The 257,735-nt window shown below is 44.2% G+C and overlaps 3 protein-coding genes across 4 annotated transcripts; 1 reads left to right on the top strand and 2 right to left on the bottom strand.

Moving 5' to 3' along the window:
• The first annotated feature begins 42,784 nt into the window (after positions 1-42,784).
• Positions 42,785-94,738, top strand: LOC148517947 (tRNA (32-2'-O)-methyltransferase regulator THADA-like). 2 transcript variants are annotated; one of them, XM_088477837.1, is made up of 31 exons: positions 42,785-42,981; positions 43,328-43,505; positions 48,607-48,693; positions 49,049-49,076; positions 49,242-49,390; positions 50,722-50,844; positions 51,688-51,808; positions 52,341-52,486; positions 55,209-55,290; positions 56,365-56,489; positions 56,584-56,781; positions 58,412-59,078; positions 59,518-59,670; positions 60,042-60,151; positions 64,116-64,273; positions 81,049-81,191; positions 81,898-82,077; positions 82,842-82,987; positions 83,066-83,194; positions 84,420-84,524; positions 84,595-84,789; positions 84,893-85,043; positions 85,140-85,365; positions 85,455-85,682; positions 89,412-89,616; positions 89,790-89,987; positions 90,716-90,939; positions 91,220-91,405; positions 91,490-91,735; positions 91,866-92,074; positions 93,179-94,738. In XM_088477837.1, the coding sequence occupies exons 1-31, from the start codon at positions 42,854-42,856 to the stop codon at positions 93,457-93,459; spliced, it is 5,505 nt and encodes a 1,834-aa protein (XP_088333963.1). In that variant the 5' UTR covers positions 42,785-42,853; the 3' UTR covers positions 93,460-94,738. The 2 variants fall into 2 exon arrangements, with proteins under 2 accessions (XP_088333963.1, XP_088333964.1); XM_088477838.1 differs by lacking the exons at positions 42,785-42,981; positions 43,328-43,505 and adding an exon at positions 43,817-43,866.
• Positions 94,739-107,386: 12,648 nt separating this feature from the next.
• Positions 107,387-180,245, bottom strand: LOC148517946 (somatomedin-B and thrombospondin type-1 domain-containing protein-like). Its single transcript, XM_088477948.1, has 5 exons — positions 180,017-180,245; positions 148,261-148,443; positions 148,060-148,150; positions 109,334-109,492; positions 107,387-107,492 (listed from the first exon to the last, which is right to left on the bottom strand). Exons 1-5 carry the CDS (start codon positions 180,243-180,245, stop codon positions 107,387-107,389), a joined length of 768 nt encoding a protein of 255 aa, XP_088334074.1.
• Positions 180,246-207,134: 26,889 nt separating this feature from the next.
• On the bottom strand, positions 207,135-250,393 carry SLC25A1 (solute carrier family 25 member 1). Its single transcript, XM_088477836.1, has 9 exons — positions 250,199-250,393; positions 227,356-227,463; positions 227,113-227,212; positions 226,400-226,538; positions 215,466-215,550; positions 214,323-214,427; positions 213,130-213,245; positions 210,721-210,794; positions 207,135-210,518 (listed from the first exon to the last, which is right to left on the bottom strand). Exons 1-9 carry the CDS (start codon positions 250,344-250,346, stop codon positions 210,404-210,406), a joined length of 990 nt encoding a protein of 329 aa, XP_088333962.1. The 5' UTR covers positions 250,347-250,393; the 3' UTR covers positions 207,135-210,403.
• Positions 250,394-257,735: the final 7,342 nt, after the last annotated feature.

The raw sequence follows: 257,735 nt of genomic DNA, 5'->3' as shown, positions 1-257,735 counted from the left end.
ATAAATAGCACCCCCTGTTTTATCTTTTAATATGTGTCAGCCACCTGTGCACCAACTAGGAGATCTGAAAAACATGCACTGTTATGGGTGCAATGCTATAGACCATCCATAGGGTATATTATTAATACAGTATAATACACTATTCAGTGCATAAGAAGACCAATATGTACATATATGCCCAGGTAGTGCTAGGTTCTTCTGCTGCTCTCCCGGACTTGCGCCAAAGCGCAGGAATGGTGCTCACGTCTGAAAAAAAACATTCTGCTCACACAGGATGGTCCTACTGCCGCATCTAATGGCTTACTGTGATTGCTGGTCCTGTATATGCTGGAATTATGCAACACAATATACTTTGTATGACGCATATTAAAGCTGGATAAGTACTAATTATGCCCTCTTCATGGACTGGCCACACTGACTCTAAAAAACAAGCATTTGGAAAGCCCCCTCTAGAAATCCTGCGTTTGCCACTGATATTTGTGCATCTAATGGAGCGTACACACGGTCAGATTTGTCAGACTTGTCAGATTTGTCAGATGAACGATTGAACGATTAAACGATCTGAACGATTTGAACGATTTTACCAAAGTTTTGAACGATTGAACGATTTTTGACTGCATTAAAATGAATGGAATCGTCCAAGTCTGACTGCAAACCCATCAGATGTCAGATATCGTTATCTGACAATCGGGAACGCGCATCGTTGATCGTCCATCGTTCAGGCATGTCAGATATGAACGATTTTCCTTCAGATATGAACGACTGAACGATTTTTAAATCGTTATCGTTCATATCTGAAGGAAAAATCTGATCGTGTGTATGCACCATAAGGGTGGGTACACACTAGGACGACCTGCTATCTTGCTGATGGTCGGGGAAATTACCCTTCGCCCCAAACCATGCAAGATTGCTGGTACACACTAGGAAGATTTAAGGTGTAACGGAACGATCACTCGTTCCAACCTTCATTAGATTACACAGTCTCGCATGCGATATTGTGTGATTGGCTGTGCCAATACCATGATATCGCATGTGATCCGCGGAAGTGCCCAATCGGGCATACATACTGCACAATATGTCCAATTTGCACTGAAACGACAAATTCGGGCAATATCGTGCAAGTGTGTACCTGGCCTAAGTCATACAAAACCTACTCTCCCGGAATTTCCGCAGTCATCGATATTCAGAGCTTTTGCATCGATGACAGGAGTACTGTATATCGGCTTCTGTGAATTATGCAGTTTGCAAGCTTCTATATTATTTCCCATCGTTTTTCACTGGTTGGATGCAGTGTTCTCACCCTCTGAAACACAACTCTCCCTTCATATCCATACAGCCAATTTCATGTCAACCCAGGCTACCTCCTGCAGCAGCACACACTAAGGGCCTGATTCAGACGTGGACCCAGTGTCGATGCCGCACACATTTGGCCAATGTTATAAGTCTGCACATGTGTCTGAATCAGACAGCACATGCTTCCCGATTGTTACCGGTCAGAGACTAAGTACAGAAATAGATGCAGAGTCAGAGGTTTTTAGTGAGCAAATCTGGAAGGTAACGGGGAAGCTTCCTTGACAAAGCCTCCGTCAAAACGGGCATCGCTTCTAGGAAACCCCTGTGCGCACTAGAGTTTCCTGCACTACGGACCCTAGTCCTAGCTGGGATTGTTCACATCACAACCTTAGGTACTGCATTTTTTTTCCCCTGTCCTCTCATTGGCTGCGGCTGTACAATTGTCACCCTGCACTGCATTGCATCAGAGAGTTATTGGAGCTCAGCGCCGATAGCAGAGACAGTTACTTTTGTAATTTCACTGTCATTGAGCTGGGACTCTCATCCCCAGTCCAATGCTATCGTATGACTGAGGACAGTAGATTTTATGTTGGAGGGTGCAACATAAAATTGTTCTGATGCCCCTGCCACCCCTCCCTCCCTTCAACTTACCTGTTGGGTGCACAGGGACTGGAGCGGTGGCCAGGGGCTATGCTTTATAGCAATAGGCTGCACAGGGGAGAAGGTGTAATGTGCTGTCTTTAAAACTGCACATCACACCTCCTCCTCCATGCAGTGCAGGGTCATGCATCCTATTGCTATAAAGCACAACACCTGACCCTCCGCCCATGGGCGCCGAGAGGGGGGGGAGGAGCGGGTACAGTTTACCCAGGCTTGTTAGAGGGGTCCGCCGTCGCCTCCCATACGCCTCCCACAATTAGGCCACGCCCCCTTTACTGGGGCCCGGCCAGTCTCTCTACGGCCCTGCCTCCGCCTTTCAATTGTTTGGGGGGGGGGCAGCTTGCGCCCCCCCTTTCCAACTGCCATGCCAGGGAGTATTATTAACTCCCAGTTTCCCAGCATACCAAGGGTCGCCACAGACATTAACCTTTTAGGTCATAATTGTTTGGACTTTACAAGGGCAGTGGTGACCATTTAACCTATGTGTTTTTTCACCCATATTATTTTATTCTTTATTATTTTGCCTTAATTCCTACCTAAATTAGGTTATATTTAATTTACACTTTCACTTTAGTCACATTATTACATCTCCATTTCTTTCCCACAAACTGTATCAAACACATTTTGTTGGGTTGTCACAGACCCCCAGACTTTTACAAGCTCAGTGCGCTTGGTTTTGTCTTTTTGTTTCTTTTTTTGATTTATTATATACTCCCCTCATTTTGTTATATACTACTGATGGTAACCCCAAAGTTTTTTTTATGTAAATGTAAAAAATGATTGTTTTAACCCAATTTATATAGGGATGTGTGCCCCAATTATAGGAGTGCTTTCTCTTTCCTTGTATCTATAATCTACCTTTACTCCTTGGGAGCAGCCTATCCCTATATATGAATTTATGGGGATACTTTATTCTCTTTACATAATTTAATGGGGATAGATTACTATTTTTAATGTTGTATTTGGTTCGTTTACAGTGCATATGACCCGCATTTTCCTTTCCCTACTATTTAATCAATTAATATATTATAAGATTGCCCATTTCTTTGCAAGCTTACAATTTAATATTATTTGTATAGTGCCACTAAATTACAAAGTTCTCTCCATAGAATATTAAATCATTTACATTGGTCCCTGTTCCAAAGGAGTGTGCAGTCTAAATTTCCTACCGCACACACTAGGGTGCATTTTGTCCAAAGCCTATTGACCTACCAGTGTATTTTTGCCATATTTCAACAATTGTTGGTAGTTCTTGTTGGAATACCATACAAATGAGAACAGGAAACTATTAAGGATTTCAGTAGCCTAAAAGATAAGGTAATCCATACAATTGTTATTCTATCACTATACTGGAATATTTAAGGCCACACATGCACACTTATGATGACAAATATCTACAAGCGTATGGATAGGGCGCTTTGCTTGCAAAGATGGTTACAACTCTGCATATGGGCAAATATAAGTAGTTCTGTGCACACAAACTAAACAAAAGCTAAGGACGCAACAGGCATTTGACTGCATTGTGCAATCAGGAAAAAAATTGGATCTTCAGCACTAACCATTGACATGCTATACAGTACAGATACACAAGCCTCTTTAAGTCTAGAAATTGGTTCATCTACAGTATTATGTACAAGTTTTAGGCAGGTGTGGAAAAATGCTGCAAAGTAAGAATTATTTAAAAATAGAAGTGTTAATAGTTTATTTTTATCAATTAGCAAAATGAATGAACAGAAGAGAAATCTAAATTAAATCAATATTTGGTGTGACCACCCTTGGCCTTCAAACCAGCACCATTTCTTTTAGGTACACTTGCACACAGTTTTTGAAGGAACTCGGCAGGGAGGTTGTTCCAAACATCTTGGAGAACTTACCACAGATCTTCTGTGGATGTAGGCTTGCTCAAATCCTTTTCTCGCTTCATGTAATCCCCGACAGACTCGATTGTGGGGACCATATCACTTCCAGGACTTCTTGTTCTTCTTTACATTGAAGATAGATCTTAATGACATTGGCTGTATGTTTGGGGTAGTTGTACTGCTGGAGAATAAATTTGGAGCCAATCAGACACCTCCCTGATGGTATTGCACGATGGATAAGTACCTGCCTGTATTTCTCAGCATTGAGGACCGCAATTCTTCCATGAAAACCACTTCTGGCCAGACTTCTCCGAACAGTAGATGGGTGTACCTGGGTCCCATTGTTTTCTGCCAGTTCTGAACTGATCGCACTGCTGGACATCTTCCAAAGTTTCCTTGGCCGACCACTGTGTCTACGGTCCTCAACATTGGCCGTTGCTTTGTGCTTCAAAAGAGCTTTAACACCACATCTTGAAACCACAGTCTGCTTTGAAATCTTTGCCTGGGAGAGACCTTGCTGATGCAGTATAACTACCTTGAGTCATGTTGCTGTATTCAGTCTTGCCATGGTGTATGACCTGTAACATGAAACGGTCTTGCACAACCTCACCTTTGTTGCAGAGTTGGCTGTTCCTCACCCAGTTTTAAGCCTCCTGCACAGCTGTTTCATGGACCATAAATAATTTGATTTGGTTTTGGACCACCAACCTAAGGCACCCCACAGGTCATGTAGAGAAGTGTGACAATGTGGCACTCAGGTAAACGAAGGCAGACTCCGCAAGGGTTAGATCAACATTTTAGTATTATTAGAAATACTTTCATAAGAATAACAAATAAGTAAGCCTTAAATACCAAAGCCTCGAGTCATAATGCACCAGGTTCCTGCTTCCATGTCCGGTTAGCAGTCATGATGTCAAGGATCTGGAGATGACTCCAATGGCAATTACAAATGCAGATCAGGGTGGTAACGGTGTGGTCAGAAAAATGCAGGCGTGTCTCACAATTTGAACGCCATTACTAGACAGTGCATAAATAAGCTCTTGCGATCTACGCAGCATGAGAACCCTCTGCAAATCATGAGAGCTGCAGAGTGCAGCTGGTCAGAACTTCCGCAAGGGCAAAATGGCCGCTCGATGAGCGTTGATGTTACCGATATTTATGCAGGTAAGCGACATCGTACGCATGTAAGAAGGCAGCAGTGTGCGTCCTTATGCTCAGATGATCTTTGGAACCATTAGCATATTTTCGCAGCTGCATTGCATACCAAATCGCAGCTGCGATTGCATTAGCATCCATCTCTGAATCAGGTCCTTCTGTCTTCATTTACCTGAGTACTGCTATCTCACATTTCTCTCTCAATATATATGTATGTGTATGACATCTGCATATTACTGTGATCAGAATACAATATACTGTATAGTTGATTATTCACTCATGGAGTTTTCTCCACCTACTTAACTGGTACTAAATACAGCATGTAACCATCTGAGGCTCAGTATAGGATGCAGCGCCCACTACATATACAGCCTCATTCTGACCATTCTTGACCTACTTAGCCCCAGTGTCAGTGTACTTTGTACTCCTCCTGCCTGCTATATTGTCAATGGCTGCACTGATTGCTAATTCTTTAGAAAGAAAGACAACCAGCATGACTAGTGTCAAACCTAGTAACTCACATAGGTGTGCTTCCGGGTCATGGACTACTCCGTCCTTCCCTCCCACCGGGCATACACTACTCACCTGGGCGGCAAGGTGAGTCCAGGTAAGTAGTGTATATCCCAGTGGGATGGCTGGACGGGGTTGTCCATGACCCAGCGGAGAGGGAAGTGCCGAAACAGCATCCGCCTGCACGCCTATGGTAACTCACAAGCCAATACAATCTGTGGTGGCAGGAGGAATGTAACACATCTGGGTAAATGTATTTGGAAGAATGGCCAATCCATGAGTCTCCTAGAGGTAGATTTACTAAAGCTTCTAAAACAGACAAGTGGAGGTGTTGACCATAGCAACCAATCAAATTATATAATTTAAAGCATTCTAGAAAATGATAGACAGAATCTGATTGGTTGCTATGAACAACATTACCAATTGTTGTTTTAGAAGCCTTAGTAAATCTACCCAATAGATTCTCCAAATAATCTTTTTATTTCCAGTAATAATTTTATTTGTAATAGTGTTTGTTTCAGCTCTATGGAGTTTACTTATTAAAGGTCAGCACATATTACCAAAAGCATTATGTTAAACATTTTTTTACACATGAAGCTGTTAACCAAAAAGCAAGATAATACCGTGTGAAATAAGCCTTGTGGTTACTGACTTACAGTGCTGGCATTCCCCAGCCCCCAGAGACCAGGAGGAGACATGACGAGCCCTCAAACATGATTATTGGCATAGGACTACTAAAATGGGCAAAGCCAAGATTTCATTGATCCCATAGCAACATATTGAAGGGGCCCCCACTCTAATGCTTCTAGGTAGACTCCTCTCTCTGCAGCAGTTGTTCATTTTATGAACCACTGTAGTTCACAATATGCCCCATGTAGTGCTGCCAGTACACATTATGCCACAGAGTGCCCCCTATTCACATTCTGACATACCGTGTCCCCAGAACATATGTCCCACTGAAGTGTCCCCTATTCATATTCTGCAATACCATGGCCCCAGAACATATTATGAAATGCTGAAGTGCCCATGGTTCATAATATGCCACAGTTTAGTGGCCCTAGTTCATATTATGTCACATTGTAGTGTTCCCTATTTATATTATGTATCATTGTTGTGCCCAAAATTTATATTATGCCACACTGTAGTGCTTACAGTTCATACTGTGCAACACTGTCTCCAGTTCATATTATGTAGCCTTACAGTGCCAACTTCAGACTATACCACATTACAGTGCCCTCTTACCATTAAAACATCCTCTACACACGACACTCATTGAAAATGGATTGTCACCACATTCATGCCAGGCAACGGACTGGACCCAATTACTCAACATGCACTTCAGGGAACTTATTATACAACTGTATGCACTGGTCTGGGCCCCTCTAAACCTCTGGGCAACATAGCAATGGCAAACTCCCAAAACCCACTATAGCTACACCCATAGGTACTGCTGATGTATATTTTCCCACCTATAGTATTCCTCAGCCCTCAAAATGCTGTGCAAAGGGCTGGTAACTTACAGGGGTCATAAATAGTGTGCCACATGCTGCTTACATTCCATGAGGTAAAACATTATATTATCTCCCTGAAGCCTGAATGGTCAGGCAGTTTAGGAAAGGATGCTGTTTTAAGTGGTAAATAAACATTGGATCTAAGGGCCTGATTCAGAGATGGACACAGTTCACATAGCTGCCGCGTCTTTGGACTCCGCAGCAATGTAAAAATATGCTACTGCAGCAGGAAGTGTCTGAGGAAAAAAGATGCCTCCTGGCAGCAGTGCAGATCCAAGTGCTGCATCGAATCACCTGCGAGACATCTGCCATCTTAGTAACCCTGAGGTTACTCAGATTTGCCCTTGCAGCTCCATATCCGGAGCCAGGAAGTCTGTGTCAGAAGAAGCAGACTCTGGTCTCGGCACTCCCAGAAAAGGAGTGCTGAGAATTGAGGCCCTGATTCAGAGCCGGATGCTCTGAAAGAGCACTCGCTCTGAATCAGGGCGTTTTTTCTTTTTTTCGGAGCGGCCTCCTGGCTGCTCGCATAGCTGTGGACCTCAAGACCATCGCGACCATCGGGCTTGCGACGAGACCTTTGTGGTAGGGTCTCGTGGCCGCAAGCCCCAGAGAGCTTCTGGCTCTAATAGAACAGACCGAATGTGGATAAGGTATATAATACTCCAGTTTACTGAGTTTGAGATATATGTTGTACATCCCTAATATATTTGTATTGTATCATATTAATTCTTGACACTGATTGTATATCTAGATTCTTTGCTAGGGATGTAGTTAGGAAGCCGGTGGTCGAAATGCCGACCGCCGGCTTCCCAACTGTGAATTCCCGGCATGGGACTTATGATAGGCGTCTAAATACCGCCGCCTATCATCAGCCCCACGCCGAAATCCCAACGCCTGTCATACCGATCGTAGGTAAGCCGGGCATCGGGAATGCTTAGCCGCGGGGTGGGGGAGGGTTAGGATTAGGGCTCCCAGGGGGACATAGGGTTAGGCAACCCCCCTCCCCCCAGGAGGGTTAGGTTTAGGCTAGGGGAAGGGGGGGGTTAGGGTCAGGCACTACCGGGGGAAGGATAGGTTTAGGGCCCCCCCCCCCGGATTGTTAGGTTTTAGGTGCGGGGAGGGGGGTCAGTTTAGTCACCCCTGGGGGGAGGTTAGGGTTAGGCACCCCTAAGGGAGGGTTAGGGGGGGAGAGGGGTAGGGATAGTCTACTTACATCCCCTGGCGGGATCTTCAGCTTCCGGCGTCGGTATTTCATCCGCTGGGCTTAGGTCCAGTGGTGATTCATACCAATTCCTCTTTGCTAAACCTTTAAATGGATACCCATTATTTGTTATACAGTTCACATCTATTAGAATAGTGGATTGTAGGATACTACAGGTTTATGTACAGGTGGGTACAGATCAATTTATACTTTATTCACTCTCTATAATGACACCAATCTGTTTTGCAAAATTTACATACAATACAAGCTTGTGATGCCCAGACCTGTATTCATAGCTACAAATATTTATTACACAGTGCCTCAAATAAATAGTTTATACACTAAACACTCAGTTGAAATGTTTTACATTTGGTACAATTCCACAGCAGTGCCGATCTCTCTTGGATTTACTGTTGGTTCCCATATCCGATCATGGTATGTCAGCTAACAAGAATCGTCCATATTATTAGGTCCCTGGAGGATGATGACAGATGATGTGACTCTCTTTTGCCTCCTCCACTTTGCTCTGCGATTCTTAAACCATACCTGAGGCCACAAAATGGAACAGTGTTACTCCATGGCGCAAAACTTTTTTCTCATCTGAGATAAATTTGTTATAAAAACAAACAAAAGTTTGTCACATTTTATATTCTAATTTAAATACACAAATATTGCTCACTAATACTTATGTTGCATCCTTTCTCTACCTTTTAAAGGATAACGCCTAATTTTACCCAACATCACCTCAACCAGCAGAAAGTGTGAGTTCCCACACCAGGGACCGATAAATCTGAGCACTGAAAGTCTTCTTATGCTGGGACTGACAACACGGAGAAGAAAGAAACAGCGCTGTGTCGGTTTTCAACACAGGGTCTGATTGGACAGAACCATAGCTCTTTCCAGTCAGTATGTGTATTAGGAACTTACCCAGTGCCATTTGAAGCTGTTCTGCTAGTTGGGTGATGGAGGTTTCGGTTAATTATATTTTAGATGGGTTTAGTTATTTCATTATTTTACTAATATATGTCAAATTATATTACTGCTTTAAAATATACTACTAATACTGTATAATACTATCAATATTTAGTAGTGCCAATCCAAAAAATGCAATAACAGACTACCACTATTACATGCCTCCCAACTTTTTCATTCTGTGAACCGGGTCAACTTGCACATGAGGTGGGTAGCTTGGTCACATTACAATGGGCTTGGTCATGTCATGTTTGGGCATGAAGCCCCCTTCTTACTTTCCTGTATAAACTATCCCCCACATTAGTGGGACTTAAGCTGGGTACACACTGACAGATATATTGGGCGATCAATTGACAGACATATCGCATCTGTTCACAGACATATCACGTCGGTTGTGCTGCACAGCCGATGGACAGATATATATGCTGACATATCTGTCCATCCTGCTGTGTGTATGGGCGATCAGCTGATCATCCGTACACATGCAGCGGCACTCGATCTACAGATATATCTGCTGAGTGTGTACCCACCTTTACATCCCAACTGTCTTGGAAATGGGACAAAAAGCCTTATTAAAAAATTGTCATGACTAATTTGGGACGGTGTGGGTGGTATGCTAGTGTACACAATTTTATCCTCATATGGGAATATGCTCATCCAGATGTTTGACTCCAGACACCAAGCAGTAATCCTCTTGCAATTAATTAATCTTCTCAGCAGGTAATTGCCTGCAAGGGGTTTGTTTCCAGTATAGGTGTTTATTCACCGGCACCTTGCGGGTCCAAGACACGAGAGGGAGACGCAGCTGTGACCATAGCTTACCATATAAGCCAGGTAGCTGGACAGCTGCATCACCTAGCTAATCACCACAGTGAGGAGCTCTGCATTTATAGTGTCCATACATTTCAAAGGACTGTCCAGTCTAGTGAATTTTTGCACTTTAAGATTTTTAGTACTAATTGTATTGTATCATTATTAAATGTTATAATTTTTATGAGACTATGCGTAGTGTTGATTGCGCAACCAATTCTATTTTTGTATATGTTTTGAAGAAATTACACATTCTGCTTTTATTGACAGCATCAACAAATCACTTATGTTGCATCGTGAGCAGCATTGTCTCAAAGTTTTTGTATTGTGTATCAACATCATAGAAAGGCATAATAGAAATGATGGATTGGTTAAGTTTACTTACAAGTTGAACCAAGATCACATCATCTATTTTGATGTTTCCATTGAAAGGACAGCAGAAGAACTTTACTACAACAATTTTTTCAAAACCTACAAATAGAAATACTGTTTTCTCTTATTATAATTTCCAACCTGTTCCACTAAAATCTGGTTTACCGTTTTCCCAATTTGTGAGAGTGCATAGAATCACGTCCAATCTAGCCAATACAGAACCCAATTGGATAGGATGATTGCGAAATTCTGTGTAAGGCAGTGGTTCCCAAACTGTGCGCCGCGGCACCCTGGGGTGCCTCAGGACACTTGCAGGGGTGCCTCAGGTTAGTGGTCCAGCACCAAATCAAATTATTTATGGCCAATGTAATGTAAATATGTGGACAAATAGAAGTGCAAGCCTGTCACCCACTACATAACTGAACCTAAGGATGACCGGTAAGCACAATTTACTTCACTTTACTACTTCAGTAACATTTTTTTCTGAATTTCTCAATAACAAACTTTTGGCTTAGGGGTACCGTGAAAACAATTCTGATGCACTACTAGGGCATCGCGATTCAAAAAAGTTTGGCAACCACCGGTGTAAGGGTTTATTGTAGGGAGGAGTTAGTGAAGATAGAAAAAATAAGGTACTAGCTATACCTCATGAGAATATACTTAAACCAAAAAAGCTTACGCTGCACAGCTATCCTATACTCACAGTCTGATGCACAGCTGTCCTTTACTCACAGTCTGATGCACAGCTGTCCTTTACTCACTGACTGGTGCACAGCTATCCTTTACTCACTGTCTGATGCACAGCTATCCTTTACTCACTGTCTGATGCACAGCTATCCTTTACTCACTGTCTGATGCACAGCTATCCTTTACTCACTGTCTGATGCGCAGCTAACCTTTACTTGCTATCTGATGCATAGCTATCCTTTACTCACACTATCTGATGCACAGCTATCCTTTACTTACTATCTGATGCACAGTTAACCTCTACTCACTGTCTGATGCAAAGATAACTTTTATTTACTATCTGATGCACAGCTATCCTTTACTTACTATCTGATGCACAGCTATCCTTTACTCACTATCTGATGCACAGCTATCCTTTACTTACTCTCTGATGCACAGCTATCGTTTACTCACTATCTGATGCACAGCTATCCTTTACTTACTATCTGATGCACAGTTAGCCTTTACTTACTATCTGATGCACAGCTATCCTTTACTCACTGTCTGATACACAGCTATCCTTTACTCACTGTCTGATTCACAGCTATCCTTTACTCACTGTCTGATGCACAGCTATCCTTTACTCACTATCTGATGCACAGCTATCCTTTACTCACTGTCTGATGCACAGCTATCCTTTACTCACTGATGCACAGCTATCCTTTACTTACTATGTGATGCACAGTTAACCTTTACTCACTGTCTGATGCACACCTATCCTTTACTCTCTATCTGATGCACAGCTATCGTTTACTCACTATCTGATGCACAGCTATCCTTTACTTACTATCTGATGCACAGTTAGCCTTTACTTACTATCTGATGCACAGCTATCCTTTACTCACTGTCTGATGCACAGCTATCCTTTACTCACTGTCTGATGCACAGCTATCCGTTACTCACTATCTGATGCACAGCTATCCTTTACTTACTATGTGGTGCACAGTTCACCTTTACTCACTATCTGATGCACGGCTATCCTTTACTCACTATCTGATGCACACCTATCATTTACTCACTATCTGATGCACAGCTATCGTTTACTCACTATCTGATGCACAGCTATCCTTTACTTACTATCTGATGCACAGTTAGCCTTTACTTACTATCTGATGCACAGCTATCCTTTACTCTGTCTGATTCACAGCTATCCTTTACTTACTATCTGAAGCACAGCTATCCTTTACTCACTGTCTGATGCACAGCTATCCTTTACTCACTGTCTGATGCACAGCTATCCTTTACTCACTGTCTGATGCAAAGCTAACTTTTACTTACTATCTGATGCACAGCTATCCTTTACTTACTATCTGATGCACAGCTATCCTTTACTCACTGTCTGATGCACACCTATCCTTTACTCACTGTCTGATGCACAGCTATCCTTTACTTACTATGTGATGCACAGTTAACCTTTACTTACTATCTGATGCACGGCTATCCTTTACTCACTGTCTGATGCACAGCTATCCTTTACTCACTGTCTGATGCACAGCTATCCTTTACTTACTATGTGGTGCACAGTTCACCTTTACTTACTATCTGATGCACGGCTATCCTTTACTCACTATCTGATGCACACCTATCCTTTACTCACTATCTGATGCACAGCTATCGTTTACTCACTATCTGATGCACAGCTATCCTTTACTTACTATCTGATGCACAGTTAGCCTTTACTTACTATCTGATGCACAGCTATCCTTTACTCTCTGTCTGATTCACAGCTATCCTTTACTCACTGTCTGATGCACAGCTTTCCTTTACTCACTATCTGATGCACAGCTAACCTTTACTTACTATGTGATGCACAGTTAACCTTTACTTACTATCTGATGCACAGCTATCCTTTACTCACTATCTGATGCACAGCTATCCTTTACTCACTGTCTGATGCACAGCTATCCTTTACTTACTATCTGAAGCACAGCTATCCTTTACTCACTGTCTGATGCACAGCTATCCTTTACTCACTGTCTGATGCACACCTATCCTTTACTCTCTATCTGATGCACAGCTATCCTTTACTTACTATCTGATGCACAGCTATCGTTTACTCACTGTCTGATGCACAGCTATCCTTTACTCACTGTCTGATGCACAGCTATCCTTTACTCACTGTCTGATGCAAAGCTATCCATTACTCACTGTCTGGTGCACAGCTATCCTTTACTCACTGTCTGATGCACAGCTATCCTTTACTCACTGTCTGATGCAAAGCTATCCATTACTCACTGTCTGGTGCACACCTATCCTTTACTCACTGTCTGATGCACAGCTATCCCTTAATCACTATCTGATGCACAGTTAATCTTTACTCACTGTCTGATGCACAACTAACGTTTACACACTATCTGATGCACAGCTATCGTTTACTCACTATCTGATGCACAGCTATCCTTTACTTACTATCTGATGCACAGTTAACCCCAACTCACTGTCTGATGCACAAAATGCATTTTGTCCCTGATGAAAAAAATGTGTAAATTCTGAAATGCAGATATTCATATCTGAGTGAGGTTGTGCACATTTTTTATGTGTATATATATATATATATATATATATATATAGGCTTTAGCTAAAAACTTCTTGTCAACATTGTGAATGTCAGCAAAATATACTGAACCCATTTGATGTACAGTACCCAGTATCTCAGAATCTCATGCACAGTTATCCTTTATTAAATATATTATGTTCAACTAACCTTTACTGAATATGTACATCTGTACTACATGTATATCTGATGTACAGCTAACCTTTACTTACTCTTTGATGCAGAGGCGTATTAAGAGAGGAGAAGGCCCGTGTGTATTCCCCATCCGGGGCCCCCTCCTCTCTCCCCGTCAGCTGGCTGCGCACTGACCGCAGCAGTAAACTCTAAGCACTAGTCTGCGCCCAGAGTCTACTGTGTTTGCGCAGGGTTAGCCTTTACTCACTATCGGATGCACAGCTAACCTTTACTCACTAATGGATGCACAGCTAACCTTTACTCACTATCGGATGCACAGCGAACCTTTACTCACTTTCTGATGCACAGCTAACCTTTACTCACTTTCTGATGCACAGCTAGCCTTTACTCACTATCGGATGCACAGCTAACCTTTACTCACTTTCTGATGCACAGCTATCTTTTACTCACTTTCTGATACACAGCTATCTTTTACTCACTATCTGATGCACAGCTAACCTTTACTCACTCTGATGCACAGCTATCTTTTACTCACTTTCTGATACACAGCTATCCTTTACTCACTATCTGATGCACAGCTATCTTTTACTCACTTTCTGATACACAGCTAACCTTTACTCACTATGGGGTCTATTCAGCAATAGTGACGTTGTTGCCCAGAATATTACCGGACAACATCGTCGCGATTTTTTATCAATTATTTAAATTTATGGAAGCTATTCAGCAATATTTTTTGCAGGGACAGCGGTTGCAGTAACACGCTGTCCCTGCAATGTTACATCGGTTTCCGAAAACAATACCTTCTGTTTCTGCGCATGCTCAGTCATGTTCTCGGGAACAGTCTCCGTCCCTGCTTTGAGGTGACCGCAGAGGGGTAAGTGCATCTCCAGCTTGTCCAAATTGATTGACATGTGTACACAGGCTTTATATTAGTCTGTCTATATACATGTATATTTATGTGCTTATATATTTAACATTTATATAGAAATGTTAAATATAATAGTACATAAATATACATGTATGCAGGCTAGTATAAAGCTGGAGATGTACTGACAGGCTGGAGATGTACTTACCCTCGGCGGTCGCGGGAAAGCAGGGACGGAATTACACGATCCTGATTATGGGAAAATTTCCCTCTGTCCCTGCAGTTTTCAGGGAATGTAATGTATTTTTTTCATATAACGTCATTCTGAGATGGCGTTATATAAAGTAATGATTTTTCAAGTAATTTAACGATTTTTGCTTTGCTGAATAGCAAAAAGTGTTAAAGCACTGTAGAGATCAATGGCTGATCCCTACCGTGCGGTACTCTGCAAGATGGGAAGTAATGAAGAAGATAATTGTGTTATCTTCTCCATTAACCCATTGCTGAATATTGGATTTACATTAAAAATGCGGAAATTATGATTTCGCATTTTTTATGTAAAAAAAATCATTGCTGAATAGACCCCTATCATGTTCCACTAACCTTTACTGAATAGAATATCTGATATACGGCATTTTATCACCTGTCTCTCTAATATCATGATCCTCCCCAACCTCTACTGATCAAATTGTGACTTAGGGGTCTATTTACTAAGCAGTGTTAGGAACAGAGTGAAAAGTGATAAGGTTCCAACCAATCAGCTCCCAACTGTCATTTTTCAAACACAGCCTGTGAGATAACAGTTGGGAGCTGATTGGCTGGCACCTTATCACTTTCTTATCACTTTTCACTCATTCAAGTTCTTGTACTCATAATAACTTAATGTATAGCTATTTCTCTATAATATTGTTATTTCCACATATGTCCAAAACTTGACCCACTGTCACACCTGAATATTGGTAACAGACTATAATCCAATTCTTTACATACTTTAGGCCTACTAATGCAAAATAACATGTCAGCAAGATATGCAGTCAAACAGTCAGTGATCAAAATAGCAACATTCACAATGTTGACTGCAGAAGACCAATACTGTGATGTCGACATGTTCAAAATGTCAACATCATTTAAAATGCCGACATTGTCATTATGTCCACATTAGGGATAGAATATGTAATAGAATGATGTAATTATTATTATTATTATCCTTTATTTATATGGCGCCACAAAGGTTCCGCAGCGCCTTACACAGTACATAAATGAGTACGCAAGAAAAACAGTTATTAGCCATACAATACAATGCAGGACAAGGACATGGTTTATATACATAGCTGCATAACACAAGCAGCAGGACATGAGCAACCAGGTGTTAGGTGCTGTTGTGGGGAGTTAGGAGTAAAGTATAAGTAGGGGGAGAAGCACGTGAGGGATGAGGGCCCTGCTCGTGAGAGTTTACATTCTAAATGGGAAGGGTAGACAGACAGGGGTGACACAGATGGGGTAGATAGTGAGGAAGGAGCATGGAGCAGTGGGTTAGAATATGTGCTGCGGAATGTGTGTGTATAAGATGACCTGATGTTATGTCAAAATTGAGTCCTTCATTCATCTTTCTCTAGGACAGAAAATAGATTTTGTTTATGTTATTTACATGAGAGATGTACAAAATAAAGTTGTAGCACTTTAATTATTGTGTGTGACATTTTAGCATCTAAATACATCCTGATAAAAAATGGATATATTATGGGACTGTCCTGCCATCCTAATACAGTAGTGACTACTTTAATCCCAGCTGCTGGGTGCTATGCCATGCTCCTATGAGTGGGTGCATCTCACTTGCTAGACCCACAAATGGGTGCAGTCATCCCCAACATGCAGTGGTCCCATAGGATGTTGCTGTATCCGGGCCCGGAATTTCTCTTGGCAGCCCTGGAGGTGACAGGCAGAAACAGGGGGGAATGGGCCTTAGTGGTGGGGTAGCAAGGCCATGGAGGGTGGGAGGTGGTTGAGAGTGGAGGAACAGGAAAGGTGGGGGAAATGAAGCAGAGGGTTGAAAAGCAGACTGATGAGAGAAAAAAGGAGGAACAGCAAGCAGAGGAGACAAGAGGGGGAGGATAGGGATGGATAAAGTAGAGGATTATGTGGGCACTGAATAAGGGGGGTGTTTGAAGTAAGGGTGTTCATGCTGTGGATGACGTAATAAGTGAGATGGAAACTGGAGTGGAGGCTGTGTGATATAGAGACAGTGTGGATTAAAGTTGTTAAATGTTCAAATATACAGATAAAATAATAGCGCTGCTAAAGTATGAGCGCAGCTCCAAAAGTGATATATAAAGAGAGGTGTGTGAGTAGTGGGAGAAGGAATTAGTTATTAAACAAATGATTAAAGTGGATAGTTGTGACGCAATGGGAAAGGGCAATACAAACAAGAATTTATGTAGTAAGAAGGCAAAAATTACAATGTACAGAGCCGATCCAGTCCGAAGTGTTATGATCAACAAAGATCAATCAAGAAGAGCAGCACACAGATAGGGGAGTACTAGCAATGTCCAAGCAGTGAGTGCAGTAAGGAGTTTCCTGGATATTCATAAAGGAGAAGATGGTAATTTTGGTAATTCACATAAATATGTTGCTAGTTGTCGTTCAGAAAGTGTTCTGGTTTTCAGTTTGTTTTCCCTCAGTTTTTCTCCAGTTTAACACCGGCGTAACTCTGACCTTGTTTTATAATTGTAATTACACTTATAATCTAACACTTTTCATCTAATGCAGCCTTAGTGAGCACTAATAACTAAAGTTACAAACATGTCTCTATGTGCTCATTGATTGGGACCCCACCCCCAGAGCTCAACACACACTAAATTGTTATGCACTAAAGTCTAAGATACACAATTTGTGGACCATCACAGTCTCACAATACATTCCTAACTTCCTTTATATAAATTGCTCTAAATATAGCAGTAGTGAAAATTTACCTAGTATAAAGTTTTCAAAACTGTGCTGAGGCAATCAATAGAACAGCATCTGATGGGAGCAGTAGTGATAATTTACCTAGTATAAATGTTTCAAAACTGTGCTGAGGCAATCAATAGAACAGCATCTGATGGGAGCAGTAGTGATAATTTACCTAGTATAAATGTTTCAAAACTGTGCTGAGGCAATCAATAGAACAGCATCTGATGGGAGCAGTAGTGATAATTTACCTGTGAAATTCAGAGAAAGAGAATGTAATGTAATGTTAACTTGGTTGAAATGTCAACACTGGTTTTAGCATTTCAACCATGTCAACATTACATCAGTGTCAACATGGTTAATGTCAACATTATGAACATGTCAAGATGTTCCGTGTTGACATTACAATCATGTAGAAACTGAATTTTGACATCCTGCATGTCGACAAAATATATTACAGCAAATCAATGGATTTGAACTAATCCCTGGTTATCTATCTGACCAATCACTGATTGTTATTTACTATCCTTTTCGAATAGAATTTAGTTAATATATATATATATGTTGTAGCCTCATGCTGAATTTAGACAACAAAGGAAATGCCTAATGCTGAAATTTGTTGCCATTTCATGAAATATCTAGTTTCAGCATGAGCTGTGACATACACTTTAATGTTTGTTACACTTGCTCGAAATGCATTCTGCCTTTATTAAGAAATGATTTTTCTGAGTTTACAGTACCTCTACTCGCTCCTCTCTAAGATGGATCCGGCTGGCTAACTGCTCTCTAGCGATCACATCTGGATACTGGTTGTGGTGGAAAGTTTCTTCCAGAGCCTGTAGCTGCTCTTCTGTGAATATGGTACGGTGTCGGCGCGTCCGGCGCTGGGTAAGTGGTAAAGCAGGAAGTGCTGACGCTCCATCATGGATGAGTTTTGTCCCATCTTCAGGGATGGTATGGGTGGTTTGAAGAGGCCAGTGTAACTGTGTGGCTGCATTACAGTGAATGGAGAGAAGTAATGAAAATAAGATGATGTAAGAGGCAGTAAAACAAGGAATAGGAGGCAGAATTAATGATTGCAGCAAAACAAAAGCGTAAAGAAAAGCAATATGGAACAAATATGTAGATTAGGACTAGATTGAGGATTTACATATATCCAGTATCTGATTTGTGTAAACCGTTTCTTCATGTTAAACAATTATCTGTTCTGTGAATCACCCCATCAATGAAGAAATCTGTTTTGTTAAATGTGTGGGTTTAAATCTACAGCCACAACCAATGTAACACTGTTTTGCAACACACGGTATTGGACCAAGAAGCATACAGTATGCAAACAGACATGGAGGAGGTCATTAATGCACTGCTAAAGTCCTTGGGCTTGTGAAGCAAATAGCAGCTTCTGCGCCTATATTTTCAAAGCAGCGAATAAAACAATATTTCATCTCCTGGAACGATATTACTGAATGGCTGAAGACGACACATTCTTAAAGGTGCACAGTAATTATACTCCACAGAAGTACTAGAATTTGTACCAGAGCTGGTGGAGATCACAACTCATCCTTTGCTGTTCTTGAGACGCTTGTTTCAAAAGCACATTTCCAGGCACACTTTGCCCTTGTGACCTCCAAAGTAACATTCACAAAGCAAGTCGCTATTACATTGTGCACGATGGGCCTGATTCATTACGGATTGCTATTGCGATCGCAGCTGCTAGTATACATGCAGACCCACTGTGAAAATATGCTAATATTTGCAATCACTATGTTGTCGCAGCACAACATAAGGACGCCCACTTCCCCTCTTACATCCGTAATACTTTGCAAAACAGCGAAACCATTGGTAACATCGAGTACCATCGAAGCCTCCCGCACAATGTCAGACCTTACTCAGAAATTGCTAACCTCGTTGCACGCAGTGGGAGCTTAAGCTGCGTATGCCATCGCAGTAACTTATTTATGCACGCCCCTCTAACGGTGTTCAAACACACTTCAGCGCTTGCGTTTCACCGACCACCCGCCCATCTACACCCCCAAATGCTCACTTCCTGTCAATCACCCTGCGATGGGTCTGCGAAGTGTGTTCAATAGCAGTGTGATCTTTGCGCACACGCACTGCATGCACAGAAGGCAACAATCGGCCATCTGCGTGCGTAATCGCAGTTGCGATCTGTAATGAATCAGGCCCAAAATACAGTAGTAATTAGAGTACTCACCAAGCAATGAAGGATACTGTCCAGAGTAGGGGTTGGAATGGGCACAGCAGCAACAGCTACACCCAGGCACAGCTGGGTCTTTTGGAGATGAAGTCACTTGCCCGTTATGTGCCCATGAAGATCCTTGCTGACAGGTGTCAGGCTTTTGTCTTATTTTAGATGATGGAAGAGACAAGATGCTTTCAATTGAGAAGGGACGCTGTGTCTTCTTTTTAACACTTTCCTTGCTAGGTGACATACCGAGAGTGCACCCATTCACTGCTCTTTCTACACCGGTCCTCTGTGATATGATTCCAGGCCTTATAAAACACCTCATCTTGTACACTCGCCAAGAGACCCCTATTACCTTTAATACTTTGAGCTTCCCCTTTATTCCTTGACTTTGCAGTATTTTAAATACCTTGATTTCATTCCTCTAATGCTGCCACTTTATAACTCAAACTATTTTATGGGAGAGAAAAAAAAGCTTCCATAATCCTCGGACAGAAATGCTAAACCTCAGTGAATACGATAACTGGCCCTCTAATCTCAGGGGGTTTTGTTCACTCTGAGTTGTGCATCTGAGATCTCGTTAATCCAAGCAGAGCTTGGGAAAAAAAAATAAAAATCAGCTTTTTACATCTGGGGCGCCAGGCAGATTGTGTGATGGGCATTGTGTGCGGGGAAAAGGTCTGATATTAAAACTGCTTCTACACAACAAAGAGGGATTACACAGAACAATTATCCCATCTCAGCGCTGCACCAAAATACCTGTACAATCCGATAGACCTGTCATATTAAATTCAATAGTACAGAGCTGGTCTATGTGTAGCTCATGTAGGAGTTGGCCCCATGGAACTATTATTGGAGTTTTATTTGATGTTAAAAATACACAATAACTTTGTTCTCTTATTTTACCTCTTCCAATGCTTAATTAAACAGCTATGCGAGGGCTGTAATCAGGGCTATTTTTCAGCAGGAACTCATTAACTATGATGTAATGTCCTGGGCCACAACATATTTTCCAGATAAGTTTTACTTTAAAGGCCCTTTTGAGTGTCTTCTTTTCCAAATTACATTTAAATACAGAGACGGCACCAGAATGCACTATGGGAAGAAGGCAAGCCAGTGGAGGCAGTGTGAAGCTCTGGGCAATGTTCTGCTGGGAAACCTTGGGTCCTGGCATTCGTGTGGTTGTTCCCTTGACACATACCCAGGCCCGGCGACAGGGGGATGTACAAAGGGGATACTTGTACAGGGCCCCGATATTTTGGGAGCCCAGTTCATGTGTCCCCCTTGCCTCTGCCACCTGCTCTGCAAGTTGCTTACACAGCAGCTGGCAGAGGGAACAGTAAGCAGGGCACCAGAGTGTGGGGGGGGGATGACAGACACGGGGACTGGTGAAGAGGGGGGTGTGACACACAGGGGCTGCGGAAGAGGGCCGGTGACACACAGGGGCTGAGAAAGAGGGAGGGACAGGGGCTGAAGGAAATCAATCTGAGAGACACAGGGGCAAGGGAAAATGAAGCTGAGAAACACGGACTGGGGAGGGGAGTGTGTGTGACAGGGTCTGAGGAAGGGGATCAGTATGATTTACCACCGACAGCGGAAGCCCGGCAGTGAGATCCCAACAGGTACGTTTTTTTTTTCTATTTACTAACCTCCCCCTCCTAAACCTCACTTAGGGGTGCCTAACCCTAACCTCCCCCCAAGTGCCTAACCCTAACCCTCCTTTAAGTGCCAAAACCTAGCCCCCCCTTCCCCGCAACCCAACGTTAAGTCTCCCGGGGGGTACCTAACCCCCCCTTCCCCTAGCCTAACCTTAACCTCCCGGGGGGATGCCTAACCCTAAGTTCCCCCCGGCAGCCCCTAATCTATCCCTCCCCCCCCCCGCGGCTGTCCGCGGCTGGCGCCAGGCTTACCGTCAATCGTTAGGCCAGGTGTTGGGCTCCCGGCTTAGGTCTAATGACAGTCGTCGGGATTTCGACGCTGGGCATTAGACACTTGCAGGGATTAAACAGTTGGGATACCGACGGTCTGCATTTAGACCGTCGGCATCCCGACTGCATCCCCAGAGGAAGAGGGTGTGTGTAATACAGACATAGGGGCTGATGGAGAGGGGGCCTTGTGACAGGAGCTGTGGAGGGGTCTGTGTGACAGACACAGGGGCTGGGGAAGAAGGGGAGGTGACAGATACAGGGGCAGGGGAAGAGGGGGGGGTGACAGATACAGGGCCTGGGGAAGAGGGGGAGGTGTGACATACACGGGAAATCACCCTGAGAGACACAGGGGCTAGGGGAAATGAAGCTGAGCTCCAAATTCCCCAGATCTCAATCTGATCGAGCATCTGTGGGATGTGCTGGAAAAACAAGTCCAAGCCATGAAGGCCCGACCTTGTAACTTGCTAACGTCTGCCAGCTACCACAGGACACCTTCAGAGGGCTTGTAGAGTCCATGCCTCGAAAGGTCAGAGCTGTTTTGGCAGCACAAGCTCTTAAAATTAAGACATTTATATTACATTAGATCTAGAGATAGATGTTTCCCAACAACGACAGCTTATTGGTGATGATGCACTGCGAGAATTTTGAATTTCAGTACTTTTGAAATTCACGTGGAAGTTCTGACACTCTTGTGTGAAAATCAGCTGATGTTTTTAACATAGACAATCATCTATGTGAAATCCAAAGCTTTCTCTGCCCAGCATTGGGTCACTCATTACTCTGGTTGGAGAATTACATAATATTATTATAAATATTTATTTATATGGAGTCATCATACACCCCATTATATTACAATTGAAAACAGAGTAATAAAGCAAGATTACATATTTAAATGGGTTGGGTACGGGATGCTGGCACTCAGGATCCTGGCTGTCAGAATCCCGACGTCGGCATCCCGATAGATTTAGGATAACGACACCTGTTGGTAAGTATCCTAACCCTACTCCTAAACCTCCCTCGTCACAACCTAAATCTAAACCTCCCCCCACAGCCTAACCCTAACCCTTCCCCCGGCAACCTAACCTTAACCCACCCCCTAGTGCCTAACCCCAATATTTACCGTCAGGATGCTGGCGCCAGGATTCTGACTGGTGTCGGGATTCCTGCGCTGGTATTCTGATCGCCGGGATCCCGACAGCCGGGATATAAACTACATCCCATGTAAACAATAGAGGAAGAATTAAGAGGGCCCTGCTCACAAGCTTCAATCTATAGGGAAATATAAGTTTGAGACATGAAATGCAACAGTCATATTGCAATGGGAAAACGTGCTTAGGGATGCTATATGCTACATTCATGCATCAATGTTGGCAGGACTTAAAGTGGCCCTGGAGAGGTGGCAGAACTCATCTCCCCTGTCGCCTTCTCTCCCCCCACCCACCCACGCTAGGCAGAGCTACTCTGAGAGGCCAGAACAACTGTAAAAACTATTATTTACAGTCACACAGTTGTGTATAGGAAACTTTAAAGTCAATGGCTGGGGGCCGCCTAGGAAGCTTTGTGGCTATGGCAGTGTGAAATAAATTTTAGAAGCTTTTTTAGCACTCCTGCCATCAGCTGAGATTACAATGTTATGTCACTTAAAAAAAGTGTTCTATATCATCAGGGGTTGAGTATGGGATGCTGGCGCTCGGGATCTCAGTGGTCAGAATCCCAACAGGGTTAGAATACCGACACTTGTCAGTATTTTAACCCTCTCCTTACCCTAATCCTCCCTCCCCTGTACCTGACCCTAACCTCCTGCCTAGTGCCTAAACCTCACCTCCCCCTCCCCGCACCCTAAATCTAACCCTCCCCCTAACTCCTAACGCTAACCCTCCCCCCAACCCTGCTACTTACCATCAGGATTCCGGGATGCCGATGCCGGGATTCTGACAAGTGTCCGGAATTCCCACGTGGGTACTCTGAACACTGGAATCCCTGTGGTCAGAATATTGACAGCATCCCATCATCAGTGTAACTCTTAATTATTTTTCTGCCGTGCCTGAGTTGTTTTATGGGGTCCCCACAAACAAGTCTATGTCACTTAGGTGCCCCATGTTTTTGTGCAACCCCTATGTATCGCCTTCTCTTGAGTCTTTTCTTATCTATATGCTGGTTTCTCTGCAATGAGGGACCTCTGAAGTAATTGAGACTCCCTAGGCAGACAGTGTCTTGAGCCTGTATGCAGTATGCATATAGAAGATCATGTGGTACGGTAGCCACCTGTTTAGGTAGGAATCATATTTTATCTTCATACAAGAGGTTCAACCATATAATACATTGTAATACATCATGTTTTGGGGTAGGGCAAAATGTGAACTATCCTGATCAAACATACTGGAGAGACAGCATCCTCCTACATCTCTCCTGTGCCATCTCCCTGCATCTCTACAGTACCACCCCCCCTGCTACTCATCAGTGCCATCCCCCTTGTATCTCACAAGCTTTATCCCCCATCATCTCTTCAGCACCATCTTCCTGTGTTTCACAAGCATCAGCCCCACCCTGCATCTCACCACCGCCATTCCACTGTCTTCTCTCCAACACCACCCCCCTGTGTCTCTCCAGCTTACCCCCTTGTGTCCTTCCAGCAGCTCCCTGCCCCTGTGTCTCCCACTATCAGCTCCCTGCCTCTTGTCCCCCACCAGCAGCTCCCTGCCTCTGTGTCTCCTCTCCCACCAGCATCTTATACCCCCCAGTCCCTCTAGCAGCAGCTCCCTGCCCTTGTGTCTCCTCCCACAAGCAGCTTATTCCCCCTGTGTCCCTCTAGCAGCAGCTCCCTGACCCTGTGTCTCCTCTCCCACCAGCAGTGCATCCCCATGTCCCACTAGCAGCAGCTCCCTGCCTCTGTGTCTCCTCCCACAAGCAGATTATTCCCCCTGTGTCCCTCTAGCAGCAGCTCCCTGACCCTGTGTCTCCTCTCCCACCAGCAGCTTATCCCCCCTTTGTCCCTCTAGCAGCAGCTCCCTACCTCTGTGTCTCTTCTCCCACCAGCAGTGCATCCCCATGTCCCACTAGCAGTAGCTCCCTCCCCATGTCTCCTCTCCCATCAGTAGCTTATCTCCGCCCTGTCCCTCTAGCAGCAGCTCCCTGTCCCTGTGTCTCCTCCCACAAGCAGATTATTCCCCCTGTGTCCCTCTAGCAGCAGCTCCCTGACCTTGTGTCTCCTCTCCCACCAGCAGCTTATGCCCCCTGTGTCCCTCTAGCAGCAGCTCCCTACCTCTGTGTCTCTTCTCCCACCAGCAGTGCATCCCCATGTCCCACTAGCAGTAGCTCCCTCCCCGTGTCTCCTCTCCCATCAGTAGCTTATCTCCGCCCTGTCCCTCTAGCAGCAGCTTCCTGTCCCTGCTCCTCTTCGCGGCTCCTCAATGCACAATGCAGCGGATGTGCAGCATGACGTCACATACGCCATGCCGCAAAACGAGCCGCTGGGATGCAGGCCCACAAAGTGAGTGACAGGCGGAGGAGGAGGAGAAACATGGAACTGGAAACCGGGGAGGGGGAGGTGGCCACCACCAGACAGAGTGGCTCTCTGTCTGTGGGACTTCTGTGCAGAGATGTGGCAGAGGCGGGACTAGTTTTGCCTACCATTAGAGATGGCAGAACCCAGTTCTGCCCTGTTCCGGCCCACTTTAACCCCTGAATGTTGGGTTGGGGTCAGTAGATTGTTTGAGTAGAGACACAAATGTAAGTTATGCTTACAGCATGTACGGATAGAATATAATATGAAGATTAGAAGGTGATTTGGGAATTTGTTAAGCATGCCTAAACTGGTGGATTGTTATGAAGTTATTTAAAATTTGCAGGATAGGACAAAGCCTTATCATATGAGAAAGGGTATTCACAGAGCAATGTAGCCATAAGTCCTGTATAATAGCAATGAGACCATATAATGAATCAGGATAAGAGGATCAGATTTTGGAGTGAAGTGATGGTATTGAGATATACAGTATAATGAGTCAATTAAAGAGATGCATGTTAATGCAGTTTTGTAAATGTCTTTGTATATTAGTAGAGGTGATGACAGCTGTAAAGCAATAAAAGGATGTTTGCTAAAGAAAACGAGTCTAGCTGCTGGGATCATAAATGCATAGTAGAGAAAAACAGTAAGAAAAGAATGACAATAGTCAATGCAGCAGATACAATACAATATACTTTATTGTCATCAACAATAAACCAGAACATGTTAGATTGTGAACGAAATGTCAATTACAAACACTTCAGCATATAAAACAAACCAGTAAAACATTTCCATAATACTCAGTACAGATGAGTGCATGAAAGAAAATTCACTAGTGTCCTGAGTGACATATGTACACATTGTATAGTTATTTATTAGTTGCATGTAACAAGATTTGAAGGAAGATTGAATTTGGGGAACAAAGTAGTCTATGAGTCAAGGATGACACCTAGGCAGTGAGCTTTATTGTTGTGCTGTCAGCAAAAATGTCAGGTAAGTAGCTTTTGCTGTTGGAGAATTATAACTCAATTTTTGAAATCTTGAGTTTGAGGTAGTGAGAGGACATGCAGGAGGAAATGGCATAAAGACGTTCAGTAACGTAGAGATGATAGCTACATTTAGCTGTCATCTACATAGAGGTAACACTGAAACATATTGTATGGATTTATAGCCATTATTATCGCAGCCCACCTGGTTTTCATTATTTTAATTGCAATAAATGTATTTTGTGAGAGAGCACGATTGTGTAACATTTAGAGGAAATCACATGTAAATTAACATCTAGCCTGTGGCAAGTTAGGGGGAAAGCCTTGGCAGCCATATGATCACACTGCCGCCCCGCTATGAAATTAATTGGAGATATTGGGCCTGATTCAGAGCCGGACGCAATTAGCGCTCGCTCGTCCAGAAAATAGGGGTGGCTATTCAAAACAACCGTTCGCTGTTTGCGATCTGTTCGCGCCTCTAGGTCTGAACGAGCGAACAAAACTTGCGGTCGTTTTTAGGGAAACTACGCCCCCTGGCCGCTCGCATCCTACGTCATGTCCGCTATTTATTAGATTAATCGAGTACATCGACCAAGGTATGAACTGCTCGCTATTCTTGTGGTTGGTTTTTGCTACCACAATTTTGCGAGCAGTTCTGGCTATAAAATAACCCATTGATGTGCTCAATGACGCTGCTGTTTTAATTATGCACACCCATAAAACGCCCGTTTTGACCTTTAAGCACGCCTGCGATCGGATCTTCACTCCCCGTTTTCAAGCTCCTTCCCCTGTTACCACCCACATACGCCTCATTGTGTCACTCAAATTATCAGACATTCGCTATTTTGCAAGCACCTGAATTTCGACCGCACTGACTGGTTCGCGCATGCGTATAACTATCCGTATGCATGCGCAATTGGGCAAACATCGCTCGGAGCGAACAAGCGGCCGCTTACGAGCGGCTCTGAATCAGGCCCATTATGCAAAATTGTGCACATCAATGCAACCGCATTGCCCCAAACCATAAGTCTGGTAAAATAGCCGTCATCCTTATTAGATCTATCCTTCGTGCAAGAGACCCGTCTGAATTCTGATTTCCAAATACGCACAACTCTAGCTAGACTGTAATTGTATTTACACGCTATGGACCAGCACTAAACAGCCCATGTGCAATCGCCCTGTTACCACCCAGGGTCATCCATTCAGCAGCAAGCAGAGATGTGCACAACTCAGAATAGTCTGTAGATGCATCCGCTCGGCTACAGGACATGCAGCTTGCAAAAAATAGGCTTGCATGCAACTGCACATCAGCCCCACCATCTAACGGTATCCAGTCAGAATGTCAACACCAGAATGTCAACATGATCTGACTGTCGTCATTTTATGAGGTGTTATGTTATACTTAAATAGAAATATATATAGCCCCTGGCGCTTGAAACAAAACAAAAATAAATATAGATAAATATAAAAAATATAAGAAATAGTTGTGATGTATATAAAAATAGGATACCTTTTAGTAGCAGTTAAATGATTGTAACCCAATGTATAGCCAAATAAACCAAAATAAATAACCGTGATTAAACTTGTATCCAATGTAGAACACATGTATACGTATATAATCTATGGTAATATAGTACATTCAGTCTAGGTGTGCAATGAAAAAATATGTAAATTCATTTAATATTCAGTATCTATTCATAAAGGCTCAAATAATCACAGTAATGGACATGTACAATAAATAACACACACTGAATCAAGCATATAAGAAATGAAAAATTGTTTCTAGTAATGAATAACAATCCTAAAAAGGATCTGTAGAAAACAGATAAACTAAAAAGTCCTGAGACTGTGTGCTCTTATAGGGGTAAATTTACTAAAGCGAGAGTTTTTAGAAGTGAGTATTAGAAGAGATGTTGCCCATAGCAACCAATCAGATTCTAGCTATTATGTTCTAGAAGGTGCTGGTTAAATGTTAAGTAGAATCTGATTGGATGCTATGGGCAACATCTCTTTTAAAACTCACTTCTAAAAATTCTCACTTTAGTAAATTTACCCCATAGAGCCAAATGCTTCTTATTAGAAGTAATATACTGAACAAATATACATATTAAAAAGTAAATGAAAATACAATAGAACAGTTCCAGAAGATCCTTCCTCAATAAAGTCACTGTGTGTATAAATTTTATTAGAAAAATACCCCAGGACAAATGTCCGTACACCAGATTTGTCATGAAATGTCTCCGTGGGAATCCTCAGAACCTGCTGTTAGATATGCACGCTGTTATGTCACACTTGCCTACTTTTGAAAAAGCATTTCAGGGAGATTGTGGAAGCTACACCGGTGAGTGCGCAATAAAGTGGACATGCACTGCTACATCTGAGAGGCGTGCCATAAAATTGATTTACAGCCAAAGCAAGCAAGAAGATTACTAGGGGTAAATTTACTAAGCTGCGAGTTTGCAAACTCTGGTGAGTTTGTCCATTTTTTCCCACTCTCAAATTGACTAATGTCAAACTCAGGAGAGAGATCTCCTTTGCTACGGGAAAATACTGGAGAGCAAACTCTCTTCAATTCACCATCGGCAAAACTTGAGAACCTTTTCATTGGTGAAGATAGGATTCTGGAATTTACCAAGCAGAGAGTTTCGAAACTCTCATGAGATTGGCAAAGTCTCCTGTAAAAACTTGTGAAAAAAATACACATGCGTGTGATCTGAGAGTTTGGCAGAAACATACACAGATCACTGTGATCCATGTATGTTTCTGCCTGTAAATATAGAAAATAAATTTAAATATCAGAAAAAAAATGACATAGGGTCCCCCCCTAAAGCTTTACCAGCCCCAGGCTTGCCAGCCTGTCCTAGTTTCTAAGATTATGGGGAACAAAATGTGTAGGGTTCCCCCGTAACTGCGTGGATCGGTAAGATCGTTTTTTTGTCTTACAAAGGCCATGGATTACTGCGGAGACCAGCGCCAGGATATAAGTGAGTATGAAATCTTTTTGCAGGGCCAGTCAATACGGAATCTACTGGAGAAGGGGACAGAAACATCTGGCATAGGAAAGTATGTGTGAATGGGTAGGTGTGTGTAAAAAGTTATGCTTGGCACGGTGTGTGTGTTTTGTCTTTCTTTAACTATTTATTTTAAGGTGGGGGTACAGATGCCGCCCATTTGCTGGCACTTGTAGTTCCACAAGTGCCAAAGGGCACCATGCTGGCACCTGTAGTCCCAAAATACAATAGTTTAATTATATTTTCCCACTTCATTACCCCGTACCCAATGCTCCAGGGGTGCGGGGAAGAGCCCCAGGCTTCAGACCAAGCCTGGGGTTAAGGAAGAGGGAGGACCCTTTTTTGGGGGGGTCCCCACCTCCCCTGAGATCCCCAGCTTGGCCTGACCGGGTTGAGCTGATAATGCTTTGGACCCGGAGCCCCGGTGAAAGGGTCTCCGGGCTGTGGCATTACAGCCCGGCTGTTTTGGGTCTGGTGCTGGTTTTAAATATAGAGGGGACCCTATGCAATATTTTCCCCCTATTTTCACTGCAGCCTGGTGTTGGTTTCTAAATTACAGAGGGAACCCTACACATTTTGTTCACCGTAATCTTAGAAACCAGGACAGGCTGGCAAGCCTAGGGCTGGTTAAGATTTAGGGGGGCTATGTAATTTTTTTTAACACTTTTAACCCGTTTTTTACAGGTACAACACAAGCAGCTTATACATATCTCATAGTATGTGCAGGCTGCTTGCTCGGGAGAGTTTTGCAGAGAGAAGACACTGCAATCTCGGGTGAGTCATCTCCTGCAAAACCTGCTACTCGGCAGAGAAATCTCGTATTGCTTCACCATCGGTCATCTCACTCTCAGCTAAACTCCCTTCTTTGTAAATTTGCGAGTCTCAAGAGCTACAAATCACCCGTGTTTAGGTGAAGCTAATCTCTACCAGACTTGATTCTTAGTAAATTTACCCCCTAGACTCTTCAGGAAGTCAGGGAGATTGTTACTATTTCAGGGAGTCTCCCTGACAACCAGGGAGAGTTTGCAAGTATGCATTATTTCAACATGACCATTGTGTTACCATTGTGCATGTCGAAGTATAATTTAGTGCTAGGGTTCTCATTGAACCATAGTGTCTAATAAGCAATTAACTTGCTTCTTGGTTTAGTGCAAATTTGAAACTGAATGCAATTTTGGTATGTAATTCTCAATGTCTATTTTAATTATATAATTTGCATTACAAATCACCCCAACCAGTGGCGTCCCTCCAAGTGGTGTCACCCGGGGTGGGGAGGGTCGCTGGACGTGGAAAAGGGGGTGTGGCCTCATGGGACGGGGGAGTGATCTTCTGGACAGGGGCGTGGTCTCGCGGCCCGAACCCCCATTGTCCCGTTCTTCTTACCGATAGGGCCGTGGGGGAAGTCGGGTATGCGCTGTGCAGGAGGGGAGGTGCGGACTGCCTTGTGGTTGCAGTACCGGCTCCCTCACAAATGTCAGGAGCCGAGTGCTGCACTTAATACTACAGTACAGCACCCGGCTCCTATCACTGAGGGGAGAGTCTGCACCTTGGTTTCACCCCTCGGCGGGTGACACCCGGGTGCGGCCTGCACCCCCCTTGTGATGCCACTGACCCCAACACCAACTTTATGTCTGCAATGAGAGTTTTAGGGGTCTATTCATCATCACAATTTATACAAAATAAGGTGAAAATTAACATATTCACCACTTTTGTAGAAATTAAGTATTGGGGCTATTCATCACAGATATCTCCTGCTTACCTTTCAGCCCCGATTTTGCCCCCTGTGCATGGGGACCTAAATTCATCAAGATCTGAAAATACAATATATTTGGAGCTTGACTGTGGGAACATTCGCCATTTGTTCCTGCACGCTGCCTTTTCCCTATGGGAAGGAGTCCCGGGTTGCAAAGAGGGATCCCTCCGCCACTGTCCAGCTCCTTTCCCCGCATGCCTGGGCTTTGTGTGCCTCCGTGATCCAAGTTCATGTAGGCGCACTAGCACTGCTGAGTCAGACTCAGCAGTGTTAATTTTCACTGTTATGGATGTAGCAGTGAAAGGATTCGTAGAGATAGATGATTTTCCGGTCAGCTGTCTCCGCGCCAGAGCAATTATTAATTGCTCCGGCGCTCGTCCTGAGATGAAGTATTAATTATTGGGGGCCACCCAGCCTCTGATAATTAACATAATGAATAGGCCCTATAGAGAGGTAATAGAGAAGTTAACTTACTGGAATATGTCTTCTTGGTAAGTATTGCACTGTTTGTGGCTGAAGTATAAAGGCTCTTTACTTGCCAACTCTGGCAATTTCCTCTCTGGGCATTCAATGAAGATGACAGCTCAGGTGGCGGGATGGGGGTGGGACACCCTTAAATCGCTTAATTACAGCCCTACCCCTGTGACATTTTGCAGTGATTCCTATTTTTGTGTAGCTGAGAGTGGGGATGCAATGACACAATTCAAAGCTGGTAAACACTGGTGGAAATCGGGTTGCGGGAGAATTTCACACTTTTCAAGGACCCGGGATAATCTCCCCCTAATACTGGAGTCCACCTGAGGTTCAGGGAAAGTGGGCAAGTTTGTTTAAAGTATGGGCATCTGGCTGTTCACATGTATCCATGGAGATGATACCTGTAGTGGTGGGTATGCATTTCACCAAGCCTGGCACATGGTCAAATAACTAGAGAACCATCTTGTGGAGATCATTTGAGTACATGTTATGTGAGCCTTATCCCTCGCAAGTTGCAAGTAAAGGCAATACAACAATTATATATATAATAGGGTGTGGTATGACTAGTCGACATTCAGAAGGTCAAAATTCATGACCTGAATGTCGGCGGGTTCTGAATGTGGACAATTAGAATGTTGACATGAACGTTAGGTAGACAACCAATGTGTCAACATTCACTTAGATCAGCATAGTTCAAATGTCGGCATGTACAAAATGTTCGACATTTAATACTGTATATCGACACCAGAATGTAGACATATGGTTTTATGCTTATTTTAGCCTAACCCTACCATTAAACCTAACCCTTACCCTAAGGAGATATCACAGATATCTCCTGCTTACTTTTGGGTCCCGATCTGGCCCGCTGTCCCAATACCAGTGCCGTATGACATCACGTGGAGGGGGCGTGGTCTGCACCTGGCATTGGGAGCTTTTAGGGCAGCGTTGTGACAGTCTGGAGCATCCTAAGGACGCTCCAGGCGGCACTGCTGCAGAGATTCTGGCAGCAGGGTGCCGTTACAGGCACCATGCTAGCCAGATGCAGAAGCTGTGAGTGAGTGGCGGTGCCGCCCACAGAGCGCTGCACTCTGTGCGGCCGCACCACTCACACACCCATAGTTATGGCCCTGCCCAATGCTATTGTATGGGGACCAAAATTCATCAAGCTCCGAAAATACATATTTTTTTCAGCTTGACAGCAGGAACCTTCACCATGTTCTGATGACACTCAGGGCTGGTGCTACCATTAGGCAGCTTTAGGCGGCTGCCTAGGGGCACTGACCACTAGAAGGCTCCGCTGAGTCCACAAAGAAAAAAGGATTTCTCTTTCAGCCCCAGACAGGTTGGTTTACTGTGTGTGGGTGGTTTTATTGAGTGCTGACAGGGTTAGTGTATTTGTGTGTGGGTTTAATGAGTGATGGCAGTGTGAGTGTTTGTATGTGGAGGGTAATGGGTACTGACATATATTGGAGCATAGATGTGTGGCATAAATATATTTGGGCATGGATGGTTGGCATAATGTATTGGGGACACATATATATGGCATGTAAAGAATTTGGGGCACATTGTGTGGCATATGTTCTAGGGGCATTGTTTGGCATAATTTATGGCTATGTGGCATACAATCACTTTTTTGCAGCTGTGTGGCATATGTAATGGGGGCACAAATGTGTGGCATATTATGTTTTGGGCCACAAATGTGTGGCATATGTATTGGGGGCACAATATTATGTATTTGGGCATAATTGGATAGCATATTATGTATTGGAGGCATTGATGTATAGCATAATTATGAATTGGGGCTATAGATGTGTGGCATACAATAAATTGTGGAACATAACGTTATGAATTGGGGGCAGGGTTATAAGGCACAGTATGATTTTGGGGCTCTACTGTGTGGCATATTATAAATTAGCATCATTAATATGTGGCATAGTATGAATTGGAAGGAGGAGGGGCAGTGGGTGAAATGTTGCCTAGGGCGCCCAGACACCTTGCACCGGCCCTGATGACTCTGATTCCTGGACCCCCGCTCCTTACTCTAGAAAGGAGGTCCGGGGTTGCAAAGAGGGTACATTCGGCTCCTTCCATCGGTCGCCGTGTTCTTTGCGCGCATGTGTGAACCCAAGTTCATGCATGCGCACTAGCACTGCCGAGTCAGACAGGATAGTGCTACTTTTCACTGCTACAGAAGTAGCGCTGATAGGGAATGCGGGGACAGTTGATCCGAAGATGCTGAATTCTCCAGTGTTTTTGTATCCACCGCTGCTACTTGCAGTGAGTTGGTTACTTAGTTATTTGGCCCTCATTAATGAATAGCGCCCTTAGTCATCTCTAGCCGTCAAAATGCCCCTAAACACAATGTCTGAGGCACTCTATAATCTATGAAGGAAGGCTTTACATATACACCAAATGAAAGAACTACATTTATGTTTAGAGTACCAGCCTCATGTTAGATTTATAGTTTGTCATTATTGTGCCATTTGAAGTTTGTAAACCATTTCTTCCTGCAGCAAAGAAGGAATATTCCTGAGGAGTTAATCACAAACAGCAAATCGTAGGTGAACAGAGATCACACCCACTTAGAGATTTCAGCCCGGAAAATAGAACAAATGTCTCTCCCTTTGTATAAGGAATTAAGGGATTTAGAAGCAGATCTATCAAAAGGATTTCAGTTATCTCAGGGTAATAAAAGCTAGAAGAAGGGGGCAGGATTAAGTTAGGAGCTGTTTACTTTGATAAGATAATTGTAATATTCCAACAAAACAAGAATGAATACATGTATGTGTCACGAACATGTGTGTAAAACCTTGTCAAATACTAATGTGTTCTATATTTTCACAAAACAATTTAGTTTATTTTGCAGTGAAAATTTCACCTTTTTAAAAGTATAGTCTAAGTACAGTACATAGGTTTTGTGGTATATTATTCCAAACGGCTACTGATGGTGTAGAATAGACAAATGGGAACAGACTGCACATTTAGGGCCTGATTCAGAGATGGACAGTATTGCACAGCCAGAAGCAGCTGAGCAATACCATCCAACAAAATGCAAATGTAGCAGGAGGTGTCTGTATGAAATAGATTTGCTGCATTTGCGATCCGTGTGCAGCGTCTGTAGAAGCTGCCTCAGATCACCATTGCAACCATAGTTACAGATGTCGCGGTGGTTGCTCTATTGGTAAGGCTGTGTAAGCTGAAGCAGCTTCTAGACTCGTCCATCTAGAAAATGGGGGCAACACGCCCGTGTCTCCCGCTCCGCCCCCTATATGCAGCAGCTTGCCAGTCATGCTGCGGCTTGCTAGTCATGCTGCGGCTAGGGGGGACTGTGAGCAAAATCACAGGACCCATTCTGCACATGCGCAGATCGGGCCATGCGCTTACGCAGACCCCTAAACATCGGAGATGTACACTAACCATTGGGATAGCATACATCCCTGAATCGGTATGCAGTCGGGATGCCGACGGTCTAAATGCCGACCGTCGGCATTCCGACAGTCTATTCCCGGCAAGTGTCTAATGACAGGTGTCGAAATCCCGATGCCTGTCATTTGACCTATACCGGGAGCCTGACATCCGGTTTACCGATCGAAGGTAAGCTGGGCGCGGACAGCTGCGGGGGGGGGATGTCAGGTTAGGGGCTCCCGGGGGGACTTAGGGTTAAGCAACCCCCCCTGGAAGGTTAGGGTTAAACTAGGGTAAGGGGGGGTTAGGGTTAGGCACCCCCGGGGGAAGGTTAGGGTTAGGCACCCCCTCGGTAGACTTAGGGTTAGGCTGCGGGGAAGGGGAGGTTAGGTTTAGGCACTTAGAGGGGGGTTAGGGTTGGGCACTTGGGGGAGAGGTTAGGGATAGGCACCCCTAAGGGAGGGTTAGGGTTAGGGGGGGGACGTTAGGTTAGGCAATAGGAAAAATATTTACCTGTCGGATTCTTCACTGCCGGGCTACCGCTGTCGGGATTTGAACCATGCGGCCGGCGGTAAATCATACTGATTCCCCCTGAATCAGGTTCTTAGCCTATAGATGCCGCACAAATTGAAAGGTTGTTCAAGTTGTATTTTCAGTAGGAATAATAGTTTGTGGCTATTCTGATTATATTTGTTTGTACACTAAATACACATAGAAAAAATAGCAATTACATTTTGTCTAAAAACAAGTTTTAGCCTAAAAGGTGTATAGTATTTATGGACATCACAGGAAGCAAAATATACCTTTCCACATGACAATCAACATCACAGTAACATACTAATTCAGCTTTGTTACTATACAAATTACACCAAACAGCATTCCAACACTCATTTGCTTCAGGAGCTTATTTGGGTAATAGTTAAGCATTTACTGGCCTGCAGGACAACCCTTACATTTGTATATTTTAATTGGAATGTAAAAAAAAACATCAGTAGCAAATAAAAAAAATTAAAGTATAAGAAAGGGAAAAAGAAGAACACAAGGAACAGGTGTAAGATAAAATATTTTTCAATTCAATTCAATTAAATTGTCCTGCCATAGGCAAACGCAGGGGGCGTTTCCGTCTGCCTGGAAACCCCCCTCCCCAGCACACACCATGACCACAATAGAAATAGTAATATAATAGAATGTTACTAGCGCTGCATGTTCTTCTCAGTATCACAAATGAAATGATTAGCACCACCTGAGGATCTTTTAAAATGTGTCAGCTAGTAATAAATATACCTGTGCACCAACTAGGACATGTGGAAAACATGCACTGTTAGGGATGCACTGCTATAGACCATCAATAGGGTTAATTATTAACACTGTATAATAATACTCTATCCAGTACATAAGGAGACCAATATTTACATATATATGTCCAGGGCAGTGCTAGATTCTTCTGCCGCTCCCCCAGACTCCCAGACTTGCTCCAATGCTCTGGAATGATGCCCACATCTGAAGAAAAACATTCTGGTCAGACAGGATCAGTGGCGGGCTGGGCCGGGGGGCAGGGTGCCATGTGCCCCCCGGGCCGCAGCGTCATGCCGGAGCCGGCAGCTGTGTGTTTGCTGTAATCAGCAGCCGCTGAGAGTCTGTCAGACTCTCATCGGCTGCCGCTGCTCCCACTGCGAGAGCCATCTTCCGGCTCCCGCAGTGGGTAATGGGAGAGACGTCGTCATGACGACGTCTCTCCCATAATGCAAAGCGGCCAGAGGAGCCGGTGGAAGCGTCGGGACCAGGAGCGGGAGTTTCAGGTAAGTGTTTTTTTTTTTTTTTATTAAGTCTCTCTCTACTGGGGGGGGGGCACTACCAAGGGGGGGGATTACTATGGGGGCACTACCAAGGGGGGGATTACTATGGGGGCACTACCAGGGGGCGGATTACTATGGGGGCACTACCAGGGGGGATTACTATGGGGGCACTACCAGGGGGGGATTACTATGGGGGCACTACAAAGGGGGGGATTACTATGGGGGCACTACCAGGGGGGGGATTACTATGGGTTCACTACCAGGGGGGGGATTTCTATGGTGGCACTACAAGGGGGGGGACTACTACTACTGGTGGAACTACAAGGGGGGACTACTACTACTGGGGGCACTACCAGGGGGGTGGATTACTACTGGGGGCACTACAAGGGGGGGGACTACTACTACTGGGGGCACTACAAGGGGGGGACTACTACTGGGGGAACTACAAGGGGGGACTACTACTATTGGGGGCACTTCAAGGGGAGGGACTACTACTAGGGGCACTGCATAGGGGGGAGGGGACTACTACTAGGGGCACTACATAGGGGGAGGGGACTACCACTGGGGGCACTGCAAGGGACCACTGCTGGGGGCTCTATATAAAGGGCAATACTGGGGGTACTGCATAGGGGGGAGACTACAACTGGGGCCACTATTTAAGGGACATTACATAAGGGTTACCACTATTGGGGGCACTGCATGGGGGGGTGGACTGCTACTGGGGGCACTGCATAGGGGGTACCACTATTGGGGGCACTATATAAGGGGCTTACTACTGGGGGCACAAGGGGCACTGAACAGGGGGGACCACTACTGGGGGCACAAGGGGCACTGCACAGGGGGGATCACTACTGGGGGCACTACTGGAGGCCTGCATAAGGGTGTTATCTCCTGTGGCACATGTGGGCACTGCATATGGGCACTACGACAGGGGGCTGCCCCTAATCTTTATTTGTACCTTACATTAATCCCATATGGACCCGCCTCCTCCCTGAAACACTTGAGGGGGGGCGGCGCCGTAGCACGCACGTTCTTCGGGCACCCTGGCTACACGCTACTCCTCTGCAAGGGCCGCCTGCATGCATTTTCCCCCCAGGCTAAAAGTTGCCAGCCAGCCCCTGGACAGGATAGACCTACTGCGGCATCTAATGGCTTAGTGTGATCGCTGGTCCTTTATATGCTGGAATTATGCAACACAATATACTTTGTAGATAACATATTAAAGCTGGATAAGTACTAATTCTACCCTCTTCATGGACTGACCACACTCGCTCTAAAATCAAGTATTTGGAAACCCCCCTCTAGAAATCCTGAGTTTGCCACTGCCTGCACACAAGTTTTAAGCCAAGCAATTGGCAATGTATAAACCAACGTACTGGTAGCCAGGTGACAGGTACCTGACAACTGGAAGTGGATGATGGCAGCTATCTGTTAGCCATTGTGTTCTAACATTAACCCCGTCTGAGGAGGGACCAAGGACCCCAATGCCTAGATTTATGAAGGGGTCACTTATGGAATGCTGTTTTCAACTTGTCAGCATAAACGTTACTAGCTGTACCCCAGAACCTCTGTTCAGGGCCAACATCCTTCCAGTTTATCAAATAGTGCAACTGTCCCTGAATCTTTTTGGAGTACAATTTTTTCTCTGGAAGTGGTGGGTCGGAACCGTGCTAATCCAAGGTGATCTGGTGTGTGTGTGTGTGTGTGGGGGGGGGGTGGTTGTGGAAGGAGAGGAAGGGAATGGGTGGTGGGAGTGGTGAACGGAGGGTGAGGTGAGCGTGGGCGGAGGAGGGTGAAGGGTGGTGGGTATGGGTTTGTGGGGTGTAGGAATCTGGGTGTGTAAAGAGAGGGGGGGAGAGTGCTGCACCTTCTTACAGGAGTACCTGGTACTGTCTCTAGTAGGTATTATTATGGCAGTCAGGTGCACTCTTCATATGTGTGTGGGTTGAGATGTTGTAACGCTGATGGTGAGCCATGCTGTGTGTAAAATAAAGACAGACAACAGTGTGGGGGCCAAACCATTTTATTTGAGTAGTCACAATGCTGCTCCGGAAAGGTTGGGGAAAGGGGGTGGTTGGGTTGGGAAGGTCTAGGCAGATGTGTCAGGAATATGGGGAAAGCGGGGGAGGAAGGATTATATGTTGTTGTTGGGGTGACTTGCTCTGGGTGGGAATATTGGTGGACCCTTTCAGGGGGCTCCTTACCTTGCGGTTCTTGACCAGCACGTATTCCTTGCTGGACCTATGGTCTACAGTCTTATGAGCAGTCTGTGTGTGTGTACTGCCAGTGGGGTGAGTAAAGTCTCGAATATGTTTATGTTTACATCGACGATCCCTCCCCCTATTGCCGTCAGGTCAATACCCACGCCCCAGCCCCGTTCATCACAACACGACGTCACCGGTGCACTAACTGGGAGACCTGGAAAGTGTGCACGGTTAGGTGAGCATTGCTATAGACCATCAGTAGGGTTAATTATTAAAACCATATAATAATACACTATCCAGTGCATGAGGAGACCAATATGTGCATAAATGTCCAGGGCGGTGCTAGGTTCTTCTGCCTGGACTTGCTCCCATGCTCTGGAATGGTGCCCACATCTGAAATAAAAACATTAAGCTCAGGCAGGATGGCCTTATGACGCATTTAATTGCTTACTGTGATCGCTGGTCCTGTATTTGCTGGAATTATGCAACACAATACACTTTGTATAATGCATATTAATGCTGGTTAAGTGATAATTATGCCCTCTTGAAGGACTGGAGACACTCGCTCTAAAATCAAGCATTTGGAAACCCCCCTCTAGATATCCTGTGTTTGTGACTGCTGTCGTGTATGTTATTACAAAATTGAACCTGGAGAAAAACAGAACCCACCAAGCCTGCCTATGGTTAAGCCTCTTAGCAGAGTTCCACTGGAGGGAATGCAGATGAGGATGGTAAAATAATTTGCAGGTAGGCTTCCATATAGGGGGAAGGAGGAAAAGGAGATAAAAATAAAAAGGGTGAGGAGGGAGAGAAGAGTGAGCCGGAGGTTCTACCGCATTTAGGGCCTGATTCAGAGCCGGAAGCAATAAGCGCTCGCTCGTCCTGAAAATAGGGGTGGCTATTCAAATGAACCTTTCGCTGTTTGCGGTCTGTTCACGCCTCTAGGTCTGAACGAGCGAACAAAACTTGCGGTCGTTTTTTGGGAAACTACGCCCCCTGGCCGCTCGCATCCTACGTCATGTCCGCTATTTATTAGATTAATCGAGTACATCGACCAGGGTATGAACTGCTCGCTATTCTTGTGGTTGGTTTTTGCTACCACAATTTTGCGAGCAGTTCTGGCTAAAAAAAAAACCAGTGACGTGGTCAATGACGCTGCTGTTTTAAATATGCACACCCATAAAACGCCCGTTTTGACCTTTAAGCACGCCAGCAATCGGATCTCCACTCCCCGTTTTCAAGCACCTTCCCCTGTTACCACCCACATACGCCTCATCCTGTCACTCAAATTAGCAGGCATTCGCTATTTTGCGAGCACATGAATTTCGGCCGCACTGACTGGTTCGCGCATGCGTATAACGATCCGTACGCATGCGCAGTTGGGCAAACATCGCTCGGAGCGAACGAGCTGCCGCTTACGAGTGGCTCTGAATCAGGCCCTTAATTGCTTACTGTGATCGCTGGTCCTGTATATACTGGAATTATGCAACACAATACACTCTGTATAATGCATATTAATGCTGGTTAAGTGATAATTATGCCCTCTTGAAGGACTGGTGACACTCGCTCTAAAATCAAGCATTTGGAAACCCCCCTCTAGATATCATGTGTTTGTGACTGTTGTCGTGTATGTTATTACAAAATTGAACCTGGAGAAAAACAGAACCCACCAAGCCTGCCTATGGTTAAGCCTCTTAGCAGATTTTTTTTCATATAACTATATATATATATATATATATATATATATTTACATTGAATTAGCAAAAGGTAAAGGGAAAGCATTAATATATTAAGTCCAATACATTAGCAGGATGTAACATTTCTTGAACAATGAAAATAACAATGGATATGTTAAACAAGATGTGATGTTGGGAAGGCAGGAGTTCCACTGGAGGGAATGCAGATGAGGATGGTAAAATAATTTGCAGGTAGGCTTCCATATAGGGGGAAGGAGGAAAAGGAGATAAGAATAAAAAGGGTGAGGAGGGAGAGAAGAGTGAGCCGGAGGTTCTACCGAAAAGAATTCCATGCACTTTGTGGGAAACAGACTAGTGGGAGCCAGGTAAACTGGTAGAATGGTGGGAGTACCAAAGATGCTACCCATTGTGAAATTTATCCAGAGTATTACTTTGGAGGGCTGTAATATTCTCCATCTTGGAGATATACCATATATGGTTCACACTTTCATGGTGGATGGGTGCAGAGGACTACTTTCAACTAGTTAGTTGGTATTTTGCGGCACAAGTAATATGTATAATATGTTTCTTAACAGGTCTGGCAACCCTTTTAACAGGAAAGCAAAATAATATATTTACAGGAGTGAGGGTAGTGGAGAAGTCAGATACAGACACATCCATCATATGCGGAAAAAAAGTGCCCATTTGGCTACATTGTCTCTAACACAGGTTAGAGGTGGAGGGGTACATTTTCTGAAGATGGTAAAGTACTAGGTACCATCTCTAGTCAGAACTTTAAAGGAGATTTTCTTATTGCCGATGCTTAATTTGGAAATACTACCTGTAGATCAAATAATGTACCTGGTTTCCGCACCCAGAGGGCAACCAAAGTCATATTACCAAACCAGCCTGTGCGTATTTGGGGGAGAATGAGGGGCTATCCTTTGTCATTGGGTGATAAATGTAATATACCTGTAGGGATGGGGTGCAGCTGCCTGCATGTCCAGAAAACGGGGTGTGTGGGCCCCATATTCTGGTAGTGCCGAGACCAGTGTCTGCATCATCTGATGCAGATTTACTGGCCTCGCAAGCGGGCAGAGGTGGCCATTCTGAGTAAGCATAGGTTTACTGAGCTGGCCGATGCTGCAAATAAAGCGATGGTTGATGCTGCAAACAAATCGATGGTCGATGCTACAAACAAGTCGATGGTTGCGATGTTGACCAGATCTTGCGTTTTCAGACACATGCATCGAATCTGAGATGCCAACATGAGGCGGATTTTTCCTTCAGACGTTCCTGCAGGCATTAGCATATTGTTGCACATCAGCTGCGTCCAAAGCATTAATCTCTGAATCAGGCCCTTATCCAAGACTCATCTGGACTGCAAATAAGTGTTTTTTAGTTGTTCCATATTAATTTGCAGCATTGGTTGAAGGGCGTGGAGAGTGCAGCTGGGGACTGGTCCGGGTCGCGTTTGGAAGATATAACAATCGAACAAGCGCATTCATTTTAATTGCATTTATGAGACTTATTCATGAAATTTCATATTTTTCCCAGTGCTCTAGTCTTCATCCTGTGCAATCTGCATCTTAGCAGTTTTGATGTACAATAGATATAAATTCCCTGTTCCTACATAATCATCTCAGCGGCAGAAAACTGCAGCGAGTAAAATGCACAAGAATGAATTCAATTATCTTTGGAATTAACCTGTAGCAAGATTGCTCCAGCACCAGAACTGGGCATTTACTTCCAAAAACAAATTCTAGCAATTTCTAAAGACCATTATTTGGTGACTGTATTTTCTTCTTTTTATACTGTAATTGTATTCAGCTTTCTATAGTAAATACATGGGTGATGTCCATCATCCTTCTTGTTTACAAAAATAACCCTGCTCTTAACTTTCACTCAGGAGCAGACAAGTTTACTAATCTTCTTTTCAACATATGTACAGCAGTACAGGTAATTTCAAACAATTTTTACCCCAATGTTCTCCCCAAGAGACCAGGAAAAGGCTTACCTTGTTTGCACATAATCATCACCCTTATATAATAAGCTTATCCATTTACAATCTATGCTTTGTAAAATGCTTTATTTCGTATTGTATTATCTCAGTAAGCAAATTATATGACTTTATACTGCCCATACCCCCTTAAAAAGCCTATTAAGTTTACCTTTATGTTTTAAGCTCTCATGTACATTTAAGTAAACAAATGCATAACACTGCATATACTGTGACAGTGACTGAGTTTTGTATGCTACTCCTCCCTCCCACATGGTGGCGCTGTGCCGTGTGCAGATGGCTAGTGTCTATCTTTCTGCACGTCGCTGCCGGAGAGGTGACAGCTGATGGCTGCTCCCATGGTACCACATGCTGGAGAAATGTTGCAGGGACCTGGGCAGTGTATCAGTTTCTACCAGGAACGGGGGCTAAGCTCACTGAGTTTAGTGGCACGAAAGCTCGAGCAGTTTACAGAGTGAGTGTCATCATCCACTGCTGTGCATCCTATTGTGTGACCGCAGACATGATCTTGCAAAGTATCATAACATAACACTCCATTGTTATTGTGTTCTGAGTCTAACTATATGTTTCTTCAGTTCTTTTACATTGTGGCTATTTACTAACATGAGTTCCACTGCAAAAACAGAGCAACCATTCAGCAATTTTTGTGAAAATCAAACAAAAGTGTCTGGTCACAATAGCTTACTGCGCTCTGCCAGCTTTAATCTATGTTAGTAAATAACTTCATCTCAGTTTTTATTTTTTTTTTACAATACCATTTTGCTAAAACTGTTGTCTCGTGTAATTCATTTCTATTACAGGGCTTCAGTGAAGCGTTGCAAAGAAAAACATTTAGATGAGGCAGCCCAGGCAATGGACACGGCGGAGCAGACTTTGGGCAGCCTTACTAAGGTTGAACTCCTTCCGATACTCCATTATATCCTCACCTGTCAGATAGATTCTTACAACTGCTCCAGTTTCTTCTTGAGACTTGAAAAGGTGAATTGATAGCTTGTAATGTGCTCAAGTATCCAAGAAACCACGGACGATATAGCGGGCGATCCGACGGATTGGAACCATATTGCATCTATATCGTTACGTGTGTGGGCATGATATTGTCTGCTGTGCGCTCCCGTGGGGTCGACCGTCGCGCCACCAGATCTTTCGTGCATGCACAAGAGATCTGGAGAATCGATGGACAATCTCATGCAGATCTATGGGGGGGGCGTGGGCATATGGGTCGGGCATCAAATTGTTCCGTGTGTGGGGACCACCCGATATGTTGGCAGTCTGATTGCGGATCGCATCGCTGGGTGCACATCGCACCGTGTATGGGGCCCTTAAAAGACATATGCAAAGGGTAAGATGCAGCTTCGCTGAACACTGTATAATTAACTTTGTTTTATTGCATGTAGCTAACTTATAAAAACAAAACCAATCAATTTACTAAGCCCTGCACAGAATTATATATTGTACATTACATGTGTAGTTTTCAAGTATGCAAAGGAGAATAGTAAATGTAAAAGAAAAATAAATAGGTGCCTAAGTGTGACACAATTCTAAGAAAAATACATTTTGTACAAGTCCTAAATGTGCTGCTACGTTGGGACCTACCTACTGTGCAATTACTATTATTTTTTATTAATCTATAAGGGGTTATTAATAATCTCTTTTTTTGAGCACTTCACAGATCCTGCAACACAACATGAATAATGGTTACTCCTAATAATAATAATGAGGTATCCAGTGATGTAACATAAGTACTGGCATAAATATTATAGATTGGATAGTCTGAACTCCATTGCTTCAAAGTGTTATTAATATAAAGTGCTCAGTAACTTCTCCAAAGAGAATGGTAAGATGATCAATTAGAAAAATGTAGTGTCATGTGCATAAATTCATTAAGATTGTTGCCTCATTGGAAATATTAATTTCTTGAGGTGTTATGAACAATCAGAGTGTTCACAGGCGATAGTCCGCACTTACATGGAGGTTATATGATAAATGTATTTTACATTTTATTGTCTCATGGAGTGACTGGTTGCTGATTTTGGCAGTCATTTATTCTGAAGATGTACAGCTGGTGGTAAGAACACATTTCTTTTGAGTGATTTTTCAGCGTGATTACACTGATCTATATCCATGATTAATCATTACTTTATCAATGGTTTCTGACAATATCTTTCTAATTAATTATCTTTTAGGGGTGAATTCAATTGTTTTCGCCAGCGGCTGTCAGGGATGGGTGCCTGACTAAGCAACTCAATTGTTGCTCCATTCGGGACCTGTCTGCGCCTGCATTTCTGCTCGCAGGCTCCCGTGGTAGCGAAAAGTCCGTGGTTTGGGCGGACTAACCAGGACTTCAGACGGGTTTAGCCATCTTACATGGCTGAACCTGGGCTATTTGGGCGTGACATGCGCGATAAGGCATGGGTGCCCAAAAACAATTGAATTTTGCAGCCCGGACACTTTAGACGGGAGATTGTGGATGCGATAAAACAATTAAATCGCCCCCACAGTATCCATCATCAGTGGCGTAACTAGGGCAGGGCGAGCACGTGCGTGTGTTGTGCTGCACAGCAGAGCCCCTTCCCTCCCCCTGAGCGCCTGCCCAATAGCGCCAGGAGGAGGGTGGCAGGCGGGCTCATGCTGTGCATTCTAACACACACATCGCCGCCAGCGCGGCGGCAATGTGTGTGTTAATCAGCAGCCAATGAAAGTCAGACAGAATCTCATTGGCTGCTGAAGCCGCAGCACCCACTGCAAGAGCCGGCTCCTGCAGTGAGTGATGGGAGAGACGTCTTCCATAATGCAGAGCACGCCAGCCCAGGAGGACTGACGTGCGGACGGCGGTGGGAGCCGGAGCGTGGGTTCAGGTAAGTATTTTTTATTATTTATTGTTTAACTGCAGTGTGTATTTATCGGGGGGGGGGGGGACTACAACTGTGGGCACTGCTTTGGGGGGATGGACTATTACTAAGGAGGGGACTACTACTGGGGGCACTGCTTCGGGGGGGCACTACTGGGGGGGGGATACTACTAGGGGGCACTGCATTGGTGGGGACCACTACTGGGGATTACTACAGGGGGCACTGCATCAAGGGGGACTCCTACTTGGGACACTATATAAAGGGCACTGTATAGAGGGGACTACTACTGGGGGCACTACATTGGGGGGGACCACTACTTGGGACAACTACTGGTGGGGGGACTACTACTGGGGGCACTGCATCAAGAGGGACTCCTGGGGCACTATATAAGGTGGCATACTACTGGGGGCACTGCACAGGGGGGGACCACTACAGGGGGCACTGAAAAGGGAGAACCACTACAGGGGGCACTGCATAAGGGGGACAACTACTGGGGCCCTGCATAAGGGGGACAACTACTGGGGGCACTACTGAGGGCCTGCATAAGGGGGGATCACTCCTGAGGGCACTGTATAAAGGGCACTGCATATGGGGGATCACTACTGGGGGGCTGCATATGGGGGATCACTACTGGGGGCTCCCCTAACTACACTAACCTTCAATGTCCATTGATTCTCCTACATGCATCACTGTGTCTTCTCTTGCTGCTGACTGAGATCGTGCTCAAGGCACGCCCCCATACTCAGAGGCATGCATCGATTAGCTCTCTTTCTGTGCAGCTTACTGCCCATGTTATGGCCCCACCCCCAGCTCTGCAAGCAGTGTCTGACTATACAGAAGCGAGGCTGAGCTGTTGCTGCCTCGCCTCTCTTCTCCCTGCAGTCCCAGGGAGCTCCACAAAGCTGGTGAGTGTTAACTATAAAAAATGATTACAATAAAGAAAGAAGATGTTTATAAGTTATACATATCTTCTTTGTATTATTCTAAATATTTTTATATAAAATTTCAGGAGTACGACAGAGGAGGCTCTGCCTACCCTGACTCTATGTCCTTGATACAAACATGTACACAATTTAACATAAATACATAAGTGTGACGCACGTGACATTTACATTCATTCAAGTTTCTATACTGTGCATCACGTAGAGTTTTTAAAAATTCCATACGGAACGGAAAACTGTATTGAATTTTTTTCTGGTGTATATTTTCTACCAACTAAGTATTTAAGACTTGGAGATATATTTACTAAAGTGCAGGTTTACAAAAGTGGAGATGTTGCCCATAGCAACCAATAAGATTCTACTTATCATTTATCTAGTACCTACTAGAAGATAATAGCTGGACTCTGAGTAAATAGCTGGAATCCACAGTAAATACGTATACCCCTTGGACACCAGAAAAATGTACTTGAATGTATGTAAATATCCCATGCGTCACACACCGAGTCACCCATAATTAGCTAATTACAATCCGAAAATGTAATAATTATATAGTGTAAACACAAGGAGAGAGTACCCTGCTTGCAAGGGATTACATTCTAAAGGGAAATGGGTGGACACAAAGTGGGTGTGGGTAGTAGAGCAGTGGGGTGCTCAATATTTTTGCCAGTGCTAATATCACGACTGTATCCTTTAGTACAGGGGTGGCCAACCCACGGCTCTTTTGAGCTTCCGATGCGGCTCGGCAGACCCCCCACTAGTACTGAGAATGCTGGTCTCTGAAGCGATCAAAGACTAAAGAAGCCTCTGATCGCTTCGGAGGCCAGCGTTCCCAGTAATGCAGTGCGCGGGTGACGTCATGAGGTAACCTGTGATGTGAGGAGCCCGCGCGCCTGCTGGATCCAAGTGGCAGCAGCAGTGACTGCGAGACTCGGGGGTCCTGACGGCGACGAGCGGTGCCAGCATGAAGCAAGGTAAGTTTCTTCATAGGGATGTGGGCGGGGAGGGGGAACTGGTGCTGGGGGCATTACCTTAGGGGGCATGACTACAGGGAGCATTGCAGAAGGGGCACAACTACTGGGGGCATTGTTTAATGGGCACAGCTACAGGGGGCATTGCAGAAGTGGCACAACTACTGGGGGACATTGCACAATAGGCACAACTACAGGGGGCATAGCATAAGGGCCACAACTACTGGGGGCAGTGCTTAATTGGCACAACTACAGGGGGCATAGCATAAGGGCCACGACTACTGGGGGCAGTGCTTAATGGGCACAACTACAGGTGGCATTGCATAAGGGCCACAACTACTGGGGGCATTGCATAATGGGCACATAATGGGCACAGCTACAGGGGGCGTGTCATAAGGGTTACAACTACTGGGGCATTGCTTAAATGGCACAACTACAGGGGGGCAACTGCATATGGGGCACAGCATAATGGGCACTGGGTTTCTCAATGTATTTTATGTGGTTCTGGATTTCAATATGTATTTCATTTGGATGTGTATTTTAAATGTATTTTATGCGGATCTGGCTTGTTTCTGTGTATTTTATGTGAGCGTGGCTATTTCAATGTTTTCTATATTGCTCTGGCTTTTTCTTTCACTTCAACAGTGAAAAAATGATATTGGAAACTTTATGTAAATTGTGTATTTTCAATGTGCTGGGCTCGCCGCCAGCATGACTAAAAACGGGGGTGTGACACAAGGTCATGCTCCTGCGAATGTCATACCAAAGGCGTGCGCACAAAAATGGGGCGTGACCTTGTGACAGCTAGGCCACGCCCCATTTTTGCATGTGCATGCGATCGGATCTTCAAAATGACCACAGATATTTTTTGTCTCTGACTGGTTGGCCACCCCTGCTTTAGTATTACTATACAGATCTAACTAACTGAAGCATTGCAGCCATGAAATTTGATTTTTGATTAATATTTTTGTCTAAAAGACTTATAATATGTATGCCAGTAATTAGGTCACACTATTTTATTAATTTGCAAATCAATATTATATGAATGGAATTCTCATTACTTTGTAAGTATTGTCTGGAGTTTTTTGAATGGAGAATTAATAAAGAAGGGTGTTTTTATTAACCCATGGTCTCTCTATGAACAGTATAACATACCCACTTAAGTTGATCTCCTGGTTTTAAGATCCCTAATAAGGAAGTGTCACAGTTTTTTTATGTTGGATTCCATTCCAGAATGAATCTCATTATCATTTCCATGGTGAACTCCCCCATGGTATTGCCTAGATTTCTGACATAACACACACATCTCTGTTTTCTGCAGGTATTAGCAAAGATCTCACAGGTTAGACCATGTCTGGTGTCGCAGCACAGAGAGTCGTTCCTGACCTCGCTGTTGCAGAGTGAAGAGGTGAGACTGAAGTGGAAGTATCTGTAAGCTGCGTGCATCTTTTCTTTATTAAGTAAACATATAAAACTGGTACAAAATGTATCTTTGTGTTAGTAATCATACCCTTAGGAATATATATGATTCATGAAAGTTAAGATACATCTGGTCTCCTTCTTACCGAGTGAATATTGACATAAAGACCCATGTGTAGTTCATGAATTGTTTTGACGACATCCGAACCTGTAGGAGGTACTGACTAACTAGCACGTTTGTACATTGTATTCTAGTTACAGATTATGTACCATTTATGTTAGTTTAAGATGGAATATAACATGCACACATTGTCATAAACCCATGTTACCTTCTTTTATCACAGGTGTTAAAGCTGAGAGACTTGCAGACAGGTACTCATTACACCACTTCTAAATAGAAGTGTTGTGTTACTAGTGTCATGTATGTCTTCTTCTCCTCTCCACCTCTATCATTAATTTAATTTATATTTCTTCTACATATAGCTATGCACAAATGTTGTTACTAATTGCACACTGTATATTGTTTTTTCTCTTCAGTTTGTATGTACTTGGAGGGAAGCCCTGCTGGACGGGCATATTTTAAACATCACCTCCATGCTTTGCTTTGCAAAACGTCTCTGACTCTTTGTTCAATGCTGCAGAACCATATTAGACCGAGCTCTGAGTACTGTCATCTCGCTGTCAAGGTAAGGTGGATATCAATTACAAATGTGTTACCCAAATAAGAAATCACTTATGTGGAATTACAGTATAGACATGTTCTTCCTTATTAATATTAACTTAAAATATTTTATATTGGGATTAATTAAAGCTGGCCATACACCAGACCGACTTTCCGCCAACCATCCAACTAGTTGGTTGGTTTGAATGAAAATCCGGTAATGCATGGGAGCAATTAATAATCAGCAATTTGTCCCCAAGCACCAGAAAACACGAAAAAGGTCGTTCATGCAAGTTGGTTAAATCTTTTGTCCGTTTTCCAGTTATTTGTTCCCATGCATTACCGGATTTTCATGGCCAGCTTAAGAGTTTATAGATTCTGTGCAATATTGGGGAGTATTCCTTTTAAAGTGCACCTATCACTTCTGAACTGTTTACTGCTTCTAAACCTTTATGGTACTGATTGCTTACATTCTCAGATCCATCGGGCATAGAACCTATTACCATGGACTACATAAATAGCTAATTAGGATACCAGTATCTACAGCAACATTTCCATGTGCAACAAAGTGGCCGAGTTCTCTTTGGCAACTTGGCCAATATAATGCTCCTACGTTCCAATTCTGCACTGCTAACTTTTATTCTGTTGGTCATGGCTCACTCCACTATTTTAAGAAGGACTTTTATTAACGGCAAGACTATTCAAGAAGACTGTTTGGTTCTCAAATGTTGGGCAGCATTATATCATTTAGCAAAGTTACACAGTTTCAAACCTTTATTTTATTAGTTAGTCACACAAGTGGTTGCAACTTTACTGTACATTTTCAAAGTTCAGCTATGTTAATTGAAATTAAAACCGAACAGCCATAAGGTGCCAATATTACGCCCATTTTGATCAATTTGAACTGAATCACCTCCAAGAATTTTTTAAATTTATAACTAACTTTTGAGGTAGCTCAAAGGTTAGTTATAAGTTTAATAAATTCTTGGAGGTGATTCAGTTCAAATTGATAAATATTACTGAAATACTGGCATCTTATGGTTGCCAACGTACATCGCACATTTTACCTCACACACCCTAGTGGTGGGCAGGAGGTGAATCCCTCCAATTTTTTTTCTGGAGAGAAGTACAGTAACAGAGAGAAGTATCAGATGGAGGATATGGAAAGCTGTAACACATAGGTAAGATGGGACTCAGATGTAGCGAAATGCGTTTTGTACAAAAGTTGTGTAACCTTATACATCTATGCTTCTCTAAGTTAATTGTACCATCTAATATTTTTTGTTTACTTCATTTGGCCAATTCACTGGTTTATGAAGAAGGTTGTGTAGGATTATGTTTTTGTTTCTTTTCTAGTTGTGCCTTCTGCTATTTAGAGAGCTAGCCGAGAATATTAGCTCACTGGTGTGGGATTCTGCTTGCACCCCAAACCCCTTGGAAAGCATTCTAGGATCTCTCCTGCACATAATTAGAGACCAGGTACGATGTATTCTGAATGAGTTGTATTGGCTGAACGCCTTGTCAGTGGATTCTAACCTTCTCTGTTCAGCATTTACAGAAAAGTTAGTGATTGCCCTTGTTCGCTTTGAATTCAGATGATCAGATCTTGTATGTGTCAAACTTTAAATATTTAATTGTAACACAGCTGTTTTTTTACTGAAAGGGACATTTATGAACTAACATAAGAATTGCACAGTATTTTATATTCAGATTTTTTTTTAGCCAGTTAATTACAGCTGGTGCACCGACAGGCTGCAGCAGACATGGACAGACAGCGCCAGCGCAATTTGAATCTGGCGCAGGTCGCGAGCCATTTGTAGCTCTCGGAGTGGCAGCCAGTCAGGATCCACCAATGCTGATTGGCTGCTGGTTCGCAACCTTTGATTGCCTTGCGACCAGCGCGCTTCCTCTACATGACTGCTTGCCAGTGCACCAGCTATAATCAACACCACTGACACCCGGGCCCCCCTCGACGGCCCTGACTGGATTGGCCCACCTTGTATGCGTAACTGGGTGCCGGGGGAGCAGCGGGCCACAGAGGTAGCTCGGGCGTCATAGCAGCTGCACCCCTTGCACCCATGGTAGTTACGCCACTGTTTGCATGCATGTTAGCCAACAGTGGAGTCCTTTCAAGATCAATGGAATGGGGTTATAGGCGAGGACAAGATAAACAAAGGCTGCAGGTGTACTTCAGGGTCCAGTCTTCAACCCAGGCAACGTTGGGTGCTCCAGCTAGTAGACTAATATGTCCCTCGCTGATTAAATAACAGCAGCCTTTATGCATTTGTCCGCCTTACTGATGTAATCAAATGACTCTTGTAGAATGTCAGTCGAGACGTCAGGTTATTAGCAGGAACAGCTGTGGCGTCACTGGTAAATACAGGACCGATAGCAGAGTCTGCAACTCAAGCTGCCGTGAACCTTGTACAACAGTTTAGCAATGGTGAGCTGCAACAGTAATAAAATGCAAATTGTTCATAATATTACAGCATTATGTAGTGTTTGTTTGTTTCCCTAACCCCTGTGCGTAACAAGCTTGTGGAAAGGAAGAATATGATAAATATGCAAAACACTGTATTAGTCATTACAGCTACATGAGTCTGAAATATTTTATAATTTATAGAATAATATGTGTATATCTTTTCAAGGATTTTATTTATCTTTCCATGGGGGTAATTCAATAATTGTTTTGGGCACCTTAACTAATGGGCGCCCAACGGAGCAATTCGATTGTTGCTTCGTTTGGGCGCAAGAGCTGCAGGTGCCAAAATTTCTGCTAGCACCCTCCTGAGGTGGCGAGCAGAAATATGCGAAAAGTCCATTGTATGGGTACCCAAACCAGGACTTTAGCTGGGTTTAGCCACTTTATGCATAAGTTATTGGCGGCCAAAGCATTTGAATTTCTCTGTCAAGTGACCATTACATATTGCCACCCAAAAGACAATTGAATTCCCCCCCATATATCTGCCTTACAGCTGCTGGTGAGCTGAGGTTTGGAGAGCTCCATGTGACTGTCCCGGACTGCATAATAGATGAAGTGGGGCTACTTGCTGTATTGCGAGGACTGCTAACCTGTGGCCGCAGAGATCTCCTAACCAGTGGATTACATTCACCCAGCCAGGTAATGAGGGCAAATGCTGACATGTCACTCTATAGCTCATATTATATCTCACCTCTTGAACAAGAGATCGCAAGAACGCCTGTATTGCCTTAAACAGCTATAAAATCACAGGCACTCTCTACAAATTGTATTTCTACACATGAGCCAATACTGGACCAAGGATAAAGAGTGGTTTTCTACTGAGTCCTGATGATGTAGTTGAGGAGATGGGCACTTTACAGCCCAGCAGTCGGTTGTTCAGCCCGCCTATAGCCCTCCTTTCTGAGTCCTGTCTGATAAATAATGGACAGAGCTACTGGGGGCTTTTGTGCAGGGCATGGGGTGGGAGACTGCCGTCTGAGGAATTCTGGTTCAGTGCTGAGGAGAAGGGCAGGTTCTTTTACCTGGCATTCATGTAAATGCCAGCAGCATGATTTTTTTAGAAAGAGTGTGGAAAACCGCATTAGCTGAATGAGATCATACAAAAATAAACGCACGTCCTCGCATTTTGGCACTGCCATATCTTAAAAATTTTAATATTTAGGCTTCCTCTTTTATTTAAGAAATATATTATGTATGTGTTCATATCTGAACCCACTGCAGATAAATAATATAATTTGCAGACTTAATTACTCTTAAAACACCCATCAGCCATAACATTAAAACCACTGACAGGTGACGTGACTAACATTGATTATCTCGTTTCAATGGTCCTTTCAAAAGGTGGGATATAATAAGCAGCAAGTGATCAGTCAGTTCTTGAAGTTGATGTGTTGGAAGCTGGAAAAATGGGCAAGCATAAGGATCTGAGCGACTTTGACAAGGGCCAAATTGTGATGGCTAGACGACTGGATTAGAGCATCTTCAAAGCGGCTGGTCTGTGGGGTGTTGGACCTACCAAAAGTAGTCCAAGGAAGAGCAACCAGTGAACTGGTGACAGGTTCATGGGTGCCTATGGCTCATTGATGTGTGTGGGGAGCGAATGTCTGACATTAAAACCGACCTTTAGTAATGCTATCCATTAGACATAGAAACCGCCGTCAATTGATGGCAGCTTCCGGTGTTTTCTAAATGACACCAAAACCGCTGCTTAATAAATTTTGCCTGTTGTATCAAATAAAAAAATTGCGGTAAGGTTCGTTTTTACTGCACGAAAAATGATCGTGTGCCGTTGAGTTCCACCCAAAGTACTTCTTTGTGGTGTTTTTAAGACATAAAGAAAATCACAATTGCTTTTGGTCCCTTTCTTAAAATGTAAATAATAGAACAGGTTTTTTTGGCCATTTGGGTTAAAAAAAATGTTTTTGACACGTTACAATGATTAGAAAGACTAATGGTATTTTTTTTAAAAATTAGTCTTCTGAAAAAACAGGGCATTATTTGTGTGGGTACCGTATAATAAAATCAATTACATTGATATTGGAATGTCACGACGCTAAGGTCGGAAACCCTCAGCAGTGAAGTGGTCAAAATACTCCTTAAAAAGAGGAGTATATTTACACCACCAAAAAAACAAAAACAAAATAGCGTAACCACCTTGCCTAATGTTTTGTTCTTTCTTTTGAGTTTCTTGGATTGAGCACATTTGAAGACTGTTTATTGGTCATGCCACTTTTGAATAAACATAAATATTTGATACTTAGCAATCGCTGGTGATACTGCACTTTCATGCTGTCAGCTAAGAAGATGAGCAATAAAGAAACTATAATTAATTGGGGAGAAAAAAAAATCTAAATTTTGTTGTGTTATACAGTATATATCTTTAAAGAATAAATAAGCTATTGTGAATATATATAATATAGAGAGAGAGGGAGAAAAAAAGAATGTCCTTATTATGCGCTAGAATATAAATTGCTGCACCTCAAGTTGAACCCCTGTTAGTGGGAACACTACGATCAAGACATACAAAACAAAAACTTAGAGGGCGCAAATGTATCCAATATCTTTCGTTACATCAATTAAAATACTGAACAACAGTTCTTTTTGATGTTAAGAATTAAAAGTCAATTCAAATTGTCACCAAAGTGGAGGTTCTTTTAACAGATAATCCAATTCACAGTCTATTCATCTGCTTTGAATCCAATATTGTTGATGGTAGTTTCCATATGTTATGAAACTATTTGTCTAAAATAGACCCGCTCACCAGAGAACACCCAAAAACATGGCACAAAGGCCAACCATTAGAATCGTTTGAACAATAAAATATTTTTATTATTATAAAATTTCTCTGTCAATCTGACATATAAAATGTATACACAAAAATGCTTACATAATCAATTTTTTGACTTTCATAATCCTGATTAGAATCCAATGTACAGATAATTCCTCTCTGTTTGATGGATTCACTCCACAATCCAAAGCGTTTCGTCCGTTATTTAGTTATTTAGCAGTTTAGCAATCATGGAGTAGATGGAGTTTCTGGCGGAAATTATGGGGCGCCCAGGGGGATTATATAATTCCTTGTGTATTTTGGGTAAGGAGTAGAGCATTGGAACCAAAGGGTGATCAATTGATAGAGCATTCATTGTAGGGCGGTCTATGATAAATATATATATATATGTAAATAAACGCAGAGTTTTATTTGTTTGCAGGAAATGACATGGTAATATTGAGTGGGAGAGAATACAATGTGATGATGCTGCATAGAATAGGAAATGTAGTTGTGTGCAATGTTTTCATTTTATATAAAATTTGTTGCTTATTTTATGACATACAAATGTGTTTATTTTGTATAATTCCTTAGACTGTGACCTTGTTGGACACTCTCCTTCCTATTGTAGCCTCTGTGTGTGAGACGCAGACTGAACCTTATTACAGTTTTCAAGGTAATGTGGCAAAGGATGAATAGGTTGATTGTTGAAGCTTGAGGACCTTATTCAGAGTCAGTATGACATGATCTGAGATTGTTTTTTATGTCAAGTGGTGAGTTTTCGCATTGCGCATGCACAAATTTAATGCAATCTGGGATTTTTTTCAGTCTCAAACGTGATTTGAAAATTGAATAAATAAAATGTAAAAGATTAAAATGGACGAAACAAAAAGAGAAGTATGCCTACTTCAATACTAGGTAATAGAATGAACTGCTGATGAAAGTTAAGTCATCACGTTGTCAGACTGAATGTGCACTGCGTGCATGCCACCAAGATTTAATTTAAAATAAGCCTCACACATACTCTGCAGACTGCACCCCTAGCTGATGACATTGTGGTCGAGGGTGGTGCCGCAACTGAATACTGGGGGTACAAAAAAAAATAAGAGAAAGAGAAACACGGGAGAGGATCAAGAGACCTACAGCTAGGTCAGTAGGGACAGAGAGTGAAGGGGGAAAACCAGCACGACATTAGAGGAAAGTGAGAGACAGTCAGAAGTGGAAGAATAAACGGATAGGCAAGAGAGAAATGACGTAATGGGTACAGAAAGGAGAAGAAAAAAAGGGGGAGGGAGACTGAAAAGAGAGAGGAGTAGAGAGCTACACCGGAGAAAAATGAGTGAAAACAAAAACCAAACAATACAGCTAGTATATTCTGAAGTGTTCACAATAATATAGATATATTTGCGTCCTCTTCACTAGGCATAGTTGATTCACCAATCCAGTTGGGTACTTATCTCCTCTATCCGGCCATTAACTGTAATGTTTTTATTTTATGTATTGCTATTTTTTACGTTTTGCAAATACTATCTGAAGCCACGCCTCCAGTCACAACCACTCTCATATCACCCAAGTACAACAGAGAGATGGAGTCACATAGGCAACAGTAACGAGATGCAGCTCCAGATTTGTGTGTGCAACTCACTCAGAATAGGCCACAAAGATACAAATGAATTTGTGATTGCGTTTTGCAGTTTCAGATGTGTCTGATCTCTGAATAACACCCTGTCTTTCTCCTCCTTTCTTATAGTGTTTTGCCTTTGGTTGCAGCGGGTCCGTGAGCAACTGGCTAGGCTTCTCAAAGTTCGGGGACCATTTTTCTTGAGCGACAACAAGGAGATTGCCAAACTTCTCTGGATCGGTGCGGAAATGCCAGTAATATATTTTTACATTTGTCTTTATTTGTGTCCATTCCTCTCCTCCAGTATTAGTTCAAGTCTTTAATTTTATGTAACTTGCTTCATCGTAGGTGGATGGTATGTCTGCAGTGACGTTCAGCTGCTTTCAGCACTACTTGCACATTCTTCGTATGGAGTGTCAGCTCTTGGCAGTATCGGAGGAAACCATGCTCCAAGATATGCTGAAGAAAATCACAGATATCTCCTGGCAGGTCCGGTCAAGATACACTCCACTCTGCGCTCTGCTGCCATACCTGGGACCTAAGAAGGTCAGAGCTATATAATGGGCACACTTAGTAAGCTGTTACTGATTAATGCCATTATTTTCATCATTCTCTAAATTATTGAAGACAAATTGTTTTATAGAATTTTGTGAGTGTAACATTTACTCAGATGCATCCTTTGCTGCTTTTGCTGCATATTATGTAGGCACTACAGTATATAAATAACTGTTAATAGTCTTTGTATGCAGTGATAAAGATTGTAACTGCTTATTATTACATCGTACAGTATAGCTCAACAGATGCCAATGCCCTTGGACTGTTGTCTGTCTGAAGACACACAGCTTATATTAGAAAGGTTATGTACTGTTCACCAGTGTTGTGTCTTTGGAAAACATAGCTATAAAGATGTTGGGTTTCATTATTGTGGTAAATATTACAAATTAAAATCTCCCCCATTCACAATTTTGTTAAACAATTGTCCATGTAATCTTGTCTCGGTCGGTTGAGCTTGCTGGCATTATTTCATGATCTGCGTTTTTGTTAACACATAAATTAGGAACAATTCAGGTTACTTTTTTTATTCTTGTATTGAAATATGGAATGCAAAGTAAAACATGGTAAGGCACGGCTCAGGTTACCGATCTACTGATTTCTATAATATGCTCTGTATGTTGTCTACATGGACAGCAGTGATCTATGTGGCTTTGAGGTTACTGATGGCTCCACTGAGTGAAAATGTGTGGATGAGCCCTTTCTCCACTATAAAGAGGACTAGTAATACCATTATTATTATTATCGTTTATTTATATAACGCCACAAGTGTTCCGCAGCGCCTTACAAAGTACATAAACAAATAGGTTGATTTACAGTGACTTACAGTACAGTACAATACAATACAGGACATGGATAATGTACATTGCTACATTCGCGACCATAACACCCAGATAAGCAACAATGCAAAGCAACCAAGTGTTAGGTGCCCTGGTAGAGAGTAAGAAGCAGATGAAGGTATACTAAGGAGAAGCACAAGAGGGTAGAGGGCCCTGCTCATAGGAGCTTACATTCTAAAGGGGAGGGACAGACAAACAGGTGTGACACAGATGGGGTAGGCAGGGAGGAAGGAGTATGTAGCAGCAAGTTAAGATGAGAGCTGGAAGGCTTTGAAGAAATAGCAAGTCTTGAGAGCCAGTTTGAAAGATTCGTAGTTGCTTTATCTCAGACCTAGGTTAACAGACTGGCCATAGGTTATTCTGGCTCGATAAGCCCTTTTCCCTCTGTATATTTCTATTACTAACATGTGTGAGATGTACTTTGTTTGCTTAGCTTAGGTCAACCTAAATTTCCTCATTCAGTTTCTCTAGAAGATATAATTAAATCATCACTAGAAATGTGGTCTTTGCAGAGCAATAACGTTTGCGGGACAAAAATGATACAGACATACCGTAGGAAATGTCCCAGTTATATTCAACTACAGCGCTACAAAATGACTCTTGCCATAATAGCCAGTAATGACACCTACTGTACTTCTATGTGCCCATGTCAGTGATTATACACTAGCAATGCTGTGTGCTACTGACAGTCTGTAGCAAGTGAATCTGTGTCACTCTGATACATGTGGGATCTAGTTTTATCATGTACAGGTGACTGCTTCATTGACATTATTTTTTGCCTGCAGGTTCTTGCTCTCTACCCTCTGCTCCCAGCTCACCTGTTTTGCTGTCTGGCAACAAACTTTCTATGCCCCCCAGCTGTGGAGATCTACCGATCCCTTCTTACTCTGCAGAGAGAGCAATGGGTTCAGGAGGGACAACTGAATGAGAAGGATCTGGGTAAACTATGGGCAGAGATTTGGCTCCTCCCTCTTTCTGATGCATTGAGTTCCACAGACTGTAGCCTGCAAAATAATGCTGCCACTCACTTTCTACCTTGCACCCTGCGCATTTTTGCTGAATCACCCAATTTGCTTGCAAAACGACTGCACGGTTGCGGCCCCCCACAGCTACGTGCTTGGATCAGCCTTACACGTGCTCAGAAAATGATCTCTGGACGAGTGGCAGGTGCAGGAGAGAGGCTGCAGCTGTGCTTGGAATCTGCTGATGATGGAGTTCGTTTGAGTGCACTGAGTTTCCTGTGCTGTGGCCCTAGAAGCAACCAGCCCCCATCTCCAGAGGAGCTGCAACTCCTTAAGAAATATCTGCCTTACAATATGGGCTGTGACAGTCCAGGCTTCCGGCAACAACTGCAGGCAGTGCTCCGCAGGGCTCTGGAGAGGCTAAGAGATGGAGCTATGTCTGCCCTACGCAAGGGACAAAGCAAGGAGGAAACTGTGTCCCAGGCAATTGGTGAGATGATGGATTTTACTGTTGAAGTCTAGCAGGTTATTAATGTGTATTAAAGTTGTATTGTATTATACAGTGACCAGGTGTACATGTGGTGTGTTCCACTGATGGCAGTATTGTGCTGAATTATCAATGCACAACATGGGGTATTGTATAAGCTTGTATGTGCAGCCCAAGTTCCCTAACATTCATTTAACTACACTATAATGAGAAATGGTCTGACATTGACCAAATTCAGTATTAGGAAATTACAATGCTCATTTTTTGATAGGTGACTTCCTGGATATTGTTATTTCTTATCTAAAATGTAGATCATATTCACTCCATATACTTTAGAACTATATGACTACCAATATATTGAACCTATGTATCAGATTTATTTATAAATTGTCTACAAACTTGAATTTCACACACAGATTTCCATTGTCTCTTTTATGGCCAGACTTCACAGAATGGCTGTTTCAGCTGACCATCTCAACACTGCCCCCTACTGGAAATTACCAACGACGATGCAGTGCTCTAATTACCCTCTGTTCTCTATTGGAATGCTGTACTGACTGTTGGAGCCCACAGAAAAAGAAAGGACAGCCCCCACGTAAGTGGCTGCACCCCATAAGGAAAACAAAGTGTCTATCCTTGCAATGGTTTGTAATGTCATGCAACAGACACTAACTATGCCACCAAAATAGTCATTTTTCAAAAGTCCATACAGATTGTGAACACACAAATAATGTTGTATAGTGCTAACTCTGTGCACTTTGGAGTTTAGGCTAGATTTCTTAATAGTTACTAGTGCAGTTAGCTGTTACTTTATATGCTAACTTATAAAACAAATAAAATAGCATACTTGTATTCACTCTGGTGTGAGGGATGGTGTCAAATGTATATACTAGATTTGTCCAGAAAACAGTTCCTACATGTCAGCATCCAGCCTTCGGTCACTGTAGCTGTCCTGTGTTTTTACAGAGGACCTGAGTTTTCTGCTGAACCTTGCAAAGCAGAAAGGATGCTGGCATTTCCTGTGCGCTCACACCATGCAGAGTCTGTTGGGATGTATACAGGATAGCACTAATGAGGTAAGTCCTAAATCACTGCACTATATAATTCTACATAAAGGAAATACCATGTTTTACCAATTGTTACCTGGTTGTCAGTTTATTGACTTGGAATGAACTGATTGCCTTTAATGTCTTATATATGCATAAAACTGCCCGCCCTTATTATCTGCAGTCTATGGGCCACATGTGGAACTAATGCTTCTAAGCTTCACCAATAGGAATGATTTTAAAATCTTATATGTTACATAGGGCACAGAAATGATAGGACATTTCAAACCAGTACAGGGAACCAACAGGTTAAGAGTAATGCTGGGTACACACTGGCCGACATAACGGCCGTTCAATTGAACAGCCCATATATTGCAGGCTCGTTGGCGGGTGTGTACCAGCCATATGTCTGTGAACAACGTCGTTCACAGACATATCGCGTCGACTGTGCAGCACAGATATATCCGCTCATTGAGCTGTGTGTACGGGTGATCAGCCGACCACCCATACACTTGCTGCAGAGGCCGCCAGTGACTGACATCACAGTTGTGATGTCAGGCACGACGCATCAGACTGACAGCTGGTAAGTGTGTATACATAGGACAGCGAAACGACCTGATGGCTGATCCGTCATCCTAGTGTGTACCCAGCTTACGAAGATTGATGGCAATCAAAAGCCACTATGGCCAGGAGCTGCTAAAACACTGCAGCTTGCAGGGGAGGTGTAACCAAGTTGTATTATGATGGTCAGATAACAGTAGACTGAGGAAAATATAGTAGGGGAGGTGTAAACCAGTTGTATCATGACAGTCAGAAGGCAATAGACTGAGGAAAAGAGTGCAGGGGATGTGTAACCCAGCTGTACCATGGCAGTCATAGATTAAGGAAAGAAGAGCTGGGGAAATGTAACTCCACTGTATCGTAACAATTAGGTGACAACACACTGAGTAAAGGACAGCAGGGGAGATGTAATTTAGCTGTATTGTAATGGTCAGGTGACAATAGATTGAGGAAAGAAGAGCAGAGGATGTGTAACCCAGATATATCATGACGGTCAGGTGACAACACACTGAGTAAAGGACAGCAGGGATGATATAAGCCAGTTGTATTATGATGGTCAGGTGATGAGATTGAATGAAAAAAAAAAAAGCAAGGGAGGTCTAACTCAGCTGTATCATGATGGTCAGGTCTCACTAGTCTGAGGAAAGGAGAGCAAGGGAGGTGTAACCAAGCCAAATCACGACTTCAGATGACAATAAATTGAGCAAAGAAGAGCATGGGAGATGTAGCCCAGCGGTATTGTAACGATAGATGACAACACACTGAGTAAAGGACAGCAGGGGAGGTGTAACCCAGCTGTATCGTGATGGTCAGGTACCAATAAACTGAGGAAAGGAGAGGGGCGGAGGTGTAATATCGTTGTATCACGATGGTCAGATAACAATAGACTGAGGAAAGGAGAGGGGGGGGGGGGTGTAATATAGTTGTATCATGATGGTCAGATAACAGTAGACTGAGGAAAGGAGAGCAGGGGAGGTGTAATATAGTTGTATCATGATGGTCAGATAACAATTGACTGAGGAAAGGAGAGCAGGGGAGGTGTAATATAGTTGTATCATGATGGTCAGATAACAATAGACTGAGGAAAGGAGAGGAGGGGAGGTGTAATATAGTTGTATCATGATGGTCAGATAACAATAGACTGAGGAAAGGAGAGCAGGGGAGGTGTAATATAGTTGTATTGTTATGCTCAGGTACCAATAGACTGAGGAAAGGAGAGGGGGGATGTGTAATATAGTTGTATCATGATGCTCAGGTACCAATAGACGAGGAATGGAGAGCAGGGGAGGTGTAATATAGTTGTATCATGATGCTCAGGTACCAATAGACCGAGGAATGGAGAGCAGGGGAGGTGTAATATAGTTGTATCCTTATGCTCAGGTACCAATAGACTGAGGAAAGGAGAGCAGGGGAGGTGTAATGTAGTTGTATCGTTATGCTCAGGTACCAATAGACTGAGGAAAGGAGAGCAGGGGAGGTGTAATATAGTTGTATCGTTATTCTCAGGTACCAATAGACTGAGGAAAGGAGAGCAGGGGAGGTGTAATATAGTTGTATCATGATGGTCAGATAACAATAGACTGAGGAAAGGAGAGCAGGGGAGGTGTAATATAGTTGTGTCATGATGGTCAGATAACAATAGACTGAGGAAAGGAGAGGGGGGGAGGTGTAATATAGTTGTATTGTTATGCTCAGGTACCAATAGACTGAGGAAAGGAGAGGGGGAGATGTGTAATGTAGTTGTATCATGATGGTCAGATAACAATAGACTGAGGAAAGGAGAGCAGGGGAGGTGTAATATAGTTGTATCATGATGGTCAGATAAGAATGGACTGAGCAAAGGAGAGCAGGTGAGGGGTAATCCACTTGAACTGTGATGGTCAGATGGCAATATGCTGAGGAAAGGAGAACAAAGGAAGCTTTGGCTCGGAATATTGGGGGTCATTCATACCCGCTCGTGAGCGTCAGGCCCGCTCGTGACCCGCTCAGGGTCAGCATCAGACCCGCTCGTGAGCGTTCCCCACTGCGCATGCGCACGACGGAGGGAGCTCCGTCGTGCGCATGCGCGAGACCCGGCGAGCGACGGGCTCACCATCGCTCCGGGTCTCACACCAAAGGGGGGCGTGCTGTCGATGTTGATTGACAGCACGACCCCTTTGGGGGGCGTGCCGGGGGCGTGCCTGCCAGACGGAGGCGTTCCCATGTCGTCACCCACAGCTATACGAGCGGCCAGGAGGCCGCTCCATTTTCATGGAGGAGGGCCCTGATTCAGAGCGAGCGCTCTGGTCGGAGCGTTCAGCTCTGATTCTGGCCCATTATGTACTGTGGTGAGGAGCTGATGATTGTCATAGTTAAGGCTGCCAGGAGCTTTATAGCGATAATTGTAAAATGGGCAGTGTTGTTCACATTGGCAACTGCTTCTTATGGTTATCCTATGGTGATCCTTTGAGCTGTGTCAAGTTAAGGGTACTACTGAAATTTTGATGGAGGTAGGGGTATACCCTAACACCAGTCCTGTTTCCCAATGCAGCATATGATAAAATAATTTTTTTTTTCACTCAACCTACCCTACAGCCAGGTCAGATCTCTTGTGTAAATTCTGTAATCATAGGTTGTGTTTCCTGGTCTCTGTATATTGTTTTGCAATTGTATTGAATGTTCTACTTCTGACCTTGGCTGTTGCTTGGTTATTGTCTCTTCCCTTGATTGTCTGAAGGGATAATTGCTTAGCTTGAACTGTTCCTCATAACCATACAGTGCACATGGCCACTTTTGTAGGTTTCATTCGCACACATATATGCTGTAAAATAAAGGGTGATTCTCTGTGTGACTCACGGGACATTTACATACATTCAAGTATGTGAACTGTTTCTATTCCACAATTTTTTTTTTCTTGTGTCCAAGTATTAAATCTTTGTTGGCAGAAAATATACACCCTCGCTGCATGCGCACAGCATCAATTCACCGGCGGTGAACTGTGCACTGCAATTTTTCACCCCCGTGGGACACTGTGGCCTGCAGGTGGGGACAACACCAGTACACCTGGCAGGCTATTTCAGCAGGGCACTAGCAGGTAGGGCAGGGAGCATTTTGCCATTTTAAAATCAGGCAGGGAGCGGCGTCCTGCTAAAACAGCCTAGAGGGAAGACTATGACTGATTCTGCTTTTTACTTCTAGCCAACAGCTTCAAACCTATTTTAATCCTTATATAATATATGTATGTCCATTTTTCTTTTCTTAACACTAGCTTTAGAACAAAGCCTTTTATTTTCATCTAGTGAAACAGATTGCTGATGTTAAGAAGAAGGACATATTGATTGGTGTATTCCTTGCATATATTATACTGGGTGGGAATTCTTGTGAAATCTAAAAATGTGCAATTGCCGTTTCAACTTAGGCATTTTATTCTGCAGCTTTTATCATTTACATACAGATCCGAGAGATGGCATCTGATTTGTTGGCTCGTTTTTTCCTGCCTGCTCCCGAGTCATTAACCAGCACACTGTTCAAGTTAGGGCAGAAGTCTCTCTGCAGCCCACGCGTACCACTGGCAGAAGCTGGTGCTGTCCTAATGAAGACCTTGCTACAAAGGTATTTAAAAGTAAAGGTAATGGGTTTGATAACCCATTTATGGGGTGCTTAGTGCAAAGCAAATCATATTGTATAAGACTCTTTAAAGTTAATAAGAGGTAAAAAAATCTAAATGGTGACCCCATTAACCCAGGAGAGTGATTCAAAAACAGCGTGATCCAGTTTCAGATTTGAGTAGCATACTGTGTATTCTCTGTCTTGACTGGTCTTCCTCTATGCAGTTCATCTGGCTCGCAAACACTGGTAAGGCCGGGGACTCAACACAACTTTTAGAAGCGCTATTTGTTTTATTCTTTAAACATGCAATGTGCACAAGACCCTATGTAGAGTATAATTAACTAGCAATACATAACCTGATAACAGCTCCTCTTTAAGGCTAGTGTCATACTGCTCAGAAAAATGCTGCTTTCTTATATAGGGTCCATAGGGCTCCACAGAGAGACCTTGGGGTGTAGATGGTGTTTGAGGACTGGGCACCACGCAGTTAAGGCTTTCAGCTCCCAGGATGCATTGGTCCATCTCCCTATACCCCAAGCCACAGGCACCTCAGTTTCGTTGGTGCCCGGCCGGAGTCGGGTCACCATTCTGCAGTGGGCTGCTTAGGCAGCCCAGATAGCTTTATTTATATGATTTTATTTATTTTTCATAGTTTTTCTGCTGAACGGGTAGCAGCAAACTGTCTACAGGACGTCTGCGCTCCCGCTCCGTCACCCCTCCGGGCACCGCAACGCAGCTGTGGCTGTGGATATCGGCTTGCATCCCAGGGACCTTCCTAGCCGGCCCCGCTGACGGACCCAGACTGCATCCCGTACACAAGGAGGCAGGTCCGTGGATTGGCAGTTTTACCTCCTGTCTCTGGGGACGGACTGGAGGTGCTGGGAGTGAACACAGGCTTTGTCCATAGTGATCCACTAGACCACCAGGGTACATATGGAGTGGGAATCCAGCTTCCCGGTGGTTACAAATCAACATGGGGAGGTCAGCTTTCCCCATTAAAGCGGCCCTTCCCCTCAGCACAGGGCGCCATTCCTCTGAGGTCTCGCTTCCCTGAGCTGCTCTCCTCCTCTGACCACACCCCCTCAGTGGTCTCCGGCGGCCATATTTTCAGGCTCAGCCACAGCTTCTACCCAGTAAAACGTTTAAGCGCCCCGGGGTTATCGTCACAGTCCACGTAGCTCTCAGATTCTGAGATGTCATCTGAGTAGGCAGAAGATGTTGATCTCTCTAACACTGACTCCCCTCTGGGAGAGGAAGAGTCAGTCAAAAATTAATATTCCTGCTTTGGTGCGAACTGTTAGATCCATCTTACTAATAGAAGATGACGATCCAGCCCCAAAATCAAAGCACCCACTGTTTAAATTACAGAAAGTGGCTTCAGCAGAATTCCCTCTATCGGATCAAATAGCTGAACACATGGCAACAGCTTGGCAGACGCCTGGTAAGAGGTTTCAGCCCCAAAAACGTCTGACCTCCTCTTATCCATTTTCTGCAGCTCATTGTTCAAAATGGGAGATTCCCCCTGCGGTGGATTCCCATGTTATGCGATTAATTAAGAGCACTACATTGCCTATCCCTACAGTATCCTCTCTGAAGGACCCTACGGATAGAAAGGTTGAATCTTGCCTTAAATCGATACTCTCTTTCAGGGGCTGATGCTCCTCCGACCATGACTATTGCATGGGTGGCTAAAGCAATAGAGAGCTGGGCTGACGCACTTGAAGACTCTTCTCCATCAGATGCATCTAGGGATCAGATGTTTTTCATAGCTCACATATGTGTCTCAGCCACGGTGGGGTCTGCCCGCCGTACGCTGTGGCTACGCTCATGGAAGGCTGATGCGGATTCCAAGAAGGGCTTAGAAGTATTGCCCTACAATGGGGAAGTCTTGTTTGGCCCAGACCTTGACAAGTTTGTAACCACATTGGCGCCATCAAAAACTGCATTTTTACCTTCAGCGTCTACTACTGCAAAGCCTCAGTCTACATCTTTTAGGTCCTTTCGTCCTCAAGGAAAGCCTAAAGGTCAGTCCTTTCTTAGGCAGTCGGCTTCCACTAGGGCCGCCAAGCCCAGGACCAAGCAGGCCTGGACCATCAGACGCCGTGATAAAAAGTCAGAGGACAAGCCCTCAGCCTGAAGGGACGGGCCTCCCCCTGGGGGACCCCAGAGTAGGAGGCCGACTTCTTCAGTTTTCCCACTGCTGGTGTCAAACCACCATGGACGCTTGAGTAAGAGAAGTGGTCTCTCATGGGTACGCCCTCTCATTTCTAAGATGGCCACGCCACCAATTTTTCTGCACATGCCCTCTTTCGGACTCAAACAATGCCCTGCAAATCCAGAAATCCATAGAGTCCTTGCTGCAAGCAGAGGTAATTGTGCCAGTCCCGCTATTTCAGTGAGGGACCAGTTATTATTCTACTCTCTTTCTGGTTCAGAAGCCGAATGGGTCTCATCGGCCTATCCTCAACCTCAAATCCATGAACATTTTCCTCAGGGTACCCAGGTCCAGGATGAAAACCCTACGCTCTTTCATCCTAGCTATGGAGCCTGGGGACTTTATGGTATCTCTGGATATGTACAAGCAAAATGAAGAAAAAAGTATTCCAACAAGGGGCACTCACGGACTAATTGTGTATTAGATTATGGTGACCCATGAAAATATGAGAAAATTTCTGTATATAAAATGTAACCTTTAATTCATCTTTAAAATACTATAGCCAGCAAAATATTAAAGTGCAAAATTGTGTAAAAGTGCTTTCGTAGTGATATTATAATAAAATCAATAACAAATTGGGGAAGGACTTAAAGATATTTAAAGTGTCTGTGCGGACAACTCTCAGTTTCTTGGGTATCTCTGGATATTCAGGACGCTTACCTACATGTACCTATAGCGCCCTCTCATCAGCGATATCTCCTGTTTGCTATACTACAGCAACACTTCCAATTTCAGGCTCTGCCCTTTGGACTAACAGCTCAACGTGTATTTACCAATATGATGGTATCATGGTGGCCCACCTTCGTGGTCAGGGTGACTGACTGCTACCATATCTGGATGACCTCCTGCTCTTAGCAGTATCCCCAGGGGTGCTTCAATGTCATCTGCAGCTAACCATCGCTTTCCTTCAAAAGCACGGATGGTTAATCAACTGGAAAAACACCCTCCCTGTATCCTTCACAAAGAATGGTTCATCAGGGAGCCCTGCTAGATTCTCAGGATCAGAAAATTTTTCTGACATCAGACCAGATCTCCACACTTCAACTACGATTGCGCAGAGTCCTCCACAGTCACAGAGTGTCAGTCCACTCAGCAATGCAGGTTCTGGGATCCATGGTATCCACCTTTGACATGGGTTGCCCCATTGGATCAGAGCTCAGGCGATGGTGCTCTCTCCAGAGGTTCGTCTGTACCTATCTTGGTGGCTACAGACATCTCATCTTTTGGATCCCGAACTGGGTACTCCGAACAACGGATGCCAGTCTCCGGCTAGGGCGCAGTGACCGGTCAAAACTCCTTCCAGGTCCTTTGGACATAGGTCGAATCAACCCTGCCAATCAACATATTGGAACTTGAGCTGTCTACAGGGCCCTCATACTGGCCCAGGACATGGTTCAAGGAAAACCTGTACAGGTACAGTCCAACAATGCCACAACAGTGGCTTACATCAATCATCAAGGAGGTACTCGAAGTCGGGCAGCAATGACAGAAGTGTCAGGCATTCTGTCATCTCTGCGGTGTTCATTCTGGGAGTTCTCAATTGGGAAGCAGACTTCCTCAGCCGTCACGATGTGCATACACGGGGGTATGGTCTCTTCACCCAGAGGTTTTTCAACTCCTAGTGAACAGATCGGGCCTACCAGAGGTGGACCTCATGGCCTTCCGACACAATCACAAAGTGCCGGTGTACTGGTACAGAACAAGTAATGCCAAGGCAACCTTCGTAGACGCATAGTCAGTGAAGTGGACCTTCCAGATTGCGTACCTATTCTCTCCAGGCTCGAGTTCTTCGGAAGTTCAAACAAGACGGAGGCACTGTTTTGCTGGTAACTCCAGCTTGGCCCAGACATCATTGGTACTCAGATTCTTCAGAGTCTCTATCGAACACTCCGTTCCTGCTGCCTCAACGCCCGGACCTGTTGTCTCAGGGTCCTTGCCTTCACCCGGACCTGGGTCATCTGTCTTTGACGGTGTGGATCTTGAGACATCCCTTCTGAGGTCCAAAGGATTCTCTAGCTCTGTGTTCCAGACTATGCTCAGAGCATGTAAGCCAGCCTCTGCTCTGATCTACCACAGTGTGTGGCATACATATTTCCAATGGTGTCGTACCAGAAGCTACAACCCTCAAGTGTTTAGGATTTCCAGAGTCCTGGCCTTCCTTCAAGCTGGACTGGACCTTGGACTCCGCCTTGCCTTGCTGAAAGTGCATGTCTCTGCTCTGCACATTTGGTTCCAGCATAGACTTGCTCCACTACCGGATGTCTGTAGCTTCCTCCAGGGTGTCCTCTGTATACAACCTCCCTTTGTCCCCCCAATGGCTCCTTGGCATTTGTCAGTAGTTCTCCATGCCCTTCCAGGGTCCTCCGTTTGAACACCTGGAATCTGTGGAACTCGTGCCTCACAACGAAGACTCTTTTTCTTCTGGCTATGGCGTTCGCCTGAAGGGTGCCAGATTTAGGGGCGCTCTCCTGTCGTTCCCCATTTTTAATATTCCATCAGCACAGGGCTATGCTTTCAGACTCGCCCTGGTTTCCTTCCAAAAGTTGTTACTCGTTTCCACATTAATGAGGAAATTGTAGTCCCGGCCTTTCAATCACCAGACCCATTGGCAGGTGAGGCCTCCTTGGATGTGGTCCGTGCCCTCAGGATCTACGTGGACCGTACCAGTTCTCTTCGGAAATCAGTCTCCTTATTTGTGCTCTACAGATTTCGCAGGAAGGGATGGCCAGCCAACAAACAGACGTTGGCTAGATGGCTTCGCATGACTATCTCACAGGCTTACACGCAGGCAGGCCTTCCTGTACCGGCTACTGTTACTGCTCATTCTACTCGCTCTGTGGGTCCCTCGTGGGCAGCTCGCCGTGGCGCCTCGGCTGAACCGCTTTAAAAAGGTGGCCATGTGGTCCTCTGTCCATACCTTTCTGAGGTTCTATGCCTTCGATACATTTGGCTCTCAGGATGCTTCATTTAGACCCTGGATTCTCCTTTCAGCGCAGGAGCATCCTCACCCTTGAATAACTGCTTTGGGACATCCCCAATGTCTCCCTGTGGTGCCCTGTGGACCCTGAAGAAGAAAAGGAGAGTTATGGTAAAACTTACCTTTGTTAACTCTCTTTCTTCGAAGTCCTGACGCACCTGGCTTCACATGGGCTATGTTTCAAGTCACCGGTTTCCTATATCTCAGGGGCAGGGTATAGGGGGATGGACTGATGCATCCTGGGAGCTGAAAGCTTTAACTGCATGGTGCCCAGTCCTCAACCACCACATACACCCCAAGGTCTCCCTGTGGACCCTATGGACTTCAAAGATAGAGAGTTAACAGAGGTAAGTTTTTACCATAACTCTCATTTTTGACATTCTCACAACATTTAGTGACACATAGGCCCAAATGTACTCGCCTGCGAGCTGTGGGCAGCAGCAAGGTTTCAGTGATGTAACCTCGAGATTTAAAGTGCAATTCTTTTTAAACCCCAAACCAATTTTCAATTTAAAATGTGGTGATCTGTCACACATGAGCACTTCAGAGAATATTGGCAGTGAGAGCTCTGAATGTGGAAACTGTTGTGTGATATACAGCTTTTCCCATTTTAGGGATGTGTAACTAAACCAGATTGTGACAACTTACGTTGTAAACACTGGTTTTCTAATTTGAATTCAGACATGCCAATGTCAGACGAGTTTAACCACTGAACCGTTTGGATATTCACTTCTTTTAATTTCATTTAATTTATAACATCATCTCCAAGCGCCGAGATACCAGTAATTCCCCATGCTGTATACAGGACCGGGTTGGAAGACCCGGGTTACCCAATTACACTGCAGGATTACATGGGTCTTTCCAGTGCTAAACCTTGCAAACTACCCGTTTGGGTTGTCGGGTCATTAGACCCGGGAATGCAACCCTTTGCCCCTTTTACACCTAGCAGCAACCGGGCTTAACCCTGCAATAACCCAGGATTTTGCTGCTAGTCTGAAAGGGGTATAAGCAGTTTCAAAACTGAGATGTCTGTTGTTTCTTCACACAGAACACTGAAATAATAATAATAATTACAACTGCAATTGATCAATATCTCCTAACCAATTTTCTTAAAAAAAACTTTTTTGAAGTATATTTGAACAAGAATCAATGTGTAACTCACTTTGCTCATGGTTAAGTAACCTTTCTTTTCAAAGTCTTTTGCACAGAGCAGTCACCCAAGTCACTGCCTTGTTTGTGGCCTGTCTCTTTCCATATATTATACACGTGGAAGATATCATTCCCTTTTACTAACAACAAGTCACTGTTTACTCTTGATATGTGATGTTTAGAGAAGCATTTTTTATGCGAAACAAACTGTGATTCATAATGCTGGGCATACACGGCAAGATAAAATGTCTGTCAGACCGACAGACATTTTATCTGGCCGGCTGCCAGCCGCAGATGTCCGCGGCATACACTGTGTGAAAAATCTCACAGTGTATAGCCCGACATCTGCGCTCCGCCCCCGGGGGAGGAGACATTTCCCTGTTCCTTCCGTAGGAAGGAACACAGGAAATGTCTGTCTGTCGGCCGCGCTGGGCATACACTGCCCGATGCGGCCGACAGTTACCGGGTAAATATCGCATCGGACGTGCATGCTGGACAATCCAACATGCCCGACCGAGCAATATTTAACCCTCGGTCGCCCCCCCCCCCACGCTACAATTATCGCGGCAATCCGCCGATATCGGGCGGATCGTTCCGATAATTGCAGCGTGTATGGCCAGCATAAGATGGACCGGCCTCACCTGCAATGTGCTTGTTGGAAATCTCTGGCTGTGTTGTTGTCCTCATACTTTCATTTTTCTGAAAGAAACGTAAGCTTGTTGTTTTCTGATTTACATTCTTACTCATTATGGGTAACAGCTGGCTGAACACAGATATCATTTTTAAGATACTGCACACTTGCTTTTTGGACACATTTTTTAAGAGCGGCCCAGATAGTGCCCACTTGTTTTTTGGTCACAAATTAATTATTTAAGATTGGACCAGATACTGCACACTTGTTTTTTGGTCACAAATTATTTAAGATTGGACCAGATACTGCACACTTGCTTTTTGGACACAAATAGCCATTCACACTTGCTGGCTGGACAGATTACAGTCAGCCCAGATATTGAATAACAACCAAACACAGTGTAGTGAAAAACACTATCCTTCTTGGCGATGATATCAAATGTTATATAATCATAGAATTGATACCTGCTGCAAGTAACCAGGGTCTAGTTAGGACCCTATAATGATTCCAAAAGATCTAACAAATGATAATCACTGCGCTGGTATTCAATTTCTTTGTATTTAATACTAATATATGGTAGATCAAAGCTTGCTCTCTATTGGAATGCAGGGACTTTTTGAAGACTTGTAAAAAAAAAAAAAAAAGTCTTGAAAATTCCAGGCATTCCACGGGACAAAACGCGTTGACCTAATTTGTTATCCCTGTTACTCTAAAACTCCGGATACTGCTCTGACGAGCATTGAACTTATTGGTGAGCAGCCGGGACATGAATAAGCAGCAGCCGCACTGATCTGATTACTCAGCAGCAGGGACAAACAGTAGCCCGCTAACATCTCCCTATCTCCACCCACTGTTTCTATAAGGACAAAGAGTGCCCGGTCCTTGGAATCCATGAGCATGGCCACGCGGTGAAATGGACTAATGGTAATTTCATTAATACTATCACATTGGCTGGTTATGAGTGGGGGAACCTAACAATATAGCTAAGATTACTTGGACCATATATTGTAATACTGGGATGCCAGTACTTACAGAAACAGCTTAATGATAGCGGCCAGCTGATCAATCAGTATGTATGCTCACGTTCTATACGAACTCTGGATTGACTTTGTTACATGCTTACCAAATCAGATGATTTGTAAGATCTGTGAGATATATATCGGGCGGATCGTCCCGATAATTGTAGCGTGTATGGCCAGCATTAGCCAATGGGGAGGGGGGTGTAAGAGCTGTTTTTTGCCCTGCTCTACAACTACCCCAGCAGTGAAGAAGTAATTGGAAAAAATTAACTGTCTTTTCTCCTTCATCCACTAGGGGATACTGGAGTTCAAGACAGTGGGGTATAGACGGTGGTAGAGCAGAGCCTGGCACTTTAAATAAATTTAGAAGTGTGACTGGCTCCTCCCCCTCTATGCCCCATCAGCCCCAGTTTTTAGAATGTGCCCGAGAGAGCCGGTCGCACATCAGGCTGTCTCCAGCCTTTCTCATATATATCTTTTTTTTTAATTTATTTACAAGCATGAGGACAGGCAGGCTGCTTACTGTGGCAGTCTGCCTGCTACGTGGGAGCCGCTGGGAAGGGCACCACACGGCTACTGCAGTCTGTGTCCGGTGATCCTGAGGAGGGGGCACACACAAATATGGAGTCATCGGACCCCGAGAGGACCCGCCACTGCTGACACCGGCATGTGTCCGGGTTCCTCTCTGCCCCCTCAGCCCAGTATCCCGGCCGCAGCAGTTGTGAGTATGACCACTGCTCCCGATTAGCAGGAGCAGTGGATGTATAACTGGGCTCAGTGACACTGTCACTGTAGGAGGACCCGACTTCCCCTCCCGCCGCACCACCCTCTCCTTGACTTCGGGTCACCAGGTGCTGTACAGAATTCCCGGTCATTACCGGGGCAGCAGGGGCGGAAATGGCGCGTCATGCATACTAGCGGTGCCTTTTATAGTCGGGCTCTCCCTCACTGTGTGCGCACGCGGCTGTCAGCGTTAGTAGCGCTTGCCCTCCCGGGGTTTGTAAGGCGGGCAGCCGTGGCTCATAACTTCATAAGCGCACGGACCCAGCTTGAGACACGCCGAAAACAGTTATGGCGCGTCCTGCACAGCGGTGCCATATGTTTCAACCTCCCCCTCATGAGGGGATATGCTGGAGCAGCAGGTACAGCGCCAGTAGCACTACGGCAGCCTGCAAAGGATATGCTCTCCTCTCCTGCTTAGCAGGAGAGGTGTTCTTTTAAGAGCCGAGTTTTCACTCGTGAGCGCTCCCTGTGTCCCAACGCTACACACATTGATGTATGCAGCGCGGACCAGCGCCTGCATGAGAGCCCTGCTTCCCACGTTAGGGTAGTAAAATCAACTCCCTCTTTTATTAAGAGGGGTCCGTCACGCAGCACAGCGCTGACACACTCCCACTCGGGACAGATAATGAAAGTACGGGGCCCGCCGCCAGGTGTAGCTGGCTGAGTCCGGGTCTCCTACCCCTCCCCCCACAATGGGGAGATGGGTGTTGTAGCTCCGTTCACTTTATCACAGGTAAGTGACAGGCGGCTGACTGCGCTGTCACTTACTGAAAGCGCTGGAGCTATCATATAGTTAGCCGCTTAACAGCGTAGCTGTTAGTCTGCTGAGGCGGTGCTTTAAACTATACGCTCCGGCGTTAGCTACTTCGGGGCATTCGTGTTAAGCGCTTCGGCGCCCTCCATAGCAGTATAGCTCATTGCCCCAACATCTGCTGCACTGATGGTTATTGCTGCCCATCCCCCAACCTCACGCTTGCGGGTGCACTAAGACTCCGCTTTATGCGGTTCTGTTGAGGGGACAGCGTATGGTAACCAGGATTCCAGGCTAGCATGGACATTTTGCGCACACAGCGCAGTATAATCTTCTACCCTAGCGCAGTGTAAGAGGCTTTCCCTTCACTTCTGCAACACATGTATATGTAAGTGTTGTGTGTGTGTGTGTGTATGTAGATGTATATGTATTCCTATATAGGGTGTATAGGCAGTCAGCAAGAGGAAATAGGCCGTGAATCAGTATAAATGACGTTTAAGCGCCTACTGTCCCGCTGCAAAGAGGTCTTGGAATGGGGAATTTAAAAAAAAAAATATATATATATATATCTATATCTGGCACAGTGACGTGTGCCCTTAAGTCCCGCATGTCTCCTGGGGTTGTAGTGTGTGTATATATATATATATCGGGTAGTCTATGGACAAGCCTTATTCCAGAAAGGTTAATTAGCACTCTGCGCAAGGATGGCAAGCGTTCCAGTGCACACTTCAGCAGTACTCCCCATTGGGTTGGGTTTTCAACCCAGTGTTGACTGAGGGGGCAGGCCTTGGGTCTGGTCCTCCCGAATCATCCATATCAGGAACGGGAATCCCAGACTGGGCTTACCATCCCTGTGGCCCAGCATTAGAGGCTGGGATGCCCACTTCTCTAAGTGACAGGCCTTATCTCCTGTTTAGATGGGGGTAGTGCGCTGTGGATTTCCCCAAGGGACAGGTCTCCCTTTTAATATGTTGGGAGGACTCTGTTAGTACACAGCTCACTTTTCAGGGGCAGTAATCCCTTTAGTAGGTAGATTGTTAATCTTCTGCAGACAAATATAGCTCAACTAAGAAGATGAGCACACGAGTAACCGCAGGTTTCCATGAGATACCAGTCTGGGACAGCACGCTGCTACAATATCCTGCCCCTTACACCGTAACAGAATGACGGCCACACGCGACACTTGAGCAGCCTCCCTGCATTGAGGTAAGCCACATATATTTATCCTAAGCCTTGCTATAGAACATATACATGCTGGAGTTAGTCCTGTGGGCTCAGTTCCTTCCTTCCATGGCTCTAACTATTGCTCATGTTCTAATTTTACATATTATCGTTACCTACCAATCTTGTATGTAGGTACGCATATGGATGTGTGGAGAGGTGTGTGTTGTGTGTGTATGTATGTGTATATATATGTATGTATATACATACATACATACAATCTATATCGCTTCTTATCCTTACCATAAAGGCAGAGGTAGGATCTGTTATCAGTTTTATGTCTGGTACCTAGCATATTTAAAAGAAAGATTCTGCGATCAGAGAATGGTCTCTCCTGATGCGGTAGTTGGTACGATAACTCCGCTTTACACTTCTCTCCCTGGGGTTTTGTATGTGGGTGTATGTGTGTACATATATGTATATATATGTATGTGTATATATATATATACCTATATTTCCTAGGATGGGAAGCCACCTAGGATTACCTAAAGCTGTCGGCTTATCCATGTCTGTGTGTGTATGTGTGTGTATATGTATATATATTAAATGGTGGCTCTATAGACTAGAGTCATGTTCTGCAGCTTACACAGTGATAGACATTTCCCTAAAGCATTGCTTCTATTATGAACCCTATACATTACTGGGGCCTTCTTGTATGTATATAGGTATAAAGATATGTACTTACATCCTACTGGGGTTGTAGTTCTGTTTTGGTCAGTCCCTATCTATGGCGCCCCCCTTTAGGGGGCTCTATGATTAGTTCAACTTTGCACTTGGTAGCAAACTTATAAGACACTGAGTGTGAAGGATATATATATATATAAAATATATATATATAGATAGATAGATAGATAGATAGAATGCTGATCGTCCGGTGCAGGAATCTGACAAGTAAACTTGCTGTGTTGGCACCACTCCTCCTTTCAAAGAGATGGCCTTCTCATGCAACTATGTTTGTTTGTATGTACATGTGTATATATACTAATATATTCCCATCCCTGGTATGGATATTTTCTAATAGGCAAAACCTGGGGTTTAAGCCTATTTGGAGTTATCACCAGAGATATATTCCTTCTTTTCTTGGGATAACTAACGCACTCTGTCTATGTACATGTGCCTTTCTCTGTATAGATTCCGGTACTCCATATTATTATTTTGTCGCATATTTGAATAAAATGAGTCTCTAAAGGGCCCTTAGGTACATTCTATCTGTACATAGAGAATACAGGTTCTATTCCGTCCTCAGGGCTGAAGGCCTAGGGCCACCCACCGATATAGGCAGGGTCAGGCCTGGGTTGTATTAGATTGGTGGACGTAATACGCACTTCTCCATTATAAGTGTTAATGTACTGATACTTACACTAGCATACCGTTTTGTGGTATATGTATAAATTCTATAATGGATACACATCCCTGATATAACAAGCTCAGGTATAGAGAGTCCTGTTGTATTACCTTCCTGTCTCCACTAACATTTTGCTAGTTTATACAGTGTTTTCTACTGCAACATCTCCAGACTGAAGTCCGTGCTGTGGAGCATCGGGTCTTAGCCCACTGAAGCTACTCCCTATACCTGACAGGGCAGGTTGCTGGGAGATGGAAAAGGTCAGTGACATTCTACATAGCGTCCAGAGGGTTTCTGGATGCTCACAGGTAAGCGGGCTTTTCCCACTAATGCCAGACCTGACATTGCATAAGTTATTCTCTCTTTTACACCCTAGCTGCGTTCCTAGCAGCCATCCGCTCTTTAAATCAGTTGGCTCTACACTTTAGAGCTTCCCTGGTGCATAGTTTCAACATAAGATTAGTGACAATGTTCTACTGGAACTAGTGCACATCTTTACATTAAAGTGTGACAGTTTTTATGTCCTACGCAGGGGGCCTGGTGGATTTTCTATTCAGTATTGTTGATGTTTTCATCACATTGACGGGTACCTGGTTGGTACCTTCAGGGTTGTCCTAGTACTCTAGCCTTGCAGTATGGAATGCTTTCCTATTTTGGTAGCTCTCCCTGGGTGGCTGTTGCAGCTGTGCTCTTTAACTACTAGAGTATGTTCAGGCCAGCAGTTTGACTACGCTCTTCCATCATGTTGGGAGTTGTCTGTTGTTTTGGAGTTTGTGGCTGTGATTTTCTTTTCAGCCACAGGTGTTCGGTCGTGGTTTTCTACTCTGTTTTCGGAATGGGCTGTTCTGTTGTCTGACCCTCTGAAAGGTATTGTAATCTCAATCCTCTCGAAGCTGCCTCGGCCTCACTCCCAGTGTGATCGTAACTCGTTGGAGATTTCTATGGTCTTTTCCTTCTGCTGGTTTACAACTTGTAGTAGTTGGACCTTCAGGCTGGTTCGTGGTGACTGTTCGGCCTTGATTTTTGCCTCCCTGCATACTCTTTGTTAGGAGTCTGTGGACAGGATCAGCTCTGTTTCTGTAGATTGGTATAGTTATACTTGTATTTTTATGATTATGTCCAACAGTGCTGGTATTCTGTTATCTGCGACTGTTGCAGTTTCCCGTTTCCGAATCTGGTACAGTTTTCTCGAGTTTGTTCTCGGGTTACTGCCCTTCTCATATGGATTCGGGTTGGAGTTCTCTGCTCCCAACAGTCCGGCTTGGTCTGTTTTGTAGCTGAGTTTACAGCATTTTGATGCTTCTCCTCTGAGGGTGTTTTCTCGCTAGCCGCTTATTCCATTCTGTTTACGCTGTAAGTTGTGGAATTTCCTTGTCTGTTCCACAAGGAGCTCTGATTGTATCCTGGCTCACGACACTTGATCCTCAGCTCTTGTCTTCCGTTGAACCTCTGGTTTTTGGCGGTCCCTGTTTCAGTTGGCCTAAGGGTCAGCATGTTCTCTGCGCTTCCCACCCGGGAGGTTGGCTTTGGGACGTCCCCACTGTCTTGAACTCCAGTGTCCCCTAGTGGATGAAGGAGAAAACAGGATTTTGGTACTTACCGATAAATCCCTTTCTCCGATTCCATAGGGGACACTGGACGCCCGCCCAGCGCTGCGTACCTGCCAGTTGTTTGGTTCCTTCTATGGTTGTGTGACTGCATGGTTCCCTGCAGTGGTTTCCTCTGTTCTCCTTCGTTCGGTCTTGTTCCGTTCTGTGGTCTTCTCCTTCTCCTCGTTTTCCTGTTGTCCTCCGTCTCCTCTCGGGCTCAGTTCTTAAACTGGGGCTGATGGGGCATAGAGGGGGAGGAGCCAGTCACACTTCTAAATTTATTTAAAGTGCCAGGCTCTGCTCTACCACCGTCTGTACCCCACTGTCTTGAACTCCAGTGTCCCCTGTGGAATCGGAGAAAGGGATTTATCGGTAAGTACCAAAATCCTGTTTTTTGGGTGGGCACTCGTTATCAATTGCGTTTAAAACTTAACTTTTAATAATTTATTTAAATATTAAAAAAATATATTCAAACAGACATATAGGAGTAAAAACAAAAGGGCTCAATATAAGAGAAGAAATGAGAATATATTTAGCAATATAATTCAATCCGGAAGCACAAATGCTCCAATATTTGTTGCAGCAGACAGTCACCAAGTTGATTAGTAAAAAGTTATTGATTTACTATATTGTAATTGGTAGTATAGTTCAAATGAATATTACTGTGACGAGTGATATCAATATATAGACCACCATTTGATTTTATAGAGATGTAAATTCATCTCAAATTCAAATAACAGTTATAATGCAGTTACATATTCCGTATAACAATCCGGAGTTGTCTCAGATATACAGTACATAAATGTCACACTCTGTCAACTGAAGGAAAGAAATATCAAAGTATTTACTATTGACATAAAGGCTAAATTTACCATTAATATTAAAAATGTTGACATACAGTAGATATTGTATGTATGGAGATAAATTTAGAAAATAGAAGATGACAGATCCCTCCATGGCGTGCTATGATGCAGCTGCTGCTCCTTGTGTGCAAAGCATTAATACAAGGAGTGAGCGTACCACATAGTCTGCTCCTGGACGTGAATGAGTGTAAGGATATCTGCTTTTGGACTCACCGTAAGGTGGACCTTGTTGTGACAGTGCATGGACCTCCAGTACAAGTGGTACAATGAGAGTACCCCGAATACTGAAAGAATAATTTCAAGGTGGAAAAAGGTTGAGAATAGTCAATGTGAACTGAGAGGAAATTGTACACATGATCACAGTACTGCAAGCTGCTGCTCCTCATATGCCAATTAGCCTTGATGGGGAGTGAGCGGTGCAGCACTGGTGGTGACGTAGGAAAGAAGTTAAATATTTATTTATTAACAGTTTCTTATATAGCGCAGCATATTCCGTTGCGCTTTACAATTGGAAGCATAAATAGAACAAAATTAGGTAGTAATACACAGATATATAGGTAGGAAGGCCCTGCTCGTAAGCTTACAATCTATAAGATTGACTATGTGTATCCTAAGGTGGTGGAGGGATTCTGATATCTATAGACATAGCAGGGTCCACCTCCACCTCAACTTTTGGAATAACACACGATCCACTGAAAAGAAAGAAAGTATACCTCTCATATATAATATAATGCTGGGGCCGCCAGTGCCTGGATGTGGCTCCGGTATACTCATGTCAACCGGCGGTGCTGTGCTCCACACTGAGGAAGTGTATAACGGAACAGCCGTCTGTAACAGGGACCCACTGTGCACGAGCGGGTTACCTGAATATTTAAATGAATTATTAAAAGTTAAGTTTTAAACGGAATTGATAATGAGTGCCCCCCCAAAAAGAGAGAGTTAATTTTCTCCAATTTATTGTTCTGTTCCACATTTTACTCTCGGGGGTGCACCCCCACATGTGTGATATTCGTGATAAATATTTACCATATGATCCACCTTGATTATTGGGAAATTAATAATTATAATTTTATCTGTATTACTATCTTGTCATTATATTTTTGTCTTACCAGTGCTCGGATTTTCCCCTGCCCCTTTTCCCTTGTGATTCCTTGCAGTAATTGTCAGAGGATATAGCGGACCTATACATTCCTGGTGTGAACGGAAAAAGTTCTGTGGAGTCTTCCTTGACTTGAGTCATGTTACCTAGTCATTTTCTGCACAACTTTAGAAAGATTTGACAAGTTTGAAACTTTTGCACTCGAGGATGTAGGGCCACAGATTTGGTGTCCCTGTAATTGTTAAAATATAACATCGTTTTAAAACAGAATAAGGAAGCATGTGTGTACTGTAGTTTTATTGCCACTTTTACATTTTTCTTACATTGTAATACCTGTATATGAAAAATATATGTATGATTCATTCTATTTTTCAAAGCACATTTATTGCTTTTGTGTATAGTCTGGCCTAAACATTTTATCTAATAGCAATATCTTTCATTACAAATGTATTACTTTGCAAATGTTGGTGTACGCAAATGGGCTGCCAGGGGATACCCAGGTGAAGAGAGGTTGAGAACCACTGGGTTAGATACATTTGTACAGATGTGTTCACATACTTGTATCCTCCGTGTGCTACAAGTTGCGTTACACATAACGCCTGAGTGCTGTGTGACTCGGTAGCGCTGAGCGTCTTATTGTGTGATTTTTTGTTTTTGCCTTCAAATGCGTCTTTTTCACACTACGATGCAAATAGAACACACGCAGCTTCGGCTGATTAAAGTGATAAGTGGCATGCCTACAGTATACTGTGTGCACCTGCTGCAGGGACAGTGGCAGGTCGGGAGTTTGATTGGGGCAGTACACCTGTCAAACCGTAGTGCAGGTGTCCTAAGGCGAGCTCAGGGAGGACAGAAACCTCCCGTGTCACAGCTATTTCAGTGGCTGTGACACTGTAACATAGCATTTCACATGCAGATACACTTTCTGTGTTACTGAGTCATGCCATGGCATGGCGATACTACAATGACTGTATAACACGCAAGGAGACAGATGTATGCAGACACATCTGTACCTATGTATACTGCAGTAGCCAACTACACTATTTTACCAACTTGTTACTCTGTAAAAGAAGCAGAAATAAGACAATGGGAGTAAAGTATGCATATTAATAAATCTGTTATGTTCTCTGTCACAGGCCAGATGAATCCATTAGATTGGCAGGTGATGTCCCTTTGTCTGCACTGGGCCTCGTAACATATCTAACCAGGATGCTGCAGGATCACTACTGCTGTGCACAGGAAAACCTGTTAGTGGCAGCAAGCACAAAGCCCATGCATGGTGAGCCAAGCTTATTATAATAAACAATGGAGATAACATGTAAACGTAGTAGTTGTTTTATGCATAGGTAAATCCAAGTAGGGCATACAGGGGGTTGTTTGCCATAAGTCTATGTGAAGATACTCATTGTTTCCTATTAATTAAATTGAAATGTTAGGAACCACGAGATTTTGAAACTGTTTCCAAAGTTCATTTTCAATATCCTATTCTGTAAGACTAGGTATTTCCCAGAATGTATAGTCTGTAATAATACTTAAATATACAGTAGATAGGAAGCTAAAGAACGCTGCACCGACCTGCTGGATATGCTTCTGGTACCTCCTGCATTGAATGTGGATGTGATTTGAGCCAGTGTCGCTTGTCTGTTACCACCTGTGGACGGCTACTGCGCTGTCCACAGTGGGTGGTAATGCCTTCCATGAGGTATTCCCGATACATACTTGTCACTGTAGATCGAGGAATGTTGAATGCCCGCACAACTTCGGAAATGGTATGTCCCATTATCATGCCCTTGCAGGTGTTCATACTGACCCACGAGATGTCAGATTACAACTGATGCAGGTCTGGGTATTTGAAAGATGTCACAGTACGGTGTCGCCCCCTACCATTACCTTTACATACGGCTATCTCATGACTTTTGGCACTTCAGTGTATGTCTCATATTGCACCCTGGTTTCTTCTCCCTATTCTCTCGCCATGTCTCTAGGTGTGCTTTCTGCTCTGCGGTTATGTCTGCTGGATGCTTCCTCTGTCTCACAATCCCTGTCACAGACTGACCTTGCCCTTAGTTGGTGCTGTCTCCTACAGAAACTGGTGCGCTTGTTGCAGGAGATAGCATCCTTCATCTTGAGCATGTTGCACAAAGCATGGGGTGAGCAGATATCAGGTGAGTCATGCTGGTGTTATTACATCCCAATATGCACTATTCCTAACCTCTTTATGTGATTGTAAGCTTTCTATAACATGTGTTAAATGACATTGCCTGTAGTTACCAGCATTTATTTATATGTGTGTTGCAAAGCTGTCTAACTTGTTGTTTACGGACCCCATGCAAAGTTCCAACAGTATTTCTGAGTGTTCACCATGAGAAAAAAATTGAATTTAACATAATAAAAATCTGGGAATGCTAACATACATGTGGCCCTTCCCATTAAATCAGTATGTACCTTGCTATAAGATTATATATATATATATATATATATATATATATATATATATATATATATAGAGAGAGACAACAGGTAAGAAGGCGGCACCCGAACGACTTGTAAAGATTCCACAAAGCCCACACATATGAACTGGGCTTTGTGGAATCCTTACAAGTCGTTTGAGTGCCGCCGCCTTACCTGTTGTCTACATTAGTGTGTCCCTGGATTCAGAGATTCACACGAGGAGGGCACCTTATGCAGCTGTTTGATATCAGCAAAGGAGGGCCGATCTTCACAGCAAGTAGATTTTATATGTATATGTATATGTGTATATATGTATATATATATATATATATATATATATATATATATAAAATTAATGTACTATTCTAATTGTCAGCAAATGTAGTTTTTGACTTCTGTGGGTGGGGACATCACAACCAAACTCTTAATCGAGAGCAGAAAAGCCTTTGCTATAACTGGTGTGGTCTCTGTCACACAGATGTAGCTGCTCCGTCCTTTGAAGAAATGGGCAAGGCTGTTAGTGTCCTGATTGCACAGGGGAGAGGTGTGGTGGATATACAGGAAGATATTCTGCTCTCAGAGGAACACAGCCTCATCATGACTTGTTGCTGGGTCTCCTTAAAGGTGAGAATCCTAAAAATGAATGTAAGCTGCATGAGATGAGTTACAATTCCCAGCTTTGTCTGTATATTTTCCTCTCAGGAAATTGGAACGTTTCTTGGGCCTTTAGTAGAGAAGCTGATTGCTGGCTCCACACCGCTGCTTCCTGACTTGGTAGTAGAAGGTTCTGTGGCAACATATCATGACATATTCCTGAGATGTCGTCACTGGGTACGTTCCATACAGTGGGTGTTACTTGTGTCATAACTGAAAATAGTGTGTGTGGGAGTGTAAAGGTCACATTCTGTCATACTTCTTCATTATGTCACCATTGGTGATGCTGCACAGATAAATCATTGAACTTATAGAGCAATTAGATAGAGAGATAATATAGGGCACATTCCATTCATTAACCATATATTTACTGGTGGTTGAGGGTAGAGTTTAATGGCAGGTTTATTTTATTTATAATATTAATACATTTTAAGGTGCGTTATTCAAATAAATAAGCTTTCTCTATTTTCATTAATGCTTATGATTTGTTATCACCCTCCTGAGGTGTTTTAACAACTCCATCACTAGGTGGGCAAGTACTGTAAGCACGTCTGCACATATACTACATGTTTTTCAGTTCATAAATAACTCTTTGTTTCCCCAATAGTAACAAATGCATTTCTAATGCTGCTGTGAGCTATCATAACAACCAGTAGATGAATGTGAGGACCAGAGCTGGAAGATGAAGGAGGTTCAGATAAGATAAATAGGGAAGATTATGGATATTGGCAGAGGACTGTTTTAACATTTATACAATGACTAGTTCATGTTTCATGTCTCCACCTTTCACTGTCTCTCCTCATTCCCACCACAGCATTGGTAACTGCACAGAAATGCCAGTAGCTAATGATAGCTGTAATATTAATGTTTGATAATGTCACGCAGTAGCCATCCACAGCTATCAGCCCCTGCTATGTATCAAGTGTTTGCTACACCTCTTAGATTGTAAGCTCATTTGGGCAGGTCCACCTTCAGCTTCTGTTTAATCATTGTATGCAATTTATTTGTGTCATGATCACCTCAATGTACATCACTGCGTAATGTGTTTCCGTTTTATAACATAAGGCTAATAATACTAGACAGTACAATAAGTAAGGCTTCTGTCCACACCGATGACACTGCAGACCTGATGCTGAGATGAATGTACACCTATGTGTTCTTCTAATCTGCCGTTTAAGATGAATGTGTTCTTCTAATCTGCCGTTTAAGTAGACCACACCCAGTAACTTTTATAATTTCTTTTTCTCACGTCCATGTCAGCAGAATTTATGTAACTGCTGCAGGAACATGGGCTCAGGTGTATAACCCAGCAGTTATATGATGGGATATTTTTACTTTTGCAAGTGTTCAATGTGGGTAAAAGAAGTTGGGACATGACTGTTATTATATGTGTATCCTCCAGGGGGCAGTCGATGGCTGCATTGCAGGATTTACCAGGCTTTGTGCTGCATTGCTTCACCATAAAGATCCAAAGTGGAGAGATCTCCCAAGGGATATGATGGAGCAGGTATGGTATGCAGTATATACAGTATAATGCCTTTCCTGTGTCAGTCCTTGACCTACATTATGTTTCACAGGCTTTGGTACAAGCACGGTCGCAGAACTCTCTTTCTGTAACTCGCCGAGCCGCAGGCTTTCCTGTACTCCTGCAGTGCATCTTCTCTGCGGAGGGACCACAGCATCCTCTTCTTGAATCCTGTGTGCCATCTTTATTAACATTAGCTAAAGAGCCACTCCCCTCTAACTGGGACCAGACACGAGACCTGCCACAGGTAAAAGAGCCAAAGAACATATGCCATCCATTATTTATAGTAGTACAGATATTAGGCTATGTGATAAATGTCAGTCACTGTTCTCAAACACAATTATTTTCAGGTATCTGCAGTTCATGCTCTACAGACTATGCTACGATCAGCGAGCCTTCGCGCCACACTCCTCCATCATGCAGTTCCTTTGATGTCACTTTCACTCGGCAATCTGCGCTCTCCCTGCTGGGCCATGCGCAATGCAGCTCTGCAGCTTTTCAGTAAGTTGTACTGTGTGTGAGCCAGCTATGAATGACAAACATAAGCAGTGTAAGTGAATTAATGACCAGGAGAATGTGTCCATCCCTTTTCCCCAGCTGCTCTTTCTGTTGGTATGTTGGAACTTTCTCACAGTGACGTTGATAGTACAGTGCAGAGCACAGTGCACATCGGAACTCTTCTGCGGAGATATCCAGGACTGCTGGACTTACTGCTGCAGGAACTGTACAAGGCTGGACAAGAGAAAGAGTTGCTGCATCCCAGTCTGCATCCTGTCCTCACATTGCTTGCTAAGCTGCAACCAGGGGGAGACAATGAGGCCAGGTACCAGATGGTTACGTAGTGTACAGGAAATGTTTTATGTTGCTATTTTACGTGTAGTTTGGATCTTTATAATACACTGTTTATACCAGATGTTTACTAGAGCCTCTGTTGGACCTGAGAGAAAACCCGATCTATGCAGTGCGTGGTATGGCTGCTCGTGCCCTTGTGCCCGTTGTCCCGGTGATAGATTATCACGTGCTACTTCTTCAGATGGCAAAGGACCTTCCCCATGCAAATGAAGGAGTGTCCCACAATGGATTACATGGTCGACTGCTACAGATTTATGCTCTGCTGTCACTAACTGTGAAGGAAAACTGGTGAGAATACAGTGACAGGGTGGGGACGATACATAGATATACATGGATATTTGCTCGCACGTTGTACAATTCTACATAAAGAAGTTTATTTCCTGCTTTTAGCTATTTCGTAGCTATTCTCTAACAAATAATTATCTCCATAATATCTCTGATATATACAGTATATACATAGAAGCCAACTTTGAGGGCTCTATAGTACCCCACCCATATGACTGAAAGATGCCATGCATTGTTCGCTACAGCATAAATATGGGGGTTCGTATGTGTGTATATATTACAAGGTGTGCAGAGCAGGATTCTTTCCTGTATGAATTTATTTTGTTTCATATCTGTATAGCTTAATTACAGCTTCATACACTAACCGTTTTCTATGTTTACAGGGGATGTAGTTAGCTTGCCGACACCCGGGATGCCGGCCGTCGGAAGCCCGACTTGGGACTAAATATAGGCATCGAAATACCGACGCCTATCATTATCCCCACGTCCAAATCCTGACAAGCCGATATCCCGAACAAAGGTAAGCGAGGCTACTTAGCTGTTAGCCGCAGGTGGGGGGGAGGGTTAGGTTTAGGAAGCATGGTGGGGTTAGGTTTTTTTTTTTTGGAGGGGGCGGGGGGTGGAGGTTAGGGTTAGTCATCACTGGGGGGTGGTTAGGGTTAGGCTCCACTGGGGGGAGGTTATGGTTAGGCACCACTGGGAGTGTTAGGGTTAGGCACTAAGGGGGGACGGTTATGTTTAGGCATCAAGGGAGGAGGGTTAGGTTTAGAAACTTACGGGGAGGGTTAGGGTGCGGGATGGGGAGGGTTAGGGTACAGGAGTGTCCCAGAATGGATTACATGGTCTACTGCTGCAGATTTATGCTCTACTGTCACTAACTGTGAAGGAAAACTGGTGAGAATATAGTGACAGGGTGGGGACAATACATGGATATTTGCTCGCACGTTGTGCAATTCCACATAAAAATTTTTATTTCTTCTTCAGGGTCCATAGGGAAACCATGGGGAAATGTGGTTGGAGTGATCCAGGCACCAAACAGTTAAGCTTTCAGCTCCCAGGATGCCTCGGGTCCTCCGCCACATATAGCCCGGCCACGGGTATTCAGCTTCATGTTTGGTGCGGCAGGATCAGTTGCACCTTCTAAACAGAGGATAGGCTTAGCAGTTCCAAGGTTTTTTTTTTTTTTCTTCAGAGCAAGCAGCACTAGTCGTCCTAATGGACTCCGATGCTGATGCTCTATCTTCTTCCGCCGGCGACGCAACACCAGTAACCGGACTGGTGATTTCGGCAGGCACGAGCAGAGCTCAGCGAGAGGCGATACTGGGCCCAAGGACTGCGGCCAGGAACACGGAGATGCAGGTAAGGCACTCGCGGGAAACCAAGTGTGGCAGTCCGTACCTCCAGCGGTGGAGAGCCGCTGGAGGTCACTGTAGTAGGGCGACCGGTGTACGCTCCCCCACTAAGACCACCCGGGGCATATTTGTCTGGCGCCGGGGACGGACTTAGCGGTTGTTACGGGATACCAGCGCTCCCAGGGGTTAATGCAGCATAGGGGGAGGTAGGTTCTCCCTGGCAGCCCCTCCCCAAGCCCAGACGCTGATCTGTCGCCCTGCAATCACTTGTCAGTGCTCTGCTGAAGCTGCTGGTCTCAGGAGGTGTTGGATCCAGTCTCCCTGTATACGTCTCCCCAAAGGCCAGGTTATACAGTGCTCAAATCCTACCAAACCTTGTGTTTTAAGTAGTTGATTATGAGCCCATTGCAAGTATATTGTATGCATTCAGTATTCTCCCCAGAAAATTTTTCCAGCCAGGTGGCATCAAGAAGTATGTTTTAAACCCTGACCTTATAATGATTTAAACTTGAAATAACATTTTATATATTAATTCTCCTCTTCTTATGGCCCAGTCGTCTGAAGCTGCAAAGTCTGTAGGATCTGGTCCTTTTTATACAGCTCCCAGATATAATGCCCACTTACAGGCTCCCAAAGTGCCGAGTGGTAGACTGTTTCTTCCTGGGTGGTGCACCCGCAAAAAATAGCCTGGGGAGAACACTGGCATTGTATGTGACTTATGCTAGCTCTGCTGTGTTGATACTGCCTTTATTTTCTGTACTGTCAGTTTAACTCTCACTGCTATTTCTCCTCAACCCTATTTCTATAGGTGTGTGGAATTTTATTTATCTCTTTTCTCTTATACTTCACATTTATTGATACTTGTGAAGGCGTTCACATTATGTTTAAGGGTAAGGGTAAACAGGAGGCTGAGGCCCCCGGTGCTGGTTTCATGTAAAAGCTGTATGGCAGGCTTGTCCCCTCAGGATTTTATACAGGATGGTTTGTGTGCTATTTGTTATAAAAAAAAAAAAACCTCACCAGTCCAGTCTACCAGCCCCTGTACAGGAGCCACCCTGGGTGATCTCCTTGTCTTAGGTTATGATGCAGTTAGTGGACCGTTTGACTACTCCCTCGCTGCCTCCCATAATGGAATACCCACAGCAGTTTCAGCCTGCTATGTTTGTCCTATACATCCTTCCTGGATGGATGTTTATGCCCACTCAAGTCAGAGTACTACTCAGTCTGCTCTACGTTTCAGCAAATGTTGCAGGCAAACAGACCAGCAACCATTAAAGCACCTAAGTGAACGGTATCATCTTGTCAGTCCGCCCAGCTTGTAGATTCTGATGCATCATCAGAGGACTTCCTATATAGAGTCAGATGATGCGCCAGGTTCTTCTCAGGGATCTATCTCAGAAGAGGAGGACCATACTTCTACAGAGTATGTCCCTTCCTTGGTTAGGGTGGTCAAATCAATCCTAAATATAGAGGATGACGAGCCAGCTCCTAAACCTAAGGCTGCGGGGTGTTTAAACACAAGAATGTGGTTAAAGCTGGGTTTCCTAATGCGTTTCGAATCGTGATCAATTCTTCAGATTGATCACAATTCGAAACGCATTATGGACTACATGCTACAGGGAAACCTTTGACTACCAGCAAGACAGGACACTTTGCATCCTCTGCGGTGGTGCCGAGCTTCATTGCCCGGGACCTCTTGGATTTTGCTTGTTTGCATCAAGCCCACAGCAGCCTTGTCTAATGGTGAGAAACTGTTTTATGGTTACCCCAATATTTGTCATCTTGATTTTATGGCATATATATATGTTTTAAATAAATTTTGTTTTCTCCTTTATCCTTGATTGGGATACATATATATTCTTTATCCATCTGAGGCATTAGCGCCATTCCTTTTCACCTACATCATTTTATTTTCTTTACTAGCCTGTGAAGTTGGTGTTTCCTTCAATAAGGTGTTTTAGGAGGCTGCTTATATCCAGTTTTGCGCAAACGTATTGATTGCCATTAATATTTTTGTGATTTATACCTGGGAGTTAGGCACTATGGGGGGAGGGTTAGGGTGCGGGGTGTAGAGGGTTAGGGTGTGGGGGGTTAGGGTGTGGAGGGTTAGGGTACGAGACAGGAGAGAAGAAGGTACTTACCGGACCCCTGACGGGATCTTCACCATCGTGATGCCGCTGTCTGTTTTTTGACCGCCGGCATCCCGTACGCTGGCAAATCATACCGATTTTGTTTACAGATAGCTTCTAAAGTTGCCTCACCTTTGCCCTTTATTCATGCACATTTTCCTATTGCTGTGTCACCAATTTTCATTTGTAGTCCTTATGTTTTCCTTTTAATTGCTCCATTTATTATCTGTGTATTTCCCTTTTTATTCCAGTATTCCAGAAGGTGTCATCCAGGAGCTGACACAAGTGCTGCTACCATTACTCTGGCTGCTGTCACCAGTGCAGAGGTGCCCACTGGTGAGAAATGCCTTCCTTGATGTCCTCTCTGTGTTGTTGCCACGTTGTGGAGAGGACTTTGCCAGACAAGTTCGGGAGACAGTCTGCACGGTGCTGAGTAAAAAGGAGCCACTTACACAGGTGAGAGCATCGAACAAGCTGCAGCTATAACTGGATAAAAGCCTTTACATTACTGATGGTGGCAAATATTTTTGTCTATTTTTTTTTTTTTAACCTGTGTCTCACATAAAACTATTATCCGTCCAGTTCTCCATGTTAGTCAGTGAACCCTCAGTCATATGTTGCTCATACAGGTGGGCGCTGACGCTTTCTATGATGCATGTGTCCGGTATGTCTGCAATGAAGCCACCAGGTTCTCTGACCAATCTGGTTACAGTTATTTATATCCGCTTATGGAGACTGCAGATACAGCTGTACTGAGATGGCTGAGTGAACGGCGGATAGGTGATGTTCCTGCTGCATTGGGTCATTTAATGAGGAACCTATTACAGGTATGACAAAGATATATGGTGTCATGTATATCGAACCATCGTTGTATGTGGTCTCATTTGTCATTATATAAAGATATATGTTCTCATTCTGGATTCATTCCTTCATGAATGCTGTGTTTGTATGCAGGTGCCTCTAATTTGGTTACACAGCCTAATAAAATAAAACAATCACAATAGCTGTCTACTACGAAATAACATCCTCTACCATCAGACAGATTGGATGACAGGGCTTAAAGGCTACCAGTCAGTAAAGTGGTAACAGAAGTTATTCCAAATGCTTATTTCGGTGTTGACACTGTATTGTAATGTACCTGTGTGTCTGCCAGTCCCCCATGGTTCCCTAATATCTTCTCAACCAAGAGGCAACCTGTTACCTTTTCATTTTATAGACACATTACTAAGCACCCAACAACACTCATCTATTTTACAGCTGTATGACTTCATGTCTATACTGCAGCTTCATTAAACCACACAAACGTCCTATAAATAGGCACATGATTTAGACTTTTAAAAATGGTATTTTGGGTAAGTAATCTAATTTAAATAAAACCACCCATACAAAATGTGAGGCATGAAAAAGAAATGTATAAATAAAGAATAAATTTACCACTACTGTCCAACTAAGGGACAAGTACAAATCACTATAATGTTTCCAGTGTGTTCATAGAATAGTTAATTGTATTCTATCCTCATATGTTTCTGACTGTATTCTTTTTATATCCCACCAGGACAAGTTATACAAAGTGTTAAGTAATGAGCTGCCTAAGAATCTTCAGCTGTATTTAGAGTCCTACGTTCACCTGCACAAAGTGTGCCCCACAGGTCTCTATCCTCCCAACACCAAGGACACTGAGTGTGCACACGTTCTTCTTACTCTCCTGGAATCAATGAAAGCAGGTCCACAACTCCACGGCCAGGCACTCTGCACACTGGGCTTGCTACTGGCTCAAGGGTAACTGCAAGTCTGCTACTGCTTGTAGATATCTGTAGGACACAAGGGAATGTTTTTGCAACCGTTTACTTGGATGATTAGATGTGGTTGTCACAGATGAAATCGCTGAATGTCTTCAAATGTATTGTGTAGTGACTGCTGATTGGGTATTCTCCATTCAGCTAAAGCAAAGCGGTTGTGCCAAATGAAGTAAATTGAGGTGCAAGATGTCAGGTTCTGTGTGTTATTGCAATATCAGTTTGTATAATGTAATGTGTGTTTTTTTATGTCTCTTTGGTAGTAAACTTTTGGACAGTCTCTCGCTTGGTACCCGCTGGCTCTCTGCTCTATTTGTTTGTGCAGACCCAACAGTGTCCTGTGAGAAATTACGATTGGCTGCAGCAGATGCTCTACAATTGGCTGGAGCTGACCTGGTGAAACTAGCACTCAGATGTAGTACCTTGGGCCTCACAGAGATGGCAGTGAGGTGAGAAGACTCTACTGTGATTTTCTATGTATTTTATTTTTTACTCCTTTTAAGTTTTCACCTGATGTCTTGCTTTTGCATTAGGACTGTATGGTGTGGCGTAGATCTGCTGCAAGATGAGGAAAGAGGTGTGCGAGAACTTGCCACCAGTTTTGCTGTAGCTGTCTTGAATCAGCCAGCTGAGAAGACCTTGCATAGTGACTGGGCCATTTTGGGTCTTCTGGGACTTCTGAGAGACAGTTTCTGGAGCTGTGAGGAGACCTTTTACGCTCTGATATTTCGCCTTCCCCCATACGATCTGCACAGTACACTTTCCTCTCTTCATGACAGGTGATTTGGTGGACACTACTCCTGTTTTCAAAAATAATTAGAAATACCAAAAATATTTTGATTGTTATCAATTTACTTGGTGTCACCTTTCCCTCTGCAACACATTAATGACCCTTCATATGTCTTGCAGATCGGTTACACTGTATGAGGAGGATAAGCCCAATACATTTGCAGACCCCAACTTTCTTTCCTCCCTGTTATGTCTTCTGCTCTATGACTTGCTGGGTTTCATGTCTCGCAAAGCGTCCTTGTGCTCGGTGGTACAACAATGGCTGGTAACTACAATGATTCCAGTGACAGATCAGTTAAAGAGATGCCTTAGCTGGGCGAAAAAGGAGGGTACGTTACAGAGCCATGAATGTATGTTAATGTTGTAGAAAGGTAATTGTCTCCCCTGTTTAGCTCAGAGGTTACCAAACGCGGCCCTCAATGCTCCCCAACAGTTCAGAGATATCCATGGTTAAGCACAGGTGACTCAATTAGTACATCAGTCAATTTGATCTAACCACCTGTGCTCAACCATGCATATCGCTAAAACCTGAAATGTTGGGGAGCCTTGAGGGCCGCGTTTGGGAACCTCTGGTTTAGCATATTACATATTTACTGAGCTTATAGAGGAAACTTATACTGGGAGTCACTTAAATGTGCAGAACTGCGCAGAATCCCCCTTGGCCTTGATTGCACAAGTGTCCCTCTTACTGCTTCCACTTGCACTTTGGAGGTGAAGATAATATCTAGGTGGACTTTGCTCAGTTTACACCATAAATGAGGCTAATACAAGCATTATTTTAGGGGAAAAATTTAAAAGTTTAATAAAAGGGTCGTGGCAAATTGTACTTTCATATGACAGTGGCACATTTGGTGCATCTTGGAATTTTTCCAGCGCACTTTGTAAATTAGGTAATCTATGTCCAAACTTCTAAATTCTTTGTTAATCTAGAGAAAGGCAGCACAAAACACATGGGTGGGGGTCAGGGATCCTTCCAAGTGGCTAGGATTATTATTTACTAATAATAGCATCAGACACAGTGACGTGTATGAAAGCTACTTAACACATTTTTAATGTATTCAGTGATGACTGTGCGATCACTGCCCCCCTTGGTGCAGGTTTCAACCGATGTCCCTCAGTGAAAACTCCCTTCCTATGTTAATGGTGCAACTGGTTCATAGTTGTGACACTAAAAGGTTAGGCTTACATTTGATTTAATGCTGGATGTATGTATACCTATTAATTCGGTAATGTCTAGTGTGCAGTTTTAGCAATGTAAGCAGCGTAAGATTTCAAAGTCCATTTTCACTTTTTGTTCATTGTTTTTTGAAATGATATGAGAGTAAAATCCCACTAGTTTAGCATGAGCTTTCTAATATACCTATCCTTTTCCTGTGATAAAACTGCTCTCTGTGGCCATATTACCCTGATGCCTCCTGCCTTTTTTTCCCCAGGCCCTGTATCTGTACTGTGGCTTACAGCCTCTGGTTGCCCACTTGTACATGCTGCTGTTGTGGGCCTATTGGTACGTGCTGAGCTGCTCCTCAGATCTCAAGAGATATTAACACAGAGTGGCATCAAATTGACACACTTAGAACTATCTCCAAATTCCTTGTCCGAGGAGCTCGCTCAGCTGAAGGAGGAACTTACACTTCATGGACTGAAATATTTCAGTATGGAAACCAAAGTGGGACTTCTCTGGAGATATTCGCCTACAATTGTAGACTCTGCTTGATGTCTACATTTATATTACTTGTTTCTATTTTTCTCCTTCATCCATTAGGGGACACTGGAGCTAAAGACAGTGGGGTATAGACGGTGGTAGAGTAGAACCTGGCACTTTAAATAATTTAGAAGTGTGTCTGGCTCCTCACCCTCTATGCCCCATCAGCCCCAGTTTAGAAAATGTGCCCGAGAGAGCCGGTAGGACATCAGGCTGTCTCCAACCTTTTCATATATATTTAGTTTCCTGTTCCATTTGACTTATGTTGTAGGTTGTGGACTTTTCTGTGGCTGTTCAGCAAGGAGTTCTGATTGTCTCCTGTTCTCTACGACGCTTGTTTCTCAGCTCGTTTTTCAATTGAGCCTATGGTTCTTGGCGGTTCCTTCTTTGGTTGGCCACTGGGTCAGCAAGTTCTCAGCACTCCCCACCCGAGAGGTTAGCTTTGGGACGTCCTCACTGTCTTTAGTTCCAGTGTCCCCTAGTGGATGAAGGAGAAAACAGGATTTTGGTACTTGCCGATAAATCCCTTTCTCCACAGGGGACACTGGACGTCCACCAGCACTGCGTACTTGCCGTTTTGTTTGGTTCATTATATGGTTGTGTGACTGCATTTGTTCCCTGCAGTGGGTTCCTCTGTTCTCCTTCAGTCAGTCTTGGTCCGTTCTGTGGACTACTTCTTCTCCTCGTTTTCCTGTTGTCCTCCGTCTCCTCTCGGGCTGTTTCTTAACTGGTGCAGAGGGGGAGGAGCCAGTCACTTCTAAATTATTTAAAGAGCCAGGCTCTACTCTACCGCCGTCTATACCCCACTGTCTTTAGCTCCAATGTCCCCTGTGGAATCGGAGAAAGGGATTTATCGGTAAGTACAAAAATCCTCTAATTTATACTGAATATAATAGTAAGAAAAAGCTAATAGGACTGTGACACATTCAAAGACCATTCCAGCTCCTCCAGCAAAAACTAACCTACCAATCAGCAGGTACTGTTTAAAGGTATGGAAATAAGAGATTATATGTACAGTGGCGTAACATGGTGGCGCTATATAAACAATAATAATTCTCTTAAATTACTGTGCAGATTTTGAAGGCGTTCTCTGATCTGATGTCCCATCCCAGCATATGTAAACAGCAGAAGCATTTTTCTATGTAACATGACTCTACCATGTGTTTTATTGTTTTTCAAAACAGAATTCAGTTTCGACTATGCAGGCAGATAAATAGGAAAAAATTAACAAACAATTATTATTATATATTTTAATAATGTTGCTGAAAAATAAAATGTGTTTTTATTTTTACTTTTGAATATATATGTGTACAGTTTTACTTTTAAATACATACATTTTATTTTTAAATACATAGATCATGCTATGCCATTTGTAACACATTTTTGTAAAATTGAAAGTCTATTTTGTTTTTCCAAATCAACATATATTTAACCTCCCATATTGAACTGTATTCCCCACACGCATATGTAGATAAACTGTTGCCATGGAACATATTAGATTTTCATTCCTCTACAGGTTCTCAAACTCTGTCCTCAGGTCTCCAAAAAGTGCATGTTTTCCAGGTCTCCTCACAGAATGACAAGTGAAATAATTATCTCCACCTGTGGATCTTTTAAAATGTGCCAGTGAGTAATGACTACACCTGTGCAGCTGCTGTGTAATCTGGAAATCATGAACTGTTTGTGGTCCTGAGGACCGAGTTTGAGAACCACTGCTCTATACCATATTTGACTACTTTTAAAAAAGCATCTCAAAGAGATTGTGAAAGCAACACACATCCTTGGGCACACAGCCACTCATGTAGCCATCAGCAACTGGAGAGCATTGGCCATTTTCTTGTAACATACTGTATCTTGCTTATTCTTCTCCTTAGTGTTTACTCAATGGTAAGGCGGTGAATAATGAGGTCATCATTATGTTGAACCACCCCTCCCTAGCCTCAAGGAGATTGCTAGAGGTAAATTTATTAAAGTGAAAGTTTTAGAAGTGAGTTTTAAAAGTGATGTTGCCCATAGCAACCAATCAGATTCTACTTAACATTTAACTAGCACCTTCTAGAAGATAATACCTAGAATCTGATTGGTTGCTATGGGCAACATCACTTTTAAAACTCACTTCTAAAAACTCTCACTTTAGTAAATTTACCCCCTAGACTCATCAGGGAGATCACCGCTACTTCAAGGTATCTCTCTGACATTCAGGAATATTTGACAACTATACGCTAAAACAGGCCTGGCCAAAACATTGATCGCAATCTACCGGTAGCTCGCAGAGCTTCCACTGGTAGATTGCGACCAACTTGTCTACAAGAACTGGGAACGCTGGCCTCTGAAGTGATCAGAAGCTAAAAAAGCCTCTCATCACTTCTGAGGCCAGCGTTCCCAGTGATGCAGTGCGCAGGTGAGGAGATTGCGCGCCTGCGGCATCCAGCTTGATCCAGTCAGCGGGAGCCCTGACAGCGTGGAGCGGTGCCCAGCGTGAAGTCAGGTAAGTTCTGCACAGGAGTGTGGGGGCTGTTCTGCACTGGGAGGGGGTACTACTACAGGGGGCATTGTGTATAAGTGGCACTACTGTGTGTCGTAACATGAATAAGATTGTGCTGCTGTGTGGTGTAATTTGAATTGGGGATACAATGTGTGATTTCGGCAGGACAGACCCCAAGCCCCTTGCTGCAATGTCACACCCTCTTGTTCCAGCTCAGTAGATCACAAGGGTTTTTAGCTTTAAAAGTAGATCACAGAGTCCAAAAGTCTGGCCACCCCTGCTCTAAACATTCCAGAACTCTGTACAATATAATATATAAATAAGTGAGGCATTCCTAGCATGAGCTGGAATAGTACTGGGCTCTACTACTAATACTAGTAATATGTGAGTTTTCCTGCATATTACTGTCACTACTGGCTTATTTGAGCTTTATTACTTAAGCTGATATATCAATGCTGCTAGCTTATCAATGGACATTACCATTGGGATATTACTGAGTATTACTATTATTGATGGCTCATTACTTTATAAATAGAGATGTGCGGTTTGGATTTACTCGGATATGTTTGGTTCTCATAAATGGCAACATATTGGCTATGCGGCTCTCACGTGTTTTCGATAGCCAATAAGATAAATCCAAACTAATCTGAACTTGCGCTAATTTGGCGATAAGAACCGATTAAAACCGAACCCGCACATCTCTATTTTTTTTTTTCTGTGTCTCATTATATATTGCAGTGACGGTTACTGAAGCTATAGACAAAATAACAGTTTAACTGAAATGGATATGCAGATAGAGGTAATCAATTGTTAGTATTGCGTTACAAACTAAACATTGTTGTTTTTTTATGATAGTATTACTTTAAAAGAGCTACTAACAATGTTAAAAACAAAATCCACATTGCATCACAGATATACTATGCTGAATATGCAAGCTATTGGTTCACTGTATGTGTCATTTAATAGACTTAATAACAGTAAAGGGGCCTATCCATTACACGACTTTTGGAAAGATCCGACCAAAACCAGAAGGTTTTGGTCGCATTGTTCACAAAGTCGTGTAATGGATAGCCGGCAAGGACCAGCGATGCGCGCGCACACTGGGTCCTTGCCGACCCCAACTATCTACTGAACATGCCCGTCAACCTGATGACTCTTGCCAGGTTCGGCATATTCAGGGATAGGAGGTCGGGCTCCTGCACTGAATGACGTTCAGTGAACGACGTTCAGTTCGGGCACCGCTCCTTGGCAACCTGAAGGTCTGAACGCTAGACGTTCAGTCTTTCAGGTCGCCTAGTGGATAGGCCCCTTAAGTCTGCTGTGCATAGGAACAAATTACCGACAATCTAAATATATGAAAAAGTTTTGAATGAGCTGTTTTTAGTGCGCTTTTATACAAAGTGGTCATTTAGGACAGAATGTTGTTGACCCTACTTAGCATATTGTTTTAATATATAAAGCTGTGCCTGGGAGCTAAGGGAGGATTTCTGGGTCTGTAAGCAGAGCAGATCCATTTCTATATGTGAGGCAGGTTCTTCCAGTTTACCAAAGTAAACCGCAGTCAGGTGTGGCGCAATCTGGTCAGCCTACCCTGCACAGCAGAGAGGTGCCGTCTCCTCCATTTGCCAGGCGCCCTGTAAAATTTTGTTACCAGCGGGCACCTGGCGGCTCCTTCCCTGCAGCCGGAGCTCACACCTGAGCCCCGCCTTTCCGGCTCCCCCAGTGGGTGTAGGGAGAGACGTCATAACATCTCTCCCCACAGTGCCAAGCTCATAGACCTGTCAAACGGCGGCAGGCGTGTTGGCTTCAGATAATTACAGTGTTGTGTGTGTCATTATGTGTAAGGGGCACTACTGCTATGGACATTGTATAGGGGGCACTACTACTGTGGGTATTTTATAGGAGGCAGTACTACTGTGGGCATTGTGTAAGGGATACTACTACTGTGGGCATTATGTCTATAAGGGGCAGTACTGTGGGTATTGTGTATAAGGGTCACTACTGTATGTCGTAGCGTGAATAAGGGGCACTACTGTGTGTCATAACGTGAATAAGGAACACTACTATGTGGTGTAATGTGAATCAGGGGCACTATGGGCCTAATTCAGACCCGCTCGCGAGCGCTGAGCGCTCGCAAGCGGGTCCATGGTGCCCTAATGCGCATGACGGAGGGAGCTCCGTAGTGCGCATGTGCGAGACCTGCATAGCAACAGCCAAGCTGTCGCTATGGGTCTCGCACCAAAGGGGGCGTGCTGTCGATGGTGAGTGACAGCACGCCCCCTTTGGTGGGCGTGCCGAGGGCATTGCTGCCCAGACGGAGGCGTTCCCATGGGAACGCCTACCGTCTGGGTCCGGCCCCACTGATAGAGCCAAAAGCACTCCTGGGCTTGCGGCAGCGAGACCCTACCGCAGGGTCTCGTCGCAAGCCCCCATCTTTTTGGCCGCTCGCATAAGCTGTGGGTGGTCACCCACAGCTATGCGAGCGGCCAGGAGGCCGCTCCATTTTTAGGTAGGAGGGCCCTGATTCAGAGCCAGCGCTCTGGTCAGAGCGTCCGGCTCTGAATCAGGCCCTATGTGCGGTGTAATGTGCATAAGATTGTGCTACTGTGTGTCGTAATTTGAAATAGGGGTACTATTGTGTGACCACACCCCTTTTTGCAGGCGCAAATTTATAGTTTGCAGGGGGCACCGAACACCCTAGCACCGACCCTGACCGCAATGAAACAATAACCTATCGCCTGCCTCTATTGTCTGTACACTGGTGGCCAACTATCGGGGGCAATGCCATGGCAGTGAAATGATTAATGTATGCAGAGAAGTTATATTCCCTGTGTAAAATACCCATGTTTTCTGCAACATCTATAGGCCAGGTTGAGTCTCCCATATCCAAAATGCTTGGGACCAGGGGTATTTTGGATATCGGAATATTCCATACTTTGGGATATTTGTATACCATAATGAGGGATCTTGGGAATGGGACCCAAATCTAAACACAGAATGCTTTTATGTTTTATATACACCTTATACACAGCCTGCAGGTCATTTTATACAATATTTTTAATAATTTAGTGGCTCAAACAAAGTTTGTGTACATACATGAAATTAATTTGTTTTATATACACCTTATACACACTGCCTGAAGGTGATTTTATACTATATTTTTAATAATTTGGTGCCTTAAACAAAGTTTGTGTACATTGAACCCTCAAAAAGCAAAGGTTTCACTATGTCAGTCATGCTAAAAAATATTCAGTATTTTGGAACATTTGGATATTGGAGACTCATCCTGTATTATACAGATGTTAGAAGAAGAACACTGCTTTATTGCAGTGTTATATCCAGAAAGTTTGTTTCTACTTCAGGGTCCATAGGGGGTCCACAGGGTTGACCTTGGGGTATAGGTTGGGAACCAAATCCGGGCACCACGCAGTTAAAGCTTTTAGCTCCCAGGATGCACTTGGGTCCACTCTCCCTATAACCCCACCCCCAGCCAGAGGCACCTCAGTTTAAGTTGTGCCCGGCCGGAGTCGGGTCACCGTTTAGTGCAGTGGGGAGCTGATTAGCAGCCCCTAAGCTTTATTTTTTCTTTTTTCTAAGTACAGAGTTTTTTTATTTTTACTTTGGACTTTCAGAGCGGCAGCGTCGGACTGTCCATAGGACGTCTAAGCTGCCGCGCCGGCGCTGAGACGCCAGTACAGATCTGGGGATCTCAGCGGGACCCCAGAGTCTGTACTAGCCGGACTCTGCGGGCGCCCAGGACTGCTGCCGGATCTACGGGGAGCAGGTAAGGTCGCGGATCACCGCTTGCGGTGATCCGCGCATTTAATATGCAGTCCTGTGCCTCCGGTCTCCGGGGACAGACCGGAGGCGCCGGCAGTGGCGGTGGGCCCCCCATACCCCGTGTGTCCACTAGACCACCAGGGACTTACTGATCGGCGCTGGGAGCCGGCGTCCCGGGAGGTTAATAGCCGGCCAGGGGAGGAAGCTTTCCCTGTTACAGCGGCTCCTCCCCTCAGCTCAGCGCGCCTTTCAGTATGTATAGTCTGGCGTCGCTGAGCTGCTTCCTCCGCGGGCCACGCTTCTTCTGAGGTCTCCAGCGGCCATTTTCTTGTGGTGCAGCAGCAGAGCTCCGGAGATGGCAGTGAGTCCAGTCCCCCTGCGTACCTCACCATCAGGTCAGTGTACACAGCGCTGTAGCCTTCCCAGACACTGAATCTGGGTAAGTTGAATGCAGTGTAATAGTGCAGTATATTATATGACATGTTTATGTATATATCTGCATGGTATGTGACTTATGCTAGTGCTGACTGTCTGTATTTAATTCTCTCACCTGTCAGTGTATATCTATCCCTTTTCCTTATCTGCCCTAATACAGCTGTACTTAGGGTGGTTCTGAGACCTCACATTTATATACTCGTTGATATTTGTGAGGTTTGTCACATACTGTTGCGTGCTGCACGTTGCCACATTTTCGTTGGAACTGTGTGTTGCATACGCTTAAAATGGGTCCCTGCGGCTAATTTTAGCATCCGTCAGGACCAGTATAGCACTGCTTGATATTTCCGCCAAGATTGGTCAGATATGTTTGACCAGGAGATAGAGCGTTATACTGCACCCATTTTTGCTATCCTGCAAGTCATGTGCTGCAGGTGTTAGTGCAGAGGATTTGTTTCATAAAGGGTTCTGTGTGTGGCGTCATCTGGTGCCGGCCCCTTTCACGACCCCCTTGGGAGGTTTGTTTTCTCGGGATCCTCTCAATTGCGGATCGCCGGGTGGGCCCCATTGTTGTACCTCACTTGGGGTTACTTCACCATACTGCCCTTTTCATCTCAGGGTATCTCGCAGTTTCTTGCACTCTTCCCCTGTGACACAGACTATCGCTCCCTGCAGGGGGTTTGCGCAGTATATGAAATCCCCCTGGTGCCACCATAGTCTGTCATTCCCCTTGCAGGGATTCCCACGGCCACCCTGGGTGGATGTCGTTTTCTACGAAACGCAAATTGGCATGGTTGACGCCCTGTGGTTACTTCCCAGTTGACTCTGCGTGAACTGGATACTGTTGTGGGCTCTTTCCCTCTTACACGGGGGGAAGCCTATTTCAAGTATTATTATCCCTGCTTTGGGCTGGTGGCAGGTCCATTCTGGTTAGAGTGAATGTTGACCTGCACCTGTATCATACACCCTCAGTATTGCGTGCCTTCTGGTTCCCTGTTGCTGACTAGCGGGGGGATCGCATGGCGGGACTCTGGCTGTTGTCCGTTATGAGGTATTACAACAGTGTTTGGCCTCCTGTCCCAAATTCCCTGAGGGTCATCACGAGCCCCTCATGGGGTGGATGGGCGTGTTACTCGTCAGATTACAGACGTTACTATGCATCCCATTCCTGCGTGGTCGGATTCTTCTGATCCGTAGGTGGTTACTCTGCCTGAAATCAGTATACTCGCTTTCAGGGGTTGTTACCCATCCTACCATGGCTATAGCATGGTTGGTTAATACTATTGCATACTAAAGAGCTGATGCATTTGTAATGTTTTTTCCCCACCAACACGTCTGGGGTTCAAATGTATTTGGTCGCTCATGTAATATATGCAGTTGTCATAGGTGGACATGCCTATATTGGATACCAGTCTCCTAACTTTCAGAGTTCCGGCTGCGACGGTATCCTCCGTAATACCCTATGGCTGCGCTCTGGGAATGCAGAGGTGCAGATACCATCTATAGGGTAGATCTTGTTGGGTCCTGACCTTGACAGTGGCAGTACAAATTTCCCGCCTTCAGCTATGCCCACTACAGGGCCTCAGACTGTCTATTAAGTCTTTTTGTCCTCTGGGTCAGACTAAAGGTCTGTTTCTTCAACCGAGCAGGCCTGGACTGCCAGCCGATCCTGCTTCTGAACCTACGGATATATCGTCAGCATGACGAGACAGGCCTACCACTGGGAGATGGCGATTTTCTCAGTTCGCCCGGTACTAGTGTTTAGTTGCCGCGGCTACGTGGGTAGGAGGGTACGCCCTCTCTTTGCTCAGGCGGCCTATTTCCATGTGATGGTACGCAGGCTCTTATTCGGACCCGAACAGGGCCTTACGAATCCAGAAAGCTATACAGTTGTTGGGGTAAGCGGAGCTAATTGGGCCATCCCCACTTTCTCAGCGAGGGGACTGGTTGTTCTGCTTTCTTTCTGGTGCGGTGGCTGAATGGTCCTCTTTGGCCTATTCTCTGTCTCAATTCCCTGAACCAGTTCCTAAAGCTACCTGGGCTCAGGAGGCAATCCCTATGCTCCATCATACTATGTTTGGAACCTGGGGACTTTATGGTATCACTGGATATACAGGACGCGTGCCTACGGGCACTTACAGAGACCTTGCCTCAGCATGGACTGAGGTTTGCTGTATCACAGCACTTACGGTTTTCGGGCTCTGCCTGTTGGGACTGTTCTCAGCCCCACAGGGGTTTACCAGCGTTTTGGATTTTCTGACCGTTCTTCTGTTCAGTATATCCCAATGCTCCTGTACCTGGATGGCCTCCTGCTCTTAGCAGGATCACCGGGGTACTTTACAGCCGGGTCAGGTTGACTGTGGCTTCTTCAGGGTGCAAAAGTTTAATCAATGGGGAAAAAGTCCTCCCTGCATCCCTCTCTGGGTATTCTTCATCTAGGAGCCCTGCTGGATTCTCAGAATCTGAGAATTCTTCTGGTGTAAGATGGCATCTCCACTCTTCCATTAGGAGTGCGTGGATGTCTGCGCAGTCGACATATGTCTTTGCACTCTGGGAGGCATGGTCCACTATTCAGTGTCTGCCTTTGGAAGGGTGGAATGGGCTTAGTTCCATTCCAGGCCTTTCCATAATTGGCTTATCTCCAGATGGAACAAGTTTTTTTTCTGTCTGATCACTGTTCAAATGATGCTGCTCTCCCCGGAGGCAAGTCTGTCCCTTTTCGGGTGACTATGACCATCTCGTCCAGGGTATTCTTTGCTAAGGACAGTGTCTGGTTCGCATCCATTTCAGTGCAATTGGATGTCTGTCGATTCCACCCTGTCAATTAACTTGTTGGAACTTTAGCCTGTCTTGGGCCTTCACTCTGGCATAGCCCTTGTTTCCCGGTGAACCTGAAATAGTTCAGTCCGACAGGGTCAGAACAGTAGCTTCCTTTTTAGCAATACTGTTCGTTGGGTGGCAATGTCAGGTATGTCATACATTCGGACATTGTCTGAGGGTCTCCTCCCGACCATCTCGACAGTGTTCATTTCAGGTGCTCTCCATTGGGAAGCGGGAGTCCTCAGCCGTTACGACGTGCATCCCGGGGACTAGTCTCTTCCCCAAGAGAGGTTTCATCTCCTGGTGAGCAGGGGGGGGGGGGGGGCCCTCCTGAGGTGACACTCATGGCCTTCTGACTCTATCACACTATGGTGTTACAGTCCAACTCTGGGGATTCTGAAGCAACCTTCAGTGACTCTTTGTCGGTGAAGGGGTTCTTCCAATTTGCGTACCTGTGTTCTCCAGTCTCCATTATTCCTCGAGGGAAGTGTTTCAATCGAGACAGAGATGCTTTCCTGCTGGTGGCTCCTGATTGCCCCAGATGTCAGGGGTACTTGGTTTTTCGGAGTCTCTCCACCGATACTCCATTCCTGATGCTTCACTACCCAGACCTGTTGTCTCAGGGTCCTGGGGTTTGCCTTGGACCTGGGTCGTTTGTCTTTGACTACGTCCCTACAGTGTTCTTACGGCTTCCATGGCTTTGTCATCGTTGGAATGATTGGAGCACATGGATCAGCTTTTGCTGGGACCTACCACAAACTGTGGCAGCCATCATTCTTATGGTATTATACCTATCGATACGATCCTCTGGTGTCCAGGATTTCCAGATATTCTGGCATTCCTTCCGGCTGGCTTGGGTTTCACCCTCGGCCTGGCCTTCCTGACAGTGCAGATCTCTACACTGTCAGTATGATTAGGTTATGGAATTGCTCCGCTCTGATATCCAGTTCATCCTTTGGAGTGTTTTCTGGATTATGCCTCCATTTGTCCTCCCTAGGGACTCCTTGGGAGTTAGGAGTGGTTCTTTGTTAACTCCAGGGAAAGTTAATGGAACCGCTGGTTGTGATAGCCATTACATGGTCTATTGCTTTGGCTTTCTCTCTTTCTATCAGGGAGTTTATATCAACCAGGTGAGTGTCGGAATTGGGAGCGTTCTCATGTGGCTCCCTCTTCTGGAGGGCATCTTGTCAGGGTGTGAGTTGCTCTCACCCTGTGTTTCTTCTTAGTGATTTTCAGGTTCCATATTATTCTGGAACTTATGGTGCGGCCATTCAGTCCCCAGTCCTCTCGGCTGGTGTGGCCTCATTGACTGTGGTCCGGCCTCTGTGGATTTATGTGATCCATTCAAGTTCCTGACGGAAATCGGACTCCTTATTGGTGGTCTGAGATTTCTGGTTTTAACAGGAAAGGATGGCCGGCCTATGGCCATATGTTGGCTGGACGGCCTCGTATGTCTTCTTCAGGGGCCTACCCATGGGTAGGCCTTTCTGTTGTTGCTGCTTGTTTTTTCTCGGGCCATGTAACCCTCGTGGGTGGCTCGTTGTGGCGCCTTGGCTGCTTTGCCTTGCTAGGTGGCCACGTGGTCTTCTGTCCACACCTTTTTAAGGTTCTAGGTATTGTTTTCCTTTGCCTCTCAGGATGCTTCCGTTTTGGCGGCGGTTTCTCCTCTCAGCACAGGAGCGTCCCCTCCCTTGGTTGAACTGCTTTGGGACATCCCCAAGGTCAACCCTGTGGACCCCCTATGGACCCTGAAGTAGAAAACAAGAGATATGGTAAGAACTTAAATTTGTTATCTCTGTTTCTACGAAGTCCATAGGGTCCACAGGGCGCCCGCCCTGACGCACCTGGCTTCAAATGGGCTGTGTGACTGGTCACCGGTTTTCCGTCTCCCATTTCTGTGAGTATGGTTATCGAGTGTTCCAGTTTTCTCTCTTTTTTTTCTCCTCCTCCGGCCTTTGGCTACTTACAAACTGAGGTGCCTCTGGCTGGGGGTGGGGTTATAGGGAGAGTGGACCCAAGTGCATCCTGGGAGCTAAAAGCTTTAACTGCGTGGTGCCCGGATTTGGTTCCCAACCTATACCCCAAGGTCAACCCTGTGGACCCTATGGACTTCGTAGAAACAGAGATAACAAAGGTAAGTTCTTACCATATCTCTTGTTTTTCTTCATTTTCTAAAATCAATATAGGTAATTTATTTTACCCAGTCCTGCATGCTTATACGCTTTGTATATAGTGGGGCACCAAATAGCTTCATATACACTCCATATAAAAGTATCAGTCTGAACATAACCTACAAGGTGAGCAGTCTTCAGTCAGTACCACCCCCAGATCCAGCAGACTTATACAACAATAAGAGAGAATGTTTGTTTTTAAATTAGTTTGAAGTGGTCATTAAAGAGCTCTCATTACCTTCTTTTTTGGTGTTGTCTAAGTACCTTCATGTAGAACAACATTGTATAAGCATGTGCTCATAGTCTGAATTTACATTTTTCAGCTTTCACAATGGGGCGGACCATAGGCCAGAACGCCTTCAGAGCTTTAGACTATCAGTAACTAAGAAGCCATCATTAAATTAGCAGCACATAATTTGGTACATATTGTCTACATATAGTTTAAAATGTTTTATTTTCAATTAGTTTGAACCTTAGCTAAGTGCACTGTGGAGCTCATTCAGAACCGCTCGCTAAGATGCATACTCTCGCTGCTGTCGATGGTATGCAGTGCGCATGCTCACACCTTAGCGAAAGTTCACAATGCATTCGCTCGCTGCGCATAGACTGCCCAGCAGAGTGAGTGACAGGGGAAGCCGGTTGTAGGTGGTAACAGGGGCTGGCCATTAAAAACAGGGGGGGGGGGGGTGCAAACGCAGGCGTGGCTGAGCATCTCAACTGCGTTTTAGAGGTGTGCATAATTAAAAGACAGCATCATAGTACACGTCACCTGGCTGGTTTTTACGCCGAAGTGCTTGCGGCAGTGTATGGTAGTGTAGTGTAGTGTTAGCAACCGAGCTCCACCACTTTTATCACCCACGCTCCAACCACTTGATACAGTTTGTCACTGTATTTTAGGAATTGGTGAATGTTGTCCAGACAGTCTAATGGAATGCTTTTGCAAGAGGTTGCGGCATGATGTCGTCCCGTAACAAAAGGTGGGTGACACCAACATGCAAGTAGATAGTTCATGACTTACTGTAAATGGAACATTCCAGTTTTACAGGTGGAGTAAAGTTTTATATATATATATTATTATGCTTTGATGCTATTGCGCTTCATTTTATTTTTTTGGAGGTGGGGGATGGGTTCTGGATAAAACACGTGTTTCAATGGTTGGAGAGTTTTATATTTGAATTCCACTAAGATCAGCAACTTATCCTCTGGTGGCCCTGCTGATTCGTTCACTCACAATTCCTGTCACATGTTGATTTAAAACGCAAACCTATACAATGTAAGTATACGGAATATATTGAGAAAATTTATATGTTGCAATTTCACTGCTAATTGGATAATCTTTCAGTTTGCTGGACATACTTGTACTGTATAGTACATTTCCTAGGTCATCTTCCAGGTAATTTTTACCTTGGAGATCTGTAGCGGGATGATTATCGAGCTTGGCTGGTGACTAGCATTGTAACTCCTAATGTATTCCTTTCTGTACTCTAATGTCAATGTCCTTGTAGTCATATACACCAATAGAAAATGGGCAAAATTGTGGCAAAATTATACTTAAGCTATGTGGTGGAACAGGTCTTTATGTAACGGTGCAAAGTTTCATAGATGTAATTTTCAAGTTATGCTTTTGATTCGCCGGTCAGCAGGAAGCCATTCTAGCCTGTATTTATGAATTTAAATAATTTTGGAATGAAAAGAGTTTGGAATATGATGGTCAGTTCATTCTGCAAATTCCACTTGCCAATACATGGAAAGGATTGTGTAAATATGGTGCGCTGGTGTATAGTTGCTAATACATGCAACATTTTGAGGCCAAATGTGAAGGTGAACATTTTTGAAAACAGTCTTACAATTGTCACTGCTCTCCATTTAGTATACTTTCTATGTGCTTCAAGTTGGTCACACATCACACTGCTGAGCCTTATCTCACCACCTAAAATATTCATAAGAAGATGCATCTAAGGCTTTGGGTAGTCAACAAAGGGATTCATTAAACAACTTTTCCCATGTTGGTTCCTGAATAAAACTAGAAATGCAACTTCATGTCTTGTGAAGAGCATCAGACAAATAAACCTGTGCCATCAGTATATATACGCACAAGTAATAATTACAGTAAATTTAAATTGGAAGACCGGTTCCTCGAGGCAAGTTGCAGAGGTAGGTATATGAGAGGTAAACTGTTTGGCTTTTCATGGTGCAGCAATGTGTGCAACTGCTGCTCTACATCCAAAGATGACATTCATTCTCCTTGTCACACAAAAAGGAAGGAAAGGATCTGACATGTGCAGTCTTCTCTTAGATCTTCCTGTATCCAGGAGCCTTGGCACCCAGTGAGGGTAGCAGCAGTCCAAAATGTCCTACCATTACAAAATACAGGCAAATTATTATCCTTCATTTATATTGCGCCACCAAGTGTCCATGACGCCATACAGAGAAACAATTACATTGAAGACACAGCCAATGCATGTCAGTAGCACCTAGATATCATTCATTCACATTTTTTAATACATTCCAAGTATTTTTTTTACATTACTCATCCATACTTATCAACATTTAAAAACAATTTACAAGCACTGCTTGTTGTACTTAGCCTTAGTAAATTTCTACTTGCAGTATAGGAGTAACCAACCTTGTGACATGGGTTTTATACTTTTGTACATATATACAGGTTTAAGTGGGGCGTCACTTCTAGCTGGAGACGGAACCAGTTCTCTCTCCTCCGGCCCACCTCGGCCTGGCGCCGCAGGGAGGCTCCATTTGCTGGGCACCCGCTGAGATTTTGTACCCAGCTCCTTCCCCGCAGCGCCAGTCGGAGGCTGGAGTTCACTCCTGAGCTCTGGCTTCCGCAGTGTGCACTATGGGAGTGACATCATGATGTCTCTCCCATAGTTCAGAGGAGCAGCCTGTCGGACGTCGCAGGGTTTAAGGTAAGTATAAGTTTATTTTTTGTGTGTAAGCGGCACTTAAGGGGGCATTGCTACTGGCGGCATTACTATTGTGGGCACTACTGGGGGCATTGCATAGGGGCACTGTCTCTACTTGGGGCATTACTGCTGTGGGCATTGCATAAGGGGCACTACTGCTGTCAGCATGTGTATTAGGGGCATTACTGTGGGCATTGTGTATAATGAGCACTACTACTGTGGGCATTGTGTAAAAGGGGCACTACTGCGTGTCATAACATGAATAAAGGACACTACTATGTGGTGTAATGTGGATATATTGTGCTACTGTGTGGCGTAATTTGAATTGGGAATACATGCCCCTTTCTTGTAAGGCCATGCCCCTTTTTTTGGCACACGCTGTCCTTTTATTGAAAAAGTGCAGAGGAGGGGGGGAGTGTTCCACCACTTCTCTAAGACCACTTTAAGCCCTGCATATTATATATTAATATAAGGTCCCCGGTTTAGGGACATGTCTGATGGTTCAGGCCTCTTGAACCACTGGACTGATTTTTGATGGGGCTTTCACTATTCTATACAGCATTGGTTAAGGAGGGTTTAGGTGTATGAACCATTCATCTGTGACAAAAGGGAGCTGCACAGCCTGGACTACCATGTTAACATGAATTGTTGCATTTTAATTTGTACCTGTACAATTCCAGATTTCGTACTGTAATTTATAAGTAGTATGTATTCACATTTATATATAGTTTTTATCAATTTAAATGTGTACGTATGTTTTTACTTATTTATGACTGCCATTTGTTATACATTTATAATAGTCATTCACACAATCTCTTATACTGCAACTAAGTGCCAAATATCTTATTGTATTATTTATTGATTAATATTGTTAGACAGGCAAACCTTATTCACTGCTAAGGCGCATAACACTATGCACAGGAAGACTGCACTACAGATGTAATAGCTCCCTTGGGCACTTCTATACTACACCTGAGGATATAAGAACACATTCTGGGATCCATCACTGGGTTAGGAGACAAAGTACAGGGCAAATCGGTAATGTTTAAATCAGGGACAAAAATTTAAGGTACAAATGCTCAAAACCTTCAACTGTCATTGGAAATTAAGGACAGTGAGAAACTACATTGATATTGGCTTGTGGACACTTAATATCCAGTTCAGTTTGCAATAAAACTCTGACAAACAGTGCATTAATGCTATCACCAAAAGTAATTTTACTTTCTGAAATATTAATAAGAAGTATCTTGTCTGTGTGCATCTACTTCACCTACCTTGCACCTGTAAGGCCATCCCCGAGGCATCGCCCATTGGCACCAGCTGCCTCCACTTGGCACTCTACACACACAAGTTGATCTCGCATTAGATGTCTGCTCCAGCTTTGCAGTTGGCAGACAGGACCCACATGCTTAAGCCGAAAATAGACACAGTAACTAAGGAATGAATAAAAAATGCACTGAAAATACACAGCAATATAACACTTGAATAGTTCATCGTTTATTATTCTGGCAAAGGAACAGCATGGAACAGGCGGCTACTACTCCGTACTGCGCGCATGCTGGTTTGTCCAGCAAATACTACACTACATATCTATACACTGGATTGGAATCGGTATGTAATGCCGCCGGATCTGTTCCCGGCAAACCAAATACTGATACCAGAAGCCCGAACAGTGAAGATCCCGACTAGGGCTGGTAAGTACCCTAACTCTCCCCCCCCCCCCCTAAACCTCTCTTAGTGGTGCCTAACCCTAACTCCCCCCCTTCCAGCACCCTAAACCTACCCCTCCTGGGGGGTACCTAGCCCCCCCTTCCCCTAGCCTGACCCTTCTCGTGGTTGCCTAACCCTAAGTCCCCCCGGGTGTGCCTAAATCTAACCCTTCCTCCTGCGGTTAACAGCTAGAAAGCCCTGGCTTACCCTCGTTTGGGATGCCGGGCGTCGGGATTTCGGCTTGGGGCTAAAAATAGGCATCGGGATTTAGACGCCTATCTTTAGTCCCTGGTCGAGCTTCCAGCGTCGGCATTCCGACGGGTGGCATTCCGGGCGGCAGTATCTTAACTGCATCCCACTGGATTAGTAGATACATTTTCTACCATTTCAAGCTGAGGTCCATTTGATATTTACATTTTTTTAAGTAAATTGAGGTAAATACCATCATTTGCTGCAAGCTTAGAGAACAAACTATTCTCCTCCATTTGACAAATTACTTATAAAAGGGTAAAACTATGGTTGCAGTCATACATTTTTTATGCAGGACTTTACTGGCCACTGCCTGCGTTGTACGTTGAAACTGAGCTTAATGTCGTATATTATTTCTAAATTGTTTTCCTTTTCAGATTTCCCGAGTTATATTCCATTTAACTTGTATGTACAATAATTCTTGCCATACCTTATCTGGATAACCTCACTTTCATTTCCCATTTAACTGGCCACTTTACAGTTGTCTCTAAAACTTTCTTTAGAGAGTAACTATTCAGTTCTATGTTCATAAATAAAAGATTAAAAAGAAGACCACAAACCCTTTGTTAATAGTTGCGTGGCGAGTTTGGCACTTTACAAGAAAGCAAAGGATCTTAACTTGCCACCACTCTCTTTTTCTCCCATTACTTTTATATCCTGAGTTTCAACATGGGGAGACTTCTGCGCCTGACAGGGGGATTCCTTATGTTCAAACATTGGTTGACACTGAGAACCATCGGCCCTATCGAGTGGCAGAGTTAGTGGATAAGTATGAATTGCCCCAATCCTACTCTACAGCGATATCTTTTTTTTTTTTTTTTTTAATCCAATAATTTTTTATTGAGTTTTATATGCATAATAAATTTACATTATAAGTACATTGTACATAACGCAATAAAAACTAAGTACATAAATCACAAAAAAAAAAAACAGCAAAGAGAAATAAAAAATATAAAAAAAAATATATAGAAATATGCGTGGTCTCACTTATAGCATTTAATTAACAAATGAATTATGTTCCTTCCTTCACATTAATTACCAACAACAAATAATTCGACATATAGGTATACGGCGATGCCTCCTCACACAACAATATTAGCGTATTTTGGTAACATGACTCCCTGGAATTAAGCAATGAACAGGTTAGGCACAGTCAACCTTGAACAACTATGTGGGGAATCGAGCCATCTTTCCCAGACAGCTTAATATTTCTGCACTGCATTTCTGGCGGTATAAACATACTTTTCATGTGCAGCAACCGCCCCAACCAATACATACTTTGGCAAGCATACAGAGATTAACAGTGTATCGTATGGCGTGCTTATCGATTGAGTCTGCATCAATCACAGCCGATATGCATGTCATAGGGGTAAGGATGTCTTGACGTATACCTGTAGAAATAATAACACGAATTACCCCTTGCCAAAAGGAATTCACCTGTGGACATGACCAAATTAAATGCCAAAAGTTCCCCTCAGAAGAGTTACATTTAGGACATTTCGAGTCCGACCTGCTCCCTATTCTCATTAATTGGGCGGGTGTCATATATACTCTGTGTATTATAAAATATTGTATCTGCTGGTATCTGACGGACGTGGTAGCAAAACGAGGGCTAGCAAGAGCTGCTCTCCAATCATCCTCCATTACTCCAACATCATTTTCCCATTGCTGTTTTAAAGATAATAACTCAGACTTATGGTGCTTATTCAGCAAGTTAGAGTAAATCCCAGATATTAAGCGGCCAGAACCAGCAGATTGCAATAAAGTTTTAATAGGAGACTCCTGAAGAGATAGAGGAACTTCAGAGAACTGGGCATTGATGGCATGTCTTAGCTGGTGCTATCTAAAGAAGAAATGGTTGGGGACGTCAAACTGTAGACGCAACTGGTGAAAGGACTTTAGCGTTTCTGCCTGAAATATCTGCCCAATAGACACTATACCCCACTGGCCCCAGGCCTCACTGACCTGAAGAACAGAGAGCTCACTGAGACAATGAGCATGGGCAAGAGGAGTATCTGGATCTATGCCCTCTGCTTGTAATAGACGTGAAACCAGACTCCAGATAGTGATAGCCTGCCTAATTAAGGGGATATTAACTATATGTATATTATCACTCAACAATAGTTGCAATGGAGATAGGCCTGTCTTGTAGTGAACCAGGACAAGGGAGGGCAAAGAATTATCAGTTGTTATTAATCCATTCCCATACATGTGCCAATTGTGCAGCAAAATAATACAATTTAAAGAAAGGTAATGCCAAGCCACCAGAATCATGAGGCCTAGTTAAAGTATCTAATTTGATCCTAACTCTTTTGTTGGCCCATAGTAGAGAGGATAAAAGACCATCAATCTGTTTAAAAAATTTCTGAGGGATGTACACCGGAGAATGACATAGAATGTACAGGATTTTAGGTTGGAGAACCATTTTAACAAGGTTCACTCTTCCCGTTAAAGTGAGTGGCAGTTTACTCCAAATTGGGACACAAGACTTAAGAGAAGCAATTTGCGGCAGTAAATTCAGTGACAAATATTGTTGAGGGGTATTAGAGATCCATATTCCTAAATATTTAAATGAGTTCACCCATTTTAAAGGAAGATTTATAACATGAACATCAGGGCAAGTCCCCCTAAAGGGAAGGATACATGATTTATCCCAGTTAATTAATAGGCCACAATATTTTCCAAATAAGTCAATAACCTCTAAAGCCTTAGGCATAGAGGTATCAAAGAGCTGAAACCCATGTATGTCAGCGTGAGTTATAATCATACTGGCCAAGGGTTCAATGGCCATAGCGAACAGGATGGGTGACAGGGGACATCCCTGCCTTGTTCCCCTATACAGAGGAAAGGATGTGGAAATAAATCCGTTCACCGACACCCTCACCACAGGGTCCGTATATAAAAGCTTTATCCACTTAATACAACCTGGGCCAATAACAAAACGTTCCATAGTCTCCCAGAGAAATACCCATTCAATCGAATTGAACGCCTTGGCGGCATCCAGTGACACGATAATAGAGGTTTGTGGGTCCCCACGTTTTATCTGTAAGTGTGTAAATAACCGCCGTAAATTTATTGCCGTGGACTTACCGGTCATAAAGCCTGTCTGATCAGGGTGAATCAATTGGGTTATGACCCGGTTAATCATGGAGGCAAATATTTTTGCAAGGATTTTCACATCTGTAGTGAGGAGAGAAATGGGTCTGTATAAATCAGGTCTGGTAAGATCTTTACCTGATTTAGGTAAGACAACTATCAGTGCCTCAGACATAGACTTTGGCAACATATTGTTTACGTAAATTTGATTAAAAAGCTCCAATAGTTGAGGTACAAATATTTTGTTATGTTTTTTGTATAACTCCAGGGGGACCCCATCTAAGCCAGGGGCTTTACCATATGGGAATGATTTTAGGGCCATTTCTACTTCCTCTAATGTCAATGGGGAGGCAAGAGAATCCCTTGCCTCCGGGGAGAGTGTCGGGAGTGACACAGCAGACAGAAACGCTCGCACCTCCTGTTGGGAATGAACCAACCTAGATTTATAAAGGTCACAGTAATATTTAACGAATTCCTCCACAATATCTGGGGTGCGCACATATTCAACGTTATCTGACCCAACTAATTTTATCACTGTATTGGGTGACTTTTGTTCAGTTCGGACCAAGTTAGCTAGATAAGAACCAGGTCTATCACCGGATGCATATTGCAAGTGTGAATTAAAAAGTAGCCTATATTGGGCCTTGTCCATCAAACAGTCCATCCACAATTTTTGGGCATCCCCCCATGCTTTTTTATATAATTCTGAGCCGTCAGCAAAATAGGCTAACTCCAAGGATTTACATGAAGCCTCCAAATCCATTTCAACTTTTTTTATAGGAAAACTTCAAGCCAGCAACTCTTCGAATAAGGGAGCCTCTGAGAAATGACTTAAAGGCGTCCCACAAAACTGAAACAGATGCAGTACCACTATTTAATTCAAAGAATTCCCTCCACTCCGCCTCCAGCTCTGCTCCAGTGCCCATACGTGAAAGCCAAAACTGGTTAAATTTCCAAAATTGTTGGCCACCCTGACCCTCCAAGTCTACACTGATTGTTATTGGGGAGTGGTCAGAAATCCCCCTGGTCTCATATATTATATTGTGGATTCTAGGCAGCAAATTTGGTGTAGCTAAAGCCAGATCAATCCTGGAAAATGTTGAATGTGTGTATGAGAAGCAGGAATATTGTCTCACAGAGGGATACCTCGCCCTCCAAGCATCAACTAGGCCCATTCCTCCAACCATATTCGAGAAACCTGTTCCCCTCCCCTGTGTAGCTGGAGCGGACATTCTATGTCTATCTAACAGTGGGTCTAATATGTTATTAAAGTCTCCCACACATAGAGCAGGAGTTCCCGGGAATACGGCCAAGAATTCGGCGACCTTTTTGAGGACATCATGGGAGTACGGTGGTGGGATATATACCGTAAATAATAATAAGGATATAGAATTAATATTACATTTTAAGAACACGTATCTACCCCATGCATCACACTGCACCTTTTCCAAAAGGAACTGGACAGATTTCCGCTCTAGAATAGACACACCTCATGACGCAGAAGTATGTGAGGAGTGATATGTCCATCCTATCCATGGCTTCTTTAACGACAACAATTTCCCACCCGTCAAATGAGTCTCCGTTAGACAAATTACATCTGAAGTGTATTTTTTAACCTGTCTAAACACCAGCGATCTCTTAACCCTATCGTTCAAGCCCCTCACGTTCCAGGCGAGAACATTAATACTGTGTGAAGCTGACATTCAGATAGTTACAAAAATATTTAAACATCAATGAAACCATATGAAAAATAAGTATGTGGCACCACACAAAATAGAAAGAAACCACTACAATTAAAAAGAAAAAAAAGAAAATAAACAAACTATCCCATACAACTAGCATGGGCCCATCCCCTATAACACCTGGCCCACCCTGTATACCAGACCCAACCTAGACATACCTTGTACCTGAACACCCCTACCCCACACTACAAAACTAAACTAAGCAATACAGAGTATATTACCTTGCTTATCAAACAGTAGATGGAGCAAAAAATATAATGACTAAAGAACAAAACACATAAAAGTCTCCGAACACAGAGTTTTTCGCCCGGGAATATTAGCACATCTTTAAAAAAATATATATATAATATATATCATCTGACGTCTAGCCAGCAGAAGACAAAAGAAAGGAAAACACATATCAATTTACCCATATGAGACAGAATAGTGCAAATACAGAAACATATTACCTAAATGTGGATAAATCTGTGGAAATATAATGTTAGCAGCAACAGGCTCTTATGTAAGTATAACGATTTGTCAACATCATATCCACATCGCTATAACATGAACCATAAACACTGCAGCAGGAGTACATTATTACATCTTGTAACCACATATAATTGGTGAAACTCAAGATAAGATACCAGGATGTCAATCATTGGCCAGTGCTTCCCTGGCTGGTCTGCGGCGGTCCAGCCACAGTGCCGCTTCCCTCGGAGTCGAGAAGAACTTGGTCTCACCATCAGCAATGACACGAAGCTTGGATGGGTATACCATGGCGTAAGAAATATTAAGATCACGCAACCGCCTTTTAAACGGAAAAAATTGGGCCCTGTCTTTCTATACTTCCACAGCGAAATCCGGAAATACAGAGATACGAGTCCCGTTCCATTGTAAAGGGCCGTTAGTACGGGCCAGTCGAATAACAGAGTCTCGATCGCGGAAATGTAAGAACTTCGTTATTATAGTACGCGGCGTCGCCCCAGGCGGCAGGGGTCTAAATGGCACCCGATTAGCTCTCTCAATTGTAAAATAAGAGAAAGAGGTAGATCCAAACGTATCAGACAGCCATTTTTTCAGGATTGGTTCCCTCCTCCTTCTCTGGCAACCCCACAAAACGGACATTATTACGCCTTAGGCGTCCCTCCATGTCAGATATTTTCCTCTGTATGGAAATAAGCTGGGAATCCATAGAGTCAATACGGACGCTTAAAGGTGTTATCTTATCCTCCAAAGTGCAAGTGCGAGTCTCCACCTCACCAACTCTCTCACGCACACACTGTGGGTCATGTTGTATAATTGAGAGGTCAGATTGTACTTTTCCGATCTTCTCTGACAGTCTAGTCTCACAAGCCGTAACCGCCTCAAGAACACGTTGAAGCGCAGCGTCAGACGACTCAACTGAGGTTGCTGATTCTGCAGGGGATTTGTCTCCCTGTGCAGCAGAAGTGGATTGGGCAGGAGGTACTCTGGAGAACTTTTCCAGTTTAGCTGCAGCAGCTGAATTCTTTCCATCATGAACATAGATGGGAGGAGCTATTTATTGTAGAATATGGCAGAGTACTGTATTATACAGGTGTGAATATATGGAACACCTCCTCCTGCTTTATAATATTCTTTATATGAGGCACACACAGGCACTGTGCTTATAATAGTAACTGCCACCAGGAGACAGGGTGCAGAACTGTGAACTGGAGCCGCATGAGTCACCCTGTATCTATAGCACACACAGCCCTGCAGTATAGAGAGCCAAGCTGAGCGCTCACACTGTGCGGGGAAGTCTCACCGTCTGCCACGCTGGGAGGCTGTAGGATGAGTCACCACTCTGCCGCTGGCTGCTGAGATGGATGCGCTCCCTCCAGACACAGAGGAGCCGCCGTGCAGACACTGCTCCGTCAGGGGGAGATGGCGCCGGCGGTGCACGCGATCCGGCCCCGTCTCACCACCGCAGCTCCTTGCCTGGTAAGTCAGCCGATCTGTCCCCTTAATCACCGCTCTCTGCCGTCACCGCAGCTTCCGCTGGCCCCACGCCGGTTTTCAGTCCCGGGGGAGCAGTCAGGATGAGTGCCCAGGATATAGTGGTCCGGAGAGCTCAGCCAGATACGCGCTACAGCATGCTCTCTGTGGCCACGCCCCCCTATAGCGATATCTTAGGGGCACAGCACTACGTGAGCTCCATGATACAAGCTCTTTCCTCAGAGGACTGGTCCAACTCCTTTGATCTATTATTAGCTAGATCCTTCATTATAAATTTCTTCAAATTCCCTTAGATCATACTAAAATATCTACAGATCGACGGGTATGTGAACCTGCGCACTGAGTACTATGTGTCGATGGCAAGCTGCCGCACTAGATAGCTGACTCTGACTTATTTAAAAGGAAATAATTGTGCTGCGCTCGAACTGATTTAATATGTAGATGCTGCAATGTTATACTCCTCCTTAGGGGCAAACATAAGGAGGAGTATAACATTGCAGCATCTGCATACTAAATCGGTTTGAGCGCAGCAAAATTATTTCCTTTTAAACAAAATATCTACAGGGCTATCTTCTTGGTGTACTGTAGGGAAGCCGACGGAAGTAATCCCAACCACCGGCTTTCCGACTGTCTAATCCCGGCAAGGCACTAATGACAGGCGTCGAAAGCCCGACGCCTGTCATTAGACCTACGCCGGGAGCCTGACACCCGGCTTACCGATCGAAGGTAAGCTGGGTGCGGACAGCAAAACCTTTAGGTTAGGGGCTCCCGGGGGGAAACTTAGGGTTAAGCACCGCTCCGGGAGGTTAGGTTTAGGCTAGGGGAAGGGGGTGGGCAGGGGTAAATCATACTGATTCCGTACTGTATTCCCCCATATTACCATGGAAACCCTATTATGCTCCTTCCTCTATTCTCAATCAGTGCTCTCATCTAGCATGTATAGAGAAATGTTCTATAACATCTGTCATAATGGATATCTTACCCCTCACTGCAGGTTCTGAATGGGATTGTCAGATAGCACTTGTCCTAAATGTGGTACTCCTAATACAACTTTTAGACATTGTATGTGGGATTGACCCCTTATACATAGGTTTTGATCCTCGGTCAATAGATTTTCTTCCATGCAACTTATCAGTTATCTTTCATTATCTGTCGAGTGAGCGATTTTTATGTCTTATGCTGCCATGTGTCTCAGGTATAATGGAAAGTAAAAAGTTACTATTGATCATGTCAGTGGTGAGACTAAAACAGCTTCTTTTTTCCAGTTGTGGGAGGGTTTCATAGACTCTTTAACTTTGGCCTTAAAGCACCAGATACATTTGTGCCAGAAACGTATCTATAATGGGTGCAGGGAGTGTGCGGTGCCCATACCGCACACCCTGCATCCATTTACTCTTTATACTTACCTTTCCGTGGTCTCCAGAGTGCTGCTCTGCAGTGCCGAGCCAGCACTGCAGAGCAGCAAAAATCACTGGGAAAATGGCGGCGGTCATTTTCCCAGTGACTCACACATGCGCAAGTACATTCTGCCACTAAGCTAGAATCAACTGTTGCACCCGCCGGCCACGGCGGCAGTGGCACCGCTAGAGAGAGGAGGGGGCCCACACTGAGCCCCCTCCTCTCTTAAAACGACCCTCATTTGTGCTTTTGCTGTGCTTCTTGGAATGAAACCCAGATTTTATTGGATGACCCACCAATTTCTTTGCCTTCTACAGGCTGATGTGGGCTTTGCTTATTTCTGGGTCTTCTTTTTGGGATATATTTTTTTTGTGGAGGTGTGCTCCCGGGTTTAGGTAAATCTGGTTTTTGGGCCTGATTCAGAGTTGAACGCTATGCCGATTTTTATGCAGTTGAGAGATTATCGGTGGTCTGCGCATGCGTCACAGCCGCGGCGAATGAATTGCGATTGAGCTCGCTGTGAGGATTCACTCGCGATTGACAGGAAGACACAGTTTTGTCAGTGGTTAGGAGGAGTTCCAGCCAAACGTGTGCGTGTCGGGGCCAGTTCCTTGGCGTGTACTTGAGCACGCAGAGAACAAAGTTCCAGGTCTTAGGTACCGAGGTCTGAGTGACCACAGACTCACTCAAGGAGTTTATGTATTCAGGATCTGCGTCCAGTGCTGCATTTGTGTACGCAGTTGCAGGCAGCTACGAAAGCTCCGGTCGGTGCCACAATACAAATTCTGCCGGCTGATGCATTGGCATATTTAAGCAGATGCTAAGTGGCAAAATTCGCAAATGCGTTTACATTAGTGTATAACTCTAAATCAGTCCCGTAATGTGCTACTTGCTGTTTTTACTTTTGGGTAGAAATGTTTATATGGCAATTATGCTGTACTATTTTTGTGTATATGGCTATAACAGGCCTTTTACTTGTTATTTTGTTTCTCAATATATTGTGTTATAATATATTATTGCTCTGATGAATATAAAAAAAAAAAAAAAGCAGACAGCGCATATACTGATCCGCGTGGTACATCAGTAGCCCAGTCTGAATGTATTCTATTTATAACATCTCTTTGGCTCAAGTAGCAGTTTGTTATATGGAGCAGTGTTCCATGCTTTTGCACTACCAAGATCCAGTTTGCAAGGGCTGAAGTCTGACTCACACGTCTATTATTTCAAGGCTCAGATTTTGTACCATTTTCAAATATTTGTTCCGCATCTGCCTTCTGCCAATCTTGTGGTACTGATTCTTTTATGAAGAATTCCATAAAGCTGTAATGGTCTATTAATAACACCTTTAGCACACATGGTGGATGCCATTTAGGCCAGGTGCTTTTATTATTGGTTAGACCCGTAGTGTACAACCTCTGCCCTGGACACAAAGGCCCTGATTCAGAAGCGCTCACTCTGAATCAGGGCGGGCCGGTTGTTTCTTTACCCCGGCCTCCAGGCCGCTCGCTAAGCTGTGGGTGACCACCCACAGCTTTAGCAGGCGTCCTGACGATGGTCGCGATTATCACGACCATTGGGCTTGCGACGAGACCCTTGTGGTAGGGTCTTGTCCACCGCAAGCCCCAGTGAACTTCCTGCTCTAATAGAGCAGGAAGTCCACTACTGACATCACGTGTGATGTCACTAGGGCCGTCCCGTTTGTGCAAACGCCTACAAAACGGGGCGAGCTGTCGATCAACATCGACAGCCGCCCCGTCTTGTAGCGAGTCCCGGAGCGAGTGATTTCTCACTCACTCCGGGGCATGTGCACTGCCCGGCCATCGACCCGCTTGCGAGTGCTATGCATCAGGCCCAAAGTGTGGTCCCAGGATCTGTTTTTTGGGGGTTCCCCAATTGTCATATGGAACAAATTCTTTATAAACCACATATTTTAGGAATAAAAGAACAAAAACATATTGACGTTTGGGCCCGAGGATGACTGCACATTGACACTTGGGACCCCAGAACAATAGCATGCTGACCTTTAAAGCCCCCAGAACAATGGCACACTGTCACTTGGGACCGCAGAACAATGGCACGCTGTTACTTGGGACCCCAGAACAATGGCACGCTGTCACTTGGGACCTCAGAAAAATGGCACGCTGTGACTTGGGACCTCAGAAAAATGGCACACTATCACTTGGGACCTCAGAACAATGGCATGTTGACACTTGGGACCCCAGAAAAAAAGGCATGCTGTCACTTGGGACCCCAGAACAATGGCAGTCTGTCACTTAGTACCCCAGAACAACGGCACACTGTGACTTGGGACCCCAGAACAATGGCATGCTGACACTTGGGACCCCAGAACAATGGCACACTGTGACTTGGGACCCCAGAACAATGGCATGCTGACAATTGGGACCCCATAACAATGGCATGCTGTCACTTAGGATCCCAGAACAATGGCAAGCTGACTATTAAACTCCCCACAACAATAGCTTGCTGACAATTTGAACCCCAGAATAATCGAATGCTGACACTTGGAACCCCAAAATAATGGCACACTAACACTTGGAACCCCAAAATAATGGCACACTAATACTTGGGACTTCAGAACAATGGCATGCTGTCACTTCAGACCCCAGAACATTGGCAAGCTGAATATTAAGCTTCCCACAACAATGTCATGCTGAAAATTGTGTCAATTGAAACCCCTGAACAGAAGGATGCCGACACTTGGAACCCCACAATAATGGCACGCTAATACTTGGGACCCCAGAACTAAGGTACGCTGACACTTGGGACCCCAGAACAATGGCATACTGTCACTTGGGACACCAGAAAAAAGGCATGCTGTCACTTGAGATCCCAGAACAATGGCACATTGACACTTAGGACCCCTCATAAAAAAGCATGCTGTCACTTGGGACCCCAGAATAATGGCTAATGACACTTGGGACCCCAGAACAATGGCAAGCTGACTATTAAACTCCCCACAACAATGGTATGCTAAAAATTGTGACACTTGGAACCCCATAATAATTGCACTCTAATACTTGGGACCCCAGAACAATGGTATGTTGATGAATGAAGCCTCCAGAAAAATGGCATGCTCACATTTTGATCTCAAGAAACATGGCATACTGACACTTGAAGTCCCCAGAACAATGTGGTAAAACGGTGTAGCACTAGTACACTCCACTGTTACCTAATGGCATGCTAACACTTACATAACAATAACCCAAGTATATATACATACATATTCATATCTTTTTTTATGGTTTATTACTAACAATTTGTTTTTATTTTTTTTCGAAAATATTTTTATTATGACTCTATCACAAAAATAACAATATTTTGTGGTTTTGCAAAATTATGCATAACAGATATCACTGTACAACACATAACATAGTTTTGATACCATACAAAATTCCAACGATATACCATAACATATATCTCTGATATTATAGAAACTGAAAAATATCTATCAGATTTCAATAAGTGAATCTTGCCGTCATGCGGATAATGGCCCCTCCCATCTAGAACAATATCGGTGGGTCATTATCCACCATTCTGAGTTCGAACCATGATGTAGGAGAAAAACACTTGTGGAGCAGCTGCCTTGTATTCAGTGGCAGAGTGGTCACATAACTCTCCCACATATCAAAAAACCTACCAACCCTGGTCTCCCTCTCCAAGGATGCCTCTATCCAGTCCATCCTGAAAAGATAGAACTACTTCTCTCGAAACAGAGATAAAGGAGGGGTAGCCGGCTGAATCCACATCTGAAGAATAGTTTTCCGTGCTGCAGTACTAATTGCCAAAAGAAGTTTCCGCCCTCCCCTAGATACCCTTTGATCTGCTGGTAATATGCCCAATATGGCCCACTCTGCATTAAAGGGTAAATAGTTCACTAGGTGTTCAATTGCAAACTTTCTGACACCCAAACAGAAGATTCTTACTAAGGGGCATGCCCAAAGACAGTGAAATATATCTGCATTTTCATCTTGGCATCTATAACATCTGTGCGATGAGGAAGACCCCATCAAAAAACTTCTGTGAGGGCTTATATATGTCCTATGGAATATATTTAAAAATAGTTCTTTGTAGGAACTAGCTGGTATGAGATGACAGGATTTTTCTAATGCTTTAAGTAAATCATCTATTGACAATTCTGGAAAATGGCACAGCCAACGAGACAGCCCTGTTTGTATACGCTCATAATCAAGCCTTACTCTAAGAAAATTGTAGTGGATAGAAATGGCCTTAGATATGGGCGGAGGATTGGCCAAAAAGGGGTCTAAAGATTTGGACCAATCTTGTGCAGAGAAAATTGTAATAGTTTCACCACCGTAATGTTGGGCTTGATAATATGCAAATGGGAAGGATGAGAGAAAACTATATTTCCCCACCGCCTGTTGGAATGTGAGAGGCCTTTTCGTATTATAGTCCAATAGACATCCCACTGATCTAACTCCGTTTGACGCCATGAGGTAAAGGGTTGGCCAGCCTGACCTTGTTGAAACTCAGGGTTAAGCACAAAAGAATAAAACATTGATCTATTAGCATGTAAATTTGATTTGTGTCTCAATATACACCACAATTTGCGTGTACTCCATAGGAGAGGGTTTTCTTTCAAATTAGGAGGGATATCATGGTCTGACATGTGTAAGAAAGATACCAAATTACAATCAGGGAGAAAGCCCCCCTCCAAATCACAGTTAGTATATGTGTCTGTGCCATGTAGCCAATCACGGAGGTGACGTAAAATGGCCGCAAGGTTATATTGCGTAACATTAGGGAAGTTTATTCCTCCATTTGATTTCAATTGTTGTAAACGAACAAGACCTATTCTGCGACGCCCCTTACTCCAGATAAAATTGACAAACTCTGTATTTATCTTCTTGGTATCTTCTAAAGACAACAGGAGAGAAAGGGACTGCAGGAGATACATTATCCTAGGAAAGGACACCATTTTTAGCAGACTAGCCCTGCCCAAGTAAGAGAGCTGGAGACGACCCCACCCTCCCAATTCTCTGCGGAGTTCCGTTAGGGCTCTAGTGATATTCATATGATAGAGAGATGCAGGATTTTTGGTGATCTGAACTCCCAAATACACAAAGCTTTTTCTGGCCCACACAAAAGGAGTATTAGCATGCCAAGAAGGGCGCAAGTATCCAGGCCTAAGATATAGGGCAGTCGATTTTTCTGAATTAATCTGCAAACCCGACACATTTCCAAAATCCTGAAGCAAATTCAATATGTGACTTAAAGAAGAGAAGGGTCTAGAGATATATAACAATATGTCATCTGCAAAAGCAGTAATTTTCAATTCTCGGTTACCTATCGATATACCTAGAATATCGAGATTTTGTTGGATGAGCCGTAATAGCGGATCAAGGGATAGATTAAAGAGAAGGGGAGATAGGGGACAACCCTGACGGGTTCCCCTGAACATCTCCACCGTCCCTCCCCGCATCCCATTTACTAATAAGGAAGTCTTAGGAGATAAGTAGAAATAGCAAATTAAATCTATAAAGTCCTGGCCAAAAGCTCGTCATGCCAAAACTTCACAAAGGTGAGACCAGAGAACAGTGTCAAACGCCTTGTGGCAATCTAGGCTGAGGAGCATGTTATTGGAGGATGAATTACCAAAGGAGGCCACTGTAGCTGCTATCGCTGGTTTTATGCCCTTTACAGAGTGCCTACCCTGTACAAAGCCTAACTGGTGGGAAGTAAGGAGATCAGGAAGTATACTTTGCAATTGTGTGGCCATTATTTTGGCCAATATTTTAAAATCCACATTAAGCAATGTGATTGGTCTATAAGAGGCCACTAACTGGGGATCTTTATCTGGCTTAGGTAGGAAGATGGTATAGGCCGAGTTAAAAGTAGCATATAAAGGAGCATGTTTGTGGATACGCCTATAAAGTTCCAATAAAGTGGGGGCCACATTATGTCGCATAAATTTGTAGTATTCTCCTGAAAGACCATCTGGGCTCGGACTCTTGTGAGTTTTAAGACCTGAGATAGTGTCATTGATCTCAGTAGGAGATATGTCTCTATCAAGCCTATCTTTCTGCTCTCTGGTCAGTCTAGGGAGGTGCGCTTCACTCAGTAATCTATCTTGGAGACTCAAATCGATAGGTCTATCCTCATAGAGAAGTTCATTATATTTCTGAAATTGTTTAGAGAGTAAATCTGTCTGAGAATATGAGGTCCCAGAGGTTGGATCCCTAATCCTATGTATGAAACTCCTCCCACCTCTAGCCCTGGACATAGTAGCCAACAATTTTCCTGGCCTATTTCCCCTGTCGAAGCTGAATAATTGGCTGAGACAAGTTCAGTTTAAAATTTAATCGCGACGACGCCATCTTGCGACTGGCCACAAGACGCCATCTTGAAAATGAGATCGCAAGACGCCATTTTGCGAATGGCCGCCTAAGCGCCATTTTAGATAAACTCACATTTTAGTACATGTGGCGATGATACTATTAGCACCATGCGATTGTATTTTTCACCATTTCTCATACACACATTAATACGCACAATTGCGCTGTTAACTAATCGCATATTAGCGAATGCATAGGACTTTGTATGAAACCGCTGTTTTGTTAGTTTTATGCGCACGCATCTGCCCCAAGTTAACTAGCGTCCTTAGTATCAAACCCTGAATACCCACACATTACATATTCACCCATAAGGTTCAATAAGCTTTAAAGTGTATGATTTAAGTTGGTTCAGTTAGTTTAAATACTGAGAAATAAAGGTATTTGATAACTAAGGTATTATACATGCTAAACTAGTCGTGTTTGGTCTTGTACTGATGTGTACTGTTTTTACAGTATTCTGGTGTTATCGGTGGGGAGGTCGCATCATGCAAACTCAAGTTATGGATCGCAGAGCCTACAAGCAACAAAATGTATATTTCATGAACAACTGTTAGAATGTTGCAGGGGGCGTGAAGAGGAAGATCCCCAGCTGTTAGAGGCAGGGAGAGTCTATTTGAACCAGCCTGTTAAATGTGCTGTAACAGATGCTTCTCCCCGGGAACCAATGACATCAGCAACAAGCTTCCCTATTGTCCTGTTTATTCTGGGGGGGTATAAACATGTGTGCACTAACGCTGGTTCTCAGTCTTCGTGCTGAACGCTGTATGAGTAGGGGTCTCTTGCTGATGCCTATCTCCGGGTCCGGAAGCGCCTGTGTATGTATACTGTACTTGGGTCTGTATAATTTTTCTTTTGCACCTAAATTGTGTCTAGATCAATTGTGTGTAACTGTCTGAACTTTTACCTGAATAACACTTGTCCTTTGGAACCACAGATTCCACGTCTAAGTCTTTCTTTATGGTATGACTGCGTATGCAAATTAGCGTCATCCTTAGAAGGTATAGGCAGGACATTAGAAGGTATAGGAAGGTGTGTATAGAGGTTCTGATCCAGGATCGTTAGTTGGGGGCTCGTAGTGAAGTCACTTACCTGCTCACACAGTACATACGGCCATCGATATTTCAGCAAAGGGTGGAGTGGCCACATGCAGGGTTTGCCTGCAACCGCTTTGTGCTGAAAGATCGCTATCCGTCTCCGTGTGAATCAAGGAAGCTGACTAGAATTCAGGGACGAGAGGAAAAAGTTTGTTTTCCTCTGTTGATAGAACCTTACGTTTAAAGGGGTGTCGCAGTACTGAGTACACGGCTGAGTCGCAGGTTTGCGCATAGCAAAAAGACACACTTTTGTGTACGCAGTTAAAAAGCCATTATACGGTTGTGTGGTAGTCGCATTATTGTGTATGCGACTGGTCGCACAATAGCGTATACGTACTTCCGGTTGTGCTGCCACGTGTTTGAACAAAGCCATTGAGGTTTACATTTTTTTTCTATTACCAATATCTGGGTTAACGTGTATTTTTCTGCGCAGGAAAAAAGTGTGTAACAGTGAATATTTGTTGAACAAAGTTAAGGGTATCGTATGATCCTTAAGGGCTAGGTGCAAGGGTTAGTCTAGCTGCTCGGTAAGCAGCTTTACCATTCTATACACAGTAGCAGGTGTACATGTCTTTGTTGTAGAGAGGTGCGTGAGGGTAGCCGACATATAAACTCTCATAGGTGTGGAAGTTGCCTTACTAAATCTTTTCCGGGTGTGGAAGTTGCCTTTTTCAAATCTTATCCAGGTGTGGAAGTTGCCTTACTAAATCTTATCCAGGTGTGTGGGCGCCGCCGACTTAAATCATCCACAGGTAAGTGAAAGTGTCTTGATTGTCTTTCACCGGTTTAAATCTTTATTGAAAAGCGTAGGAGTTGTCTCAGAATGGGAGCCACGCAAACAGTAGAGATGTTAGGCAATGATGTGCTGCTAATGGAGGCGCCGATCAAATTGGCCCGTCGTATCATGCATACCAAGTACGGTACTTATGAAATAAGGTATTGTGATTTATGGTTCAATATGACGAGGAAGAGTGTTAGACCGTTTCCCAGAATTGGTAGTTTTGATAAAAATGTGTTAGACAATGTCCGGGATCACATCAGTTTGATGCGCTCCCGAGAGAAAAAGGTTAAATATTTTGAATGTTTAAAACTGTGGCAGCATGAAGGGGATGCGTGGCTTAACAATGTGCAAACGACGCAAACTAGCATTGTGAGCACATTGCCAGAAAATACATCCGCGGTGCTAAATTGTAATACGGGCGAGCCGCAAAATGGCGCGCACGTGCAGTAAGGTAGCGTCGTGGAGAGTATTGCCAGCAGTTCACGCTCACCTCCCCCACCTTATGTGGATGGAGGTGCAAGTACAGTTACCAAAAATACCCATAAAAATGTAACAAGCAACTTGTACCCTCTCTTAAGCAACTATAAAGAAAATGTTCATGATGCGGATGATGAGCCTATTGTAATGTCTGCCATTTCCCATGCTGTGCAAATGATAGATGCTGCATCACCACAATCACGAGTGGTGTCGTCATCGCCATCGGTAACAGCAAGGGAAGTGTTAATGCCCTCTGCACCCGTAGAGGAAGTTGTTCATACCATACCTAGCAGCAGCAGACTAAACCCCCAGCCAGGTAATCAGGTCAAAGGTAGCAGCGCTACCGGTCTGCATTCCATTCGGACAATAACTGTTCCAAATGAAAATGCAGACGCGAACGGTATAGTGCCCACGAAGGAAGTAGTAATGCATTGTCCTTGGACAAGAGCAGAACTAAATTCCATCATAAATGATTTCCCCGATCCCAAAAAGGAGTTAGCCAAATATCAAAGATTTTTGAGAAATTTTGGTAGTTCACATGAGCCAACTAATAAAGATTGGCGTGTGGTGTTAAGGGCCTGTCTGCCACGCAATACCGACGTGACAAAATTTATCACGGATTGTGTATTGGATGGTGACGTTCCCTTAACAGACCAAGTAAACCAAGGTAACATTTCCCACATTGTAACTCAATTGGGTATATATTTTCAAGTAGTAGTTAACTGGGACAAAATTTTCACCATTAAGCAGAAAGAGAGTGAAACTGCAGAAGATTATTTCGATCGGGCTCTGCAGGCTATCACCCAGTACACTGGGATAGAGGATATTAAAGATAGCACTCACCACCGGGGGATGATAGTCACAGTACTTGTGGACGGTCTGAAAGAGAGTTTAAAAACTCGGGTTCAGACCTCACAGCCTGGCTGGCGGGGACTCACAATAGATACCCTCATAGAAACCACCACTGAACATGATAAAAACATCTCCAAAAAGAGAGAAGCCCAGAGCGAAAAACTAATGGCTGTCAGTATACAAGCTCTGGAGGGAATGACGGTAACATCACAGCCAACAGACACACTTGCACCTGCACACACACTCACGTCTGAACAAGTATGTGCTCTCACTTACCCCACTCAACAACAAACACAACTCTATCCCACTAACCCGATGCAACCACAGGTCCCAGGCTATCCACCAACTTCTTATCCCCCACAATACCCTTACCCTTCCTGTCCTTACCAATATCCACCACCTTTACCCTCTGCGCAAACCTCACAACACCACGTCTTCACCCGAAACACGAATATGTTTTAACTGTAAACAAACAGGACACTTAAGTAGAAACTGTACAGTAAAAGGAGTAGAGATCCCACATCAGGGAAGACCTAGATATCACCATAAGGGATATGCACAGAGGCCAGACAAATGTTCAGCAGGCACCAGCTCCAATTGTAGCCGTAAATGCTATTTGGAGAATGGTAGCCAACGCTAGGGGTCAGGTTATACCTGTAGTCTACAGATGGTTAGGTTAACGGGAAGTACTAGGGAAGAACCGGTCATGATGGTTGATGTAGTAGCTGGTACTGAATATCCTTTTCTTGTAGACACAGGGGCGACCAGGTCGGCGATAAAATCTCACGTTAATTTGCAGGTGACCAACGAGACAGTACCAACAATGGGTGTAACAGGTAAAGTGGAACATTATCCTTTAACAAAGTCCACAGAGGTTACTATTGGGCCGTTGCATACCAGGCATTATTTTCTCCTGCCTGCTGCGGCTCCTACTAACCTACTGGGCAGAGACTTGTTATGTAAGATGGGATGTGTTATATATTGCACCCCTGATGGTGTATTTTTAGATATCCCAGAGAGAATGGTATACGAGGTGCGGGATATGTTAGACACTCCTCAAAGGATAATGTATCACTCTACCGTTTTAAATGAAACTCCATCACAGGTAGATGAAATGTTGTCCCTAATTCCAGATTCTCTTTGGACTAAAGATGGACAGGACACTGGATTAATGGCAAACGTAAGCCCAGTAATGGTAAATTTAAAAAACGGAAGGCAAGCTCCATAAATTCCCCAGTACCCACTAAAACAGGAGGTAGAATTAGGGGTTTTCCCAATAATTGAGCGATTATTATAACAGGGAATTTTAGTCTGTACAGCTAGTGTAGCCAACAGTCCCATCTTCCCGGTAAAGAAGAGTGGTGGGAGGGGTTATAAACTGGTACAAGACCTTAGAGGTGTTAATAAGGTAGTAAAGAGCCAATTCCCTGTAGTGCCAAATCCAGCTGTCATTTTGATGCAGATCCCACCAAATGCAACCCATTTCACTGTCATTGACCTCTGTTCAGCTTTCTTCTCTGTGCCTGTCCATCCCGACTGTCAGTATCTATTCGCATTTACATACAGAGGTTTACAATACACATGGACACGATTACCCCAAGGTTTCATAGACAGCCCCAGTATCTTCTCCCAGGCATTGCACAACTGTTTACAATCTTTTCAACCTGCCAATGGATCTGTTCTAATACAATATGTGGACGATTTATTGCTATGTTCTGACTCGTTTATGTCATGTTTGAATGATACTAAACTTTTGTTACTTCATCTCTCACAAACAGGACACAAGGTGGCTAAGGACAAACTACAGCCGTGCCAATCCAGAGTAAAATATTTGGGACTGCCTAACCCAGGGGTTACGACACCTCACAACAGATAGAATCCAGGCCATACAAAACATGACACTGCTGCAGAATCGACAGCAAATTCGTACCTTCTTGGGAATGTGTGGATATAGTAGAATGTGGATACCAGGTTTTTCTATTTTGGCCTTACCTTTACAGGAATTAGTCTCTTCCTCAAAGCCCGATCGTGTCATACACACAGAGGAATCAGAACAGGCTTTCCTTAATCTTAAGGATAGTCTGACAAGAGCTCCTGCAGTGGGAATACCTGATCATGAAAAACCTTTTGATTTGTATTGTACGGAAGCCGATGGCTGTGCTGCAGGTGTCCTTACACAAAAACATGGTGATGCCAGTAGGCCCATAGCATACTACAGTGCCCAATTGGATACGGTAGCAAGATCACTCTCCACCTGTTTGAGAAGTGTAGCAGCTACCGCTCTATTGGTGAGTAAAAGTGAGGACGTAGTATTGGGCCATGATATGATTGTCTACACTCCCCATGCTGTATCTGCTCTGTTGAACTCAGCTCAAACCAGACACGTCTCCTTGGCTAGGTTCACCAAATGGGAACTAGCTCTAATCGTTCCTGCAAATATTACTGTTAAACGTTGCAGAACGCTGAATCCAGCAACATACCTACCATATGTACAACATGATGTACAAAGGGTGGAAGGAGAGGAGTTGCTGGCGGGAGGTGAGTTCGGCAGACATAATGAAACGCACGATTGTATGACATATCTGAATCAGACCTTTACTGCTAGACCTGACATACATGACACACCTTTAGCGAATGTGGATGTAACTTTTTATACGGATGGGAGTTGTCATAGACAAACAGACACAGGTGAATTATGTACAGGTTATGCTGTTGTAAATGACACAGACATCATAGAAGCTAAACCTCTCGGTCCTCCTCACTCAGCCCAGGTGGCAGAGTTAGTAGCACTGACTAGAGCATGTGAACTGGCAGCAGGCAAATCTGCTAACATTTACACTGACTCGAGGTACGCGTTCGGGGTGGTGCACGATTTTGGGGCTCTATGGCATCTGAGAAATTTTATGACAGCAGCAGGCACACCAGTTGCACATTCCCGACACATAAAACATCGTTTAGAAGCAATCCAACTGCCCAAAGCAGTGGCAGTAATTAAATGCAAAGCCCACACATGTGAGTATGACCCGGTGTCACTGGGCAACAACAGAGCTGATGAAGCTGCAAAATGTGCAGCAGGGTTAAAAATGTTTTCTCCAACTGAAACAATTATGTAATTTCAAACTATTGATATGCTGAAATTAACTGAGATGCAAAATTTGTGTTCAATTCAGGAAAAATCCATTTGGAAGTCCAAGGGATGTGGGCAAGAGTCCTCTGGGCTCTGGAGGGACGGACATGGTAAGCCAGTAGCCCCCACGGCATATTACCCCAGCCTGGCTGAGGCAGCACACGGTCTGACTCATCTGGGTAAACAGGGTATGTGCAAGTTGGCGAGGGCATACTGGTGCGCACCAGGTTTTTCTTCACAAGCAGAGAAGATAGCAATGTCCTGTCTGACCTGCTTGAGAAAGAACATAGGGAAAGCGATCCCTACCGAACCGTCCCACATTCCACCGACTGATGGACCTTTCCAGGTGATACAAATTGATTTCATCGAATTACCACCCTGCAGGAACCTTAAGTATGTGTTAGTGTGCACAGACGTATTTTCTAACTGGGTTGAGGCCTACCCAGCGGCCACTAATACTGCTGCGTTTACTGCCAAGAAAATAGCTCAGGAATTTGTATGCAGGTACGGTATCCCTAAAATCATCGAGAGTGACAGGGGAACCCATTTCACAGGTGATGTTTTTTAAAATATGTGTAAGCTGATGGGTATTAATAGCCGACTTCACACCCCCTACCGACCGCAAGCCTGTGCCAAGGTAGAGAGGATGAACGGGACTATTAAAAATAAGCTAAGTAAAATCATGGCAGAAGCTTTACCTTTGGTCCTACATAGCATAAGGACCACTCCTAGACCGCCTCTGAATCTGTCCCCATTTGAAATATTGTTCGGTAGACAACCTCATTTGATTATAAGTCCACAGGAAGATCTAAAGGGTAACAACGAGGTAACTGTGAAGTATCTTATATCAATGAGTAAGCAGTTAAAGCAACAGCAGCAGAAACTGAAATTGTTGTCTAATGATATGCCTGAAACGACCTGTCATGATGTTGAACCAGGAGAATATGTAATGATCAGAAATTTCTTGCGTTCAGGTTGTTTGACTGATCGGTGGGAAGGTCCGTAGCAGGTGCTGCTGACGAGTACTACATCTTTGAAGGTGGCCGAGAGAGCTGGGTCCATTCCACTCACTGCAAAACGGTCAATCAACCGGTGGAGAAACAAGTCGGAGACAAAGCTGATAGCGTGGACCTGTCGCTCGCGAGCTTGTTCCGGGAGGATTGAAAAGGTCGTAGTAAGATACCTGAACTGAGAGAAATTTGCAGGTCTTGTTGTGAGAATGGACGGGCCTGCTGTGTTCATTTTCATATTCTCTTTTAGAATGTTCACCATCCTGGTCAGTCCGGGGATATCCAGTGTCTGTGATGGGGGACCGATTGAGGAAACGGGAGCTGATGGCAGTGCTGAAGGAGTGGAATCAGGAGGAGTGCAATGCCAATCAGGGGAGTGTCTGACCAATCTTAGTACTGTTATTGTTAAGAGAGCTGTCATTCCGGATACTCGGGGAAGGTGTGGAGGTTTATCGTCTGAAGATTCCTGTATTTGTGAGCTTTGTGGGTCCCTAGTTGATGAGAACTGTATCCAACGGTGCCAACCTAAATATAATCCGTACTGGGGTGGGTATCCTCTAGAGGATTATCATAGCATGGTAGGCAAAGTGTTAAATCAAACTGATTGCTGGGTGTGTTCACATGTGCCACAGGGACAGCATAACGTAGGGTTGGTGCCATTTCCGCTGAATATCACGGAAATTTTAGATTTGCAAAAAGGGAAAACATTGGATAATAATAATAATAATTTTATTTATATAGCGCTTTTCTCCTAAAGGACTCAAAGTGCTTTACATTTACAGTACAAAATACAAAATAAGCTTAAACAAGGGACATTAGTGAAATGCTTGGGTGAATAGGTGAGTCTTGAGTCTATTTTTGAAGGATTCTAGAGTGGAGGCCTCTCGAACTGTGCGGGGAAGTGAGTTCCATCAGGTTGGAGCCACAAAACTGAAAGCTCGACCCCCAGATGAATTCCGTGAGATTCTAGGTACTGTTAATAGTCCTTTGTCAACGGATCGCAGTAATCGAGTGGGACAGTAGGGAATCAGAAGCTGCTTCAGGTACCCTGGGCCATGGTCATGAAGGGCTTTGTAAGTTATTAATCCAATCTTGAAAGCAATTCGCCATCTGAGAGGCAGCCAGTGAAGGGAGTAGAGAATGGGTGTTATGTGGCTGGAACGGGGCTGGTTGGTTAATAGCCTGGCAGCTGCGTTTTGTACCATCTGCAAGTGGTGTAATTCTTTTGCTGGAGACCGAGGTAGAGGGCATTGCAGTAGTCTAGGCGTGATGATATAAATGCATGTATGACTTTAGGCAGATCTTCTGGGGGAATTAAGTGCTTGATTCTGGCTATGTTCCTCAGATGAAAGAATGAGGATTTGATTGTGGCTGATACCTGATGTTTAAGTGTCAAGCCACTATCCAGGACAACACCAAGATTCCGCACATGTTTGGTGTTTTGTAATTCTGAACCCCCAAACGTAAGTCCTGTTGGTTGGCTATGCTGTAGCCCTGTCCTGTGACCTATCATAAGAACCTCTGTTTTATCAGGGTTCAGTCGCAGCCAACTGGCACTCATCCACTCCTGAAGCTCAGCTAGGCAGCCATTTAGGGTTGTTATTGGGTCCTTTGTGCCTGGAGCAAAGGACAGGTACAGTTGTGTATCATCTGCATATCAGTGGTAAACCAGGCCATGACGTCTGATTATTTCACCCAGTGGCAGCATGTATACTGCGAAAAGCATGGGAGATAGTATAGAACCCTGTGGGACACCGCATGGAAGTGACATTGGTGATGAAGAGTTTACTCCAGAAGAAACTCTCTGTGACCTGCCGGTCAGAAATGATTTGAACCATCTAAGGACTGTGCCATCCAGTCCACAGAAATTTTTCAGGCGCTCAATTAGAATCCCATGGTCCACAATATCAAATGCTGCTGAGAGATCCAGAAGGATTAAGATTGAACAATCACCTCTGTCTCTTGCCATCAGAAGATCATTAAGCACACATACCAGGGCTGTTTCAGTGCTATGTCTTCTCCTGAATCCTGACTGGAATGGATCATAAATATCATGGGTAGACAGGTGGGTTTCCAGTTGCATTGCCACCACTTTCTCAATGACCTTTCCTAGAAAAGGAAGGTTTGATACTGGTCTATAGTTGGTCATGCAGTCGGGGGTCTAAATTAGGTTTTTTAAGAAGTGGTCTAACAATTGCTTCCTTTAGTGGTTCTGGAAAAATGTCTGTGTCCAAAGAGCATTGAACTATTTTTGCAATTACAGGGCCAATAATGTCTATACACCCTATGAGAAGCTTGGTTGAGGCAGGGTCCAGATCACAGGTGGTGGGTCGCAACATTCTGATAATTTTGGCAATGTCTTTTGCATCCATTATGTCAAAACTGTTCCAGGGAGACAGGTGGCTTACCTTGGCAGGCTTGGTAGATTGGCATTCCTTTGATGGCACTGTGGGAATTCCAGCCCGGATGGAGGATACTTTATCTGCAAAGAATTTTGCAAACTCATTGCATCTTGACTGGGAGAGGGTTTCATCATGCTGCAGGCATGCTGATTGCAAAGCATCTCCACTGTACGGAAAAGCTGAGCCGGCCTATTGTTTGCTGCCTTGATCGCATTTGAAAGGAACTCTGTTTTCTTACGGGTGATTGTTGATTGATATTCTCTTATATGTTTGATTAGTGTTAACTTATCCTCTACCAGGGTCTTCCTCCATCGTCTTTCAAGTCTACGCCCCCTTTTCTTGAGTTCACTAACACTATTGTCAAACCAAGGGGCTTGATGGTCTGGTATGAGGGGTCGTATACCCACAGGGGCAATAATATCCATTGCAGCTGTAACATCCCTGTTATAGTAATGGACAAGGGAACAAGGATCTTCACAGGCCCCCATTACCGCAGAAAGATCCAGGTTTGCTGCAAGAGCCTGGGGAGTCATGCCCCTCCTTGGACGATACCTTGTCAACTCCATGGGTAAAGTTCTATTTTGAGGGGTTGCAACTGAGAAGTGAATTGAGTGGTGGTCTGACCACGTGACTGGGTTTATATTTAGGTCAGAGACATCTAATCCAATCTGGAAGACAAGATCAAGAGTGTGACCACTTATATGAGTAGCCGAAGGGGTGACTTGTGTGAGGCCCAGAGCATTCACTGTGCACAGGAGATCTTGGCCAAGGTGTGAGAGCTCATCATCAACCCATGCATTGAAATCCCCAAGGATCAGCCATCTTTGATGCTCCAGAACTAGTCCAGCAACAATATCTGCAAATTCTTGTAGAAATATCTTTCCATCTCCAGGGGGGTGGTAAATGAGAAGTACTCTGAATCCTAATTCTGTAGAACTCCGAGCAGCGATGCACTCAAATGAGTGAGTCATTTCCATTGGGTGGACCCTAAGTTTAAGTGCTTTTTTAAAGCAGATGGCCACTCCCCCTCCCCTGCGGTTAAGTCTTGGGTTGTGAATGACAGAATAATTTGTTGGAACTGCAACTTCCAAGATAGGTGCTGCATTTTCATCTAGCCAAGTCTCTGTAATACAGGCAAGATCTGCAGATTCGATAAGGTCAGCAATTGTGGCAGTCTTGTTTCTTATAGATCTGGCATTACAAAGGACAGACCTGATTGGGCATACCGGAGTGCCTGTAGTTTTCTTTATATTGAGTGTGGGAGCTCTGGGGATGTCAGTCACAGAGCGGGAGTTTAATGATCTGTTCTTTCAAGCACAGGGCCGTTTGATAGGTACCACTTCTATTTGTCTCCTATATGAGCCTGGTGAACCTGAAGGCAAGGAAATTACGTGGTTACAGCGGATAAGAGACTTTCATCCTCGCTTCCCACGACTGCCCCGTTGAGTTTTTTTGAAAATGCCAAGGGATTTAACAATGGAAGCCTGTGATGGATCAATAGGAACTGCTGCTCATGGTGGGCGGAGTGAAAACATAAAGCTGGAGGTGTAAAAATACATTGGGTCATCGATGAGAGAGCATGAATTACATTTGATGATGAGAGAAGATCAAGTAGTTTTTATTTTTCTGTTTTCTCAACTCTGTGTATGATCCAGAAGTTATAATGGGATTCATGAGCAGACTAATATAATTTGGCCATTGTTATGTCCAGTTGCTTCTCTCTTGTACAAAAGGTATATTTTGAATAAGGAGTATCTAACAAGCTAACTTGTCTTTTCAGTTGATGATTTAGTTACACAAAGTATTCCAGGGCAAAGCAGGCTTGTGGAAAGGTGTTAGAAGCCATTCCTATTGTATAGGTGTGAAAATCCCAGTGTGAGACTCTTTTTGAAGTAGATATTCTGTCCAAGGGTAAAGATAACATGTCTCCAGGGGAAAAAAAAAAAAATGGGATCCTGTGTTTTAAAATGACCGGACTTCCAGATTTCAGAGACTGGGGATACTGTATTTTAGATTATTAGTGCAAGAAATCAGAGTTATTTGCTGAGCAGAGAACAGAGGTGAATGATGTCTTAGGCGGGAGCAGGAGCCAAAGATAATTTGTATTCCACAGTACCTTGCTCTCGGGTGTCCACTGCAGAGGTAATGCCAGTCTGGGTTCTGGTGGAGAGGGCAGAGGTTTCAATCCAATCCAATGTGAATCTCAGTGCAGGAATGCAATCCGTTGATTTTGGAAAGATGTCCAGGTAGTGCAGTACCAGTTAAAGGTAAGTCCTTGGATATTTCTTGTGCTTCTAATGTCACTTTTGTAGAATTTAAGCTGTTTTATGGAGATGTTCAGGAGCAGGTAAAAGGTGAGGCAGCCATCTTGGGCGCCTGTAAAAATCTGTCTGGAAAAAATCTGGAAAATTCCTCTCATCCAAACCACCTCATTTCAAACTCCATCAATTCCAAGTAGATAGATCACTTTTGTGTCTAAACATAACCAACCCCAATAAACCCGGGAGTTGGGAAGTAACGGGGAATAATCAGACGATGACCTTCTCACTAAGAGCTGATGAGTCTATAAACCATGATCTGCTGCGCTCCATTAAGTCTGGTGGGAAACATTTTAGGTATCGGTATACATTGAGTTCCACGAAATAAATTATTGGTAAGGTGCCAAATGGTTATTGTGCTAAAATAATACAGCCAGAAACCTGCATGTACCAGATGGAAGAACCAGAAATAGGATTGTTTGCAAGGGAAATGTGCTTAATGATAATGATGCATACCATTCCTTATGTTCTCCCTGATAATTTATATTTCATCTGTGGAAGAAAAGCGTATAAATGGCTCTCCCCGAGTTCCGAAGGTTTGTGTTACCTGGGAAGAGTAGTCCCAGAAGTTATGACCCTCACACATGTTGAAATGCTGGGTATACATAAAAACACACCGTCACCATATCTTCACACACAATATGAACACAGAGGCAAAATAAATATGGTACCTGGTGATATACATAAAGCCACTCAGTTAATCAGTGAGACAACTGGCTTTCAAGTTCTGGTCGCATTGGACCCCACCAGGATCGCTCGGGGTACATTAAATTTTAGATATATCCAGGAACTTGCCAAATTGATAGATAATATCACCGAGATGTACAATGACACATTCAGGTATACAGGGAGAGAATTGCAAGCGTACAAGAAAGAATTGGTGCAACACAGGCTAATGTTGAATTATTTAACTGCTGTTACTGGAGGGTATTGCGTAACATTGGCCACCCAATTTGGAGTAAAATGTTGCACCTATGTCACCAATGATACCAGCGACCCTAAGGAGGTGATAGACTGGAAGACGGATGAAATTCTACAGCTAAAGTGGGAATTTCGCAAAAACCATAACGCTTCAGTGGCTGAAATAGGGGAGAAGATAGAAGGATGGGTTTCATGGCTGAACCCAGTGAAATGGTTCTCAGGTCTAGGGGAATGGGTCCAGGAAGTGATCGCCAGCATAGGCAAATTCTTAATCCTTATACTGATTGTCATCATAATAATTGGCATATGTGTCCGGTGTGTTCCTATTGTGTTGAAGTGTGGAAAATGTAAAAACAGAGTGAAACGAAAGAATGAAACTATGATGGTGGTCAGTAATGACAATATGTATACAGAGGTAAATATAGAACTGCATTACAACCCTGAACTAGGAAATACAATCGTTTGATGTATTATATTTAGACATGCATAGAATGTATTATTGAAATGTTATTTATAGAACACCTCAGATAATGTAAAGTCTCAACTCCCCTTCAAGACTGCTATTATAAGACTGGTGCATTCCCACACCTTTCACATAATCTTCCAAGATCCGCGGTGTGCGTATAATAGTAGTTTTATGTCCTCACTCAGAGACACATTATTGATGGATTAAGAACCACCTTGTGCCATCCCATAATAACACCAAATAATATGTAAATGTAAGCCTAAATTAAATTCTAATAGCAGATTGTGATAGCATGTTGTTTGCTATCAAAGGGTGGACTGTCGAAGCTGAATAATTGGCTAAGACAAGTTCAGTTTAAAATTTAATCGCGACGACGCCATCTTGCGACTGGCCGCAAGACGCCATCTTGAAAATGAGATCGCAAGACACCATTTTGCGAATGGCCGCCTAAGCGCCATTTTAGATAAACTCACATTTTAGTACGTGGCAATGATACTATTAGCACCATGCGATTGCATTTTTCACCATTTCTCATACACACATTAATACACACAATTGCGCTGTTAACTAGTCGCATATTAGCGAATGCATAGGACTTTGTACGAAACCGCTGTTTTGTTAGTTTTATGCGCACGCATCTGCCCCAAGTTAACTAACGTCCTTATATCAAACCCTGAATACCCACACATTACATATTCACACATAAGGTTCAATAAGCTTTAAAGTGTATTATTTAAGTTGGTTCAGTTAGTTTAAATGCTGAGAAATAAAGGTATTTGATAACTAAGGTATTCTACATGCTAAACAAGTCGTGTTTGGTCTTGTACTGATGCGTACTGTTTTTACAGTATTCTGGTGTTATCGGTGGGGAGGTCGCATCATGCAAACTCAAGTTATGGATCGCAGAGCCTATAAGCAACAAAATGTATATTTCATGAACAACTGTTAGAATGTTGCAGGGGGCGTGAAGAGGAAGACCCCCAGCTGTTAGAGGCAGGGAGAGTCTATTTGAACCAGCCTGTTAAATGTGCTGAAACAGATGCTTCTCCCCGGGAACCAATGACATCAGCAACAAGCTTCCCTATTGTCCTGTTTATTCTGGGGGGGTATAAATATGTGTGCACGAACGCTGGTTCTCAGTCTTCGTGCTGAATGCTGTATGACTAGGGGTCTCTTGCTGATGCCTATCTCCAGGTCCGGAAGCGCCTGCGTATGTATACTGTACTTCGGTCTGTATAATTTTTCTTTTGCGCCTAAATTGTGTCTAGATCAACTGCGTGTAACTGTCTGAACTTTTACCTGAATAACACTTGTGCTTTGGAACCACAGATTCCACGTCTAAGCCTTTATTTATGGTATGACTGCGTACGCAAATTAGCGTCATCCTTAGAAGGTATGGGCAGGATATTAGAAGGTATAGGCAGGACATTAGAAGGTATAGGAAGGTGTGTATAGAGGTTCTGATCCAGGATCGTTACCCCATCGGAAATATTTATTTTTAGCATAATCTAATTTACATTTGGCTTGGGAAAGTAAGAAAGATTCCATCAATTTACGTGTTTGTTTATAGACCTCGAAAGTCTCTGACCGGATTAGAAATATACAGTTGGAAGGCTGAGGACATGGCCGCTTGTAGAGAGTTATGTTGATTATTAGCTTCTTTACGTTTTCTAGAGACATAATTAATAATATGGCACCGCATCACCGCCTTTGACACCTCCCAAAAGAGCACAGGGTCATCCCAATGCTCTATATTGTCATCCAGATATTCATTCCATTTGGTTGTTAAGAAATTACGAAAATCTTCTGATTTGGACAAGTATGTGGGGAAGCGCCAAAGGCGGGAGGCAGCTACCAGAGATGTATTATACAAAGAAATACTGATTGTGGCATGATCGGAAATGACTATATCACCCAGGTTTACTTCTTGTATTTTTGAAAATAATGCATCCGCCACTAAAATATAGTCAATGTGAGATAGAGTTCTGTGGGCTGCCAATATGTGTGTATATGATCTATCAGTAGGATTTAGGATCCTCCATGGGTCAATTAGGCTATTGAGAGATTCAAATCCTGCCAGATATTGCCAATAAACCGAGTGAGGTCTCACCGGAGGGGTAGATCTATCTAATACTGCGTCCGCAACTGTATTGAAATCGCCACCCACTATTAAATTCGGATTATCTCTGGTCATTAGAAACTGAGAAAGTTCATTTATAAAATCTGCTGGGGAGTTAGGTGCGTAAAGATTCAATACAGTATATTTAGTATGTGAAATAGATATATCTAAAAGGATAAAACGCCCCTCCGGATCCAGGTGTTTATCATGAATCACATATGGCAAGGCTCGGTGTAGAAGTATTGCTACCCCTCTTGATTTATTTCTAAAGGGAGCAGAAATGCACTCACCAATCCAGGAGTCCCTCAACATGGAGTCGTCTCCAGCCCTCCAATGCGTCTCCTACAAAAACACTACAGAACCCTTAAGCTTCTTAAGAAGTGTAGTAACCCTCTTTCTTTTTATAGGTGTATTGAGGCCTCCCACATTCCATGAGATTATCTTTAAAGTATTATCTACCTGAGAAGTTGAAGGCAAGGGTGGCGCCATTGGCCTATACCCTCAGGAAGAAACATAACAAGAAAATACATAGTAAAGAGAAAAGACGTCTCCCCGTCCCAGCCTTCGAGGAGATATCGTTGAGGGGGGGCCTCCGCACGGCAGGTTAAACATTTTCAAAAACATATCCTATTCAATATAAACATAACATCAAAAGATCTGTGATACAATGTAATCCGAGAAAAATTAAATATATGTGCCTTTGAGTCATTATTTTTTCCTTTTTTCCATCCAAAAACATTTGTACATTCCCTGAAGAAGGGAGAAGTACCGAGAAAAATAGCAACAGAAATGAAAATTACCAATAATATCACTTTACACCATTTCTGCGGACCAATAAGGAACGCCAGTAATAGTCAGCGAACGCGGGGACCAGCCGCAAGTTAATCCAAACAATTGTTAACACGATACACCTTTTTAAACTTTTTAAGGCCTTTGGTTTGGAGACCTCGAAGGAGAGCTCCTATTTAGAAAATGAGCCTTGGCTTTGTCAGGGTCATCGAAGAAAATAGTACGGCCATCCACTTCTACTTGCAGCTTAGCAGGAAACATAAGGGTGAAGCGTTGATTATTCTCTACCAGGAAGCTGCACACTGGAGAGAAGGCTTTTCTTTTTTGAGCCACAGAAGCGGAAAAGTCCTGGAAAATCAATATTCTGGTATAATCAATTTGTAGCTGAGGAGACTTCCGATAAGCCATGAAAATCTGTTCCTTAACTCTAAAGTCCAGGAATCGAGCAATAACTGGCCTTGGACGACCTGCTGCATTATCTCTCTCAGGTCCGATCCTGTGGGCCCTTTCTATTTGTGGTGGGGGCAGATCTGGAGACAATTTAAGAGCCCGTGGCAAGGTAGTAGAAAGATATTCCATCAGACGTTGACCCCTCACTACTTCAGGAACTCCAATAAATCTCAAGTTGTTGCGCCTATTTCTGTTCTCGAGATCATCTAATTTCTCCACCAATGCCCCAGAGGAGCGTGAGTAGGCATCAAGGCTAACTTGCAAAGAATGAATTGTGTCTTCCGCGTCACTCAACCTTTGCTCCAATCCAGAGATACGAGAGGTATTGGCATCAATCTTCGCCAAAGCTGAGTCAAGAGATGTTTGCATGACATCGAATTTTTTGTCAATCTGGGGTAGAAATGTTCTGGAGATTGCCTCGATCATATCCGCAATAGACATCTGAGCTACTATAACCCCCTGCTCGGGACAGGAAATGTCCTGTGGACCCGATGGGGTCTCTGAGGATCCATGTGGCGCGGAGGAGGATTTGTTCCCCGTTGGTCTATTTCTGCCCATCTTAGAAGGAGTAGGTTGTGAAGAGTCGCCCGATTGTGATGGCTTATCCAAATATCTGTCCATTACCCGACAGCCAAAATAAAAAAAAGGCTCATAAAATATATATATATATATATATATATATATATATATATATATATATAGTAATGGGTGTTTACAATATGCATATATATATATATATATATATAGTAATGGGTGTTTACAATATGCAATATTCTACGAGTAAGTTGCACCCAGTAAAATTTACACACTAAAAACCTGCGGCTAGGTCCCTTTGCACGCCAAAAACAATCACATAAATCCACAAAAGTCACCTATTAAGAATATTCTGCCACAATATTCAAAATAAAGTAAACCACCACTAGGTGGCGTCAGTACCTAAAATACAACAGCAGAGAATTATATTACACAGCCCAAAATTTGTAACTATCAGCTAGAAAAGTTAAAAGGTAATATGAGACTTAATGCAAGCACTAATTAAGGGGTGCTGTGTGGCAATTTGAGCTACTGAAATATTGTAATACAAATAAATGAAAGTATCAGATCTGGAAACGGTTCTTGGCAGAAAAACTAACCCCTATATGGTGACAGTATATTAACAGAAATATAATGAAATAATCCACAATGTGAAACAGTGAAATATCAGCCAAGAGTTAACCAGTTATATAAAATGGCAATATTTTCTAACAATTATATATGTATATATATATAAATATGCACACATATACCCATACACATATATACACATATCACAAATGTGAGTTATACTAAAGGGTTGTATCCAACAAAATACCCCAGCACTTTAGCAGTCTCGAAGCTAATATGGACCTGACAGTAGGTGGCCCTTTTGAAGACCTGTAAGGTAGACACAGATGGGGACACAAATATATTTTAGTTGTCTCCACAAATCTCAGCGTCCTCAATCTTTTTGTAGAAAACACTGAGTGAGAGGGACAACGTAGGGATAAGTCCACTTCAGTGGGAAAAATAGAACTCAAGCTCCAAGTATGTATCCCCCGGCAACCAAATAGGGATTCAGCAAAATGTCCATGTATATATACGTGGTGCAAATTATGGCCCTGATTCAGAGCCGGACGCTCTGTCCAGAGCGCTCGCTCTGAATCAGGGCCCTCCTCCATTAAAATGGAGCGTCCTCCACAGCATATACGAGCGTCCAAAAAGATGGTCGCGATGGTCTTGACCATCGCGACCATCGGACTTGCGAGTGAAACCCTGCGGTCGGGTTTCTCAACCACAAGCCCTGGAGTGATTTTGGCTCTATCAGAGCCAAAATCACTCCCACTGACATCACTAGTGATGTCAGTGGGGCCGGCTTCAGATGGTAGGCGTTCCCATGGGAACGCCTCCGTCTGGCAGGCACGCCCCCGGCACGCCCACCAAAGGGGGCGTGCTGTCAGTCACCATCGACAGCACGCCCCCTTTGGTGAGAGACTCCGAGCGAAGGATTCCCCGTCGCTCGCCGGGTCTCGCGCATGCGCACGACGGAGCTCCCTCCGTCATGCGCATGTGCAGTGGGGAACATCGACCCACTTGCGAGCGTACTGCCGCTTGCGAGTGGGTCTGAATGACCCCCTATGTCTTTATAGGAGCTATCCCCACATCTATTATACCCTCAAGCAATCGGACCCTCCTCCAAATCAATACAAGGGGGGTCTTAGGAGAAAGGATGGAAGCGTGGGAGAATTATCTGTATCTCCTCAACTCTAGGGATAACAACAGACCGCCGGGTGCGCAGTATACTCCAGTCACTCACCGCTGATGTCTGATGGTGATTCAGAGCCAGTCGGAGCCCCGACTGTAATAGCAGGCAGCTTGGGGGAAGCTCTTTGCAGCAGCGGCAGCAATGAGGACACCGGTCACTGCCGCTCGTGGCAGACGCTCCGTCCACACACCCTGGAGTGATTCAGCGCAAGGTGGAGAGGCCGCCGGACTGCAGACTACCCCCGTCCACGTGTCCCCGAGCACCCGCCCGCCGCGCCAGCCAGCGCACAGAGTGGACCCCAGGAGCAGGAGAGAAAGGCAGACTGAAACCCGCCGGTCCACCGGAGGGAAATATGCCAGGGGTGGGAGAAGAGGTGCTGATCCTCAGGCGCCGCAGGGTCTGTCCTGTGTGTGCAGCAGAGGCCACGTGTCCCCGAATGTCCAACAGCCGCGCCAACCAGCGCGCGGAGCGGAGTCCAGGAGCAGGAGAGGGAGGCAGGCTGAGATCCGCCGGTCCACCGGAGGGAAATATGCCAGGGGTGGAAGAAGAGGTGCCGATCTTCAGGTGGCTGCAGGGTCTGTCCTGTGTATGCAGCAGAGGCCACGTGTCTCCGAGTGCTCGATTGCCGCAGCAGCCAGTGTACGGAGCAGACCTCAGGAGCAGGAGAAAAAGGTAAGGTAAGATTCGCCAGTCCAGCAGAGGAAAATATGCCAGGGGTGGGACAAGAGGTGTCTATCTCAGGCGGCTGCAGGGTCTGTCCTCAGTAGACCTGCTGCCATGCCGATTCGCGCCAAAACTTGGCCGGACTCCAGAGAAGTATGAAAGGGCTACCGACATTCCTCAAAAAGACATCTGTCTGATCCAGCCAGACTCCCCTTTAATCTGTTGATGTTATTGATGGGGGATATGTGATTTTAGTTGAGGGTATTAGCAGATTTCAGCAAGAAGGCGCGGAGCAGTTCTAAAATGCGGCCATCTAGGATGCCACGCCTCCGGAAGTCCCCAACAATTTGTTTTTAAATGTATGATTACCAGTAAAACAAACTGGGAAATGTTTGGCATTCTGTTTGAAAATAGTACTGTTACTACAGCTATTAATTCTAATTTCTCAAACATGCCACTTTGATGATTAATTATCAGTATTAAACTCTTAAAAAAAATTAAGTATTATTCCTGTGATAGTGTCTATAGACACAATAATATAAAGTCAGGGGCACTTACCAATTGACCAGGATTTGTCAAGCAGAATAGTCCCTGGCTGTAAGAGTCAAGGGAATGGTGCGCTCCTAAGTTGTTCGTTCGTTAATGCCATATGATGTCACCTTTCCTACAGCCTGTTAGAATTTCCTTTAATAACAGGTCCTCCTTGTCAGGAAAATGAAAGGATTAGCAGACCACCACTGTGACTGGTCAGCTCATTAGCGGTACTCAGTATAACAAACTAGAACAGCAGAACTGACCCCTCACACTTCACAAATACTTTTCTATGCCTATCTCTTCAACAGAGCAGCATCGGTATACAGTGTACTGAGATCGACTAATCCCTAGCTAAATAAGATTTTATAGATATATTCAGTGTGTCCATATAGAATAATTTAACGATCTAGGAAAGAGTTTCTCAAACTCTGCCACTACAGTCCAGGTTTTATGGGTATCCATGTGACTTAATTAGTACCTCAGTCAATTTAATTTAACCATCTGAACTTACGCTTGGATATCCCTAAAACCTGGACTGTAATGGCAGAATTTGGGAAAACTCTGACCTAGGAAACCAATCCTCTCATGGCATGAATAATTCAATGTTGGTTCTTTGGATTGCATTGAATCATTTCTTAATCTATTGCAAAAAAATGAACCAGCCTTACTAAATTTATTTTAAATTTAAAACAGTGTGTATTGCTAGTTTTCTCACCAGTACTTTCTCCAATTGGCTCTCCAGGCTCACAAACACTTGAGCATTTTTGGTGGCAGCCATGTGCCCAGAGTTGATATTTAAAATGATGAATGTTTCACTGGGTAATCATGCATGAAATAGAGGTCACTTTAATATGCTACCACTTAAAATAATTATAAAGCAAATACAGGTCACCAACTGATGTCTCCTGATAACCATCCTCCTCTATGAACCAGACAACCAGTGCAGTGTGTAAAGTACTACAATTGGTGGCCAGTGTTCCTGATAGTGCGCATATGCCAGCAGTGCCTAAACATCCACTCCTATAGGCCCCCGTACGCTAGCTGACAGATTGCCGGATCCTGCGATTGCCGATCCGCTGGTCGTAAATGCCGACCGGCGGTCATCGATGTTCCGCGATCTGTCGGGAGGATCTGTCAAATTATACATGTTAAATTTCACCGATATACAAATCGCGATCAGTTAAATTCAACATGTTGGATTTCACTGATCCTTCAACCTGGCATCTCAGGATCGCAGTGTCGCAACAATCTTTCGCTAGTGTATGGGGGCTTTACCTTGCAGGTCCTTGGATACTTAATTAATGTATAAATTGTGGACATGTGAGACACATTATTAGTGCCACTACATTTACAACTAACCAATCATATATATTTTATTTTAGCAAAATATTTTAGATATCTAAAATATTTCTATTTCATCTACAGTCAAATTACTACATAAACCTATTTCATTTTTAAATTATCATTTGAAAAAATAGTTTTTATAATAATCTGCCAATAAAGAATAAAAAATCCATTACTATAAAATAAATGACCATAAAATGTTTTTCTGAAGTTGCTTATTGTCAAATAAATCTAAAAACCAGTGTCTTCACGACGGGGTGTGGACCACACTGTGTATCACCAAAATACTCAGTGACCAGAAGCCGGGTGTTAGTGTGCAGCACACGGCTCCCAATCACTGAGGAGCCGGCAATGTGGGCAAAGTCTCTGGGGGCTGCATAGTATTTACGGTAGTGCTGGGCACACCCCCAGAGTGATGAAACCAGGGTCCGTTGCGAGGCTGCACCCCCCTTTGGATGCACATGCCTCTGGTGCATGCAGGGGGTCTATTGGCAACACTGGTGTCTTCGACCTCAATGACGACACTGATAAAAACAGCATATATTTATTCAGCACCACACAGACCTCCATGACATAGAGCAAAGAGTAATTACGGGGAAGGGGCAAGAGGACAGTGAACTTCACTGCTCTTCTCCTCCAAAGTGGAAATTTCGAAGAGATTACACCATCTCCAGTTGGCGAAATTAAACTATGAAGAGAAAACGGAAACAAGATTTTTCAATTCTTCTTACGCCAGGGGTAGCCAACCTCGGTCCTCGAGAGCTACTAACAGCACGTTTTCGAGAACACCTAGCTGGTGCTCAGGTGTATTCATTATTCACTAACACATTTTGAAAGATCACAGGTGTAACTAATTATTTCACTTGTGATTCTGTGTGAGGAGACCTAGAAAACATGCACTGTTGGGAGCTCTCGTGGACCAGGGTTGGCTACCCCTGGCTTACTCCATACTATTGTATGGGGAAGCAAAAAACAGCACTTCAGGACACCTCTGGAGAAGTCTGAATTTTCTCTGAAGTAAGTTGCTCTTAATTGATCAAAGCAGAGAAAAGCCATTCTATCACTGCTTTATGAATGAAGCCCTGTTTCATAGGGGTCTAGTCATTATCCCTTAATTTCTACAAAAGTAGGTGAAAAATATTTTTTTTTCACCTACTTTTGTAGAAATTGCCACTCATTATAAAGGTAATGCAGGAGATACTACAGAAATCTCTTACCTTTCAGTCCTGATCTGGCCCGCTGTCCCCATATAGTATCGGGACATAAATTCATCAAGCTCCGAAAAGAATACATTTTCGGAGCTTGACAGCAGGAACCTTTGGCATCTTCAGATGGTGCTGATTCCTGGCCCCCGTTCTGGGTTGCGAACAGGGATACTTTCAGTTTCCTCCGCCCTTATTTGGCTCCCACTGCCGGAAGTTGGACATTAGGTGCATATGCGTGAACCCAAGTTCACATATGCGCACTAACATTGCCGAGTTAGACTCAGTTGTGTCCAGGGTTGCTACTCGCCCCTGATAATAAATAGGCCCATAATCACATATCTATCTGTGTATCTCATACCTCTCTATCTCTTTATATTAGATATGCTTAACTCATATTTCCCTACCATCCAATCTATTTCTGTATAGTCATTCAAAAAAGACTTGCGCAACTGTGTGCAGTTAGTTACTTGTGCATAATTAATATGAAAAATATATAATCAATATGTATTTCTGTGTATACAAAGGAAGAGATTGCACCTACTTTTAACATAACTTTGCTTCCTGCAATATACACCAGTAAATGGCAAAATAGCCCTTACATACACTGAGGGCCTTATATAGATCTGTTTTTCTTTTTACCTTGGGGTCCTTACGGCTGGTCTGGTGTGAGTCCTTCTCCAAGGGTCCCTGGAATACCTTATGAAAGAGTCTGGTAAAATCTTGGCCACTTCTGTTAGAACAAATGAAAAACTAGTGAATTCCTAGTTCCTTGTTTTGTGCAGAAGGATATATCAGAATCTGCCCATGTCCCGGGCTGTAATATTGGACATATATTATAACCTTTGGAGGAAAGACATGTGGGGTCATCTGCATAGCAGCCACGGCGCTGTCTGAGGTCTGGGCATGGGTTTCCTCCACTCTTAGGGGGCACTATCACTTGCCGTGCCCGCTCTCTGCTCCCAACTCCACAGCCAGAGCTGCACTCACTCCACGCACCCCATTGGCCAACCACACAGTGTGAGACTGCAGGAGAGAAAAAAGATGGCTGTCACTATATAGGACAGATTATTATTATTTAGTATATATAGCGCCAGCATATTCCTTTTACAATTGGGAACAAACAGTAATAAAACAAGACTGACAGAGGTAAGAGGGTCCTGCTCACAAGCTTACAATCTATAGGTTATGAAAATCTAGGAGATAATGAAACTAGTTCTCAAAACTAAACATAAAACAAAATGTTACAGCATCTGGTTTGGGAAGCCATTATACACCACTGCAAAGTTTGCAGTTACATAGCGCAAGAAGACTTCCCAGCTGACAGCTTGTATTCCAGTTGAGGCCCTTCAGCTAACACAGGGCCTGATTCAGCAATGCACGCAGATTCCCGATGGTTGGGACTCTGGGCTCGATTCAGACTGCTCGCTAGATGTGTACGCTCGCACCCAGCGTATGTAAATCTGGCACACACCCAGCAAGGCAGGCGATCGCACGGCAAGGCATAAGCACGCACACTATGTCTTGGCGTGCGATCACTTTGTGTATGTAGATGCCCACCAGCCAATCTTAAGACACTCACTTGCTCACGTCTTCTCCAGGAAGTGTATGTAACCATCGGTACATCAGGTACCATTGGATGCGATCACAGTGCTTGAGGCAGTCCATACCCTACCGCAAGCACTGCGAGCACTTCAGTGTGAAATACAAACAGGTGACGTGTATAATGACGCTGCCTGTTAATTATGCGCGCCTCTGAATTGGCATTAAGACGCTCAGGCACGCCTGCGTTCGCACCTCCACTCCCCCGTATTTAATTGCCAGCCCGTCACCACCCACAAACTGCTTCTCTTGTCACTCACTCTAATGAGCTGTCTGTGCGCAGCGAGCGAAGGCTTCCGGATCTCTCGCACTGGTTCGGGCAAACACACTGCGATGCATAATCATGCACATAATGCGACAATCGGCCAGCTACGAGCGAATGCATCCTAGCGAGCGGGTCTGAATCGAGCCATATGTTCAGGCACCTGACCCATTCTGTGCATATGCGGAATGGGTCTGAGATTCTGCACGCAGACCAGCAGCAGACTGGCATTGATTGACAGTCTGCTGCCGTTTGTAGGCGGGCGGCGCCTCCATTTCCCGAAAAGGAGGCGTGTCGCCGCTGTTAGGGGGGAGGGGAGAGGCCAGGATCTCTGTCGGCTGACAGAGATTTCCTGGCCTCTTTCTCTCATCTGCAGCGGCCGGCTTGCATGACCCCATTGGTCACTTAGCCGGCTGATGTTCCCACAGATTATGCGATGCTGCGTTGTACAACGCAGCTCGGATAAGTAATGCATGCAGGCTGCGTGATGCCTCCTGCTGCATTACCATAATTGCAAGGACGGAATTTCAAAGTTGCTTGCGTGCAGCTATGCAATTACGTCCTATGCTGAATCAGGCCCTCAATTTGCAAATATATATTTAAAATGTGACATTCAACTAGTATGTACCCTTTTTAACTGCATGCTTTGGAAAACACGTATGAGTCAATTAAATTATTGGCGATGTGCGCGAATCACAGTAGAGCAATATCACATATTTTCACTGAAATGTTTTTTTCATTATTGCCCCATCCATGTGTGTGTCTCTAAATTGTATTGCTTTATTCAAGTTTTACTGATGCTTAAAGGAAGCCAGCTAACTTTGTGCCTGGCCATCTACTAAGGTGTATATTTTTTCTCTGTTGGGACATGAGGTCAGGGTGGCACAGGGGGTGTGCGGAGGCAATGCAGATGGGAGGTGGCAGGATGTTATGTTTGCACTCTATGTTTCTGTATCAGATCCGGCTGGGCACTTTCTCACACGGGTCCTGTCTGCGTATTTATATATGCTTCGGTGCGTCCCTTGGCTGTTTACTTTGGCTTGAAACCAACACTTCACTGCAACATACACAACTTTCCATTGTATATAAAGAGTTCTGTTATCAGAGCAATGCCTCCCAGCAGAGGTGGTACCAAATGATAGGGTACAGCATAATATAAGTTTAGTCCTGTTTAGGGTTATATTCATTTTCAAATAGAAAACAAGAATACGCCTTAAACATAAAATGCCCCTTGCTTCTCTTTGGATGCTACAATAGGAATCTATCTTCATGCATCCAACCCAGAAATGATATGAATGACTGGGCCAATACACACATTTTCTGACAACCTTTTGCATAATTTGAGCAATGACTGAAGCGATCACCGGCATTAACTATAGTTCTTTAGAAGTATATTGGGCTGCAGAGGGTCTGAGGAGGCTGCTGCCAGGGGGTAGCAGCAGTCTCGCTCTGCCTCCTGGGCGGGGGGAACGATTGCCGCCCCCCCCTTGGATCAGCGGGCGGCATCGCTTTGCAGTGACGCACATATTATTTTGCATCTCTATGTTTCATGTATGAGTGCTACTTAATATGTTTATTAAAGCATCTATAAATACAGTTTTGCACTAGATTGTCATTATAGAATAATTAAAGAGAATGACTCATCGGATAGACTCAAAAACTATCATCCTCAAATAAGAGTATTTAATCCATACACGAACACTTGCAGTGTGGGATTCTCAGCAAGCACATTCTGGAGTAGAAATTGTCACATATTAGTTATTCCCATGGTGTTTTTTGAATGTTATTAATGTTAATACACTTTTGAAGATTTCTTATTTTTTAGTTTAATTATAAAAACATGGGGCTGAAGAAGTAATATACGTGTATACAGGGCCGTCAGAGAGATGGGGGTGTCCCACTAGGACACATCCCATGGCTCGCTGCATGCCCCGTGAGGCGTGGTCACACCCCTTTTCCATGCACGCATGTGCCTGCAACGTCCGCACACAGAGGGATGTCGGGGCTGTTCTGCAGCTCCAGTCCTTCCCTGCATATACAAGATGGAAGTCATGTCCACAAAAAAGAACATCCAAGCCTCTGTAAGTATTGCAAAACCAACAAACAAAAAATAATACATTCTAACACCCCAAAGCATGTTGGTAAATGGTCTAAATATTAGACCACAAATTTTAACCTTGGTTTTATTAGACTCTAATAAAACCAAGGTTAATCTTTGTGGTCTTAAATCTAAAAATAAAATTTGGAGCCAACATAGCTCAACACCTAAAGAACACCATGGGGAAAATGTAATAGCCTGCCAGATGCAGACATCGACGTGATTCCGGCCAGTCTGCCTGTTTCTTTAAAGCAAAACCAACCATAACAAAAAACTGATATTTCCATAAAGGTATTTAGATGTGTTATATCCACTGTCACACAGATTCTGGATCCTTTATTTAGCATTCATGAGAGTTCTGGTTGAGGCTTTTTTCCCGTAATCTGGAGAACCACAACTAAAAACTGCTAGAACACTTTTAAAGGAAACCTAAAGTATTTCTCCATGCAGTGCCCTTACTAGCAGCTCTCCTCACACTGTGTATAGGACTTCATCACTCCATAGCAGTTAGTATTTTTTCCCAGGCTCCCAAGATATTTATGTCCTGATTCTGAGTCACATGCACTGCCGATGTTGGATGCGGTGGTGCGTCTCATTTTCCTCTACGCATGCGCTGAGTCGGAGATGCAACTGAGGTACATGGTCTCAGGAATGTCTTGAAATTGTATTGGACGTTCCTGGGCTGTGACAGGGAGGCGGCATAGTGCCCGCACAGCTATTACGGGCATGTTATGGGAGTGTCACTGACAGCGGTAGTGTACAGAGCCGCTCACATAGCAGGCTATATGTAGGTGGAGAAACTGCAGCTGCCATAACATGCACCAATCGGTATGTCATGCCCTTTGTAGTGCATTTGTATAAAGTCGCAGACAGGTGACCGCCAAAAGATGCAGATATGAGCTTAGCTGCGTCCAGCGCAGAATCAGCTTCTTAGTATCTGTGTAAAAGATTCAAAACTTGCATCACTTTCAGATCTACAACTACATCTGAACTAATGTATATCTCCCACAATTGAAACAGTAATAACATCCATGACATGCGATCAATACAGTACACATGAAAGCACATACATTTATGGCTCTTCTTTATGTAATGAGACTTTAGTATTTTGTTATAGCATGTCAGTTACCAAATACTGTACCAATAATTATTATTTCATACTAATGTGCATCATAATGTGCTGCTATCCCTAAATAATTGTATACTATTCATTAGCACCCTATTAGTGTATTATATCTGATAGTGTACAGTAAATCTAGACTTGGCTGTTTTGTATGTCTTTAATCCAGTAATAAAAAGAATGACAAGCAATGACTGTCAAATTATCATGAGGGAATTGGCTGGATAAGCAATGTTGTGATGCCCCCTGATGAATGGGCACAGACTATCCTTTGCCATGTGGTGACACTATGCCAGGACACGAGAAAGTTTGGGTGAAGCTGTTCTCGCCCTCATTAGGAGATATGAAACAAACACGGCACATACGGACAATATCCAATGTGACACTGACTGCTTGTGTGTCAAAAAACAGAATTATTCAACGATGTAAAAAAAAAAAACCTGTTTCCTGGAAGATACAACCACAAAGGTGCACCTTAAGAACATACGTATATAAGATTCTGGTGCTTCAATCAATAAGGACCATTCACCATCATATAGGTTTCCACAAATTTCCGGTTTTTCAATAAGGCCCGTATTCAATTTGAGACGAAAAGCCGGAATCCGCGGAAAAGTTTCTCTGATGACGTAATTTCGCCAGGCGGAAAAGTATCGCCGTATTCAATTTGAAAGACTTTCCGCCTAGGCGGAAAGTCAATGCAATGTAATAGGTGGAAAAATATGAATATGAATAGCAGGCGGAAAAAAGTGCAGAATTGGGGTTTTGGGGTACAACGTTGCGGGAACCCCCGTGCAGCCTTCAGACAGTCCCCCAAAGGTAAACTGTGTCAAAAAAAACAAAAAAAAACCACTTAAAAACACCCCAAAAATTCACTTTGAATTTGGGGGCGAAAAAAAAAAAAGTTGGGGAACAAAGTTAAAAACTAGCGAACTTGACTTGGGGGGTCCCCAAGTACGCCCCAGGTGTTTTTTTCATTGCAGGGGTTTGCGGGAGGTGGATTTCTCACGATTTTTTAATCTTAACTTTAGCACCTTTTAAATATGCTGACCCCCATTTTCAAGTACCCCAAATTTGCTGGCATAAGTTATTTTCTGCAAAAAAACCTCCTGAATACTATTCTGCACCATTTATCCAAAAACGCTATTTAGCAGCTATTGAGCCCGTTTAAAAACACCAAATACCTTCAGCAAGCCAAATCGGGGGTACCATAGGGAACCCCCATGTCAGAGCATCTTTTGGGGGGTGTCAGGCTGATTTCCCCAAATCTGACAGGACTTTCCGCTTGTTTAAGTTTCGCCGGGTCCCGTTTTCGCCTACTTTCAAATTGAATACGGGGATACACGGGCACACGCGCAATACTTTTCCACCTACAAAACACGCAATGTAGGCGAAAAGTCCGGGAGACGGAAAAGTATCGCGGCTCCGCTCAAATTGAATACGGCTCTAAGTCTGTTGTAGTGACAAATGGCCGAGAACATGTACACGTATAATGAACAATGGAGGTAATAACATGCAATGTACTCTATATTGTCTCAGCTGCACTGATAGGTGTCTTTACATTACTTTACAATATCCATTAAAATGAATTGTCCAATATGTTTGTTTGTGTCCTTTCACTTCATATTTGTTATCTGCCCATTCAGTGCTCACATACACAACAAGTAACAAACAAACTTAAGTAGCCCTAAAATGTTAGTAATGTGGAAATGAATTAGTGTGTGACACACTTCTGTACGATTCTACTCTAGTCACAATGTGCACTTTTGTGCACCTCTGTATTATCAAATGTTAACAAAATGTAATGAAAATTGGAAAGCTTTTCATCCCTTGCTGTGATTTCATTCATCTGATTCTGGGCCTTATTCAGTCCCAGGCGCTAATGAGGAATCGGTTGCTAATGACCGAAATGTTTTGATGCCTGCTCCGAAGCTGCAGTGCGCATGTGGCGCGATTTTACTGCGGCTCCCGTCACAGTGTGGGGGAAGCCGCAGTGGCCATTTGGGAGCAGCGATGGGGACGAGCGAAGACGTGCTGAGGCCAGCGACTGTGTCTTCTGCCACAGATTCACTGGCTTTGGCACTGAACTTGCGGTGAACATTCTGAGTAACCTTAGGGTTACTCAGAATGTGTGAGTGGCCACCGATGTTTCCGATGGTGCATGCAGCGGATCTGAGACGGCACAGGCGGGTGTCTCAATTGAAAAGACGATACCTTAATCATTTACATATCTTTTCAGCAGGGGTGTATCTAGGGGTCCAAGTGCCCCTAACAATGTAATGGACTGGCAACCCCTCATAATTTCTGAATAAATACACCCTGTACTTATAACAGCTCTCCAGCAGCCCCATGTGTCATCAGCCAGCACCGTTTTCTGTTTCATCAGGCAGCACCCATTCTGTCTCCCCAGACATCCCCCTATGATCTCCACAGCCATATCCTTTTTATCTTCCCAGCCATCCCCCTTCTGTCTCCCCAGCCAGCCCCCCTGCTGTCTCCTGAGACATCCCCCTTCCGTCTCCCCAGCAACCCTTTTATCTCCCCAGCCAGCACTTCTGTCTCCGCAGCCAGCCCCTCTTATGTCTCCCCACCCACCCCCTTCTGTCTCCTCAGCCTGCACGCTTCTGAATCCCCAGCAACCCCCCTTCTATCTCCCCAGCCATCCCACTTCTGTCTCCCCAGCCATCCTCCTTCTGTCTCCCCAGCTACCCCCTTCTGTCTCCCCAGCCATCCGCCTTCTGTCTCCCCAGTCATCCTTCTGTCTCCCAAGCTAGTCCTCCCTCTGTCTCTACAGCCCATGGCCACCCGTGTCCAGCCCCCACAGCCCACACACATACTTCCTATATCTTCTGGCTGTGGCCGGCTCCTCTTCAGTGCAACAATGCAGCACGCACGATGTCATGACTTCACGCGCCTTGTGTAAAAAAAACAAAAAACTTTATTTATTAATTGTGTCTACCAGGCAGTCGCCACAAATGGCGGCAGCGGCTACCAGGCCCTAGATATCTGCCCTAGTTAAAAGGCAGGGGCTTACCCGGGACTCCAGTCCTGGCAGTCCCGTACTGATTCTACCTCCTGGCCATGGATTGCACCGCCAGATGGCGCCCCCCCCTCGGCCGGCTCCCCTGGCAAGTGCCATCCTGGCCAATGGGTAGATACGACCCTGCTTCTCAGATCCGCTGCTACCGAGGATGCAGCATGGATCACTCCTGCTTTCATCTCTGTATCAGGCCCTCTGTGCCCACTGCATCCAGTCTTATGTCCCTGAAAATGGAGTTAAATGGCAAGAAGAAAGATTTTGTTGTGGAGAGATGTATGGTGCAGTGCTTGGTGGAGTTTCTTTATGGACAGTGATTTAGATTGTATCTATGTAATAGCACATTAGCAAAACTAAATTTTGTTATATGTAAAGAGATGTTAAAATGAGGGGAAGTTAGAGCAAAATGGAAAGTGGTCCCAACTTACAACTTTAAAACAACTAAAATGGTGCATGGCCTACACCACAAAACTTACCAGGAAAGACTAAAAGATCTTAATATGTATAGTTTGGAGCAGAGAAGGGAAAGGGGGGGCATGATAGAAACTTTCAAATATATCATGTGTTTTAACAAGGTGCAGGAGGGAGACATTCTTTAAAGGAAGAGAAGTACTAGAACACGAGGACATGCACTGAAACTGGATGGAGGGAGGTATTTTCAAAGGAAATTTGAGGAAAAATTACTTCACGGAATGGGTAGTGGATAAGTGGAATAGCCTCCCATCAGTGGTTGTAGAGGCTAAGACAGTAGAGCAATTTAAACATGCTTGAGATAGGCATAAGAATAACATTTCAAAGAACTGATGATCACATAGGGTTGAGGTTACCAAAAGGTAAAAGAAAAGGGCAGCCTAGATGGGCCAAGTGGTTCTTATCTCCAGTCAAATTCTATGTTTCTGACATATAAAATTATAGATGCAAACCAACACTTTGAACAGATAGAATTGTGGGGTTATATTCATCCCAATCATTTTGAAGTATTGCAGCATCCAGTGCCAACATCCTGCAAAACCTCTTAGCCTCTCTGAAATCCCCAAGAAAAAATACGTTTCACTAAGCTGCAGTATTACGGGAATCAACCTCAATCATTCTGATACCATGCTGGCTACAAGGACAGGCAATAGGCAAGGATAGTGATATGTTGCTAAAGTAAATGTCCCCTAAAACAGTGGTTCCCAAACTGTGTGCAGTGGCACCCCGGCGTGCCTCGGGACACTTGCAGGGGTGCCTCAGGTTGGTGGTCCAGCACCAACTCAAATTATTTATGGTCAATGTAATGTAAGTATGTAGACAAACAGAAGCACAAACCTGTCCCCCACCACATAACTGACCCGAAGGATGACAGGTCAGCACAATTTACTTCACTTTACTACTTTTTTTCTGAATTTCTCAATAAGAAACTTTTGGCTTAGGGGTGCCGTGAAAACAATGCTGATACTCTAGGGTGCCGTGATTCAAAAAGGTTTGGGAACCTCTGCCCTAAAACATAGTTATGTATGACAAGTCTTCTTCAATATTAAGGTAAAAAGTGCAAGTAACTGAACAATTTCACATGTGTCTAATTTTATCATTATGGTATAAACACAAACAGAATCTTTTCAATAGCCCAGATATTACTTTAGGCTTTCGTTTAATGTTCATATAGAAAGAATGGTTTGAATATAGTTTGTGCACCCACAGGAATATGACTCAAGAAAACATGATGAAAGTTACAGTGGCCTTTTCTTCATTTCGCTTTGCGTTGCTCGGTGCTTCTTTAGCAGCATGACCATCCTCAATTTGAAGCAACATGGTGCGCACTGGTACGCACAGAGTTACAAAGACCCAGTCTACACCATGCCCCAAAGAGAGCACTGAGAGGGGGGAAGGGTCTGGCCTGTGCTTCCCAGCATGGCCTGTGTACACTCACTGTGACCTCTGACCCCCTGTCAATGAAACCATCCATGTGAAATAATAGAGATGGGCCCCATTCAGAAGACAGGCAAGGGGGGAGTTGCCTGGCGCTTAGGGTGGGGCTGGAAGTTTCACACAAAACTGCCAGTCTAGTAACATAGCAATAGAACTTCACTATTTACAGGTTCACAGCTATTTGCACAAAACACATAGTTTATTCATAATTAGTTCTGCACAGGAGTTGCCTCAGATTTCCTCTTATCTTGTGACCAAACTGAATCTTTTCAATTTATTAAGTTAATTCATCAGTGTTAAACTATGCACTTTGGTTGCAGCAGTAAGCAGTTTCATTTCTCATCTTATTTAGGTCACATTTCCATGTACCGTACGGTATGTAACCGAACAGAAGTGGACACATAAATGACATATGTAACCCCATGATTGTCTGTGGGTGGTGGTGGTGAATTTCTCTATTTACACCTACTCTCCAATCAGCTGCTTTGCTGTAGCCAAGTCTCTCTTACCATAGGCTCCTGTGGGTGAACAGCAAACAGATGTCCCTGCACATGCAGGCTTAATAACAGTACATGCAGATGCAGAAGGTGTCACCGTGTAGTTACCATTGTTGAAATGAATTAATTTGATGAAAATAAATGACAGTTCTTTTACAACTTACATTTTACTACTTTACTCTCCTGCAAGTCACTGATACCACTTTTATACCAAAGTTCCGGGTCTGACCCGGGGGTTGGAACAGAGGGCCTGATTCAGACCCGTTCGCACGTAGCCTGCCGAAATTTGCAATCTGCGCATGCATAAGTCACAGTGCGTGAACCAGTCCATGCGATGGCGAAGCGCTCGCACCCTGTACACGGACACCCCGCTAGAATGAGTGACAGGACGTGCCGTTTGTGGGTGGGGACAGGGGGAGTCGATGGAAACGGGGGTGTTGGGCTGCGAACAGGCGTGTCTGTGCGTCTGAACGCCGTTTCAGGGCGTGCATAATTAACACGCATCGTCAGCATATACGTCACATGGCTGAATCACACACAGCAGCACTCGCAGGGTATGGTCAGCCACAAGTGCTGCGTATGGGTCCGATTTTGCTCGATGTTACCGATTGTACTATACACATGGAGATGACGTGTGTTACTAAGGGAAAGTGGGAGTCTAAATACATACCGCGATCGCACAGCAAGACATAGTGGGCATGCTAATGTCTTGGTAGCGGGATTTGCATACCCAGGCTGCTGACAGCTGCGTGCGAACACATCCTAGCGAACGGGTCTGAATCAGGCCCAGAGTTCCAAATGGATCAGACCCGAGACTTACCCCTTTAGACTGAGACGCCGACCCAGGATATTTCTGAGTCAAGCTGTTCACACCGGAGCCGGGTCTGCAGTGTCCCGGCTCTTCTGGCATTGCAGTGAACGCTTGGAGATGATGTCATCTCCAAGCGCCACTGAAGTCGGTCAATCAGGCCGCATGCGGGGCGATCCGGGTCATTGTGACCCAGATCGTGCCGTTTACACTGCAGGGTGGCACGGGGACGACCCGTGGCCAACCCTGCAAAGTACCGGAGTTGGATCCCCGGGTCCCTGGACCCGGGTGGATCCATTTACAACGACAAAAATTCCGGGTTAATGTGCATCAACCCGGGATTTTTAGGTAGGTGTAAAAGGGGTATTCGTTAGATGCACAGTAATGTACTTTGGTAATAGCTGGCACTGTGACTCTCGTATAGTGGAACGTTCACTGTTCATTTCTCGCCTCTACACATCTGCAGTCAGATCAGCATAGTCACATTCCCCAGGTACCTTTTTCACTTTCATTGGTTCGTGGTTATGCCTGGCAAGTATAGGCTCAGAGGTCCCAAGTGTCTCTCCAAGGATCCTATTTATCACAATACACATGTCAGATGCGGATGTGATGTGCTAAATTCGCCAGGATTCGCAATGCGATATTTGAATACATCACAAGGATACATCAAACATCACATGCAGGGACAGAGCTTGCGAGAAGCCTCTGTCCCTGCGAATCCTCTTCGCACACTTTTCAGGGTATTTTTCGGAAAATACCCTGACAGTGTGACTACACATCCACCGACGGCTCCCTCCTCCGGCACAACACCTGCCTGGTAATCTCTGCTCTCTTGATGTCCTCTGGGATTCTGGCCAGCTGGTCCCCGGGACCGTGTTCTGTGACGCTGGTCAGCTGCTCTATGCTGGCATATAGCAGCTGACCGGGGTCACAGTGCAGGATTCCGGAGACCAACTGACCGGAGTCCCAAAGGACCTCAACAGAGCAGTGATCACAGGTCTGGGTGCAGGTGTGTGTTTTTTTTTTTTATTCTAACTTTTCACTGTGATCAGACACGCAGGCTGATCACAGGCACCTACTAGGGGTCTGGTTTCCCTGGGGAAATGAGGAAGAACCCTGCCTAACGCTATCTCCAGGTGGTGTTATTATCACACCACTTGGTATGATAATACATCTCCGGTATTTTCTTTACAGTTTACATTGGTAAATTGGAAGTATGGGAAAAGTGATGTATTTACTAAAAATATGCGAATTATCAAGAGTTTAGAGGTTTGGGGTTTTCTGGGTAAAACTGCTCCAAAAGCCCTTTAATACATTTATGTGATATCAAAATTATATGAAAATGGTGTGAAAACCCTTTTTTGGTAAAAAAAACAAAAAGAATTGATAAATAGGGCCCCAAGTGAGCACCTATGTCAGTTCAGGTACAGAATAGGTTTCAGCAGTTAACCCTAACTATCTTTCAGTATTACCATTCTTGATTCTTGACAGGCTGCCCACACATTTCTGACTGACCATCCTCTCTAGCAGACTCTTCTGTGTCCAAGGGGTAAAATTTTACTAAAGGTCGATTAAAAAGTGTTGAGATATCTCCACTCTTGCTACAGGCTTCCACTCCGCCAGGACAAGTTCACCATGCATACACAACTACAGGTGATGCAGAGCCATACACATTGCAGCTGCTTCTCTACTTGGGAGTGATGGGGCGGAATTAGGTGTTCACAAAAAGTCAATGTGCAGTGAGGGCATATTAATGGAATTACCGGCTGCACATAGCTGGCACAAAATGTTAATATGCCTATTATAGGATATGGCTGGTGCAAGTGCCACTGATGATGACAGGTATATATAAAGCAAGCGTACAGATAACAGCGATTGGCTTGCAAAGATGTGTATAACTCTGCATACAGCGTATAAACAAATTAAATTAATGTGAAACCCATTATTTCCATCCAGATGGTCAACATGCAATAGATCGACAGGGTCAAAAGGTTGACAGGTACAAAAGGTCGACTGACAAAAGGTCGATATGGTTAAAAGGTTGACAGAATTTTTTTTTTACGGTTAGGGATAGGTTGAGGGATAGGCACTTGGGGGAGGGTTAGGCTGCCGAAGGGGACGATTAGGGTTAGGGGAAGGGTTAGGTACCAGGGGGAGGGTTTAGGTTAGACACCAGAGGGAGAACTAGGGCTAGGCACTAGGGAGTAATAAAAAAAATAAAAAAGTGTCGACCATTGGAACCTGTTGACCTTTTAACCCTGTTGATCTTTTATACCCGTCGTTCTATTGCATATCAACCATTTGGTGTCAACCTTTTTACTATTGCTCTTTTATACCACACCCACATGTAGAATAGTGACAGTAGGGTTAGGCTGCAGACGGGAGGGTTAGGCTGCGGAGTGGTTAGGGTTAGGTACTAGAGGGAGGGTTAGGGGAGAAATAAATACTCACCCACACGCCAGAGGATTGGCGGTCTGAACCGGAAGTCACAGTCACCTGACTGCTGGGACCCGGAAGACAAGTCACTGCTGAGCCAACAGGGACAATATGTTGACCCCCCTCCCTTTAATGCACCTAAAACGTATTGCCAAATTGAATAGAGCAGTTTCCACTTTGTTATGTTTGCTGTTTGGAAAGGCATAGATGGAACCAGCATTTGGAGGGCATGCTGGTTCTTGTCGTGCTAATTGGAGGTTCCAGGGGTGACTTCCAGTTAAGTTGGCTCTCAATTTGGATGCATTTCTGTATATGCCTTTATCATGAGGCCTTACAATAGACAATTACATGGCCCAGAATGGTTACTGTTATTATGCAGTGTAGGGACCACCAGTTATCAGAGAAGCAGTGAAGTTGGCCCGGTGGCTTACCATGCAGTTGCAAATACATGCAACAAATATCTCAGAATTTCTTTTACTACAGTGCTTTGCAAAAGTATTCACCCCCTTGGCTTTTTAGCTTTTTTTGTTACATTACAACCTGTAATTTATTTATTTTTTTAATCTGAATTTTATGTGATGGACCTGCACAAAATAGTCTACTTTGATAAAGTGACATGAGAAAATGATATATAAAAAATAATCTTTATAAATAAAATTCAGAAAATTGGCATTTGTATATGTAATCACCCCCTTTGCTATGAAGCCCCTATGAAGTCACATAATTAGTGAAATGAAGTCCACCTGTGTGAAATCTAAGTGTCACATGATCTGTCAGTATAAACACACCTTTTTTGAAAGGCCCCAGAGGCTGCAACACCACTAAGCAAGAGGCATCACACCATGAAGACCAAGGAGCTCTCCAAACAAGTCAGGGACAAAGTTGTTGAGAAGTACAATTCTGGGTTGGGTTATAAAAAAAAATCCAAATCTTTGATGATCCCCCGGAGCACCATCAAATGGAGGGAACAGGGTACCACAACAAACCTGCCAAGAGAGGGCCGCCCACCAAAACTCACAGACCAGGCAAGGAGGGCATTAATCAGAGAGGCAGCACAGAGACCAAAGGTAACCCTGAAGGAGCTGCAGAGTTCCACAGCAGAGACTGGTGTATCTGTGCTCGGCTTTATGGAAGAATGGCCAGAAAAAAGCCATTACTTAGGGATAAAAATAAGAAGACACGATTTGAGTTTGCCAAAAGGCATTTGGGCAACTCCCCAAATGTATGGAGGAAGGTGCTCTGGTCAGATGAGACTAAAATTTAATTTTTCGGCCACCAAGGAAAACGCTATGTCTGGCGCAAACTAGGGATGTGCAGGCTCGGTTCTACTCGGTTCCGTTCGTTTTTTTTCCCCGAATCTTATTGGGTTTCAGCTGTCACGAGTTTTGGATAGCCAATAAGATTTGGTAAAAAAAAACGAACGGAACCGAGTAGAACCGAGCCTGCACATCCCTAGCGCAAACCCAACACATCTCATCACCCCAAGTACACCATCCCCACAGTGAAACATGATGGTGGCACCATCATGCTGTGGGGATGTTTTTCAGCAGCAGGGACTGGGAAACTGATTCGAGTCGAGGGAAAGATGGATGGTGCTAAATACAGGGATATTCTTGAGCAAAACCTGTTTCAGTCTGCCTGTGATTTGAGACTGGGACGTAGGTTCACCTTCCAGCAGGACAATGACCCGAAGCATACTGCTAAAGCAACACTCGAGTGGTTTAAGGGGAAACATTTAAATGTGTTGAAATGGCCTAGGCAAAACCCAGATCTCAATCCAATTGAGAATCTGTGGTCAGACTTGAAGATTGCTGTTCAAGCGGAAACCATCCAACATGAAGGAGCTGGAGCAGTTTTGCCTTGAGGAATGGGCAAAAATCCCAGGTGCAAGATGTGGCAAGCTCATAGAGACTTATCCAAACCGACTTGCAGCTGTAATTGCCGCAAAAGGTGGCTCGACAAAGTACTGACTTTAGGGGGTGAATAGTTATGCACGCTGATGTTGTCCTATATAAAAAAAACACAACTTCACAGTTGTAGGCATGTTCTGTGAATGAAATGATGCACACCTTCAAACAATCCATTTTAATTCCAGGTTGTGAGGCAACAAACCATGAAAAATGCAAAGGGGGGTGAATACTTTTGCAAGGCACTGTATATAGTTGTCAAGTATTGTTGCAGGTACAATTGTGTGCTGGGGGACACCACCCTTTCCGATTTTTTGTATGGTACAACATTGGCCTGATTCTGATATGTACTGTATGTAAACCCGATGGTACATATGCAATGGTACATATCTGTCACAAGCCGCCGCACTGCGAACTCCTCCCCATTTAGTGTCCATCATCCCTGGCTTGTTTTGGATTGGCTCCTGTGGCTATTTCCTCCTGGTGCGAACAGTACTCAGATGCCGGTGGTAACGTTTCACATGTTTCCGGTTCTGGCATTATCTCCTGTATCCAGTCGAGTTCCTAGTGATCCAGTCAACTTTGTTATCCCTGCCGTTTGTGTCATCTAGGCGGCACGGTTTGCATACCAGCTCTCTGCCGTTTGTGTCAGCCAGGGCGGCACTAAGTGCACCTCAGCGTCCTGAGTACACAATCCTGTGTACTGCCGCTAGTGTCATCCCGGCGGCACTTAGCGCACCTTAGCGTCCAGAGTACGCAATCCTGTATACTGCCGCTACTGTCATCCCAGCGGCACTTAGCACTTCTAGCCAAGCTTACCAGCCCTCAAGGCTGCTACACAGCCCAGAGGCTGCTACTCGGCCCAAAGGCCGCATCTAGCCAAGTTTACCAGCCCTCAAGGCTGCTACACAGCCCAGAGGCTCCTACTCAGCCCGAAGGCTGTTACTCAGCCCGAAGGCCACATCAAGCCAAGTTACCAGTTCTCAAGGCTGTTGCGGGACTAACGAGCTCAGACATTATCTCAGTTTCTAACAATATCCGATGGAGGGGCGCATGCGCAGAACCCGTTCTGCGCATGTGCAGAATGAGTGCTGTGATCATGGTAGCAGTGCCGCCTGAACCACAGCCTGTTTGACAAACTGCGGCCGTTTGGGGGTGGTGCCAGTTCATCCTCATAATATAGAATAGTTTCTCCTTAAATAGGTCTTGAGTATGGGGACGACTGGATCCACATGTGAAGAATGCACTTCCTCGCAGTCGCTGATAGTACCAGTGCTAATTTTCTAACACCCATGGATAACCTTATTTCTAGGGCAGGACATACAATATCACCAACTCTGGGAATCTGATTGTTTTTAGCAACTAACATTGCCCTACATGACTAAAAGGTCCATTTACCATTAAATATTTGCAGCTTATTCCCCGAATACACCAGTTTTCTGGGGTAACCACATATATTTAATATATGTATGAAGGAGAGACCGCAGCAGGTATCGGAGAGATCCCTCCATTCCTGCTGGCAGCTGCAGCCCTCATAGGTTTCTATGGGGGATGCGATGCTGCCAGATTTACCAACTTCCAGAATGAGAAGCAATCTGGAGATTAACCCGGGCTACACTTTCCATAATTAGCCGGCAGAGGGCTCCCCCAGAATCCTCCTTGGCTGTGCCAGTCAGCGGGACTGCGCATGTGCAGTAGTCCCGGCAGCACTCCAGGCAAATCAAAGGGACAGAGCCCCTGTCCCTCCCTGTGGGTGCTGGATAATACATTCTAGTGCTGTGATTGCATCTTGCAATATCATGCCTAGATCGCACTGTAAATGAGATCATTAATAAATGGTGGGGGAAGCAGGAGAGAGATAGATATGACCTTAGGCCAATTCGGCAAATGGATTGTCATTATAATAACATGATAAGAAGCTGTTATTAAATTACCGCCAAAGATAAATTACATTTGTAGACAGTTTCATCAGTGCAAGATATATCATACTTGCCGACAACCAGTTCCCTCCTTCCGGGAGGGAGCTGATTGTTGGCTAACAGCGGGGGGAGTGTCCGAATATCTGTGACACATTGGGGGCGGAGTCAGGGGTGGGGCCGCACGATCGCATCATTGTGGCTCCGCCCCCTCTTCACAATACTGTTATTTTTGGTACTGTGAAGCAGGGGGCGGGGCCACGATGACGCAATTCAGCGTGAATCGCGTCACCGCCCCCCCCCCTCCCGTGCTGTCGGGATTTCCATTATATTCTAGGGGGAGGTCGGAAGGGTTGAGGAATGTCGGGAGGCTTGCCTGCCTTTCCAGGGGGCCAGGAGCGGCACCCAAAAATCGGGCGGCTCCTGGCCAAATCGGGAGGGTAGGCAAGCCTGAAATATATTGATCAGTAACTTTATCCAGTACAGGACTTCAGTGCTCTGTTGTATGTCACTGCCTTTATTATAAGCAGGAAAGACATATACCTACCCTCCAACATCACCCCTTCCATCAGGTACAAAATGCTCTGCTCCTGGACTTCCCACCTAATTTATAATTGCAGCCACCTCATTAGAAAGGTGTTTCAACACAGGTGGCTGAAATGATCAATTAAGCAGGAAGTCCAGGAGCAGCACAATTTGTACCTAATGGAACGGGTCATGTTGGACGGTCTGCATATATCATATATATTGCAACACAAAGTAAAATGGTACTTGTCTAAAATTTAAGGAAGCTTCCAGGACCAGCGTCCGTTTATTGGGAGCACCTTCTTTGTGTCCCCCTTCCCTGCAGGGCCAGGTCTATGGAAGTTTAAGCAGTGCAACTGCACAGGGCAGCATCCATCAGCCATCGAAACCTGGCCGGCTCCAGCGGAGATTGAGAATAGAGCTTCATGAGAACTCCGCCCTCCACCGAGCTGCTGGCATTTATGGAATTACAGTAGCTCAGGGGGAGAGAGAAGGGGAGGGAAGAGGCGGCAGTGCAACACAGACCAGGTCAGACTGTCATCCTGATACAGACCTGCACCGGATGCTAACACACCTGGGGCAGGCACGGCTTCTCTTCAACTACTTTACAATCAGCAGTGGAGCCTGCCCTGAGGGGGACTGAGAACTGGAGGCACACTGTAAAATTAATTGGAAATGTGTAGTGAATGTGGAATCTGATTGGACATGTGCTGCAGTCGTTCAATTCAGTGCTGCTTTTACTGCACATAACCTTTTTGGAAACGTGTAAAATTTTACCCTCTCAAATCATCCACAGCAATCAGAGCTAAGAAACAGTTATGGTGTTAGCAAACCAAGATATTCTGTAAGTCTTTCTGGACTTGTGACTTTCCTGATTGTGATGAATATTGGAGAAAATTGAAGAATACATTATTCTGCAATTTTCTCCAATATTCATCACAAATGGGAAAAGTCACATGCTACTGCTGTTATGCCAAGGCTCATGGGTAGCGGACACAGAATAGAGAGGTTGGGTGACATCACTGGCACCACGTGTGTGCCTGCTGCTGTTATTACTGTAGTATCTGAAATTAAAGAACCAAAAGAATACAATGGGGCAATGAGTTGAACACATCCGCTGATCCTTTTGCGTCTGTCTGCGGTTGCCTGCTTACTACATTACGGTAATGCGAGAATCTGCCCGTAAATGCTAAAAATCTATGGTACTGCCTGTGGAAGCCTATCCCACGCACTGTTCTTGCGTCCGCAGTTGCAGCGGTCATCATTGTTATTAAAGATTACACCAGCCCCACGCTGTGTGCAAAAGATCCATCTAAGACAGGCGTCCCATCTCCATCCACACACTGTGAATGACCACTAAAGTCAGCTGACATGAGATGGTTCAGTTCCATGCATGGTCGCCTCCAAATTACCAACTAGCAGCACCCATTAAACGGATAGTATGGTCATTTGAAGGATGGAGCAATCTGTACATATTAACGAACTTCATCCACATCATCGGGCCCTTTTCTTTGGCACGTGCGCAGTATGCTGATATTCCGCAAGAACCATGCGCACTGACACTTGGGTCCAACTCAACATCATCCCCAATATGTTCAAAGGGATATCAGAAAGGGAAGGTAACTCTCATAAACATATACTTAGAGAAAGCTGATTTCACTGAGGCAATGAGGCAGATATGCTAGCAAGATTTACTCTAGTCATGTACATAAATATTCCACTTATATCAGATGTATTATTTATTTACATATTTATTAGACAGAAGGATTAACCAGGCACCCAGCCAGCATTTTGTAGTAAAAAAAACAAAACAAATGTGAAGGCTGCCGCACACCGCCTGTGAGTGATGCCACTGAGAAATAGAATAAAAAGAAGTGGGGTGGCACTGCAAACACAATTGGACTACATACTCAATACAGTAAATACAATATTTAATACATGTAATAAGTCAAATGTTGAACTTAAGCTGGCCATACACGGTGTGATATGCATCGTGCAACACGATGGGGGATCCGACGTCCGACATATTGGGCGGTCCCCACACACGGTACAATCGGGCGGCCGACTGCCCGATATGCCGGCTCCCCCCTCCCCCACAGCGCTGCATGGGATCGCACATCACATCCCCAGTAGTAAAATCTGGAGGTGCAATGTACGACCACACAGGTGTGCGCTGTCCGATATCATGCCCATACACGATACAATAGAGCAGCCAAATCGTACCAATCTGTCGGATCAACTGTTTTATCGCACTGTGTATGGACACCTTAAGAAGTGTACTTATAATACCCAAAAATAAACAGCACAATATGGGAATAAAATAAAGGAATTTATATAGCCTATAACATACAAGTATAAAAAGTCAGATTTGCTCACCATACATTATATACGTTCCAGTTCACAGTAATTAGTAATGGTAATGAAAGAAATCTTCTGCTGAAGTAAATGGATGTGGCTCTACAGTAAAAAGTAGACAAAAGGCCATATTCAATTAGGGAGCGAAAAGTCGATGCTGGACTTTTCGCTCCACATTGGCGCTTTTCTGGGGATAAAGTATCGGGCACGTGCCCGCTTTATCCCCGTATTCAATTTAAAATGAGCAAAAACGGGACCCGGTGAAATAGTATCTACGAAAAAAAACGGGAATTTTCGGGAAATGTGCCTGGAACCCCCCTAAAGCTGTCCAGACATTGGGGATCACTATGAGTACCCCCATTTTTGCCTGCTGAAGGAAGTCGGGGTTTGTAATAGCCGCGGCAGGTGCATATTTGCGGCTATGGAGAAGTGAAGAATAGCACTTTTTTTTAAATTAACTAGTCCTATCAAATTTGTGGTACATGTAAATGGGGGTAAGCATATTTTTAAGTACCTAGAGTTATTTTTAAAAATTCTGCAAAAATGCACCTGCTGCTAACACTCGCATTCTTTTAAACACCTGCCGCATACTTGGGAACCCCCCCTGAATTAATTTCGTTATTTAACAACATGTTCCCCATTTTTTTTTTTTAACCCCAAAATTAAAATTAATTTTTTTTGGGTGTCCCGATTTTTAAAAAAAACTTTTTGTGACACAGTTTATTTTTAAATTACATTCCCATGGGTGCAGGCTATTTTTTTTAAAGCCTGCACCCCTAAACCCCAATTCTGCACTTTTTTCGCCACTTATTTCAGTTAAGTTATCCCCGTTTTTTTTTTCAAAGACTTTTCGAACCTGCCAAAAGTCTTTGAAATTGAATACGGGGACAATTGAAATAGGCGAAAATGACTTTTCGCTGCCTAATTGAATACCCCCCAATGTCTAGATAGACACCAGATGTTAGACAGGCAATAGGTCGACAGGGACAAAATGTCGACACACTAAATGTTCACATTTAAGGTTGATATGTACAAATGGACAATAGGGTCAAAAGGTCGACATGCATATGGTCGACCTGAAAATGGTCGACACTTTTTTTTTTCTAACCCTAATCTTCACCCTAACCCTAATGCTCCCCTTGGTGCCTAAACCTAACCATCGGGGTAGGTGCCTGACCCTACCCGTCCCTTCTAGTGAATTCATTGGTGCCGGTGAATATGAACCTCAGCCACATCCCGGAGCTTGGTGGGTCCTTATCAGATTACCTACAATGTACTGTGCATAAGATCCAACATTCAGCCATACCATAAGCAGAAGGCAGGGGCAACTCCAAACAGCAGTAACTTGTCCTCCAAGGTCAACCCTCCTCCTTACCCACCTATCCCACAGCCTAACCCCAACACCTCTCAGTTATCTGCAGCAGAACACAGAGAGATCGCTCTCCTTAACAGCTCTGCAATCAGAAGCGCCGGTTGCATCTGCTGAAGCCTGCCAGCTTTTAAAAAAATCTTAGCCGCGGACACTATAGGAGTGTAGGACTCCAGTGAGCCCACAAGACCGGAAGCAAGGTCGGGGTGCCCAGGGGTTCTATGCCCGTGCGCTCAATAAAACGGGGCGTGGCCTACCAGGGAGGGGCGCGTGTGCTGGGCTGCACTGGGAGACTGCTCATGCCTGTGGGGGGAGCGATCACGCCTCCCACTGGCTATGCGCCGGGCTGAGGGGCTCACAGCACCCCCATCTCCAGATATTTTTTTCCCCTTCTCCTAAGGGGGCGTGACCATGCCTCCAGCAATTAGGCCATGCCCCCTTTACCCGGCGCGCCTGTGTGTACCTGATGGGAGGGGTCATGTTGGAGGGTAGGGAATATGCAAATGCTAATCTCAGCCTTCCTTTTGTGCTCCACAGTACGATGGAGAGTACAAGCGGTGAGACACCCACTTTCAGACTGTGTGGTCTGTGCATTCGCGATGGAGATTGTAAACACTCCAACATCGATGCAACATCAATCGCACCATCAATATTTGCAAGGGCTTACTCTATCTACTCTCCTAAAAATCCAACTAAACATGGCATTTGTGATTGGGAACACAGCAGTGTTCCCAGACACACCTGTGACACTCCCATAATGCCCAGGAAACGCCTCCTTTTGCAATCACTTTAAGTCACATCCTAGTCTCCACCTTCAAACGCCCAGGAATCGCAAATCCATTAAGAAGTTTTTGGGGGGTTTTAAATACGAGACCTGGGTCAGCTGACACAGACTAAACAGGGTTAATTGTTGTAGTGTTAGGCTATTTGCATATTTGCAGTTTTATTGGTTAAGCAGTTACGGGTGTGTGTGATGATATGTCTGTGCAACTTTCTAGTTCCTCTTGTCTGTCGGACATCCCACCCTTCCACCCTAATTTTTGTCTGCTTTTTGGTTTTGCAGGAAAGAGTGGCTACAGTGACTGTCTAGTTTTAGATCTTGAGATGTGCTCCTCACCAATACAAGGTTTTAAACTGATTCTACCTTACTGGGGTCAGCAGCACCACTGGTGCAGGTGGGCCTTATGGATTTGTGCCATTGGGAGGGGAGCAGGATACCTTGAGTGGAGTATGATAGGCTGGCAAAAGGCCCCCATCTAGGCCTGGTAATGGAGGTTTACAGATGGTTACACTGTCAGTCTTTGCCATCATACTTTCCCCTTTTCAATTAATATTTAAAATTAAATAAAAGCTGACCCATTTTTTCCCACCAATATCTGCTTCTGAGTCTTTATTTTAGATAAGTACATGTTGGGAATGTGTAGGCCGACATCAGCCAATATGAAGTTTAGAATACTGTACTTGCTCCATTACTTTCAAGTACTCAACTGCACACTCTTCACTGTTATCAGTGCTGATAGAAATATGATATTACATAAAAATTATTAAATTATGCACTTATAATATATAATGTCAATGTTCAATGTAACTGTAGTGCCCTGTATATATGTCTGCCTCTAACGGGGTCCCTGTTCAACAGAGGTTTTTACATTGTGCAGGCATACTAATTATACACGTCTTACCAAGTTTGGAGTCCTGTCCATGTCCTGGTAATATAGTCCATATAAGGCAGAGAAAGAACCTGAAAAGTCAGACAGAACCCAGATACATTTTCTCCCCCACATATCTATGACATATACTGTACAGGAGATGTTAACATGGTATGAACTGTAAGCCTCTGACATTTTTGCTGCAAAAAGGCACTTTACCATTATCTAAGTAGATATATTTTAAATGCATCAAATTAGTATTAATAATTGACTGTAGGACTTCTATACAATGAAACACTTTGTCAGGACATATACAGTCAGGTGCATAAATATTGGGACATTGTTTAATTTCACAGCCATTGTGGTGGTGAATAGAGGCCAAAATATGAAAATTCTGTCAAACAAGATGTGCTTTAACTGCAGACGTTCAGATTCAATTTGAGGGTAATTACATCCAAATCAGGTGAACGGTGTAGGAATTACAACGGTTTCTATATGTGCCTCCCACTTTTTAAGGGGCCAAAAGTAATGGGACTATCAACTCAAAAGCTGTTTCATGGACAGGTGTGGGCTATTCCCTCGTTATTTCATTATCAATTAAGCAGGTAAAAGGTCTGGAGTTGATTCTAGGTGTCACATTTGCATTTGGAATCAGTTGCTGTCGACTCTCAATATGAGATCCAAAGAGCTGGCACTATCAGTGAAGCAAGCCATCATTAGGCTGAAAAATCAAAACAAACCCATCAGAGAGATAGCAAAAACATTAGGTGTGGCCAAATCAACTGTTTGGAACAGTCTTAAAAAGAAAGAACGCCCCGGAGAGCTCAGCAACACCAAAAGACCCAGAAGACCACGGAAAACAACTGTGGTGGATGACAGAAGAATTATTTCCCTGGTGAAGAAAAACCCCTTCACAACAGTTGGCTAAATCAAGAACACTCTCCAGTAGGTAGGTGTATATGTGTCAAAGTCAACAATCAAGAGAAGACTCACAACAGTGAATATAGAGGGTTCACCACAAGATGTAAACCATTGGTGAGCCTCAAAAACAGGAAGACCAGATTAGAGTTTGCCAAACAACATCTAAAAAAGCCATTACAGTTCTGGAACATCCTATGGACAGATGAGACAAAGATCAACTTGTACCAGAGTGATGGGAAGAGAAGAGTATGGAGAAGGAAAGGAACTGCTCATGATTCAAAACATACCACCTCATCAGTGAAGCATGGTGGTGGTAGTGTCATGGCGTAGGCATGTATGGCTGCCAATGGAACTGGTTCCCTTGTATTTATTGATGTGACTGCTGACAAAAGCAGCAGAATTAATTCTGAAGTGTTTCGGGCAATATTATATGCTCATATTCACTCAAATGCTTCAGAACTCATTGGACGGCGCTTCACAGTGCAGATGGACAATGACCCGATACTGCAAAATCAACCAAAGAGTTTTTTAAGGCTAAAAAGTGGAATGTTATGCAATGGCCAAGTCAATCCCCTGACCTGAATCCGATTGAGCATGCATTTCACTTGATGAAGACAAAACTGAAGGGAAAATGCCCCAAGAACAAGCAGGAACTGAAGACATTTGCAGTAGAGGCCTGGCAGAGCATCATCAGGGATGAAACCCAGCGTCTAGTGATGTCTATGCGTTCCAGACTTCAGGCTGTAATTGCCTGCACAGGATTTGCAACAAAGTATTAAAAAGTGAAAGTTAGATTTAGGATTGTTTAGTTTGTCCCATTACTTTTGGCCCCTTAAAAAGTGTGAGGCACATATAGACCCCGTTGTAATTCCTACACCGTTCATCTGATTTGGATGTAATTACCCTCAAATTAAATCTGAAAGTCTGCAGTTAAAGCACATCTTGTTTGTTTCATTTCAAAGCCATTGTGGTGGTGAATAGAGGCCAAAATATGAAAATTCTGTCAATGTCCCAATATTTATGCACCTGACTGTATAACATATGACCATACACCTAGAATTATAATTATATTCCATTTGACTGTGGAACAGTGTAGTAACATAACTTGCAGTGTTGGGATTACCTGGGAGGTGCTGATGCCCATCAAACCCACCATCTGTCCTGTTACAGACTCATCAGCTGCTCTGTGCAGACAATGCTGGAGATGGGCGAACATGTGCCAAGGACCACATGGAGAAGCAAATCTCACTGTAAAAGGCTCTTATATTGTCTCTCTTTATGTTGAAATCTATCCAGGAACATGACATTATTTATATTATATAGGACCCAATGACACTAGACATGAATGACTACAGAATGACTAGATCACATCCAATCTGACCACCCATGTGTGAGGCCCAAGTGGACAATGCGGGATGTAGTTGGCATCCCAGCGGTCGGAATCCCGACAGTCACTAGGGGAAGGGTTAGGATTAGGCTGCGTGAGGGGAAGGTTAAGGTTAGGGTTAGGTTGTAGGAAAGGTGGGTTAGGGTGGGTTAGGGTTAGGGAGAGGATTAGGATACTAATTCTGTCAGGATTCTGTCAGGATGCCGCTGTCGGTATGCTGACTGCTGTGATCCTGTACCCAGCATGACAATGCACCTGACACTAAGTAGAACAGCAACACATGATGTACCTTTTTACCATGGGAAAACATGAACTAAAAAAGGTTGGCAGTTTCTTAGTTTATTCTAGCCTTATTGTGTGCCTGTGTATATGAACACATCTTTCATTTGCAATATGAGTAGAATAAAAAGCTTGGTGGACACTTATAACAAATGGTGGAAAGGAGACGAGGAGTTATCCCCAGCAAACAAACAGATGATCTATTACAACAACAGACAACATTGGTAATGAGCATGGGCATGTTGTATGCAGCAAAAATAAAAGTAAAAACAGTAAAGTTCAGTCCCAACAGACAAGGTGCAGGATCTCACTTTATTCCTGTTTCCAAACGTTTTAAGAAACAATAGACCGGCATTCTTTTTAATACAAACAAAAACCATGGGCGTAACTACCATGGGTGCAAGGGGTGCAGCTGCTATAGGTCCCAAAGCTGAGTGGGGGGAGGGGCTTCTTCCTTATCAAAGTTACATGTGTTATGTACATTTTTCACTATTGGGTGGTTCATGGGGGCCCTTACAAACTTTTGTGATGGAGCCTTCATATACCTACTCCCCTGACAAAAACTATATTACTGTGAGGATCAGGGGGTGAAGTGAAAAAAGAAATCACATGCAAAATGTACCATGTTTTACAGTGTTTAATTACAGATTTAATAAAACATTAATTTAAGCAGTCACTGGATTAAAGACAGAAGCATGGATACTAAAAAGTAAATGTTAAATAGAAAATGTTTTATAAAAACTGCATTTCCTAGTACTGTAGTTTACATTTAGAACACAGTGCATTTTGAACCAGTTCGATATTCTGTAGATGTTATTAATACAGACATTATATGAAATCTTGTCTCATTTGTGCTTCATTGCCTTTAGGTACTGACTGGTATTTGTTGCTTGATATCTGGCATTGTTGCTGAGTAGCTACATCTGATCAAGTGATGATCCCCTAGATGTCTAGTTTATTGAAGTTGATTATGGCATACGTTATGCGTATTAAATCCTTCTCTTTAATAAATATTAACTTTAATTTTATCTTCAGACTGGTAGATATTGATATATCTGGGATAAAAAAAAGTCTGCATTTCCAAATAATTAAAAGCTGGAAGTGTCCATAGAAATTAGGGGCAGTTAGCAGCTGTCATATTCATGTCATTCACCTTTGACTTCTGCAGCTTGCACAAATAATTGAAGGTCTTACATTGATCTCACATGTCACAAATGGCATCCTCTCTAATGCTGATCATTGCTGTTCATGCAGTCAGGGTAAAGCTCATCTCATCCGTAGATCAAAGGCCAGAGGCCCTTTTACTACAACCAGTCATACATAATACATATCACTGCATATGAGATGTATAGGGCAATTCAGGAACATATCCTGTGATAAAAATATGACATCTGCAGCTCCACCAACTTAGCTAAATATATCAATTACACATCTTAAAGAAAATACTGCCTTTAGATTTAGTAGAGTTGCCAGATTAGCCATTAATAGGACATGTATGAGATACAACATGTTCCATGTTTACCTTCTTACCCTGCAGTTGGTGCTCTATCTGTACCACAATGGCTGTACGGTACCACTTCTGTTCAACATCTGTACCTGTCTTATTCTGCATGTTGTACAGTATACTTTTTTTATGAAGAAAATATAAAGTGTCACCTTTCAAACTACAATATAACTATGTCATGATTATGTCAGTTCACATTGGAGAGTATAACTTTGGAGGTGATTCTGAATTAGACGCATCTGCGGCCTCTTTACCATACATTCTCCCTAGCCAGCTTGGTACCTTATGTTAATGTGAGTATCCACCAGTTAATACTGATTATCCATGCGTCTGCGGTGGAAGGAAGACCCATCCACTGTTTTTTTGTGTCCGTAGCAGCAGTCATCATTAGTTCCTGGACTTGCACTCACTCTATGCTGGCTACAAAAGATCCATCTGATACAGGCATCCCATCTCCATCCGCACACTTTGAATGAGCACAGACGTCGGCCTACACGCCAGTGATACTCCCACGAGATGGGTCAGTGTTGTGCAGTCACATGTTCACCACCCAGTTACCACCCATTTCATGGAAAAAGTGGTTGGTCATCAGACTGATCAATCCGTGGCACATTTGATCTCTGTCCGTGTGCATGTGCATGCTGTGGTGATCTCTACAATGTATGCACATTTTGCAGATATCCTTGGGACATGTCTGCATTTGCACTTGCATCTGACTCAGAGTTAGGCCCTCTACCGCCTCCTAAAATAAATGCAAGTTGCAGTACCTGCACAAGAGGAGTTATATAATGAAACTTTTATTCACTTCACCTTAATAAAAAAATCCAACTAAAGTATTTAAAAAAAAAAAGTAATGGGACAGAGAAACCCAATAAAATCGACAAATTTAAGTACAGATTTCTAAATCACCAATCCAGGGGTGCTTACATTTTGGTCACTAAACTACACATAGACAGATATACATCATTTATATACAGGTTAACCGCAGGCAGAAAAAAAATTGCATAGGTCTCCTGTGGTAACTCATTTTGCGCTATACACCGCTTCAGAGACGGCAAACTGAGTAAATTTAACAAAAGCTTCTCAGAAATCATCAATCTTATCCATCAAGTGGACCAGCAAACTAGAAAGACTTTCCTGAAGCCTTGTTGGGTCAGATCACTATATTCTATGACTATTCCTCTGCATGCAGATATCACTTGAGATCTAAAAGGAGCCCAGGCATGGTAAATGGCATCAATACATCATTAGGTATCACTGTGATACCACCGGCCCACTGCCACCAATGTTAAATAGAACCTGTGGTCACATATTGACTCTGTAGCTAACTAGTACTAACCATGTGTTGCTGTACTACAACTCCTACAAGGTTGAGCAGTATAAGTGTCACAAGAAGAGATGAAGGGCCTGATTCAAACCCGCTCATAAGCGGGCCGATGGTGGAACAGTGCGCACGCGCGAGCCCCGGAGCAAGCGCAAAGCACTCGCTCCGGGACTCACTACAAAAGGGGCGGCTGTCGATGTTGATCGACAGCTCGCCCCATTTTGAAAGCGTGACGAGGGGGGGTGGCTTCACAAACGGAGGCGTTCCCATGCGAACGCCTGCCGTTTGTGGGCGGCCCCACTGACATCACCAGTGATGTGAATGGGAGAGCTTCCGGCTCTATTTGTGCTAGAAGCTCTCAGGGTCTCGTCGCAAGCCCGATGGTCACGATGGTCTTGACCATCGCGACCATCATCATGGCAGCTCGCTATAGCTGTTGGTGGTCGCTCCTAAAAAAAACCAGCGCCCGCCCTGATTCAGAGCGAGGCCCAAAAAACATAGCGTAGCAGCTCCTTAATGGTGGATACACAGCACATGTATATTTTATTTATCTGGACAAATAGATTAAAGATAGATATACAAGATTTGCATTTCCAGTTATTGCAATCTACAGGTCCAAACTAGCCTTGTCGTCACTTCCGTGTATTTTAATGTGGAAATAAGACAACCCCAGCTTTCTAGGCTTCTTTTAATGGGAACAAACAAAATTTAACTTGTATATCATTTTCAGACTTTGGGGCTCATTTATCATATACCGCTCATTGGCTGGGACCCACATGGAGGAGCCGCTCATTGGCTAAGCCCACGTGGATCCCAGCCAATGAGCGGCCGCTAATGTTAGCTGCCGCTAATTATCTGGTGGCCCGGGACTAAAGACAACTCTGTCCCACAAGCTGACATTAGCGCACTGTAACAGCATGCAGAAACATGTTGTTACACTGTATCCGGAGCCCATATTGGATTTCTGCTGAGAACATCGAGGGAAATAAAGGTGAGTATTGGATCTTTTTTTAACAGGTCATTTGTTGGGATACTTTACGTTGACAAGGGGACGGGAACATCTGGAAACAGGTGAGTATGTCTAAGTGTGTTTATGGATGCAATAATGCTTTATTTTCACGGTGTGTTGTGTGTTTTATTGACCATTTTTTTACAGGTGAACTACAGGTACCAGTGGGCACTTAATGCCCCGCATGCTGGTACTTGTGGTTTTCCAAGTACCAGCATGCGGGGGAGGCTTGCTGGGACTTGTAGTTCCACTGTAAAGACAATGATGAAAATTCTAATTGTTACACTACACGTAACACTATCATGGTGGTTTTTATGCGGATTATACCTCATACCTCCATGAAATGCGATGTAAAGTCCAACTGCGGGGATTCGCACGCGAGGTATCCCCGCTAACTGAAAAGGTTCGGCTCGGCAATTAGCCATGGGGTAAATCCTGAGGCTAATTGAATAGGAATCGGTATGCTTTACCGCCGGACCCATGCCCAGCGGTTGGAATCCCGACAGCGGCATCCCGACAGAGGAGGAAATCCCGATCGTCAAAGGTAAGTATATACTAACCTATTTCTACACCCTAACTCTCCCTTAGGGGTGCCTAACCCTAACCTTCCCCCCCAGTGCCTAACCCTAATCCCCCCTTCCCAGCCGCCTAAACCTAAGTCCCCCGGGGGGGAGTGCCTAACCCTATGTTCCCCAATCCCCCCCGGTGGGTGCCTAACGCTAACCCCCCCTTCCCCTAGCCTAAACCTAACCTCCCGGGGGGGTGCCTAGCCCTAAGTCCCCCCCGGTAACCCTAAACCTAACGCTCCCCCCCCCCGGCGGCTATCCGCGCTCGGCACCCAGCGTCCCTTCGATCGGGATGCCGGGTGTCGGGCTCCCGGCATATATCTAATGATAGGAGTCGGCATATCGACGCCTGTCTTTAAGACCCTTGCTGGGATATGACAGTTGGGAAGCCGGCTGTCGGGATTAGGTCCGCCGGCTTCCCTACTGCATACCAATTGAATATGCCCCTAAGGGGTATGAGCAACATCTCCAGTTCTAAAAACCTGCACTAGTAAATATATTCCTAAGTGGCTTCCATATGCATCGTCATATAATGATTTACAACCACTATTTACCATGTCAGGGCTCTAATGCAAGCTCTGGCAAAAACCCACCTCAATGGCTTTGCTGACGCCATGATAAAGGTAAGATAATGCCATTCTGAGGTGGCATCACCTTTACTTTTTTGACTTTTGATAAATCACCATCTATAGGGACATATATGGGAGCGGCAGTAACCACTGGTAAATAGTTTAAGGCCTAACACATTTTTAATTTCTCCGGTAGTAATCCTATAATGAACTGCATGAAGAGCTTAATAAATAGGCCCCTGAATGAGATGCATGTGTACATTTAGTAAATGAAGAACATATTAAAACATGTTGATGAACATATTAAAACAAGTGAAAGCAAAATGAAAGCAGAGTTGATTGATCTTGGGAAATGTTATGCCATATGTTGGGATATTTTTTTCTAGTTTCTGTTACTGTACATGAAGCTCAGCGAGCACAGTAGCACATTTTGCCCAGGGTCTTGAGAGGTATAGTTATGCCAATGGTTAACTGTTCAATATTTTGGTTGACATTACAATCCTCGAAATCTACATTTTTGTAGCACACAAAATTGAATTGTGTTGACTTAATCTGTTATTGGGATCATTTATGAGTCTTGCACTAATTGTGTAAAGTACCCGTGTATGCGGAGTGATTTATTTATGTGTTGATGCTTTTTTTTCTTATCTCAGTAAAACGTTATTCCTTGCTAGTCCAATGCAGCACAAAATCTACACAATGTTCCAATTCAAATCTGCTCCTCTAATGAACAGCATAAGTGTTACAGCATAAGTGTACAATGAGGATATATTTGTGTCCTATGCCTGTGGCCACCCTTGACTAATGCCTATGACAATGGTTCCCAAACTTTTTTGAATCACGGCGCCCTAGTGCATCAGCATTGTTTTCACGGCACCCCTAAGCCAAAAGTTTGTTATTGAGAAATTCTGAAAAAAAATGCAGTGAAGTAAATTCTGCTTACCTGTCATCTTTAGGTTTGGTTATATAGTGGTGGGCAGGTTTGTGCTTCTTTTTGTGCACATATTTAAATTACATTTACCATAAAGAATTTGATTTGGTGCTGGACCACCAACCTGAGGCACCCCTGCAAGTGTTCCGAGGCACCCCAGCCACAGTTTCAGAACCACTGGCCTATGATCAGCTTAGCACTACCTGTGACACGTATAAACACACCTTGGCCTGAAAGATGCTGCCAAGTATGGCCACTATTGTAGCTGTTATGGCTACTAAGGTACATGGTATCACCACTAGTGTACATTTTATGGCCAGTAAGATACTTGGTATGGCCAGTAGTCTACATTTTATGGCGACTAAGATACATGTATGGCCACTAAAGTACATTTTATGGCCACTAATGTATGGCCAGCACTGTACATTTTATGGCGACTGAAACATGGTATGGCCACTTATGTACATAAAATTGCCACTAGTGTACATATTATGGCCACTAAGATAATGGTATGACCACTAATGTACATGAAATCTTCACTATTGTACATTGTATGGCCACTAATGTACCTGAAGCCACTAGTGTACATGATTCCACCCAGTGCCCCACTTATAGGTACTCACCGCTGCGCCCGCACTCCCCCTGGTAGTCCTGGCAGCAGTCCGCGCTGCGGCGGCAGTAGGTATCGCAGTAACATGTGCTCCCTGTAGGGCTGAAGCCGGTACACGCGTTATTCCTTCCCGGGCAGCACCTGGGATGTCCGCGCCTGGCACAAAAACACCGACCACCCGGGACCTGAACAGCCCATATGGAACAGAAGAGCAGCCACAGCCCAGAGCTCCGGAGCTGCATCCTGCGACATACAGCGGTCAGGAGGCGATGGTGGGATAATGGGGAGGATGGCGGGGGACAGTGGCCGCACAACCGGGGTATTATATGTGACAGAACTCGGAGCCTCTGCCGACCAGGGCTTAGTATGTGCCGCCGGCAGTGATAGAAGGCAGGCTGCGAGCGGTGTACGGGGCGGAGGATGCAGATAGCAGGGACCGCGGGTTAGGTCATGTCAGGTCAGCCCCGTCTGGCAGCAGGCACCTCTGTACAGCTGTTCCCAAGTGCTCGCCGCCGCCGGCCAAACTGCGTCTCTTCTGGGAGGACTCGTATATAGTCAAGAGGGGATCCGTGCTGCCCTTGTGTGGAGCCCAGGACTCTGATTGGTCCTCAGTGACAAGCCCTGTGCCTCTGCTCCCAGTGCAACAGAAACACATCTGATGCAGGAGAGATGTGTTTTGTACTCTGACCATTTGGGGTCTTCCCAAAACATGAAACATGCTAATAATAACGAACCCTCATATTTCTTAGCTACTACTGGCTGCTCACTGTAGACCACATACAGAGGTAATCTAATTTAAATGACTTTAAGCTATGGCATATATTCCGATAACACGCCCATAAGACAGTGCATCTCCGTGCATGGGATGTAGTTTGGAAGCCGATGGTCTAAATGCCGACCGCCGGCTTCCAGAATTTCTAATTCCGGCGTGGTACTAATGAGAGGTGTGGAGTTTCAACACCTGTCATTAACCAGACGCCGGAAGACCGACGCCCGGCATACCGAACGAAAGTAAGCCCGAGAGGGTTAGGTTTAGGGTTAGGCACCCCCCGGGGGACTTAGGTTTAGGCAGAGGGGAGGGGGTGGGGGTTAGGTTTAGGCACTTACAGGGGGGATTAGGGTTAGGCACTTAGGGGGGAGGTTAGGGTTAGGCACCCCTAAGGGAGGGTTAGGGGGGAATTAGGTTAGCGATACTTACCTTAGGGACAATCAGGATTTTGACCCTTGCCGGGCTGCCGCTGTCGGATTTGAACCGCTGGCCATGCGTCCGGCGGTAATACCTACTACACTCCTGTGCATCTGAATAGCCACCACCCAATACATTTCCAATATATTTCTGAGACCGAGCGTCTCAATCACTACTGCGACTGTGGAACGCATTCGCTGTGCAACTTTGTAGTGACTTATGCCCGGTACACACTAGACGATATGTCATCCGATCTGGCGGATCGGACAACATATATCATCCACATCGGCCAGTATGTACCAGCTATGCCGCTGACGATGTACGTCATTTGCGACATCATCTATTGTACCTGCAATATCGTCAGCGGGGTCCTTGTTGCCGAATGCAGCATGGCCCCCGGTGTCACTCAGTTGCTCCCGGCATCGTCAAGTGTGTACGCACTTTCCGATGCCAGCACCCCGCTAGGTCCCGTCGCTAACGAGGTCAGTACACACTCGACAATTTGCATGAATGTCGGCATTGCGTGTGATTTAGAATCAGGCCCAATGTGTTTGTGTGCTATCTGAACAGGGTAGTTCAGGATTCACTACATATTAACTATTATATAAAATAAGCAAAATCAGATACAATTCATTATCAATTGTACTGTTATAAATACTGATTTTAATTTTTATAATAGTGGATGAGTATTCTAAAATTAAAGTTATAGGATTAATTTTCCATCAGCGACAGTGTGACTATTTATACTAAAACATTAGTAAGGAACATTATTACACTAAGCCACTGTTATAAAAAAAATATTTATAACAGTACAATTAATTATTTCTGACTCCTTTCATATAATAGTGAAATATGAGTCAGTCAGTGTTTTGCTCGTGCACAGCTGCAGTGAAACAACTTCTAGGGCTGCACAGTCTTACATCCCCTACCTAGAAGCACATTATGGCCAGTGATTAGCATAGTGTGGTCTTCCTGCTGGAAGCTCTTACTGCTAAAAAAACTCTGGACGAACAGTCCCACAGGGGGAGGAGTTTCCTCCTTCTGAGACTACCTGCCCTGTATGTGATAAGAGCAGGAAGAGCTTTCAATCAGAAGCCACTCCAGAGACATCTGTCTCCTGCTCCCTTCCTGATCTTACTATGATGGGGGAGGCAGGGCGGAGCCAAGTGCTGGGGCGGGACTACGTTTTGGAATAGAGCTCACTGCGGCTGGCTGTGGCAGCGCAGTGGTGGATTTTTACTGGGGGGGGTGGACTGCAGCCCAGTGGTGTAGCTAGGAGGGGTTCAAACGGGCGCGTGTCCTGGGCGCTGTGTCAGACCGGGAGGGATGTGTGTAGGGGGTCGCCAGTCGTCATCCAGGTCCAAGCCTTGGGGACAGGCAGGGCCGGTTTTACATATATCCTGATTATGCAGCCAGTAGGGTTCCACATAGGGCTCGATTCAATTCAACGCAAATTGAATAGCGCCGGGAAGGAGCTCCCGGAGCTAATTAATTCAGCGCGCTGTTAAGCCCAACTAAGGATTTCTTCTCACACCCCTCCTGGGTTGCAAGCAGAAATCCGTCAAAACTCCTGGCGCGATGCTGTTTTCTGCCCTTATGGCATACAGCGCACTGAATTGAATAGCTCCGGGAGCTCCTTCCGGCGCTATTCACGTTGCATTGAATTGAGCCCAAAGGATGGCACCTTGACCTGGCCGTGGCCAGTGACATGCTGAGCAGCCTCTGGGCAGACTGTGTCACTGTGACACAGCTGCCTGTGCAGGCGCACCGCAGTGCACAGGAGGGCACCTGCCAGACCAGTCCCCTGCCGCCTATCCTCTGCTGCCACTGTTAAGGGCAGGGTGGAGCTAGCAGGTAAGTCCGAGTGAGGGTCGGGGCTGTGATGGGCTGTAATGAGGGGTGCTGTGAGGGACTTTTAGAGGGAGATGAGAGGTGCTGTGATGAAACCCTGCACCTTCATCCATGACTCCTGTACACCTCCATACCTGGGGGGAGGGAGGCACAGAGAGACACAGAATGAAGGGGGGGGACTGTTTGCCACAGAGTGAAGGGAAGGGGAGACAGAGATACAGAGTGAAGGGGAGAGCCTGAGAGACTGAGGGTAAAGGGATGATGAGAGACGCAGGGGACAGGAAGTGACACAGGGGGCACAAGTCTGGTTGGTCTGCTGTTGTGTGATGATGACCTACACAAATGGGCATCTTCCGGTCCATGATATTCTACATGAATAGTGAATACTGACTGAAGATGCAGTCTGCCTAGGGAGGATACAATTCTTCCCATTCCCAATTGTCAGAAACCATCATATAGGTAAGGTGGATATGGAATAGAAAGGAATGTTCCCAGAGTGATGAGAAACGGTGGTGTGTCATTTTTCAGTGGCCATGCCCCTTGTGGCATGTGGCCACACCCATTTTTTGACTCACGCACATGGAGGGGGAAGGGGTGCCATTTTTCATGATGTCCTGGGCACCAAAGACCCTAGTTACACCCTTAAAAAGTTGGAGGCACATATGGAAACCATTGTAATTCCTACATCGTTCACCTGATTTGGATGTAATTACCCTCAAATTAAATCTGAAAGTCTGCAGTTAAAGCACATCTTGTTTGTTTCATTTCAAAGCCATTGTGGTGGTGAATAGAGGCCAAAATATGAAAATTCTGTCAATGTCCCAATATTTATGCACCTGACTGTAAGGGTGAAATAAGTAGGGGTAGGGACGTTAACCACCTAGGAACATCCTCCCTTTTATGTCACCTGCAGCGCGTTCATAAAAAGTTACTGTCAAGTTCAGAAACTGGCTAAGACTGTAAGCAGTCCAGGGATACCTAAATCCCATGTCACTGGCATGACTGACTCTATCTGGGATTCCTCCGGAGGATCCTGCATTGCTACGCCTACTGCTGCCGCCTTGTATTTATTGATGTGACTGCTGACAAAAGCAGCAGAATTAATTCTGAAGTGTTTCGGGCAATATTATATGCTCATATTCACTCAAATGCTTCAGAACTCATTGGACGGCGCTTCACAGTGCAGATGGACAATGACCCGATACTGCAAAAGCAACCAAAGAGTTTTTTAAGGCTAAAAAGTGGAATGTTATGCAATGGCCAAGTCAATCCCCTGACCCGAATCCGATTGAGCATGCATTTCACTTGATGAAGACAAAACTGAAGGGAAAATGCCCCAAGAACAAGCAGGAACTGAAGACATTTGCAGTAGAGGCCTGGCAGAGCATCATCAGGGATGAAACCCAGCGTCTAGTGATGTCTATGCGTTCCAGACTTCAGGCTGTAATTGCCTGCACAGGATTTGCAACAAAGTATTAAAAAGTGAAAGTTAGATTTAGGATTGTTTAGTTTGTCCCATTACTTTTGGCCCCTTAAAAAGTGTGAGGCACATATAGAAACCGTTGTAATTCCTACACCGTTCATCTGATTTGGATGTAATTACCCTCAAATTAAATCTGAAAGTCTGCAGTTAAAGCACATCTTGTTTGTTTCATTTCAAAGCCATTGTGGTGGTGAATAGAGGCCAAAATATGAAAATTCTGTCAATGTCCCAATATTTATGCACCTGACTGTAAAGGTGAAATAAGTAGGGGTAGGGACGTTAACCACCTAGGAACATCCTCCCTTTTATGTCACCTGCAGCACGTTCATAAAAAGTTACTGTCAAGTTCAGAAACTGGCTAAGACTGTAAGCAGTCCAGGGATACCTAAATCCCTTTGTCCTGTTGTATCCAAGCGCCTGCAAACCACACCGTCAACTCCCTCCTCGTCAATTTCCTCCTTAGTCAGGATTGGAAGTAGTCCTGCAGGCCATGTCACTGGCATGACTGACTCTATCTGGGATTCCTCTGGAGGATCCTGCATTGCTATGCCTACTGCTGCCGCCGCTGCTGCTGATGTTGCTGCTGGGAGTCATTCATCATCCCAGAGAGGAAGTAGGAACACCACTACTTTTACTAAACAATTGATCCTCCAACAGTCCTTAGCGAGGAGGATGAAGTACGACAGCAGTCATCCTGAAGCAAAACGGTTAACTGAGGCCTTGACTATGTTGGTGTTAGACGTGCGTCCGGTATCCGCCATTAGTGCAGTGGGATTTAGACAATTGATGGAGGTAGTGTGTCCCCGGTACCAAATCCTGTCTAGATTCCACTTCACTAGGCAGGCGATACCAAGACTGTACAGAAACGTCAGAAAAAGTGTCCTCAGTGTCCTAAAAAATGCGGTTGTACCCAATGTCCACTTAACCACGGACATGTGGACAAGTGGAACAGGGCAGACTAAGGACTATATGACTGTGACAGCCCACTGGGTAGATGTACCACCTTACACAGCAACAGCAGCAGCGTCACCAGTAGCAGCATCTCAGAAACGCCAGCTCGTTCCAAGGCAGGCTACGCTGTGTATCACCGGTTTCAGTAAGAGGCACACTGCAGACAACCTCTTAGAGAAACTGAGGGAAATCATTGCCTAGTGGCTTACCCCACTTAGACTCTCCTGGGGATTTATGATATCTGACAACGCCACCAATATTGTGCGGGCATTACATCTGGGCAAATTCCAGCACGTCCCATGTTTTGCTCACTCAATAAATTTGGTGGTGCAGAATTTTCAGAAAAACGACAGGGCCGTGCAGGAGACGCTTTGGGTGGCCCAAAAAATTTCTGCCCACTTTCGTCGTTCAGCGACTGCGTACCGAAGACTGGAACACCAGCAAACACTCTTGAACCTGCCCCGCCACCACCTAAAGAGGTTGTGACGTGGTGGAACTCAACCCTTTATATGCTTCAGAGGATGGAGGAGCAGCAAAAGGCCATTCAAGCCTATACATCCACCTATGACATAGGCAAAGGAGGGGGTATGCACCTGACTCAAGCACAGTGGAGAATTATTTCCATGTTGTGCAAGGTTCTCCAGCCCTTCAAACTTGCCACACGTGAAGTCAGTTCAGACACTGCCAGCTTGAGTCAGGTCATTCCCCTCATCAGGGTTTTGCAGAAGCAGCTGGAGAAAGTGAAGGAGGAGCTAAGACGGAGCGTTTCCGCTCGGCATGTGGGACTTGTGGATGAAGCCCTTCATTCGCTTTGCCAGGATTCCAGGGTGGTCAATCTGTTGAAATCAGACCACAAAATTTTGGCCACCGTGCTCGATCCTAGGTTTAAAGCCTATGTGGTGTCTCTCTTTCCGGCCGACACAAGCCTGCAGAGGTGCAAAGACCTGCTGGTGAAAACACTGTCAGCTGAAGTGGAACGTGACACGTCAACAGCTCCTTCTTCATTTTCTCCCGCAACTGGGGCTGCCAGGAAACAACTTAGGTATCCTAAGCAACCCGCTGGCGGTGATGCAGGGCAGACAGGACCAAGTTTGGACATCTGGTCTGGACTGAAGGACCTGGCAACAATTTTTGACATGTCTACTGTCACTGCATATGATACTGTCACCATTGACAGAATGATGGAGGATTACATCGGTGACATCCAAGTAGGCATGTCAGACAGTCCGTACCTGTACTGGAAGGAAAAAGAGGCAATTTGGAGGCACCTGTACAAACTGGCTCTATTTTACCTGAATTGCCCCCCCTCCAGTGTGTACTCCGAAAGAGTGTTTAGTGCAGCCGGGAACCTTGTCAGCGAAAGGCGTAGGAGGTTGCTTCCACAAAATGTGGAGAAGATGATGTTCATCAAAATGAATTATCAACTCTTCCAGGGAGACCAGCCTCCAGAACGTACAGAGGGACCTGTGGTGGTGGATTCCAGCAGTGGCGTAACTAGGGTAGGGCGAGCAGGGTGCGTGCCCTGGGCGCCGTGGGACCGGCGGCGCCGGGGGGCGCCGCTGACCACGGTCCGGCCCTAGTTAGCAACCAGTGTAGCGCCGACCGCAGCGCTACATATTTACACAGGACCGGTGGTAGGCTTCCAGCGCTGGTCCTGTGCTGCACACCTGAGCCCTTTCCCTCCCCCTGAGCGCTTGCCCAATAGCGCCAGGCGGCAGGCTCAGGCTGTGCATAACACACGCATCGCCGCCAGCGGTGCGTGTGTTAAACAGCAGCCAATGAGAGTCAGATAGACTCTCATTCACTGCTCTAGCACCCACTGCAAGAGCCGGACTTCCGTCCGGCTCCTGCAGTGGGTAATGGGACAGACGTCATGACATCATGACGTCTCTCCCATAATGCTGAGCGCGCCAGCCCGGGAGGACTGGTGGGCGGGAGCGGTGTCGCGGACCGGAGCAGCAGCGTGGATTCAGGTAAGTATATTTTTATATATTTTATTTTTAAAACCTGCCTGCACTACTGGGGGCACAACGGGGGAGGGGGGTGGCTACTACTGGGGGGACCTCTACTGGGGGTGGGGGCACAACGGGGGGTGGCTACTACTGGGGGCACCATTATTGGGAGGGCTATTACTGGGAGCACTTAATCGGGAGGGGGAACCTCAACTGGGGACCACTACTTGGGGGGGACTACTACTGGGGGCATTATAAAAGGGGCCTACTACTAGGGGCACTGCACTGGGGGGACCACAACTGGGGGCAATAATAGGAAGGACCACTACAGGGGGCACTGGCAGGGGCGGATTGGGACACCGGGCCGTTTCCCGCTGGGCCGGTCCCTTTGTTCCCCTTTTGTGGCCGCTACCCTTTGCTCACCCCTGCACCGCTGGCCGGGCTGCCGCGATCGGAGCTCAGCTCCGATCGGGCAGCTCACTGAAGTAAAGAAAAAAAATGGCCGACGGGGGAGCTGCTGCGCATGCCCAACTGCAGCAGCTCCTCCCACAGGCCATTGCGGAGTCCGTCAGTAATCCGCTTGCAGCCCGCCCTCTCTCCGGCTTGTACATCAGCCGCTCTCCTCTCTCTGGCGGCTACATCAGCCCGCCCCCCTCTCCGGCGTCTACAGCAGCAGCTGTCCCCTGCACAGTGCAGAACACACAGAGCACAGGGTCAGGAGGAGCCGCCATTCTGACAATAAGTAAGTAAACTAAACTTTATGTGTGTGTATATATGTATATATATGTATATATATATATATATATGTGTGTGTGTGTGAAAATCTACCTGCCTGTTTATGATAGGCTCAGCTACTGTGGCAAGAAAAGTAGTGTGTATATATATATATATATATATATATATATATAAACACATACTACTTTTCTTGCCACAGCAGCTAAGCTATTATATACTATATTAAAAAAAAATATATATCTATATATATGATTATATATATAGATATATACATATATACATATAAATACACACGTCCAGTGCCGCCCAGCCATTTGCTATATATATATATATATATATATATATATATACACACACATATACATACACACACACACACACACGGCCCCCCTCCACAGACCCCGCCCCCTCAACAGACCCGCCCCCATTAGGACTGCTACCGGAAATTTCCCGGGCTGGTTTTCGATCCCAATCCGCCCCTGGGCACTGGATAGGGGGAATCACTACTGGGGGCCTGCAGCAGGGGGCCTACTACTAGGGGCACTGCACTGGGGGGACCACTACTGGGGGCAATAACAGGAAGGACCACTACAGGGACCACTGGATAGGGGGGGGTCACTACTGGGGGCTTGCATCAGGGGGACCACTACTGGGGGCACTGCATGGGAGGGGGAGTACTACTGCTGGGGGCACTATATAAGGGGCTTACTGCTAGGGGCACTGCACTGGGGGGACCACTACAGGGGGCACTAGATAGGGGGCGATCACTACTGGGTGCCTGCATAAGGGGGACCACTACTGGGAAAACTGCATGGGGGGGGCTACTGCTGGGAGCACTATATAAAGGGCACTGCATAGGGGGGGGACTACTACTGGGGGCACTATATAAAGGGCACTGCATAAGGGGATACCACTACTGGGCGCACTGCATTGTGGGGACTGCTACTGGGGGCACTGCATAAGGGGGAACACTACATAGGGCACTGCTTTTGGGGGGACCACTACTGGGGGCACTGAGTAAGGGGAACTAATTGGGGGCTGTATAAGGGGGACCACTACTGGGGATACTGTATAAGGGGCACTACTATGGGCCTGCATAAGAGGGACCACAACTGCATACTGGGGGTACTGTATAAGAGGTACTACTGGGGTTAAGGTGCATATGAATAGGAATGTTCAGCGTGAAAATAAAGTGGTGTGTCATGTTGACACGCCCCATTTTTAAGTGACCACGCCCAATTTTTTCCTGCAGACGCCTTGGGCACGCACACATATTGGGGTGATGAGAGGGGGGGGTCTCCCTTTTCAAATTTGCCCTGGGCTCCAAATACCCTAGTTACGTCACTGGATTCCAGCGAGGACGAATTAATACTCTGTCAGGATGAGGATGTACACAACACTGAAGAGGGTGAGGATTCGGTGGATGAGGACGACATCTTGCCTCTGTAGAGCCATTTTGTGCAGGGACAGATTAATTGCCAGCTTGTTTTGTGGGGGCCCAAACGAACCAATCATTTCAGCCAGTGTGGCAGACCCTGGTGCTGAAATGATTGGTTTGTTATAGTGTGCATGTCCTGTTTATACAACATAAGGGTGAGTGGGAGGGCCCAAGGACAATTCCATCTTGCACCTCTTTTTTTTCTTTGCATTATGTACTGTTTGGGGCCTAGTTTTTCAAACTGCCATCCTGTCTGCCACTGCAGTGTCACTCCTAGATGGGCCACGTGTTTGTGCCGCCCACTCGTGTCGCTTAGCATAGTCATCCAGCTACCTCGGTGCAACCTTTTGGACTAAAAACAATATTGTGAGGTTTTCAGAAAAGACTGGAAATTAGAGGAAATTAATGTTATTGAGGTTAATAATAGCATAGGAGCAGAAAAACCCACAAATTCTGTGATTTTAGCTTGTTTTATGCTTTTTAAAAAAAAAAATACAGATCCAAAACCCAGAACCCAAAACACGGAAGGGTGGTTTTGGCAAAACCAAACCAGATCCAAAACACGAAGAAAGATCCAGATCCAAAACATGAAAAGTGGCCGGTGCACACCCCTAGTATTAAGCTCTGGAAAGTGATAGAGTGGAGAGTGATAAACGACCAGACACTCGGCTGCTAACTGTCGTTTTTCAAACACAGCCTGCAACAAGACAGGAGCTGAGTGGCTGGTAGTTTATCACTCTCCACTCTATCACTTTCCAGAGCTTAATACATCTGCCTATTAGTATGAATGCCTATGTTGCGGTTTAAGCACCCAATTGAAAATATTGGTTGCTTCTCAACTCTAACCTCGAGCTGATGTGCAAGCCATGATATGACACACTGTATCTCCACCTCTTACACCTCATATAAATTAGAATGCTAGAGGAGCAAAATCTATGTTTTGTGATTTTGTACTATATTTGTGTAGAATTTGTCATGGTTATAATTACATAAGAAATTACCTATCATTTAGAAAATGTGTTTGTGGGTTTTCTCAAAAATAACATATGGTCATACAAACGTCTGTATAATGGCATAAAGGTTGGTACAGTCATGTAACGTAAACACTGGATGTCACAACAGAAAACTACAGCTTTTGTGTTCCATTATAATGTACTATCCATACAAAAATTAAATTTTAAGTGAGCTATTCTCTTCTGTTTTCAGCCAGTAGAATGTTTATGTGTGCTAAGAACTATAATACAGTTCACTCTCTCCCTGTCACCCAGTGCTATCACCCTTCATGTTGTCATTTTTCAGTGGCCACGCCCTTTTTTGACACGCACACACAGTTGGGAGGGGGGCATTTTTCATCTTACCCTCGGCGCCAAAGACCCTAGTTACGCCTCTGCTTCCTAGTAAAATGATTTCCCCACTCTGCATATTTGCTTTGTGAGCCATACTGGGTTTAATCACTTCCTGGAAACCAATACTGAACTGGAAGCTAATACTATCTGGCCCCTGTCTGCATGTCCCTGACTGCAGTGACACTGACTCGGGCAGTGGCCATCTTGCAGGCATCTGGCTGGCTGCTCAGGAGCCTGTCAGGACCCTGAGCAGCCAGTCAGATGCCTGCAAAACAGCTGCCACTGAGGCAGTATCAGAGACATGCAGATTGCGGCCAAATAATATTAGTTCCCCATTTTTTACATGAACAGATATAGGCCCTCATTCAGAGGCGGTCGGAGGATGCAAGCGGTCGCTCAGGAACTGGGCGTCCGCTTGCATCCTGACCAGCCGCCTCTGTTTCGGTCGTTAGGCTGTGGGTTTACACCCACAGCTCTAACGACCGCTAGGGTGATGGTCGCGATGGTCATAGACCATCGGGGCTTACGACGAGACCCTAGGGTAGGGTCTCACTTGTCGTAAGTCCCGGAGAACTTCTGGCTCTGTCAGAGCCAGAAGCTCTCCACTGACATCACTAGTGATGTCAGTGGGGCCTCCCCCAAACAGCAGGCGTTCCCATGGGAACACCTCCGTTTGGGCTGCCACCCCCCCGGCCCGCCTTCCAAACGGGGCGAGCTGTCGACAGCTCGCCCCCTTTGGAAAGAGACCCGCTACATCTGGCGCTGTCGGTCGTATCGGGTCTCACGCATGCGCGCGAAGGAGCCGGCTCCCTCGTGCGCATGCGCACTGGACAAACATCGAGGCGGCGGTGCGGTCGTAGACTGTACGGCCGCCTCTGAATGAAGCCCATAGTCCTGTATATATAACACGTGTCCCCCCCATAGGTGAAACTAGACATTTGGTGATGGGTGGTCCCATTTCCAACCCCCAGTATCGCTGATACATCTTGTGAGTTCTGGTGCTGTAGAGATAGCTTGACCAAGCACAGTAGTGTTGCCATTTCCACTTGGAAAAAGATCCACTAAGAAGATTTTGGCACCGCCACAATACAGCAGCGCTAAGGAGGGTGTTCATCTGCCTGCATGGCTGGCCTAGATCCTCACAAACAGTAGACCCACAGTTCACATTATGCCAAATAGTAGTGCTCACAGTTCATATTATGCCATAAAGTACTGCCCCTCTTCATATTATGCCATAAAGTACTGCCCCTCTTCATATTATGCCAAACAGTAAAAGAAAAGCATTGCCCCTTTTAGTGCCCACAATACACATTATGTCATACAATAGTTCCCACAGTTTACATAACAAATAGTAATACATATGCTCAGACAGCAAGACCTGCTTAGTACACAGAGCAGGAAGTATACCAGTTTTTGCTATCAAACCCATTAGCCATAGCGTCTACATGTACCAATATTATCCTATACACAGCAAATGGCATACCCAACTGATCAAAATGCTCTATCCTATATGAAGCCTTTGATGTACACAGTTATACTGTATGATTTAGAGATTTTTTTTCTATGTATAATTAACAGCATATACAGTCTTATCAAAATGGTAGAATATTACATCATATATTATTGTGATTAAGTTGTTACAGTATAAAAAGATATATGTTGGTCAAAGTAATATCTGACACATAACATGCATTACACACTTCCAGCTGATATAAAGGGAACATAGTAAACTTGGTGACGAGTCGACTATTAAAAGTAGTGTAATAATGCAGGAGGGCATACAGCCATAGTACCTCTGTAGTAGTAAGTCTCATACCATCAATGTATTATTTAAATAAATGAGTCCTAACCCTGATATCTTTCTGTTGCTCACTCCCATAGCATCTGTCCCCACTGCCTCTGTCCTCTCCCAATCCTTTTACCTAGAGCTGTGAGGAGGGTAATCAGAATAAATGATGGGTTCCCCAGAGCCAGATTAAACCTTATGGGGCCTTCTATCCGTTCTGTCTCTGCAAACATACATTTTGTAGACAAGCTAAAGGTGAAAAAGAATATTAAAAAGCAACTCTCTCACACGATATATATATTCTGCTTGTCTGTATCATTATTGTTTTTAAACTAGGGTCATCATTCTAATTTTACTGAAAATGTTTTCTCCAGATGACAACTGATTTCTAGTGTCATGGGGGAGATGGTGAGATCTACAGTACCAGTCAAAAGTTTGGATACACCTTCTCATTCATTGGTTTTTGTTTATTTAAATTATTTAATTATTTTCAACATAGTAGATTAATACTGAAGACATCAAAACTATGAAAGAACACATATGGAATTATGTTGTAAACAAAAAAGTGTTAAACAAATCAAAATATGTTTTTTATTTTAGATTCCTCAAAGTAGCCCCCTTTTGCTTTGATGACCGCTTTGCACATTCTTGGCATTCTCTCAATCAGCTTCATGAGGTAGTCTCCTGGAAGGAGATAGCAGAAACCACAGTGCTCTGGGCTGGAGAACACAGTGCCATGTGGGGTACTGGCAGATGAAAGACACAATGCCTTGAGAGGGTATAGTATAGGGATGAGGGAATGGTACATTTGGCGCGATTGCAGTGTGAGCACAGTGCCTAGATATGGTGCCTTGGGATGGAATGGGATTGAAATACCGGCGGCTCAAGACAGTGACAGGCCGTCATGTGAAGATCCCGATGCCCGGTGGTAAGTATGCTAACCCTCCCCTCCCCCCTCCTAACTTCCCTCCTAGTGTCTAACCCTAACCTCCCTCCCATGGGTGACTAAACCTAATCCCTCCTCCTTGCACCCTAACCCTCCCTTAGGGGTGCCTAACCCCCCCTTCCCCTAGCCTAACCCTAAGCTTCCCCGGGAGGGGGTGCCTAACTCTAAGTCCCCCTGGGGGTCCCTAAACCTAACCCCTCCATCCCCAGGCTATGTGCATACTTACCCGGCAGAGAGGACGATTGGTCCGGCATCTGAATTAACATAGGCGTTGGTATTTTGACCCCTATGTTAAATCCCTTGCCGTGATTATGCTGGTCTCATAACTACATCCCCCTTGGGAAAGTTGGTGTTCGACAATAGTGTGGTGCCGGTCTCATTACAGACATCGGAATCCCAACAAGGGACTTAAGATAGACGTCAAAATACCTACGCTTATCTTAATCCCGATGCCGGAACGCCAGCCCGAAGTCCGGGGCGCCCTTAGCATTAGCCGTGTGCATTAGGTTTAGGGAACGAGGTTAGGGTTAGGTTTTAAGTGGGAGGTTAGGGTTAGGCACCCCCCTGGCAGGGTTAGGGTACGGTAAGGGGGGGCGTTAGGGTTAGGCACCCCCGAGGGGAGGTTAGGGTTAGGAACCACTAAGAGAGGGTTAGGGGAGGGGAGAGGGGTAGGGATAGGGTACTTACCTACCCTGTTGGGATCTTCTCCCTTCGGGCTGCCGGCGTCAGAATTTCATACCCATTCCGTGGTGGACACAGTATATGACGGGATGATGACAGGTGGAGGACATTGCCTGGATATGTCTGGGGTACCTGACACCTTATGTTCCACTTTCCCTTTGGGCATCAAACCCGTCCAGTGCTGAGAGAACTGATTCACACTCGGTCACAGGAGAAAAGCCGAAGGTTAGCTGTAATCCAACCCTGGTGGAGGGTGCAGCATCTCTTGATCATTGCCCTTTCCCTCTCTAAACAGTCATATTTCAAGAACCTCATCTCCTCCCAGTCCTCAAATCCCCAACATCTCTTCACCACCTTCAACTCCCTCCTCTGCCCACCCCCTCCTCACTCTCTGCCCTTGACTTTGCTACCTACTTTACATCTAAAATTGATTCCATGTCAGGACATCATATCCCACCAGTCCCCCAGCTCTCCACCTCCTCCTTTCCCAGATCACCCCTCCCCATCCATTTTACCGACTCTAACATCCTTCTCCCCTCTCTCTGGAGAGGAAGTCATGTCCCTCATGTCCTCCCCTTCAACCTCCCCTTGACTCTATCCCTTCATGTCTCCTCCGCTACCTCTCTCCTTGTGCCTGTACCTATCTTGCTCACCTCCTCAATCTCTCCCTCTCATCTGGCACTGTCCCTTCTGCATTCAAACATGCCCTTGTCTCCCCCATTCTTAAAAACATACCCTTGATCCTAACACTCTCTCCCACTACTGTCCAATCTATCTCCTCCCTTTTGCCTCCAAGCTCCTTGAGCATGTTGTTACACTCCACTCCCTCCTTGACCCTTTTCAGTCTGGCATACATTTCTCCACTCCACTGAATCTGCCCTCACAAAAGTCAGCAATGACGTCCTTTCTGCCAAATCCAAGGGCCACTACTCTCTGCTGCTTTTGACACTGTTGACCACGCTCTCCTGCTGCAAATCTTTCACTCCCTTGGCTGTCCTCCTACCTCTCTGACCAATCCTTCTCACTCTCCACCACCACGCCACAGCCTCTTACAAAAGGTGTTCTCCAAGGTTCTGTTCTTGGATGTCTCCTATTCTCCCTCTATACATCCTCTCTAGGTGAGCTCATCAGTTTTTGACCTCCATTATCATCTCTGTGCTGATGATTCTCACATCTACCTTTGGAGGAAAGGTAGACCTCTCTCCTCACTCATATCTCCAATTGTCTCTCTGCTATCTCTTCCTGGATGTCCCAGTGATTTCTTAAACTTAATATGTCGAAGACAGAGCTGATCATTTTCCCACCCTCACTTCACACCATTTCTTTATCAATTGATGGCACATCTATCGCCTCTAGCCCCAAAGTGCAATGTCTTAGAGTTATCCTGGACTCCTCCCTCTCCTTCAAACCACATATCCAGATCCTCTCGCAGTCCTGTCGTTTCCATTTTAAAAATATTTCCAGATTAGACCCTTCCACACCAAGGATACCACTAAAGCCCTCATACACTCACTGGTCATCTCCAGATTGGACTACTGTAAAATCCTCCTATCTGAACTCTCCAACTGCTATCTCTATCCTCTCCAGTCTGTCCTCAATGCTGCTGCTCAGCTCACCTTCCTCTACAAACACTCTACATCTGCCTCCCCTCTCCTACAAGCCCTCCACTGGCTCCCCTTCCTTTTCAGAATCCAATTCAAGGATCTCACACTCGCTTACAAAGCCCTCAGCCATACCTCTTCCATTTACATCTCTGACCTCATCTCCCTTCACTCTCCTGTCCATCCTCTTCATTCAACAAATGCACGCCACCTCTCATGCCAACCGATTACTTCTTCCCACTCCCGCCTCTAAGATTTTGCCCACACTGCTCCCCACCTTTGGAACTCTCTCCCTCTTCCCATCAGACTCTCCACCTCTCTACAATCCTGCAAACGGGCTCTCAAGACCCACTACTGCATCAGAACCTTACCAGCTCTCATCCTAACTTGCTACTACATGCTCCTTCCTCCCTGTCTACCCCATCTGTGTCACACCTGTTTGTGTGCCCCTCCCCTTTAGAATGTAAGCTCTTACGAGCATGGCCCTCTACCATCTTGTGATTCTCCTTACTTTAATCTACTTCTTACTCCCCACTAGGGCACCTAACACTTGGTTACTTATCTGGGTGTTATGGTCACTAATGTAGCAATGTGTATTATCCTTGTCCTGTATTGTATTGTACTGTAAGTCACTGGTCAACCTATTTGTTTATGTACTTTGTAAAGGCACTGCGGAACACTTGTGGCGCCATAAAAATAAAACAAAAGATATGGTAAGAACTTACCTTTGTTATCTCTGTTTCTATGAGGTCCACAGGGTTGACCTTGGGGGATCCATGGGCACCATGCAGTTAAAGCTTTTGCTGCTCCCAGGATGCACTGGGTCCATCCTCCTCTATACCCCGCCCCAGCCTCAGGCACATCAGTTGGTAAGTAGTCAAGGCCAGAAAAGAAAAAAACAGAGAAGGAAGACTGGAACACACAAGAACCATACTCACAGAAAGGGAGACTGAAAACTGGTGACCAGCCACAAAGCCCATATGAAGCCAGGTGTGTCAGGGCGGGCGCCCTGTGGACCTCGTAGAAACAGAGATAACAAAAGGTAAGTTCTTACCATATCTCTTGTTTGCTATTTCAGGTTTCATAGGGGGTCCACAGGGTTAACCTTGGGGATGTCCCAAAGCAGTACAACTAAGGGTGGGGGACGCTCCTGCGCTGAAAGGAGAATCCAGCGCCCGAAAGATGCATCCTGAGAGGCGAAGGTGTCAAACGCATAGAACCTTAGAAAAGTCTGTATGGAAAACCAGGTGGCTGCCTTACACAGCTGAACAGCCAAGGCGCCACGGCCCGCAGCCCACGAGGGGACCCACAGACCGAGTGGAATGAGCCTTAACAGAGGCCGGAACAGGTAAACCCTCCTGTGAATAAGCCTCACAAATAACCAAACGAAGCCAATGGGCCAAAGTTTGTTTGGTTTTCAAAAGAGGGGTTGACCTGTCAACAAAGAGGACGAACAAAGAATCAGACTTCCAAATGGAACTAGTCCGGTCCACATAAACTTTGAGAGCACGGACAACAATCTAAGGAAGCCTCACTAGCCAAGAGATCAGGTGACAAATGCCGGCACAACTATTTCCTGATTAATGTGGAACTTAGAGACCACCTTAGGAAGAAAACCTGGACGGGTGTGAAGCACTGCCCTGTCCTGGTGAAAAATCAGAAAAAGGAGAACGGCAAGAAAGCGCGCCTAATTCTGACAGTCTCCTGGCCGAAGCAATTGCCAGGAGAAAAACAAACAGTCTTAACTGTCATCCACTTGAGTTCCACCGACTTAAGAAGTTCAAATGGAGGACCTTGCAGGGCCCAAAGCACCACTGCCAAATCCCAAGGAGCCACTGGTGGAACAAAGGGAGGCTGAATCCTGAGAACACCCTGGAAAAAGGTGTGGACATCAGGCAGAGTTGCGATCCTACGCTGGAACCACACAGAGTGCAGACACATGAACTTTCAAAGAAGCGAGGCATACACCTAGGTCCAATCCAGACTGAAGGAACGCCAAAATCTTAGAAAAACATGAAACGCTTGAGGATCGTAGTTTCTGGACTTAAACCATTGAAAATAAGTATGCCACACTCTGGGGTAAATTCTGGCGGAAGCAGGCTTGCGCGCCTGTAGCATTGTGCTGAACACTGAGTTTGAAAAACCCTGGGACCTTAAGAAGGATGTCTCAAGAGCCACGCCGTCAAAGACAGACGACCCAGATCTGGGTAAAGGCAGGGCCCCTGATACAACAGGTCTCGACGTTGAAGCAGAAGAAACGGAACGTCGATGGATAGGCCCCGAAGATAGGAGTAACAGGGGTGCCTGGGGCCAAGCCGGAGCCACCAGCAGAAGCGTGCCGCCATCCTGTTTGTATTTCCGAAGGACCCGAGGCAGCAGTGATATCGTAGTGAATAGATACGCCAGCTAAAATATCCATTTCACTAACAGCGCGTCCACCAGACTTGCACCGGCGTCTCTTGTCCTGAACCCGTACACAGGCAGTTTGCGATTGTGACGGGAGGCCATGAGGTCCGCCTCCGGCAGTTGGCACCTGTCCACAAGCAGCTGAAATACCTCTGGGTGAAGGGACCATTCCCTGGGATGCACGTTGTGACGGCTGAGGAAGTCCGCTTCCCAGTTGAGAACTCCTGGAATGAAGACTGCCGAGATGGCCGGAAGGTGGCACTCCGCCCAAGACAGGATGCGTGACACTTCCGAAATTGCTGTTCGACTGCGAGTCCCCCCTTGACGGTTGATGTACGCCACCGTAGTGGTGTTGTCAGACTGAACTTGCACTGCCCTGCCTTAAAGAGCGTGACTGGACAACAGGAAGGCCCTGCACACGGCCCAAAGTTCCAGAATATTGATGTGAAGAACCGCTTCCTCCGCCGTCCAACAGCCCTGAAGTGAAAGTGGACCCGACACTGCCCCCCAAGCCCGGAGACTGGCATCTGTCGTGAGCAGAACCCAGTCCGGGATCCAAAAGGGGCGGCCCTTGGTGAGATGAGATGTCTGAAGCCACCAAGCCAGCCACAGGCGCACCTCTGGAGACAACACCAGCATCTGAGTCCTGATCCGCTGTGGTAACCCTTTCCATTTGGATAGAATCATCCCCTGCAGGGGCCTTGAATGAAACTGGGCATACTCTACCATGTCGAATGTTGACACCATGGACCCCAGAACTCTCATTGCGTCGTGAACAGACACCTGGGAACTATTTAGACAACTGCTCACTCGTAGTTGTAGAGCGGAAACCTTTTCCGGAGTCAGAAAGATCCTTTGCTGATGAGAATCCAGAAGGGCTCCCAAATGAACCATCCTCTGTGACAGAATGAGGGAGGACAGTTTATCAGCCACCCGTGCGCTTGCAGACAAGCGATAGTCAGGTGCAAAAGTACCTCTGGAGAGCCTGCCAGCAAAAGGAGGTTGTCTAGATATGGCAGAAGCCTTATCCCCTGACTGCGTAGATGGGCAGCCATGACAGCCATAACTTTGGTGAACACCCTTGGAGCCATGGAAAGACCAAAGGGCAGAGCCTGAAACTGAAAGTGAAGCTGGCATATAGCAAACCTCAGATACCGCTGGTGCAGAGGGGCTATAGGAACATGGAGGTAGGCGTCCTGGATGTCCAAGGAAACCATATAATCCCCCGGTTCCATAGCCAGAATGATGGAATGCAAAGTTTCCATCCTGAAAGTGGGCACTCTGAGGCACTTGTTCAACGATTTCAGGTTAAGAATAGACCGATGAGACCCATTGGGTTTCGGAACCAGAAAGAGAGGAGTAGTAACCCGTCCCATGTTGAAAAAGCGGAACGGGAACAACCCCTGCTTTCAGCAAGGACTTTATGGCTTCCTGAATCTGCAAGGGCTTGGTCTTGTCCTGAGAAAGGCTCGTGCAGAAGAACTGTTGGGGGGGGTCTGTGATGGAAGGACAGGGCGTACCCCTGAGACCACTTCTCATACCTAAGCATCAGTGGTGGTATTGCACTAACACTGGGCGAATTGAAGAAGTCTCGGCTCCCCCCCTTCTCTGGGATCCCCAGAGAGATGCCCGTCCCATCAGGCTGAAGGCTTATAATCTGGTTTGGAAGCAGGGCATTAAGTGCTTCAGGCCTGCTTCTTTGGTTTACTGGGCAGCCTTGGTTGACGACTGCCTCGGGAAGGACTTACCCTGAGTCCGAAAGGCTGAGGTCCTAGCCTTAGAAGGCGCAGCTGCTGATGGCAGAAATGCAGACTTATGTTTTGCCAAGGTATCAACAATTTTGTCCAGGTCAGGACCGAACAAAATCTCCCCATTAAAGGGTAAGGCCTCCAGGCCCTTCTTAGAATCCGCATCTGCTCTCCAAGAACGAAGCCACAAAGACCGGCGAGCAGAGACCGCTGCTGCCGAAACTCTGGAAGTCAGAAGACTGGCATCCAAAGACACTTCCTCAATATAGAAAGCGGCATTCCTCATCTGTCCAACTAAAGCTCTCTGAACCTCAGGAGCGTTCTCAGGAATAGTATCCTCCAGTACATTGGCCCAGCTCTCAATGGCTTTAGCCACCCAAGAGATGGCCATGGACGGATTGACCACCGTCCCAGAGAGAGAGTAAATGGATTTTAAACAAGTCTCCACTTTCCTGTCCGTGGGATCCTTTAGGGATGAAATGGACGGCATAGGCAAGGTGGCACTCAATCATGCGAGTAACGTGAGAATCCACTGCAGGCAGGGTTTCCCACTTTTTGCAATGACTTGCAGGAAACTGATAACTGGATGCTAAACGTTTCTGCGGCTGGAACCTCTTACTAGGCGACTGCCAGGTCTACACCATATGATCAGTCAGTTGGTCAGAGAGAGGAAAAACAGCCGAAGTCACTTTTGCCTGTTTAAAATTTGTATACTTGCACTTAGCGGCTGTGGCATCATCCTCTATATCAAGAATGGACCGCACCGCCTGCACATTAATGGAAGATTTCGGCTCTACTTCAGGTTCAGGGGAATCCGAATCAGAGTCCTCATGCAATTCTCCCTCATCTGAGGACGCCTCTGAGTCTAATAGCTGCGCAGACTGGGATGACATTACCGTGCGTTTTGAGGCATGTCACTACGCAACATGGTTTGAAAGGCGGAAGATGAGGCTGCCAAACTTTGGACTGAATTGGAGAACACATCCACCCAAGGTGGTTGAACTGTTTGCGGGAGACCCTGGAAGGGAATGACTGACTGCTGCATCAATTGAGGAGACTGAACATACATAGGGAACCCCGCATATGGATGAACAGTCTGAGGCCCAGGAGAAGACTGCAATAAATGCGGTACACAGGAAGAAGGGGGGGATGGCTGGTTGGGGTAACCCTCTATGGGGGAGAGCAGTTGGTCCGCGATGGAAGCCAGCACCTGAGAAAACACCGCCCAAGGGGGATCCTGTCCCGAAGTTGGGGGGTTAGAGGGATCAGGTAACTGACGGCACCTGATACACAGCCCATCCTGTGATAAATCCTCAATATTCGCCCCTGCAGCGCAGCGTCTGCAGGAGAGCAGAGTAGGAGCCTTAGTGCGCTCAACTTCCTAATCGGGCATGATAAAATATAAATATACCCAAATATATATAGCAATACAACAGGGAAGCTCAAAAAGTAGTCTTGGCACGCCCACAAGTATGCAGCACACAAGCCCACAAATATGGCACCGTGTATCACACCACAGTATGTGACCGACCTCACAAATACATTAATTTATACAAGTGAGATCCTTGAAAAACCCTTCCCACACACACCTGCCAGGGCTGTAGAAGGGATAGTTATAGACTGACAGTAAGTAGAAATAAAGTACAGACAGTCAGCACTAGCAAAAGTCACATACAATGCAGAAAGTTAATACTCACTGCACCTTGTCACTACAATCAACCGCCCAGATTCAGTGTCTGGGAGGTCTATAGTGCTGTGTATGCTGTCCTAGCAGGGGAGAGGTACACAGGGGGACCGACCGCACACTGCCTGCGAGATCTGCGCTGCCCACCAGAGAAAAGATGGCTGCCGGAGACCTCAGAGGAGTGGCCGCAGGAGGAAGCAGCTCAGCATCGCCAGACCTAAGCGGAAAGGAGCGCTTAGCTGAGGGGAGGAGCCGCTAAACAGGGAAGGCTGCCTCCCCTGGCAAGCGATTAACCCCAGGGTTGCTGGCTCTCGTTGACGCATAACACCCTGGTGGTCTAGTCCCACGGGGTATGCCTCCGGAGGGGGGGAGCCCGTCGCCACTTGCTAGCGCCTCTGGTCTGGCCCCAGTGACCCGCGGCTTACCTGATCCCCGGCGCTCCGGCAGCAGTCGAGGGAGAGCCCGTGCTAGTACAGACTCTGGGGTCTCGTCACGATCCCCAGATCTGTACTGGCTTTGCGGCGCCAGCGGGGTGAAGGAGCGGCAGCTTGGACGTCCAATCGACAGTCTGATGCTGCCGCTCTGAAGAGTCCCAAATAATATAAACTCTAAAAAATAAGCTATGCTAAGCAGCCCCCCTGCGCTAGGGTGACCCGACTCCGGCCAGGCACCAACTAAAACTGATGTGGCTGGGGCACGGTATAGAGGAGGATTGTGGACCCAGTGCATCCTGGGAGCAGCAAAAGCTTTAACTGCGTGGTGCCCGTGGATCCAGATCCAGGTATACCCCCAAGGTCAACCCTGTGGTCCCCTGAACCTGAAATAATAATAAATAATAGACAGTGTAACTTGGATGGATTACAGAATAAATGAAAATTGGCAGTGTCCAGATGTTAAAGACACAAATAGACTTTATATTACACCAATTGTTTCCTCTATTAAAGGTGCCTACACACTTAGCGATATTTTACACGATTTGCCCGATTCCGACGCATCGTGACGACAAATCGTGTAAAATATGCCCAAATCATGAGTGTCCACTCACGATCACGATGCGCGTCCCCGCAGGTCGTACATCGCCTCTTCAGAACTGCCGTGCTCTAGGCAAGATCTGAGAATCTCAGCCATGATGCACTGGAATAATTAGGAGGCACGATAGATCGTTTGTCACATTGGACAGTTTTTAACACCAGATCATGCCCACGACTGCCGGGGAGCTGCTGGGGAGAATTCAAGGGGAAATCAGATACGATATCGCATCGTGACCACATCGCCAAGTGTGTAGGCACCTTAAGTTTTTGTTATGGAAAAGTGTCTCACCAGATAAGGCAGGAAAATTTGGTTTGTACAGTAGCCTGTGAGGAGGGCAGGATAACTTGGTTAGATGAGTTGCCAGGAGGGCAGGATTTCTTGGCTAGATGAGTTGCCTCCTGGGAGGGCAGGATTTCTTGGCTAGATGAGTTGCCTGCCAGGAGGGCAGGATTTCTTGGCTAGATGAGTTGCCTGCCAGGAGGGCAGGATAACTTGGCTAGATGAGTTGCCTGCCAGGAGGGCAGGATTTCTTGGCTAGATGAGTTGCCTGCCAGGAGGGCAGGATAACTTGGCTAGATGAGTTGCCTGCCAGGAGGGCAGGATTTCTTGGCTAGATGAGTTGCCTGCCGGGAGGGCAGGATAACTTGGCTAGATGAGTTGCCTGCCGGGAGGGCAGGATAACTTGGCTAGATGAGTTGCCTGCCGGGAGGGCAGGATTTCTTGGCTAGATGAGTTGCCTGCCAGGAGGGCAGGATAACTTGGCTAGATGAGTTGCCTGCCAGGAGGGCAGGATTTCTTGGCTAGATGAGTTGCCTGCCAGGAGGGCAGGATAACTTGGCTAGATGAGTTGCCTGCCAGGAGGGCAGGATAACTTGGCTAGATGAGTTGCCTGCCAGGAGGGCAGGATAACTTGGCTAGATGAGTTGCCTGCCAGGAGGGCAGGATTTCTTGGCTAGATGAGTTGTCTGCCAGGAGGGCAGGATTTATTGGCTAGATGAGTTACCTGTCAGGAGGGCAGGATTTCTTGGCTAGATAAGTTGTCTGCCAGGAGGGCAGGATAACACAGGCTGAAAATAGTTCAGGTGTAAATGTACAGTTTGATTACACACAGTAGGGCTGAGAAAGCTGTAGCTGCTGATTATACAGAGGAAGCACGGACCCAAAGGCTTGGGCCTGCATACACTGAGCACAGCATGTGGATGGTGAATAGTTCAGGTGTAAATGTACAGTTTGATTACACACAGTAGGGCTCAGAAAGCTGTAGCTGCTGATTATACAGAGGAACCCCGGCCCAAAGGCTTGGGCCTGCGTACACTGAGCACAGCATGTGGATGGTGAAAACAGACAGCAAGCTAACAGCAATCAGAGCAGAGTGGAACAACAGTCTTGAATAATTGAGCTACCTGCTGAAGCCTGGAAGGCAGCGTGGAGGGAGACGGAGAGTGGTAAATAGAAGCAGCGGCTGAAGTGTAGACAATCACGGAGGATAGCTGGAACAACCAGACCGAGCTGTAGGAGGAAACTCTATAACCGGCGAGGGGGAATGAATCTGGAAGCTACAAATAGGAGCAGCCAATCAGCAGCATATGGAGTATGAGTCACTCTCTGCAGCATCCCCGATGCTTGGTAATCAGCGGAACCGGATTCTGAGTCAGTGTAGGTCCCGAGCCAGTGGGAAACAAGCCGCTGCCACGGCTTGTGACAGTTTTAAAACAAGATGGTAGGGGATGACTAAAATTTTTATTTTTTAATAAAACATGTTTTTTATGACAATAAATTATGTTTAGTGGTAACCATTGTAATAGAAACTCATCTTCATTCCATGAATACTATCACTGTAAAGGCTATGAGCAAATTGTGCTTTTCTCCAGTCCAGTTTAGTACCTCGGGTTGTCTGTTCCAGTTGCATCTTCTAAGATGTTGTTATATTATTATTATTACCAGTTAAAGCACACACATATTCCATAATGCTTTAGAGAATATTTGGTCTTTTCCTTGTCCAAGTGGAGTTTACAATCTATATTCCCCAAACATATGTTCAAGCACAATCATACGGGGTCATTTGTTTTTTTGAGAGACAATTAACCTACCAGTATATTTTTGGAGTGTGGGAGAATATACAAACTCCACAAAGTTGGGGGCCATGATTGGAGTTGAACCTACAACCTCAGTGCCGTCAGGCAGTAATGTTAACCATTACAGCATCCGTGCACAGGCGGATTTAGACCTTATGGGGCCCTAAGCAAGATACCGATCTCGGACCCTCCTTCCTCAAACAATCCATAACACTATTTTCATTCCTGCTTTATTCCCCTTACATTATTTATTTGTTGTTTTTCTTCATTATGTTCAACTTTTTAAAACTTTAAACATTACAAACATTAAAAAAAGGAACATAAAAAAATAGAGCTGTAACTATACATTTTGGTGCCCTGTGTACATAAAGAACATTTGTGCCCCCATTCATAATTGAAGCGGGGAGAGCTCGTGCCAAAAAAAACAGATGTGGTCTTGCTGGGAAGGAGCGTGACCACAGAATAGTACTCCCAATTCAAATTATGCCACACAGTAGTGCCCCTTATTCACGTTACACCACACAGTAATGTCCATTCACGTTACACAACACACAGAGCTCCTACAGGGGCGCTTGCTGATTGGTTGGGGCTCGTGCAATGACAGGGCTCACATGGGTCCTGGTCATACGCGCAGGACTCACAAGTTCACAGGCTATTACATTTGGCAAGTTTTGAGACAAACTCAGACTTTTAAATGTTCGAGAAGGTCTGAGTTCATCACACACAAAAAACTATTACATCTCGCCCATTGACTTGTTTTACACTGTTGTGTTATTTTATTGTAACTAATAAAAGTAAATTTTCAATAAACTCCATGGATGAATACCTTTATCATTGTGACCGACTCAAAGTCATGGCTTTAAATAAAATCTTCAAAAGTCACTGTCTCCAGTGTAGGGTAACTCTTTTCCATTACATTGTGATGCAGATTCATACACTTACTAGCATATTCACTTGCAGCTGAACGGGTTTAACTGTGTTGAGGGAATTGTGGTCTATGCAATGTTGTACATACGCATAATGATAACCACACACTAGTAAATAGCTGGGGCGCCAGTGAAAGTGCACTGTGTGCTATACTGCTTTGTCAAAAAGCCGCACACCTATCGGGGGTCTGCCACACTCCCAACAATCTGAACCAAAAACAATATATAGACGGCGCTAATCTAACATAGCAGATAGACAATATGTGCTAAAAATTTATATTTATTCATAAGCACATGTAATATGGGAATATTCCTAAATAGAATCAATCCTAAAAGACATATGTCAAACATACATTAAACATGTATTGCACACAAATATACAAAGAAATACATAAAATAAAATAAATTGTAAATGTAGCAACCGATGGGTAGTGATCTCCAATACCCTGTAATAAAGGGTGCCAAAGTACCTTTGCGGATCAGATAATGAACTGTGCACAGTGTAGACTCCACATCCAGTGGTAGAAGATGTATTCCCAGTGATTGTTATAAATATCAGTCCGTGGCTTGTTACATAGTATGACATTGGTATCAAAGCGCAGTACAGGTGCGCTATACTTCAAAGTGGAGCATATGCTGATAGTCGAGCGGTGCTTGATCTGTAATAAATATAAATATAGGGGCTCAGCAGAACTCACTGTCCTCCAATAAACAGGCCCCTCCAATATGGTAATACATCTTCTACCACTGGATGTGGAGTCTACACTGTGCACAGTTCATTATCTGATCCGCAAAGGTACTTTGGCACCCTTTATTACAGGGTATTGGAGATCACTACCCACCGGTTGCTACATTTACAATTTATTTTATTTTATGTATTTCTTTGTATATTTGTGTGCAATACATGTTTAATGTATGTTTGACATATGTCTTTTAGGATTTATTCTATTTAGGAATATTCCCATATTACATGTGCTTATGAATAAATATTAATTTTTAGCGCATATTGTCTATCTGCTATGTTAGATTAGCGCCGTCTATATATTGTTTTTGATACGCATAATGATACCTGGTTTTCAGACAAATTTTTTGCACCAAGGATATGGCTGGTGCAAGTGCTCACTGATGACGGGCTCAAACCAAGCATACAGGATAGGGGCGATCCAGCCACAGAGATACGTACAACTCAGCATTGCAGGAGTAATTACAGGCAACACTGCATTGGCCCCCAATGTGTATACATCCATATCAGCATGCACAACTATACATATACACATAACTAGAAATGGCACATCACTCTGATATTTGTACTAAAAGAGTAATCCAGTTTTATTAAGATCCTAACAGTCACTCTGGCTTGAGGCAGATAAACTGTAACATGAGTGCGCCTCTTTCTGAGAGAGAAGCATATACATATGTATACACCCAGGCAGAGCATCACTTACAGCAGTTGTAATGTAAACATCAAACATTTCAAGTATCGGCAATATCAGGTACATAAGAATCCATGGTAGAGACTATAGAATTTCCGGACCTACACATGATTGTTCAATGGAAAGACATAACTGACAGGCTGGATTGTACCATACCACTGCTGTTCCTAAATCCACAGACACCACGGCCACATTACCTCAGCTAGTTTGAATTGCTTTTGTACACAGAGAAAAAGAGAATGGGACATGTACTGTGGATAAAGTGACCAACATAATAGCATGGGTTTATACAATATACATACAGATTGTATAAATACATACCACATATATACCCTATAAGTCACACACACAATATATGTCAGTGTACCACATATTACATGTACTGTACTTACGTACCGAGTATACAGTGTACAAACATCTGAAGTAGAAATTGTAGTATCATTACACAACATAGTTCTAATTTAGTCAGGTAACTATCAACACAAATATGAGAACAATGGTGATTTTTTTTACATTCTCCAGCCCAGTACATAGATACAGACTACACAACATTGCTCTTTTAAAATGTTTTTAGCTACTTCTAAGATTTCTGCACAGATGTAATCATTATAGCAACACCTAGAATAACACAGTACATGACACTAACTTCACTAAAATGCATCCTCTTGCTGCAAAACAGTCGCATTTCATCTTTAAAATAGCAGCTTTCATTAGTCAGGGTGGGGGTGATTCTGCAAAGGCACATTCTGTCCACCACTAGTGGCTGGTTGTAGGAACTAAATCTATCTCATGGCTGGAAATGAGCCTCTGTTGTTTTGGCTTTTGAATTGATATTTTGGCACAGAGGTAGTTCCATATCCCTAGAGGGCACAGATGTAAATTTGGCACAAAAAGAAATAGCACCAGATACAGAAGTACATATTGATGCACACACTGCATGGCAGAGAAACCAACACACAGGGTGGGAGTTTCTGTATATAGACCACTATTATTGCATAGAGAAGACAGAGAGACCTAGGCTGTCTTTTCATGTGATCCAGTGAAAACATTAATATAATACATGGTTGGAAAAGGATGATGGAGTGATCCTCTTTATTACTGTACAATGATCCAAGTGCTGCCAAAACCATATGTATAAGGTGTTTTCCATACCTAATGTTAACGACCACTATAAAAGATGTATAAATTACCGCTTTGTGGTCATGAAGATCTTTGTACTGCCGTAGGCACAATTCAAATGAACATACAATGCTAAAAAAAATATGTATGTCACATATTAATTAAAAAAAAAAAAATTATTCAGGTTAATGTTAATCTTAATATTATTAAATGGATAATAAAACTTGCACTAGAGGGCTAAATGGTATTGGACCTAAAACTCCTATTGTTGAAATTTGTGTTTTTATAGTTCACAGAACAACAAAGTGCAGAAGGGCTTAATATGTTACTTGACAATTTAAAGTTGCCCACATACTTCTAGATTGATGGTGGGATGTACTAAACTGAAAAATGCTGTACTAAACTGAAAAATGCTGTACTAAGCACCACTTCATCCCGGTAAACCCAATAAAAGCCTATGGGCCTCTTATCGGGATGCCACCTGAGAGGTATCCAATCGGATCCCTCCCAGCTCCCACAGCGGCCCGTGTTCTTGTGCGCAGAAGGATTTCTGGATGTTAAGTCCCTCTATCCGAGGCTATCGCAAAGGGCAGCTTTTATCGGGAGAGCTGTCCTTTGCTATTTTAATTAACCTCAGTATGTACCCGATAAGAGGCGGGATGTACCGCATCGTGGATGCTACGCTTAGTACATCCCGACCTGAGCCTTATATAAAATTTGTGAGTCAATGTTTGTGTTGTGAATAAAGGCATTTCCATAAAACCACAAAAAAAAGTGAAAAAATAAATCTGTATCTAGATTTGTGTCCCCTTATGTCTGTAGAGGTGGAGTGTCAGCATCTTTATATTAATGCAGCATCTGAAATTTCAGACAACTGAGACGACCACTGCGCCTATTTAGACACATCATCGGCGCACCATTAAAACTTGAACCAGTCGTCCTATGTCAGGTGCAGTTTCCACATCCGAATATGGTCTTCTGTGTGAGCGCAATGCATCTTCAGTGAAACGCAACACTCCCGTGTCACCTTTACCACCACCATTACTTTTCAGGGACCCTCACTAAAATTTCCAGACCGTGCGTCCAATTCTGTGCTGCATCTCTGGCTGTATGTGCGGTGTGACACAAACACGTGTACAGAGATAAAACTTTGGCCATTTGCATCCACCTCTGATTCAGGCCCAAAGTGTAGCCCGCCTCCTGGAGATGCAAGAGAATTACATCCCCATATAGGCTGTTGGTTTGAAGTTGGACTTGGAGACACGAGTAGCTCAGCATGCACACATTTACTATGTTTTTGCAACAAATGTGTATGTTTGAAGCGTAAAGGCATCAAATTATACATTAAGCCCTATGTTATTTGGCGAAAGATGTGGGACTTATTTAATCATTTGCACATTTGACCAGAAACTAATAAAAACCAGACAGATTCCAAAAACTATTGGCTATCTTTGCAGGAGGCTCACAAGCAGAGATTCCAGGCCAATTTGGTTTGCCTGACAAAATCACCACGTGTGACCGGCATAACACGAGTCCTCACTTCAGGTCATTGTTGCCGAATGTTGCCCTCTAAATCAGAATCATTTTTGTTAGTTCGAAGCAAAAAATCCTTTAAAATGTAACTATTATTCTGTTTATGACTGTATCCATGGCACAGCACTAAAAGGTTTAAAGATATCTTTTTTTTTTATATGGTTCACTTAAAAAGACAAAAATGTAAAACATGTTCACAGAATGATAAAATGGTAAAATTTCATAAATATCCTCAGTAACTAAACCTTCACTTTTCGTGTAACTGAGCTGCAAGGTCTCCTGGCTCATCATGTGGCAAGTGAGTTATGTCCAGAAGATGAAGATGCAGGAGGGAGACAGGCATTCTGAGGGTCATTTCTTCAGGAATGGGAGACACTGGAAGTTTTTTCATACCAGGGAGAAGGGCAATTATTAAATGAAGTCTTTGGCACCCACAAGACTCCAACATGGTAGAGCCCGTGGGTTTTTTTCACCACTGTTGGCAAATTTCATTCAGTTTTCCACACTTTATTTAGGACCTTCACAACTTCATCGTAGATTATAAAGACAATGGCCACGTCGAGACACACACGTCCAAGACGAGGGACAGTCCCCTTGTAGAATCTGCAAAATAGGACAGATCAGCAACTTATATAGTGGTAAATCAATCTGAGGAGACTACCATGGTAATATGGTGCAAGTAATCATTTAAAAGTGGGACTAGGACAATAAGGAGGTAAGCACAAAGACAATGATTAAGTGACTGGGAAAATTGGATTATAATGCAATAGTGAGTAGATCATGCTGGATCATGTAAAAGACTTACGCTCGGGGTCCCTCGTACTTGAGAATCTTATAGGCACAGTCCCATGTGCCTTTGTATTTATGAGCTTCCAATCCCTGCAATTAGAGATGCTCATTGTAATTTTACAAGTCATTTTTGAAGAATATATCTTCCAGCAACAGTATTACATTACCTTTATGCAACAAGAGGAAGTTTAATAAACTAGTACCTGGATTCACCTACTTAAACAAAAACATCTGCCTAATAATATGTATTTTTCCTGTCAAACAGAAACATACATTGACATACCAGAAAGCTGCAGGAACCATCTGCAAATCCATTTTTAGCCTGTATGCTGTGATAGGCCAGAACCTCCTTCATCATGTTCATCCCTAGCACTCTCCTTGCCTCTAGTGCACCTCCTGGTCTAGCCTTCCCCTCCCTGTGACTCACCTCCAATTGCCCATCAAGATACAGTTGTCACGGCCAGGGTATTTCAGCATGGCGCTAGGCGGGTGTTACCTGTGAGGTCGTTGTGGCGCGGGCTGTCTGGTGGCGGAGCTGGTGTCTGGCGGGGGGCTTTGGCTGCGCGCGTTGTTGTGCGGCCCTGTTGTCACTCTGCGTTGGTGAGGCCTGGCGGTGTCTCCGTTCCGTTTGGCATGGGCGCCGCCATCTTGCCTTCTGGCCATGTGATGCGGCTGGCCAATCCTGGTGAGTCACATGTTCCCTCCGGCCAGTAACAGCACGGCATGGGGTATTTAGGAAGGGTCAGTGCCTTCCTTCTTTGCCAGTGCAACGTGTATCTCAGCCTAGCTGAGAGGGAGTTTTCTGTGCTTTCCTGTTCCTGTGAATTCGCTGTCTGCCAGTCTGCCTGTCAGCTCCTAGCTCCCACTGGACTACCCCGCTTCCTCCATCACCCTTGCCCATACCTGAGTGCCTGAGCCTGCTGACATCCTGCGCTTCAGTTCACTACTTGTATACCTGGCTTGTTTATTTTCAGCTCACTACCTGCAAACCTGGCTTGATTATTTTCAGTTTCACTACCTGCACACCTGGACACCTTTAATTGTTTCTACTTGGACATTAACCCTTTTACTCCCACCACAGAACTCTTGTGCAAATTATATATTCCTGGACTTTTATTTACTGCCATTATCTGTCTACTCAAGCACTTATTAAAAAATTCTAGTTTTATTTTTAAATCTGCTTCTGTGATCACTCCTGCTACCACCCCGGGTCCACAAACAACCCAGAACATCACAACAGTGAGTTACCCAACCCATACTCTTTGTCTGCACCTATATAGTTTGTCAGACTATTACTTTGGGCGAGATGCATCTACAAAAAAAAATAAAAAAAAAATGCAGTAAAATCCCTCAAAACTGCAGTTTTCAAAACATACTTTACGGTTCCCCAACGTACACCAGAGAGGTCTGTTACGGCCTGCCGGCACAGTGGACCCCATAGAATTCTATAGGGCTGCGATGTGCATGTATACAGCAAGCTATGGAAGTCAAAACTTTCCGGAGCTTCTGCCCCCTAGACTTTTCTCTACACTTGCCCTGATGATTACCTTGATATGTATTTTACAGAGGAGGTACTGAAGACATTCACAAAGGATTTCCAAGAGAAGCTGGGTGAGATCTCCCATTCCATTAAAGGGCAGAACACCAGCATGAATTTGGACCCGAACGTAATTAAAAATGTCTCTGTACAACATAAATACTGGCAATGCTTAAAACCCAAAAAGTCAGAAGGATCGTGAGGCCTCGCTTTCATGGTCTGAATTAATACTGAAAATCAAGATCAAGCAAGCTTTTGGCCTTCTGCTCCACGGGAGGTTTCTGTCCTCCCTGAGCTCGTCTTAGGACACCTGCATTACGGTTTGACAGCTGTACCGCCCCACTCGGATCCTTCTCCTCCCTCCCCCACCCCCCCTGCGGTTTGCACTTGTGCAGCAGAACGAAGTTGATGTACAATAAAGCTTCCAGGGTCATAAACCTGGAAGTCCTCTTTCTGCAAGGGACAGCTCTTCTCAATAGAGCCGGCCCAGAAGAGAAGTATTCCTGCAGGGATGCAAGCCATAGGGGGTGGGATGTGCGATACTTGATACTTCCCGCCATTTGTGTCGATTCAATGATATGTCCACTTCCATTTACTGCAGCTTATCTGTTACTTTGTATATACAGAGCTATGGAAACTATGTGATGCCTTACAAATAAAATAATAATACAATTACGCTGTCATACATTAAGCATAGTGATTGAAAGTAAACACCAGCGTTACAGTCCAAATTGATATGATGGGTTTTTTTACTTTTTGAGAACCGTGTACAATTTATTTTAGGCAGCAGATAAAATAAATCAATATAGTCATCTGACCATGTGATGGGACTACTGGTAATCAGGGTTTCCTGCAACTATTATTTATGTTAAAGTTTCTTCATATTACCTGCAATCTCGTCTTCACCACATCCAGGGGAGTGTTTCCAAACACACTGGCAGCACCAGCAATTGCCCCAAATGCACCAGTCACAAGTGGGTTCATTGGCCTGTTAGGATTGTCACCTAAGTGAAACATTAATGATTACATCTCAAAAGAACTGTTGTCACACAACTCATTAAAAGTCTTGACTGTATTCTTCCTACTTACAGTATAGAATTAATATCACTACAAGCCTTTAGTTGCTTTAAGATGGAAATTGAAAAATCTAAACTGATTTTCATTGTCAAACAAGAGATCATAATGAATAAGAATAGACAGATGACCAACAATAATCCACAACGATACACTGATACAAAAAATACCCTATTTAAACAATTAGAAATAAATACTTGTCAATCAGCTCATATATACCGTAGTTAGAGTAATCTAATAACACAAATAGATACAAAGTGAACTATATCACTACCATAGGAGGGAGAACAAAAAGCCTTAGAAACAAATAATCTAGATATAAAGTATTACAATAGTAGCTGTTCGAACTTTGTAGTAAACGGTGTAACATACACAAAAATTTTTTTTACTAGTATACTAATATATAGTGTACTGCATATTTTCTAAAACCCACAGTAGTGAGGATATACATTAAGAACAAGACAAATGTCAACTCAACATATGCAAAATAAATTGATACACAACAAATTTGGAAAATACACTATATTCATCACAAATGACAACTTTTTTTTTCCAACGTATTTAAATTTTTACCTAAAAAAATGTAAATAAAATTGAAATATGAATAAAAACAGTTTAAGGCCAAGGGGTAAATTTTCTATCTGTCTGGCTTACAAAGCTGCTACTGAACAGTGGCTTTGACTGATGGATTTCAAAAGGCAAAAGTAATTAATGCAAAGCGTGGTTTAATATTCATTACGATTGCCTTTTGAAAAACATTGGTCAAAGTCACCGATCATTGATGACTTTGTAAACCCGACAAATAGTAAATATGCCCCATAGTCTTAATGAATTATAAATATAAAAATAAAGGTGACAGACTAACTTATATTAAATATTAGTAAGGCTCAATGCAACAAATAAATATTCTGTTTTCTTTCTATTAATAAAAAAGAGCTGCATAGATCCAACATGAATATTGAGCAGCACAAACATACAAAGAAAATATACTTTCTAGATTTTTATACCTCTATACCAGTTCCGTAGTGAAGTCATGACAAAGAAACGAATGGCCTGGTTGGATCCCTGCTTGAGGACTGTAGCTGTCAGACCCTGATATGTCCCTTTTATGCCTAGTAAGCAAATATGATAGATGGAATTCTTCAGAAATGACTAATAAACAATGACTGTGTATAATCTGCATCACCTACAAGGGCATCAAGCGCAATACATTGGTTGTATAACATGGAATGTACATGAGCACCTGGATGGGATAGATGGCATGCACTGGAAGAACCAGGAGTACCACACATGTAATGCATTCAGGAATCCTCCTGGCCAAGGTTGGCATCTTGTTTAATATCAGTATGCTGCATTCAGTAATCAAGAGCACATTCCCACATTGGCTACTTTGAGATACCTTCAATATTAAATGTGAACTTTCCAATTGTCTGACATTTCCAGTAGTTTTCTTCACAGGGCCTGTATCAGAGTTGTACGCTAGACCGATGCTCATGCAGTTGAGCGATTATCGTCTGACTGCGCATGCGTCACAGTCGCAATGTGCACGAGCGCCAATGGTTTGTGAATACACTAGCCCAGAGGATTTATCAGTAGGTGATTTACAGGCAGAGGTCATTTTGTGGGAGGTAACGGGGAGTGGGAGAAAAATGCGGGCGTGTTGCTACCAGCCGCCGACAGATCCTGTACGCAGGAAACATGGCTCCAGTGTCTCAGTTACGGTGGCTATTCTGAGTGACCACAGAATCACTCAGGAAGTCCATGTTTACATGGGATCCAAGTCTGATGATATTGAGGAGAGCTGCGATGGCTCAGGTGGGCTGCTCAGTACAAGTCCCGGCCGATGTACCATTATCAAATTTTTAGCGCATACACAGCTACGAAAAACCCAACTGGGACAGCATTAGCGTAGAATTCTGAACCAGGCCCATAGACTCTTAGCTTTTATACAAACCTCCATACATGCAGATGATATGTAGTTACTGAGCTTTCATATTTAAGCATGATTATATAAAACACCAGCTTATATAATAGTCAGTACTAGAACATTATGTCAGGTAGTATTTATGCTTTGTTTTATTTTTGCAGCACATGAGTCTGCCATACATTTTTCTATAGCAAAAGGCAACCAGGAGCCGAAGGGTTAATACCTTGGTCCCGAATGATCTCCCTCACTCCATGGAAAAAACCTCTGTATTTTGGGTTAGGGGAGCACTGGTCATGAATAAACTTTACCTGTAGAGAGAGGAGAACAGCATAAGTTGCTCAGCTTAGGTGCAGCTGCACAGAATACTCGTTACAAGAGAATAAAACACACAAGGGCCCATCAAAATACTTTGACGCTTAACCCTTCAGGCCGTATAATTAAAATCAATTTTCTTGTTTCTCTAAAGGTGCATACACACGGTTAGATTTGTCAGATGTATCAGATGAACGATTTGACCAACGATTTGAACTATGAACGATTTTTGACTGCATGAAAATGACTGAAATCGTCCAAAACTGACTGCAAACACATCAGATGTCAGATATCGTTATCTGACCATCGGGAACGCGCATCGTTCAGACATGTCAGATTTTCCTTCAGGTATGAACGATTTTTTAAATCGTTATCGTTCAGATATGAAACGAAAAATCTGACCGTGTATATACCATTACAGACACACTTTTAGCTGAAAAAACTTTTTTCATTATTTAATTTCAATTTATTTTTTCAGGACAAAATTGTACCTCCTTTTAGTAGCATATTGGAATAATTATCTTTTATTTGGGATATTACAGGAACAACAAAGGGTAAAAAATAAATTCACATAGCCATGGTTTTGTCCTTTTTACATAGTTTGTTAAACCTCACACATTAGTTAAAATGTATATGACAACCGCTAATGTCAATAATGGGTTTCATTTATTAGATTACACGGACTGATCAGCCTGTTCAGTGCTCTATATAAATGGTCTGTATTTTTTTCTTTACTGGCACCTTTAATAGAATCACCAAGTTTTTACATCTAAAACATTATATTAGATGCCAGTGGCATCTAAACTAATGCTAAAACATGTTAACCTATGGATTGATAGGAGGGGCAGAATATAGACTGATGTCTTTCTCTAATGGCCGAGAACCACATTAGTCAGCAGTGACCGCCTAGTACCTCTGTGCGTGGTTCTTGCAGTGTTTTTTTGTGAAAAACTCAGATTGTGACCTCCAATGGGGCAAGGACTGATATGAATGATATACAGTTCTCTGCATTGCGCTGCCTAAATTGGTAATGTTACAGGTTGAGTCTCCCATATCCAAATATTCTGAAATACGGAATATTCCGAAATATGGATTTTTTTTGGCATTACTGAGATAATGAAATCTTTGATTGTTGATGGTTCAATGTACATAAAGTTTGTCTAAGGCCCAAATTATTACAAATAATGTATAAAATGACCTACAGGCTGTGTGTATAGGGTGTATATGAACATAAATGAATTTCATTTCTGTACACAAACTTTGTTTGAGCCACACAATTATTGAAAATATTGTATAAATTGACCTGCAGGCTGTCTGTATAAGGTGTATATAACACATAAATGCATTCTGTGTATATATTTGGGCCCCACTCCCAAGAAATTTCATTATTAAATGCAAATATTCCAAAATACAGAATATTCCGTTATCCAAAATACCCCTGGTCCCAAGCCTTTTGGATATGGGAGACTCAACCTGTATATACACACTAATAATAAGAAACGATGCGTATTTGCATACAGTGCATGCACAGAAGCGACTTTACACATTTTTGCGTATGCCATTCCTATTCCGAGTCTGATGCAACTTGACCGAATCTGTCATGCTGTGAAATAGGGCATTTTGGGGCGTGATCTGGCCAGGGGCAAGGTGATTGTCATTGCCAATAAACCTGTGCTAACGTGCAATTTGACAACAGTGTTAGTGAACGCAAGAAAAGGGGTCTTAGACTTGAAAGGTGATGGAGGAAGATGAACCTGGTAGAGAATAGGTTAAAGCTAATCAAACATATTGGAGAATATCATTCAACAATCATCCGTAAGAAAACAGAGTGCCTTTCAAATGAGATCAAGGCAGCAAACAATAGGCCAGCTCAGCTTTTCTGTACAGTGGAGATGCTTTACAAACCAGCATGCCTGCAGCCTGATGAAACCCTCTCCCAGTCAAGATGCAATGAGTTTGCAAAATTCTTTGCAGATAAAGGTGCCGTATTCAATTAGTTTCACACCTGCGATAAAGATTTGCATGCTGGACTTCCCGCCGACATCGCGTGTTTTGGACGCGGAAATTTATTGTGCGCACCCCCGCTATTCGCCCTATTCAATTCCAAACTACGCAAAAATGGGACACGGCGAATGTGAAACAGGCGGAAAGTACTATCAGAAGTGGGAAAATCAGCCTGAACCCCCCAAAAAGATTCACTAACATTGAGGATCAATACAGATGAGTATTAATAGTCCTAATAAAGCTATTTAGGGTACCGTATATACTCGAGTATAAGCCGAGTTTTTCAGCACAAAAAATGTGCTGAAAAAGTACCCCCTCGGCTTATACTCGAGTCAAGTGTAGCGCTGACCGGACGGAGTTCGGTCAGCGCTACACACTGCCAAACACACAGCCGCCGGAGCCGGCAGCTGCGTGTTTGGTGTAATCAGCAGCCGCTGAGAGTCTGTCAGACTCTCAGCGGCTGCTGCTGCTCCCACTGCGGGAGCCATCTTCCGGCTCCCGCAGTGGGTGATGGGAGACACGTCGTCATGACGACGTCTCTCCCATGCAAAGCGGCCGGAGGAGCGGACAGCGGCGGGACCAGGAGCGGGAGTTTAAGGGTAAGTGTTTATTTTTTTTTAAATTCTTTTCACGTCTCTCTCTACTAGGGGGGAGGACGGACTACAGGGGGCACTACCAGGGGGTGATGACTACAGGGGGCATTATCAGGGGGCGATTACTACAGGGGGCACTAAAAGGGGGGATTACTACAGGGGGCACTACCAGGGGGGGATTACTACAGGGGGCACTAAAAGGGGGGATTACCACTGGGGGAACTACCAGGGGAGGATTACTACAGGGGGCACTACCAGTGGGGGATTACTACAGGGGGGCACTAAAAGGGGGGATTACTACTGGAGGCACTGACAGGGGGGATTACCACTGGGGGCACTACCAGGAGGGATTACTACTGGGGGCACAACCAGGGGGAATTACTACTGGGGGCACTACCAGCTGCTGCCATTTCCCACACTAGGCTTATACTCGAGTCAGTAAGTTTTCCTAGTTTTTTGGGGTAAAAGTAGGTACCTCGGCTTATATTCGGGTCGACTTATACTCGAGTATATACGGTACTTAAGTTTTGACAATTGCTTGCTATTAGCCTCCTTATAAAAGTGGTGAAGAATGGCATTAAGCAGTATTTTTTGGTGAAAATAAGTAGTCCTGTCAAATTTGGGGTACTTCAAATGGGTGCTAGCATATTTTAATGTCTCTAAAGTGAAGTAAAAAAAAAAACGTGAAAACCGCACCTGTGCAAGCACCTGCAATAAAAAAAAAACACTTGACCCATCCTTGCAGACCCGCAAAAAGTCTATTTCGCTAGTTTTTATGCTTGTCCCCCCACTTTTTACTTTTTCGCCCCCAAAATGAAAGTACTTCTTTGGGGTGTACTTAAGTTTTTTCCGAGAATTTTTGACACAGTTGTCCTTTGGGGGCTGTCCCAAGGGTTCTGAGAGGCTTACCCAGCTTTGCACCCCAAAATAAAAAATTTTGCACTTCTTTTCACCTGCTATTCAGAGGCAAAACTTTTTCGCCTATTACACTGCATTGACTTTCCGCGTACGCGAAAAGCGGCTGGAATTGAATACAGAGATAGGTTTCTGCCACGCGAAAAGCCGAGATCGGCGATACTTTTCCGTGAATCTCGGCTTTTCGTGTCTAATTGAATATGGCCTAAAGTATTCTCCATCCAGGCTGGAATCCCCACAGTTCCATCAAAGGAGTGCCAAACTAACAAGCCTGACAAGGTAAGCCACCTGTCTTCATGGAACAGCTCTGACATAGTCGATGTAAAAGACAGTGCTAAAATCATCAGAATGTTGCGACCAACCACCAGTGATTTGGACCCTGCCTCAACCAAGTTTCTCATAGGGTGTATGGACATGACTGGCCCTGTAATTGCAAAAATAGTTCAATGCTCTTTGCAGACAGGCATTTTTCCAGAACCACTAAAGGAAGCAATTGTTAGAATACTTTTTAAAAAACCTAATTTAAACCCCGACTGCATGACAAACTACAGACCGGTATCAAACCTTCCTTTTCTAGGAAAGGTCATTGAGAAAGTGGTGGCAACACAACTGGAGACACACCTGTCTACCTATGATATTTATGATCCATTCCAGTCAGGATTCAGGAGAAGAAATAGCACTGAAACAGCCCTGATATGTGTGCTTAATGATCTTCTGATGGCAAGAGACAGAGGTGATTGTTCAATCTTAATCCTTCTGGCTCTCTCAGCAGCATTTGATACTGTGGACCACGGGATTCTAATTGAGCGCCTAGAAATTTCTATGGACTGGACGGCACAGTCCTTAGCTGGTTCAAAATAATTTCTGAACGGCAGGTCACAGAGAGTTTCTTCTGGAGTAAACTAATCATCACTAGTGTCACTTCCATGCGGTGTCCCACAGGGTTATATACTATCTCCCATGCTTTTTGCAGTATACATGCTACCACTGGGTGAAATAATCAGGTCTACCACTACTATGCAGATGATACACAACTGTACCTGTCCTTTGCTCCAGGTACTGAGAACCCAATAACAACCCTTAATGGCTGCCTAGCTGAGCTTCAGGAGTGGATGAGTGCCAGTTGGCTGCGACTGAACCCTGATAAAACAGAGCTCCTTATGATAGGTCACAGGACAAGACCGCAGCACAGCCAACCAACAGGACTTGCGCTTGGGGGTTCAGAACTACAAAACACTGAACATGTGCGGAATCTTGGATAATGGCTTGACACTTAAACATCAGGTATCAGCCACAATCCAAACCTCATTCTTTCATCTGAGGGGCATAGCCTGAATCAAGCACTTTATTCCCTCAGAAGATCTGCCTAAAGTCATACATGCATTTATATAATCACTCCTAGACTATTGCAATGCCCTCTACTTGGGTCTACCAGCAAAAGAATTGCACCACTTGCAGATGGTACAAAACGCAGCTGCCAGGCTAGTAACCAACCAGCCCTATTCCAGCCACATAACACCCATTATCTGCTCCCTTCACTGGCTGCCTGTCAGATGGTGCATTGTTTTCAAGATTGGCTTACTAACTTTCAAAGCCCTACATGACCAGGGTCCAAGGTACCTGACGTAGCTTCTGATCCCTTACTGTCCTACTCGATTACTGTGATCCGTTGTCGAAGGACTATTAACAGTACCTAGAATCTCCTGGAATTCATCTGGGGGGGTCGAGCTTTCAGCTTTGTGGCTCTGTCTCCATGGAACTCGCTTCCCCGCACAGTTCGAGAAGCCTCCACTCTAGAGTCCTTCAAAAATAGATTCAAGATTCACCTATTCACCCAACATTCACTTATTAAGCTTGTTTTGTATTTTGTGCTGTAAAGGCAAATGTAAAGCACTTTGAGTCCTTTAGGAGAAAAATGCTATATAAATAACTTATTATTATTATTAATGGGAGTGTTGTGGGTTTGTATCACAAGCTCTGTATGATTCTGCGTTGTGCATTTTTGAAGGGGAGCCTGTTTCTTATGGATCTCTTGGGACTGGTGCAAGTGCTAATACTAATGATGATGGCTGCAGCTGTAAAATAAATGGGCGCCACTGGTTAACACTTGCACATAAGCGATCCCTCACATTAGTTGAATGGATACTTGCATTAGCTAAAAGTAGTTAAACAGGCTCTGCAACTGCCCGCCACTACAGCCACTTTGTGTGGGACTCAGAATCAGCACCATAGTCACATCATGTGCAAAAAAGGGTTAAATATGTTCCCTCAAAAAATATTACAATAAATGAAGAATGTGGCTAACCAAAATAAATATTCTGCCTACTACAATAATTGGAATAACTGTTGGTACTAGAAAAAGGACTTTAACCTGATATCATTTAGAATTAGACATACCTGTTGCATCATCTGAAACTTTGGAAATAAATTGTGTTTCCATGGTTACAGATGCTGCCAAGGCGTTTCAGATATTCACAACATCTGTCAAATGGCAAGATTAGCCATGTTGTATGCTCTGTCAGATAAAATGCCCGTCAGACATTATATACATCTGACAAGCTGAAAACCATCAGATATCGTGATTATAGACTGAGATATGCAAGAGTATAGCCACATGATATCTGCATTCCTCCCGTGTTAAGGAACAGGGGAAATGTCTGCCAGTCGGCCATGGCTGTGCATACACTGTCATATGCAGAAACAATTATCGGATAGGACATGTTGGACAATATCGCATGCCTGACAGACCTATAATTACTGATCGGTTGCAGCAATACACTTTTAATTATCAGCCCAATCAGCTGAGTATCAGCTGATCGGGCCGATAATTGGACAGTGTATGTCTATCATTAGTATTCCAAATGCCAATTTGTGGTAGAAGCTCCATTTCAAGAGTTCTAAGGGGCAGATGTACTAAACTCTGGAAAGTGATACATTGGAGAGTGATAAACAAACAACCAATCAGCTCCTGTCATTTATCAAACACAGACTCTAACATGACAGTTAGGAGCTGAGTGACTGGCAGTTTATCACTATCCAGAGCTTAGTACATCTCCCCCTTAGAAATGATTCTAATAAACGGTGGCGTTTAGCACAGTAATTTTCATTAAAAAAAATAAAAAAAAATTAAAATCGCTTTATATTTCTTTTCTATATAAACAGCATATGACAGACTGCTACAAAGGCAGCAAACATCTGCAGGTATGTTAGATAAGAGCTGATAAAGGTCACACAAAGCTTTCTCAGAGACTTTTCATAATAATTAAGTTAAGGATGTCAAGGGCACCTTGTGGTAATCAGAGTATAGGGAATGCAGTTCATCACAGTTAACACTAGGCGGAGCAAAAATACAACATGTAGGAAATAACCTGCCTCTTCTTTCAATGAAATGAACATCAATCTGTGTGCCGAAAAAGTGAGTCAATATGGCACCTTATTTTTCTAAGTCTTTGTGGGCACTTTTTGATATGCAGGGCAAACAACTTAAGCATAAGTGGTCAAAATTCAGGGACTTCTTGTTTACGAACTGCAGCGCGGTTAAGGTGTAAAATTCTGAAAATTCTGTATGCAGAGTGGGATTATTGGTTAAAAGGTTGAGGAGGCTCTATATTCAGGGGAGTACCTTGCTACGTAGAGGAAAGTGCCAAGCCATTTCCACTATGAAAAAGGACTTAATTTTCGCATAAGTGGTATAGATAAGGTCTTGTGCAATACTTTATTTTTCTAATGGAGGAGTCAGACACTTGAAGTAGGTGATTTATGAAACTTTATTCATATATTAAATATTTAGTCATTCATATCAGTGCCTTCCCAGGTGGAACTTACAGTCTACATTCCCTACCATGCACTAGAGTTAACCTACTAGGAGCAAACTGGATTACCCAGAGGAGACCCAGGAAATTTTGCACCAATAGAACCCCGGTTAGAATCAATCCCATTATCCCAGTGCAATGCTAACCACTGTGCCAATACTATTAACAGTATGCATTTTACACCTTCTAGTTGGTGAGATGAAAAACACATTTCTATGTACACTTTGACTAATGTATAAAAAAAAGCTTTGAACAAATAAAAAGTGCAACATGCAATAACAAAAGTCCAAATATCATCCCACACTTTACGATTAATTTAAACCATAAATGATAAACAGCTGCACTTTAGAGGAAATTTAACGTTTTAATTTTTTCTTTTAAATAAAAGAAGTGGTTCTAAAGTGATAGGAGATTAGTCCTGTGCATAGGGCATCTCCCATGAGAAGTACGCTGGGTGGACCATTTATGCACCAGCATAAACCCAAGGTGTTTTGTACTGTGCATCCAGCACTCACTGTTATTGAGGTCTAAAGACTAAAAGCTGCATACACACGATTTTGTAACCAACGATTATCTGTCAGATTTTCCCTTGAAAAAGTGAACGATTTTTTGAAGTGCAATGAACGATTTTTACAATGATGAACGAAAAATGTTCCTTCCCTTAATGAAAATTGTTATGTTGGACAGTCTGAAATGGACGATGGACAAGAACTACAAATGGGAGCGCGCTTGAAAGATTAATGTTCATCGTTATAACTCAGAAACTGAACGATTTTTTTGAACGATAACGTCGTCGTTAACGACAAATTGTTCAAAAAATTGTTACGTGTGTATGCACCTTTAGTCAGCTTGGTTTAACCTTCAAAATAATTGCCACTTTAATAAATGGGTAGACTCGCATAAGTACCCGCCTCGTCGGAGGCTCGCAGGCCATATTTGCCAAATCTCCCTGATTGTCAGGGAGGCTCCCTGAAATAGCAGCAATTTCCCTGACTCCCTGAAGAGTCTACTAATCTCCCTGATTGCACCTTACCCCCATTATGTAACTGTTATATACTTACAAAAAATAAAGAGATACATATATTCAAATGGTATAATCAGTGCTATCTCCCTGCGTTGGTTATAAGGCACAATGATCTACATGGTTACATACATTTTTATAAGGTTTTTCGTGGCCAATTATATATAGGAAACCCAATACATGAGCAGCCCTGAAAAGTTTTCATCAACAAGTAGAACGTACTAAATGCGTTGGTGCTCATTTTCATATGGATGTAAGTCAATTTTATGACACGCCCCTCAGATACAGCAGTACACGCCCACTTTAACACCAGGCTCATAGGTGGTGCTTTCACAAACTCCCTGAAATGCTTTTTCAAAAGTAAACAAGTAGGCTCTTATAGTGAGCCCCGAGTTGGGAGCAAAGCAAAAAAGGGGCTTCTTTTGCATACACGGTAAATACTGGCTGCTGTTGTATATAGCCCACAAATTCTAAACAGCTTTATTTTTGCACTGCAATTTACATTCAGTTTGGACACACCCCTCCCAAATCTAGGGCCCATTTACAAACGAAGGGAAATACCAGCGGGAATTTTCATTTAGTATCACTGTGATACAAATGAAAATTCCACTGGTATTTAGTAATACTTACCCCTCCGGCGAGGTCCCGCGAAGTCCAGCGGAATCCTCGTCCTCGACGAGGTCCTCTGCTGGGCTGCTGGCAGTTTAACGCTGCCAGCGACGGGGCTCCAGGGTCATGCGCATGCGTGACGGTCCGTCTGCGCATGTCATGACAGGGAGACTCGGCAGTGCCTGGAAGGCTTCATTGAAGCCGGAAAGGCACCGCCAGGTCTCCATTGCCGGCTATGGGGCCCTCATCGCTCTCGCCATCTTTTAGATGGCGAGAGCGAAGATGTACAAACAGCGGTAATCTTAGATTACCGCTGTTTACTAAATACAGCAAGATGGTATAACCCTTTTAGCGAGCGCTAAAGGGGCTATATTTCGTTTGTAAATGGGGCCCTTAATCTCTCTGCACATTTTACATCTGCCCGGCTGCAGTGCAGCATGGTTTTGCCAAGGTACAAAGTAATTGCTTTACTCCCAGCTCAAAATCAGCGCCAATGTGAATGAAATGTTTTATCTGTGCAATGTCGCTATGCATTATTACACTTTGATGCATAAAGGAAAACATACTGCATGCAAATACATTAAGTAGGCTAGTCTTGAACTGATTTGTATTGTAGGTTATAATTTACTGTTCTGTATACTATTATAGGTCACAAAATATTTAAGCAAGAGGGATTACCTAACACAAAAAAAGATACATAGTTAGTTGTGACTGTGATTACTTGTTTGTTTGCAGTGCCGTTCACAAGGGTCTGGTATGTTTGGTCGACAGTTATTATAGTCAGAATGTCGACATTCATCATGTCTACACGGATGACACGTCGTCATGATAGGTGGTCAACAAACCGCCCCTGCAGCAGCGGCGTTTCCAGTGTCATCTTCTGGCAGTCACATGAGGAGCATTTCTGGCAGAGATGTCTGAGGAGCGGCGTTCCTGTGAGTATTGCTCCCCCTATACCTGACCCTACCCCTTCCTCTAGTGCCTAACTCAGACCTCCCCCCGCAGCCTTACCCTAAACCTCCCTCTAGTGTCTAACCCTAATCTCCCCCCACAGCCTAACCCTAAACCTCCCTATAGTGCCTAACCCTAAAATTCCAAGCGCCACCTAACCCTGAGCCTCCCCTCACAGCCTAACCCTAAACCTTCCTCTAGTGCCTAACCTTCCCCCGCAGCCTAACCCTAAACCTCCCTCTAGTGCCTAACCCTAGCCTTTCCCCACAGCCTAACCTTAAACCTCTTTAGTGCCTAACCCTATACCTTCCTCTAGTGCCTAACCCTAACCTTCCCCCACAGCCTAACCTTAAACCTCTTTAGTGCCTAACCCTATACCTTCCTCTAGTGCCTAACCCTAACCTTCCCCCACAGCCTAACCTTAAACCTCCTTAGTGCCTAACCCTAAACCTTCCTCTAGTGCTTAACCTTCCCCCGCAGTCTAACCCTAAACCTTCCCCCGCAGCCTAACCTTAAACCTCTTTAGTGCCTAACCTTCCCCTGCAGCCTAACCCTAAACCTCCCTCTAGTGTCTATTTCTAACCTTCCCCCGCAGCCTAACCCTAAACCTCCCTCTAGTGTCTAACCCTAACCTTCCCCTGCAGTAACTGTCGACCATGTGACCAGATCACCACTGCGCTAGAAGTAGTACACCAAGTCTTCCTTACTTTGCTGAAAGTTTTTATTATAAGTATATTTGTCCACATTATACTGTATTACAGTATGTAGAACCATTATATTGTAGCATCCTGAAAGTGAGAGGTTTAGCATATAAGTATGTGAAGTATGTGTCGTTACAATTATGTGCAATTCTTTTCTTATTATCTCCAACTTTTTAGCTATCACCTCTACATGAAGTAGAGAAACCCGTGAGAAGGTAAAACAAGTAAGGGGCTCTCACCTTAATAGTCTCCATGGGACAGACCACCACAATAGCCTCTGCCACACCTGCACCCAGGCCACACAGTAAACTGCGTTTACTGTCTAGTTTGCCATCTGCATCCCGCACCTGATTACTGAGGAACTCAAACATCCCAAACCTGTAAGGGGAAGTAAGGAGTTCAGGTACATAGAAGGTGTGGAAAGATCAGGCAATTATGAAGGAAAGCTGCAGACAAAAAAAAAAAAAGGGAACAGCATTGATTTTGGTATAGAAAAAATAAGTCAGATGCAGGAAAACTGAGACGCAGATAAAATGTATAAAAGGTCTAAAACAGTCATAGTTTTTATGTTAGTTATAAAGGAACAACTGCTCCGGTCACCCACACCCCGGCCATTCTTGTGTACACATTTATAGCAGGTATCTTCCATTATGAACTGTACTATACTATGTATAATGTGTGTAAGGCTTTACATATACTTTCTATTTGTTCTTGAAGATACCTTGTGTGTATAAAATATTGTGCTGCATATATAGATCAATAGTGCATGAAAATGCATGGGCTGTGTGCTGCATATATAGATCAATAGTGCATGAAAATGCGTGGGCTGTGTGCAAGGTATTATTGAGTAAGAATGTAGCAAAATATTGAGAGAGAAAAAAAAACACCTCCATATATGCCCTCCTATTTCAGTGTTAGACACAATTGTGTGTCAATTAGCCAAGGCATTTACCTGACTGCTGCCTTTGGTATGGACCCATATAGCAGCGAGCTAAGCCCCCGGTACAGCCCCTTCACCCCGTGACCGTCCACAGTCTGCTTCACACAGTCCCCTGCAGAAGGACGAAAGGTGAAGAAAGAAAAATGGTTATAACAAAGCTTGGATCCAAACACCTTGTACACCTTACTCTACCGCCACAAATGATGGTAAGCTCATCATGTACAGATCCAGTCCCCACAATGCCCTGTTACTCACATATTCCCCGGTATCTTGGTGGGTTAGCTTTCTCATCTAGCTGTAGCTGGGTCTTGACATACTCTGTGGGAAATGTGATGCAGATCTCTATTCCACCAGCAATCCCACCTTGGGAGGAAAGACCAGACATAGCGAGTTTAGGCTGCAGGTGCACACACCACTGGTTTTCAGATACCAAAACTTCTAAGCAGAGCAAAGCCCCAATACATGCTGGGATATTGGCAGTAATAGCAAACAAATTACTGAATTTCACAATAATCAGTTAATAATCGGATTGAAATCGGAGTGGTGATCACCTGTGTGGGATCCCCTTCTGACCACACTCAGGCCCTGATGTAAGTGCACACGATCTGGGACGTTGGGTATGTATGCTTTGATACTTATAATACTACTGCTTTACATTAGTCACTTGCACTTTCCCCACCAGCAGCTACAATTATTTCACTACCTTAGGGGACATATTGCTATTCAATAAGGTGCCTGAAAATGGGACGCAGTGATTTCTATAGAAATCACTGCGTCTTTTTTCTTGCACCTCCAGAGCAAGTCTGATTATTGTCTAATTGTTAATTTTAGGAAAAATCAGTGGGAGTTGCTCTCTAATTAAGCTATTGGAAGTTTCCAATTAGCTTAATTAGTCCTTATTTACTCATCTTCCAAAAGCTGTGCGTCTTCTTCCTCCTGCGTCCAGAGCCGGCTCTTCTGCAGCAGAGTGAGAGTGTGTGAGAGTGTGAGTGTGAGTGTGAGTGTGAGTGTGAGTGTGTGTGTGTGTGTGTGTGTGTGTGTGTGTGTGTGTGTGTGTGCGCCACCGGGAGCCGCAGAGACCACCGGAGATCCCCGGACACGTAAGTATGTTTTCTTTTTTTCATGTGCTGCCAGTTGAAAACCCAGCGACCACTTTTTTTTTATTGGATACTGCGGGTACTGGGATCACGAATACCCGCTGTAATCCAAAATTGGGCACAAGGTTTTTTACTTCGCTAAACCTCGCACCCAATTGGATATGCCCCTATGTATCTTAGCGTGTAAGCTCATCTGCACAGGACCACCTTCTGTTTCATGTTGTTGTACATTATGTGCTTGAAACCCCATCCTTTAATACACAGCGCCGTATGTGTCGGAACTTTGTAAATAGAGTGACTATAATAAAGACGATGGCAAAAGGAAATATCACAATTCTTTTAATATAGTAATTCAAACTAAAATTTGTGGGATGTCAACATGAAAAAAGGGTCAAAGGCTCCCAAACGTTCTCTAGTGCAAGTGTAACGAACATAAACCTTTGGACTTTGAGTGTAAATGTGCTAAGTAGAGCAGATTAGCATGATTTAAGAACATGGACTACTATAGAGTTTCTTTTTTCCAGCATTCTGGACACAAATATCACTCTATACAATGTACTTCTATTTTTACTGAAAAACAATAAGCAGAGCTCAAAGTTTTGCATATAGATATATACACACTCTGCTGGAACGTATTCGCCCACAATGAAATTGCTTCTGTATACATTTTTTTTTTTATTTCAGGTCTTCTAGTTGTATTGCTTTGCCTAGGGGCCCAGTCGCAGGAGTGGCCCATGTGACCTGCAGTGCTATAAAAGACTGGTGGCAGCAGTGCTTTCACCCACCACTCACATCAATGTCACTATGTGCCCTGTGCACTGACTGCTATGTAACCTATACTAAACAAGTGAACGCGGGCCCAGAGCACCTCTCCCCGCACTCCTTAATGGCCGCGCACATCTATCTATTGCATTGATGAGGTCAATACATTTTTTTATTTCTTTTTTGTTATTGCTCACATTTGATGAAACAAAGTGCAGGTTATTTCTAGGAGTTTCCACTACAAAATTATGCAGTTTTCATGAAAACCGGTTCAGTGTTTTATTCGCCAACTTGGTACAGACACGTTCTTATAATATTTGTATAGATTACCATCCTGCTCACAATAACAACTGCACTGCGGCTCCTTGCGAATCAATGGCAATAATAATAATTATATGTGATAGCACATTGGAAATATAATGTATAAATGGCTTTTAAAGCTCAATGCCTTTAGCTGCAGTGTCATTTAGTGTTGCAAATGCATTCCGTGTAAGATCTACATGACTGGCCCCTTCTCAAAGAATAAGCATGAGTCAGCATGGCTCTAGTATTAAGCTTTCTAATTGGTGAACAGAGACAACACCCCTCTTCATGCTCACATCAGTGGTGGGCAGTGTTTACAGTCCTTTGGCATACAGATATAAAGAGTCATCATATCGGTTTATCCAGAAACACAATGCAGCTTCTGTCCACACACAATATATTTCCTTTGGATTCTGTTTATACTGTAAATTCCACAATTCATCTGTCTCCAGAACGAAAACTTAAAAGCATTAAACAGCCACTTTAGGGGCCATATTCAATATGGGGCGAAAAGGCGTTACCGGCGATAATTTATCGCCGATGACGTCATTTTCACCAGTTTCAATTATCCCCATATACAATTTCAAAGACTTTTCGCTGGTGTGAAAAGTCTTTGCTAAAAAAACGGGGATAACTTTCTCCACTGCATAGGTTGCGAAAAAAAGTGCAGAATTGGGCTTTAGGGGTGCAGAATAAAAAGAATTAGCCTGCAGCCTTTGTAATGTCCCCTTAATGTAATCTGTGTCAACAAAAAAACTAAAAAATCCTTAGGACACCCCAAACAAGTTACTTTAATTTTGGGGACAAAAAAAAAAAATGTTGGTGGTACAAACTTTGAAACTAGCGAAACTGACTCCGGGGGGCGGGGGGCCCCCAAGTATACAGCAGGTGTTTTCTAGAATGCGGAAGGTAGCGGCAGGTTGATTTTTTTAAGATTTTTTAAAAATTACTTTAGGGACTTAAAAATATGCTTGCACCCATTTTCATGTACCCCAAATTTGATGGGACTAGTTATTTTTTCCAAAGTGTTATTCTTCACCACTTCTTCTAAAGCCGCATTTATGCACCTGCCGCGGCTATCAAAAATCCACACTACCTTCAGCAGGCCAAATCGGGGTACCCATAGTGATCCCCAATGTCAGAACATCTTCGGGGGGTGACAGCATGATTCCCCAACAAAAACTGACAGAACTTTGATACTTATCTTTCCGCAGGGTCCTGTTTTCGCCGGATCCCAATTGAATACGGGGATAAACTCGATACTTTATCCCTGAAAAAAACAGCGATCATGGCGAAAAGTCCGACCTCTGACTTTTCTCCTCAAATTGAATATGGCCCTTAGCCTCAAATACCATTTGTCTTTTATAACAAAGAGCTTCTAGTAACATTGACAAATAAATGTGCAAAACCTTATTTTGGCAGGTCTGGAAATGTGAAACATTCTGTTTACACTGTGAGAACTATGCTCCTATCATCAACTATTTCAGGAGATGAGAGGAGAGACTGGCTGCTGTGTCCTTTAGTGGCTTTACGGTGAGGAGTACTAAGACCGTTCCTCCCTCCATGATCTACATCAGTGGTCTCCAACGTTAATTGAGGTGTGAGCTATTTTAGAAAAATTAAAAAACCTACTGAAGAGCTACTAAAATTGTAGGAAAAAAAAATCTGGCTAATAACCGAACAATTGAAGGTAATTTAATGAAAATGAAACAAAAAAAATGTTTAATAGAAAACAACAATGTATTTAATTATTAGTGATATTGTTGTAGTTTGAAAATACAATTTAAGCACAAGCACATTTCACTGTTAATTACCGACTCCAAGGAGGTACGTGCAGTAGAGGAGCAAAAGATATAGGCAGGGCTGCTGGTAATTTTCTGGCAGGGCTGGGCGGGTGTCAGGGGTGTAGAGACCTCTGCCGGGCCCAGGTGAAGGGAGGGCGTGGCCTAACTGCGGGAGGCGTGGCCACGTCCCCTTAAAAAAAAGAAAATTAAAAAAACAGTTCTGCAGTGCCGCTGCGCGCTGGGGAGGGGGGCGCTGTGAGCCCCTAAGGCCACCGCAAAGCCAGTGTGATCGCTCCTCCCCACAGGCATAGGAGACTGCTGTGGCTGCTACTCAGCAGCCACGAGCAGTCTCCCACTGTGTGCAGGGCTGCTGTGAGGGAGGGAGAAGGGAGGGAGAAGGGAGGGGGCGGCGTCGGACTCAGGCCCCCGCCGGGCCCCTCAGGAAGCCCGGACCTGGGTAAATAGTACCTGCTCCCCCTCCTTTCAGCGCCCCTGGCGGGAGTCACTCACTCTGCCGTAGCTTAGACGCCATGGGTGGAACCACGGGGAAGCATGTCAGGTGATTGCTGTAAAGGCTGCGGCAATCACCTGACGTGCTTTCCTGTGGCTCCACCCATGGCGTCGATGCCACGGGGGAGCACATGTCAGAGGTCACTTCCTTCTAGGCAGTACTGCAGCTAGGTGAGCTACTAAAATTAAGGCTACTGGTTGGAGACCACTGATCTACATGAACTAACTTGTATACACACTCATACATCCAAACATATTTATTATTAGCTCGATTTTATACAACAGCTTTACTTTAGGTTTAGTGGTATCTTAAATGGAGATTATTGTCCCAGGTGTACTTCTAGGTAACAGAATAACAATGATAAAGGGCCATTGTGCTTGAGGATTTATCCAGTCTTTATATTATTAAAAATAGTAATAATAATAATAATATTAATAATTAAAGACTTACAATTAATATTTAACTTAAAAAATCAGCATTGTGGACTTTACCTCCCCAACCTAGATCATACTCGGAAAGAAAGTAATAATCGGTCTATCTATGGGCCGCCAGGTCTCCCCTTTGGGTAGAGACAGCTCGCCCTGCGAAAGTGAAGTTGCCCTAGCAGCTACCACTTGCGCCCCCTATTGGCCGCTGAGTAGCATGCTTTCCCTCCCAGCTGAGCCTTGCCATAATCAAATTAAATTTAGACAAAATAAGACAGCAATTAAGCAGAATGCGCAACACCACAAAGGGAAAAGGTGGGTGGGAAATCCAGAATCAAAGAGTCAGTCAGTGCACTTAACTTCACCCTTTATAAATTCCAAAGATCCTCCCAGCCTGCCCTATGATAGGCTAACAGGCCCCCTTTAAACTGTCAATTAAAACTGTAAAGCCCCTACAGTATTAAACGCACCTCTTATCTCCAAGACTGTACACTTCAGCTACCTAAAGTTTTGTTACTTTACTCCTAAATGCTGCAGGCAATTCATGCCAACATTTATTCTATTAGGGACCCTCCTTACCCACTCCTTAGTGTGTAAAAAAACGCTGTCCATCCACTATGCGGCATAAGCAGTGGGTTTATCAAGAATGCATTGAACCCAACATACTGTAAGTAGTAATACCATCTTGGGAACTCAGGGCCTGATTCAGACCCGCTCGCGAGCGCTTGCAAGCGTGTCGATGGTGGCCCAGTGCACATGCGCACGACGGAGCAGACTCTGTCGTGCGCGAGACCCGGATAGCGATGGGCAAACAGTCGCTCCGGGTCTCGTACCAAAGGTGCATGCTGTCGATGTTGAGTGACAGCACGCCCCCTTTGGTGGGCGTGCTGGGTGCGTGGCTGCACAGATGGAGGCTTTCCCATGGGAACGCCTACCGTCTGGGGCCGGCCCCACTGACATCACAAGTGATGTCAGTGGGAGTGCTTTTGGCTCTGTTTGAGCCGAAAGCACTCCAGGGCTTGCGGCAACGAGACCCTACCACAAGGGTCTCGTCGCAAGCCCGAAGGTCGCGATGGTCTTGACCATCGCGACCATCTTCCTGGCCGCTCACTATAGCTGTGGGTGGTCACCCACAGCTATACGAGCGGCCAGGAGGCCGCTCTACAAATCAAGAAGGACGGCCCTGATTCAGAGCGAGCGCTCTGTCAGAGCGTCCGGCTCTGAATCAGGGCCTCAGTACTCAAGAATAATTTACATTCTTTTATCGTATTTGTGCTATATATATGTACTATATAGTTTATTTATTTTTAAGATATGAACTAAGAGACTTTGTAAAGTATATACCCTGTAAAATAAATTTATTCATATTTTACCTTTAAAAAAAAAAGATATCATTGTGTTAATAATTTCAAATATATGTTCCCCTTTTCTGCATGAAGCCAGATATTTGTTGATACCATCCCTCATATGATAGGAGCTAATTTTGCAGTGTAGGGACTGCCTTGCTGGTCGCATTACTAGTCTTATGGCAGTACAGATATAAAGCAAAAACTATTTACAGGAAACAGGTGATAAGCTTAAGGCAACTATAATGGTAGAGGAAAAAACTACTAACAAAAGTTACTTTTAGTTGGAAGATATTTAACTTTTGCAATAATGTTTAAGCAGATTTGGTTCTATATATGCAGCCTATGCTTTTTATTCTCTATAATAAATAGATTAAGGCAACAAACTGGAATTATTTTTTGTCAGAAAAAAAATGTCACAATCTTCCTTTTATATACAGACGTTGCTGTATTTTTATTTATTTTTTGACAACTTCTAATAGATAAAATGTTATATCCTTTTCTTAAGTGCTCCAAGTCCCTGCGGCTCACAGGCATCTACAGGACACTGTATTGAGAAAGGAATGAATGGATGTATTAAACAGGGAAGCACGGACCTCCAGGCTTTATCCAAGGCAAATGAGTGTGGGGGTAGAGTCAGCTGTATCATTCCGAAAATCATCCAGTAGGAAGGACATCCTCCCCTCCCACTTTTGCCCAAACTATTACATTAAATCTACAGGCAGATACCAATCAAATAGATTTTTCAGGATTTGGAAATCATTATGAGTTTTGTGCTGAGTGGAGGTATATTTTTGCAGAATAAAGATATACTATGGTGGGTGTAATATTTCAGTGGTGCCTTAATTATCTGGGTAACCCCAATTATTGTTTGGCTAATTAGTGAACTATGGGCGTAATTCAGAGATATACGTAAATTAAATATTTACATGCATCTCTGATAATTGCTGCGTATGCGCAGGAGCCGTGCTCCACATGTGCAGATCTGTTTCTGCGATGTCGCTTGCAGTGCTGCAAAAGCAGCAGCATAATTGACAGGCAGCATCCAGAAAACAGAGATGTCAGCCCTGGTATCTAGCCGTGCCGACTTCACTGCATAATTGTCGGCATCCAGGGCCAGCATTCCGGGAGGGGGAAGCCATTCTTCTTTGGCGGGGGGGTTTGGTGTGGCAAAAAGGTGGCGTGCCGAGGGAGATGATGTGGCAGTAGGGGCGGAGCAAGGGTATGACCGCACGATCGCGTCATTGTAGCCCGGTCCCCTCTTCACAATGCCGAAATTAAGGGCATTGTGAAGCAGGGGTCGGGGCCACAATTCAGTGCAAATCGCGTAACCGGCCACCCCCTGCAGGGGTTTCCTCTGTAACTGCCGGGGGGTCCGGATGGGTCTGCGGCTGCCGGTAGGCTTGTCTGCCTTTCCGGGGGGACGGGAGCGGCGCACGATTTTCGGGAGGCTCCCGGGCCAAATCAGGAGGGTAGGCAATTATGCTTCACTGGCCCCCAATAGCGTAATTTCATTGGACATCCATAGTATCCTGAGCTTTACTCAGACGTCAGTTGATCTGATGCTGTGTCTTCAAGATGCAGCAGCGGACCACAGAAGCCGGCAATGGGCGTTTTTTTGCTAATGACACCGTCTGTGGCAGTGGCTTTTGTATAATATCGCACAGCCACTGTGTAAAGACGCAGGAGCTGTGCCTTTAGTGTCCATCTCTATATCCAGTGCGCAGTTGTGTGTGAGTGATGTGATGCCTGGGTTTCTATGCACCTATGACATTTGGTCCAAGTTGTTACTAATGTCCTTCCCATGTAGGGCTGCAAGACAGATCTCTATCAATTGTAGTATCTACACTGGAAGCAATACATGATTCTTAAGCAAGCTGCTATCACCAGTTCCTTGAGATGAAGTCACTAGCTTTTTTAAAACCTGCTTAATACTCTCTGCATGCTATATCATTTAATTTCTTTCCAAGTAAAATGTGCTGTCCACTCTAGTCTTTCATACTCTCTGACTTCATAACACCACTTACAGATGTGTCCACATACATCTTACCTCCGTGCACTACAAGACTTGGTAGCGCCAAGCATCTTTTCATGCGACTTTTTACCTTCAAAATGCGTCTTATTCGCAAAGTGACGCACGAGCAGTGTCTGCCAACTAAAATTATATGCGGCATGTCCATATTCTGTATGCGACTGCGGATGTATCTGCTACGTTACAGTGTCAGCGGCTGTGACACTGCAGATACACCCACAGTCGCATACAGAATATAGGCATGCCACTTATTTTTATCAGCAGAAGCTACTTGTGCGGCCTGCTCATGCCACTTTGCGAATAAGAAGTATTTGAAGGTGAAAAGGCGCATGAAAAGACGCTCAGCGCTACAGTCATGCCACGGAATGGTGCGAACGGAAGGGCTGTTTAATACGCACGGAAGATGTATGTGGACACATCTATAAATTGCCAATCGCTTTTTAAATGGTATTTTGGGTCCCATACATTTACGGCCCCGATTTCCAGCTCTGCAGATCCAACCTGATCCGCGTCCTTTAATGATCAGCGATTCGGAAAAAATCTCTGATTCACCGTTTCTGATCATTTTCAGATCAGGGAATCGAGATTTTTTTAACATGTTAAATATCCCTGATTCCCCGAACCCACCGTTAGCAGAACGGGTAATTGTGGCAGATGTATGGGCCCCATTAGTTGAAAGACCATTGTATAGATTTTTGAAAACTATCCATTTGGAGATTTATATGTAAAAAAAAAGCGGATTGGTGAACTGAAAACCAGTGAGTATAAAACTTACTATATGTTACTGAAACTATTAGACAATATATAATGATAAAAAAACAAAATACTGCTCCGAGTGTTAATTATGGAGAAAAGGTACGAGGCAGCAGTGTGCCTGGTTACGCTGGACTCCCTGCTATGCTTTGTGTTCATATATTGTGTCATTTGGTAGCTAAATAAAACCAATGTCACAGGCTGATATTATTTTGGACCCAATGTAATGTAAGCAATGGTATGCATACCCTTCAGGACAAGAATGTGTCAAACGTAAAAGCAATAACCAGTCATGTGACATTACAGGGCTCTTTCCTGTCACCCACTACCAGCAAAACACGGAGAATGTATCTAAAGGTCATCACTCCAAATTGGTAAAAAACAGATGAGCCTTGTTTTAATAAACAATGAGGCAGCTAATCAATTTAAGTGTTACATAAATAATTATATCATTAAAAATATCTATATTCATAGCTGTCTGAAAATAGTAACTCAAGTCATTTAACACTTTGGGCTCCATTTACAAACAAGTCTGTAGCATATTGCTCATTATCTTTTTCATTCTCTGCGGTATGGAGAGAGGGGTCAGGTGCCAGGTGCTGTACACTCCATGGTAAGTTATCATTACCGTTCGTTAGTGAATAAAGGTTGCCATTTGTTTTCATGATAAAACGCTAACAAATAGCGCTATTATGCCCAAACCCTAAACGTGCATTAATAAATAGGATGAAGTGTTGTTTATCATGTGCAAAGAGTTTCAACAGCTGAAACTCGTTTGTAAATGGAGCCCTTTGTTAGTGACGGTGAGATGTAATATAGGATTGCATCTTTGCACATCAGAGAAATGTCATTTGTAAAGGAAAAGGATTACGAGGGAGATGTACTAAGCCTTGAAGAGTAATAATGTGGATAGAGATAAAGTATCAATGAATCAGCTTCTGTCACTTCACAGGCTGTGTTTGAAAAATGAGTTAGTAGGCCGATTGTTTGGTAATTTTTCCTCACTCCACGGCTTAGTAAATAGACACCTTAGTACATAGACCCCTACACGAGGTTGACGTAAAAATGAAGTCTCAACATCTACTGCTGTACTGCATGGCAGTAGTTTACATTAAAGTACCACTAAACATAATACAAATTACCTTCTAAAAAAGAACTGTTCATAATAGAGACTATTCAAATTCCTTTCTGTATGCCAATCGGTGGGTGCTGCAGTAAGATATACATGCAAGTGTAATCCTGAATGTTCTCAAGCTTTAGGCCCAATGTCATGACTTAATGCCTCTGCTGTCTTAGGAGCGGATGAGAGAAGGGTATATTGAAGCCATGTACTTCTAAGAGTGTCTGGTTTGCACTTATGTAACATAAATGCTGTATAGTGTATTGGAAGCGTAAAACATGGGGTATGATGAGACAAGAGAGATGGTGAGAAACCTGAAAAAGAACCAATACGGAAAGAAACTAACCAGGCATGCTCCCCTTACAGCAGTTTGACCACTTTAGAAACAAGCAGGGGGCATTCCTACCAAGCAGGCTGAGCAACAAGATCTGGGAACAGTGTGGCCCAATACAGGGGTGAACAAACTAGACAAGACAGTTTGACCCCTTGGGGTAAGCAACTGATGTACTTCTGGTCTCATTGGAGCCTGTTAGTGAGGTTGGAAGGTAATCACATACACAGCAACCATAATCCAGACACTGAGGTTGCTTGGAGCCGACACATGCTGCAATATCAAGCTATGATTTTTGTGGCCAGGTATAGGTTTTGGAATGTTTGATTTTATTAATATTTTTATTTAAGGTAATGAAACCATCAACCACATTAAATCAAAGTTGATATGATGCAATAGGTCAAGATTTAACCTACTTCGTATAACAAAATTGAGTGTGCTTAGATGAACTTGATGAAACTTAGATGAAAGAATCAATAAATAGCTATTTTGAAGAGTAATCCTTTATGCTACTGTATCTGCATGTTTATAGTACACTACAGCAAATCTATATCTCTCACATATTAATATGAATGTGATTGGTCTACATTATGGGGCCCACGTAGAGTCTGACAGTATTTGCATCTAAATCTCAAGTTCAAAATGTGCACAGAAAAAGGATGGTTGGTAAAGTGAGCTGGCTGTATCCACATGCGCCCAGTCAGAAAGGGTAGTGCCTCCTTTACTCCAGTAGCAGACTGTAATATATGTAACAGGTTTACTCCAAAAGGTGTGACAGAGCAGTGGTGGTAGTAAATGCAGCAAATACCATACACAACTCGTACACTATGTAGTACATTGCCAGACAGTGGCCCTGATTCAGAGCCGGACTCTCTGACAGAGCGCTCGCTCTGAATCAGAGCCGGCCCTCCTCCTTTTTGGAGCGGCCTCCTGGCCTCTCGCATAGCTGTGGGTGACCACCCACAGCTATAGCGAGCAGCCAAAATGATGGTCGCGATGGTCGGGCTTGCGACGAGATCCTTGCGGTAGGGTCTAGCTGCCGCAAGCCCTGGAGTGCTTTTGGCTCTATCAGAGCCAAAAGCACTCCAACTGACATCACTAGTGATGTCAGTGGGGCTGGCCCCAAACGGCAGGCGTTCCCATGGGAACGCCTCCATCTGGGCAGCCACGCCCCCGGTATGCCCACCAAAGGGGGCATGCTGTCAATCACCATCGACCACCATCGACCCCTTTGGTGCGAGACCCATAGCGATGGCTTGGCTGTCGCTATACGGGTCTCGCGCATGCGCACGACGGATCCGCCTCCGCACATGCGCACTTGGGGAACATCGACCCGCTTGCGAGCGAGTCTGAATCAGGCCCAGTGTTGTTAATCATAAAGTTGCACTCACCAAGTCAAAGGAAATTAGAGCAAGATGCAAAGACAGAATGATCGTTTTTATTCAGTTCACATCAGTACATACATCAAAAGGAAATATGCTCTATTATTGAGGACTGGTAATATCACTGTAATAATGTTAATAGGATGCAGCAGCAACATTATTACTGTATTCATATAAATGGGAGAGATTCAGCCAGTCGCCATCATCATCAGTTCACAAACTGCACCAAGGGGCGAGCAACCGCGAGCGAATCACCTGCGGACAGGCGCATAGAAGTCTTTCTTGTGTTCAGTAGGGTTCGGATTTTGTGTTAACTTGCCCTTACAGTAAAGATTGTGCTTACATGCCCGCTCCAATGCCAGTTCTTACCCCTTAGCACAGAGGGTCTCAAGCACAAAATGCGGCTCTGTGCAAGTTGTGAGAAAAAGAGAAGCAAAATGCATCCAACAACATGAGCCCCTAAAACCATCATCCATAAAGGGCCCCATACATCAGAGATGGATTGCAGCAATCGTGTAATTTGCAATCGATTGTGTATAAAAATCTGCAATGTATGGGCTTCACAGATCGCAGATTGCAACCAAAAAGTGATTGGAATTGTTTAATCAGATTGTCCAACATGTTGGATTTCACAGATCGATTGGGGCTGTAGATTGCTAGTGTATGGACATGATCAGCAGATTTGTAGACCATTTCTAGCAAAATGATGGGCCTTTCAAGATTGCCAGATCTGTGTTTGCTGCAATCGATCTGCAAATCACTGAAAAAGATCTGTAATGTATGGGCGCAGATTGCTCGATTGGGAAATCCAAAGATCGGGCAATAAATCTTCAAATTGTTCAATTGTGGTTTTCAGATTTCTGATGTATGGGGGCCTTTACATTAAAACTACTGGCAGGTGAAGTGCATAACATTGATTATCTTGTTATAATGGCACCTGTCAAGGGGTGGGTATATTAGGCAGCAAGTGAACAGTCAGATCTTGAAGTTGATGTGTTGAAAATAGGAAAAACGGGAAAGTGTAAGGATCTGATCGACTTTGACAAGGGCCAAATTTTGATGGCTAGACGACTGGGTCAGAACATTTAAAAAATGGCAGGTCTTATGGTGTGTTCCCAGTTTGCAGTGGTTAGCACCTACCAAAAGGGGTCCAAGGAAGGACAACCGGTGAACCAACCGGGCCTTGGACACACAAGGCTCATTGATGTGCGCAGGGAGCGAAGACTTGCTCGTCTGGTCCTATTCCACAGAAGAGTTACTGTAGCACAAATTGCTGAAAAAGTTAATGCTATGATAGAAAGGTGTCAGAACATAAAGTGCATCGTAGCTTACTACGTATGCGGCTGTGTAGCGGCAGATCAGTCAGCGTGTCCATGCTCACCCCTGTCCTACAATGGCACATGAGCGACAGAACTGGATCACGGTCCAATGGAAGTATGTGGCCTGGTCTGTCTGATGAATCACGTTGTCTTTCACATCATGTGGACGGCCGGGTGCGTGCGAGTCATTTACCTGGTGGAAGAGATGGCACCAGGATGCACTATGAGAAGAAGGCAAACCGGTGGAAGCAGTGTGATGCTCTTGGCAATGTTCTGCTGGGAAACCTTAAGTCCTGGCATTCATGTGGATGTTACTTTGACACGTTCACCCGCATAAACCTTGTTGCAGACCAAGTACGCCCATTCATTCAAGGCAATGGTACTCCATTATGGCAGTGGCCTGATTCAGCAGGATAATTCACTGTGCTAGAACATGACAAAGAGTTTGAGGTGTTGACTTGGCCTACAAATTAACCCAGATCTCAATTTGATAAAATTCGAGCACCTGTGGAGTGTGCTGGAAAAACAACTCTGAGCCATTGAGGCTTAAAGGATCTGCTGCTGACGCCTTGGTGCCAGATACCCTAGGACACCTTCAGAGGTCTTTTGCATGCCTCGACGAGTCTGAGCTGTTTTGGCGGCACAAGAGGGCCTACACAATATTAGGCAGGTGGTTTTAATGTTGTGGGTGTATATACTGTATGTAACGCTAGAAGACCCGCCCCGGCTTCGCATGGGAGCAATTTTAATTTGACGGCGAAAGTCTTCTAAAAGATTGCCTTGTAGAAGACATTAGTCGTTTTTCCTCCTGAAGTCAACACGAAAAGGCCACGCACAGTTGTCAATGAGCAAAACAGTCTCCACTTAGGTCAACTTCAGCCACAATAAGTGTCTGTCTCTGTGCTTTATTTATTGTGATGCCAAAGCAGACTCTTACTTTTACTGGGAATTGGATTCATTCACATAAATTTGATAGGAACGGTGAAAAAGGAAAAAAAATGAAATTTTGTATCAGTAAACAGGGCTAACATCACATTTTCTGGAGAAACTGGAAAATACTCTCTACATGGTACAAAATAAAGTCCATCGTTATAATATATCTTTTAACGATTTCGGCAGCGTAAGCCAAGAAAGCTCTCGGACATTTGTTTTCTTCATTGACTTGCTTCACTAAAATCGTCACTGCTCGGCTCCCTTTTGTCATACATTAATGTTTCATACACCTAAACCTTCCTCGACAGATGCTTTATAGAATAGTGAAAACCGCATCAAAATCCGTCCAGTGGTTATCGAGATTAGCCCGAACAAACAGACAGACACCTACCAGGGACCGGGTTTTCATTGACAGCTGCACTAAAATCGTCTCCCTTTTGTCATATATTAATATTTCATACCTAAAAAACACTTTATTTTATACTATGTATAGATTATGGGGGGAATTCAATTAGTCTTGATAATGCGATAACTTTTCACGTGCTAAGTTTTCGCACCATTAACGTGGAAATTTTGCTTTTCGCATCTATGCGTGCACCAGTTTTTTGCACAATCCAATTCCAAAGGTCGTTATGTGGCATTCTTCCTGGTTTTACCTGCAACACGTGTAGGTGAAGATGGGGAAGTCTGCCTGTACCCCAAAAATAGCGATATAGCATAACAATATAGAAGTGTATTAGTGGCCCTAATAAAAGTATTTGAGGTTCTTAAATTGTGACAAATGGCTGTTTTATGCATATTTCTAAAACAGTCAATAATATATATGTATATATATATAAATCATTTAAAACCACTTTTACAATACCTTCAAAATACGTCTACAACACCCACCTGCAATCTTAGAAACACCAGTCCCATTCATATAGCACCCCCATATACCTGCCCCACATCAATCAACTCATTTTCCTGCACTTTGTCAATCCAAAAATGACATGTCATTATTGGCCAAATTATGCCAATTAAAAATTTTTTTTTTGCCTAATAAGTCATTAAGGGCAGTGTCCCAGTGGTTCTGAACCAAGTCTAGACATTTTTACCTTATTGATTTTGCTCAACTCTTCACCTGCTCTGGAAGTGGTGAAACTTTTCACGACTTTATGCGAAAACCGCGGCTAATAAGATAGCGTGATAAGAATTTAGTCGCACAATAAGCTGTTTTTCGCAACTTATTGAATTCCCCCCTATATCTGTGCTTTTTTCACTGGACATAAACTTAAATTAAAAAAAAAAAAAAAAAGTCTGGTAGCAGCGTAATGTCATGCTACACTTTTTGTCCAGATTTTCACCAACGTAATGAAATACAGGTTGAGTCTCCCATATCCAAATATTCCGAAATACGGAATATTCCGCATTGCGGAATATTTTTAGTATGACTGAGAATGTGAAACCTTTGCTTTCTGATGGTTCAATATACACAAACTTGTTTTAAAGCACAAATTCATTAAAATACAGTATACAATAACCTTCAGGCTGTGTGTATAAGGTGTATATGAAACATAAATGAATTTCATGTATGTACACAAACTTTTTTTGATGCTCAAAATTAAAAATATTGTATAAAATGAGCTGCAGGCTGTGTGTATAAGGTGTATATAGAACATAAATGCATTCTGTGTTTAGTTGTGGGTCCTATACCCAAGATATTTAATTATAGTATGCAAATATTACAAAATACGGAATAATCCGATATCCAAAATACCCCTGGTCCCGAGCATTTTGTATATGGGAGACTCAACCTGTAATGGCTAGTTGCCCAACCATTAAGCCCTATGATTGTCTTTTGTAAACCACCACTTCTCAGTTGAGTTTACCTCAAAATTTAAAGCAGCACGAATATTATTTGTAGTTATTCGTGCTGCTTTAAATTTCTTGTTAAATCACGATGCTTAGCTTGCTGCCTTACAGCACTAGGGTCTTGGGTTCAAATACCTCCAAGACCACATCTGTGTGCCGTTTGCATGATCTTTAAATGTTTGCATGGATTTCCTCCCACAATCCCAAAACATACTGTTAAGTTAATTGGTTCTAACACAAAAAAAATGAACCCTAGTGTATGTGTGTGCGTAAGAGTCCATGTGGTAGGGATTGATGTGAAAGAACTGAAATATTGTATGTAAAGCGCTCTGCGACATGTGTGCTCTATATAAATAAATGTTGATAAATAAAATCTGCCTAGCCCTTTGAGTTGTTTACTTGTCCCTCATAAATGAACAATTGTGTTCCTTTTGCTGTAAATTGCTGTGTGCCCTGCTGTCACACTAGATGTTCTTGTTTTGCTGCCTTTTTGGAGCTGGAGGACAAAGGTGAAAGTACAGCTCATGTCACCAAATGGACTGGCAGTAAGTAACTAATCAGCACAAGAGAGCATAGAGTTGTGAAATGTTAGTTTTATAATGAAGGTTAGGCCTTCACATAATTCAAGATATATGTATGTTGTTTACGCAGTGCCAGGCAAGCTGTTCTCTATGATATATAGTTGTACACCACAAGGTCAAAGCATACATATAAAACCATATGCTGCATTGCATGTGGAGCGTCTGCATAGTAACACTTCCATGTGTAATTTTTGGTGACAAAGCTAAAATGCTGGAAATATATTTTCCCATATCCTCTTACTATAGAAGTATATGCTTCAAAAGTAGACACAATGAAGTTTATAAAGAGCAAGCAGGAGACAGAATGGGGCAGATTCTAAGTTTTGGAGCAAAGTAAACAAAAAAGCATATAAAACTCTGCACACTGGTAAAACATGCTGCACTGCAGGTGAGGTAGATGTAAAATGTGCAGAGAGATATAAGCTGGGTACACACTGACAGATATGCTGGCCGATCAATTGATCGGCCAATATATCTGGTGCCTATAGGCCAGTGTGTACCAGCAATATGTCTGAACGACGTCATTCACAGACATATCGCGATGGCTGTGCTGCACAGTCGATGGCAGATATATCTGTCCATCGGGCAGTGTGTACAGGCGGTCTGCCGACTGCCCGTACACATGCAGCAGAGGCCGCAGGGAGGGGGCGGGACTCGCCCCCCGGCCAGAAACAGATGATGGTTGTTCAGTGTGTATGAATGACCATCATCTGCAGATATATCTGCCAGGTGTGTACCCACCTTTAGATTCGAGAGGGGTGTGTCCAAACTCAGATCTAAATTGCAGTATCAAAATAAAGATGCCAAGCGTTTGTGGGCTACATGCAAAAGCAGCCCGTATTTAGCATGCATGAAAAAAAAAAAAAAAAAAGTATAACAATGTATCTGCACCCCTTTGCACAAGTACTTGCTTTTTTGCTTTGTTCCTTCTCAGAATCATCCCCAATGATAGACAGGAAAAGTGTGGAAGTATAGCACTTTTTTGCAAAAAAGCGCCTCTATGTTGTGCATATATGCACGTGCATACCACCATTCTGTGCACGCACTGTGCGTCTCCTACAATTCTGTTAGCTGAGAGAAGGCCGCACACATTGCTCCTACCCGACTCACACTGCACCTTCCCTGGCCTGCCGGCTCCTAGTAGCATTGCCCAGGGACCCCACACATTGCTCCTACCCGACCCACACTGCACCCTCCCTGGCCTGCCCGACTCCTGGCAGCATTGCAGTCTCTCTAATTGCAAAGCCCTCCCACCTACTTACCTTCCAGTCCAGTGTCTTTTCCTCAGCTAGGGTAGATGTGATCAGTGCTTGGCTTGCTCGGCTTGCTCCCTGATCTCCCAAATTAGACCGCTGCTGCTGCTGCTGCTACGTGAACAGCCAGTGACAGTAGCTCCAGCAGAAGGAAGATGGAGGCGTGCAATCGCGACCACCAGGGTCCTGACAGGTAACGCTCCGGTGCCCAGTTCCTGGCCCTCTCCTGTGTGTGTGCAGGCCCTGCCCTCCCAATTGCAATGTCAGCAACTGTGATGGGGGGCTCCAGCTAGCAAACTGGCACTGCAAGGTGGCACCTGGCTGCCCAGAGACCACCCTCCCCGCTGGCCCCACTGCCCCTCAAAGTACTAACTGTAGTATGTATATTCTGTATTATTAGTACTGTTATGCAGGGGAATAGTAGTGGCAGGAGGGTCTTTGTCAATTTTATTGTTGGGGGCCCCCACAACTTAGTTGCCCAGGGTCCCCTACAAGCCTTAATCCAGCCCTGATGGTGCTAAAAGGATACGCAAACACAGATAGCACCCCAGTAAATTCCTCCCTACCTCCCTATGCATTACAATATCTAGACACACAAATAATGTAGTATTTGGGTGCAGAATGAGGAGCATTGCTTTGCTACCTGGGCACTTAGCAATAAACACCCTGGCTTAGCATCTCAAATTAGGGGCAACATTTTGTGCACACATTGCGCAGTCATGTTTATCATACACTTCCCCTTCAAATCATCAACTGGATGGCACAGAAGTAGAAAGAATAAAACTGCATTTGTACTGCAGGCTAGCATTTTTTTATGCTTTAGTTAGTACATGGGGGTGCAGTCATTAAATAGACATTCACAATGTCGACAGGAAACATGTCAACATCTGAAATGTTAAAATGTGAAATTGTGACATTCTTAGGGGTCAATCCTATTATGTGCTAAGGGTGCAAGTTGCCATTGCAACGGTGTTAAAACGCCGGCAACGGACCGGCACCTCGCACTCCGCTCCGAGCCCGAATTCGCAGAATTTTGCTCTGAGCCCTATGGGACTGCAAGCAAAATTCAGCAAATCCAGGCTGCATTAAAGTGCTGCCATTGCCGCGATGACTCGTACCGGCGAGATCGGGGCTAATAGGATTGACCCCTCAGAATGGGTTAGGCTGTGGGGCAGAAGGGTTAGACACTAGAGGGAGGTTAGGTTTAGGCTGTGGAGATTAAGGAGAAAACACTCACAGATGTCCGACAGATGTCTGTGCAGAAACTGCTCCAAATGTGACCGCCAGAACCTGGAAGCCGCTGCCGTCGGGAGCATGCGTCGGCTGGGCCGTCAGGGTCGGTTTGTCGACATTTTATCATGTCTACATTTCAGCAGTGTCCACATGATGAATGTTGACTTTATAAATCACACCCCAGGACAGGTCTTGTTTCAATTAATGTGCATATGTTCATAAACATATGCATCCTAATAAAAACTGTGATACTACAGTTTGCAGCTATCACAATAAATTTAAAGCAAGTCAATTATTCACAGTGTCTCATAGGAGGTAAGTAAATTAGCTTACGTATTCATTACTGCAACTGTTTAAAAAGGAATAGATTGTACATAATAGACGTCACACAGTAGGGCATATTTAGGGCCACATGGGCCCATGGCTGAAAATAAATAAGGTGCATATTGTGAGAAGCATAGGAGATGTGACCAGTGCTGTGTGGGTGTGGCCAGTGCCATGTGGGCAGGTACACTCCTACACTATCAGGCCCAATGTCTACCTAAATATGTAAAAGTAGAAAAATTAAATTGTAATACTTATGATATGTGGCCGACTAGGTTGCTTGTCATCATAATGCTAAAGGGCCTACTTTTATGTGGAGGCCTGGAGCTGTAGTTCCATCCACTAGATTGTTAATCTGGCCCTGTCACATAGTGATAGCTGGGGCTGATCGGCATTGCACAAGAAAGATTCATCAGAGAAATAACTAGAACCTCATAAGGTGTCTGTCATATACAACCTGTAATTAGCTATACTGGTGTTACACCCAGCATGAAGCATACATGTGAATAACCAGTCAGGTGTCTAACAAGTGGAGCCTGTCCCATAAGGAGGATTACAATAACTGTGTTTTTTTTGTTTCTATGGGGATTCATATCAAACCTTGGAGGGAGATAAAGTACCAACCAATAGGCGAGTACTTTATTTCTCTCCAAGCTTCGATACATCACTTTTATGTAAGGGAAGCTGTACACTGCTCATTGTGTGCTGTATCAAGGGACGGCTCAAGGGGCAGGCTGACAGGGCCTTCGCCTGGAAGGGAACAGCCACTGCACCAGGCTGTCAGGAGTACAGCAACCTGCGGAGCCCCAGTTTATGTATCAATAAGAAAAGCATGGAGAGGTGGAGAAGTTGTCCCTAGCAACCAATCAGCTTTGAAGTAGCATTTATCAAGTAGTCTATAAAATAATTGGTAGGGTTGTATTGAAGAGTTTGAAAACATTTTTGTTTTTAATTATCTAAAATATTGTTATTCATGTGTATTCTTCATATTTTGATATGTAAGTATTTAATGCAGTTTTCCAATAAAATGTTTTGGGAAAAAAATAGGTAGCAGCTGATTGGTTGCTATGGGCAACTTCTCTACTGGTCCACTTCTCCTCGTTTCTCACTGCTTGTTACATTAACCCCCCACTGTTTTACCCCGAGGATTGCTGTCTCGCATCCCCCTCGCCAGCCGCCCGACATGCAACTGTCTGCACTGCCCAGAGTAGGCAGTCCATCTTGTCTGACACACTGACATGGTAACCCCTCTGCTCCGGCACCAACCTACCGCAATTGTGGATGCGCTAGAAAAAAAGGGAACAGTGCAGCCGGGAGGAGACCACGGACATCTAAGGGCTTTCAGCTGGGGAAGAAGGGTATCCCCACGGACATGCAGGTGCTTAACATCCCTGTCGAGACCATGGTGAGTTCCCGTGGGACTCTGGCAGGCATGCTACCCTGACAGGCTGAAACCTTACATGACCTAACGAGCACTGCTCACCTATCATCATTAAGGATGGCAGTGACTGCCAAAGGGGAGCGGCACCAGCGCACTGACAGGCGGGAAGCGGGACTAAGAGCTGCAGACCGGGGCAAAATCACTGCGGCGGGACAATTGATCGAGCTGGATTTGACTGAGGTCGAAAGACTGGGGACAGGAATAGGAAAATGTCACCATGGGCTCCACTTGGTCTAGAACCAGCCCTGGCTGTATCCTTGTCTATTGCAAACTACAGATCATTTTATACATTTAGGGGTATATGTATAAAAGCTTGATGTGAGATATATATCACCAACCAATCAGCTTCTAAAGGCAGGTATCCACTTATAGATATACAAACGAGAGCATGATTACGACATTGCAGTCGTACTCTCATTTGTATATCTAGTGATGTGCCTAGACTGAACGTTCACTCGTTCAGTCCAGGCACATCCCTCATCCCCACACATGCTGTACCTGACGAGATCGTCAGGTTGGCCAGCATGTACGGGCGATGTCTGAAGCGACCAGCGGGCACGTGCATCGCTGGTCGCTTCTGACCAAAACATGCCCGATGCATGCGCGATTTGCAAGCGATTGCACAATAACGACATCGTTATCGTGCAATCGCTTGGTTAAATCGCTAAGTGGATACCCCCCTTAACTTACATTTTGCAGGCTGTGTTTAAGAAATTATAGTTCTGAGCTGATTGGTTTGTGATATATATTTCACGATTTTATCTCCCATCAAGCTTTGATACATATGCCTTTGAAATCACCTTATAGCCATCCAAAACTTTGCTTTTCAATTAACTTTTCTCATTTTGGAAATACACATAACAGTTAAAAACCCTCACCTGTGTATATAGTTTTAAATCAATGGAAGCACGTTTAAATATATAGGTGGAGTCATATAAATTGCGTGATCTTTATAAACAAGGTGTATTTTATCAAAAAAGGTAATCAAGATAATCAATGCAATGAATTGTATTATTATTATTATTAGCTATATATTTTTTTTTATTTGACAAGATATAGAAATGTAATATTGACCAGAATTTCTGAAAATATCTATTTTTATGACATGATGTAAGAAGAATATCAAAAAGGAAAAAGTAATGGTGCATACAGACGGTCAGATTTTTCTTCAAATCTGAACGATAACGATTTAAAAAATCGTTCAATCGATCATATCTGAAGGAAAATCTGACATATCTGTCAGATCAACGATTTGAACGATGCGCGTTCCCGATGGTCAGATAACGATGTGATGTGATGATCTAATGTGTTTGCAGTCAGACTTGGACGATTCCATTCATTTTAATGCAGTCAAAAATCGTTCAACCGTTCAAATCTTTGGTAAAATCGTTCATCTGACCGTGCGTATATAAGTACCTTTGATGGATGCAGGAAAACCACCTAAAAAGACATATATGGGGCGGGATGCACTATGCTGAAACATTAGGTCACACTTCAGAAAATTTTGGTAGGTTTGACCACAATCAATGTATGCTCCAAGCTCCAGAAAGCAAAGCTATTCAGAGCTTGTTCCTGTTACGTTACGGATGGCGTTGCCTAATAGGATCCCTCCCAGGGTCCCACCACGCAGAAGGACTCCTGGGTCATAAACCTGGAAAAGACCCCACACCTCTTATAGCTGTTCTTTGCTCAAATCTTCATGCATACAGCTTTGATGCATCCCACCCATGGGGATGCATCAAAGCCCAACAAATGTCATAAGTGAAAGTTTCATGGATTCTACCAACTCTTAACCAAGGTCAGGTCTCGCTAATCTGATCCAGTTTACTATACTTCCAGAGAGCTGCACTATCCGTGCAATTACATTTATGGCCAGTCATATTGTGTAATACAATGACAGCACCTAGCCTGATAAGCAAAACACAGAGCAGTCTCTCCCCATTCATTCCTTCCTTCCAGCCACTGAGTGTCGGCCATGCAACACCGTGCACACATCTGTAGTCATACACCTACTACTGTGCCCGTCCGTCCCTCTACCGGCAACTTGTCTGACTAATGCCCACACTGCAGATGAGTCGGTCCCACTCCCAGTGCCCACGGAGCGCTCACAGCCCTACACCCCAGGTCACTAAAAATAGCCACAGCTGATCCGAGGGTAAAGTTGCCAGGGACGGAGATGTGTTGCTGTCAGACACATACACACACGCTAGAACAAAATAGCTTCACTATCGCCTACAGGGACACGCGTCAGTCCCACTAGCACAAGGACACGCATTCCTTGTCACAGCAACACCTATTACACTGCCGGACTCACCTGCAAGGATGGCTTTGCCCGGGTGCGTTAGCTTGCCACCCCCGGCGGGTGCAGCGGCTGCAAGGGTCCTCAGTCCACTCGGGACAAGGAGCTGGGAACACGGCAGGGCAGAGAAGGGTGACACATGAGAGCCGGACCTGGAGCACATGGCTGATGTAAAAGTATTACGGGGGAAGGATGGTGAGAGTCGGGGCTCCGGGGCTTGACACGGCACTGGGGTTCTCTGGATCCGGCTACTACTGTGTCCGGGATCCGGCGAGGGGTAGGCGTAGCCGTGTCTGCCCTGCCCAGGGCCGCGCCCCGTCCTGCGTAGCAAAACAACCAGCACCACCCGAGGGGAGGAAGGAGGAGAAGGATCACGTTAAGGACGGGCAGGGAGACAGAGACACATCACATATTTAGTGTATATATACAAAGCACAATGAGCCCACCAGTATGTGCATAGGGACTCACAAAGCTTTCCTTACATCTCCATAGTGGCATACACTGAGTTTAGTTTACAAATGTGGGGTTACCCACTCGTTATATTAATAAAAAATATAATTGCATGAAATGGAAAGTACAGAAAATGTGACAACCACTAGATGAGCTGCTGAAGGAAGGGCTAAGGGCTCTATTTATTAACATTATTTTTACTAAAATAAAGTGAAAAAGGTGTTTTCACACCCTTTTCACATTATTTTGGTATCACCTATAGGCCCCCATTTACAAACGAAGGGAAATACCAGCGGGAATCTTCGTTTAGTATCACTGTGATACAAATGAAAATTCCACTGGTATTTAGTAATACTTACCCCTCTGGCGAGGTCCCGCGAAGTCAAGCGGAATCCTCGTCCTTGACGAGGTCCTCTGCTGGGCTCCTGGCAGCCTAACGCTGCCAGCGACGGGGCTCCAGGGTCATGCGCAAGCGCGATGGTCTGTCTGCGCATGTGCATGACAGGGAGACCCGGCAGTGCCTGGAAGGCTTCATTGAAGCCGGAAAGGCACCGCCGGGTCATCATTGCCGGCAATGGGGCCCGCATTGATCTCGCCATCTTTTAGATTTTTGCATCATTTGTGTATGCACTATCCTGTTTTTCGCCCTATCCTATTACAAAAGATGCAAAAACGCATTTGCACAGAAACTGTTAGTGGATTAATCTGCAAAATGTACAGCAAGATGGGAAATCTGTCTGTACTCCATAAGAAGGCTAACTGACATAGAAAATCAATTTAGAAGTGCATTAGTGAAACTAATAAAAGTATTTGGGGTTCTTAAATTGTGTTAAATGGCTGCAATGCATATTTGTGTAACAATAGAAAAATTATAAAAAAAAAAACTTTTTGCGAAAATAATTGCTGCAGTTAAATTGGGGGTACATTAAAATGGGTGCAAGTATATTTCTGCAAATTTGTGTGCAGTGGTTAAGGCTCTAGCAGATTACTTCCCTACGAACATTCTGAGCGACCAAAGGTTTGCCCAGAACATGAATGTTGTGACCGATGCTGCGTCTGTTTATGCAAGCGGCGGAGTTGAGATGCCACTAGTGGGTGTCTCAATACAAATCCCGGCGACTGTGACAACCGTTGCATATGGAATCGCATCCACAATAGGTTTTGCGTTCACCTCGGAAGCAGGCCCAATGTCCTAATCCACCTTGCAGGCAAGTAAGTGCTGTTGTGGGAGAATTGCATTCTCCTCCAGCAGTGCTCATACTTAAACCGGCAGTCACCTGGACATTTCAGGAGAGTAGACAACTAGTGTTAAACATTTCTAAAGCAGTCAAACCTTTCAAAGTTATGGTGGGTACACACCTGACAGATATACCTGCAGATCGAGTGATCTGCAGATATAGTTGCAGATGATGGTGATCATATACACTGAATGACCATCATCTGCATGCTGCAGCAGCTCGGGCCGGACTTGGGGCGGGTAGGGGGCGTGGCCTAATCATGGAAGGTGTAGCCACGCCCCCTTCAGGGGTAAAAACCTCACACATCTACGACAAGGTGCTGGGGAGGGGGGCGCTGTGTGCCCCTCAACCCGTCGTACAGCCAATGTGGGGCGCGGTCAGCGTGTTCGCTCCCCCCCTTTAGCATAGGAGACTGCTCGGGCTGCTGCTTTGGCAGCCTCGGACAGTCTCCCAGTGCAGCCCAGCACACAGCAGTGCTGGGCTGCTGTGGATGGGGAGCTGTGCCGGACACGGGTAAGTAGTACCCGCTCGCGGCTCTTCCCCCCTCTCTGCACCCCTGTGTATGGGCAATCGGCTGATCGCCCGTACACACTTGCCGATGGACAGATATGTCTGCAGACATATCTGTTCATTGGCTGTGCAGCACAGCCAATGCTATATTTCTGTGAACGGCGTTGTTCACAGACATATCTTCTGTATACACTGGCCGACGGAGGCACGATATATTGGCCGATCAATTGATCAGCCAATATATCGTCCAGTGTGTACCCAGCATTACTCTCCTGAATGGAGTTCAGATTGATATAACCAAGCTAAACAGTTAACAAACTTTAGGTCACCCAGGCAACTTAGAATGCAGTAACCTGAAGGAAAAATGAGCCCAAACTGCATAGACTTGTGTCCATGTGTAGCGCTGAATCGCGTCATCGTGGCCCTGCCACCTGCTTCACAATGCCGTTAATTTTGCTATTGTGAAGATGGGGCGGGGCCACGATGACATGATCGCACGGTCACTCCCCCGGTCCTGCCCCCAATACTTCATCATTGCTCGGCCACGCCCCCGCTGTATACCTCCAGGAAGGAGGGAGCTGAATGTCAGCAAGTATGACCAGTGGTTAACAAACTGGAGCTGCAATCGCTATAAAAGCATTTATGTTTAAAAACCATTAATGTTATGCAATGGTCAGAGGCTGCTTAAGATAGGTTTTGGTCTGTGTGAAGGCTCCTTGCGGGCCCCTCCTCTCTGTGGTGCAGTAGACTATAGCATTGTGCCAGAGGCTACTGCGCATGAGCAGGTCTCAGGGAACATGGCGCCCGTGCCATGTTTCTGGTGACTTCTCTACTGCACATGCACAAATCTTAGAGCCATCACCCAATATCAGACTTTAGAGCATGGGTGGGCAATAAGCGGACCCCAGTTGTTGTAGAACTACACATTTCAGCATGCCCTGCTACAGTTTCACTATTTGGCCTTGATAAAACTGTTGCAGGGCATGCTGGGATGTGTAGTTAATCAGCAGCTGGAGGGCCGCTTATTGCCCACCACTGCCATTACCCAATTCAGACTTTAAGCATTACCTGCTCAGTGATTTATGATCACACAATCCAACATTCACAGTTTTATTATAGATTTATGAAGGATAAATCTTTCCCTTAAAGCTGTATAAACACAACATAAATTGAAAACCTGCTCATAAGAACTCAACCAAAAAGAAAAGTAGTTATTATAAGTATATGCTCTTAAACAAAAAGTTTAGTTTTCGGTGAGAATTTATGAAGTTGAAACCGCTGTACCTGGTGGTATTAGGAAGGGAATTCTAAAGGGTAAGTGCAACATGAGAGAAGTCTTGGAGAAATTAGGAAACATGGGCGATAGATGGCATGCAAGAAGCGGGTATAGGTTTTGGTGTAGTAATGTAATAAAGTGTAACATTGATGAGATCATTGTAGTTTAGCAGTAGAATTTTGAATGTTGTACTGTGATTTACAGGTAATCAGTGTAAAGAGTGGCACAGAGGAAGAGGGAGAAAGGTGAGTAAGTTTAGATGCAGCATGCATTATAGAATGGAGTGCATGGCCATAACTACCGGTTGGTCAGGATGACACTCTCCAGGGGCTACAGTCAAGGGTGCCCCACCCAGCTCAGCCACCCACAAAGTTTTATCTTTGGTGGGCCCCCGGCCACAAAACAGCAGGAAAGGCTCTCTGCAAATTACCACTACCTTTCCTTTTCAAGCTTCTGGCCCTGGGCTCCATCACGGACAGAGCATCCAGGATGTTGTGGCCCAGAAGTGCAGCGTGCATGACTTTATGACACAATGCAGGTGAGCAAGTTCTTTGGCATGGGGCCCCCAGACAATTAGATACACTACTGTTGGAATGCAGCTAATCTGTTCAGAAGACCACAAAGGAGATTATTACAAACGTTTACAATGAATATGATAAGAGGTTGCTGAAGTGCTTTCATAATCTCATGTATAAGAGATGTTGACAACTTGAAAAGTCCAGACACTTGTAAAAGCTTGAACCTCTGGAGTGATTAGAATGGCAGATTTAATAAGTTTAGCTAGATTTGAAAGTTATTATTTACTAAAATTATTGCAACTGGCAAGTGAACGGCTATGAAAGAGGTTGAAATTACAAGTTCCATTTTAATTTTGCAAGTGGGCATCTAGAGCTGGGTACACACTGGGCGATATATCGCAAGTGCGTCGGCGGGTGTGTACCCTCGAAATGTCTGTGAACTACGTAGTTCAGAGACATATTGCGTCGTGTTACCAAGGGTCCAACTCGTCGACCTAGTGTGTACCCAGCATAAAGGAGACTGCTGCCATAAAGCCAGTGACACAAGTAGAGATAAATGACTGGTATAACAGCTAGCCTAGACTACATCTGCATATAAATGATACTGCATGCCAAAGTGTCCACCAATATTAACCAACAATGGTTAATATTGGTCGGCGGCAATAGGACCCCAGGTCCCTGGGGACTATTTGCTGAGCACCATTTAGACATTTTCCTTTCACCCCCCCCCTTCCCTTCCATTTGCCTTCCTTCTCGACTCCGAGTTTAAATATATCTCGGTGTTTGGGAAGTTAGACCATGTTCCCCTCTGTTAGAGATATTTTCTTCATCTTCTTTTTTTTTTTTCCACTTCAGGTCCGTGGCAATGTGGAGCGGGTCGGAGTGGCCGATCCCTCCGGTTCTGAGTCTAAATATATCTCAGAAAGGGAGTGGTCCCATCCTCTGGCATTGCCCCCACATTGCCACTTTCCTTTCATTCTTTGTTTGTTGTTTTTCTATTATGGTTTCATGTTCCTTTTTCTGCCGACATCTCACCATACCAATGTCATACATCCTCTAGTCATTTTTATTAGAGCCTAAATATTGATTTGTGGAGTGATATGTTATACTCCAGATGTCATGGAGGTGTAGAGATTTTTATATTCCTGTTTATTTTTATTTTTATTCATTTATTTTTTCACTGTTTATTTTTTTATTTTTTTTTATTTTCTATAGGGAACCAATAAATAATAAATATTATATATAGATTTAGATTATATACACATTTAATCTTAATGTTTATTCCTACATGCACAATATGTAATTCTTGTTATTGTATGTTTGTTTGTTTAACGTGTCTTTTTAAATCTATATCAATATTTGATAGTAAGTTTATGTCCAGATGACGATTGTGCATGTGTCAATCATCAATTGAGTCCAATATGTGCACCAAGCGGGTTACACCTATGGGGAATTATCCTATTAACATCTCCAATTTAAAGTCCTGGTTGAGAGAGAGGAGGTATACCTCTGAGGAAACAGCCCGTTTTTTGGGGCTGAGAAACGCGTTAGGATTCACTACCCCCGCACATCGGTGCACTCAGGACTCGTACTACATTCTCCACTCATTTATCCACTTGATTCCCCAGCTGGCTCCGGCTATTGCACAGCAAGACTGCCACGTTTTTCATTTAGACGCTCATCGTGCAATCAGCTGACGCTGGCTCTGGCAACATTGCAGGATTGGACTGCTACTTTCCCTGCAGATGGTCAGCGTGTCCACAGCTGACGGTTCACCCACACAGCACCACTACCCTTTGTTCCCATATGAGGATTGACGGCAGGTATTAATGATCCCCCTGCCGAAGGATATAGGAGAGGCCTCTCCGGAGATTTATGGTGGTTCACCAGTAATACGGTATTTACCTTCTCCTTCACATGCTATGTGTGTTTAATACGGACTGGTGGATTTAGACACACAGTTACAGGAACAGTACGATATTTACAGTTTTTTTCACATGCTATTTGTGCTTTAATGCGGACAGGTGGATTTGGACACACAGTCATAAGAACATTGCCTTGAATACAGTTTTTTGCTACATTTTTGCTATAAAGGAGAAGTTTTTTTTACATATTTTTCTGTGTCAATTTTAGACATTGTTACCTGCTTTATGATATCTATGGACTGAGTGATTAAGATATCTATTTGCAGCCTCATTTATCATCTGGATTAAGATTCATTGTTATTCACACAACTTTTAATTATTACTTATTTATTTTTCATGTATGGTTTATTTATTTATATATTTATTGATTCTTCTGTGGCCACAGTACATCTTTTATATATATATATTTATACATATCATTATTTTTTATATACATGTTGTTATTTATTATTAGTTTGTATTTAATTAAATATTTTGGTGATATTCTAGCGCTCCCAGTTCATTTCTTTTTCCATAGGTTTTTTAGGGGTCAGCCACCCCTTTCTGGTGAGCAGCTTTAGATTCACATATTATCTTGGTTTAAGCGCCCACTCATTCTTCCACTTTTCAGCATAAGAGGAGACTGCTGCCATAAAGCCAGTGGCACAAGTAGAGATAAATGACTGGTATAACAGCTAGCCTAGACTACATCTGCATATAAATGACACTGCATGCCAAAGTAGATAATCAAGACAAGAAGTAAATACGGAACAAAGCGTACAGGCCTTGTGATACACCAAGAGATAGAGCACAAAGGGAAGATCATGCCAGACAACAAAGGGTCTAAAAAAAGATAGGAATAGATCGAAGTGCAATGACCTAGGCAGATTTGCCATCAGAAATTGTGGGGCCAGGGACTGACAAAGTAAACAGGGGCCCCCCCACCCCCCCGTGTTTTTGTCTCTCCAGTCCCAGCAGTCCCCACACTTACCTGGTTATTGTTATTCTGAGACCTACTCCCCATGCGACGCCGCTCCTCTATTTCAGGGGAGCAGTGTGACGGGCACGGATCTGGGCGGGCGGGCAGTGGGATTGCAGGGGCAAATGCAGGTTTTGCAATATATATATAACATATATCTGCAAGTAATACCGTCTCATCACCAAAAATTACAAAATCCTGCTCTGGTGCCCTCCTGAATATAATCAATACACTATTGGCAAAACGGCGCCACTCACAGGTACAGTACTATCATGTAAGACTTCAAATGACAAATAGTGTCTGTGTTCACCATTTCAGTCCATCTGGACTTTTATTAAGAACATTCTTGCAAAAAGTTCAGATGGACTGAAACTTTGGACAAAGATACTGTTTGCCATTTGAATTCTTGCATTTAAGTACCCATGAGTGACGCTGTTTCTCCAATACTGTATACATACATATACAGTCAGGTGCATAAATATTGGGGCATTGACAGAATTTTCATATTTTGGCCTCTATTCACCACCACAATGGCTTTGAAATGAAACAAATAAGATGTGTTTTAACTGCAGACTTTCAGATTTAATTTGAGGGTAATTACATCCAAATCAGGTGAACGGTGTAGGAATTACAACGGTTTCTATATGTGCCTCCCACTTTTTAAGGGGCCAAAAGTA

This window comes from Taudactylus pleione, unplaced genomic scaffold (genome assembly GCF_031769625.1).
Source record: "Taudactylus pleione unplaced genomic scaffold, aTauple2 ptg000205l, whole genome shotgun sequence".
Lineage (NCBI taxonomy): Eukaryota > Metazoa > Chordata > Amphibia > Anura > Myobatrachidae > Taudactylus > Taudactylus pleione.
Note: the sequence above shows the minus strand (reverse complement) of the source record. Positions and strands in the feature narration are given on the sequence as shown.

Excerpts from the sequence above, each read along its gene's own strand:
- SLC25A1 (XM_088477836.1), bottom strand. The coding sequence starts at position 250,346 with ATGTGCTCCAGGTCCGGCTCTCATGTGTCACCCTTCTCTGCCCTGCCG. Across the intron at positions 210,795-213,129 it reads TGGTGAAGACGAGATTGCAG|GGATTGGAAGCTCATAAATA; the intron begins GTAATATGAAGA and ends CTCTAATTGCAG. Across the intron at positions 210,519-210,720 it reads AAGTACGAGGGACCCCGAGC|ATTCTACAAGGGGACTGTCC; the intron begins GTAAGTCTTTTA and ends CCTATTTTGCAG.
- LOC148517946 (XM_088477948.1), bottom strand. The coding sequence starts at position 180,245 with ATGCAGCTCCGGAGCTCTGGGCTGTGGCTGCTCTTCTGTTCCATATGG. Across the intron at positions 148,444-180,016 it reads GGGGGAGTGCGGGCGCAGCG|TCTCACACTGTGTGGTTGGC; the intron begins GTGAGTACCTAT and ends TCTCTCCTGCAG. Across the intron at positions 107,493-109,333 it reads GATGGCCTTACAGGTGCAAG|GACATTTTGGACTGCTGCTA; the intron begins GTAGGTGAAGTA and ends TTGTAATGGTAG.
- LOC148517947 (XM_088477837.1), top strand. The coding sequence starts at position 42,854 with ATGGCTGCTCCCATGGTACCACATGCTGGAGAAATGTTGCAGGGACCT. Across the intron at positions 64,274-81,048 it reads ATGAAGACCTTGCTACAAAG|GCCAGATGAATCCATTAGAT; the intron begins GTATTTAAAAGT and ends TCTCTGTCACAG. Across the intron at positions 82,078-82,841 it reads ATGGGGTGAGCAGATATCAG|ATGTAGCTGCTCCGTCCTTT; the intron begins GTGAGTCATGCT and ends TCTGTCACACAG.